This window comes from Bombus terrestris, unplaced genomic scaffold (assembly GCF_910591885.1).
Source record: "Bombus terrestris unplaced genomic scaffold, iyBomTerr1.2, whole genome shotgun sequence".
NCBI lineage: Eukaryota > Metazoa > Arthropoda > Insecta > Hymenoptera > Apidae > Bombus > Bombus terrestris.
The window spans coordinates 5,009,343-5,297,700 of record NW_025963555.1 but is presented as its reverse complement, the minus strand read 5'-3'; positions in this window follow the sequence as shown (position 1 = coordinate 5,297,700).

Genomic DNA, 288,358 nt, shown 5'->3' with positions numbered 1-288,358 from the left:
TATGTGCTACTACGATGTAACGTATAACGTTATGTACTACTACGTTATAACGTATAACGTTATATACTACTACGTTATAACGTATAACGTTATATTGCATCACTATATGACGTATATAGATATGTACTATTACGTTATACCGGATAACGTTATGTACTACTACGTTATAACGTATAACGTTGTATTGTATCACTATGTGACGTTTGACGTTATGTACTACTACGTTATAACGTATAACGTTTTGCACTTCTACATTATAACGTATAATGTTACATTGTATCACTATGTGACGTTTGACGTCATGTACTACTACGTTATAACGGTTAACGTTATATTGTACTACTATATGACGTTATGTACTACTACGTTATAACGTATAACGTTATATTGTATCACTATGTGACGTTTGACGTTATGTACTACTACGTTATAACGTATAACGTTATGTACTACTACTTTATAACGTATAACCTTATGTACTTCTATGTTATAACGTATAACGTTATATTGTATCACTATGTGACGTTTGACGTTATGTACTACTACGTTATAACGTATAACGTTATATACTTCTACGTTATAACGTATAACGTTACATTGTATCACTATAGGACGAATGACGTTATGTACTACTACGTTATAACGTATAACGTTATATACTACTACGCTATAACATATAAAGTTACATTGTATCACTATTGGACGTATGACGTTATGTACTACTACGTTGTAACGTATAACCTTATGTACTACTACTTTATAACGTATAACGTTATGTACTTCTACGTTATAACGTATAACGTTATATTGTATCACTATGTGACGTTTGACGTTATGTACTACTACGTTATAACGTATAACGTTATATACTTCTACGTTCTAACGTATAACGTTACATTGTATCACTATAGGACGAATGACGTTATGTACTACTACGTTATAACGTATAACGTTATATACTACGGCGTTATAACGTATAACGTTACATTGTATCACTATAGGACGTATGACGTTATGTACTACTACGTTGAAACGTATAACGTTATGTACTACTACGTTATAACGTATAACGTTGTATACTACTACGTTATAACTTATAACGTTACATTGTATCTCTATAGGACGTATAACGTTATGTACTACTACGTTATAACGTATAACGTTTTGTACTTCTACATTATAACGTATAACGTTATATTGTACCACTATATGACGTATAACGTTATGTACTACTACGCAGTAACGTATAACGCTAAGTACTACTACGTTATAACGTATAACGTTACATTGTATCACTATAGGACGTATGACGTTATGTACTACTACGTTATAACGTATAACGTTATATACTACTACGTTATAACGTATAACGTTAAATTGTACTACTATATGACGTATAACGTTATGTACTACTACGTTATAACGTATAACGTTATATTCTATCACTATGTGACGTTTGACGTTATGCACTACTACGTTATAACGTATAACGTTTTGCACTTCGACATTATAACGTATAATGTTACATTGTATCACTATGTGACGTTTGACGTCATGTACTACGACGTTATAAATTATAACGTTATATACTACTACGTTATAACGTATAACGTTACATTGTATCACCATAGGACGTATGACGTTATGTACTACTACGTTATAACAAATAACGTTATATACTACTACGTTATAACGTATAACGTTACATTGTATCACTATAGGACGTATGACGATATGTACTACTACGTTGTAACGTATAACGTTAAGTACTACTACGTAATAACATATAACGTTTTGTACTTCTACGCTATAACGTATAACGTTATATTGTATCACTATAGGACGTATGACGTTATGTACTACTACGTTGTAACGTATAACGTTATGTACTTCTACGTTATAACGTATAACGTTATATTGTATCACTATGTGACGTTTGACGTTATGTACTACGACTTTATAACGTATAACGTTATATACTACTACGTTATAACGTATAACGTTACATTGTATCACCATAGGACGTATGACGTTATGTACTACTACGTTATAACGTATAACGTTATATACTACTACGTTATAACGTATAACGTTACAATGTATCACTATAGGACGTATGACGATATGTACTACTACGTTGTAACGTATAACGTTAAGTACTACTACGTAATAACATATAACGTTTTGCACTTTTACGTTATAACGTATAACGTTATATTGTATCACTATAGGACGTATGACGTTATGTACTACTACGTTATAACGTATAACGTTATATACTACTACGTTATAACGTATAACGTTATATTGTATCACTATGTGACGTTTGACTTTATGTACTACTACGCTATAACGTATAACGTTATATACTACTACGTTATAACGTATAACGTTACATTGTATCACCATAGGACGTATGACGTTATGTACTACTACGTTATAACGTATAACGTTATATACTGCTACGTTATAACGTATAACGTTAAATTGTATCACTATAGGACGTATGACGTTATGTACTACTACGTAGTAACGTATAACGTCAAGTAGTACTACGTTATAACGTATAACGTTTTGTACTTCTACGTTATAACGTATAACGTTATACTGTATCACTATGTGACGTTTGACGTTATGTACTACTACGTTATAACGTATAACGTTATATACTACTACGTTATAACGTATAACGTTATATTGTATCACTATGTGACGTTTGACTTTATGTACTACTACGTTACAACGTATAACGTTATATACTACTACGTTATAACGTATAACGTTATATACTACTACGTTATAACGTATAACGTTACATTGTATCACTATAGGACGAATGACGTTATGTACTACTACGTTATAACGTATAACGTTATGTACTACTACTTTATAACGTATAACCTTATGTACTTCTATGTTATAACGTATAACGTTATATTGTATCACTATGTGACGTTTGACGTTATGTACTACTACGTTGTAACGTATAACGTTATGTACTACTACTTTGTAATGTATAACGTTATGTACTTCTACGTTATAGCGTATGACGTTATATTGCATCACTATATGACGTATATAGATATGCACTATTACGTTATACCGGATAACGTTATGTACTACTACGTTATAACGTATAACGTTAAATTGTACTACTATATGACGTATAACGTTATGTACTACTACGTTATAACGTATAACGATATATTCTATCACTATGTGACGTTTGACGTTATGCACTACTACGTTATAACGTATAACGTTTTGCACTTCGACATTATAACGTATAATGTTACATTGTATCACTATGTGACGTCTGACGTCATGTACTACTACGTTATAACTTATAACGTTACATTGTATCACTATAGGACGTATGACGTTATGTGCTACTACGTTGTAACGTATAACGTTATGTACTACTACGTTATAACGTATAACGTTATATACTACTACGTTATAACGTATAACGTTATATTGCATCACTATATGACGTATATAGATATGTACTATTACGTTATACCGGATAACGTTATGTACTACTACGTTATAACGTATAACGTTGTATTGTATCACTATGTGACGTTTGACGTTATGTACTACTACGTTATAACGTATAACGTTTTGCACTTCTACATTATAACGTATAATGTTACATTGTATCACTATGTGACGTTTGACGTCATGTACTACTACGTTATAACGGTTAACGTTATATTGTACTACTATATGACGTATAACGTTATGTACTACTACGTTATAACGTATAACGTTATATTGTATCACTATGTGACGTTTGACGTTATGTACTACTACGTTATAACGGTTAACGTTATATTGTACTACTATATGACGTATAACGTTATGTACTACTACGTTATAACGTATAACGTTATATTGTTTCACTATGTGACGTTTGACGTTATGTACTACTACGTTATAACGTATAACGTTTTGCACTTCGTCATTATAACGTATAATGTTACATTGTATCACTATGTGACGTTTGACGTCATGTACTACTACGTTATAGCGTATAACGTTATATACTACGACGTTATATCATATAACGTTACATTGTATCACTATAGGACGTATGACGTTATGTACTACTACGTTGTAACGAGTAACGTTATGTACTACTACGTTATAACGTATAACGTTATATTGTATCACTATAGGACGTATGACGTTATGTACTACTACGTTGTAACGTATAACGTTATATACTACTACGTTATAACGTATAACGTTATATTGCATCACTATATGACGTATATAGATATGTACTATTACGTTATACCGGATAACGTTATGTACTACTACGTTATAACGTATAACGTTTTGCACTTCTACATTATAACGTATAATGTTACATTGTATCACTATGTGACGTTTGACGTCATGTACTACTACGTTATAATTGTTAACGTTATATTGTACTACTATATGACGTATAACGTTATGTACTACTACGTTATAACGTATAACGTTATATTGTATCACTATGTGACGTTTGACGTTATGTACTACTACGTTATAACGGTTAACGTTATATTGTATCACTATAGGACGTATGACGTTATGTACTACTACGTTTAACGTATAACGTTATGTACTACTACGTTATAACGTATAACGTTGTATACTACTACGTTATAACTTATAACGTTACATTGTACCACTATAGGACGTATGACGTTATGTACTACTACGTTGTAACGTATAACGTTATATACTACTACGTTATAACGTATAACGTTATATTGCATCACTATATGACGTATATAGATATGTACTATTACGTTATACCGGATAACGTTATGTACTACTACGTTATAACGTATAACGTTTTGCACTTCTACATTATAACGTATAATGTTACATTGTATCACTATGTGACGTTTGACGTCATGTACTACTACGTTATAATTGTTAACGTTATATTGTACTACTATATGACGTATAACGTTATGTACTACTACGTTATAACGTATAACGTTATATTGTATCACTATGTGACGTTTGACGTTATGTACTACTACGTTATAACGGTTAACGTTATATTGTACTACTATATGACGTATAACGTTATGTACTACTACGTTATAACGTATAACGTTATATTGTATCACTATGTGACGTTTGACGTTATGTACTACTACGTTATAACGTATAACGTTTTGCACTTCGTCATTATAACGTATAATGTTACATTGTATCACTATGTGACGTTTGACGTCATGTACTACTACGTTATAGCGTATAACGTTATATACTACGACGTTATATCATATAACGTTACATTGTATCACTATAGGACGTATGACGTTATGTACTACTACGTTGTAACGAATAACGTTATGTACTACTACGTTATAACGTATAACGTTATATTGTATCACTATGTGACGTTTGACGTTATGTACTACTACGTTATAACGGTTAACGTTATATTGTACTACTATATGACGTATAACGTTATGTACTACTACGTTATAACGTATAACGTGATATTGTATCACTATGTGACGTTTGACGTTATGTACTACTACGTTATAACGTATAACGTTTTGCACTTCGTCATTATAACGTATAATGTTACATTTTATCACTATGTGACGTTTGACTTTATGTACTACTACGCTATAACGTATAACGTTATATACTACTACGTTATAACGTATAACGTTACATTGTATCACCATAGGACGTATGACGTTATGTACTACTACGTTATAACGTATAACGTTATATACTGCTACGTTATAACGTATAACGTTAAACTGTATCACTATAGGACGTATGACGTTATGTACTACTACGTAGTAACGTATAACGTCAAGTAGTACTACGTTATAACGTATAACGTTTTGTACTTCTACGTTATAACGTATAACGTTATACTGTATCACTATGTGACGTTTGACGTTATGTACTACTACGTTATAACGTATAACGTTATATACTACTACGTTATAACGTATAACGTTATATACTACTACGTTATAACGTATAACGTTATATTGTATCACTATGTGACGTTTGACTTTATGTACTACTACGTTACAACGTATAACGTTTTGCACTTCGTCATTATAACGTATAATGTTACATTGTATCACTATGTGACGTTTGACGTCATGTACTACTACGTTATAGCGTATAACGTTATATACTACGACGTTATATCATATAACGTTACATTGTATCACTATAGGACGTATGACGTTATGTACTACTACGTTGTAACGAATAACGTTATGTACTACTTCGCTATAACGTATAACGTTATATTGTATCACTATGTGAAGTTTGACGTTATGTACTACTACGATATAACGTATAACGTTTTGCACTTCGTCATTATAACGTATAATGTTACATTGTATCACTATGTGACGTTTGACGTCATGTACTACTACGTTATAGCGTATAACGTTATATACTACGACGTTATATCATATAACGTTACATTGTATCACTATAGGACGTATGACGTTATGTACTACTACGTTGTAACGAATAACGTTATGTACTACTACGTTATAACGTATAACGTTATATTGTATCACTATGTGACGTTTGACGTTATGTACTACTACGTTATAACGGTTAACGTTATATTGTACTACTATATGACGTATAACGTTATGTACTACTACGTTATAACGTATAACGTTATATTCTATCACTATGTGACGTTTGACGTTATGCACTACTACGTTATAACGTATAACGTTTTGCACTTCGTCATTATAACGTATAATGTTACATTTTATCACTATGTGACGTTTGACGTCATGTACTACTACGTTATAGCGTATAACGTTATATACTACGACGTTATATCATATAACGTTACATTGTATCACTATAGGACGTATGACGTTATGTACTACTACGTTGTAACGAATAACGTTATGTACTACTACGTTATAACGTATAACGTTGTATACTACTACGTTATAACTTATAACGTTACATTGTATAACTATAGGACGTATGACGTTATATACTACTACGTTATAACGTATAACGTTACATTGTATCACTATAGGACGTATGACGTTATGTACTACTACGTTTAACGTATAACGTTATGTACTACTACGTTATAACGTATAACGTTGTATACTACTACGTTATAACTTATAACGTTACATTGTACCACTATAGGACGTATGACGTTATGTACTACTACGTTGTAACGTATAACGTTATATACTACTACGTTATAACGTATAACGTTATATTGCATCACTATATGACGTATATAGATATGTACTATTACGTTATACCGGATAACGTTATGTACTACTACGTTATAACGTATAACGTTTTGCACTTCTACATTATAACGTATAATGTTACATTGTATCACTATGAGACGTTTGACGTCATGTACTACTACGTTATAACGGTTAACGTTATATTGTACTACTATATGACGTATAACGTTATGTACTACTACGTTATAACGTATAACGTTATATTGTATCACTATGTGACGTTTGACGTTATGTACTACTACGTTATAACGGTTAACGTTATATTGTACTACTATATGACGTATAACGTTATGTACTACTACGTTATAACGTATAACGTTATATTGTATCACTATGTGACGTTTGACGTTATGTACTACTACGTTATAACGTATAACGTTTTGCACTTCGTCATTATAACGTATAATGTTACATTTTATCACTATGTGACGTTTGAAGTCATGTACTACTACGTTATAGCGTATAACGTTATATACTACGACGTTATATCATATAACGTTACATTGTATCACTATAGGACGTATGACGTTATGTACTACTACGTTGTAACGAATAACGTTATGTACTACTACGTTATAACGTATAACGTTGTATACTACTACGTTATAACTTATAACGTTACATTGTATAACTATAGGACGTATGACGTTATATACTACTACGTTATAACGTATAACGTTACATTGTATCACTATAGGACGTATGACGTTATGTACTACTACGTTTAACGTATAACGTTATGTACTACTACGTTATAACGTATAACGTTGTATACTACTACGTTATAACTTATAACGTTACATTGTACCACTATAGGACGTATGACGTTATGTACTACTACGTTGTAACGTATAACGTTATATACTACTACGTTATAACGTATAACGTTATATTGCATCACTATATGACGTATATAGATATGTACTATTACGTTATACCGGATAACGTTATGTACTACTACGTTATAACGTATAACGTTTTGCACTTCTACATTATAACGTATAATGTTACATTGTATCACTATGTGACGTTTGACGTCATGTACTACTACGTTATAACGGTTAACGTTATATTGTACTACTATATGACGTATAACGTTATGTACTACTACGTTATAACGTATAACGTTATATTGTATCACTATGTGACGTTTGACGTTATGTACTACTACGTTATAACGGTTAACGTTATATTGTACTACTATATGACGTATAACGTTATGTACTACTACGTTATAACGTATAACGTTATATTGTATCACTATGTGACGTTTGACGTTATGTACTACTACGTTATAACGTATAACGTTTTGCACTTCGTCATTATAACGTATAATGTTACATTGTATCACTATGTGACGTTTGACGTCATGTACTACTACGTTATAGCGTATAACGTTATATACTACGACGTTATATCATATAACGTTACATTGTATCACTATAGGACGTATGACGTTATGTACTACTACGTTGTAACGAATAACGTTATGTACTACTACGTTATAACGTATAACGTTATATTGTATCACTATGTGACGTTTGACGTTATGTACTACTACGTTATAACGGTTAACGTTATATTGTACTACTATATGACGTATAACGTTATGTACTACTACGTTATAACGTATAACGTGATATTGTATCACTATGTGACGTTTGACGTTATGTACTACTACGTTATAACGTATAACGTTTTGCACTTCGTCATTATAACGTATAATGTTACATTTTATCACTATGTGACGTTTGACTTTATGTACTACTACGCTATAACGTATAACGTTATATACTACTACGTTATAACGTATAACGTTACATTGTATCACCATAGGACGTATGACGTTATGTACTACTACGTTATAACGTATAACGTTATATACTGCTACGTTATAACGTATAACGTTAAATTGTATCACTATAGGACGTATGACGTTATGTACTACTACGTAGTAACGTATAACGTCAAGTAGTACTACGTTATAACGTATAACGTTTTGTACTTCTACGTTATAACGTATAACGTTATACTGTATCACTATGTGACGTTTGACGTTATGTACTACTACGTTATAACGTATAACGTTATATACTACTACGTTATAACGTATAACGTTATATTGTATCACTATGTGACGTTTGACTTTATGTACTACTACGTTACAACGTATAACGTTTTGCACTTCGTCATTATAACGTATAATGTTACATTGTATCACTATGTGACGTTTGACGTCATGTACTACTACGTTATAGCGTATAACGTTATATACTACGACGTTATATCATATAACGTTACATTGTATCACTATAGGACGTATGACGTTATGTACTACTACGTTGTAACGAATAACGTTATGTACTACTACGTTATAACGTATAACGTTATATTGTATCACTATGTGACGTTTGACGTTATGTACTACTACGTTATAACGTATAACGTTTTGCACTTCGTCATTATAACGTATAATGTTACATTGTATCACTATGTGACGTTTGACGTCATGTACTACTACGTTATAGCGTATAACGTTATATACTACGACGTTATATCATATAACGTTACATTGTATCACTATAGGACGTATGACGTTATGTACTACTACGTTGTAACGAATAACGTTATGTACTACTACGTTATAACGTATAACGTTATATTGTATCACTATGTGACGTTTGACGTTATGTACTACTACGTTATAACGGTTAACGTTATATTGTACTACTATATGACGTATAACGTTATGTACTACTACGTTATAACGTATAACGTTATATTGTATCACTATGTGACGTTTGACGTTATGTACTACTACGTTATAACGTATAACGTTTTGCACTTCGTCATTATAACGTATAATGTTACATTGTATCACTATGTGACGTTTGACGTCATGTACTACTACGTTATAGCGTATAACGTTATATACTACGACGTTATATCATATAACGTTACATTGTATCACTATAGGACGTATGACGTTATGTACTACTACGTTGTAACGAATAACGTTATGTACTACTACGTTATAACGTATAACGTTATATTGTATCACTATGTGACGTTTGACGTTATGTACTACTACGTTATAACGGTTAACGTTATATTGTACTACTATATGACGTATAACGTTATGTACTACTACGTTATAACGTATAACGTTATATTCTATCACTATGTGACGTTTGACGTTATGCACTACTACGTTATAACGTATAACGTTTTGCACTTCGTCATTATAACGTATAATGTTACATTTTATCACTATGTGACGTTTGACGTCATGTACTACTACGTTATAGCGTATAACGTTATATACTACGACGTTATATCATATAACGTTACATTGTATCACTATAGGACGTATGACGTTATGTACTACTACGTTGTAACGAATAACGTTATGTACTACTACGTTATAACGTATAACGTTGTATACTACTACGTTATAACTTATAACGTTACATTGTATAACTATAGGACGTATGACGTTATATACTACTACGTTATAACGTATAACGTTACATTGTATCACTATAGGACGTATGACGTTATGTACTACTACGTTTAACGTATAACGTTATGTACTACTACGTTATAACGTATAACGTTGTATACTACTACGTTATAACTTATAACGTTACATTGTACCACTATAGGACGTATGACGTTATGTACTACTACGTTGTAACGTATAACGTTATATACTACTACGTTATAACGTATAACGTTATATTGCATCACTATATGACGTATATAGATATGTACTATTACGTTATACCGGATAACGTTATGTACTACTACGTTATAACGGTTAACGTTATATTGTACTACTATATGACGTATAACGTTATGTACTACTACGTTATAACGTATAACGTTATATTGTATCACTATGTGACGTTTGACGTTATGTACTACTACGTTATAACGGTTAACGTTATATTGTACTACTATATGACGTATAACGTTATGTACTACTACGTTATAACGTATAACGTTATATTGTATCACTATGTGACGTTTGACGTTATGTACTACTACGTTATAACGTATAACGTTTTGCACTTCGTCATTATAACGTATAATGTTACATTGTATCACTATGTGACGTTTGACGTCATGTACTACTACGTTATAGCGTATAACGTTATATACTACGACGTTATATCATATAACGTTACATTGTATCACTATAGGACGTATGACGTTATGTACTACTACGTTGTAACGAATAACGTTATGTACTACTACGCTATAACGTATAACGTTATATTGTATCACTATGTGACGTTTGACGTTATGTACTACTACGTTATAACGGTTAACGTTATATTGTACTACTATATGACGTATAACGTTATGTACTACTACGTTATAACGTATAACGTGATATTGTATCACTATGTGACGTTTGACGTTATGTACTACTACGTTATAACGTATAACGTTTTGCACTTCGTCATTATAACGTATAATGTTACATTTTATCACTATGTGACGTTTGACGTCATGTACTACTACGTTATAGCGTATAACGTTATATACTACGACGTTATATCATATAACGTTACATTGTATCACTATAGGACGTATGACGTTATGTACTACTACGTTGTAACGAATAACGTTATGTACTACTACGTTATAACGTATAACGTTGTATACTACTACGTTATAACTTATAACGTTACATTGTATAACTATAGGACGTATGACGTTATATACTACTACGTTATAACGTATAACGTTACATTGTATCACTATAGGACGTATGACGTTATGTACTACTACGTTTAACGTATAACGTTATGTACTACTACGTTATAACGTATAACGTTGTATACTACTACGTTATAACTTATAACGTTACATTGTACCACTATAGGACGTATGACGTTATGTACTACTACGTTGTAACGTATAACGTTATATACTACTACGTTATAACGTATAACGTTATATTGCATCACTATATGACGTATACAGATATGTACTATTACGTTATACCGGATAACGTTATGTACTACTACGTTATAACGTATAACGTTTTGCACTTCTACATTATAACGTATAATGTTACATTGTATCACTATGTGACGTTTGACGTCATGTACTACTACGTTATAACGGTTAACGTTATATTGTACTACTATATGACGTATAACGTTATGTACTACTACGTTATAACGTATAACGTTATATTGTATCACTATGTGACGTTTGACGTTATGTACTACTACGTTATAACGGTTAACGTTATATTGTACTACTATATGACGTATAATGTTATGTACTACTACGTTATAACGTATAACGTTATATTGTATCACTATGTGACGTTTGACGTTATGTACTACTACGTTATAACGTATAACGTTTTGCACTTCGTCATTATAACGTATAATGTTACATTGTATCACTATGTGACGTTTGACGTCATGTACTACTACGTTATAGCGTATAACGTTATATACTACGACGTTATATCATATAACGTTACATTGTATCACTATAGGACGTATGACGTTATGTACTACTTCGTTGTAACGAATAACGTTATGTACTACTACGTTATAACGTATAACGTTATATTGTATCACTATGTGACGTTTGACGTTATGTACTACTACGTTATAACGGTTAACGTTATATTGTACTACTATATGACGTATAACGTTATGTACTACTACGTTATAACGTATAACGTGATATTGTATCACTATGTGACGTTTGACGTTATGTACTACTACGTTATAACGTATAACGTTTTGCACTTCGTCATTATAACGTATAATGTTACATTTTATCACTATGTGACGTTTTACGTCATGTACTACTACGTTATAGCGTATAACGTTATATACTACGACGTTATATCATATAACGTTACATTGTATCACTATAGGACGTATGACGTTATGTACTACTACGTTTTAACGAATAACGTTATGTACTACTACGTTATAACGTATAACGTTGTATACTACTACGTTATAACTTATAACGTTACATTGTATAACTATAGGACGTATGACGTTATATACTACTACGTTATAACGTATAACGTTACATTGTATCACTATAGGACGTATGACGTTATGTACTACTACGTTTAACGTATAACGTTATGTACTACTACGTTATAACGTATAACGTTGTATACTACTACGTTATAACTTATAACGTTACATTGTACCACTATAGGACGTATGACGTTATGTACTACTACGTTGTAACGTATAACGTTATATACTACTACGTTATAACGTATAACGTTATATTGCATCACTATATGACGTATATAGATATGTACTATTACGTTATACCGGATAACGTTATGTACTACTACGTTATAACGTATAACGTTACATTGTATCACCATAGGGCGTATGACGTTATGTACTACTACGTTATAACGTAAAAAGTTACATTGCATCACTATAGGACGTATGACGTTATGTACTACTACGTTGTAAAGTATAACGTTATGTACTACTACTTTATAACGTATAACGTTATGTACTTCTACGTTATAACTTATGACGTTATATTGCATCACTATATGACGTATATAGATATGCACTATTACGGTATACCGGATAACGTTATGTACTACTACGTTATAACGTATAACGTTATATTGTACTACTATATGACGTATAACGTTATGTACTACTACGTTATAACGTATAACGTTATATTGTATCACTATGTGACGTTTGACGTTATGTACTACTACGTTATAACGTATAACGTTTTGCACTTCGACATTATAACGTATAATGTTACATTGTATCACTATACGACGTTTGACGTCATGTACTACTACGTTATAACTTATAACGTTACATTGTATCACTATAGGACGTATGACGTTATGTGCTACTACGTTGTAACGTATAACGTTATGTACTACTGCGTTATAACGTATAACGTTGTATACTACTACGTTATAACGTATAACGTTATATTGTATCACTATGTGACGTTTGACGTTATGTACTACTACGTTATAACGTATAACGTTTTGCACTTCGACATTACAACGTATAATGTTACATTGTATCACTATGTGACGTTTGACGTCATGTACTACTACGTTATAACTTATAACGTTACATTGTATCACTATAGGACGTATGACGTTATGTGCTACTACGTTGTAACGTATAACGTTATGTACTACTACGTTATAACGTATAACGTTATGTACTACGACGTTATAGCGTATAACGTTACATTGTATCACTATAGGACGTATGACGTTATGTACTACTACGTTATAACGTATAACGTTATATACTACTACGTTATAACGTATAACGTTAAATTGTACTACTATATGACGTATAACGTTATGTACTACTACGTTATAACGTATAACGTTATATTCTATCACTATGTGACGTTTGACGTTATGCACTACTACGTTATAACGTATAACGTTTTGCACTTCGACATTATAACGTATAATGTTACATTGTATCACTATGTGACGTTTGACGTCATGTACTACGACGTTATAAATTATAACGTTATATACTACTACGTTATAACGTATAACGTTACATTGTATCACCATAGGACGTATGACGTTATGTACTACTACGTTATAACGTATAACGTTATATACTACTACGTTATAACGTATAACGTTACATTGTATCACTATAGGACGTATGACGATATGTACTACTACGTTGTAACGTATAACGTTAAGTACTACTACGTAATAACATATAACGTTTTGTACTTCTACGCTATAACGTATAACGTTATATTGTATCACTATAGGACGTATGACGTTATGTACTACTACGTTGTAACGTATAACGTTATGTACTTCTACGTTATAACGTATAACGTTATATTGTATCACTATGTGACGTTTGACGTTATGTACTACGACGTTATAACGTATAACGTTATATACTACTACGTTATAACGTATAACGTTACATTGTATCACCATAGGACGTATGACGTTATGTACTACTACGTTATAACGTATAACGTTATATACTACTACGTTATAACGTATAACGTTACATTGTATCACTATAGGACGTATGACGATATGTACTACTACGTTGTAACGTATAACGTTAAGTACTACTACGTAATAACATATAACGTTTTACACTTTTACGTTATAACGTATAACGTTATATTGTATCACTATAGGACGTATGACGTTATGTACTACTACGTTGTAACGTATAACGTTATGTACTACTACTTTATAATGTATAACGTTATGTAGTTCTACGTTATAACGTATGACGTTATATTGCATCATTATATGACGTATATAGATATGCACTATTACGTTATACCGGATAACGTTATGTACTACTACGTTATATCGTATAACGTTACATTCTATCACTATAGGACGTATGACGTTATGTACTACTACGTTGAAACGTATAACGTTATGTACTACTACGTTATTACGTATAACGTTGTATACTACTACGTTATAACTTATAACGTTACATTGTATCTCTATAGGACGTATGACGTTATGTACTACTACGTTGTAACGTATAACGTTTTGTACTTCTACGTTATAACGTATAACGTTATATTGCATCACTATATGACGTATATAGATATGTACTATTACGTTATACCGGATAACGTTATGTACTACTACGTTATAACGTATAACGTTTTGTACTTCTACATTATAACGTATAACGTTATACTGTACCACTATATGACGTATAACGTTATGTACTACTACGCAGTAACGTATAACGCTAAGTACTACTACGTTATAACGTATAACGTTACATTGTATCACTATAGGACGTATGACGTTATGTACTACTACGTTATAACGTATAACGTTTTGTACTTCTACATTATAACGTATAACGTTATATTGTACCACTATATGACGTATAGCGTTATGTACTACTACGTTATAACGTATAACGTTATATTGTATCACTATGTGACGTTTGACGTTATGTACTACTACGTTATAACGTATAACGTTTTGCACTTCGACATTATAACGTATAATGTTACATTGTATCACTATGTGACGTTTGACGTCATGTACTACTACGTTATAGCGTATAACGTTATATACTACGACGTTATATCGTATAACGTTACATTGTATCGCTATAGGACGTATGACGTTATGTACTACTACGTTGTAACGTATAACGTTATGTACTACTACGTTATAACGTATAACGTTGTATACTACTACGTTATAACTTATAACGTTACATTGTATCTCTATAGGACGTATGACGTTATGTACTACTACGTTGTAACGTATAACGTTAGTTACTACTACGTTATAACGTATAACGTTGTATACTACTACGTTATAACGTATAACGTTACATTGTATCATTATAGGACGAATGACGTTATGTACTACTACGTTATAACGTATAACTTTATATACTACTACGTTATAACGTATAAAGTTACATTGTATCACTATAGGACGTATGACGTTATGTACTACTACGTTGTAACGTATAACGTTATGTACTACTACTTTATAACGTATAACGTTATGTACTTCTACGTTATAACGTATAAGGTTATATTATATCACTACGTGACGTTTGACGTTATGTACTACTACGTTGTAACGTATAACGTTATGTACTACTACTTTATAATGTATAACGTTATGTACTTCTACGTTATAATGTATGACGTTATATTGCATCACTATATGACGTATATAGGTATGCACTATTACGTTATACCGGATAACGTTATGTACTACTACGTTATAACGTATAACGTTATATTGTACTACTATATGACGTATAACGTTATGTACTACTACGTTATAACGTATAACGTTATATTGTATCACTATGTGACGTTTGACGTTATGTACTACTACGTTATAACGTATAACGTTTTGCACTTCGGCATTACAACGTATAATGTTACATTGTATCACTATGTGACGTTTGACGTCATGTACTACTACGTTATAACTTATAACGTTACATTGTATCACTATAGGACGTATGACGTTATGTGCTACTGCGTTGTAACGTATAACGTTATGTACTACTACGTTATAACGTATAACGTTATGTACTACGACGTTATAGCGTATAACGTTACATTGTATCACTATAGGACGTATGACGTTATGTACTACTACGTTATAACGTATAACGTTATATACTACTACGTTATAACGTATAACGTTAAATTGTACTACTATATGACGTATAACGTTATGTACTACTACGTTATAACGTATAACGTTATATTCTATCACTATGTGACGTTTGACGTTATGCACTACTACGTTATAACGTATAACGTTTTGCACTTCGACATTATAACGTATAATGTTACATTGTATCACTATGTGACGTTTGACGTCATGTACTACGACGTTATAAGTTATAACGTTATATACTACTACGTTATAACGTATAACGTTACATTGTATCACCATAGGACGTATGACGTTATGTACTACTACGTTATAACGTATAACGTTATATACTACTACGTTATAACGTATAACGTTACATTGTATCACTATAGGACGTATGACGATATGTACTACTACGTTGTAACGTATAACGTTAAGTACTACTACGTAATAACATATAACGTTTTGTACTTCTACGCTATAACGTATAACGTTATATTGTATCACTATAGGACGTATGACGTTATGTACTACTACGTTGTAACGTATAACGTTATGTACTTCTACGTTATAACGTATAACGTTATATTGTATCACTATGTGACGTTTGACGTTATGTACTACGACGTTATAACGTATAACGTTATATACTACTACGTTATAACGTATAACGTTACATTGTATCACCATAGGACGTATGACGTTATGTACTACTACGTTATAACGTATAACGTTATATACTACTACGTTATAACGTATAACGTTACATTGTATCACTATAGGACGTATGACGATATGTACTACTACGTTGTAACGTATAACGTTAAGTACTACTACGTAATAACATATAACGTTTTACACTTTTACGTTTTAACGTATAACGTTATATTGTATCACTATAGGACGTATGACGTTATGTACTACTACGTTGTAACGTATAACGTTATGTACTACTACTTTATAATGTATAACGTTATGTACTTCTACGTTATAACGTATGACGTTATATTGCATCATTATATGACGTATATAGATATGCACTATTACGTTATACCGGATAACGTTATGTACTACTACGTTATATCGTATAACGTTACATTGTATCACTATAGGACGTATGACGTTATGTACTACTACGTTGAAACGTATAACGTTATGTACTACTACGTTATAACGTATAACGTTGTATACTACTACGTTATAACTTATAACGTTACATTGTATCTCTATAGGACGTATGACGTTATGTACTACTACGTTGTAACGTATAACGTTATATACTTCTACGTTATAACGTATAACGTTATATTGCATCACTATATGACGTATATAGATATGTACTATTACGTTATACCGGATAACGTTATGTACTACTACGTTATAACGTATAACGTTTTGTACTTCTACATTATAACGTATAACGTTATATTGTACCACTATATGACGTATAACGTTATGTACTACTACGCAGTAACGTATAACGCTAAGTACTACTACGTTATAACGTATAACGTTACATTGTATCACTATAGGACGTATGACGTTATGTACTACTACGTTATAACGTATAACGTTATATACTACTACGTTATAACGTATAACGTTAAATTGTACTACTATATGACGTATAACGTTATGTACTACTACGTTATAACGTATAACGTTATATTCTATCACTATGTGACGTTTGACGTTATGCACTACTACGTTATAACGTATAACGTTTTGCACTTCGACATTATAACGTATAATGTTACATTGTATCACTATGTGACGTTTGACGTCATGTACTACGACGTTATAAATTATAACGTTATATACTACTACGTTATAACGTATAACGTTACATTGTATCACCATAGGACGTATGACGTTACGTACTACTACGTTATAACGTATAACGTTATATACTACTACGTTATAACGTATAACGTTACATTGTATCACTATAGGACGTATGACGATATGTACTACTACGTTGTAACGTATAACGTTAAGTACTACTACGTAATAACATATAACGTTTTGTACTTCTACGCTATAACGTATAACGTTATATTGTATCACTATAGGACGTATGACGTTATGTACTACTACGTTGTAACGTATAACGTTATGTACTTCTACGTTATAACGTATAACGTTATATTGTATCACTATGTGACGTTTGACGTTATGTACTACGACGTTATAACGTATAACGTTATATACTACTACGTTATAACGTATAACGTTACATTGTATCACCATAGGACGTATGACGTTATGTACTACTACGTTATATACTACTAGTACATAACGTTATATACTACTACGTTATAACGTATAACGTTACATTGTATCACTATAGGACGTATGACGATATGTACTACTACGTTGTAACGTATAACGTTAAGTACTACTACGTAATAACATATAACGTTTTACACTTTTACGTTATAACGTATAACGTTATATTGTATCACTATAGGACGTATGACGTTATGTACTACTACGTTGTAACGTATAACGTTATGTACTACTACTTTATAATGTATAACGTTATGTACTTCTACGTTATAACGTATGACGTTATATTGCATCATTATATGACGTATATAGATATGCACTATTACGTTATACCGGATAACGTTATGTACTACTACGTTATATCGTATAACGTTACATTGTATCACTATAGGACGTATGACGTTATGTACTACTACGTTGAAACGTATAACGTTATGTACTACTACGTTATAACGTATAACGTTGTATACTACTACGTTATAACTTATAACGTTACATGGTATCTCTATAGGACGTATGACGTTATGTACTACTACGTTATAACGTATAACGTTAAGTACTACTACGTAATAACATATAACGTTTTGTACTTCTACGCTATAACGTATAACGTTATATTGTATCACTACGTTATATACTACTACGTTATAACGTATAACGTTAAATTGTACTACTATATGACGTATAACGTTATGTACTACTACGTTATAACGTATAACGTTATATTCTATCACTATGTGACGTTTGACGTTATGTACTACGACGTTATAACGTATAACGTTATATACTACTACGTTATAACGTATAACGTTACATTGTATCACCATAGGACGTATGACGTTATGTACTACTACGTTATAACGTATAACGTTATATACTACTACGTTATAACGTATAACGTTACATTGTATCACTATAGGACGTATGACGATATGTACTACTACGTTGTAACGTATAACGTTAAGTACTACTACGTAATAACATATAACGTTTTACACTTTTACGTTATAACGTATAACGTTATATTGTATCACTATAGGACGTATGACGTTATGTACTACTACGTTGTAACGTATAACGTTATGTACTACTACTTTATAATGTATAACGTTATGTACTTCTACGTTATAACGTATGACGTTATATTGCATCATTATATGACGTATATAGATATGCACTATTACGTTATACCGGATAACGTTATGTACTACTACGTTATATCGTATAACGTTACATTGTATCACTATAGGACGTATGACGTTATGTACTACTACGTTGTAACGTATAACGTTATATACTGCTACGTTATAACGTATAACGTTAAATTGTATCACTATAGTACGTATGACGTTATGTACTACTACGTAGTAACGTATAACGTCAAGTACTACTACGTTACAACGTATAACGTTATATACTACTACGTTATAACGTATAACGTTATATACTACTACGTTATAACGTATAACGTTACATTGTATCACTATAGGACGAATGACGTTATGTACTACTACGTTATAACGTATAACGTTATATACTACTACGTTATAACGTATAAAGTTACATTGTACCACTATAGGACGTATGACGTTATGTACTACTACGTTGTAACGTATAACGTTATGTACTACTACTTTATAACGTATAACCTTATGTACTTCTATGTTATAACGTATAACGTTATATTGTATCACTATGTGACGTTTGACGTTATGTACTACTACGTTGTAACGTATAACGTTATGTACTACTACTTTGTAATGTATAACGTTATGTACTTCTACGTTATATCGTATGACGTTATATTGCATCACTATATGACGTATATAGATATGCACTATTACGTTATACCGGATAACGTTATGTACTACTACGTTATAACGTATAACGTTAAATTGTACTACTATATGACGTATAACGTTATGTACTACTACGTTATAACGTATAACGTTATATTCTATCACTATGTGAGGTTTGACGTTATGCACTACTACGTTATAACGTATAACGTTTTGCACTTCGACATTATAACGTATAATGTTACATTGTATCACTATGTGACGTCTGACGTCATGTACTACTACGTTATAACTTATAACGTTACATTGTATCACTATAGGACGTATGACGTTATGTGCTACTACGTTGTAACGTATAACGTTATGTACTACTACGTTATAACGTATAACGTTATATTCTACTACGTTATAACGTATAACGTTATATTGTATCACTATGTGACGTTTGACGTTATGTACTACTACGTTATAACGTATAACGTTTTGCACTTCGTCATTATAACGTATAATGTTACATTGTATCACTATGTGACGTTTGACGTCATGTACTACTACGTTATAGCGTATAACGTTATATACTACGACGTTATATCATATAACGTTACATTGTATCACTATAGGACGTATGACGTTATGTACTACTACGTTGTAACGAATAACGTTATGTACTACTACGTTATAACGTATAACGTTATATTGTATCACTATGTGACGTTTGACGTTATGTACTACTACGTTATAACGGTTAACGTTATATTGTACTACTATATGACGTATAACGTTATGTACTACTACGTTATAACGTATAACGTGATATTGTATCACTATGTGACGTTTGACGTTATGTACTACTACGTTATAACGTATAACGTTTTGCACTTCGTCATTATAACGTATAATGTTACATTGTATCACTATGTGACGTTTGACGTCATGTACTACTACGTTATAGCGTATAACGTTATATACTACGACGTTATATCATATAACGTTACATTGTATCACTATAGGACGTATGACGTTATGTACTACTACGTTGTAACGAATAACGTTATGTACCACTACGTTATAACGTATAACGTTATATACTACTACGTTATAACGTATAACGTTACATTGTATCACTATAGGACGTATGACGTTATGTACTACTACGTTGTAACGAATAACGTTATGTACTACTACGTTATAACGTATAACGTTATATTGTATCACTATGTGACGTTTGACGTTATGTACTACTACGTTATAACGGTTAACGTTATATTGTACTACTATATGACGTATAACGTTATGTACTACTACGTTATAACTTATAACGTTACATTGTGTCACTATAGGACGTATGACGTTATGTACTACTACGTTGTAACGTATAACGTTATATACTACTACGTTATAACGTATAACGTTATATTGCATCACTATATGACGTATATAGATATGTACTATTACGTTATACCGGATAACGTTATGTACTACTACGTTATAACGTATAACGTTACATTGTATCACCATAGGACGTATGACGTTATGTACTACTACGTTATAACGTAAAAAGTTACATTGTATCACTATAGGACGTATGACGTTATGTACTACTACGTTGTAACGTATAACGTTATGTACTACTACTTTATAACGTATAACGTTATGTACTTCTACGTTATAACTTATGACGTTATATTGCATCACTATATGACGTATATAGATATGCACTATTACGTTATACCGGATAACGTTACGTACTACTACGTTATAACGTATAACGTTTTGCACTTCGACATTATAACGTATAATGTTACATTGTATCACTATGTGACGTTTGACGTCATGTACTACTACGTTGTAGCGTATAACGTTATATACTACGACGTTATATCGTATAACGTTACATTGTATCGCTATAGGACGTATGACGTTATGTACTACTACGTTGTAACGTATAACGTTATTTACTACTACGTTATAACGTATAACGTTGTATACTACTACGTTATAACTTATAACGTTACATTGTATCACTATAGGACGTATGACGTTATGTGCTACTACGTTGTAACGTATAACGTTATGTACTACTACGTTATAACGTATAACGTTATATACTACTACGTTATAACGTATAACGTTATATTGCATCACTATATGACGTATATAGATATGTACTATTACGTTATACCGGATAACGTTATGTACTACTACGTTATAACGTATAACGTTTTGTACTTCTACATTATAACGTATAACGTTATATTGTACCACTATATGACGTATAGCGTTATGTACTACTACGTTATAACGTATAACGTTGTATTGTATCACTATGTGACGTTTGACGTTATGTACTACTACGTTATAACGTATAACGTTTTGCACTTCTACATTATAACGTATAATGTTACATTGTATCACTATGTGACGTTTGACGTCATGTACTACTACGTTATAACGGTTAACGTTATATTGTACTACTATATGACGTATAACGTTATGTACTACTACGTTATAACGTATAACGTTATATTGTATCACTATGTGACGTTTGACGTTATGTACTACTACGTTATAACGTATAACGTTTTGCACTTCTACATTATAACGTATAATGATACATTGTATCACTATGTGACGTTTGACGTCATGTACTACTACGTTATAACGTATTACGTTATATACTACGACGTTATAACGTATAACGTTACATTGTATCACTATAGGACGTATGACGTTATGTACTACTACGTTGTAACGTATAACGTTATGTACTACTACGTTATAACGTATAACGTTTTGTACTTCTACATTATAACGTATAACGTTATATTGTACCACTATATGACGTATAACGTTATGTACTCCTACGTTATAACGTATAACGTTATATACTACTACGTTATAACGTATAACGTTAAATTGTATCACTATAGGACGTATGACGTTATGTACTACTACGTTATAACGTATAAAGTTACATTGTATCACTATAGGACGTATGACGTTATGTACTACTACGTTGTAACGTATAACGTTATGTACTACTACTTTATAACGTATAACGTTATGTACTTCTACGTTATAACGTATAACGTTATATTGTATCACTATGTGACGTTTGACGTTATGTACTACTACGTTATAACGTATAACGTTATATACTTCTACGTTATAACGTATAACGTTACATTGTATCACTATAGGACGAATGACGTTATGTACTACTACGTTATAACGTATAACGTTATATACTACTACGTTATAACGTATAAAGTTACATTGTATCACTATTGGAATTATGACGTTATGTACTACTACGTTGTAACGTATAACATTATGTACTACTACTTTATAACGTATAACGTTATGTACTTCTACGTTATAACGTATAACGTTATATTGTATCACTATGTGACGTTTGACGTTATGCACTACTACGTTATAACGTATAACGTTATATACTACTACGTTATAACGTATAAAGTTACATTGTATCACCATAGGACGTATGACGTTATGTACTACTACGTTATAACGTAAAAAGTTACATTGTATCACTATGGGACGTATGACGTTATGTACTACTACGTTGTAACGTATAACGTTATGTACTACTACTTTATAATGTATAACGTTATGTACTTCTACGTTATAACGTATGGCGTTATATTGCATCATTATATGACGTATATAGATATGCACTATTACGTTATACCGGATAACGTTATGTACTACTACGTTATATCGTATAACGTTACATTGTATCACTATAGGACGTATGACGTTATGTACTACTACGTTGAAACGTATAACGTTATGTACTACTACGTTATAACGTATAACGTTGTATACTACTACGTTATAACTTATAACGTTACATGGTATCTCTATAGGACGTATGACGTTATGTACTACTACGTTATAACGTATAACGTTATATACTACTACGTTATAACGTATAACGTTAAATTGTACTACTATATGACGTATAACGTTATGTACTACTACGTTATAACGTATAACGTTATATTCTATCACTATGTGACGTTTGACGTTATGTACTACGACGTTATAACGTATAACGTTATATACTACTACGTTATAACGTATAACGTTACATTGTATCACCATAGGACGTATGACGTTATGTACTACTACGTTATAACGTATAACGTTATATACTACTACGTTATAACGTATAACGTTACATTGTATCACCATAGGACGTATGACGTTATGTACTACTACGTTATAACGTATAACGTTATATACTACTACGTTATAACGTATAACGTTACATTGTATCACTATAGGACGTATGACGATATGTACTACTACGTTGTAACGTATAACGTTAAGTACTACTACGTAATAACATATAACGTTTTACACATTTACGTTATAACGTATAACGTTATATTGTATCACTATAGGACGTATGACGTTATGTACTACTACGTTGTAACGTATAACGTTATGTACTACTACTTTATAATGTATAACGTTATGTACTTCTACGTTATAACGTATGACGTTATATTGCATCATTATATGACGTATATAGATATGCACTATTACGTTATACCGGATAACGTTATGTACTACTACGTTATATCGTATAACGTTACATTGTATCACTATAGGACGTATGACGTTATGTACTACTACGTTGTAACGTATAACGTTATGTACTACTACTTTATAACGTATAACGTTATGTACTTCTACGTTATAACGTATAACGTTATATTGTATCACTATGTGACGTTTGACGTTATGTACTTCTACGCTATAACGTATAACGTTATATACTACTACGTTATAACGTATAACGTTACATTGTATCACCATAGGACGTATGACGTTATGTACTACTACGTTATAACGTATAACGTTATATACTGCTACGTTATAACGTATAACGTTAAATTGTATCACTATAGGACGTATGACGTTATGTACTACTACGTAGTAACGTATAACGTCAAGTACTACTACGTTACAACGTATAACGTTATATACTACTACGTTATAACGTATAACGTTATATACTACTACGTTATAACGTATAACGTTACATTGTATCACTATAGGACGAATGACGTTATGTACTACTACGTTCTAACGTATAACGTTATATACTACTACGTTATAACGTATAAAGTTACATTGTATCACTATAGGACGTATGACGTTATGTACTACTACGTTGTAACGTATAACGTTATGTACTACTACTTTATAACGTATAACCTTATGTACTTCTATGTTATAACGTATAACGTTATATTGTATCACTATGTGACGTTTGACGTTATGTACTACTACGTTGTAACGTATAACGTTATGTACTACTACTTTGTAATGTATAACGTTATGTACTTCTACGTTATATCGTATGACGTTATATTGCATCACTATATGACGTATATAGATATGCACTATTACGTTATACCGGATAACGTTATGTACTACTACGTTATAACGTATAACATTAAATTGTACTACTATATGACGTATAACGTTATGTACTACTACGTTATAACGTATAACGTTATATTCTATCACTATGTGAGGTTTGACGTTATGCACTACTACGTTATAACGTATAACGTTTTGCACTTCGACATTATAACGTATAATGTTACATTGTATCACTATGTGACGTCTGACGTCATGTACTACTACGTTATAACTTATAACGTTACATTGTATCACTATAGGACGTATGACGTTATGTGCTACTACGTTGTAACGTATAACGTTATGTACTACTACGTTATAACGTATAACGTTATATTCTACTACGTTATAACGTATAACGTTATATTGTATCACTATGTGACGTTTGACGTTATGTACTACTACGTTATAACGTATAACGTTTTGCACTTCGTCATTATAACGTATAATGTTACATTGTATCACTATGTGACGTCTGACGTCATGTACTACTACGTTATAACTTATAACGTTACATTGTATCACTATAGGACGTATGACGTTATGTGCTACTACGTTGTAACGTATAACGTTATGTACTACTACGTTATAACGTATAACGTTATATTCTACTACGTTATAACGTATAACGTTATATTGTATCACTATGTGACGTTTGACGTTATGTACTACTACGTTATAACGTATAACGTTTTGCACTTCGACATTATAACGTATAATGTTACATTGTATCACTATGTGACGTCTGACGTCATGTACTACTACGTTATAACTTATAACGTTACATTGTATCACTATAGGACGTATGACGTTATGTGCTACTACGTTGTAACGTATAACGTTATGTACTACTACGTTATAACGTATAACGTTATATTGTATCACTATGTGACGTTTGACGTTATGTACTACTACGTTATAACGGTTAACGTTATATTGTACTACTATATGACGTATAACGTTATATACTACGACGTTATATCATATAACGTTACATTGTATCACTATAGGACGTATGACGTTATGTACTACTACGTTGTAACGAATAACGTTATGTACCACTACGTTATAACGTATAACGTTATATACTACTACGTTATAACGTATAACGTTACATTGTATCACTATAGGACGTATGACGTTATGTACTACTACGTTGTAACGAATAACGTTATGTACTACTACGTTATAACGTATAACGTTATATTGTATCACTATGTGACGTTTGACGTTATGTACTACTACGTTATAACGGTTAACGTTATATTGTACTACTATATGACGTATAACGTTATGTACTACTACGTTATAACTTATAACGTTACATTGTACCACTATAGGACGTATGACGTTATGTACTACTACGTTGTAACGTATAACGTTATGTACTACTACTTTATAACGTATAACGTTATGTACTTCTACGTTATAACTTATGACGTTATATTGCATCACTATATGACGTATATAGATATGCACTATTACGTTATACCGGATAACGTTATGTACTACTACGTTATAACGTATAACGTTTTGCACTTCGACATTATAACGTATAATGTTACATTGTATCACTATGTGACGTTTGACGTCATGTACTACTACGTTATAGCGTATAACGTTATATACTACGACGTTATATCGTATAACGTTACATTGTATCGCTATAGGACGTATGACGTTATGTACTACTACGTTGTAACGTATAACGTTATTTACTACTACGTTATAACGTATAACGTTGTATACTACTACGTTATAACTTATAACGTTACATTGTATCACTATAGGACGTATGACGTTATGTGCTACTACGTTGTAACGTATTACGTTATATACTACGACGTTATAACGTATAACGTTACATTGTATCACTATAGGACGTATGACGTTATGTACTACTACGTTGTAACGTATAACGTTATGTACTACCACGTTATAACGTATAACGTTTTGTACTTCTACATTATAACGTATAACGTTATATTGTACCACTATATGACGTATAACGTTATGTACTCCTACGTTATAACGTATAACGTTATATACTACTACGTTATAACGTATAACGTTAAATTGTATCACTATAGGACGTATGACGTTATGTACTACTACGTTATAACGTATAAAGTTACATTGTATCACTATAGGACGTATGACGTTATGTACTACTACGTTTTAACGTATAACGTTATGTACTACTACTTTATAACGTATAACGTTATGTACTTCTACGTTATAACGTATAACGTTATATTGTATCACTATGTGACGTTTGACGTTATGTACTACTACGTTAAAACGTATAACGTTATATTGTACTACTATATGACGAATAACGTTATGTACTACTACGTTATAACGTATAACGTTATATTGTATCACTATGTGACGTTTGACGTTATGTACTACTACGTTATAACGTATAACGTTATGTACTACGACGTTATAGCGTATAACGTTACATTGTATCACTATAGGACGTATGACGTTATGTACTACTACGTTGTAACGTATAACGTTATGTACTATTACGTTATAACGTATAACGTTATATTGTATCACTATGTGACGTTTGACGTTATGTACTACTACGTTATAACGTATAACGTTATATACTTCTACGTTATAACGTATAACGTTACATTGTATCACTATAGGACGAATGACGTTATGTACTACTACGTTATAACGTATAACGTTATATACTACTACGTTATAACGTATAAAGTTACATTGTATCACTATTGGAATTATGACTTTATGTACTACTACGTTGTAACGTATAACATTATGTACTACTACTTTATAACGTATAACGTTATGTACTTCTACGTTATAACGTATAACGTTATATTGTATCACTATGTGACGTTTGACGTTATGCACTACTACGTTATAACGTATAACGTTATATACTTCTACGTTATAACGGATAACGTTACATTGTATCACTATAGGACGAATGACGTTATGTACTACTACGTTATAACGTATAACGTTATATACTACGACGTTATAACGTATAACGTTACATTGTATCACTATAGGACGTATGACGTTATGTACTACTACGTTGAAACGTATAACGTTATGTACTACTACGTTATAACGTATAACGTTGTATACTACTACGTTATAACTTATAACGTTACATTGTATCTCTATAGGACGTATGACGTTATGTACTACTACGTTGTAACGTATAACGTTAGTTACTACTACGTTATAACGTATAACGTTTTGTACTTCTACGTTATAACGTATAACGTTATATTGCATCACTATATGACGTATATAGATATGTACTATTACGTTATACCGGATAACGTTATGTACTACTACGTTATAACGTATAACGTTTTGTACTTCTACATTATAACGTGTAACGTTATATTGTACCACTATATGACGTATAACGTTATGTACTACTACGCAGTAACGTATAACGTTAAGTACTACTACGTTATAACGTATAACGTTACATTGTATCACTATAGGACGTATGACGTTATGTACTACTACGTAGTAACGTATAACGTTAAGTACTACTACGTAATAACATATAACGTTTTGTACTTCTACGCTATAACGTATAACGTTATATTGTATCACTATAGGACGTATGACGTTATGTACTACTACGTTGTAACGTATAACGTTATGTACTTCTACGTTATAACGTATAACGTTATATTGTATCACTATGTGACGTTTGACGTTATGTACTACGACGTTATAACGTATAACGTTATATACTACTACGTTATAACGTATAACGTTGCATTGTATCACCATAGGACGTATGACGTTATGTACTACTACGTTATAACGTATAACGTTACATTGTATCACTATAGGACGTATGACGATATGTAGTACTACGTTGTAACGTATAACGTTAAGTACTACTACGTAGTAACATATAACGTTTTGTACTTTTACGTTATAACGTATAACGTTATATTGTATCACTATAGGACGTATGACGTTATGTACTACTACGTTGTAACGTATAACGTTATGTACTACTACTTTATAATGTATAACGTTATGTACTTCTACGTTATAACGTATGACGTTATATTGCATCACTATATGACGTATATAGATATGCACTATTACGTTATACCGGATAACGTTATGTACTACTACGTTATAACGTATAACGTTACATTGTATCACTATAGGACGCATGACGTTATGTACTACTACGTTGTAACGTATAACGTTATGTACTACTACTTTATAACGTATAACGTTATGTACTTCTACGTTATAACGTATAACGTTATATTGTATCACTATGTGACGTTTGACGTTATGTACTACTACGTTATAACGTATAACGATGTATACCACTACGTTATAACTTATAACGTTACATTGTATCACTATAGGAAGTATGACGTTATGTACTACTACGTTGTAACGTATAACGTTATGTACTACTACGCAGTAACGTATAACGTTAAGTACTACTACGTTATAACGTATAACGTTACATTGTATCACTATAGGACGTATGACGTTATGTACTACTACGTAGTAACGTATAACGTTAAGTACTACTACGTAATAACATATGACGTTTTGTACTTCTACGTTATAACGTATAACGTTATATTGTATCTCTATAGGACGTATGACGTTATGTACTACTACGTTGTAACGTATAACGTTATGTACTACTACTTTATAATGTATAACGTTACATTGTATCACTATGGGACGTATGACGTTATGTACTACTACGTAGTAACGTATAACGTTATATACTACGACGTTATAACGTATAACATTACATTGTATCACTATAGGACGTATGACGTTATGTACTACTACGTTGTAACGTATAACGTTATGTTCTACTACGTTATAACGTATAACGTTTTGTACTTCTACGTTATAACGTATAACGTTATATTGCATCACTATATTACGTATATAGATATGTACTATTACGTTATACCGGATAACGTTATGTACTACTACGTTATAACGTATAACGTTATATACTTCTACGTTATAACGTATAACGTTACATTGTATCACTATAGGACGAATGACGTTATGTACTACTACGCTATAACGTATAACGTTATATACTACTACGTTATAACGTATAACGTTACATTGTATCACCATAGGACGTATGACGTTATGTACTACTACGTTATAACGTATAACGTTATATACTGCTACGTTATAACGTATAACGTTAAATTGTATCACTATAGGACGTATGACGTTATGTACTACTACGTTGTAACGTATAACGTTATGTACTACTACTTTATAACGTATAACCTTATGTACTTCTATGTTATAACGTATAACGTTATATTGTATCACTATGTGACGTTTGACGTTATGTACTACTACGTTGTAATGTATAACGTTATGTACTACTACTTTATAATGTATAACGTTATGTACTTCTACGTTATAGCGTATGACGTTATATTGCATCACTATATGACGTATATAGATATGCACTATTACGTTATACCGGATAACGTTATGTACTACTACGTTATAACGTATAACGTTATATTGTACTACTATATGACGTATAACATTATGTACTACTACGTTATAACGTATAACGTTATATTCTATCACTATGTGACGTTTGACGTTATGTACTACTACGTTATAACGTATAACGTTTTGCACTTCGACATTATAACGTATAATGTTACATTGTATCACTATGTGACGTTTGACGTCATGTACTACTACGTTATAACTTATAACGTTACATTGTATCACTATAGGACGTATGACGTTATGTGCTACTACGTTGTAACGTATAACGTTATGTACTACTACGTTATAACGTATAACGTTATATACTACTACGTTATAACGTATAACGTTATATTGCATCACTATATGACGTATATAGATATGTACTATTACGTTATACCGGATAACGTTATTTACTACTACGTTATAACGTATAACGTTTTGTACTTCTACATTATAACGTATAACGTTACATTGTACCACTATATGACGTATAGCGTTATGTACTACTACGTTATAACGTATAACGTTGTATTGTATCACTATGTGACGTTTGACGTTATGTACTACTACGTTATAACGTATAACGTTTTGCACTTCTACATTATAACGTATAATGTTACATTGTATCACTATGTGACGTTTAACGTCATGTACTACTACGCTATAACGTATAACGTTATATACTACGACGTTATAACGTATAACGTTACATTGTAACACTATAGGACGTATGACGTTATGTACTACTACGTTGTAACGTATAACGTTATGTACTACTACGTTATAACGTATAACGTTGTATACTACTACGTTATAACTTATAACGTTACATTGTATCACTATAGGACGTATGACGTTATGTACTACTACGTTGTAACGTATAACGTTATGTACTACTACGTTATAACGTATAACGTTTTGTACCTCTACATTATAACGTATAACGTTGTATTGTACCACTATATGACGTATAACGTTATGTACTACTACGCAGTAACGTATAACGTTAAGTACTACTACGTTATAACGTATAACGTTACATTGTATCACTATAGGACGTATGACGATATGTACTACTACGTTGTAACGTATAACGTTATGTACTACTACGTAGTAACATATAACGTTTTGTACTTTTACGTTATAACGTATAACGTTATATTGTATCACTATAGGACGTATGACGTTATGTACTACTACGTTGTAACGTATAACGTTATGTACTACTACTTTATAATGTATAACGTTATGTACTTCTACGTTATAACGTATGACGTTATATTGCATCACTATATGACGTATATAGATATGCACTATTACGTTATACCGGATAACGTTATGTACTACTACGTTATAACGTATAACGTTACATTGTATCACTATAGGACGTATGACGTTATGTACTACTACGTTGTAACGTATAACGTTATGTACTACTACTTTATAACGTATAACGTTATGTACTTCTACGTTATAGCGTATAACGTTATATTGTATCACTATGTGACGTTTGACGTTATATACTACTACGCTATAACGTATAACGTTATATACTACTACGTTATAACGTATAACGTTACATTGTATCACCATAGGACGTATGACGTTATGTACTACTACGTTATAACGTATAACGTTATATACTGCTACGTTATAACGTATAACGTTAAATTGTATCACTATAGGACGTATGACGTTATGTACTACTACGTTGTAACGTATAACGTTATGTACTACTACTTTATAACGTATAACCTTATGTACTTCTATGTTATAACGTATAACGTTATATTGTATCACTATGTGACGTTTGACGTTATGTACTACTACGTTGTAACGTATAACGTTATGTACTACTACTTTATAATGTATAACGTTATGTACTTCTACGTTATAGCGTATGACGTTATATTGCATCACTATATGACGTATATAGATATGCACTATTACGTTATACCGGATAACGTTATGTACTACTACGTTATAACGTATAACGTTATATTGTACGACTATATGACGTATAACGTTATGTACTACTACGTTATAACGTATAACGTTATATTCTATCACTATGTGACGTTTGACGTTATGTACTACTACGTTATAACGTATAACGTTTTGCACTTCGACATTATAACGTATAATGTTACATTGTATCACTATGTGACGTTTGACGTCATGTACTACTACGTTATAACTTATAACGTTACATTGTATCACTATAGGACATATGACGTTATGTGCTACTACGTTGTAACGTATAACGTTATGTACTACTACGTTATAACGTATAACGTTATATACTACTACGTTATAACGTATAACGTTATATTGCATCACTATATGACGTATATAGATATGTACTATTACGTTATACCGGATAACGTTATGTACTACTACGTTATAACGTATAACGTTTTGTACTTCTACATTATAACGTATAACGTTATATTGTACCACTATATGACGTATAGCGTTATGTACTACTACGTTATAACGTATAACGTTGTATTGTATCACTATGTGACGTTTGACGTTATGTACTACTACGTTATAACGTATAACGTTTTGCACTTCTACATTATAACGTATAATGTTACATTGTATCACTATGTGACGTTTGACGTCATGTACTACTACGCTATAACGTATAACGTTATATACTACGACGTTATAACGTATAACGTTACATTGTAACACTATAGGACGTATGACGTTATGTACTACTACGTTGTAACGTATAACGCTATGTACTACTACGTTATAACGTATAACGTTGTATACTACTACGTTATAACTTATAACGTTACATTGTGTCACTATAGGACGTATGACGTTATGTACTACTACGTTGTAACGTATAACGTTATGTACTACTACGTTATAACGTATAACGTTTTGTACCTCTACATTATAACGTATAACGTTGTATTGTACCACTATATGACGTATAACGTTATGTACTACTACGCAGTAATGTATAACGTTAAGTACTACTACGTTATAACGTATAACGTTGCATTGTATCACTATAGGACGTATGACGATATGTACTACTACGTTGTAACGTATAACGTTATGTACTACTACGTAGTAACATATAACGTTTTGTACTTTTACGTTATAACGTATAACGTTATATTGTATCACTATAGGACGTATGACGTTATGTACTACTACGTTGTAACGTATAACGTTATGTACTACTACTTTATAATGTATAACGTTATGTACTTCTACGTTATAACGTATGACGTTATATTGCATCACTATATGACGTATATAGATATGCACTATTACGTTATACCGGATAACGTTATGTACTACTACGTTATAACGTATAACGTTACATTGTATCACTATAGGACGTATGACGTTATGTACTACTACGTTGTAACGTATAACGTTATGTACTACTACTTTATAACGTATAACGTTATGTACTTCTACGTTATAACGTATAACGTTATATTGTATCACTATGTGACGTTTGACGTTATGTACTACTACGCTATAACGTATAACGTTATATACTACTACGTTATAGAGTATAACGTTACATTGTATCACCATAGGACGTATGACGTTATGTACTACTACGTTATAACGTATAACGTTATATACTGCTACGTTATAACGTATAACGTTATATTGTATCACTATAGGACGTATGACGTTATGTACTACTACGTTGTAACGTATAACGTTATGTACTACTACTTTATAACGTATAACCTTATGTACTTCTATGTTATAACGTATAACGTTATATTGTATCACTATGTGACGTTTGACGTTATGTACTACTACGTTGTAACGTATAACGTTATGTACTACTACTTTATAATGTATAACGTTATGTACTTCTACGTTATAGCGTATGACGTTATATTGCATCACTATATGACGCATATAGATATGCACTATTACGTTATACCGGATAACGTTATGTACTACTACGTTATAACGTATAACGTTATATTGTACTACTATATGACGTATAACGTTATGTACTACTACGTTATAACGTATAACGTGATATATTGTATCACTATGTGACGTTTGACGTTATGTACTACTACGTTATAACGTATAACGTTTTGCACTTCGTCATTATAACGTATAATGTTACATTGTATCACTATGTGACGTTTGACGTCATGTACTACTACGTTATAGCGTATAACGTTATATACTACGACGTTATATCATATAACGTTACATTGTATCACTATAGGACGTATGACGTTATGTACTACTACGTTGTAACGAATAACGTTATGTACCACTACGTTATAACGTATAACGTTATATACTACTACGTTATAACGTATAACGTTACATTGTATCACTATAGGACGTATGACGTTATGTACTACTACGTTGTAACGAATAACGTTATGTACTACTACGTTATAACGTATAACGTTATATTGTATCACTATGTGACGTTTGACGTTATGTACTACTACGTTATAACGGTTAACGTTATATTGTACTACTATATGACGTATAACGTTATGTACTACTACGTTATAACTTATAACGTTACATTGTACCACTATAGGACGTATGACGTTATGTACTACTACGTTGTAACGTATAACGTTATGTACTACTACTTTATAACGTATAACGTTATGTACTTCTACGTTATAACTTATGACGTTATATTGCATCACTATATGACGTATATAGATATGCACTATTACGTTATACCGGATAACGTTATGTACTACTACGTTATAACGTATAACGTTTTGCACTTCGACATTATAACGTATAATGTTACATTGTATCACTATGTGACGTTTGACGTCATGTACTACTACGTTATAGCGTATAACGTTATATACTACGACGTTATATCGTATAACGTTACATTGTATCGCTATAGGACGTATGACGTTATGTACTACTACGTTGTAACGTATAACGTTATTTACTACTACGTTATAACGTATAACGTTGTATACTACTACGTTATAACTTATAACGTTACATTGTATCACTATAGGACGTATGACGTTATGTGCTACTACGTTGTAACGTATTACGTTATATACTACGACGTTATAACGTATAACGTTACATTGTATCACTATAGGACGTATGACGTTATGTACTACTACGTTGTAACGTATAACGTTATGTACTACTACGTTATAACGTATAACGTTTTGTACTTCTACATTATAACGTATAACGTTATATTGTACCACTATATGACGTATAACGTTATGTACTCCTACGTTATAACGTATAACGTTATATACTACTACGTTATAACGTATAACGTTAAATTGTATCACTATAGGACGTATGACGTTATGTACTACTACGTTATAACGTATAAAGTTACATTGTATCACTATAGGACGTATGACGTTATGTACTACTACGTTTTAACGTATAACGTTATGTACTACTACTTTATAACGTATAACGTTATGTACTTCTACGTTATAACGTATAACGTTATATTGTATCACTATGTGACGTTTGACGTTATGTACTACTACGTTAAAACGTATAACGTTATATTGTACTACTATATGACGAATAACGTTATGTACTACTACGTTATAACGTATAACGTTATATTGTATCACTATGTGACGTTTGACGTTATGTACTACTACGTTATAACGTATAACGTTTTGCACTTCTACATTATAACGTATAATGTTACATTGTATCACTATGTGACGTTTGACGTCATGTACTCCTACGTTATAACGTATAACGTTATGTACTACGACGTTATAGCGTATAACGTTACATTGTATCACTATAGGACGTATGACGTTATGTACTACTACGTTGTAACGTATAACGTTATGTACTACTACGTTATAACGTATAACGTTATATTGTATCACTATGTGACGTTTGACGTTATGTACTACTACGTTATAACGTATAACGTTATATACTTCTACGTTATAACGTATAACGTTACATTGTATCACTATAGGACGAATGACGTTATGTACTACTACGTTATAACGTATAACGTTATATACTACTACGTTATAACGTATAAAGTTACATTGTATCACTATTGGAATTATGACGTTATGTACTACTACGTTGTAACGTATAACATTATGTACTACTACTTTATAACGTATAACGTTATGTACTTCTACGTTATAACGTATAACGTTATATTGTATCACTATGTGACGTTTGACGTTATGCACTACTACGTTATAACGTATAACGTTATATACTTCTACGTTATAACGGATAACGTTACATTGTATCACTATAGGACGAATGACGTTATGTACTACTACGTTATAACGTATAACGTTATATACTACGACGTTATAACGTATAACGTTACATTGTATCACTATAGGACGTATGACGTCATGTACTACTACGTTATAGCGTATAACGTTATATACTACGACGTTATATCATATAACGTTACATTGTATCACTATAGGACGTATGACGTTATGTACTACTACGTTGTAACGAATAACGTTATGTACCACTACGTTATAACGTATAACGTTATATACTACTACGTTATAACGTATAGCGTTACATTGTATCACTATAGGACGTATGACGTTATGTACTACTACGTTGTAACGAATAACGTTATGTACTACTACGTTATAACGTATAACGTTATATTGTATCACTATGTGACGTTTGACGTTATGTACTACTACGTTATAACGGTTAACGTTATATTGTACTACTATATGACGTATAACGTTATGTACTACTACGTTATAACGTATAACGTGATATTGTATCACTATGTGACGTTTGACGTTATGTACTACTACGTTATAACGTATAACGTTTTGCACTTCGTCATTATAACGTATAATGTTACATTGTATCACTATGTGACGTTTGACGTCATGTACTACTACGTTATAGCGTATAACGTTATATACTACGACGTTATATCATATAACGTTACATTGTATCACTATAGGACGTATGACGTTATGTACTACTACGTTGTAACGAATAACGTTATGTACCACTACGTTATAACGTATAACGTTATATACTACTACGTTATAACGTATAACGTTACATTGTATCACTATAGGACGTATGACGTTATGTACTACTACGTTGTAACGAATAACGTTATGTACTACTACGTTATAACGTATAACGTTATATTGTATCACTATGTGACGTTTGACGTTATGTACTACTACGTTATAACGGTTAACGTTATATTGTACCACTATATGACGTATAACGTTATGTACTACTACGTTATAACTTATAACGTTACATTGTGTCACTATAGGACGTATGACGTTATGTACTACTACGTTGTAACGTATAACGTTATGTACTACTACTTTATAACGTATAACGTTATGTACTTCTACGTTATAACTTATGACGTTATATTGCATCACTATATGACGTATATAGATATGCACTATTACGTTATACCGGATAACGTTATGTACTACTACGTTATAACGTATAACGTTTTGCACTTCGACATTATAACGTATAATGTTACATTGTATCACTATGTGACGTTTGACGTCATGTACTACTACGTTATAGCGTATAACGTTATATACTACGACGTTATATCGTATAACGTTACATTGTATCGCTATAGGACGTATGACGTTATGTACTACTACGTTGTAACGTATAACGTTATTTACTACTACGTTATAACGTATAACGTTGTATACTACTACGTTATAACTTATAACGTTACATTATATCACTATAGGACGTATGACGTTATGTGCTACTACGTTGTAACGTATTACGTTATATACTACGACGTTATAACGTATAACGTTACATTGTATCACTATAGGACGTATGACGTTATGTACTACTACGTTGTAACGTATAACGTTATGTACTACTACGTTATAACGTATAACGTTTTGTACTTCTACATTATAACGTATAACGTTATATTGTACCACTATATGACGTATAACGTTATGTACTCCTACGTTATAACGTATAACGTTATATACTACTACGTTATAACGTATAACGTTAAATTGTATCACTATAGGACGTATGACGTTATGTACTACTACGTTATAACGTATAAAGTTACATTGTATCACTATAGGACGTATGACGTTATGTACTACTACGTTTTAACGTATAACGTTATGTACTACTACTTTATAACGTATAACGTTATGTACTTCTACGTTATAACGTATAACGTTATATTGTATCACTATGTGACGTTTGACGTTATGTACTACTACGTTAAAACGTATAACGTTATATTGTACTACTATATGACGAATAACGTTATGTACTACTACGTTATAACGTATAACGTTATATTGTATCACTATGTGACGTTTGACGTTATGTACTACTACGTTATAACGTATAACGTTTTGCACTTCTACATTATAACGTATAATGTTACATTGTATCACTATGTGACGTTTGACGTCATGTACTCCTACGTTATAACGTATAACGTTATGTACTACGACGTTATAGCGTATAACGTTACATTGTATCACTATAGGACGTATGACGTTATGTACTACTACGTTGTAACGTATAACGTTATGTACTACTACGTTATAACGTATAACGTTATATTGTATCACTATGTGACGTTTGACGTTATGTACTACTACGTTATAACGTATAACGTTATATACTTCTACGTTATAACGTATAACGTTACATTGTATCACTATAGGACGAATGACGTTATGTACTACTACGTTATAACGTATAACGTTATATACTACTACGTTATAACGTATAAAGTTACATTGTATCACTATTGGAATTATGACGTTATGTACTACTACGTTGTAACGTATAACATTATGTACTACTACTTTATAACGTATAACGTTATGTACTTCTACGTTATAACGTATAACGTTATATTGTATCACTATGTGACGTTTGACGTTATGCACTACTACGTTATAACGTATAACGTTATATACTTCTACGTTATAACGTATAACGTTACATTGTATCACTATAGGACGAATGACGTTATGTACTACTACGTTATAACGTATAACGTTATATACTACTACGTTATAACGTATAAAGTTACATTGTATCACTATTGGAATTATGACGTTATGTACTACTACGTTGTAACGTATAACATTATGTACTACTACTTTATAACGTATAACGTTATGTACTTCTACGTTATAACGTATAACGTTATATTGTATCACTATGTGACGTTTGACGTTATGCACTACTACGTTATAACGTATAACGTTATATACTTCTACGTTATAACGGATAACGTTACATTGTATCACTATAGGACGAATGACGTTATGTACTACTACGTTATAACGTATAACGTTATATACTACGACGTTATAACGTATAACGTTACATTGTATCACTATAGGACGTATGACGTTATGTACTACTACGTTGAAACGTATAACGTTATGTACTACTACGTTATAACGTATAACGTTGTATACTACTACGTTATAACTTATAACGTTACATTGTATCTCTATAGGACGTATGACGTTATGTACTACTACGTTGTAACGTATAACGTTAGTTACTACTACGTTATAACGTATAACGTTTTGTACTTCTACGTTATAACGTATAACGTTATATTGAATCACTATATGACGTATATAGATATGTACTATTACGTTATACCGGATAACGTTATGTACTACTACGTTATAACGTATAACGTTTTGTACTTCTACATTATAACGTATAACGTTATATTGTACCACTATATGACGTATAACGTTATGTACTACTACGCAGTAACGTATAACGTTAAGTACTACTACGTTATAACGTATAACGTTACATTGTATCACTATAGGACGTATGACGTTATGTACTACTACGTAGTAACGTATAACGTTAAGTACTACTACGTAATAACATATAACGTTTTGTACTTCTACGCTATAACGTATAACGTTATATTGTATCACTATAGGACGTATGACGTTATGTACTACTACGTTGTAACGTATAACGTTATGTACTTCTACGTTATGACGTATAACGTTATATTGTATCACTATGTGACGTTTGACGTTATGTACTACGACGTTATAACGTATAACGTTATATACTACTACGTTATAACGTATAACGTTGCATTGTATCACCATAGGACGTATGACGTTATGTACTACTACGTTATAACGTATAACGTTACATTGTATCACTATAGGACGTATGACGATATGTAGTACTACGTTGTAACGTATAACGTTAAGTACTACTACGTAGTAACATATAACGTTTTGTACTTTTACGTTATAACGTATAACGTTATATTGTATCACTATAGGACGTATGACGTTATGTACTACTACGTTGTAACGTATAACGTTATGTACTACTACTTTATAATGTATAACGTTATGTACTTCTACGTTATAACGTATGACGTTATATTGCATCACTATATGACGTATATAGATATGCACTATTACGTTATACCGGATAACGTTATGTACTACTACGTTATAACGTATAACGTTACATTGTATCACTATAGGACGCATGACGTTATGTACTACTACGTTGTAACGTATAACGTTATGTACTACTACTTTATAACGTATAACGTTATGTACTTCTACGTTATAACGTATAACGTTATATTGTATCACTATGTGACGTTTGACGTTATGTACTACTACGTTATAACGTATAACGATGTATACCACTACGTTATAACTTATAACGTTACATTGTATCACTATAGGAAGTATGACGTTATGTACTACTACGTTGTAATGTATAACGTTATGTACTACTACGCAGTAACGTATAACGTTAAGTACTACTACGTTATAACGTATAACGTTACATTGTATCACTATAGGACGTATGACGTTATGTACTACTACGTAGTAACGTATAACGTTAAGTACTACTACGTAATAACATATGACGTTTTGTACTTCTACGTTATAACGTATAACGTTATATTGTATCACTATAGGACGTATGACGTTATGTACTACTACGTTGTAACGTATAACGTTATGTACTACTACTTTATAATGTATAACGTTACATTGTATCACTATGGGACGTATGACGTTATGTACTACTACGTAGTAACGTATAACGTTATATACTACGACGTTATAACGTATAACATTACATTGTATCACTATAGGACGTATGACGTTATGTACTACTACGTTGTAACGTATAACGTTATGTTCTACTACGTTATAACGTATAACGTTTTGTACTTCTACGTTATAACGTATAACGTTATATTGCATCACTATATTACGTATATAGATATGTACTATTACGTTATACCGGATAACGTTATGTACTACTACGTTATAACGTATAACGTTATATACTTCTACGTTATAACGTATAACGTTACATTGTATCACTATAGGACGAATGACGTTATGTACTACTACGCTATAACGTATAACGTTATATACTACTACGTTATAACGTATAACGTTACATTGTATCACCATAGGACGTATGACGTTATGTACTACTACGTTATAACGTATAACGTTATATACTGCTACGTTATAACGTATAACGTTAAATTGTATCACTATAGGACGTATGACGTTATGTACTACTACGTTGTAACGTATAACGTTATGTACTACTACTTTATAACGTATAACCTTATGTACTTCTATGTTATAACGTATAACGTTATATTGTATCACTATGTGACGTTTGACGTTATGTACTACTACGTTGTAACGTATAACGTTATGTACTACTACTTTATAATGTATAACGTTATGTACTTCTACGTTATAGCGTATGACGTTATATTGCATCACTATATGACGTATATAGATATGCACTATTACGTTATACCGGATAACGTTATGTACTACTACGTTATAACGTATAACGTTATATTGTACTACTATATGACGTATAACATTATGTACTACTACGTTATAACGTATAACGTTATATTCTATCACTATGTGACGTTTGACGTTATGTACTACTACGTTATAACGTATAACGTTTTGCACTTCGACATTATAACGTATAATGTTACATTGTATCACTATGTGACGTTTGACGTCATGTACTACTACGTTATAACTTATAACGTTACATTGTATCACTATAGGACGTATGACGTTATGTGCTACTACGTTGTAACGTATAACGTTATGTACTACTACGTTATAACGTATAACGTTATATACTACTACGTTATAACGTATAACGTAATATTGCATCACTATATGACGTATATAGATATGTACTATTACGTTATACCGGATAACCTTATGTACTACTACGTTATAACGTATAACGTTTTGTACTTCTACATTATAACGTATAACGTTATATTGTACCACTATATGACGTATAGCGTTATGTACTACTACGTTATAACGTATAACGTTGTATTGTATCACTATGTGACGTTTGACGTTATGTACTACTACGTTATAACGTATAACGTTTTGCACTTCTACATTATAACGTATAATGTTACATTGTATCACTATGTGACGTTTAACGTCATGTACTACTACGCTATAACGTATAACGTTATATACTACGACGTTATAACGTATAACGTTACATTGTAACACTATAGGACGTATGACGTTATGTACTACTACGTTGTAACGTATAACGTTATGTACTACTACGTTATAACGTATAACGTTGTATACTACTACGTTATAACTTATAACGTTACATTGTATCACTATAGGACGTATGACGTTATGTACTACTACGTTGTAACGTATAACGTTATGTACTACTACGTTATAAAGTATAACGTTTTGTACCTCTACATTATAACGTATAACGTTGTATTGTACCACTATATGACGTATAACGTTATGTACTACTACGCAGTAACGTATAACGTTAAGTACTACTACGTTATAACGTATAACGTTACATTGTATCACTATAGGACGTATGACGATATGTACTACTACGTTGTAACGTATAACGTTATGTACTACTACGTAGTAACATATAACGTTTTGTACTTTTACGTTATAACGTATAACGTTATATTGCATCACTATAGGACGTATGACGTTATGTACTACTACGTTGTAACGTATAACGTTATGTACTACTACTTTATAATGTATAACGTTATGTACTTCTACGTTATAACGTATGACGTTATATTGCATCACTATATGACGTATATAGATATGCACTATTACGTTATACCGGATAACGTTATGTACTACTACGTTATAACGTATAACGTTACATTGTATCACTATAGGACGTATGACGTTATGTACTACTACGTTGTAACGTATAACGTTATGTACTACTACTTTATAACGTATAACGTTATGTACTTCTACGTTATAGCGTATAACGTTATATTGTATCACTATGTGACGTTTGACGTTATGTACTACTACGCTATAACGTATAACGTTATATACTACTACGTTATAACGTATAACGTTACATTGTATCACCATAGGACGTATGACGTTATGTACTACTACGTTATAACGTATAACGTTATATACTGCTACGTTATAACGTATAACGTTAAATTGTATCACTATAGGACGTATGACGTTATGTACTACTACGTTGTAACGTATAACGTTATGTACTACTACTTTATAACGTATAACCTTATGTACTTCTATGTTATAACGTATAACGTTATATTGTATCACTATGTGACGTTTGACGTTATGTACTACTACGTTGTAACGTATAACGTTATGTACTACTACTTTATAATGTATAACATTATGTACTTCTACGTTATAGCGTATGACGTTATATTGCATCACTATATGACGTATATAGATATGCACTATTACGTTATACCGGATAACGTTATGTACTACTACGTTATAACGTATAACGTTATATTGTACGACTATATGACGTATAACGTTATGTACTACTACGTTATAACGTATAACGTTATATTCTATCACTATGTGACGTTTGACGTTATGTACTACTACGTTATAACGTATAACGTTTTGCACTTCGACATTATAACGTATAATGTTACATTGTATCACTATGTGACGTTTGACGTCATGTACTACTACGTTATAACTTATAACGTTACATTGTATCACTATAGGACATATGACGTTATGTGCTACTACGTTGTAACGTATAACGTTATGTACTACTACGTTATAACGTATAACGTTATATACTACTACGTTATAACGTATATCGTTATATTGCATCACTATATGACGTATATAGATATGTACTATTACGTTATACCGGATAACGTTATGTACTACTACGTTATAACGTATAACGTTTTGTACTTCTACATTATAACGTATAACGTTATATTGTACCACTATATGACGTATAGCGTTATGTACTACTACGTTATAACGTATAACGTTGTATTGTATCACTATGTGACGTTTGACGTTATGTACTACTACGTTATAACGTATAACGTTTTGCACTTCTACATTATAACTTATAATGTTACATTGTATCACTATGTGACGTTTGACGTCATGTACTACTACGCTATAACGTATAACGTTATATACTACGACGTTATAACGTATAACGTTACATTGTAACACTATAGGACGTATGACGTTATGTACTACTACGTTGTAACGTATAACGCTATGTACTACTACGTTATAACGTATAACGTTGTATACTACTACGTTATAACTTATAACGTTACATTGTATCACTATAGGACGTATGACGTTATGTACTACTACGTTGTAACGTATAACGTTATGTACTACTACGTTATAACGTATAACGTTTTGTACCTCTACATTATAACGTATAACGTTGTATTGTACCACTATATGACGTATAACGTTATGTACTACTACGCAGTAACGTATAACGTTAAGTACTACTACGTTATAACGTATAACGTTGCATTGTATCACTATAGGACGTATGACGATATGTACTACTACGTTGTAACGTATAACGTTATGTACTACTACGTAGTAACATATAACGTTTTGTACTTTTACGTTATAACGTATAACGTTATATTGTATCACTATAGGACGTATGACGTTATGTACTACTACGTTGTAACGTATAACGTTATGTACTACTACTTTATAATGTATAACGTTATGTACTTCTACGTTATAACGTATGACGTTATATTGCATCACTATATGACGTATATAGATATGCACTATTACGTTATACCGGATAACGTTATGTACTACTACGTTATAACGTATAACGTTACATTGTATCACTATAGGACGTATGACGTTATGTACTACTACGTTGTAACGTATAACGTTATGTACTACTACTTTATAACGTATAACGTTATGTACTTCTACGTTATAACGTATAACGTTATATTGTATCACTATGTGACGTTTGACGTTATGTACTACTACGCTATAACGTATAACGTTATATACTACTACGTTATAACGTATAACGTTACATTGTATCACCATAGGACGTATGACGTTATGTACTACTACGTTATAACGTATAACGTTATATACTGCTACGTTATAACGTATAACGTTATATTGTATCACTATAGGACGTATGACGTTATGTACTACTACGTTGTAACGTATAACGTTATGTACTACTACTTTATAACGTATAACCTTATGTACTTCTATGTTATAACGTATAACGATATATTGTATCACTATGTGACGTTTGACGTTATGTACTACTACGTTGTAACGTATAACGTTATGTACTACTACTTTATAATGTATAACGTTATGTACTTCTACGTTATAGCGTATGACGTTATATTGCATCACTATATGACGCATATAGATATGCACTATTACGTTATACCGGATAACGTTATGTACTACTACGTTATAACGTATAACGTTATATTGTACTACTATATGACGTATAACGTTATGTACTACTACGTTATAACGTATAACGTTATATTCTATCACTATGTGACGTTTGACGTTATGTACTACTACGTTATAACGTATAACGTTTTGCACTTCGACATTATAACGTATAATGTTACATTGTATCACTATGTGACGTTTGACGTCATGTACTACTACGTTATAACTTATAACGTTACACTGTATCACTATAGGACGTATGACGTTATGTGCTACTACGTTGTAACGTATAACGTTATGTACTACTGCGTTATAACGTATAACGTTATATACTACTACGTTATAACGTATAACGTTATATTGCATCACTATATGACGTATATAGATATGTACTATTACGTTATACCGGATAACGTTATGTACTACTACGTTATAACGTATAACGTTTTGTACTTCTACATTATAACGTATAACGTTATATTGTACCACTATATGACGTATAGCGTTATGTACTACTACGTTATAACGTATAACGTTGTATTGTATCACTATGTGACGTTTGACGTTATGTACTACTACGTTATAACGTATAACGTTTTGCACTTCTACATTATAACGTATAATGTTACATTGTATCACTATGTGACGTTTGACGTCATGTACTACTACGCTATAACGTATAACGTTATATACTACGACGTTATAACGTATAACGTTATATTGTAACACTATAGGACGTATGACGTTATGTACTACTACGTTGTAACGTATAACGTTATGTACTACTACGTTATAACGTATAACGTTGTATACTACTACGTTATATCTTATAACGTTACATTGTATCACTATAGGACGTATGACGTTATGTACTACTACGTTGTAACGTATAACGTTATGTACTACTACGTTATAACGTATAACGTTAAATTGTATCACTATAGGACGTATGACGTTATGTACTACTACGTTGTAACGTATAACGTTATGTACTACTACTTTATAACGTATAACCTTATGTACTTCTATGTTATAACGTATAACGTTATATTGTATCACTATGTGACGTATAACGTTAAGTACAACTACGTTATAACGTATAACGTTACATTGTATCACTATAGGACGTATGACGTTATGTACTACTACGTAGTAACGTATAACGTTAAGTACTACTACGTAATAACATATAACGTTTTGTACTTCTACGTTATAACGTATAACGTTATACTGTATCACTATAGGACGTATAACGTTATGTACTTCTACGTTATAACGTATGACGTTATATTGCATCACTATATGACGTATATAGATATGCACTATTACGTTATACCGGATAACGTTATGTACTACTACGTTATAACGTATAACGTTACATTGTATCACTATAGGACGTATGACGTTATGTACTACTACGTTGTAACGTATAACGTTATGTACTACTACTTTATAACGTATAACGTTATGTACTTCTACGTTATAACGTATAACGTTATATTGTATCACTATGTGACGTTTGACGTTATGTACTACTTCGCTATAACGTATAACGTTATATACTACTACGTTATAACGTATAACGTTACATTGTATCAACATAGGACGTATGACGTTATGTACTACTACGTTATAACGTATAACGTTATATACTGCTACGTTATAACGTATAACGTTAAATTGTATCACTATAGGACGTATGACGTTATGTACTACTACGTAGTAACGTATAACGTCAAGTACTACTACGTTATAACGTATAACGTTTTGTACTTCTACGTTATAACGTATAACGTTATACTGTATCACTATGTGACGTTTGACGTTATGTACTACTACGTTATAACGTATAACGTTATATACTACTACGTTATAACGTATAACGTTATATTGTATCACTATGTGACGTTTGACTTTATGTACTACAACGTTATAACGTATAACGTTATATACTACTACGTTATAACGCATAACGTTATATACTACTACGTTATAGCGTATAACGTTATATACTACTACGTTATAACGTATAACGTTATATACTACTACGTTATAACGTATAACGTTACATTGTATCACTATAGGACGAATGACGTTATGTACTACTACATTATAACGTATAACGTTATATACTACTACGTTATAACGTATAAAGTTACATTGTATCACTATAGGACGTATGACGTTATGTACTACTACGTTGTAACGTATAACGTTATATTGTACTACTATATGACGTATAACGTTATGTACTACTACGTTATAACGTATAACGTTATATTGTATCACTATGTGACGTTTGACGTTATGTACTACTACGTCATAACGTATAACGTTTTGCACTCCGACATTATAACGTATAATGTTACATTGTATCACTATGTGACGTTTGACGTCATGTACTACTACGTTATAGCGTATAACGTTATATACTACGACGTTATAACGTATAACGTTACTTTGTATCACTATAGGACGTATGACGTTATGTACTACTACGTAGTAACGTATAACGTTAAGTACTACTACGTTATAACGTATAACGTTTTGTACTTCTACGTTAAAACGTATAACGTTATATTGTATCACTATAGGACGTATGACGTTATGTACTACTACGTTGTAACGTATAACGTTATGTACTACTACTTTATAACGTATAACGTTATATTGTATCACTATGTGACGTTTGACGTTATGTACTATTACGTTATAACGTATAACGTTATATACTACTACGTTATAACGTATAACGTTACATTGTATCACTATAGGACGTATGACGATATGTACTACTACGTTGTAACGTATAACGTTATGTACTACTACTTTATAACGTATAACGTTATGTACTTCTACGTTATAACGTATAACGTTATATTGTATCACTATGTGACCTTTGACGTTATGTACTAGTACGTTATAACGTATAACGTTATATACTACTACGTTACAACGTATAACGTTATACTGTATCACTATGTGACGTTTGACGTTATGTACTACTACGTTATAACGTATAACGTTATATACTACTACGTTATAACGTATAACGTTATATACTACTACGTTATAGCGTATAACGTTATATACTACTACGTTATAACGTATAACGTTATATACTACTACGTTATAACGTATAACGTTACATTGTATCACTATAGGACGTATAACGTTATGTACTACTACTTTATAATGTATAACGTTATGTACTTCTACGTTATAACGTATGACGTTATATTGCATCACTATATGACGTATATAGATATGCACTATTACGTTATACCGGATAACGTTATGTACTACTACGTTATAACGTATAACGTTACATTGTATCACTATAGGACGTATGACGTTATGTACTACTACGTTGTAACGTATAACGTTATGTACTACTACTTTATAACGTATAACGTTATGTACTTCTACGTTATAACGTATAACGTTATATTGTATCACTATGTGACGTTTGACGTTATGTACTACTACGTTATAACGTATAACGTTTTGCACTTCGACATTATAACGTATAATGTTACATTGTATCACTATGTGACGTTTGACGTCATGTACTACTACGTTATAACTTATAACGTTACATTGTATCACTATAGGACGTATGACGTTATGTGCTACTACGTTGTAACGTATAACGTTATGTACTACTACGTTATAACGTATAACGTTATATACTACTACGTTATAACGTATAACGTTATATTGCATCACTATATGACGTATATAGATATGTACTATTACGTTATACCGGATAACGTTATGTACTACTACGTTATAACGTATAACGTTTTGTACTTCTACATTATAACGTATAACGTTATATTGTACCACTATATGACGTATAGCGTTATGTACTACTACGTTATAACGTATAACGTTTTGCACTTCTACATTATAACGTATAATGTTACATTGTATCACTATGTGACGTTTGACGTCATGTACTACTACGCTATACCGGATAACGTTATGTACTACTACGTTATAACGTATAACGTTACATTGTATCACTATAGGACGTATGACGTTATGTACTACTACGTTGTAACGTATAACGTTATGTACTACTACTTTATAACGTATAACGTTATGTACTTCTACGTTATAGCGTATAACGTTATATTGTATCACTATGTGACGTTTGACGTTATGTACTACTACGCTATAACGTATAACGTTATATACTACTACGTTATAACGTATAACGTTACATTGTATCACCATAGGACGTATGACGTTATGTACTACTACGTTATAACGTATAACGTTATATACTGCTACGTTATAACGTATAACGTTAAATTGTATCACTATAGGACGTATGACGTTATGTACTACTACGTTGTAACGTATAACGTTATGTACTACTACTTTATAACGTATAACCTTATGTACTTCTATGTTATAACGTATAACGTTATATTGTATCACTATGTGACGTTTGACGTTATGTACTACTACGTTGTAACGTATAACGTTATGTACTACTACTTTATAATGTATAACATTATGTACTTCTACGTTATAGCGTATGACGTTATATTGCATCACTATATGACGTATATAGATATGCACTATTACGTTATACCGGATAACGTTATGTACTACTACGTTATAACGTATAACGTTATATTGTACGACTATATGACGTATAACGTTATGTACTACTACGTTATAACGTATAACGTTATATTGTACCACTATATGACGTATAGCGTTATGTACTACTACGTTATAACGTATAACGTTTTGCACTTCGACATTATAACGTATAATGTTACATTGTATCACTATGTGACGTTTGACGTCATGTACTACTACGTTATAACTTATAACGTTACATTGTATCACTATAGGACATATGACGTTATGTGCTACTACGTTGTAACGTATAACGTTATGTACTACTACGTTATAACGTATAACGTTATATACTACTACGTTATAACGTATAACGTTATATTGCATCACTATATGACGTATATAGATATGTACTATTACGTTATACCGGATAACGTTATGTACTACTACGTTATAACGTATAACGTTTTGTACTTCTACATTATAACGTATAACGTTATATTGTACCACTATATGACGTATAGCGTTATGTACTACTACGTTATAACGTATAACGTTGTATTGTATCACTATGTGACGTTTGACGTTATGTACTACTACGTTATAACGTATAACGTTTTGCACTTCTACATTATAACTTATAATGTTACATTGTATCACTATGTGACGTTTGACGTCATGTACTACTACGCTATAACGTATAACGTTATATACTACGACGTTATAACGTATAACGTTACATTGTAACACTATAGGACGTATGACGTTATGTACTACTACGTTGTAACGTATAACGCTATGTACTACTACGTTATAACGTATAACGTTGTATACTACTACGTTATAACTTATAACGTTACATTGTATCACTATAGGACGTATGACGTTATGTACTAGTACGTTGTAACGTATAACGTTATGTACTACTACGTTATAACGTATAACGTTTTGTACCTCTACATTATAACGTATAACGTTGTATTGTACCACTATATGACGTATAACGTTATGTACTACTACGCAGTAACGTATAACGTTAAGTACTACTACGTTATAACGTATAACGTTGCATTGTATCACTATAGGACGTATGACGATATGTACTACTACGTTGTAACGTATAACGTTATGTACTACTACGTAGTAACATATAACGTTTTGTACTTTTACGTTATAACGTATAACGTTATATTGTATCACTATAGGACGTATGACGTTATGTACTACTACGTTGTAACGTATAACGTTATGTACTACTACTTTATAATGTATAACGTTATGTACTTCTACGTTATAACGTATGACGTTATATTGCATCACTATATGACGTATATAGATATGCACTATTACGTTATACCGGATAACGTTATGTACTACTACGTTATAACGTATAACGTTACATTGTATCACTATAGGACGTATGACGTTATGTACTACTACGTTGTAACGTATAACGTTATGTACTACTACTTTATAACGTATAACGTTATGTACTTCTACGTTATAACGTATAACGTTATATTGTATCACTATGTGACGTTTGACGTTATGTACTACTACGCTATAACGTATAACGTTATATACTACTACGTTATAACGTATAACGTTACATTGTATCACCATAGGACGTATGACGTTATGTACTACTACGTTATAACGTATAACGTTATATACTGCTACGTTATAACGTATAACGTTATATTGTATCACTATAGGACGTATGACGTTATGTACTACTACGTTGTAACGTATAACGTTATGTACTACTACTTTATAACGTATAACCTTATGTACTTCTATGTTATAACGTATAACGTTATATTGTATCACTATGTGACGTTTGACGTTATGTACTACTACGTTGTAACGTATAACGTTATGTACTACTACTTTATAATGTATAACGTTATGTACTTCTACGTTATAGCGTATGACGTTATATTGCATCACTATATGACGCATATAGATATGCACTATTACGTTATACCGGATAACGTTATGTACTACTACGTTATAACGTATAACGTTATATTGTACTACTATATGACGTATAACGTTATGTACTACTACGTTATAACGTATAACGTTATATTCTATCACTATGTGACGTTTGACGTTATGTACTACTACGTTATAACGTATAACGTTTTGCACTTCGACATTATAACGTATAATGTTACATTGTATCACTATGTGACGTTTGACGTCATGTACTACTACGTTATAACTTATAACGTTACACTGTATCACTATAGGACGTATGACGTTATGTGCTACTACGTTGTAACGTATAACGTTATGTACTACTGCGTTATAACGTATAACGTTATATACTACTACGTTATAACGTATAACGTTATATTGCATCACTATATGACGTATATAGATATGTACTATTACGTTATACCGGATAACGTTATGTACTACTACGTTATAACGTATAACGTTTTGTACTTCTACATTATAACGTATAACGTTATATTGTACCACTATATGACGTATAGCGTTATGTACTACTACGTTATAACGTATAACGTTGTATTGTATCACTATGTGACGTTTGACGTTATGTACTACTACGTTATAACGTATAACGTTTTGCACTTCTACATTATAACGTATAATGTTACATTGTATCACTATGTGACGTTTGACGTCATGTACTACTACGCTATAACGTATAACGTTATATACTACGACGTTATAACGTATAACGTTATATTGTAACACTATAGGACGTATGACGTTATGTACTACTACGTTGTAACGTATAACGTTATGTACTACTACGTTATAACGTATAACGTTGTATACTACTACGTTATATCTTATAACGTTACATTGTATCACTATAGGACGTATGACGTTATGTACTACTACGTTGTAACGTATAACGTTATGTACTACTACGTTATAACGTATAACGTTACATTGTATCACTATAGGACGTATGACGTTATGTACTACTACGTTGTAACGTATAACGTTATGTACTACTACTTTATAACGTATAACCTTATGTACTTCTATGTTATAACGTATAACGTTATATTGTATCACTATGTGACGTATAACGTTAAGTACTACTACGTTATAACGTATAACGTTACATTGTATCACTATAGGACGTATGACGTTATGTACTACTACGTAGTAACGTATAACGTTAAGTACTACTACGTAATAACATATAACGTTTTGTACTTCTACGTTATAACGTATAACGTTATACTGTATCACTATAGGACGTATAACGTTATGTACTTCTACGTTATAACGTATGACGTTATATTGCATCACTATATGACGTATATAGATATGCACTATTACGTTATACCGGATAACGTTATGTACTACTACGTTATAACGTATAACGTTACATTGTATCACTATAGGACGTATGACGTTATGTACTACTACGTTGTAACGTATAACGTTATGTACTACTACTTTATAACGTATAACGTTATGTACTTCTACGTTATAACGTATAACGTTATATTGTATCACTATGTGACGTTTGACGTTATGTACTACTTCGCTATAACGTATAACGTTATATACTACTACGTTATAACGTATAACGTTACATTGTATCAACATAGGACGTATGACGTTATGTACTACTACGTTATAACGTATAACGTTATATACTGCTACGTTATAACGTATAACGTTAAATTGTATCACTATAGGACGTATGATGTTATGTACTACTACGTAGTAACGTATAACGTCAAGTACTACTACGTTATAACGTATAACGTTTTGTACTTCTACGTTATAACGTATAACGTTATACTGTATCACTATGTGACGTTTGACGTTATGTACTACTACGTTATAACGTATAACGTTATATACTACTACGTTATAACGTATAACGTTATATTGTATCACTATGTGACGTTTGACTTTATGTACTACAACGTTATAACGTATAACGTTATATACTACTACGTTATAACGTATAACGTTATATTGCATCACTATATGACGTATATAGATATGTACTATTACGTTATACCGGATAACGTTATGTACTACTACGTTATAACGTATAACGTTTTGTACTTCTACATTATAACGTATAACGTTATATTGTACCACTATATGACGTATAGCGTTATGTACTACTACGTTATAACGTATAACGTTGTATTGTATCACTATGTGACGTTTGACGTTATGTACTACTACGTTATAACGTATAACGTTTTGCACTTCTACATTATAACTTATAATGTTACATTGTATCACTATGTGACGTTTGACGTCATGTACTACTACGCTATAACGTATAACGTTATATACTACGACGTTATAACGTATAACGTTACATTGTAACACTATAGGACGTATGACGTTATGTACTACTACGTTGTAACGTATAACGCTATGTACTACTACGTTATAACGTATAACGTTGTATACTACTACGTTATAACTTATAACGTTACATTGTATCACTATAGGACGTATGACGTTATGTACTAGTACGTTGTAACGTATAACGTTATGTACTACTACGTTATAACGTATAACGTTTTGTACCTCTACATTATAACGTATAACGTTGTATTGTACCACTATATGACGTATAACGTTATGTACTACTACGCAGTAACGTATAACGTTAAGTACTACTACGTTATAACGTATAACGTTGCATTGTATCACTATAGGACGTATGACGATATGTACTACTACGTTGTAACGTATAACGTTATGTACTACTACGTAGTAACATATAACGTTTTGTACTTTTACGTTATAACGTATAACGTTATATTGTATCACTATAGGACGTATGACGTTATGTACTACTACGTTGTAACGTATAACGTTATGTACTACTACTTTATAATGTATAACGTTATGTACTTCTACGTTATAACGTATGACGTTATATTGCATCACTATATGACGTATATAGATATGCACTATTACGTTATACCGGATAACGTTATGTACTACTACGTTATAACGTATAACGTTACATTGTATCACTATAGGACGTATGACGTTATGTACTACTACGTTGTAACGTATAACGTTATGTACTACTACTTTATAACGTATAACGTTATGTACTTCTACGTTATAACGTATAACGTTATATTGTATCACTATGTGACGTTTGACGTTATGTACTACTACGCTATAACGTATAACGTTATATACTACTACGTTATAACGTATAACGTTACATTGTATCACCATAGGACGTATGACGTTATGTACTACTACGTTATAACGTATAACGTTATATACTACTACGTTATAACGTATAACGTTATATTGTATCACTATAGGACGTATGACGTTATGTACTACTACGTTGTAACGTATAACGTTATGTACTACTACTTTATAACGTATAACCTTATGTACTTCTATGTTATAACGTATAACGTTATATTGTATCACTATGTGACGTTTGACGTTATGTACTACTACGTTGTAACGTATAACGTTATGTACTACTACTTTATAATGTATAACGTTATGTACTTCTACGTTATAGCGTATGACGTTATATTGCATCACTATATGACGCATATAGATATGCACTATTACGTTATACCGGATAACGTTATGTACTACTACGTTATAACGTATAACGTTATATTGTACTACTATATGACGTATAACGTTATGTACTACTACGTTATAACGTATAACGTTATATTCTATCACTATGTGACGTTTGACGTTATGTACTACTACGTTATAACGTATAACGTTTTGCACTTCGACATTATAACGTATAATGTTACATTGTATCACTATGTGACGTTTGACGTCATGTACTACTACGTTATAACTTATAACGTTACACTGTATCACTATAGGACGTATGACGTTATGTGCTACTACGTTGTAACGTATAACGTTATGTACTACTGCGTTATAACGTATAACGTTATATACTACTACGTTATAACGTATAACGTTATATTGCATCACTATATGACGTATATAGATATGTACTATTACGTTATACCGGATAACGTTATGTACTACTACGTTATAACGTATAACGTTTTGTACTTCTACATTATAACGTATAACGTTATATTGTACCACTATATGACGTATAGCGTTATGTACTACTACGTTATAACGTATAACGTTGTATTGTATCACTATGTGACGTTTGACGTTATGTACTACTACGTTATAACGTATAACGTTTTGCACTTCTACATTATAACGTATAATGTTACATTGTATCACTATGTGACGTTTGACGTCATGTACTACTACGCTATAACGTATAACGTTATATACTACGACGTTATAACGTATAACGTTATATTGTAACACTATAGGACGTATGACGTTATGTACTACTACGTTGTAACGTATAACGTTATGTACTACTACGTTATAACGTATAACGTTGTATACTACTACGTTATATCTTATAACGTTACATTGTATCACTATAGGACGTATGACGTTATGTACTACTACGTTGTAACGTATAACGTTATGTACTACTACGTTATAACGTATAACGTTAAATTGTATCACTATAGGACGTATGACGTTATGTACTACTACGTTGTAACGTATAACGTTATGTACTACTACTTTATAACGTATAACCTTATGTACTTCTATGTTATAACGTATAACGTTATATTGTATCACTATGTGACGTATAACGTTAAGTACTACTACGTTATAACGTATAACGTTACATTGTATCACTATAGGACGTATGACGTTATGTACTACTACGTAGTAACGTATAACGTTAAGTACTACTACGTAATAACATATAACGTTTTGTACTTCTACGTTATAACGTATAACGTTATATTGTATCACTATAGGACGTATAACGTTATGTACTTCTACGTTATAACGTATGACGTTATATTGCATCACTATATGACGTATATAGATATGCACTATTACGTTATACCGGATAACGTTATGTACTACTACGTTATAACGTATAACGTTACATTGTATCACTATAGGACGTATGACGTTATGTACTACTACGTTGTAACGTATAACGTTATGTACTACTACTTTATAACGTATAACGTTATGTACTTCTACGTTATAACGTATAACGTTATATTGTATCACTATGTGACGTTTGACGTTATGTACTACTTCGCTATAACGTATAACGTTATATACTACTACGTTATAACGTATAACGTTACATTGTATCAACATAGGACGTATGACGTTATGTACTACTACGTTGTAACGTATAACGTTATATACTGCTACGTTATAACGTATAACGTTAAATTGTATCACTATAGGACGTATGATGTTATGTACTACTACGTAGTAACGTATAACGTCAAGTACTACTACGTTATAACGTATAACGTTTTGTACTTCTACGTTATAACGTATAACGTTATACTGTATCACTATGTGACGTTTGACGTTATGTACTACTACGTTATAACGTATAACGTTATATACTACTACGTTATAACGTATAACGTTATATTGTATCACTATGTGACGTTTGACTTTATGTACTACAACGTTATAACGTATAACGTTATATACTACTACGTTATAACGCATAACGTTATATACTACTACGTTATAGCGTATAACGTTATATACTACTACGTTATAACGTATAACGTTATATACTACTACGTTATAACGTATAACGTTACATTGTATCACTATAGGACGAATGACGTTATGTACTACTACATTATAACGTATAACGTTATATACTACTACGTTATAACGTATAAAGTTACATTGTATCACTATAGGACGTATGACGTTATGTACTACTACGTTGTAACGTATAACGTTATATTGTACTACTATATGACGTATAACGTTATGTACTACTACGTTATAACGTATAACGTTATATTGTATCACTATGTGACGTTTGACGTTATGTACTACTACGTCATAACGTATAACGTTTTGCACTCCGACATTATAACGTATAATGTTACATTGTATCACTATGTGACGTTTGACGTCATGTACTACTACGTTATAGCGTATAACGTTATATACTACGACGTTATAACGTATAACGTTACTTTGTATCACTATAGGACGTATGACGTTATGTACTACTACGTAGTAACGTATAACGTTAAGTACTACTACGTTATAACGTATAACGTTTTGTACTTCTACGTTAAAACGTATAACGTTATATTGTATCACTATAGGACGTATGACGTCATGTACTACTACGTTGTAACGTATAACGTTATGTACTACTACTTTATAACGTATAACGTTATATTGTATCACTATGTGACGTTTGACGTTATGTACTACTACGTTATAACGTATAACGTTATATACTACTACGTTATAACGTATAACGTTACATTGTATCACTATAGGACGTATGACGATATGTACTACTACGTTGTAACGTATAACGTTATGTACTACTACTTTATAACGTATAACGTTATGTACTTCTACGTTATAACGTATAACGTTATATTGTATCACTATGTGACCTTTGACGTTATGTACTAGTACGTTATAACGTATAACGTTATATACTACTACGTTACAACGTATAACGTTATACTGTATCACTATGTGACGTTTGACGTTATGTACTACTACGTTATAACGTATAACGTTATATACTACTACGTTATAACGTATAACGTTATATACTACTACGTTATAGCGTATAACGTTATATACTACTACGTTATAACGTATAACGTTATATACTACTACGTTATAACGTATAACGTTACATTGTATCACTATAGGACGTATAACGTTATGTACTACTACTTTATAATGTATAACGTTATGTACTTCTACGTTATAACGTATGACGTTATATTGCATCACTATATGACGTATATAGATATGCACTATTACGTTATACCGGATAACGTTATGTACTACTACGTTATAACGTATAACGTTACATTGTATCACTATAGGACGTATGACGTTATGTACTACTACGTTGTAACGTATAACGTTATGTACTACTACTTTATAACGTATAACGTTATGTACTTCTACGTTATAACGTATAACGTTATATTGTATCACTATGTGACGTTTGACGTTATGTACTACTACGTTATAACGTATAACGTTTTGCACTTCGACATTATAACGTATAATGTTACATTGTATCACTATGTGACGTTTGACGTCATGTACTACTACGTTATAACTTATAACGTTACATTGTATCACTATAGGACGTATGACGTTATGTGCTACTACGTTGTAACGTATAACGTTATGTACTACTACGTTATAACGTATAACGTTATATACTACTACGTTATAACGTATAACGTTATATTGCATCACTATATGACGTATATAGATATGTACTATTACGTTATACCGGATAACGTTATGTACTACTACGTTATAACGTATAACGTTTTGTACTTCTACATTATAACGTATAACGTTATATTGTACCACTATATGACGTATAGCGTTATGTACTACTACGTTATAACGTATAACGTTTTGCACTTCTACATTATAACGTATAATGTTACATTGTATCACTATGTGACGTTTGACGTCATGTACTACTACGCTATAACGTATAACGTTATATACTACGACGTTATAACGTATAACGTTATATTGTAACACTATAGGACGTATGACGTTATGTACTACTACGTTGTAACGTATAACGTTATGTACTACTACGTTATAACGTATAACGTTATATACTACTACGTTATATCTTATAACGTTACATTGTATCACTATAGGACGTATGACGTTATGTACTACTACGTTGTAACGTATAACGTTATGTACTACTACGTTATAACGTATAACGTTAAATTGTATCACTATAGGACGTATGACGTTATGTACTACTACGTTGTAACGTATAACGTTATGTACTACTACTTTATAACGTATAACCTTATGTACTTCTATGTTATAACGTATAACGTTATATTGTATCACTATGTGACGTATAACGTTAAGTACTACTACGTTATAACGTATAACGTTACATTGTATCACTATAGGACGTATGACGTTATGTACTACTACGTAGTAACGTATAACGTTAAGTACTACTACGTAATAACATATAACGTTTTGTACTTCTACGTTATAACGTATAACGTTATACTGTATCACTATAGGACGTATAACGTTATGTACTTCTACGTTATAACGTATGACGTTATATTGCATCACTATATGACGTATATAGATATGCACTATTACGTTATACCGGATAACGTTATGTACTACTACGTTATAACGTATAACGTTACATTGTATCACTATAGGACGTATGACGTTATGTACTACTACGTTGTAACGTATAACGTTATGTACTACTACTTTATAACGTATAACGTTATGTACTTCTACGTTATAACGTATAACGTTATATTGTATCACTATGTGACGTTTGACGTTATGTACTACTTCGCTATAACGTATAACGTTATATACTACTACGTTATAACGTATAACGTTACATTGTATCAACATAGGACGTATGACGTTATGTACTACTACGTTATAACGTATACCGTTATATACTGCTACGTTATAACGTATAACGTTAAATTGTATCACTATAGGACGTATGACGTTATGTACTACTACGTAGTAACGTATAACGTCAAGTACTACTACGTTATAACGTATAACGTTTTGTACTTCTACGTTATGACGTATAACGTTATACTGTATCACTATGTGACGTTTGACGTTATGTACTACTACGTTATAACGTATAACGTTATATACTACTACGTTATAACGTATAACGTTATATTGTATCACTATGTGACGTTTGACTTTATGTACTACAACGTTATAACGTATAACGTTATATACTACTACGTTATAACGCATAACGTTATATACTACTACGTTATAGCGTATAACGTTATATACTACTACGTTATAACGTATAACGTTATATACTACTACGTTATAACGTATAACGTTACATTGTATCACTATAGGACGAATGACGTTATGTACTACTACATTATAACGTATAACGTTATATACTACTACGTTATAACGTATAAAGTTACATTGTATCACTATAGGACGTATGACGTTATGTACTACTACGTTGTAACGTATAACGTTATATTGTACTACTATATGACGTATAACGTTATGTACTACTACGTTATAACGTATAACGTTATATTGTATCACTATGTGACGTTTGACGTTATGTACTACTACGTCATAACGTATAACGTTTTGCACTCCGACATTATAACGTATAATGTTACATTGTATCACTATGTGACGTTTGACGTCATGTACTACTACGTTATAGCGTATAACGTTATATACTACGACGTTATAACGTATAACGTTACTTTGTATCACTATAGGACGTATGACGTTATGTACTACTACGTAGTAACGTATAACGTTAAGTACTACTACGTTATAACGTATAACGTTTTGTACTTCTACGTTAAAACGTATAACGTTATATTGTATCACTATAGGACGTATGACGTCATGTACTACTACGTTGTAACGTATAACGTTATGTACTACTACTTTATAACGTATAACGTTATATTGTATCACTATGTGACGTTTGACGTTATGTACTATTACGTTATAACGTATAACGTTATATACTACTACGTTATAACGTATAACGTTACATTGTATCACTATAGGACGTATGACGATATGTACTACTACGTTGTAACGTATAACGTTATGTACTACTACTTTATAACGTATAACGTTATGTACTTCTACGTTATAACGTATAACGTTATATTGTATCACTATGTGACCTTTGACGTTATGTACTAGTACGTTATAACGTATAACGTTATATACTACTACGTTACAACGTATAACGTTATACTGTATCACTATGTGACGTTTGACGTTATGTACTACTACGTTATAACGTATAACGTTATATACTACTACGTTATAACGTATAACGTTATATACTACTACGTTATAGCGTATAACGTTATATACTACTACGTTATAACGTATAACGTTATATACTACTACGTTATAACGTATAACGTTACATTGTATCACTATAGGACGTATAACGTTATGTACTACTACTTTATAATGTATAACGTTATGTACTTCTACGTTATAACGTATGACGTTATATTGCATCACTATATGACGTATATAGATATGCACTATTACGTTATACCGGATAACGTTATGTACTACTACGTTATAACGTATAACGTTACATTGTATCACTATAGGACGTATGACGTTATGTACTACTACGTTGTAACGTATAACGTTATGTACTACTACTTTATAACGTATAACGTTATGTACTTCTACGTTATAACGTATAACGTTATATTGTATCACTATGTGACGTTTGACGTTATGTACTACTACGTTGTAACGTATAACGTTTTGCACTTCGACATTATAACGTATAATGTTACATTGTATCACTATGTGACGTTTGACGTCATGTACTACTACGTTATAACTTATAACGTTACATTGTATCACTATAGGACGTATGACGTTATGTGCTACTACGTTGTAACGTATAACGTTATGTACTATTACGTTATAACGTATAACGTTATATACTACTACGTTATAACGTATAACGTTATATTGCATCACTATATGACGTATATAGATATGTACTATTACGTTATACCGGATAACGTTATGTACTACTACGTTATAACGTATAACGTTTTGTACTTCTACATTATAACGTATAACGTTATATTGTACCACTATATGACGTATAGCGTTATGTACTACTACGTTATAACGTATAACGTTTTGCACTTCTACATTATAACGTATAATGTTACATTGTATCACTATGTGACGTTTGACGTCATGTACTACTACGCTATAACGTATAACGTTATATACTACGACGTTATAACGTATAACGTTATATTGTAACACTATAGGACGTATGACGTTATGTACTACTACGTTATAACGTATAACGTTTTGTACTTCTACGTTAAAACGTATAACGTTATATTGTATCACTATAGGACGTATGACGTCATGTACTACTACGTTGTAACGTATAACGTTATGTACTACTACTTTATAACGTATAACGTTATATTGTATCACTATGTGACGTTTGACGTTATGTACTTTTACGTTATAACGTATAACGTTATATACTACTACGTTATAACGTATAACGTTACATTGTATCACTATAGGACGTATGACGATATGTACTACTACGTTGTAACGTATAACGTTATGTACTACTACTTTATAACGTATAACGTTATGTACTTCTACGTTATAACGTATAACGTTATATTGTATCACTATGTGACCTTTGACGTTATGTACTAGTACGTTATAACGTATAACGTTATATACTACTACGTTACAACGTATAACGTTATACTGTATCACTATGTGACGTTTGACGTTATGTACTACTACGTTATAACGTATAACGTTATATACTACTACGTTATAACGTATAACGTTATATACTACTACGTTATAACGTATAACGTTATATACTACTACGTTATAACGTATAACGTTATATACTACTACGTTATAACGTATAACGTTACATTGTATCACTATAGGACGTATAACGTTATGTACTACTACTTTATAATGTATAACGTTATGTACTTCTACGTTATAACGTATGACGTTATATTGCATCACTATATGACGTATATAGATATGCACTATTACGTTATACCGGATAACGTTATGTACTACTACGTTATAACGTATAACGTTACATTGTATCACTATAGGACGTATGACGTTATGTACTACTACGTTGTAACGTATAACGTTATGTACTACTACTTTATAACGTATAACGTTATGTACTTCTACGTTATAACGTATAACGTTATATTGTATCACTATGTGACGTTTGACGTTATGTACTACTACGTTGTAACGTATAACGTTTTGCACTTCGACATTATAACGTATAATGTTACATTGTATCACTATGTGACGTTTGACGTCATGTACTACTACGTTATAACTTATAACGTTACATTGTATCACTATAGGACGTATGACGTTATGTGCTACTACGTTATAACGTATAACGTTATGTACTACTACGTTATAACGTATAACGTTATATACTACTACGTTATAACGTATAACGTTATATTGCATCACTATATGACGTATATAGATATGTACTATTACGTTATACCGGATAACGTTATGTACTACTACGTTATAACGTATAACGTTTTGTACTTCTACATTATAACGTATAACGTTATATTGTACCACTATATGACGTATAGCGTTATGTACTACTACGTTATAACGTATAACGTTTTGTACTTCTACGTTATAACGTATAATGTTACATTGTATCACTATGTGACGTTTGACGTCATGTACTACTACGCTATAACGTATAACGTTATATACTACGACGTTATAACGTATAACGTTATATTGTAACACTATAGGACGTATGACGTTATGTACTACTACGTTGTAACGTATAACGTTATGTACTACTACGTTATAACGTATAACGTTGTATACTACTACGTTATATCTTATAACGTTACATTGTATCACTATAGGACGTATGACGTTATGTACTACTACGTTGTAACGTATAACGTTATGTACTACTACGTTATAACGTATAACGTTAAATTGTATCACTATAGGACGTATGACGTTATGTACTACTACGTTGTAACGTATAACGTTATGTACTACTACTTTATAACGTATAACCTTATGTACTTCTATGTTATAACGTATAACGTTATATTGTATCACTATGTGACGTATAACGTTAAGTACTACTACGTTATAACGTATAACGTTACATTGTATCACTATAGGACGTATGACGTTATGTACTACTACGTAGTAACGTATAACGTTAAGTACTACTACGTAATAACATATAACGTTTTGTACTTCTACGTTATAACGTATAACGTTATACTGTATCACTATAGGACGTATAACGTTATGTACTTCTACGTTATAACGTATGACGTTATATTGCATCACTATATGACGTATATAGATATGCACTATTACGTTATACCGGATAACGTTATGTACTACTACGTTATAACGTATAACGTTACATTGTATCACTATAGGACGTATGACGTTATGTACTACTACGTTGTAACGTATAACGTTATGTACTACTACTTTATAACGTATAACGTTATGTACTTCTACGTTATAACGTATAACGTTATATTGTATCACTATGTGACGTTTGACGTTATGTACTACTTCGCTATAACGTATAACGTTATATACTACTACGTTATAACGTATAACGTTACATTGTATCAACATAGGACGTATGACGTTATGTACTACTACGTTATAACGTATAACGTTATATACTGCTACGTTATAACGTATAACGTTAAATTGTATCACTATAGGACGTATGACGTTATGTACTACTACGTAGTAACGTATAACGTCAAGTACTACTACGTTATAACGTATAACGTTTTGTACTTCTACGTTATGACGTATAACGTTATACTGTATCACTATGTGACGTTTGACGTTATGTACTACTACGTTATAACGTATAACGTTATATACTACTACGTTATAACGTATAACGTTATATTGTATCACTATGTGACGTTTGACTTTATGTACTACAACGTTATAACGTATAACGTTATATACTACTACGTTATAACGCATAACGTTATATACTACTACGTTATAGCGTATAACGTTATATACTACTACGTTATAACGTATAACGTTATATACTACTACGTTATAACGTATAACGTTACATTGTATCACTATAGGACGAATGACGTTATGTACTACTACATTATAACGTATAACGTTATATACTACTACGTTATAACGTATAAAGTTACATTGTATCACTATAGGACGTATGACGTTATGTACTACTACGTTGTAACGTATAACGTTATATTGTACTACTATATGACGTATAACGTTATGTACTACTACGTTATAACGTATAACGTTATATTGTATCACTATGTGACGTTTGACGTTATGTACTACTACGTCATAACGTATAACGTTTTGCACTCCGACATTATAACGTATAATGTTACATTGTATCACTATGTGACGTTTGACGTCATGTACTACTACGTTATAGCGTATAACGTTATATACTACGACGTTATAACGTATAACGTTACTTTGTATCACTATAGGACGTATGACGTTATGTACTACTACGTAGTAACGTATAACGTTAAGTACTACTACGTTATAACGTATAACGTTTTGTACTTCTACGTTAAAACGTATAACGTTATATTGTATCACTATAGGACGTATGACGTCATGTACTACTACGTTGTAACGTATAACGTTATGTACTACTACTTTATAACGTATAACGTTATATTGTATCACTATGTGACGTTTGACGTTATGTACTATTACGTTATAACGTATAACGTTATATACTACTACGTTATAACGTATAACGTTACATTGTATCACTATAGGACGTATGACGATATGTACTACTACGTTGTAACGTATAACGTTATGTACTACTACTTTATAACGTATAACGTTATGTACTTCTACGTTATAACGTATAACGTTATATTGTATCACTATGTGACCTTTGACGTTATGTACTAGTACGTTATAACGTATAACGTTATATACTACTACGTTACAACGTATAACGTTATACTGTATCACTATGTGACGTTTGACGTTATGTACTACTACGTTATAACGTATAACGTTATATACTACTACGTTATAACGTATAACGTTATATACTACTACGTTATAGCGTATAACGTTATATACTACTACGTTATAACGTATAACGTTATATACTACTACGTTATAACGTATAACGTTACATTGTATCACTATAGGACGTATAACGTTATGTACTACTACTTTATAATGTATAACGTTATGTACTTCTACGTTATAACGTATGACGTTATATTGCATCACTATATGACGTATATAGATATGCACTATTACGTTATACCGGATAACGTTATGTACTACTACGTTATAACGTATAACGTTACATTGTATCACTATAGGACGTATGACGTTATGTACTACTACGTTGTAACGTATAACGTTATGTACTACTACTTTATAACGTATAACGTTATGTACTTCTACGTTATAACGTATAACGTTATATTGTATCACTATGTGACGTTTGACGTTATGTACTACTACGTTGTAACGTATAACGTTTTGCACTTCGACATTATAACGTATAATGTTACATTGTATCACTATGTGACGTTTGACGTCATGTACTACTACGTTATAACTTATAACGTTACATTGTATCACTATAGGACGTATGACGTTATGTGCTACTACGTTGTAACGTATAACGTTATATACTACTACGTTATAACGTATAACGTTATATTGCATCACTATATGACGTATATAGATATGTACTATTACGTTATACCGGATAACGTTATGTACTACTACGTTATAACGTATAACGTTTTGTACTTCTACATTATAACGTATAACGTTATATTGTACCACTATATGACGTATAGCGTTATGTACTACTACGTTATAACGTATAACGTTTTGCACTTCTACATTATAACGTATAATGTTACATTGTATCACTATGTGACGTTTGACGTCATGTACTACTACGCTATAACGTATAACGTTATATACTACGACGTTATAACGTATAACGTTATATTGTAACACTATAGGACGTATGACGTTATGTACTACTACGTTATAACGTATAACGTTTTGTACTTCTACGTTAAAACGTATAACGTTATATTGTATCACTATAGGACGTATGACGTCATGTACTACTACGTTGTAACGTATAACGTTATGTACTACTACTTTATAACGTATAACGTTATATTGTATCACTATGTGACGTTTGACGTTATGTACTTTTACGTTATAACGTATAACGTTATATACTACTACGTTATAACGTATAACGTTACATTGTATCACTATAGGACGTATGACGATATGTACTACTACGTTGTAACGTATAACGTTATGTACTACTACTTTATAACGTATAACGTTATGTACTTCTACGTTATAACGTATAACGTTATATTGTATCACTATGTGACCTTTGACGTTATGTACTAGTACGTTATAACGTATAACGTTATATACTACTACGTTACAACGTATAACGTTATACTGTATCACTATGTGACGTTTGACGTTATGTACTACTACGTTATAACGTATAACGTTATATACTACTACGTTATAACGTATAACGTTATATACTACTACGTTATAGCGTATAACGTTATATACTACTACGTTATAACGTATAACGTTATATACTACTACGTTATAACGTATAACGTTACATTGTATCACTATAGGACGTATAACGTTATGTACTACTACTTTATAATGTATAACGTTATGTACTTCTACGTTATAACGTATGACGTTATATTGCATCACTATATGACGTATATAGATATGCACTATTACGTTATACCGGATAACGTTATGTACTACTACGTTATAACGTATAACGTTACATTGTATCACTATAGGACGTATGACGTTATGTACTACTACGTTGTAACGTATAACGTTATGTACTACTACTTTATAATGTATAACGTTATGTACTTCTACGTTATAACGTATGACGTTATATTGCATCACTATATGACGTATATAGATATGCACTATTACGTTATACCGGATAACGTTATGTACTACTACGTTATAACGTATAACGTTACATTGTATCACTATAGGACGTATGACGTTATGTACTACTACGTTGTAACGTATAACGTTATGTACTACTACTTTATAACGTATAACGTTATGTACTTCTACGTTATAACGTATAACGTTATATTGTATCACTATGTGACGTTTGACGTTATGTACTACTACGCTATAACGTATAACGTTATATACTACTACGTTATAACGTATAACGTTACATTGTATCACCATAGGACGTATGACGTTATGTACTACTACGTTATAACGTATAACGTTATATACTGCTACGTTATAACGTATAACGTTATATTGTATCACTATAGGACGTATGACGTTATGTACTACTACGTTGTAACGTATAACGTTATGTACTACTACTTTATAACGTATAACCTTATGTACTTCTATGTTATAACGTATAACGTTATATTGTATCACTATGTGACGTTTGACGTTATGTACTACTACGTTGTAACGTATAACGTTATGTACTACTACTTTATAATGTATAACGTTATGTACTTCTACGTTATAGCGTATGACGTTATATTGCATCACTATATGACGCATATAGATATGCACTATTACGTTATACCGGATAACGTTATGTACTACTACGTTATAACGTATAACGTTATATTGTACTACTATATGACGTATAACGTTATGTACTACTACGTTATAACGTACAACGTTATATTCTATCACTATGTGACGTTTGACGTTAAGTACTACTACGTTATAACGTATAACGTTTTGCACTTCGACATTATAACGTATAATGTTACATTGTATCACTATGTGACGTTTGACGTCATGTACTACTACGTTATAACTTATAACGTTACACTGTATCACTATAGGACGTATGACGTTATGTGCTACTACGTTGTAACGTATAACGTTATGTACTACTGCGTTATAACGTATAACGTTATATACTACTACGTTATAACGTATAACGTTATATTGCATCACTATATGACGTATATAGATATGTACTATTACGTTATACCGGATAACGTTATGTACTACTACGTTATAACGTATAACGTTTTGTACTTCTACATTATAACGTATAACGTTATATTGTACCACTATATGACGTATAGCGTTATGTACTACTACGTTATAACGTATAACGTTGTATTGTATCACTATGTGACGTTTGACGTTATGTACTACTACGTTATAACGTATAACGTTATATACTACTACGTTATAACGCATAACGTTATATACTACTACGTTATAGCGTATAACGTTATATACTACTACGTTATAACGTATAACGTTATATACTACTACGTTATAACGTATAACGTTACATTGTATCACTATAGGACGAATGACGTTATGTACTACTACATTATAACGTATAACGTTATATACTACTACGTTATAACGTATAAAGTTACATTGTATCACTATAGGACGTATGACGTTATGTACTACTACGTTGTAACGTATAACGTTATATTGTACTACTATATGACGTATAACGTTATGTACTACTACGTTATAACGTATAACGTTACATTGTATCACTATAGGACGTATGACGTTATGTACTACTACGTTGTAACGTATAACGTTATGTACTACTACTTTATAACGTATAACGTTATGTACTTCTACGTTATAACGTATAACGTTATATTGTATCACTATGTGACGTTTGACGTTATGTACTACTACGTTATAACGTATAACGTTTTGCACTTCGACATTATAACGTATAATGTTACATTGTATCACTATGTGACGTTTGACGTCATGTACTACTACGTTATAACTTATAACGTTACATTGTATCACTATAGGACGTATGACGTTATGTGCTACTACGTTGTAACGTATAACGTTATGTACTACTACGTTATAACGTATAACGTTATATACTACTACGTTATAACGTATAACGTTATATTGCATCACTATATGACGTATATAGATATGTACTATTACGTTATACCGGATAACGTTATGTACTACTACGTTATAACGTATAACGTTTTGTACTTCTACATTATAACGTATAACGTTATATTGTACCACTATATGACGTATAGCGTTATGTACTACTACGTTATAACGTATAACGTTTTGCACTTCTACATTATAACGTATAATGTTACATTGTATCACTATGTGACGTTTGACGTCATGTACTACTACGCTATAACGTATAACGTTATATACTACGACGTTATAACGTATAACGTTATATTGTAACACTATAGGACGTATGACGTTATGTACTACTACGTTGTAACGTATAACGTTATGTACTACTACGTTATAACGTATAACGTTGTATACTACTACGTTATATCTTATAACGTTACATTGTATCACTATAGGACGTATGACGTTATGTACTACTACGTTGTAACGTATAACGTTATGTACTACTACGTTATAACGTATAACGTTAAATTGTATCACTATAGGACGTATGACGTTATGTACTACTACGTTGTAACGTATAACGTTATGTACTACTACTTTATAACGTATAACCTTATGTACTTCTATGTTATAACGTATAACGTTATATTGTATCACTATGTGACGTATAACGTTAAGTACTACTACGTTATAACGTATAACGTTACATTGTATCACTATAGGACGTATGACGTTATGTACTACTACGTAGTAACGTATAACGTTAAGTACTACTACGTAATAACATATAACGTTTTGTACTTCTACGTTATAACGTATAACGTTATACTGTATCACTATAGGACGTATAACGTTATGTACTTCTACGTTATAACGTATGACGTTATATTGCATCACTATATGACGTATATAGATATGCACTATTACGTTATACCGGATAACGTTATGTACTACTACGTTATAACGTATAACGTTACATTGTATCACTATAGGACGTATGACGTTATGTACTACTACGTTGTAACGTATAACGTTATGTACTACTACTTTATAACGTATAACGTTATGTACTTCTACGTTATAACGTATAACGTTATATTGTATCACTATGTGACGTTTGACGTTATGTACTACTTCGCTATAACGTATAACGTTATATACTACTACGTTATAACGTATAACGTTACATTGTATCAACATAGGACGTATGACGTTATGTACTACTACGTTATAACGTATAACGTTATATACTGCTACGTTATAACGTATAACGTTAAATTGTATCACTATAGGACGTATGACGTTATGTACTACTACGTAGTAACGTATAACGTCAAGTACTACTACGTTATAACGTATAACGTTTTGTACTTCTACGTTATAACGTATAACGTTATACTGTATCACTATGTGACGTTTGACGTTATGTACTACTACGTTATAACGTATAACGTTATATACTACTACGTTATAACGTATAACGTTATATTGTATCACTATGTGACGTTTGACTTTATGTACTACTACGTTATAACGTATAACGTTATATACTACTACGTTATAACGCATAACGTTATATACTACTACGTTATAGCGTATAACGTTATATACTACTACGTTATAACGTATAACGTTATATACTACTACGTTATAACGTATAACGTTACATTGTATCACTATAGGACGAATGACGTTATGTACTACTACATTATAACGTATAACGTTATATACTACTACGTTATAACGTATAAAGTTACATTGTATCACTATAGGACGTATGACGTTATGTACTACTACGTTGTAACGTATAACGTTATATTGTACTACTATATGACGTATAACGTTATGTACTACTACGTTATAACGTATAACGTTATATTGTATCACTATGTGACGTTTGACGTTATGTACTACTACGTCATAACGTATAACGTTTTGCACTCCGACATTATAACGTATAATGTTACATTGTATCACTATGTGACGTTTGACGTCATGTACTACTACGTTATAGCGTATAACGTTATATACTACGACGTTATAACGTATAACGTTACTTTGTATCACTATAGGACGTATGACGTTATGTACTACTACGTAGTAACGTATAACGTTAAGTACTACTACGTTATAACGTATAACGTTTTGTACTTCTACGTTAAAACGTATAACGTTATATTGTATCACTATAGGACGTATGACGTCATGTACTACTACGTTGTAACGTATAACGTTATGTACTACTACTTTATAACGTATAACGTTATATTGTATCACTATGTGACGTTTGACGTTATGTACTATTACGTTATAACGTATAACGTTATATACTACTACGTTATAACGTATAACGTTACATTGTATCACTATAGGACGTATGACGATATGTACTACTACGTTGTAACGTATAACGTTATGTACTACTACTTTATAACGTATAACGTTATGTACTTCTACGTTATAACGTATAACGTTATATTGTATCACTATGTGACCTTTGACGTTATGTACTAGTACGTTATAACGTATAACGTTATATACTACTACGTTACAACGTATAACGTTATACTGTATCACTATGTGACGTTTGACGTTATGTACTACTACGTTATAACGTATAACGTTATATACTACTACGTTATAACGTATAACGTTATATACTACTACGTTATAGCGTATAACGTTATATACTACTACGTTATAACGTATAACGTTATATACTACTACGTTATAACGTATAACGTTACATTATATCACTATAGGACGTATAACGTTATGTACTACTACTTTATAATGTATAACGTTATGTACTTCTACGTTATAACGTATGACGTTATATTGCATCACTATATGACGTATATAGATATGCACTATTACGTTATACCGTATAACGTTATGTACTACTACGTTATAACGTATAACGTTACATTGTATCACTATAGGACGTATGACGTTATGTACTACTACGTTGTAACGTATAACGTTATGTACTACTACTTTATAACGTATAACGTTATGTACTTCTACGTTATAACGTATAACGTTATATTGTATCACTATGTGACGTTTGACGTTATGTACTACTACGTTATAACGTATAACGTTTTGCACTTCGACATTATAACGTATAATGTTACATTGTATCACTATGTGACGTTTGACGTCATGTACTACTACGTTATAACTTATAACGTTACATTGTATCACTATAGGACGTATGACGTTATGTGCTACTACGTTGTAACGTATAACGTTATGTACTACTACGTTATAACGTATAACGTTATATACTACTACGTTATAACGTATAACGTTATATTGCATCACTATATGACGTATATAGATATGTACTATTACGTTATACCGGATAACGTTATGTACTACTACGTTATAACGTATAACGTTTTGTACTTCTACATTATAACGTATAACGTTATATTGTACCACTATATGACGTATAGCGTTATGTACTACTACGTTATAACGTATAACGTTTTGCACTTCTACATTATAACGTATAATGTTACATTGTATCACTATGTGACGTTTGACGTCATGTACTACTACGCTATAACGTATAACGTTATATACTACGACGTTATAACGTATAACGTTACTTTGTATCACTATAGGACGTATGACGTTATGTACTACTACGTAGTAACGTATAACGTTAAGTACTACTACGTTATAACGTATAACGTTTTGTACTTCTACGTTAAAACGTATAACGTTATATTGTATCACTATAGGACGTATGACGTCATGTACTACTACGTTGTAACGTATAACGTTATGTACTACTACTTTATAACGTATAACGTTATATTGTATCACTATGTGACGTTTGACGTTATGTACTATTACGTTATAACGTATAACGTTATATACTACTACGTTATAACGTATAACGTTACATTGTATCACTATAGGACGTATGACGATATGTACTACTACGTTGTAACGTATAACGTTATGTACTACTACTTTATAACGTATAACGTTATGTACTTCTACGTTATAACGTATAACGTTATATTGTATCACTATGTGACCTTTGACGTTATGTACTAGTACGTTATAACGTATAACGTTATATACTACTACGTTACAACGTATAACGTTATACTGTATCACTATGTGACGTTTGACGTTATGTACTACTACGTTATAACGTATAACGTTATATACTACTACGTTATAACGTATAACGTTATATACTACTACGTTATAACGTATAACGTTATATACTACTACGTTATAACGTATAACGTTATATACTACTACGTTATAACGTATAACGTTACATTGTATCACTATAGGACGTATAACGTTATGTACTACTACTTTATAATGTATAACGTTATGTACTTCTACGTTATAACGTATGACGTTATATTGCATCACTATATGACGTATATAGATATGTACTATTACGTTATACCGTATAACGTTATGTACTACTACGTTATAACGTATAACGTTACATTGTATCACTATAGGACGTATGACGTTATGTACTACTACGTTGTAACGTATAACGTTATGTACTACTACTTTATAACGTATAACGTTATGTACTTCTACGTTATAACGTATAACGTTATATTGTATCACTATGTGACGTTTGACGTTATGTACTACTACGTTATAACGTATAACGTTTTGCACTTCGACATTATAACGTATAATGTTACATTGTATCACTATGTGACGTTTGACGTCATGTACTACTACGTTATAACTTATAACGTTACATTGTATCACTATAGGACGTATGACGTTATGTGCTACTACGTTGTAACGTATAACGTTATGTACTACTACGTTATAACGTATAACGTTATATACTACTACGTTATAACGTATAACGTTATATTGCATCACTATATGACGTATATAGATATGTACTATTACGTTATACCGGATAACGTTATGTACTACTACGTTATAACGTATAACGTTTTGTACTTCTACATTATAACGTATAACGTTATATTGTACCACTATATGACGTATAGCGTTATGTACTACTACGTTATAACGTATAACGTTTTGCACTTCTACATTATAACGTATAATGTTACATTGTATCACTATGTGACGTTTGACGTCATGTACTACTACGCTATAACGTATAACGTTATATACTACGACGTTATAACGTATAACGTTATATTGTAACACTATAGGACGTATGACGTTATGTACTACTACGTTATAACGTATAACTTTTTGCACTTCTACATTATAACGTATAACGTTATATAGTATCACTATAGGACGTATGACGTCATGTACTACTACGTTGTAACGTATAACGTTATGTACTACTACTTTATAACGTATAACGTTATATTGTATCACTATGTGACGTTTGACGTTATGTACTATTACGTTATAACGTATAACGTTATATACTACTACGTTATAACGTATAACGTTACATTGTATCACTATAGGACGTATGACGATATGTACTACTACGTTGTAACGTATAACGTTATGTACTACTACTTTATAACGTATAACGTTATGTACTTCTACGTTATAACGTATAACGTTATATTGTATCACTATGTGACCTTTGACGTTATGTACTAGTACGTTATAACGTATAACGTTATATACTACTACGTTACAACGTATAACGTTATACTGTATCACTATGTGACGTTTGACGTTATGTACTACTACGTTATAACGTATAACGTTATATACTACTACGTTATAACGTATAACGTTATATACTACTACGTTATAGCGTATAACGTTATATACTACTACGTTATAACGTATAACGTTATATACTACTACGTTATAACGTATAACGTTACATTGTATCACTATAGGACGTATAACGATATGTACTACTACTTTATAGTGTATAACGTTATGTACTTCTACGTTATAACGTATGACGTTATATTGCATCACTATATGACGTATATAGATATGCACTATTACGTTATACCGGATAACGTTATGTACTACTACGTTATAACGTATAACGTTACATTGTATCACTATAGGACGTATGACGTTATGTACTACTACGTTGTAACGTATAACGTTATGTACTACTACTTTATAACGTATAACGTTATGTACTTCTACGTTATAACGTATAACGTTATATTGTATCACTATGTGACGTTTGACGTTATGTACTACTACGTTATAACGTATAACGTTTTGCACTTCGACATTATAACGTATAATGTTACATTGTATCACTATGTGACGTTTGACGTCATGTACTACTACGTTATAACTTATAACGTTACATTGTATCACTATAGGACGTATGACGTTATGTGCTACTACGTTGTAACGTATAACGTTATGTACTACTACGTTATAACGTATAACGTTATATACTACTACGTTATAACGTATAACGTTATATTGCATCACTATATGACGTATATAGATATGTACTATTACGTTATACCGGATAACGTTATGTACTACTACGTTATAACGTATAACGTTTTGTACTTCTACATTATAACGTATAACGTTATATTGTACCACTATATGACGTATAGCGTTATGTACTACTACGTTATAACGTATAACGTTGTATTGTACCACTATGTGACGTTTGACGTTATGTACTACTACGTTATAACGTATAACGTTTTGCACTTCTACATTATAACGTATAATGTTACATTGTATCACTATGTGACGTTTGACGTCATGTACTACTACGCTATAACGTATAACGTTATATACTACGACGTTATAACGTATAACGTTACATTGTAACACTATAGGACGTATGACGTTATGTACTACTACGTTGTAACGTATAACGTTATGTACTACTACGTTATAACGTATAACGTTGTATACTACTACGTTATAACTTATAACGTTACATTGTATCACTATAGGACGTATGACGTTATGTACTACTACGTTGTAACGTATAACGTTATGTACTACTACTTTATAACGTATAACGTTATGTACTTCTACGTTATAACGTATAACGTTATATTGTATCACTATGTGACGTTTGACGTTATGTACTACTACGCTATAACGTATAACGTTATATACTACTACGTTATAACGTATAACGTTACATTGTATCACCATAGGACGTATGACGTTATGTACTACTACGTTATAACGTATAACGTTATATACTGCTACGTTATAACGTATAACGTTAAATTGTATCACTATAGGACGTATGACGTTATGTACTACTACGTTGTAACGTATAACGTTATGTACTACTACTTTATAACGTATAACCTTATGTACTTCTATGTTATAACGTATAACGTTATATTGTATCACTATGTGACGTTTGACGTTATGTACTACTACGTTGTAACGTATAACGTTATGTACTACTACTTTATAATGTATAACGTTATGTACTTCTACGTTATAGCGTATGACGTTATATTGCATCACTATATGACGCATATAGATATGCACTATTACGTTATACCGGATAACGTTATGTACTACTACGTTATAACGTATAACGTTATATTGTACTACTATATGACGTATAACGTTATGTACTACTACGTTATAACGTATAACGTTATATTCTATCACTATGTGACGTTTGACGTTATGTACTACTACGTTATAACGTATAACGTTTTGCACTTCGACATTATAACGTATAATGTTACATTGTATCACTATGTGACGTTTGACGTCATGTACTACTACGTTATAACTTATAACGTTACACTGTATCACTATAGGACGTATGACGTTATGTGCTACTACGTTGTAACGTATAACGTTATGTACTACTGCGTTATAACGTATAACGTTATATACTACTACGTTATAACGTATAACGTTATATTGCATCACTATATGACGTATATAGATATGTACTATTACGTTATACCGGATAACGTTATGTACTACTACGTTATAACGTATAACGTTTTGTACTTCTACATTATAACGTATAACGTTATATTGTACCACTATATGACGTATAGCGTTATGTACTACTACGTTATAACGTATAACGTTGTATTGTATCACTATGTGACGTTTGACGTTATGTACTACTACGTTATAACGTATAACGTTTTGCACTTCTACATTATAACGTATAATGTTACATTGTATCACTATGTGACGTTTGACGTCATGTACTACTACGCTATAACGTATAACGTTATATACTACGACGTTATAACGTATAACGTTATATTGTAACACTATAGGACGTATGACGTTATGTACTACTACGTTGTAACGTATAACGTTACGTACTACTACGTTATAACGTATAACGTTGTATACTACTACGTTATATCTTATAACGTTACATTGTATCACTATAGGACGTATGACGTTATGTACTACTACGTTGTAACGTATAACGTTATGTACTACTACGTTATAACGTATAACGTTAAATTGTATCACTATAGGACGTATGACGTTATGTACTACTACGTTGTAACGTATAACGTTATGTACTACTACTTTATAACGTATAACCTTATGTACTTCTATGTTATAACGTATAACGTTATATTGTATCACTATGTGACGTATAACGTTAAGTACTACTACGTTATAACGTATAACGTTACATTGTATCACTATAGGACGTATGACGTTATGTACTACTACGTAGTAACGTATAACGTTAAGTACTACTACGTAATAACATATAACGTTTTGTACTTCTACGTTATAACGTATAACGTTATACTGTATCACTATAGGACGTATGACGTTATGTACTACTACGTTGTAACGTATAACGTTATGTACTACTAGTTTATAATGTGTAACGTTACGTACTTCTACGTTATAAAGTATGACGTTATATTGCATCACTATATGACGTATATAGATATGCACTATTACGTTATACCGGATAACGTTATGTACTACTACGTTATAACGTATAACGTTACATTGTATCACTATAGGACGTATGACGTTATGTACTACTACGTTGTAACGTATAACGTTATGTACTACTACTTTATAACGTATAACGTTATATACTTCTACGTTATAACGTATAACGTTATATTGTATCACTATGTGACGTTTGACGTTATGTACTACTTCGCTATAACGTATAACGTTATATACTACTACGTTATAACGTATAACGTTACATTGTATCAACATAGGACGTATGACGTTATGTACTACTACGTTATAACGTATAACGTTATATACTGCTACGTTATAACGTATAACGTTAAATTGTATCACTATAGGACGTATGACGTTATGTACTACTACGTAGTAACGTATAACGTCAAGTACTACTACGTTATAACGTATAACGTTTTGTACTTCTACGTTATAACGTATAACGTTATACTGTATCACTATGTGACGTTTGACGTTATGTACTACTACGTTATAACGTATAACGTTATATACTACTACGTTATAACGTATAACGTTATATTGTATCACTATGTGACGTTTGACTTTATGTACTACTACGTTATAACGTATAACGTTATATACTACTACGTTATAACGTATAACGTTATATACTACTACGTTATAGCGTATAACGTTATATACTACTACGTTATAACGTATAACGTTATATACTACTACGTTATAACGTATAACGTTACATTGTATCACTATAGGACGAATGACGTTATGTACTACTACATTATAACGTATAACGTTATATACTACTACGTTATAACGTATAAAGTTACATTGTATCACTATAGGACGTATGACGTTATGTACTACTACGTTGTAACGTATAACGTTATGTACTACTACTTTATAACGTATAACGTTATGTACTTCTACGTTATAACGTATAACGTTATACTGTATCACTATGTGACGTTTGACGTTATGTACTACTACGTTATAACGTATAACGTTATGTTGTACTACTATATGACGTATAACGTTATGTACTACTACGTTATAACGTATAACGTTATATTGTATCACTATGTGACGTTTGACGTTATGTACTACTACGTCATAACGTATAACGTTTTGCACTCCGACATTATAACGTATAATGTTACATTGTATCACTATGTGACGTTTGACGTCATGTACTACTACGTTATAGCGTATAACGTTATATACTACGACGTTATAACGTATAACGTTACTTTGTATCACTATAGGACGTATGACGTCATGTACTACTACGTTGTAACGTATAACGTTATGTACTACTACTTTATAACGTATAACGTTATATTGTATCACTATGTGACGTTTGACGTTATGTACTATTACGTTATAACGTATAACGTTATATACTACTACGTTATAACGTATAACGTTACATTGTATCACTATAGGACGTATGACGATATGTACTACTACGTTGTAACGTATAACGTTATGTACTACTACTTTATAACGTATAACGTTATGTACTTCTACGTTATAACGTATAACGTTATATTGTATCACTATGTGACCTTTGACGTTATGTACTAGTACGTTATAACGTATAACGTTATATACTACTACGTTATAACGTATAACGTTACATTGTATCACCATAGGATTATGACGTTATGTACTACTACGTTATAACGTATAACGTTATATACTACTACGTTATAACGTATAACGTTAAATTGTATCACTATAGGACGTATGACGTTATGTACTACTACGTTATAACGTACAACGTTATATACTACTACATTATAACGTATAAAGTTACATTGTATCACTATAGGACGTATGACCTTATGTACTACTACGTTGTAACGTATAACGTTATGTACTACTGCTTTATAACGTATAACGTTATGTACTTCTACGTTATAACGTATAACGTTATATTGTATCACTATGTGACGTTTGACGTTATGTACTACTACGTTAAAACGTATAACGTTATATTGTACTACTATATGACGTATAACGTTATGTACTACTACGTTATAACGTATAACGTTATATTGTATCACTATGTGACGTTTGACGTTATGTACTACTACGTCATAACGTATAACGTTTTGCACTCCGACATTATAACGTATAATGTTACATTGTATCACTATGTGACGTTTGACGTCATGTACTACTACGTTATAGCGTATAACGTTATATACTACGACGTTATAACGTATAACGTTACTTTGTATCACTATAGGACGTATGACGTTATGTACTACTACGTAGTAACGTATAACGTTAAGTACTACTACGTTATAACGTATAACGTTTTGTACTTCTACGTTAAAACGTATAACGTTATATTGTATCACTATAGGACGTATGACGTCATGTACTACTACGTTGTAACGTATAACGTTATGTACTACTACTTTATAACGTATAACGTTATATTGTATCACTATGTGACGTTTGACGTTATGTACTGTTACGTTATAACGTATAACGTTATATACTACTACGTTATAACGTATAACGTTACATTGTATCACTATAGGACGTATGACGATATGTACTACTACGTTGTAACGTATAACGTTATGTACTACTACTTTATAACGTATAACGTTATGTACTTCTACGTTATAACGTATAACGTTATATTGTATCACTATGTGACCTTTGACGTTATGTACTAGTACGTTATAACGTATAACGTTATATACTACTACGTTATAACGTATAACGTTACATTGTATCACCATAGGATTATGACGTTATGTACTACTACGTTATAACGTATAACGTTATATACTACTACGTTATAACGTATAACGTTAAATTGTATCACTATAGGACGTATGACGTTATGTACTACTACGTTATAACGTACAACGTTATATACTACTACATTATAACGTATAAAGTTACATTGTATCACTATAGGACGTATGACGTTATGTACTACTACGTTGTAACGTATAACGTTATGTACTACTACTTTATAACGTATAACGTTATGTACTTCTACGTTATAACGTATAACGTTATATTGTATCACTATGTGACGTTTGACGTTATGTACTACTACGTTAAAACGTATAACGTTATATTGTACTACTATATGACGTATAACGTTATGTACTACTACGTTATAACGTATAACGTTATATTGTATCACTATGTGACGTTTGACGTTATGTACTACTACGTTATAACGTATAACGTTTTGCACTTCTACATTATAACGTATAATGTTACATTGTATCACTATGTGACGTTTGACGTCATGTACTACTACGTTATAACGTATAACGTTACATACTACGACGTTATAACGTATAACGTTACGTTGTATCACTATAGGACGTATGACGTTATGTACTACTACGTTGTAACGTATAACGTTATGTACTACTACGTTATAACGTATAACGTTGTATACTACTACGTTATAACTTATAACGTTACATTGTATCACTATAGGACGTATGACGTTATGTACTACTACGTTGAAACGTATAACGTTATGTACTACTACGTTATAACGTATAACGTTATATACTACTACGTTATAACGTATAACGTTATATTGCATCACTATATGACGTATATAGATATGTACTATTACGTTATACCGGATAACGTTATGTACTACTACGTTATAACTTATAACGTTTTGTACTTCTACATTATAACGTATAACGTTATATTGTACCACTATACGACGTATAACGTTATGTACTACTACGTTATAACGTATAACGTTATATTGTATCACTATGTGAAGTTTGACGTTATGTACTACTACGTTATAACGTATAACGTTTTGCACTTTTACATTATAACGTATAATGTTACATTGTGTCACTATGTGACGTTCGACGTCATGTACTACTACGTTATAACGTACAACGTTATATACTACGACGTTATAACGTATAACATTACATTGTATCACTATAGGACGCATGACGTTATGTACTACTACGTTGTAACGAATAACGTTATGTACTACTACGTTATAACGTATAACATTACATTGTATCACTATAGGACGTATGACGTTATGTACTACTACGTTGTAACGTATAACGTTATGTACTACTACTTTATAACGTATAACGTTATGTACTTCTACGTTATAACGTATAACGTTATATTGTATCACTATGTGACGTTTGACGTTATGTACTACTACGTTAAAACGTATAACGTTATATTGTACTACTATATGACGTATAACGTTATGTACTACTACGTTATAACGTATAACGTTATATTGTATCACTATGTGACGTTTGACGTTATGTACTACTACGTTATAACGTATAACGTTTTGCACTTCTACATTATAACGTATAATGTTACATTGTATCACTATGTGACGTTTGACGTCATGTACTACTACGTTATAACGTATAACGTTACATACTACGACGTTATAACGTATAACGTTACGTTGTATCACTATAGGACGTATGACGTTATGTACTACTACGTTGTAACGTATAACGTTATGTACTACTACGTTATAACGTATAACGTTGTATACTACTACGTTATAACTTATAACGTTACATTGTATCACTATAGGACGTATGACGTTATGTACTACTACGTTGAAACGTATAACGTTATGTACTACTACGTTATAACGTATAACGTTATATACTACTACGTTATAACGTATAACGTTATATTGCATCACTATATGACGTATATAGATTTGTACTATTACGTTATACCGGATAACGTTATGTACTACTACGTTATAACTTATAACGTTTTGTACTTCTACATTATAACGTATAACGTTATATTGTATCACTATGTGAAGTTTGACGTTATGTACTACTACGTTATAACGTATAACGTTTTGCACTTTTACATTATAACGTATAATGTTACATTGTGTCACTATGTGACGTTCGACGTCATGTACTACTACGTTATAACGTACAACGTTATATACTACGACGTTATAACGTATAACATTACATTGTATCACTATAGGACGCATGACGTTATGTACTACTACGTTGTAACGAATAACGTTATGTACTACTACGTTATAACGTATAACATTACATTGTATCACTATAGGACGTATGACGTTATGTACTACTACGTTGTAACGAATAACGTTATGTACTACTACGTTATAACCTATAACGTTGTATACTACTACGTTATAACTTATAACGTTACATTGTATCACTATAGGACGTATGACGTTATGTACTACTACGTTATAACGTATAACGTTGTATACTACTACGTTATAACTTATAACGTTACATTGTATCACTATAGGACGCATGACGTTATGTACTACTACGTTGTAACGTATAACGTTATGTACTACTACGCAGTAACGTATAACGTTAAGTACTACTACGTTATAACGTATAACGTTACATTGTATCACTATAGGACGTATGACGTTATGTACTACTACGTAGTAACGTATAACGTTAAGTACTACTACGTAATAACATATAACGTTTTGCACTTCTACGTTATAACGTATAATGTTACATTGTGTCACTATGTGACGTTCGACGTCATGTACTACTACGTTATAACGTATAACGTTATATACTACGACGTTATAACGTATAACATTACATTGTATCACTATAGGACGCATGACGTTATGTACTACTACGTTGTACCGAATAACGTTATGTACTACTACGTTATAACGTATAACATTACATTGTATCACTATAGGACGTATGACGTTATGTACTACTACGTTGTAACGAATAACGTTATGTACTACTACGTTATAACGTATAACGTTGTATACTACTACGTTATAACTTATAACGTTACATTGTATCACTATAGGACGTATGACGTTATGTACTACTACGTTGTAACGTATAACGTTATGTACTACTACGCAGTAACGTATAACGTTAAGTACTACTACGTTATAACGTATAACGTTACATTGTATCACTATAGGACGTATGACGTTATGTACTACTACGTAGTAACGTATAACGTTAAGTACTACTACGTAATAACATATAACGTTTTGTACTTCTACGTTATAACGTATAACGTTATATTGTATCCTATAGGACGTATGACGTTATGTACTACTACGTTGTAACGTATAACCTTATGTACTGCTACTTTATAATGTATAACGTTACATTGTATCACTATGGGAAGTATGACGTTATGTACTACTACGTTGTAACGTATAACGTTATGTACTACTACGTTATAACGTATAACGTTGTATACTACTAAGTTATAACTTATAACGTTACATTGTATCACTATAGGACGCATGACGTTATGTACTACTACGTTGTAACGTATAACGTTATGTACTACTACGCAGTAACGTATAACGTTAAGTACTACTACGTTATAACGTATAACGTTACATTGTATCACTATAGGACGTATAACGTTATGTACTACTACGTTATAACGTATAACGTTGTATACTACTACGTTATAACTTATAACGTTACATTGTATCACTATAGGACGTATGACGTTATGTACTACTACGTTGAAACGTATAACGTTATGTACTACTACGTTATAACGTATAACGTTATATACTACTACGTTATAACGTATAACGTTATATTGCATCACTATATGACGTATATAGATATGTACTATTACGTTATACCGGATAACGTTATGTACTACTACGTTATAACTTATAACGTTTTGTACTTCTACATTATAACGTATAACGTTATATTGTACCACTATACGACGTATAACGTTATGTACTACTACGTTATAACGTATAACGTTATATTGTATCACTATGTGAAGTTTGACGTTATGTACTACTACGTTATAACGTATAACGTTTTGCACTTTTACATTATAACGTATAATGTTACATTGTGTCACTATGTGACGTTCGACGTCATGTACTACTACGTTATAACGTACAACGTTATATACTACGACGTTATAACGTATAACATTACATTGTATCACTATAGGACGCATGACGTTATGTACTACTACGTTGTAACGAATAACGTTATGTACTACTACGTTATAACGTATAACATTACATTGTATCACTATAGGACGTATGACGTTATGTACTACTACGTTGTAACGTATAACGTTATGTACTACTACTTTATAACGTATAACGTTATGTACTTCTACGTTATAACGTATAACGTTATATTGTATCACTATGTGACGTTTGACGTTATGTACTACTACGTTAAAACGTATAACGTTATATTGTACTACTATATGACGTATAACGTTATGTACTACTACGTTATAACGTATAACGTTATATTGTATCACTATGTGACGTTTGACGTTATGTACTACTACGTTATAACGTATAACGTTTTGCACTTCTACATTATAACGTATAATGTTACATTGTATCACTATGTGACGTTTGACGTCATGTACTACTACGTTATAACGTATAACGTTACATACTACGACGTTATAACGTATAACGTTACGTTGTATCACTATAGGACGTATGACGTTATGTACTAATACGTTGTAACGTATAACGTTATGTACTACTACGTTATAACGTATAACGTTGTATACTACTACGTTATAACTTATAACGTTACATTGTATCACTATAGGACGTATGACGTTATGTACTACTACGTTGAAACGTATAACGTTATGTACTACTACGTTATAACGTATAACGTTATATACTACTACGTTATAACGTATAACGTTATATTGCATCACTATATGACGTATATAGATTTGTACTATTACGTTATACCGGATAACGTTATGTACTACTACGTTATAACTTATAACGTTTTGTACTTCTACATTATAACGTATAACGTTATATTGTACCACTATACGACGTATAACGTTATGTACTACTACGTTATAACGTATAACGTTATATTGTATCACTATGTGAAGTTTGACGTTATGTACTACTACGTTATAACGTATAACGTTTTGCACTTTTACATTATAACGTATAATGTTACATTGTGTCACTATGTGACGTTCGACGTCATGTACTACTACGTTATAACGTACAACGTTATATACTACGACGTTATAACGTATAACATTACATTGTATCACTATAGGACGCATGACGTTATGTACTACTACGTTGTAACGAATAACGTTATGTACTACTACGTTATAACGTATAACATTACATTGTATCACTATAGGACGTATGACGTTATGTACTACTACGTTGTAACGAATAACGTTATGTACTACTACGTTATAACCTATAACGTTGTATACTACTACGTTATAACTTATAACGTTACATTGTATCACTATAGGACGTATGACGTTATGTACTACTACGTTATAACGTATAACGTTGTATACTACTACGTTATAACTTATAACGTTACATTGTATCACTATAGGACGCATGACGTTATGTACTACTACGTTGTAACGTATAACGTTATGTACTACTACGCAGTAACGTATAACGTTAAGTACTACTACGTTATAACGTATAACGTTACATTGTATCACTATAGGACGTATGACGTTATGTACTACTACGTAGTAACGTATAACGTTAAGTACTACTACGTAATAACATATAACGTTTTGCACTTCTACGTTATAACGTATAATGTTACATTGTGTCACTATGTGACGTTCGACGTCATGTACTACTACGTTATAACGTATAACGTTATATACTACGACGTTATAACGTATAACATTACATTGTATCACTATAGAACGCATGACGTTATGTACTACTACGTTGTAACGAATAACGTTATGTACTACTACGTTATAACGTATAACATTACATTGTATCACTATAGGACGTATGACGTTATGTACTACTACGTTGTAACGAATAACGTTATGTACTACTACGTTATAACGTATAACGTTGTATACTACTACGTTATAACTTATAACGTTACATTGTATCACTATAGGACGTATGACGTTATGTACTACTACGTTGTAACGTATAACGTTATGTACTACTACGCAGTAACGTATAACGTTAAGTACTACTACGTTATAACGTATAACGTTACATTGTATCACTATAGGACGTATGACGTTATGTACTACTACGTAGTAACGTATAACGTTAAGTACTACTACGTAATAACATATAACGTTTTGTACTTCTACGTTATAACGTATAACGTTATATTGTATCACTATAGGACGTATGACGTTATGTACTACTACGTTGTAACGTATAACCTTATGTACTGCTACTTTATAATGTATAACGTTACATTGTATCACTATGGGAAGTATGACGTTATGTACTACTACGTTGTAACGTATAACGTTATGTACTACTACGTTATAACGTATAACGTTGTATACTACTAAGTTATAACTTATAACGTTACATTGTATCACTATAGGACGTATGACGTTATGTACTACTACGTTGTAACGTATAACGTTATGTACTACTACGTTATAACGTATAACGTTTTGTACTTCTACATTATAACGTATAACGTTATATTGTATCACTATAGGACGTATGACGTTATGTACTACTACGTAGTAACGTATAACGTTATGTACTACTACGTTATAACGTATAACGTTATATTGTACAACTATATGACGTATAACGTTATGTACTACTACGCAGTAACGTATAACGTTAAGTACTACTACGTTATAACGTATAACGTTACATTGTATCACTATAGGACGTATGACGTTATGTACTACTACGTTGTAACGTATAACCTTATGTACTGCTACTTTATAATGTATAACGTTACATTGTATCACTATGGGACGTATGACGTTATGTACTACTACGTTGTAACGTATAACGTTATGTACTACTACGTTATAACGTATAACGTTGTATACTACTAAGTTATAACTTATAACGTTACATTGTATCACTATAGGACGTATGACGTTATGTACTACTACGTTGTAACGTATAACGTTATGTACTTCTACGTTATAACGTATGACGTTATATTGCATCACTATATGATGTATATAGATATGCACTATTACGTTATACCGGATAACGTTATGTACTACTACGTTATAACGTATAACGTTTTGTACTTCTACGTTAAAACGTATATCGTTATATTGTATCACTATAGGACGTATGACGTTATGTACTACTACGTTAAAACGTATAACGTTATATTGTACTACTATATGACGTATAACGTTATGTACTACTACGTTATAACGTATAACGTTATATACTACTACATTATAACGTATAAAGTTACATTGTATCACTATAGGACGTATGACGTTATGTACTACTACGTTGTAACGTATATCGTTATGTACTACTACTTTATAACGTATAACGTTATGTACTTCTACGTTATAACGTATAACGTTATATTGTATCACTATGTGACGTTTGACGTTATGTACTACTACGTTATAACGTATAACGTTTTGCACTTCTACATTATAACGTATAATGTTACATTGTATCACTATGTGACGTTTGACGTCATGTACTACTACGTTATAACGTACAACGTTATATACTACGACGTTATAACGTATAACATTACATTGTATCACTATAGGACGCATGACGTTATGTACTACTACGTTGTAACGAATAACGTTATGTACTACTACGTTATAACGTATAACATTACATTGTATCACTATAGGACGTATGACGTTATGTACTACTACGTTGTAACGAATAACGTTATGTACTACTACGTTATAACGTATAACGTTGTATACTACTACGTTATAACTTATAACGTTACATTGTATCACTATAGGACGTATGACGTTATGTACTACTACGTTGTAACGTATAACGTTATGTACTACTACGCAGTAACGTATAACGTTAAGTACTACTACGTTATAACGTATAACGTTACATTGTATCACTATAGGACGTATGACGTTATGTACTACTACGTAGTAACGTATAACGTTAAGTACTACTACGTAATAACATATAACGTTGTATACTACTACGTTATAACTTATAACGTTACATTGTATCACTATAGGACGTATGACGTTATGTACTACTACGTTATAACGTATAACGTTGTATACTACTACGTTATAACTTATAACGTTACATTGTATCACTATAGGACGCATGACGTTATGTACTACTACGTTGTAACGTATAACGTTATGTACTACTACGCAGTAACGTATAACGTTAAGTACTACTACGTTATAACGTATAACGTTACATTGTATCACTATAGGACGTATGACGTTATGTACTACTACGTAGTAACGTATAACGTTAAGTACTACTACGTAATAACATATAACGATTTGTACTTCTACGTTATAACGTATAATGTTACATTGTGTCACTATGTGACGTTCGACGTCATGTACTACTACGTTATAACGTATAACGTTATATACTACGACGTTATAACGTATAACATTACATTGTATCACTATAGGACGCATGACGTTATGTACTACTACGTTGTAACGAATAACGTTATGTACTACTACGTTATAACGTATAACATTACATTGTATCACTATAGGACGTATGACGTTATGTACTACTACGTTGTAACGAATAACGTTATGTACTACTACGTTATAACGTATAACGTTGTATACTACTACGTTATAACTTATAACGTTACATTGTATCACTATAGGACGTATGACGTTATGTACTACTACGTTGTAACGTATAACGTTATGTACTACTACGCAGTAACGTATAACGTTAAGTACTACTACGTTATAACGTATAACGTTACATTGTATCACTATAGGACGTATGACGTTATGTACTACTACGTTATAACGTATAACGTTATATACTGCTACGTTATAACGTATAACGTTATATACTACTACGTTATAGCGTATAACGTTATATACTACTACGTTATAACGTATAACGTTATATACTACTACGTTATAACGTATAACGTTACATTGTATCACTATAGGACGAATGACGTTATGTACTACTACGTTATAACGTATAACGTTATATACTACTACGTTATAACGTATAAAGTTACATTGTATCACTATATCACGTATGACGTTATGTACTTCTACGTTGTAACGTATAACGTTATGTACTACTACTTTATAACGTATAACGTTATGTACTTCTACGTTATAACGTATAACGTTATACTGTATCACTATGTGACGTTTGACGTTATGTACTACTGCGTTATAACGTATAACGTTATATTGTACTACTATATGACGTATAACGTTATGTACTACTACGTTATAACGTATAACGTGATATTGTATCACTATGTGACGTTTGACGTTATGTACTACTACGTCATAACGTATAACGTTTTGCACTCCGACATTATAACGTATAATGTTACATTGTATCACTATGTGACGTTTGACGTCATGTACTACTACGTTATAGCGTAAAACGTTATATACTACGACGTTATAACGTATAACGTTACTTTGTATCACTATGTGACGTTTGACGTTATGTACTACTGCGTTATAACGTATAACGTTATATTGTACTACTATATGACGTATAACGTTATGTACTACTACGTTATAACGTATAACGTGATATTGTATCACTATGTGACGTTTGACGTTATGTACTACTACGTCATAACGTATAACGTTTTGCACTCCGACATTATAACGTATAATGTTACATTGTATCACTATGTGACGTTTGACGTCATGTACTACTACGTTATAGCGTAAAACGTTATATACTACGACGTTATAACGTATAACGTTACTTTGTATCACTATAGGACGTATGACGTCATGTACTACTACGTTGTAACGTATAACGTTATGTACTACTACTTTATAACGTATAACGTTATATTGTATCACTATGTGACGTTTGACGTTATGTACTATTACGTTATAACGTATAACGTTATATACTACTACGTTATAACGTATAACGTTATATACTACTACGTTATAACGTATAACGTTACATTGTATCACTATAGGACGTATGACGATATGTACTACTACGTTGTAACGTATAACGTTATGTACTACTACTTTATAACGTATAACGTTATGTACTTCTACGTTATAACGTATAACGTTATATTGTATCACTATGTGACCTTTGACGTTATGTACTAGTACGTTATAACGTATAACGTTATATACTACTACGTTATAACGTATAACGTTACATTGTATCACCATAGGATTATGACGTTATGTACTACTACGTTATAACGTATAACGTTATATACTACTACGTTATAACGTATAACGTTAAATTGTATCACTATAGGACGTATGACGTTATGTACTACTACGTTATAACGTACAACGTTATATACTACTACATTATAACGTATAAAGTTACATTGTATCACTATAGGACGTATGACGTTATGTACTACTACGTTGTAACGTATAACGTTATGTACTACTGCTTTATAACGTATAACGTTATGTACTTCTACGTTATAACGTATAACGTTATATTGTATGACTATGTGACGTTTGACGTTATGTACTACTACGTTAAAACGTATAACGTTATATTGTACTACTATATGACGTATAACGTTATGTACTACTACGTTATAACGTATAACGTTATATTGTATCACTATGTGACGTTTGACGTTATGTACTACTACGTCATAACGTATAACGTTTTGCACTCCGACATTATAACGTATAATGTTACATTGTATCACTATGTGACGTTTGACGTCATGTACTACTACGTTATAGCGTATAACGTTATATACTAGGACGTTATAACGTATAACGTTACTTTGTATCACTATAGGACGTATGACGTTATGTACTACTACGTAGTAACGTATAACGTTAAGTACTACTACGTTATAACGTATAACGTTTTGTACTTCTACGTTAAAACGTATAACGTTATATTGTATCACTATAGGACGTATGACGTCATGTACTACTACGTTGTAACGTATAACGTTATGTACTACTACTTTATAACGTATAACGTTATATTGTATCACTATGTGACGTTTGACGTTATGTACTATTACGTTATAACGTATAACGTTATATACTACTACGTTATAACGTATAACGTTACATTGTATCACTATAGGACGTATGACGATATGTACTACTACGTTGTAACCTATAACGTTATGTACTACTACTTTATAACGTATAACGTTATGTACTTCTACGTTATAACGTATAACGTTATATTGTATCACTATGTGACCTTTGACGTTATGTACTAGTACGTTATAACGTATAACGTTATATACTACTACGTTATAACGTATAACGTTACATTGTATCACCATAGGATTATGACGTTATGTACTACTACGTTATAACGTATAACGTTATATACTACTACGTTATAACGTATAACGTTAAATTGTATCACTATAGGACGTATGACGTTATGTACTACTACGTTATAACGTACAACGTTATATACTACTACATTATAACGTATAAAGTTACATTGTATCACTATAGGACGTATGACGTTATGTACTACTACGTTGTAACGTATAACGTTATGTACTACTACTTTATAACGTATAACGTTATGTACTTCTACGTTATAACGTATAACGTTATATTGTATCACTATGTGACGTTTGACGTTATGTACTACTACGTTAAAACGTATAACGTTATATTGTACTACTATATGACGTATAACGTTATGTACTACTACGTTATAACGTATAACGTTGTATACTACTACGTTATAACTTATAACGTTACATTGTATCACTATAGGACGCATGACGTTATGTACTACTACGTTGTAACGTATAACGTTAAATTGTATCACTATAGGACGTATGACGTTATGTACTACTACGTTATAACGTACAACGTTATATACTACTACATTATAACGTATAAAGTTACATTGTATCACTATAGGACGTATGACGTTATGTACTACTACGTTATAACGTATAACGTTGTATACTACTACGTTATAACTTATAACGTTACATTGTATCACTATAGGACGCATGACGTTATGTACTACTACGTTGTAACGTATAACGTTATGTACTACTACGCAGTAACGTATAACGTTAAGTACTACTACGTTATAACGTATAACGTTACATTGTATCACTATAGGACGTATGACGTTATGTACTACTACGTAGTAACGTATAACGTTAAGTACTACTACGTAATAACATATAACGTTTTGTACTTCTACGTTATAACGTATAATGTTACATTGTGTCACTATGTGACGTTCGACGTCATGTACTACTACGTTATAACGTATAACGTTATATACTACGACGTTATAACGTATAACATTACATTGTATCACTATAGGACGCATGACGTTATGTACTACTACGTTGTAACGAATAACGTTATGTACTACTACGTTATGACGTATAACATTACATTGTATCACTATAGGACGTATGACGTTATCTACTACTACGTTGTAACGAATAACGTTATGTACTACTACGTTATAACGTATAACGTTGTATACTACTACGTTATAACTTATAACGTTACATTGTATCACTATAGGACGCATGACGTTATGTACTACTACGTTGTAACGTATAACGTTATGTACTACTACGCAGTAACGTATAACGTTAAGTACTACTACGTTATAACGTATAACGTTACATTGTATCACCATAGGATTATGACGTTATGTACTACTACGTTATAACGTATAACGTTATATACTACTACGTTATAACGTATAACGTTAAATTGTATCACTATAGGACGTATGACGCTATGTACTACTACGTTATAACGTACAACGTTATATACTACTACATTATAACGTATAAAGTTACATTGTATCACTATAGGACGTATGACGTTATGTACTACTACGTTGTAACGTATAACGTTATGTACTACTGCTTTATAACGTATAACGTTATGTACTTCTACGTTATAACGTATAACGTTATATTGTATCACTATGTGACGTTTGACGTTATGTACTACTACGTTAAAACGTATAACGTTATATTGTACTACTATATGACGTATAACGTTATGTACTACTACGTTATAACGTATAACGTTATATTGTATCACTATGTGACGTTTGACGTTATGTACTACTACGTCATAACGTATAACGTTTTGCACTCCGACATTATAACGTATAATGTTACATTGTATCACTATGTGACGTTTGACGTCATGTACTACTACGTTATAGCGTATAACGTTATATACTAGGACGTTATAACGTATAACGTTACTTTGTATCACTATAGGACGTATGACGTTATGTACTACTACGTAGTAACGTATAACGTTAAGTACTACTACGTTATAACGTATAACGTTTTGTACTTCTACGTTAAAACGTATAACGTTATATTGTATCACTATAGGACGTATGACGATATGTACTACTACGTTGTAACGTATAACGTTATGTACTACTACTTTATAACGTATAACGTTATGTACTTCTACGTTATAACGTATAACGTTATATTGTATCACTATGTGACCTTTGACGTTATGTACTAGTACGTTATAACGTATAACGTTATATACTACTACGTTATAACGTATAACGTTAAGTACTACTACGTTATAACGTATAACGTTACATTGTATCACTATAGGACGTATGACGTTATGTACTACTACGTTATAACGTATAACGTTATATACTGCTACGTTATAACGTATAACGTTATATACTACTACGTTATAGCGTATAACGTTATATACTACTACGTTATAACGTATAACGTTATATACTACTACGTTATAACGTATAACGTTACATTGTATCACTATAGGACGAATGACGTTATGTACTACTACGTTATAACGTATAACGTTATATTGTATCACTATGTGACGTTTGACGTTATGTACTATTACGTTATAACGTATAACGTTATATACTACTACGTTATAACGTATAACGTTATATACTACTACGTTATAACGTATAACGTTACATTGTATCACTATAGGACGTATGACGATATGTACTACTACGTTGTAACGTATAACGTTATGTACTACTACTTTATAACGTATAACGTTATGTACTTCTACGTTATAACGTATAACGTTATATTGTATCACTATGTGACCTTTGACGTTATGTACTAGTACGTTATAACGTATAACGTTATATACTACTACGTTATAACGTATAACGTTACATTGTATCACCATAGGATTATGACGTTATGTACTACTACGTTATAACGTATAACGTTATATACTACTACGTTATAACGTATAACGTTAAATTGTATCACTATAGGACGTATGACGTTATGTACTACTACGTTATAACGTACAACGTTATATACTACTACATTATAACGTATAAAGTTACATTGTATCACTATAGGACGTATGACGTTATGTACTACTACGTTGTAACGTATAACGTTATGTACTACTGCTTTATAACGTATAACGTTATGTACTTCTACGTTATAACGTATAACGTTATATTGTATGACTATGTGACGTTTGACGTTATGTACTACTACGTTAAAACGTATAACGTTATATTGTACTACTATATGACGTATAACGTTATGTACTACTACGTTATAACGTATAACGTTATATTGTATCACTATGTGACGTTTGACGTTATGTACTACTACGTCATAACGTATAACGTTTTGCACTCCGACATTATAACGTATAATGTTACATTGTATCACTATGTGACGTTTGACGTCATGTACTACTACGTTATAGCGTATAACGTTATATACTAGGACGTTATAACGTATAACGTTACTTTGTATCACTATAGGACGTATGACGTTATGTACTACTACGTAGTAACGTATAACGTTAAGTACTACTACGTTATAACGTATAACGTTTTGTACTTCTACGTTAAAACGTATAACGTTATATTGTATCACTATAGGACGTATGACGTCATGTACTACTACGTTGTAACGTATAACGTTATGTACTACTACTTTATAACGTATAACGTTATATTGTATCACTATGTGACGTTCGACGTTATGTACTATTACGTTATAACGTATAACGTTATATACTACTACGTTATAACGTATAACGTTACATTGTATCACTATAGGACGTATGACGATATGTACTACTACGTTGTAACCTATAACGTTATGTACTACTACTTTATAACGTATAACGTTATGTACTTCTACGTTATAACGTATAACGTTATATTGTATCACTATGTGACCTTTGACGTTATGTACTAGTACGTTATAACGTATAACGTTATATACTACTACGTTATAACGTATAACGTTACATTGTATCACCATAGGATTATGACGTTATGTACTACTACGTTATAACGTATAACGTTATATACTACTACGTTATAACGTATAACGTTAAATTGTATCACTATAGGACGTATGACGTTATGTACTACTACGTTATAACGTACAACGTTATATACTACTACATTATAACGTATAAAGTTACATTGTATCACTATAGGACGTATGACGTTATGTACTACTACGTTGTAACGTATAACGTTATGTACTACTACTTTATAACGTATAACGTTATGTACTTCTACGTTATAACGTATAACGTTATATTGTATCACTATGTGACGTTTGACGTTATGTACTACTACGTTAAAACGTATAACGTTATATTGTACTACTATATGACGTATAACGTTATGTACTACTACGTTATAACGTATAACGTTGTATACTACTACGTTATAACTTATAACGTTACATTGTATCACTATAGGACGCATGACGTTATGTACTACTACGTTGTAACGTATAACGTTAAATTGTATCACTATAGGACGTATGACGTTATGTACTACTACGTTATAACGTACAACGTTATATACTACTACATTATAACGTATAAAGTTACATTGTATCACTATAGGACGTATGACGTTATGTACTACTACGTTATAACGTATAACGTTGTATACTACTACGTTATAACTTATAACGTTACATTGTATCTCTATAGGACGCATGACGTTATGTACTACTACGTTGTAACGTATAACGTTATGTACTACTACGCAGTAACGTATAACGTTAAGTACTACTACGTTATAACGTATAACGTTACATTGTATCACTATAGGACGTATGACGTTATGTACTACTACGTAGTAACGTATAACGTTAAGTACTACTACGTAATAACATATAACGTTTTGTACTTCTACGTTATAACGTATAATGTTACATTGTGTCACTATGTGACGTTCGACGTCATGTACTACTACGTTATAACGTATAACGTTATATACTACGACGTTATAACGTATAACATTACATTGTATCACTATAGGACGCATGACGTTATGTACTACTACGTTGTAACGAATAACGTTATGTACTACTACGTTATGACGTATAACATTACATTGTATCACTATAGGACGTATGACGTTATCTACTACTACGTTGTAACGAATAACGTTATGTACTACTACGTTATAACGTATAACGTTGTATACTACTACGTTATAACTTATAACGTTACATTGTATCACTATAGGACGCATGACGTTATGTACTACTACGTTGTAACGTATAACGTTATGTACTACTACGCAGTAACGTATAACGTTAAGTACTACTACGTTATAACGTATAACGTTACATTGTATCACCATAGGATTATGACGTTATGTACTACTACGTTATAACGTATAACGTTATATACTACTACGTTATAACGTATAACGTTAAATTGTATCACTATAGGACGTATGACGCTATGTACTACTACGTTATAACGTACAACGTTATATACTACTACATTATAACGTATAAAGTTACATTGTATCACTATAGGACGTATGACGTTATGTACTACTACGTTGTAACGTATAACGTTATGTACTACTGCTTTATAACGTATAACGTTATGTACTTCTACGTTATAACGTATAACGTTATATTGTATCACTATGTGACGTTTGACGTTATGTACTACTACGTTAAAACGTATAACGTTATATTGTACTACTATATGACGTATAACGTTATGTACTACTACGTTATAACGTATAACGTTATATTGTATCACTATGTGACGTTTGACGTTATGTACTACTACGTCATAACGTATAACGTTTTGCACTCCGACATTATAACGTATAATGTTACATTGTATCACTATGTGACGTTTGACGTCATGTACTACTACGTTATAGCGTATAACGTTATATACTAGGACGTTATAACGTATAACGTTACTTTGTATCACTATAGGACGTATGACGTTATGTACTACTACGTAGTAACGTATAACGTTAAGTACTACTACGTTATAACGTATAACGTTTTGTACTTCTACGTTAAAACGTATAACGTTATATTGTATCACTATAGGACGTATGACGTCATGTACTACTACGTTGTAACGTATAACGTTATGTACTACTACTTTATAACGTATAACGTTATATTGTATCACTATGTGACGTTTGACGTTATGTACTATTACGTTATAACGTATAACGTTATATACTACTACGTTATAACGTATAACGTTACATTGTATCACTATAGGACGTATGACGATATGTACTACTACGTTGTAACGTATAACGTTATGTACTACTACTTTATAACGTATAACGTTATGTACTTCTACGTTATAACGTATAACGTTATATTGTATCACTATGTGACCTTTGACGTTATGTACTAGTACGTTATAACGTATAACGTTATATACTACTACGTTATAACGTATAACGTTACATTGTATCACCATAGGATTATGACGTTATGTACTACTACGTTATAACGTATAAAGTTATATACTACTACGTTATAACGTATAACGTTAAATTGTATCACTATAGGACGTATGACGTTATGTACTACTACGTTATAACGTACAACGTTATATACTACTACATTATAACGTATAAAGTTACATTGTATCACTATAGGACGTATGACGTTATGTACTACTACGTTGTAACGTATAACGTTATGTACTACTACTTTATAACGTATAACGTTATGTACTTCTACGTTATAACGTATAACGTTATATTGTATCACTATGTGACGTTTGACGTTATGTACTACTACGTTAAAACGTATAACGTTATATTGTACTACTATATGACGTATAACGTTATGTACTACTACGTTATAACGTATAACGTTGTATACTACTACGTTATAACTTATAACGTTACATTGTATCACTATAGGACGCATGACGTTATGTACTACTACGTTGTAACGTATAACGTTATGTACTACTACGCAGTAACGTATAACGTTAAGTACTACTACGTTATAACGTATAACGTTACATTGTATCACTATAGGACGTATGACGTTATGTACTACTACGTAGTAACGTATAACGTTAAGTACTACTACGTAATAACATATAACGTTTTGTACTTCTACGTTATAACGTATAATGTTACATTGTGTCACTATGTGACGTTCGACGTCATGTACTACTACGTTATAACGTATAACGTTATATACTACGACGTTATAACGTATAACATTACATTGTATCACTATAGGACGCATGACGTTATGTACTACTACGTTGTAACGAATAACGTTATGTACTACTACGTTATGACGTATAACATTACATTGTATCACTATAGGACGTATGACGTTATCTACTACTACGTTGTAACGAATAACGTTATGTACTACTACGTTATAACGTATAACGTTGTATACTACTACGTTATAACTTATAACGTTACATTGTATCACTATAGGACGTATGACGTTATGTACTACTACGTTGTAACGTATAACGTTATGTACTACTACGCAGTAACGTATAACGTTAAGTACTACTACGTTATAACGTATAACGTTACATTGTATCACTATAGGACGTATGACGTTATGTACTACTACGTAGTAACGTATAACGTTAAGTACTACTACGTAATAACATATAACGTTTTGTACTTCTACGTTATAACGTATAACGTTATATTGTATCACTATAGGACGTATGACGTTATGTACTACTACGTTGTAACGTATAACCTTATGTACTGCTACTTTATAATGTATAACGTTACATTGTATCACTATGGGACGTATGACGTTATGTACTACTACGTTGTAACGTATAACGTTATGTACTACTACGTTATAACGTATAACGTTTTGTACTTCTACATTATAACGTATAACGTTACATTGTATCACTATAGGACGTATGACGTTATGTACTACTACGTAGTAACGTATAACGTTATGTACTACTACGTTATAACGTATAACGTTTTGTACTTCTACATTATAACGTATAACGTTATATTGTACAACTATATGACGTATAACGTTATGTACTACTACGCAGTAACGTATAACGTTAAGTACTACTACGTTATAACGTATAACGTTACATTGTATCACTATAGGACGTATGACGTTATGTACTACTACGTTGTAACGTATAACCTTATGTACTGATACTTTATAATGTATAACGTTACATTGTATCACTATGGGACGTATGACGTTATGTACTACTACGTTGTAACGTATAACGTTATGTACTACTACGTTATAACGTATAACGTTGTATACTACTAAGTTATAACTTATAACGTTACATTGTATCACTATAGGACGTATGACGTTATGTACTACTACGTTAAAACGTATAACGTTATATTGTACTACTATATGACGTATAACGTTATGTACTACTACGTTATAACGTATAACGTTATATACTACTACATTATAACGTATAAAGTTACATTGTATCACTATTGGACGTATGACGTTATGTACTACTACGTTGTAACGTATAACGTTATGTACTACTACTTTATAACGTATAACGTTATGTACTTCTACGTTATAACGTATAACGTTATATTGTATCACTATGTGACGTTTGACGTTATGTACTACTACGTTATAACGTATAACGTTTTGCACTTCTACATTATAACGTATAATGTTACATTGTATCACTATGTGACGTTTGACGTCATGTACTACTACGTTATAACGTAGAACGTTATATACTACGACGTTATAACGTATAACATTACATTGTATCACTATAGGACGCATGACGTTATGTACTACTACGTTGTAACGAATAACGTTATGTACTACTACGTTATAACGTATAACATTACATTGTATCACTATAGGAGGTATGACGTTATGTACTACTACGTTGTAACGAATAACGTTATGTACAACTACGTTATAACCTATAACGTTGTATACTACTACGTTATAACTTATAACGTTACATTGTATCACTATAGGACGTATGACGTTATGTACTACTACGTTATAACGTATAACGTTGTATACTACTACGTTATAACTTATAACGTTACATTGTATCACTATAGGACGCATGACGATATGTACTACTACGTTGTAACGTATAACGTTATGTACTACTACGCAGTAACGTATAACGTTAAGTACTACTACGTTATAACGTATAACGTTACATTGTATCACTATAGGACGTATGACGTTATGTACTACTACGTAGTAACGTATAACGTTAAGTACTACTACGTAATAACATATAACGTTTTGTACTTCTACGTTATAACGTATAACGTTATATTGTATCACTATAGGACGTATGACGTTATGTACTACTACGTTGTAACGTATAACCTTATGTACTGCTACTTTATAATGTATAACGTTACATTGTATCACTATGGGAAGTATGACGTTATGTACTACTACGTTGTAACGTATAACGTTATGTACTACTACGTTATAACGTATAACGTTGTATACTACTAAGTTATAACTTATAACGTTACATTGTATCACTATAGGACGTATGACGTTATGTACTACTACGTTGTAACGTATAACGTTATGTACTACTACGTTATAACGTATAACGTTTTGTACTTCTACATTATAACGTATAACGTTATATTGTATCACTATAGGACGTATGACGTTATGTACTACTACGTAGTAACGTATAACGTTATGTACTACTACGTTATAACGTATAACGTTTTGTACTGCTACATTATAACGTATAACGTTATATTGTACAACTATATGACGTATAACGTTATGTACTACTACGCAGTAACGTATAACGTTAAGTACTACTACGTTATAACGTATAACGTTACATTGTATCACTATAGGACGTATGACGTTATGTACTACTACGTTGTAACGTATAACCTTATGTACTGCTACTTTATAATGTATAACGTTACATTGTATCACTATGGGACGTATGACGTTATGTACTACTACGTTGTAACGTATAACGTTATGTACTACTACGTTATAACGTATAACGTTGTATACTACTAAGTTATAACTTATAACGTTACATTGTATCACTATAGGACGTATGACGTTATGTACTACTACGTTGTAACGTATAACGTTATGTACTTCTACGTTATAACGTATGACGTTATATTGCATCACTATATGATGTATATAGATATGCACTATTACGTTATACCGGATAACGTTATGTACTACTACGTTATAACGTATAACGTTTTGTACTTCTACGTTAAAACGTATATCGTTATATTGTATCACTATAGGACGTATGACGTTATGTACTACTACGTTAAAACGTATAACGTTATATTGTACTACTATATGACGTATAACGTTATGTACTACTACGTTATAACGTATAACGTTATATACTACTACATTATAACGTATAAAGTTACATTGTATCACTATAGGACGTATGACGTTATGTACTACTACGTTGTAACGTATATCGTTATGTACTACTACTTTATAACGTATAACGTTATGTACTTCTACGTTATAACGTATAACGTTATATTGTATCACTATGTGACGTTTGACGTTATGTACTACTACGTTATAACGTATAACGTTTTGCACTTCTACATTATAACGTATAATGTTACATTGTATCACTATGTGACGTTTGACGTCATGTACTACTACGTTATGACGTACAACGTTATATACTACGACGTTATAACGTATAACATTACATTGTATCACTATAGGACGCATGACTTTATGTACTACTACGTTGTAACGAATAACGTTATGTACTACTACGTTATAACGTATAACATTACATTGTATCACTATAGGACGTATGACGTTATGTACTACTACGTTGTAACGAATAACGTTATGTACTACTACGTTATAACCTATAACGTTGTATACTACTACGTTATAACTTATAACGTTACATTGTATCACTATAGGACGTATGACGTTATGTACTACTACGTTATAACGTATAACGTTGTATACTACTACGTTATAACTTATAACGTTACATTGTATCACTATAGGACGCATGACGTTATGTACTACTACGTTGTAACGTATAACGTTATGTACTACTACGCAGTAACGTATAACGTTAAGTACTACTACGTTATAACGTATAACGTTACATTGTATCACTATAGGACGTATGACGTTATGTACTACTACGTAGTAACGTATAACGTTAAGTACTACTACGTAATAACATATAACGTTTTGTACTTCTACGTTATAACGTATAATGTTACATTGTGTCACTATGTGACGTTCGACGTCATGTACTACTACGTTATAACGTATAACGTTATATACTACGACGTTATAACGTATAACATTACATTGTATCACTATAGGACGCATGACGTTATGTACTACTACGTTGTAACGAATAACGTTATGTACTACTACGTTATAACGTATAACATTACATTGTATCACTATAGGACGTATGACGTTATGTACTACTACGTTGTAACGAATAACGTTATGTACTACTACGTTATAACGTATAACGTTGTATACTACTACGTTATAACTTATAACGTTACATTGTATCACTATAGGACGTATGACGTTATGTACTACTACGTTGTAACGTATAACGTTATGTACTACTACGCAGTAACGTATAACGTTAAGTACTACTACGTTATAACGTATAACGTTATATACTGCTACGTTATAACGTATAACGTTAAATTGTATCACTATAGGACGTATGACGTTATGTACTACTACGTAGTAACGTATAACGTCAAGTACTACTACGTTATAACGTATAACGTTTTGTACTTCTACGTTATAACGTATAACGTTATACTGTATCACTATGTGACGTTTGACGTTATGTACTACTACGTTATAACGTATAACGTTATATACTACTACGTTATAACGTATAAAGTTACATTGTATCACTATAGGACGTATGACGTTATGTACTACTACGTTGTAACGTATAACGTTATGTACTACTACTTTATAACGTATAACGTTATGTACTTCTACGTTATAACGTATAACGTTATACTGCATCACTATGTGACGTTTGACGTTATGTACTACTGCGTTATAACGTATAACGTTATATTGTACTACTATATGACGTATAACGTTATGTACTACTACGTTATAACGTATAACGTGATATTGTATCACTATGTGACGTTTGACGTTATGTACTACTACGTCATAACGTATAACGTTTTGCACTCCGACATTATAACGTATAATGTTACATTGTATCACTATGTGACGTTTGACGTCATGTACTACTACGTTATAGCGTAAAACGTTATATACTACGACGTTATAACGTATAACGTTACTTTGTATCACTATAGGACGTATGACGTTATGTACTACTACGTAGTAACGTATAACGTTAAGTACTACTACGTTATAACGTATAACGTTTTGTACTTCTACGTTAAAACGTATAACGTTATATTGTATCACTATAGGACGTATGACGTCATGTACTACTACGTTGTAACGTATAACGTTATGTACTACTACTTTATAACGTATAACGTTATATTGTATCACTATGTGACGTTTGACGTTATGTACTATTACGTTATAACGTATAACGTTATATACTACTACGTTATAACGTATAACGTTATATACTACTACGTTATAACGTATAACGTTACATTGTATCACTATAGGACGTATGACGATATGTACTACTACGTTGTAACGTATAACGTTATGTACTACTACTTTATAACGTATAACGTTATGTACTTCTACGTTATAACGTATAACGTTATATTGTATCACTATGTGACCTTTGACGTTATGTACTAGTACGTTATAACGTATAACGTTATATACTACTACGTTATAACGTATAACGTTACATTGTATCACCATAGGATTATGACGTTATGTACTACTACGTTATAACGTATAACGTTATATACTACTACGTTATAACGTATAACGTTAAATTGTATCACTATAGGACGTATGACGTTATGTACTACTACGTTATAACGTACAACGTTATATACTACTACATTATAACGTATAAAGTTACATTGTATCACTATAGGACGTATGACGTTATGTACTACTACGTTGTAACGTATAACGTTATGTACTACTGCTTTATAACGTATAACGTTATGTACTTCTACGTTATAACGTATAACGTTATATTGTATGACTATGTGACGTTTGACGTTATGTACTACTACGTTAAAACGTATAACGTTATATTGTACTACTATATGACGTATAACGTTATGTACTACTACGTTATAACGTATAACGTTATATTGTATCACTATGTGACGTTTGACGTTATGTACTACTACGTCATAACGTATAACGTTTTGCACTCCGACATTATAACGTATAATGTTACATTGTATCACTATGTGACGTTTGACGTCATGTACTACTACGTTATAGCGTATAACGTTATATACTAGGACGTTATAACGTATAACGTTACTTTGTATCACTATAGGACGTATGACGTTATGTACTACTACGTAGTAACGTATAACGTTAAGTACTACTACGTTATAACGTATAACGTTTTGTACTTCTACGTTAAAACGTATAACGTTATATTGTATCACTATAGGACGTATGACGTTATGTACTACTACGTAGTAACGTATAACGTCAAGTACTACTACGTTATAACGTATAACGTTTTGTACTTCTACGTTATAACGTATAACGTTATACTGTATCACTATAGGACGTATGACGTTATGTACTACTACGTTATAACGTACAACGTTATATACTACTACATTATAACGTATAAAGTTACATTGTATCACTATAGGACGTATGACGTTATGTACTACTACGTTGTAACGTATAACGTTATGTACTACTGCTTTATAACGTATAACGTTATGTACTTCTACGTTATAACGTATAACGTTATATTGTATGACTATGTGACGTTTGACGTTATGTACTACTACGTTAAAACGTATAACGTTATATTGTACTACTATATGACGTATAACGTTATGTACTACTACGTTATAACGTATAACGTTATATTGTATCACTATGTGACGTTTGACGTTATGTACTACTACGTCATAACGTATAACGTTTTGCACTCCGACATTATAACGTATAATGTTACATTGTATCACTATGTGACGTTTGACGTCATGTACTACTACGTTATAGCGTATAACGTTATATACTAGGACGTTATAACGTATAACGTTACTTTGTATCACTATAGGACGTATGACGTTATGTACTACTACGTAGTAACGTATAACGTTAAGTACTACTACGTTATAACGTATAACGTTTTGTACTTCTACGTTAAAACGTATAACGTTATATTGTATCACTATAGGACGTATGACGTCATGTACTACTACGTTGTAACGTATAACGTTATGTACTACTACTTTATAACGTATAACGTTATATTGTATCACTATGTGACGTTTGACGTTATGTACTATTACGTTATAACGTATAACGTTATATACTACTACGTTATAACGTATAACGTTACATTGTATCACTATAGGACGTATGACGATATGTACTACTACGTTGTAACCTATAACGTTATGTACTACTACTTTATAACGTATAACGTTATGTACTTCTACGTTATAACGTATAACGTTATATTGTATCACTATGTGACCTTTGACGTTATGTACTAGTACGTTATAACGTATAACGTTATATACTACTACGTTATAACGTATAACGTTACATTGTATCACCATAGGATTATGACGTTATGTACTACTACGTTATAACGTATAACGTTGTATACTACTACGTTATAACGTATAACGTTAAATTGTATCACTATAGGACGTATGACGTTATGTACTACTACGTTATAACGTACAACGTTATATACTACTACATTATAACGTATAAAGTTACATTGTATCACTATAGGACGTATGACGTTATGTACTACTACGTTGTAACGTATAACGTTATGTACTACTACTTTATAACGTATAACGTTATGTACTTCTACGTTATAACGTATAACGTTATATTGTATCACTATGTGACGTTTGACGTTATGTACTACTACGTTAAAACGTATAACGTTATATTGTACTACTATATGACGTATAACGTTATGTACTACTACGTTATAACGTATAACGTTGTATACTACTACGTTATAACTTATAACGTTACATTGTATCACTATAGGACGTATGACGTTATGTACTACTACGTTATAACGTATAACGTTATATTGTATCACTATGTGAAGTTTGACGTTATGTACTACTACGTTATAACGTATAACGTTTTGCACTTTTACATTATAACGTATAATGTTACATTGTGTCACTATGTGACGTTCGACGTCATGTACTACTACGTTATAACGTATAACGTTATATACTACGACGTTATAACGTATAACATTACATTGTATCACTATAGGACGTATGACGTTATGTACTACTACGTTGTAACGAATAACGTTATGTACTACTACGTTATAACGTATAACGTTGTATACTACTACGTTATAACTTATAACGTTACATTGTATTACTATAGGACGTATGACGTTATGTACTACTACGTTGTAACGTATAACGTTTCGTACTTCTACGTTATAACGTATAACGTTATATTGCATCACTATATGACGTATATAGATATGTACTATTACGTTATACCGGATAACGTTATGTACTACTACGTTATAACGTATAACGTTGTATACTAGTACGTTATAACTTATAACGTTACATTGTATCACTATAGGAAGTATGACGTTATGTACTACTACGTTGTAACGTATAACGTTATGTACTACTACGCAGTAACGTATAACGTTAAGTACTACTACGTTATAACGTATAACGTTACATTGTATCACTATAGGACGTATGACGTTATGTACTACTACGTAGTAACGTATGCCGTTAAGTACTACTACGTAATAACATATAACGTTTTGTACTTCTACGTTATAACGTATAACGTTATATTGTATCACTATAGGACGTATGACGTTATGTACTACTACGTTGTAACGTATAACGTTATGTACTACTACTTTATAATGTATAACGTTACATTGTATCACTATGGGACGTATGACGTTATGTACTACTACGTAGTATCGTATAACGTTATATACTACGACGTTATAACGTATAACATTACATTGTATCACTATAGGACGTATGACGCTATGTACTACAACGTTGTAACGTATAACGTTATGTACTACTACGTTATAACGTATAACGTTTTGTACTTCTACGTTATAACGTATAACGTTATATTGCATCACTATATTACGTATATAGATATGTACTATTACGTTATACCGCATAACGTTATGTACTACTACGTTATAACGTATAACGTTCTATACTACTACGTTATAACTTATAACGTTACATTGTATCACTATAGGACGTATGACGTTATATACTACTAGGTTATAACGTATAACGTTACATTGTATCACCATAAGACGTATGACGTTATGTACTACTACGTTATAACGTATAACGTTATATACTATTACGTTATAACGTATAACGTTATATACTACTACGTTATAACGTATAACGTTATATTGTATCACTATGTGACGTTTGACGTTATGTACTACTACGTTATAACGTATAACGTTATATACTTCTACGTTATAACGTATAACGTTACATTGTATCACTATAGGACGAATGACGTTATGTACTACTACGTTATAACGTATAACGTTACATTGTATCACTATAGGACGTATGACGTTATGTACTACTACGTTGTAACGTATAACGTTATGTACTACTACTTTATAACGTATAACGTTATGTACTTCTACGTTATAACGTATAACGTTATATTGTATCACTATGTGACGTTTGACGTTATGTACTACTACGCTATAACGTATAACGTTATATACTACTACGTTATAACGTATAACGTTACATTGTATCACCATAGGACGTATGACGTTATGTACTACTACGTTATAACGTATAACGTTATATACTGCTACGTTATAACGTATAACGTTACATTGTAACACTATAGGACGTATGACGTTATGTACTACTACGTTGTAACGTATAACGTTATGTACTACTACGTTATAACGTATAACGTTGTATACTACTACGTTATAACTTATAACGTTACATTGTATCACTATAGGACGTATGACGTTATGTACTACTACGTTGTAACGTATAACGTTATGTACTACTACTTTATAACGTATAACGTTATGTACTTCTACGTTATAACGTATAACGTTATATTGTATCACTATGTGACGTTTGACGTTATGTACTACTACGCTATAACGTATAACGTTATATACTACTACGTTATAACGTATAACGTTACATTGTATCACCATAGGACGTATGACGTTATGTACTACTACGTTATAACGTAAAACGTTATATACTGCTACGTTATAACGTATAACGATACATTGTAACACTATAGGACGTATGACGTTATGTACTACTACGTTGTAACGTATAACGTTATGTACTACTACGTTATAACGTATAACGTTATATACTGCTACGTTATAACGTATATCGTTATATTGCATCACTATATGACGTATATAGATATGTACTATTACGTTATACCGGATAACGTTATGTACTACTACGTTATAACGTATAACGTTTTGTACTTCTACATTATAACGTATAACGTTATATTGTACCACTATATGACGTATAGCGTTATGTACTACTACGTTATAACGTATAACGTTGTATTGTATCACTATGTGACGTTTGACGTTATGTACTACTACGTTATAACGTATAACGTTTTGCACTTCTACATTATAACGTATAATGTTACATTGTGTCACTATGTGACGTTTGACGTCATGTACTACTACGCTATAACGTATAACGTTATATACTACGACGTTATAACGTATAACGTTACATTGTAACACTATAGGACGTATGACGTTATCTACTACTACGTTGTAACGTATAACGTTATGTACTACTACGTTATAACGTATAACGTTGTATACTACTACGTTATAACTTATAACGTTACATTGTATCACCATAGGACGTATGACGTTATGTACTACTACGTTGTAACGTATAACGTTATGTACTACTACGTTATAACGTATAACATTATGTACTTCTACGTTATAACGTATAACGTTATATTGTATCACTATGTGACCTTTGACGTTATGTACTAGTACGATATAACGTATAACGTTATATACTACTACGTTATAACGTATAACGTTACATTGTATCACCATAGGATTATGACGTTATGTACTACTACGTTATAAAGTATAACGTTATATACTACTACGTTATAACGTATAACGTTAAATTGTATCACTATAGGACGTATGACGTTATGTACTACTACGTTATAACGTACAACGTTATATACTACTACGTTATAACGTATAAAGTTACATTGTATCACTATAGGACGTATGACGTTATGTACTTCTACGTTGTAACGTATAACGTTATGTACTACTACTTTATAACGTATAACGTTATGTACTTCTACGTTATAACGTATAACGTTATATTGTATCACTATGTGACGTTTGACGTTATGTACTACTACGTTATAACATATAACGTTATATACTACTACGTTATAACGTATAACGTTATATACTACTACGTTATAACGTATAACGTTAAATTGTATCACTGTAGGACGTATGACGTTATGTACTACTACGTTATAACGTATAACGTTTTGCACTTTTACATTATAACGTATAATGTTACATTGTGTCACTATGTGACGTTCGACGTCATGTACTACTACGTTATAACGTATAACGTTATATACTACGACGTTATAACGTATAACATTACATTGTATCACTATAGGACGTATGACGTTATGTACTACTACGTTGTAACGAATAACGTTATGTACTACTACGTTATAACGTATAACGTTGTATACTACTACGTTATAACTTATAACGTTACATTGTATCACTATAGGACGTATGACGTTATGTACTACTACGTTGTAACGTATAACGTTTCGTACTTCTACGTTATAACGTATAACATTATATTGCATCACTATATGACGTATATAGATATGTACTATTACGTTATACCGGATAACGTTATGTACTACTACGTTATAACGTATATCGTTGTATACTATTACGTTATAACTTATAACGTTACATTGTATCACTATAGGACGTATGACGTTATGTACTACTACGTTGTAACGTATAACGTTATGTACTACTACGCAGTAACGTATAACGTTAAGTACTACTACGTTATAACGTATAACGTTACATTGTATCACTATAGGACGTATGACGTTATGTACTACTACGTAGTAACGTATAACGTTAAGTACTACTACGTAATAACATATAACGTTTTGTACTTCTACGTTATAACGTATAACGTTATATTGTATCACTATAGGACGTATGACGTTATGTACTACTACGTTGTAACGTATAACGTTATGTACTACTACTTTATAATGTATAACGTTATGTACTTCTACGTTATAACGTATGACGTTATATTGCATCACTATATGACGTATATAGATATGCACTATTACGTTATACCGGATAACGTTATGTACTACTACGTTATAACGTATAACGTTGTATACTACTACGTTATAACTTATAACGTTACATTGTATCACTATAGGACGTATGACGTTATGTACTACTACGTTGCAACGTATAACGTTATGTACTACTACTTTATAACGTATAACGTTATGTACTTCTACGTTATAACGTATAACGTTATATTGTATCACTATGTGACGTTTGACGTTATGTACTACTACGCTATAACGTATAACGTTATATACTACTACGTTATAACGTATAACGTTACATTGTATCACCATAGGACGTATGACGTTATGTACTACTACGTTATAACGTATAACGTTATATACTGCTACGTTATAACGTATAACGTTAAATTGTATCACTATAGGACGTATGAAGTTATGTACTACTACGTAGTAACGTATAACGTCAAGTACTACTACGTTATAACGTATAACGTTTTGTACTTCTACGTTATAACGTATAACGTTATACTGTATCACTATGTGACGTATAACGTTATGTACTACTACGTTGTAACGTATAACGTTTCGTACTTCTACGTTATAACGTATAACGTTATATTGCATCACTATATGACGTATATAGATATGTACTATTACGTTATACCGGATAACGTTATGTACTACTACGTTATAACGTATAACGTTGTATACTACTACGTTATAACTTATAACGTTATATACTACTACGTTATAACGTATAGAGTTACATTGTATCACTATAGGACGTATGACGTGATGTACTACTACGTTGTAACGTATAACGTTATGTACTTCTACGTTATAACGTATAACGTTATATACTACTACGTTATAACGTATAAAGTTACATTGTATCACTATAGGACGTATGACGTGATGTACTACTACGTTATAACGTATAACGTTAAATTGTATCACTATAGGACGTATGACGTTATGTACTACTACGTTATTACGTACAACGTTATATACTACTACGTTATAACGTATAAAGTTACATTGTATCACTATAGGACGTTTGACGTTATGTACTACTACGCTATAACGTATAACGTTATATACTACTACGTTATAACGTATAACGTTACATTGTATCACCATAGGACGTATGACGTTATGTACTACTACGTTATAACGTATAACGTTATATACTGCTACGTTATAACGTATAACGTTAAATTGTATCACTATAGGACGTATGACGTTATGTACTACTACGTAGTAACTTATAACGTCAAGTACTCCTACGTTATAACGTATAACGTTTTGTACTTCTACGTTATAACGTATAACGTTATACTGTATCACTATGTGACGTATAACGTTATGTACTACTACGTTGTAACGTATAACGTTTCGTACTTCTACGTTATAACGTATAACGTTATATTGCATCACTATATGACGTATATAGATATGTACTATTACGTTATACCGGATAACGTTATGTACTACTACGTTATAACGTATAATGTTGTATACTACTACGTTATAACTTATAACGTTATATACTACTACGTTATAACGTATAAAGTTACATTGTATCACTATAGGACGTATGACGTGATGTACTACTACGTTGTAACGTATAACGTTATGTACTTCTACGTTATAACGTATAACGTTATATACTACTACGTTATAACGTATAAAGTTACATTGTATCACTATAGGACGTATGACGTGATGTACTACTACGTTATAACGTATAACGTTAAATTGTATCACTATAGGACGTATGACGTTATGTACTACTACGTTATTACGTACAACGTTATATACTACTACGTTATAACGTATAAAGTTACATTGTATCACTATAGGACGTATGACGTTATGTACTACTACGTTGTAACGTATAACGTTATGTACTACTACTTTATAACGTATAACGTTATGTACTTCTACGTTATAACGTATAACGTTGTATACTACTACGTTATAACTTATAACGTTACATTGTATCCCTATAGGACGTATGACGTTATGTACTACTACGTTGAATCGTATAACGTTATGTACTACTACGTTATAACGTATAACGTTACATTGTATCACCATAGGATTATGACGTTATGTACTTCTACGTTATAACGTATAACGTTGTATACTACGACGTTATAACGTATAACGTTACATTGTATCACTATAGGACGTATGACGTTATGTACTACTACGTTGTAACGTATAACGTTATGTACTACTACGTTATAACGTATAACGTTGTATACTACTACGTTATAACTTATAACGTTACATTGTATCACTATAGGACGTATGACGTTATGTACTACTACGTTGAATCGTATAACGTTATGTACTACTACGTTATAACGTATAACGTTACATTGTATCACCATAGGATTATGACGTTATGTACTACTACGTTATAACGTATAACGTTATATACTACTACGTCATAACGTATAACGTTAAATTGTATCACTATAGGACGTATGACGTTATGTACTACTACGTTATTACGTACAACGTTATATACTACTACGTTATAACGTATAAAGTTACATTGTATCACTATAGGACGTATGACGTTATGTACTACTACGTTGAATCGTATAACGTTATGTACTACTACGTTATAACGTATAACGTTACATTGTATCACCATAGGATTATGACGTTATGTACTACTACGTTATAACTTATAACGTTATATACTACTACGTTATAACGTATAGAGTTACATTGTATCACTATAGGACGTATGACGTGATGTACTACTACGTTGTAACGTATAACGTTATGTACTTCTACGTTATAACGTATAACGTTATATACTACTACGTTATAACGTATAAAGTTACATTGTATCACTATAGGACGTATGACGTGATGTACTACTACGTTATAACGTATAACGTTAAATTGTATCACTATAGGACGTATGACGTTATGTACTACTACGTTATTACGTACAACGTTATATACTACTACGTTATAACGTATAAAGTTACATTGTATCACTATAGGACGTTTGACGTTATGTACTACTACGCTATAACGTATAACGTTATATACTACTACGTTATAACGTATAACGTTACATTGTATCACCATAGGACGTATGACGTTATGTACTACTACGTTATAACGTATAACGTTATATACTGCTACGTTATAACGTATAACGTTAAATTGTATCACTATAGGACGTATGACGTTATGTACTACTACGTAGTAACGTATAACGTCAAGTACTCCTACGTTATAACGTATAACGTTTTGTACTTCTACGTTATAACGTATAACGTTATACTGTATCACTATGTGACGTATAACGTTATGTACTACTACGTTGTAACGTATAACGTTTCGTACTTCTACGTTATAACGTATAACGTTATATTGCATCACTATATGACGTATATAGATATGTACTATTACGTTATACCGGATAACGTTATGTACTACTACGTTATAACGTATAACGTTGTATACTACTACGTTATAACTTATAACGTTATATACTACTACGTTATAACGTATAAAGTTACATTGTATCACTATAGGACGTATGACGTGATGTACTACTGCGTTGTAACGTATAACGTTATGTACTTCTACGTTATAACGTATAACGTTATATACTACTACGTTATAACGTATAAAGTTACATTGTATCACTATAGGACGTATGACGTGATGTACTACTACGTTATAACGTATAACGTTAAATTGTATCACTATAGGACGTATGACGTTATGTACTACTACGTTATTACGTACAACGTTATATACTACTACGTTATAACGTATAAAGTTACATTGTATCACTATAGGACGTATGACGTTATGTACTACTACGTTGTAACGTATAACGTTATGTACTACTACTTTATAACGTATAACGTTATGTACTTCTACGTTATAACGTATAACGTTGTATACTACTACGTTATAACTTATAACGTTACATTGTATCCCTATAGGACGTATGACGTTATGTACTACTACGTTGAATCGTATAACGTTATGTACTACTACGTTATAACGTATAACGTTACATTGTATCACCATAGGATTATGACGTTATGTACTTCTACGTTATAACGTATAACGTTGTATACTACGACGTTATAACGTATAACGTTACATTGTATCACTATAGGACGTATGACGTTATGTACTACTACGTTGTAACGTATAACGTTATGTACTACTACGTTATAACGTATAACGTTGTATACTACTACGTTATAACTTATAACGTTACATTGTATCACTATAGGACGTATGACGTTATGTACTACTACGTTGAATCGTATAACGTTATGTACTACTACGTTATAACGTATAACGTTACATTGTATCACCATAGGATTATGACGTTATGTACTACTACGTTATAACGTATAACGTTATATACTACTACGTCATAACGTATAACGTTAAATTGTATCACTATAGGACGTATGACGTTATGTACTACTACGTTATTACGTACAACGTTATATACTACTACGTTATAACGTATAAAGTTACATTGTATCACTATAGGACGTATGACGTTATGTACTACTACGTTGTAACATATAACGTTATGTACTACTACTTTATAACGTATAACGTTATGTACTTCTACGTTATAACGTATAACGTTATATTGTATCACTATGTGACGTTTGACGTTATGTACTACTACGTTAAAACGTATAACGTTATATTGTACTACTATATGACGTATAACGTTATGTACTACTACGTTATAACGTATAACGTTATATTGTATCACTATGTGACGTTTGACGTTATGTACTACTACGTTATAACGTATAACGTTTTGCACTTCTACATTATAACGTATAATGTTACATTGTATCACTATGTGACGTTTGACGTCATGTACTACTACGTTGTAACGTATAACGTTATGTACTACTACGTTATAACGTATAACGTTATATTGCATCACTATATGACGTATATAGATATGTACTATTACGTTATACCGGATAACGTTATGTACTACTACGTTATAACTTATAACGTTTTGTACTTCTACATTATCACGTATAACGTTATATTGTACCACTATACGACGTATAACGTTATGTACTACTACGTTATAACGTATAACGTTATATTGTATCACTATGTGAAGTTTGACGTTATGTACTACTACGTTATAACGTATAACGTTTTGCACTTTTACATTATAACGTATAATGTTACATTGTGTCACTATGTGACGTTCGACGTCATGTACTACTACGTTATAACGTATAACGTTATATACTACGACGTTATAACGTATAACATTACATTGTATCACTATAGGACTTATGACGTTATGTACTACTACGTTGTAACGAATAACGTTATGTGCTACTACGTTATAACGTATAACGTTGTATACTACTACGTTATAACTTATAACGTTACATTGTATCACTATAGGACGTATGACGTTATGTACTACTACGTTGTAACGTATAACGTTTCGTACTTCTACGTTATAACGTATAACGTTATATTGCATCACTATATGACGTATATAGATATGTACTATTACGTTATACCGGATAACGTTATGTACTACTACGTTATAACGTATAACGTTGTATACTAGTACGTTATAACTTATAACGTTACATTGTATCACTATAGGACGTATGACGTTATGTACTACTACGTTGTAACGTATAACGTTATGTACTACTACGCAGTAACGTATAACGTTATGTACTACTACGTTATAACGTATAACGTTATATACTACTACGTTATAACGTATATCGTTATATTGCATCACTATATGACGTATATAGATATGTACTATTACGTTATACCGGATAACGTTATGTACTACTACGTTATAACGTATAACGTTATATACTACTACGTTATAACGTATAAAGTTACATTGTATCACTATAGGACGTATGACGTTATGTACTACTACGTTGTAACGTATAACGTTATGTACTACTACGTTATAACGTATAACGTTGTATACTACTACGTTATAACTTATAACGTTACATTGTATCACTATAGGACGTATCACGTTATGTGCTACTACGTTGTAACGTATAACGTTATGTACTACTACGTTATAACGTATAACGTTATATACTACTACGTTATAACGTATATCGTTATATTGCATCACTATATGACGTATATAGATATGTACTATTACGTTATACCGGATAACGTTATGTACTACTACGTTGAAACGTATAACGTTATGTACTACTACGTTATAACGTATAACGTTATATTGCATCACTATATGACGTATATAGATATGAACTATTACGTTATACCGGATAACGTTATGTACTACTACGTTATAACTTATAACGTTTTGTACTTCTACATTATAACGTATAACGTTATATTGTACCACTATACGACGTATAACGTTATGTACTACTACGTTATAACGTATAACGTTATATTGTATCACTATGTGAAGTTTGACGTTATGTACTACTACGTTATAACGTATAACGTTTTGCACTTTTACATTATAACGTATAATGTTACATTGTGTCACTATGTGACGTTCGACGTCATGTACTACTACGTTATAACGTATAACGTTATATACTACGACGTTATAACGTATAACATTACATTGTATCACTATAGGACGTATGACGTTATGTACTACTACGTTGTAACGAATAACGTTATGTACTACTACGTTATAACGTATAACGTTGTATACTACTACGTTATAACTTATAACGTTACATTGTATCACTATAGGACGTATGACGTTATGTACTACTACGTTGTAACGTATAACGTTTCGTACTTCTACGTTATAACGTATAACATTATATTGCATCACTATATGACGTATATAGATATGTACTATTACGTTATACCGGATAACGTTATGTACTACTACGTTATAACGTATATCGTTGTATACTATTACGTTATAACTTATAACGTTACATTGTATCACTATAGGACGTATGACGTTATGTACTACTACGTTGTAACGTATAACGTTATGTACTACTACGCAGTAACGTATAACGTTAAGTACTACTACGTTATAACGTATAACGTTACATTGTATCACTATAGGACGTATGACGTTATGTACTACTACGTAGTAACGTATAACGTTAAGTACTACTACGTAATAACATATAACGTTTTGTACTTCTACGTTATAACGTATAACGTTATATTGTATCACTATAGGACGTATGACGTTATGTACTACTACGTTGTAACGTATAACGTTATGTACTACTACTTTATAATGTATAACGCTATGTACTTCTACGTTATAACGTATGACGTTATATTGCATCACTATATGACGTATATAGATATGCACTATTACGTTATACCGGATAACGTTATGTACTACTACGTTATAACGTATAACGTTGTATACTACTACGTTATAACTTATAACGTTACATTGTATCACTATAGGACGTATGACGTTATGTACTACTACGTTGCAACGTATAACGTTATGTACTACTACTTTATAACGTATAACGTTATGGACTTCTACGTTATAACGTATAACGTTATATTGTATCACTATGTGACGTTTGACGTTATGTACTACTACGCTATAACGTATAACGTTATATACTACTACGTTATAACGTATAACGTTACATTGTATCACCATAGGACGTATGACGTTATGTACTACTACGTTATAACGTATAACGTTATATACTGCTACGTTATAACGTATAACGTTAAATTGTATCACTATAGGACGTATGAAGTTATGTACTACTACGTAGTAACGTATAACGTCAAGTACTACTACGTTATAACGTATAACGTTTTGTACTTCTACGTTATAACGTATAACGTTATACTGTATCACTATGTGACGTATAACGTTATGTACTACTACGTTGTAACGTATAACGTTTCGTACTTCTACGTTATAACGTATAACGTTATATTGCATCACTATATGACGTATATAGATATGTACTATTACGTTATACCGGATAACGTTATGTACTACTACGTTATAACGTATAACGTTGTATACTACTACGTTATAACTTATAACGTTATATACTACTACGTTATAACGTATAGAGTTACATTGTATCACTATAGGACGTATGACGTGATGTACTACTACGTTGTAACGTATAACGTTATGTACTTCTACGTTATAACGTATAACGTTATATACTACTACGTTATAACGTATAAAGTTACATTGTATCACTATAGGACGTATGACGTGATGTACTACTACGTTATAACGTATAACGTTAAATTGTATCACTATAGGACGTATGACGTTATGTACTACTACGTTATTACGTACAACGTTATATACTACTACGTTATAACGTATAAAGTTACATTGTATCACTATAGGACGTTTGACGTTATGTACTACTACGCTATAACGTATAACGTTATATACTACTACGTTATAACGTATAACGTTACATTGTATCACCATAGGACGTATGACGTTATGTACTACTACGTTATAACGTATAACGTTATATACTGCTACGTTATAACGTATAACGTTAAATTGTATCACTATAGGACGTATGACGTTATGTACTACTACGTAGTAACGTATAACGTCAAGTACTACTACGTTATAACGTATAACGTTTTGTACTTCTACGTTATAACGTATAACGTTATACTGTATCACTATGTGACGTATAACGTTATGTACTACTACGTTGTAACGTATAACGTTTCGTACTTCTACGTTATAACGTATAACGTTATATTGCATCACTATATGACGTATATAGATATGTACTATTACGTTATACCGGATAACGTTATGTACTACTACGTTATAACGTATAACGTTGTATACTACTACGTTATAAGTTATAACGTTATATACTACTACGTTATAACGTATAAAGTTACATTGTATCACTATAGGACGTATGACGTGATGTACTACTACGTTGTAACGTATAACGTTATGTACTTCTACGTTATAACGTATAACGTTATATACTACTACGTTATAACGTATAAAGTTACATTGTATCACTATAGGACGTATGACGTGATGTACTACTACGTTATAACGTATAACGTTAAATTGTATCACTATAGGACGTATGACGTTATGTACTACTACGTTATTACGTACAACGTTATATACTACTACGTTATAACGTATAAAGTTACATTGTATCACTATAGGACGTATGACGTTATGTACTACTACGTTGTAACGTATAACGTTATGTACTACTACTTTATAACGTATAACGTTATGTACTTCTACGTTATAACGTATAACGTTGTATACTACTACGTTATAACTTATAACGTTACATTGTATCCCTATAGGACGTATGACGTTATGTACTACTACGTTGAATCGTATAACGTTATGTACTACTACGTTATAACGTATAACGTTACATTGTATCACCATAGGATTATGACGTTATGTACTTCTACGTTATAACGTATAACGTTGTATACTACGACGTTATAACGTATAACGTTACATTGTATCACTATAGGACGTATGACGTTATGTACTACTACGTTGTAACGTATAACGTTATGTACTACTACGTTATAACGTATAACGTTGTATACTACTACGTTATAACTTATAACGTTACATTGTATCACTATAGGACGTATGACGTTATGTACTACTACGTTGAATCGTATAACGTTATGTACTACTACGTTATAACGTATAACGTTACATTGTATCACCATAGTATTATGACGTTATGTACTACTACGTTATAACGTATAACGTTATATACTACTACGTCATAACGTATAACGTTAAATTGTATCACTATAGGACGTATGACGTTATGTACTACTACGTTATTACGTACAACGTTATATACTACTACGTTATAACGTATAAAGTTACATTGTATCACTATAGGACGTATGACGTTATGTACTACTACGTTGTAACATATAACGTTATGTACTACTACTTTATAACGTATAACGTTATGTACTTCTACGTTATAACGTATAACGTTATATTGTATCACTATGTGACGTTTGACGTTATGTACTACTACGTTAAAACGTATAACGTTATATTGTACTACTATATGACGTATAACGTTATGTACTACTACGTTATAACGTATAACGTTATATTGTATCACTATGTGACGTTTGACGTTATGTACTACTACGTTATTACGTATAACGTTTTGCACTTCTACATTATAACGTATAATGTTACATTGTATCACTATGTGACGTTTGACGTCATGTACTACTACGTTGTAACGTATAACGTTATGTACTACTACGTTATAACGTATAACGTTATATTGCATCACTATATGACGTATATAGATATGTACTATTACGTTATACCGGATAACGTTATGTACTACTACGTTATAACTTATAACGTTTTGTACTTCTACATTATCACGTATAACGTTATATTGTACCACTATACGACGTATAACGTTATGTACTACTACGTTATAACGTATAACGTTATATTGTATCACTATGTGAAGTTTGACGTTATGTACTACTACGTTATAACGTATAACGTTTTGCACTTTTACATTATAACGTATAATGTTACATTGTGTCACTATGTGACGTTCGACGTCATGTACTACTACGTTATAACGTATAACGTTATATACTACGACGTTATAACGTATAACATTACATTGTATCACTATAGGACTTATGACGTTATGTACTACTACGTTGTAACGAATAACGTTATGTGCTACTACGTTATAACGTATAACGTTGTATACTACTACGTTATAACTTATAACGTTACATTGTATCACTATAGGACGTATGACGTTATGTACTACTACGTTGTAACGTATAACGTTTCGTACTTCTACGTTATAACGTATAACGTTATATTGCATCACTATATGACGTATATAGATATGTACTATTACGTTATACCGGATAACGTTATGTACTACTACGTTATAACGTATAACGTTGTATACTAGTACGTTATAACTTATAACGTTACATTGTATCACTATAGGACGTATGACGTTATGTACTACTACGTTGTAACGTATAACGTTATGTACTACTACGCAGTAACGTATAACGTTAAGTACTACTACGTTATAACGTATAACGTTACATTGTATCACTATAGGACGTATGACGTTATGTACTACTACGTAGTAACGTATAACGTTAAGTACTACTACGTAATAACATATAACGTTTTGTACTCCTACGTTATAACGTATAACGTTATATTGTATCACTATAGGACGAATGACGTTATGTACTACTACGTTGTAACGTATAACGTTATGTACTACTACTTTATAATGTATAACGTTATGTACTTCTACGTTATAACGTATGACGTTATATTGCATCACTATATGACGTATATAGATATGCACTATTACGTTATACCCTGATAACGTTATGTACTACTACGTTATAACGTATAACGTTGTATACTACTACGTTATAACTTATAACGTTACATTGTATCACTATAGGACGTATGACGTTATGTACTACTACGTTGCAACGTATAACGTTATGTACTACTACTTTATAACGTATAACGTTATGTACTTCTACGTTATAACGTATAACGTTAAATTGTATCACTATGTGACGTTTGACGTTATGTACTACTACGTTATTACGTACAACGTTATATACTACTACGTTATAACGTATAAAGTTACATTGTATCACTATAGGACGTTTGACGTTATGTACTACTACGCTATAACGTATAACGTTATATACTACTACGTTATAACGTATAACGTTACATTGTATCACCATAGGACGTATGACGTTATGTACTACTACGTTATAACGTATAACGTTATATACTGCTACGTTATAACGTATAACGTTAAATTGTATCACTATAGGACGTATGACGTTATGTACTACTACGTAGTAACGTATAACGTCAAGTACTACTACGTTATAACGTATAACGTTTTGTACCTCTACGTTATAACGTATAACGTTATACTGTATCACTATGTGACGTATAACGTTATGTACTACTACGTTGTAACGTATAACGTTTCGTACTTCTACGTTATAACGTATAACGTTATATTGCATCACTATATGACGTATATAGATATGTACTATTACGTTATACCGGATAACGTTATGTACTACTACGTTATAACGTATAACGTTGTATACTACTACGTTATAACTTATAACGTTATATACTACTACGTTATAACGTATAAAGTTACATTGTATCACTATAGGACGTATGACGTGATGTACTACTACGTTGTAACGTATAACGTTATGTACTTCTACGTTATAACGTATAACGTTATATACTACTACGTTATAACGTATAAAGTTACATTGTATCACTATAGGACGTATGACGTGATGTACTACTACGTTATAACGTATAACGTTAAATTGTATCACTATAGGACGTATGACGTTATGTACTACTACGTTATTACGTACAACGTTATATACTACTACGTTATAACGTATAAAGTTACATTGTACCACTATAGGACGTATGACGTTATGTACTACTACGTTGTAACGTATAACGTTATGTACTACTACTTTATAACGTATAACGTTATGTACTTCTACGTTATAACGTATGACGTTATATACTACTACGTTATAACGTATAACGTTACATTGTATCACTATATGACGTATGACGTTATGTACTACTACGTTGAATCGTATAACGTTATGTACTACTACGTTATAACGTATAACGTTACATTGTATCACCATAGGATTATGACGTTATGTACTTCTACGTTATAACGTATAACGTTGTATACTACGACGTTTTAACGTATAACGTTACATTGTATCACTATAGGACGTATGACGTTATGTACTACTACGTTGTAACGTATAACGTTATGTACTACTACGTTATAACGTATAACGTTGTATACTACTACGTTATAACTTATAACGTTACATTGTATCACTATAGGACGTATGACGTTATGTACTACTACGTTGAATCGTATAACGTTATGTACTACTACGTTATAACGTATAACGTTACATTGTATCACCATAGGATTATGACGTTATGTACTACTACGTTATAACGTATAACGTTATATACTACTACGTTATAACGTATAACGTTAAATTGTATCACTATAGGACGTATGACGTTATGTACTACTACGTTATTACGTACAACGTTATATACTACTACGTTATAACGTATAAAGTTACATTGTATCACTATAGGACGTATGACGTTATGTACTACTACGTTGTAACGTATAACGTTATGTACTACTACTTTATAACGTATAACGTTATGTACTTCTACGTTATAACGTATAACGTTATATTGTATCACTATGTGACGTTTGACGTTATGTACTACTACGTTAAAACGTATAACGTTATATTGTACTACTATATGACGTATAACGTTATGTACTACTACGTTATAACGTATAACGTTATATTGCATCACTATATGACGTATATAGATATGTACTATTACGTTATACCGGATAACGTTATGTACTACAACGTTATAACTTATAACGTTTTGTACTTCTACATTATCACGTATAACGTTATATTGTACCACTATACGACGTATAACGTTATGTACTACTACGTTATAACGTATAACGTTATATTGTATCACTATGTGAAGTTTGACGTTATGTACTACTACGTTATAACGTATAACGTTTTGCACTTTTACATTATAACGTATAATGTTACATTGTGTCACTATGTGACGTTCGACGTCATGTACTACTACGTTATAACGTATAACGTTATATACTACGACGTTATAACGTATAACATTACATTGTATCACTATAGGACTTATGACGTTATGTACTACTACGTTGTAACGAATAACGTTATGTGCTACTACGTTATAACGTATAACGTTGTATACTACTACGTTATAACTTATAACGTTACATTGTATCACTATAGGACGTATGACGTATGTACTACTACGTTGTAACGTATAACGTTTCGTACTTCTACGTTATAACGTATAACGTTATATTGCATCACTATATGACGTATATAGATATGTACTATTACGTTATACCGGATAACGTTATGTACTACTACGTTATAACGTATAACGTTGTATACTAGTACGTTATAACTTATAACGTTACATTGTATCACTATAGGACGTATGACGTTATGTACTACTACGTTGTAACGTATAACGTTATGTACTACTACGCAGTAACGTATAACGTTAAGTACTACTACGTTATAACGTATAACGTTACATTGTATCACTATAGGACGTATGACGTTATGTACTACTACGTAGTAACGTATAACGTTAAGTACTACTACGTAATAACATATAACGTTTTGTAATCCTACGTTATAACGTATAACGTAATATTGTATCACTATGTGACATATGACGTTATGTACTACTACGTTGTAACGTATAACGTTATGTACTACTACTTTATAATGTATAACGTTATGTACTTCTACGTTATAACGTATGACGTTATATTGCATCACTATATGACGTATATAGATATGCACTATTACGTTATACCCTGATAACGTTATGTACTACTACGTTATAACGTATAACGTTGTATACTACTACGTTATAACTTATAACGTTACATTGTATCACTATAGGACGTATGACGTTATGTACTACTACGTTGCAACGTATAACGTTATGTACTACTACTTTATAACGTATAACGTTATGTACTTCTACGTTATAACGTATAACGTTAAATTGTATCACTATGTGACGTTTGACGTTATGTACTACTACGTTATTACGTACAACGTTATATACTACTACGTTATAACGTATAAAGTTACATTGTATCACTATAGGACGTTTGACGTTATGTACTACTACGCTATAACGTATAACGTTATATACTACTACGTTATAACGTATAACGTTACATTGTATCACCATAGGACGTATGACGTTATGTACTACTACGTTATAACGTATAACGTTATATACTGCTACGTTATAACGTATAACGTTAAATTGTATCACTATAGGACGTATGACGTTATGTACTACTACGTAGTAACGTATAACGTCAAGTACTACTACGTTATAACGTATAACGTTTTGTACCTCTACGTTATAACGTATAACGTTATACTGTATCACTATGTGACGTATAACGTTATGTACTACTACGTTGTAACGTATAACGTTTCGTACTTCTACGTTATAACGTATAACGTTATATTGCATCACTATATGACGTATATAGATATGTACTATTACGTTATACCGGATAACGTTATGTACTACTACGTTATAACGTATAACGTTGTATACTACTACGTTATAACTTATAACGTTATATACTACTACGTTATAACGTATAAAGTTACATTGTATCACTATAGGACGTATGACGTGATGTACTACTACGTTGTAACGTATAACGTTATGTACTTCTACGTTATAACGTATAACGTTATATACTACTACGTTATAACGTATAAAGTTACATTGTATCACTATAGGACGTATGACGTGATGTACTACTACGTTATAACGTATAACGTTAAATTGTATCACTATAGGACGTATGACGTTATGTACTACTACGTTATTACGTACAACGTTATATACTACTACGTTATAACGTATAAAGTTACATTGTACCACTATAGGACGTATGACGTTATGTACTACTACGTTGTAACGTATAAAGTTATGTACTACTACTTTATAACGTATAACGTTATGTACTACTACGCAGTAACGTATAACGTTAAGTACTACTACGTTATAACGTATAACGTTACATTGTATCACTATAGGACGTATGACGTTATGTACTACTACGTAGTAACGTATAACGTTAAGTACTACTACGTAATAACATATAACGTTTTGTACTCCTACGTTATAACGTATAACGTTATATTGTATCACTATAGGACGTATGACGTGATGTACTACTACGTTATAACGTATAACGTTATATTGTATCACTATGTGACGTTTGACGTTATGTACTACTACGTTATAACGTATAACGTTTTGCACTTCTACATTATAACGTATAACATTACATTGTATCACTATAGGACTTATGACGTTATGTACTACTACGTTGTAACGAATAACGTTATGTGCTACTACGTTATAACGTATAACGTTGTATACTACTACGTTATAACTTATAACGTTACATTGTATCACTATAGGACGTATGACGTTATGTACTACTACGTTATAACGTATAACGTTGTATACTACTACGTTATAACTTATAACGTTACATTGTATCACTATAGGACGTATGACGTTATGTACTACTACGTTGTAACGTATAACGTTATGTACTACTACGCAGTAACGTATAACGTTAAGTACTACTACGTTATAACGTATAACGTTACATTGTATCACTATAGGACGTATGACGTTATGTACTACTACGTAGTAACGTATAACGTTAAGTACTACTACGTAATAACATATAACGTTTTGTACTCCTACGTTATAACGTATAACGTTATATTGTATCACTATAGGACGTATGACGTTATGTACTACTACGTTGTAACGTATAACGTTATGTACTACTACTTTATAATGTATAACGTTATGTACTTCTACGTTATAACGTATGACGTTATATTGCATCACTATATGACGTATATAGATATGCACTATTACGTTATACCCTGATAACGTTATGTACTACTACGTTATAACGTATAACGTTGTATACTACTACGTTATAACTTATAACGTTACATTGTATCACTATAGGACGTATGACGTTATGTACTACTACGTTGCAACGTATAACGTTATGTACTACTACTTTATAACGTATAACGTTATGTACTTCTACGTTATAACGTATAACGTTAAATTGTATCACTATGTGACGTTTGACGTTATGTACTACTACGTTATTACGTACAACGTTATATACTACTACGTTATAACGTATAAAGTTACATTGTATCACTATAGGACGTTTGACGTTATGTACTACTACGCTATAACGTATAACGTTATATACTACTACGTTATAACGTATAACGTTACATTGTATCACCATAGGACGTATGACGTTATGTACTACTACGTTATAACGTATAACGTTATATACTGCTACGTTATAACGTATAACGTTAAATTGTATCACTATAGGACGTATGACGTTATGTACTACTACGTAGTAACGTATAACGTCAAGTACTACTACGTTATAACGTATAACGTTTTGTACCTCTACGTTATAACGTATAACGTTATACTGTATCACTATGTGACGTATAACGTTATGTACTACTACGTTGTAACGTATAACGTTTCGTACTTCTACGTTATAACGTATAACGTTATATTGCATCACTATATGACGTATATAGATATGTACTATTACGTTATACCGGATAACGTTATGTACTACTACGTTATAACGTATAACGTTGTATACTACTACGTTATAACTTATAACGTTATATACTACTACGTTATAACGTATAAAGTTACATTGTATCACTATAGGACGTATGACGTGATGTACTAGTACGTTGTAACGTATAACGTTATGTACTTCTACGTTATAACGTATAACGTTATATACTACTACGTTATAACGTATAAAGTTACATTGTATCACTATAGGACGTATGACGTGATGTACTACTACGTTATAACGTATAACGTTAAATTGTATCACTATAGGACGTATGACGTTATGTACTACTACGTTATTACGTACAACGTTATATACTACTACGTTATAACGTATAAAGTTACATTGTACCACTATAGGACGTATGACGTTATGTACTACTACGTTGTAACGTATAACGTTATGTACTACTACTTTATAACGTATAACGTTATGTACTTCTACGTTATAACGTATAACGTTGTATACTACTACGTTATAACTTATAACGTTACATTGTATCACTATAGGACGTATGACGTTATGTACTACTACGTTGAATCGTATAACGTTATGTACTACTACGTTATAACGTATAACGTTACATTGTATCACCATAGGATTATGACGTTATGTACTTCTACGTTATAACGTATAACGTTGTATACTACGACGTTTTAACGTATAACGTTACATTGTATCACTATAGGACGTATGACGTTATGTACTACTACGTTGTAACGTATAACGTTATGTACTACTACGTTATAACGTATAACGTTGTATACTACTACGTTATAACTTATAACGTTACATTGTATCACTATAGGACGTATGACGTTATGTACTACTACGTTGAATCGTATAACGTTATGTACTACTACGTTATAACGTATAACGTTACATTGTATCACCATAGGATTATGACGTTATGTACTACTACGTTATAACGTATAACGTTATATACTACTACGTTATAACGTATAACGTTAAATTGTATCACTATAGGACGTATGACGTTATGTACTACTACGTTATTACGTACAACGTTATATACTACTACGTTATAACGTATAAAGTTACATTGTATCACTATAGGACGTATGACGTTATGTACTACTACGTTGTAACGTATAACGTTATGTACTACTACTTTATAACGTATAACGTTATGTACTTCTACGTTATAACGTATAACGTTATATTGTATCACTATGTGACGTTTGACGTTATGTACTACTACGTTAAAACGTATAACGTTATATTGTACTACTATATGACGTATAACGTTATGTACTACTACGTTATAACGTATAACGTTATATTGCATCACTATATGACGTATATAGATATGTACTATTACGTTATACCGGATAACGTTATGTACTACTACGTTATAACTTATAACGTTTTGTACTTCTACATTATCACGTATAACGTTATATTGTACCACTATACGACGTATAACGTTATGTACTACTACGTTATAACGTATAACGTTATATTGTATCACTATGTGAAGTTTGACGTTATGTACTACTACGTTATAACGTATAACGTTTTGCACTTTTACATTATAACGTATAATGTTACATTGTGTCACTATGTGACGTTCGACGTCATGTACTACTACGTTATAACGTATAACGTTATATACTACGACGTTATAACGTATAACATTACATTGTATCACTATAGGACTTATGACGTTATGTACTACTACGTTGTAACGAATAACGTTATGTGCTACTACGTTATAACGTATAACGTTGTATACTACTACGTTATAACTTATAACGTTACATTGTATCACTATAGGACGTATGACGTATGTACTACTACGTTGTAACGTATAACGTTTCGTACTTCTACGTTATAACGTATAACGTTATATTGCATCACTATATGACGTATATAGATATGTACTATTACGTTATACCGGATAACGTTATGTACTACTACGTTATAACGTATAACGTTGTATACTAGTACGTTATAACTTATAACGTTACATTGTATCACTATAGGACGTATGACGTTATGTACTACTACGTTGTAACGTATAACGTTATGTACTACTACGCAGTAACGTATAACGTTAAGTACTACTACGTTATAACGTATAACGTTACATTGTATCACTATAGGACGTATGACGTTATGTACTACTACGTAGTAACGTATAACGTTAAGTACTACTACGTAATAACATATAACGTTTTGTAATCCTACGTTATAACGTATAACGTTATATTGTATCACTATAGGACGTATGACGTTATGTACTACTACGTTGTAACGTATAACGTTATGTACTACTACTTTATAATGTATAACGTTATGTACTTCTACGTTATAACGTATGACGTTATATTGCATCACTATATGACGTATATAGATATGCACTATTACGTTATACCCTGATAACGTTATGTACTACTACGTTATAACGTATAACGTTGTATACTACTACGTTATAACTTATAACGTTACATTGTATCACTATAGGACGTATGACGTTATGTACTACTACGTTGCAACGTATAACGTTATGTACTACTACTTTATAACGTATAACGTTATGTACTTCTACGTTATAACGTATAACGTTAAATTGTATCACTATGTGACGTTTGACGTTATGTACTACTACGTTATTACGTACAACGTTATATACTACTACGTTATAACGTATAAAGTTACATTGTATCACTATAGGACGTTTGACGTTATGTACTACTACGCTATAACGTATAACGTTATATACTACTACGTTATAACGTATAACGTTACATTGTATCACCATAGGACGTATGACGTTATGTACTACTACGTTATAACGTATAACGTTATATACTGCTACGTTATAACGTATAACGTTAAATTGTATCACTATAGGACGTATGACGTTATGTACTACTACGTAGTAACGTATAACGTCAAGTACTACTACGTTATAACGTATAAAGTTTTGTACCTCTACGTTATAACGTATAACGTTATACTGTATCACTATGTGACGTATAACGTTATGTACTACTACGTTGTAACGTATAACGTTTCGTACTTCTACGTTATAACGTATAACGTTATATTGCATCACTATATGACGTATATAGATATGTACTATTACGTTATACCGGATAACGTTATGTACTACTACGTTATAACGTATAACGTTGTATACTACTACGTTATAACTTATAACGTTATATACTACTACGTTATAACGTATAAAGTTACAATGTATCACTATAGGACGTATGACGTGATGTACTACTACGTTGTAACGTATAACGTTATGTACTTCTACGTTATAACGTATAACGTTATATACTACTACGTTATAACGTATAAAGTTACATTGTATCACTATAGGACGTATGACGTGATGTACTACTACGTTATAACGTATAACGTTAAATTGTATCACTATAGGACGTATGACGTTATGTACTACTACGTTATTACGTACAACGTTATATACTACTACGTTATAACGTATAAAGTTACATTGTACCACTATAGGACGTATGACGTTATGTACTACTACGTTGTAACGTATAACGTTATGTACTACTACTTTATAACGTATAACGTTATGTACTTCTACGTTATAACGTATAACGTTGTATACTACTACGTTATAACTTATAACGTTACATTGTATCACTATAGGACGTATGACGTTATGTACTACTACGTTGAATCGTATAACGTTATGTACTACTACGTTATAACGTATAACGTTACATTGTATCACCATAGGATTATGACGTTATGTACTTCTACGTTATAACGTATAACGTTGTATACTACGACGTTTTAACGTATAACGTTACATTGTATCACTATAGGACGTATGACGTTATGTACTACTACGTTGTAACGTATAACGTTATGTACTACTACGTTATAACGTATAACGTTGTATACTACTACGTTATAACTTATAACGTTACATTGTATCACTATAGGACGTATGACGTTATGTACTACTACGTTGAATCGTATAACGTTATGTACTACTACGTTATAACGTATAACGTTACATTGTATCACCATAGGATTATGACGTTATGTACTACTACGTTATAACGTATAACGTTATATACTACTACGTTATAACGTATAACGTTAAATTGTATCACTATAGGACGTATGACGTTATGTACTACTACGTTATTACGTACAACGTTATATACTACTACGTTATAACGTATAAAGTTACATTGTATCACTATAGGACGTATGACGTTATGTACTACTACGTTGTAACGTATAACGTTATGTACTACTACTTTATAACGAATAACGTTATGTACTTCTACGTTATAACGTATAACGTTATATTGTATCACTATGTGACGTTTGACGTTATGTACTACTACGTTAAAACGTATAACGTTATATTGTACTACTATATGACGTATAACGTTATGTACTACTACGTTATAACGTATAACGTTATATTGTATCACTATGTGACGTTTGACGTTATGTACTACTACGTTATAACGTATAACGTTTTGCACTTCTACATTATAACGTATAATGTTACATTGTATCACTATGTGACGTTTGACGTCATGTACTACTACGTTATGACGTATAACGTTATATACTACGACGTTATAACGTATAACGTTACGTTGTATCACTATAGGACGTATGACGTTATGTACTACTACGTTGTAACGTATAACGTTATGTACTACTACGTTATAACGTATAACGTTGTATACTACTACGTTATAACTTATAACGTTACATTGTATCACTATAGGGCGTATGACGTTATGTACTACTTCGTTGAAACGTATAACGTTATGTACTACTACGCTATAACGTATAACGTTATATACTACTACGTTATAACGTATAACGTTATATTGCATCACTATATGACGTATATAGATATGTACTATTACGTTATACCGGATAACGTTATGTACTACTACGTTATAACTTATAACGTTTTGTACTTCTACATTATCACGTATAACGTTGTATTGTACCACTATACGACGTATAACGTTATGTACTACTACGTTATAACGTATAACGTTATATTGTATCACTATGTGAAGTTTGACGTTATGTACTACTACGTTATAACGTATAACGTTTTGCACTTTTACATTATAACGTATAATGTTACATTGTGTCACTATGTGACGTTCGACGTCATGTACTACTACGTTATAACGTATAACGTTATATACTACGACGTTATAACGTATAACATTACATTGTATCACTATAGGACGTATGACGTTATGTACTACTACGTTGTAACGAATAACGTTATGTACTACTACGTTATAACGTATAACGTTGTATACTACTACGTTATAACTTATAACGTTACATTGTATCACTATAGGACGTATGACGTTATGTACTACTACGTTGTAACGTATAACGTTTCGTACTTCTACGTTATAACGTATAACGTTATATTGCATCACTATATGACGTATATAGATATGTACTACTACGTTATACCGGATAACGTTATGTACTACTACGTTATAACGCATAACGTTGTATACTACTACGTTATAACTTATAACGTTACATTGTATCACTATAGGACGTATGACGTTATGTACTACTACGTTGTAACGTATAACGTTATGTACTACTACGGAGTAACGTATAACGTTAAGTACTACTACGTTATAACGTATAACGTTACATTGTATCACTATAGGACGTACGACGTTATGTACTACTACGTTGAAACGTATAACGTTATGTACTACTACGTTGTAACGTATAACGTTTCGTACTTCTACGTTATAACGTATAACGTTATATTGCATCACTATATGACGTATATAGATATGTACTATTACGTTATACCGGATAACGTTATGTACTACTACGTTATAACTTATAACGTTTTGTACTTCTACATTATCACGTATAACGTTGTATTGTACCACTATACGACGTATAACGTTATGTACTACTACGTTATAACGTATAACGTTATATTGTATCACTATGTGAAGTTTGACGTTATGTACTACTACGTTATAACGTATAACGTTTTGCACTTTTACATTATAACGTATAATGTTACATTGTGTCACTATGTGACGTTCGACGTCATGTACTACTACGTTATAACGTATAACGTTATATACTACGACGTTATAACGTATAACATTACATTGTATCACTATAGGACGTATGACGTTATGTACTACTACGTTGTAACGAATAACGTTATGTACTACTACGTTATAACGTATAACGTTGTATACTACTACGTTATAACTTATAACGTTACATTGTATCACTATAGGACGTATGACGTTATGTACTACTACGTTGTAACGTATAACGTTTCGTACTTCTACGTTATAACGTATAACGTTATATTGCATCACTATATGACGTATATAGATATGTACTACTACGTTATACCGGATAACGTTATGTACTACTACGTTATAACGCATAACGTTGTATACTACTACGTTATAACTTATAACGTTACATTGTATCACTATAGGACGTATGACGTTATGTACTACTACGTTGTAACGTATAACGTTATGTACTACTACGGAGTAACGTATAACGTTAAGTACTACTACGTTATAACGTATAACGTTACATTGTATCACTATAGGACGTACGACGTTATGTACTACTACGTTGAAACGTATAACGTTATGTACTACTACGTTGTAACGTATAACGTTTCGTACTTCTACGTTATAACGTATAACGTTATATTGCATCACTATATGACGTATATAGATATGTACTATTACGTTATACCGGATAACGTTATGTACTACTACGTTATAACTTATAACGTTTTGTACTTCTACATTATCACGTATAACGTTATATTGTACCACTATACGACGTATAACGTTATGTACTACTACGTTATAACGTATAACGTTATATTGTATCACTATGTGAAGTTTGACGTTATGTACTACTACGTTATAACGTATAACGTTTTGCACTTTTACATTATAACGTATAATGTTACATTGTGTCACTATGTGACGTTCGACGTAATGTACTACTACGTTATAACGTATAACGTTATATACTCCGACGTTATAACGTATAACATTACATTGTATCACTATAGGACGTATGACGTTATGTACTACTACGTTGTAACGAATAACGTTATGTACTACTACGTTATAACGTATAACGTTGTATACTACTACGTTATAACTTATAACGTTACATTGTATCACTATAGGACGTATGACGTTATGTACTACTACGTTGTAACGTATAACGTTTCGTACTTCTACGTTATAACGTATAACGTTATATTGCATCACTATATGACGTATATAGATATGTACTACTACGTTATACCGGATAACGTTATGTACTACTACGTTATAACGTATAACGTTGTATACTACTACGTTATAACTTATAACGTTACATTGTATCACTATAGGACGTATGACGTTATGTACTACTACGTTGTAACGTATAACGTTAAGTACTACTACGTAATAACATATAACGTTTTGTACTTCTACGTTATAACGTATAACGTTATATTGTATCACTATAGGACGCATGACGTTATGTACTACTACGTTGTAACGTATAACGTTATGTACTACTACTTTATAATGTATAACGTTACATTGTATCACTATGGGACGTATGACGTTATGTACTACTACGTAGTAACGTATAACGTTATATACTACGACGTTATAACGTATAACATTACATTGTATCACTATAGGACGTATGACGCTATGTACTACTACGTTGTAACGTATAACGTTATGTACTACTACGTTATAACGTATAACGTTTTGTACTTCTACGTTATAACGTATAACGTTATATTGCATCACTATATTACGCATATAGATATGTACTATTACGTTATACCGCATAACGTTATGTACTACTACGTTATAACGTATAACGTTGTATACTACTACGTTATAACTTATAACGTTACATTGTATCACTATAGGACGTATGACGTTATATACTACTAGGTTATAACGTATAACGTTACATTGTATCACCATAGGACGTATGACGTTATGTACTACTACGTTATAACGTAAAACGTTATATACTACTACGTTATAACGTATAACGTTATATTGTATCACTATGTGACGTTTGACGTTATGTACTACTACGTTATAACGTATAACGTTATATACTTCTACGTTATAACGTATAACGTTACATTGTATCACTATAGGACGAATGACGTTATGTACTACTACGTTATAACGTATAACGTTATATACTACTATGTTATAACGTATAAAGTTACATTGTATCACTATAGGACGTATGACGTTATGTACTACTACGTTGTAACGTATAACATTATGTACTACTACTTTATAACGTATAACGTTATGTACTTCTACGTTATAACGTATAACGTTATATTGTATCACTATGTGACGTTTGACGTTATGTACTACTACGTTATAACGTATAACGTTATATTGTACTACTATATGACGTATAACGTTATGTACTACTACGTTATAACGTATAACGTTATATTGTATCACTATGTGACGTTTGACGTTATGTACTACTACGTTATAAGGTATAACGTTTTGCACTTCGTCATTATAACGTATAATGTTACATTGTATCACTATGTGACGTTTGACGTCATGTACTACTACTTTATAGCGTATAACGTTATATAGTACGACGTTATATCGTATAACGTTACATTGTATCACTATAGGACGTATGACGTTATGTACTACTACGTTGTAACGAATAACGTTATGTACTACTACGTTATAACGTATAACGTTGTATACTACTACGTTATAACTTATAACGTTACATTGTATCACTATAGGACGTATGACGTTATATACTACTACGTTATAACGTATAACGTTACATTGTATCACTATAGGACGTATGACGTTATGTACTACTACGTTTAACGTATAACGTTATGTACTACTACGTTATAACGTATAACGTTGTATACTACTACGTTATAACTTATAACGTTACATTGTATCACTATAGGACGTATGACGTTATGTACTACTACGTTGCAACGTATAACGTTATATACTACTACGTTATAACGTATAACGTTATATTGCATCACTATATGACGTATATAGATATGTAGTATTACGTTATACCGGATAACGTTATGTACTACTACGTTATAACATATAACGTTACATTGTATCACCATAGGACGTATGACGTTATGTACTACTACGTTATAACGTATAACGTTATATTGTATCACTATGTGACGTTTGACGTTATGTACTACTACGTTATAACGTATAACGTTATATACTTCTACGTTATAACGTATAACGTTACATTGTATCACTATAGGACGAATGACGTTATGTACTACTACGTTATAACGTATAACGTTATATACTACTACGTTATAACGTATAAAGTTACATTGTATCACTATGTGACGTTTGACGTTATGTACTACTACGTTATAACGTATAACGTTATATACTTCTACGTTATAACGTATAATGTTACATTGTATCACTATGTGACGTTTGACGTCATGTACTACTACGTTATAGCGTATAACGTTATATACTACGACGTTATATAGTATAACGTTATATTGTACCACTATATGACGTATAACGTTATGTACTACTACGTAATAACGTATAACGTTATATTGTATCACTATGTGACATTTGACGTTATGTACTACTACGTTATAACGTATAACGTTTTGCACTTCTACATTATAATGTATAATGTTACATTGTATCACTATGTGACGTTTGACGTCATGTACTACTACGTTATAACGTATAACGTTATATACTACGTCGTTATAACGTATAACGTTACATTGTATCACTATAGGACGTATGACGTTATGTACTACTACGTTGTAACGTATAACGTTTCGTACTTCTACGTTATAACGTATAACGTTATATTGCATCACTATATGACGTATATAGATATGTACTATTGCGTTATACCGGATAACGTTATGTACTGCTACGTTATAACGTATAACGTTGTATACTACTACGTTATAACTTATAACGTTACATTGTATCACTATAGGACGTATGACGTTATGTACTACTACGTTGTAACGTATAACGTTATGTACTACTACGCAGTAACGTATAACGTTAAGTACTACTACGTTATAACGTATAACGTTAAATTGTATCACTATAGGACGTATGACGTTATGTACTACTACGTAGTAACGTATAACGTTAAGTACTACTACGTAATAACATATGACGTTTTGTACTTCTACGTTATAACGTATAACGTTATATTGTATCACTATAGGACGTATGACGTTATGTACTACTACGTTGTAACGTATAACGTTATGTACTACTACTTTATAATGTATAACGTTACATTGTATCACTATGGGACGTATGACGTTATGTACTACTACGTAGTAACGTATAACGTTATATACTACGACGTTATAACGTATAACATTACATTGTATCACTATGTGACGTATGACGTTATGTACTACGACGTTATATCGTATAACGTTATATACTTCTACGTTATAACGTATAACGTTTCATTGTATCACTATAGGACGTATGACGTTATGTACTACTACGTTATAACGTATAACGTTATATACTTCTACGTTATAACGTATAACGTTACATTGTATCACTATAGGACGTATGACGTTATGTACTACTACGTTGTAACGAATAACGTTATGTACTACTACGTTATAACGTATAACGTTGTATACTACTACGTTATAACTTATAACGTTACATTGTATTACTATAGGACGTATGACGTTATATACTACTAGGTTATAACGTATAACGTTACATTGTATCACCATAGGACGTATGACGTTATGTACTACTACGTTATAACGTATAACGTTATATACTACTACGTTATAACGTATAACGTTATATTGTATCACTATGTGACGTTTGACGTTATGTACTACTACGTTATAACGTATAACGTTATATACTTCTACGTTATAACGTATAACGTTACATTGTATCACTATAGGACGTATAACGTTATATACTTCTACGTTATAACGTATAACGTTACATTGTATCACTATAGGACGTATGACGTTATGTACTACTACGTTGTAACGAATAACGTTATGTACTACTACGTTATAACGTATAACGTTGTATACTACTACGTTATAACTTATAACGTTACATTGTATCACTATAGGACGTATGACGTTATATACTACTACGTTATAACGTATAACGTTACATTGTATCACTATAGGACGTATGACGTTATGTACTACTACGTTTAACGTATAACGTTATGTACTACTACGTTATAACGTATAACGTTCTATACTACTACGTTATAACTTATAACGTTATATTGTACTACTATATGACGTATATAGATATGCACTATTACGTTATACCCTGATAACGTTATGTACTACTACGTTATAACGTATAACGTTGTATACTACTACGTTATAACTTATAACGTTACATTGTATCACTATAGGACGTATGACGTTATGTACTACTACGTTGCAACGTATAACGTTATGTACTACTACTTTATAACGTATAACGTTATGTACTTCTACGTTATAACGTATAACGTTATATTGTATCACTATGTGACGTTTGACGTTATGTACTACTACGCTATAACGTATAACGTTATATACTACTACGTTATAACGTATAACGTTACATTGTATCACCATAGGACGTATGACGTTATGTACTACTACGTTATAACGTATAACGTTATATACTGCTACGTTATAACGTATAACGTTAAATTGTATCACTATAGGACGTATGACGTTATGTACTACTACGTTATTACGTACAACGTTATATACTACTACGTTATAACGTATAAAGTTACATTGTATCACTATAGGACGTTTGACGTTATGTACTACTACGCTATAACGTATAACGTTATATACTACTACGTTATAACGTATAACGTTACATTGTATCACCATAGGACGTATGACGTTATGTACTACTACGTTATAACGTATAACGTTATATACTGCTACGTTATAACGTATAACGTTAAATTGTATCACTATAGGACGTATGACGTTATGTACTACTACGTAGTAACGTATAACGTCAAGTACTACTACGTTATAACGTATAACGTTTTGTACCTCTACGTTATAACGTATAACGTTATACTGTATCACTATGTGACGTATAACGTTATGTACTACTACGTTGTAACGTATAACGTTTCGTACTTCTACGTTATAACGTATAACGTTATATTGCATCACTATATGACGTATATAGATATGTACTATTACGTTATACCGGATAACGTTATGTACTACTACGTTATAACGTATAACGTTGTATACTACTACGTTATAACTTATAACGTTATATACTACTACGTTATAACGTATAAAGTTACATTGTATCACTATAGGACGTATGACGTGATGTACTACTACGTTGTAACGTATAACGTTATGTACTTCTACGTTATAACGTATAACGTTATATACTACTACGTTATAACGTATAAAGTTACATTGTATCACTATAGGACGTATGACGTGATGTACTACTACGTTATAACGTATAACGTTAAATTGTATCACTATAGGACGTATGACGTTATGTACTACTACGTTATTACGTACAACGTTATATACTACTACGTTATAACGTATAAAGTTACATTGTACCACTATAGGACGTATGACGTTATGTACTACTACGTTGTAACGTATAACGTTATGTACTACTACTTTATAACGTATAACGTTATGTACTTCTACGTTATAACGTATAACGTTGTATACTACTACGTTATAACTTATAACGTTACATTGTATCACTATAGGACGTATGACGTTATGTACTACTACGTTGAATCGTATAACGTTATGTACTACTACGTTATAACGTATAACGTTACATTGTATCACCATAGGATTATGACGTTATGTACTTCTACGTTATAACGTATAACGTTGTATACTACGACGTTTTAACGTATAACGTTACATTGTATCACTATAGGACGTATGACGTTATGTACTACTACGTTGTAACGTATAACGTTATGTACTACTACGTTATAACGTATAACGTTGTATACTACTACGTTATAACTTATAACGTTACATTGTATCACTATAGGACGTATGACGTTATGTACTACTACGTTGAATCGTATAACGTTATGTACTACTACGTTATAACGTATAACGTTACATTGTATCACCATAGGATTATGACGTTATGTACTACTACGTTATAACGTATAACGTTATATACTACTACGTTATAACGTATAACGTTAAATTGTATCACTATAGGACGTATGACGTTATGTACTACTACGTTATTACGTACAACGTTATATACTACTACGTTATAACGTATAAAGTTACATTGTATCACTATAGGACGTATGACGTTATGTACTACTACGTTGTAACGTATAACGTTATGTACTACTACTTTATAACGTATAACGTTATGTACTTCTACGTTATAACGTATAACGTTATATTGTATCACTATGTGACGTTTGACGTTATGTACTACTACGTTAAAACGTATAACGTTATATTGTACTACTATATGACGTATAACGTTATGTACTACTACGTTATAACGTATAACGTTATATTGTATCACTATGTGACGTTTGACGTTATGTACTACTACGTTATAACGTATAACGTTTTGCACTTCTACATTATAACGTATAATGTTACATTGTATCACTATGTGACGTTTGACGTCATGTACTACTACGTTATAACGTATAACGTTATATACTACGACGTTATAACGTATAACGTTACGTTGTATCACTATAGGACGTATGACGTTATGTACTACTACGTTGTAACGTATAACGTTATGTACTACTACGTTATAACGTATAACGTTGTATACTACTACGTTATAACTTATAACGTTACATTGTATCACTATAGGGCGTATGACGTTATGTACTACTTCGTTGAAACGTATAACGTTATGTACTACTACGCTATAACGTATAACGTTATATACTACTACGTTATAACGTATAACGTTATATTGCATCACTATATGACGTATATAGATATGTACTATTACGTTATACCGGATAACGTTATGTACTACTACGTTATAACTTATAACGTTTTGTACTTCTACATTATCACGTATAACGTTGTATTGTACCACTATACGACGTATAACGTTATGTACTACTACGTTATAACGTATAACGTTATATTGTATCACTATGTGAAGTTTGACGTTATGTACTACTACGTTATAACGTATAACGTTTTGCACTTTTACATTATAACGTATAATGTTACATTGTGTCACTATGTGACGTTCGACGTCATGTACTACTACGTTATAACGTATAACGTTATATACTACGACGTTATAACGTATAACATTACATTGTATCACTATAGGACGTATGACGTTATGTACTACTACGTTGTAACGAATAACGTTATGTACTACTACGTTATAACGTATAACGTTGTATACTACTACGTTATAACTTATAACGTTACATTGTATCACTATAGGACGTATGACGTTATGTACTACTACGTTGTAACGTATAACGTTTCGTACTTCTACGTTATAACGTATAACGTTATATTGCATCACTATATGACGTATATAGATATGTACTACTACGTTATACCGGATAACGTTATGTACTACTACGTTATAACGCATAACGTTGTATACTACTACGTTATAACTTATAACGTTACATTGTATCACTATAGGACGTATGACGTTATGTACTACTACGTTGTAACGTATAACGTTATGTACTACTACGGAGTAACGTATAACGTTAAGTACTACTACGTTATAACGTATAACGTTACATTGTATCACTATAGGACGTACGACGTTATGTACTACTACGTTGAAACGTATAACGTTATGTACTACTACGTTGTAACGTATAACGTTTCGTACTTCTACGTTATAACGTATAACGTTATATTGCATCACTATATGACGTATATAGATATGTACTATTACGTTATACCGGATAACGTTATGTACTACTACGTTATAACTTATAACGTTTTGTACTTCTACATTATCACGTATAACGTTATATTGTACCACTATACGACGTATAACGTTATGTACTACTGCGTTATAACGTATAACGTTATATTGTATCACTATGTGAAGTTTGACGTTATGTACTACTACGTTATAACGTATAACGTTTTGCACTTTTACATTATAACGTATAATGTTACATTGTGTCACTATGTGACGTTCGACGTCATGTACTACTACGTTATAACGTATAACGTTATATACTCCGACGTTATAACGTATAACATTACATTGTATCACTATAGGACGTATGACGTTATGTACTACTACGTTGTAACGAATAACGTTATGTACTACTACGTTATAACGTATAACGTTGTATACTACTACGTTATAACTTATAACGTTACATTGTATCACTATAGGACGTATGACGTTATGTACTACTACGTTGTAACGTATAACGTTTCGTACTTCTACGTTATAACGTATAACGTTATATTGCATCACTATATGACGTATATAGATATGTACTACTACGTTATACCGGATAACGTTATGTACTACTACGTTATAACGTATAACGTTGTATACTACTACGTTATAACTTATAACGTTACATTGTATCACTATAGGACGTATGACGTTATGTACTACTACGTTGTAACGTATAACGTTAAGTACTACTACGTAATAACATATAACGTTTTGTACTTCTACGTTATAACGTATAACGTTATATTGTATCACTATAGGACGCATGACGTTATGTACTACTACGTTGTAACGTATAACGTTATGTACTACTACTTTATAATGTATAACGTTACATTGTATCACTATGGGACGTATGACGTTATGTACTACTACGTAGTAACGTATAACGTTATATACTACGACGTTATAACGTATAACATTACATTGTATCACTATAGGACGTATGACGCTATGTACTACTACGTTGTAACGTATAACGTTATGTACTACTACGTTATAACGTATAACGTTTTGTACCTCTACGTTATAACGTATAACGTTATATTGCATCACTATATTACGTATATAGATATGTACTATTACGTTATACCGCATAACGTTATGTACTACTACGTTATAACGTATAACGTTGTATACTACTACGTTATAACTTATAACGTTACATTGTATCACTATAGGACGTATGACGTTATATACTACTAGGTTATAACGTATAACGTTACATTGTATCACCATAGGACGTATGACGTTATGTACTACTACGTTATAACGTATAACGTTATATACTACTACGTTATAACGTATAACGTTATATTGTATCACTATGTGACGTTTGACGTTATGTACTACTACGTTATAACGTATAACGTTATGTACTTCTACGTTATAACGTATAACGTTACATTGTATCACTATAGGACGAATGACGTTATGTACTACTACGTTATAACGTATAACGTTATATACTACTATGTTATAACGTATAAAGTTACATTGTATCACTATAGGACGTATGACGTTATGTACTACTACGTTGTAACGTATAACATTATGTACTACTACTTTATAACGTATAACGTTATGTACTTCTACGTTATAACGTATAACGTTATATTGTATCACTATGTGACGTTTGACGTTATGTACTACTACGTTATAACGTATAACGTTATATTGTACTACTATATGACGTATAACGTTATGTACTACTACGTTATAACGTATAACGTTATATTGTATCACTATGTGACGTTTGACGTTATGTACTACTACGTTATAAGGTATAACGTTTTGCACTTCGTCATTATAACGTATAATGTTACATTGTATCACTATGTGACGTTTGACGTCATGTACTACTACTTTATAGCGTATAACGTTATATAGTACGACGTTATATCGTATAACGTTACATTGTATCACTATAGGACGTATGACGTTATGTACTACTACGTTGTAACGAATAACGTTATGTACTACTACGTTATAACGTATAACGTTGTATACTACTACGTTATAACTTATAACGTTACATTGTATCACTATAGGACGTATGACGTTATATACTACTACGTTATAACGTATAACGTTACATTGTATCACTATAGGACGTATGACGTTATGTACTACTACGTTTAACGTATAACGTTATGTACTACTACGTTATAACGTATAACGTTGTATACTACTACGTTATAACTTATAACGTTACATTGTATCACTATAGGACGTATGACGTTATGTACTACTACGTTGCAACGTATAACGTTATATACTACTACGTTATAACGTATAACGTTATATTGCATCACTATATGACGTATATAGATATGTAGTATTACGTTATACCGGATAACGTTATGTACTACTACGTTATAACATATAACGTTACATTGTATCACCATAGGACGTATGACGTTATGTACTACTACGTTATAACGTATAACGTTATATTGTATCACTATGTGACGTTTGACGTTATGTACTACTACGTTATAACGTATAACGTTATATACTTCTACGTTATAACGTATAACGTTACATTGTATCACTATAGGACGAATGACGTTATGTACTACTACGTTATAACGTATAACGTTATATACTACTACGTTATAACGTATAAAGTTACATTGTATCACTATGTGACGTTTGACGTTATGTACTACTACGTTATAACGTATAACGTTATATACTTCTACGTTATAACGTATAATGTTACATTGTATCACTTTGTGACGTTTGACGTCATGTACTACTACGTTATAGCGTATAACGTTATATACTACGACGTTATATAGTATAACGTTATATTGTACCACTATATGACGTATAACGTTATGTACTACTACGTAATAACGTATAACGTTATATTGTATCACTATGTGACATTTGACGTTATGTACTACTACGTTATAACGTATAACGTTTTGCACTTCTACATTATAATGTATAATGTTACATTGTATCACTATGTGACGTTTGACGTCATGTACTACTACGTTATAACGTATAACGTTATATACTACGTCCTTATAACGTATAACGTTACATTGTATCACTATAGGACGTATGACGTTATGTACTACTACGTTGTAACGTATAACGTTTCGTACTTCTACGTTATAACGTATAACGTTATATTGCATCACTATATGACGTATATAGATATGTACTATTGCGTTATACCGGATAACGTTATGTACTGCTACGTTATAACGTATAACGTTGTATACTACTACGTTATAACTTATAACGTTACATTGTATCACTATAGGACGTATGACGTTATGTACTACTACGTTGTAACGTATAACGTTATGTACTACTACGCAGTAACGTATAACGTTAAGTACTACTACGTTATAACGTATAACGTTAAATTGTATCACTATAGGACGTATGACGTTATGTACTACTACGTAGTAACGTATAACGTTAAGTACTACTACGTAATAACATATGACGTTTTGTACTTCTACGTTATAACGTATAACGTTATATTGTATCACTATAGGACGTATGACGTTATGTACTACTACGTTGTAACGTATAACGTTATGTACTACTACTTTATAATGTATAACGTTACATTGTATCACTATGGGACGTATGACGTTATGTACTACTACGTAGTAACGTATAACGTTATATACTACGACGTTATAACGTATAACATTACATTGTATCACTATGTGACGTATGACGTTATGTACTACGACGTTATATCGTATAACGTTATATACTTCTACGTTATAACGTATAACGTTTCATTGTATCACTATAGGACGTATGACGTTATGTACTACTACGTTATAACGTATAACGTTATATACTTCTACGTTATAACGTATAACGTTACATTGTATCACTATAGGACGTATGACGTTATGTACTACTACGTTGTAACGAATAACGTTATGTACTACTACGTTATAACGTATAACGTTGTATACTACTACGTTATAACTTATAACGTTACATTGTATTACTATAGGACGTATGACGTTATATACTACTAGGTTATAACGTATAACGTTACATTGTATCACCATAGGACGTATGACGTTATGTACTACTACGTTATAACGTATAACGTTATATACTACTACGTTATAACTTATAACGTTATATTGTATCACTATGTGACGTTTGACGTTATGTACTACTACGTTATAACGTATAACGTTATATACTTCTACGTTATAACGTATAACGTTACATTGTATCACTATAGGACGTATAACGTTATATACTTCTACGTTATAACGTATAACGTTACATTGTATCACTATAGGACGTATGACGTTATGTACTACTACGTTGTAACGAATAACGTTATGTACTACTACGTTATAACGTATAACGTTGTATACTACTACGTTATAACTTATAACGTTACATTGTATCACTATAGGACGTATGACGTTATATACTACTACGTTATAACGTATAACGTTACATTGTATCACTATAGGACGTATGACGTTATGTACTACTACGTTTAACGTATAACGTTATGTACTACTACGTTATAACGTATAACGTTCTATACTACTACGTTATAACTTATAACGTTATATTGTACTACTATATGACGTATAACGTAATGTACTACTACGTTATAACGTATAACGTTATATTGTATCACTATGTGACGTTTGACGTTATGTACTACTACGTTATAACGTATAACGTTTTGCACTTCGTCATTATAACGTATAATGTTACATTGTATCACTATGTGACGTTTGACGTCATGTACTACTACGTTATATCGTATAACGTTATATACTACGACGTTATAGCGTATAACGTTACATTGTATCACTATAGGACGTATGACGTGATGTACTACTACGTTGTAACGAATAACGTTATGTACTACTACGTTATAACGTATAACGTTGTATACTACTACGTTATAACTTATAACGTTACATTGTATCACTATAGGACGTATGACGTTATATACTACTACGTTATAACGTATAACGTTACACTGTATCACTATAGGACGTATGACGTTATGTACTACTACGTTTAACGTATAACGTTATGTACTACTACGTTATAACGTATAACGTTGTATACTACTACGTTATAACTTATAACGTTACATTGTATCTCTATAGGACGTACGACGTTATGTACTACTACGTTGTAACGTATAACGTTTCGTACTTCTACGTTATAACGTATAACGTTATGTTGCATCACTATATGACGTATATAGATATGTACTATTGCGTTATACCGGATAACGTTATGTACTGCTACGTTATAACGTATAACGTTGTATACTACTACGTTATAACTTATAACGTTACATTGTATCACTATAGGACGTATGACGTTATGTACTACTACGTAGTAACGTATAACGTTATATACTACGACGTTATAACGTATAACGTTTTGTACTTCTACGTTATAACGTATAACGTTATATTGCATCACTATATTACGTATATAGATATGTACTATTACGTTATACCGGATAACGTTATGTACTACTACGTTATAACGTATAACGTTGTATACTACTACGTTATAACTTATAACGTTACATTGTATCACTATAGGACGTATGACGTTATATACTACTAGGTTATAACGTATAACGTTACATTGTATCACCATAGGACGTATGACGTTATGTACTACTACGTTATAACGTATAACGTTATATACTACTACGTTATAACGTATAACGTTATATTGTATCACTATGTGACGTTTGACGTTATGTACTACTACGTTATAACGTATAACGTTATATACTTCTACGTTATAACGTATAACGTTACATTGAATCACTATAGGACGTATGACGTTATATACTACTACGTTATAACGTATAACGTTATGTACTACTACGTTATAACGTATAACGTTGTATACTACTACGTTATAACTTATAACGTTACATTGTATCACTATAGGATGTATGACGTTATATACTACTACGTTATAACGTATAACGTTACACTGTATCACTATAGGACGTATAACGTTATGTACTACTACGTTTAACGTATAACGTTATGTACTACTACGTTATAACGTATAACGTTGTATTCTACTACGTTATAACTTATAACGTTACATTGTATCACTATAGGACGTATGACGTCATGTACTACTACGTTATAGCGTATAACGTTATATACTACGACGTTATATCGTATAACGTTACATTGTATCACTATAGGACGTATGACGTTATGTACTACTACGTTGTAACGAATAACGTTATGTACTACTACGTTATAACGTATAACGTTGTATACTACTACGTTATAACTTATAACGTTACATTGTATCACTATAGGACGTATGACGTTATGTACTACTACGTTGTAACGTATAACGTTATGTACTACTACTTTATAATGTATAACGTTACATTGTATCACTATGGGACGTATGACGTTATGTACTACTACGTAGTAACGTATAACGTTAAGTACTACTACGTAATAACATATGACGTTTTGTACTTCTACGTTATAACGTATAACGTTATATTGTATCACTATAGGACGTATGACGTTATGTACTACTACGTTGTAACGTATAACGTTATGTACTACTACGCAGTAACGTATAACGTTAAGTACTACTACGTTATAACGTATAACGTTACATTGTATCACTATAGGACGTATGACGTTATGTACTACTACGTAGTAACGTATAACGTTAAGTACTACTACGTAATAACATATGACGTTTTGTACTTCTACGTTATAACGTATAACGTTATATTGTATCACTATAGGACGTATGACGTTATGTACTACTACCTTGTAACGTATAACGTTATGTACTACTACTTTATAATGTATAGCGTTACATTGTATCACTATGGGACGTATGACGTTATGTACTACTATGTAGTAACGTATAACGTTATATACTACGACGTTATAACGTATAACGTTTTGTACTTCTACGTTATAACGTATAACATTATATTGCATCACTATATTACGTATATAGATATGTACTATTACGTTATACCGGATAACGTTATGTACTAATACGTTATAACGTATAACGTTGTATACTACTACGTTATAACGTATAACGTTGTATACTACTACGTTATAACTTATAACGTTACATTGTATCACTATAGGACGTATGACGTCATGTACTACTACGTTATAGCGTATAACGTCATATACTACGACGTTATATCGTATAACGTTACATTGTATCACTATAGGACGTATGACGTTATATACTACTAGGTTATAACGTATAACGTTACATTGTATCAACATAGGACGTATGACGTTATGTACTACTACGTTATAACGTATAACGTTATATACTACTACGTTATAACGTATAACGTTATATTGTATCACTATGTGACGTTTGACGTTATGTACTACTACGTTATAACGTATAACGTTATATACTTCTACGTTATAACGTATAACGTTACAATGTATCACTATAGGACGTATGACGTTATGTTCTACTACGTTGTAACGAATAACGTTATGTACTACTACGTAATAACGTATAACGTTGTATACTACTACGTTATAACATATAACGTTACATTGTATCACTATAGGACGTATGACGTTATATACTACTACGTTATAACGTATAACGTTACATTGTATCACTATAGGACGTATGACGTTATGTACTGCTACCTTTAACGTATAACGTTATGTACTACTACGTTATAACGTATAACGTTGTATACTACTACGTTATAACTTATAACGTTATATTGTACTACTATATGACGTATAACGTTATGTACTACTACGTTATAACGTATAACGTTATATTGTATCACTATGTGACGTTTGACGTTATGTACTACTACGTTATAACGTATAACGTTTTGCACTTCGTCATTATAACGTATAATGTTACATTGTATCACTATGTGACGTTTGACGTCATGTACTACTACGTTATAGCGTATAACGTTATATACTACGACGTTATATCGTATAACGTTACATTGTATCACTATAGGACGTATGACGTTATGTACTACTACGTTGTAACGAATAACGTTATGTACTACTACGTTATAACGTATAACGTTGTATACTACTACGTTATAACTTATAACGTTACATTGTATCCCTATAGGACGTATGACGTTTTATACTACTACGTTATAACGTATAACGTTACACTGTATCACTATAGGACGTATGACGTTATGTACTACTACGTTTAACGTATAACGTTATGTAGTACTACGTTATAACGTATAACGTTGTATACTACTACGTTATAACTTATAACGTTACATTGTATCACTATAGGACGTATGACGTCATGTACTAATACGTTATAGCGTATAACGTTATATACTACGACGTTATATCGTATAACGTTACATTGTATCACTATAGGACGTATGACGTTATGTACTACTACGTTGTAACGAATAACGTTATGTACTACTACGTTATAACGTATAACGTTGTATACTACTACGTTATAACTTATAACGTTACATTGTATCACTATGTGACGTATGACGTTATATACTACTACGTTATAACGTATAACGTTACACTGTATCACTATAGGACGTATGACGTTATGTACTACTACGTTTAACGTATAACGTTATGTACTACTACGTTATAACGTATAACGTTGTATACTACTACGTTATAACTTATAACGTTACATTGTATCACTATAGGACGTATGACGTCATGTAATACTACGTTATAACGTATAACGTTGTATACTACTACGTTATAACTTATAACGTTACATTGTATCATTATAGGACGTATGACGTTATATACTACTACGTTATAACGTATAACGTTACATTGTATCACTATAGGACGTATGACGTTATGTACTACTACGTTTAACGTATAACGTTATGTACTACTACGTTATAACGTATAACGTTGTATACTACTACGTTATAACTTATAACGTTACATTGTATCACTATAGGAAGTATGACGTTATGTACTACTACGTTTAACGTATAACGTTATGTACTATTACGTTATACCGGATAACGTTATGTACTTCTACGTTATAACGTATAACGTTACATTGTATCACTATAGGACGTATGACGTTATGTACTACTACGTTGTAACGTATAGCATTATGTACTACTACTTTATAACGTATAACCTTATGTACTTCTACGTTATAACGTATAACGTTATATTGTATCACTATGTGACTTTTGACGTTATGCACTGCTACGTTATAACGTATAACGATATATTGTACTACTATATGACGTATAACGTTATGTACTACTACGTTATAACGTATAACGTTACATTGTATCACTATAGGACGTATGACGTTATGTACTACTACGTTGTAACGTATATCGTTATGTACTACTACGTTATAACGTATAACGTTGTATACTACTACGTTATAACTTATAACGTTACATTGTATCACTATAGGACGTATGACGTTATGTACTACTACGTTGTAATGTATAACGTTATGTACTACTACTTTATAATGTATAACGTTACATTGTATCACTATGGGACGTATGACGTTATGTACTACTACGTAGTAACGTATAACGTTAAGTACTACTACGTAATAACATATGACGTTTTGTACTTCTACGTTATAACGTATAACGTTATATTGTATCACTATAGGACGTATGACGTTATGTACTACTACGTTGTAACGTATAACGTTATGTACTACTACGCAGTAACGTATAACGTTAAGTACTACTACGTTATAACGTATAACGTTACATTGTATCACTATAGGACGTATGACGTTATGTACTACTACGTAGTAACGTATAACGTTAAGTACTACTACGTAATAACATATGACGTTTTGTACTTCTACGTTATAACGTATAACGTTATATTGTATCACTATAGGACGTATGACGTTATGTACTACTACCTTGTAACGTATAACGTTATGTACTACTACTTTATAATGTATAGCGTTACATTGTATCACTATGGGATGTATGACGTTATGTACTACTATGTAGTAACGTATAACGTTATATACTACGACGTTATAACGTATAACATTACATTGTATCACTATAGGACGTATGACGTTATGTACTACTACGTTGTAACGTATAACGTTATGTTCTACTACGTTATAACGTATAACGTTTTGTACTTCTACGTTATAACGTATAACGTTATATTGCATCACTATATTACGTATATAGATATGTACTATTACGTTATACCGGATAACGTTATGTACTAATACGTTATAACGTATAACGTTGTATACTACTACGTTATAACGTATAACGTTGTATACTACTACGTTATAACTTATAACGTTACATTGTATCACTATAGGACGTATGACGTCATGTACTACTACGTTATAGCGTATAACGTTATATACTACGACGTTATATCGTATAACGTTACATTGTATCACTATAGGACGTATGACGTTATATACTACTAGGTTATAACGTATAACGTTACATTGTATCAACATAGGACGTATGACGCTATGTACTACTACGTTATAACGTATAACGTTATATACTACTACGTTATAACGTATAACGTTATATTGTATCACTATGTGACGTTTGACGTTATGTACTACTACGTTATAACGTATAACGTTATATACTTCTACGTTATAACGTATAACGTTACAATGTATCACTATAGGACGTATGACGTTATGTTCTACTACGTTGTAACGAATAACGTTATGTACTACTACGTAATAACGTATAACGTTGTATACTACTACGTTATAACATATAACGTTACATTGTATCACTATAGGACGTATGACGTTATATACTACTACGTTATAACGTATAACGTTACATTGTATCACTATAGGACGTATGACGTTATGTACTGCTACCTTTAACGTATAACGTTATGTACTACTACGTTATAACGTATAACGTTGTATACTACTACGTTATAACTTATAACGTTATATTGTACTACTATATGACGTATAACGTTATGTACTACTACGTTATAACGTATAACGTTATATTGTATCACTATGTGACGTTTGACGTTATGTACTACTACGTTATAACGTATAACGTTTTGCACTTCGTCATTATAACGTATAATGTTACATTGTATCACTATGTGACGTTTGACGTCATGTACTACTACGTTATAGCGTATAACGTTATATACTACGACGTTATATCGTATAACGTTACATTGTATCACTATAGGACGTATGACGTTATGTACTACTACGTTGTAACGAATAACGTTATGTACTACTACGTTATAACGTATAACGTTGTATACTACTACGTTATAACTTATAACGTTACATTGTATCCCTATAGGACGTATGACGTTTTATACTACTACGTTATAACGTATAACGTTACACTGTATCACTATAGGACGTATGACGTTATGTACTACTACGTTTAACGTATAACGTTATGTAGTACTACGTTATAACGTATAACGTTGTATACTACTACGTTATAACTTATAACGTTACATTGTATCACTATAGGACGTATGACGTCATGTACTAATACGTTATAGCGTATAACGTTATATACTACGACGTTATATCGTATAACGTTACATTGTATCACTATAGGACGTATGACGTTATGTACTACTACGTTGTAACGAATAACGTTATGTACTACTACGTTATAACGTATAACGTTGTATACTACTACGTTATAACTTATAACGTTACATTGTATCACTATGTGACGTATGACGTTATATACTACTACGTTATAACGTATAACGTTACACTGTATCACTATAGGACGTATGACGTTATGTACTACTACGTTTAACGTATAGCGTTATGTACTACTACGTTATAACGTATAACGTTGTATACTACTACGTTATAACTTATAACGTTACATTGTATCACTATAGGACGTATGACGTCATGTAATACTACGTTATAACGTATAACGTTGTATACTACTACGTTATAACTTATAACGTTACATTGTATCATTATAGGACGTATGACGTTATATACTACTACGTTATAACGTATAACGTTACATTGTATCACTATAGGACGTATGACGTTATGTACTACTACGTTTAACGTATAACGTTATGTACTACTACGTTATAACGTATAACGTTGTATACTACTACGTTATAACTTATAACGTTACATTGTATCACTATAGGAAGTATGACGTTATGTACTACTACGTTTAACGTATAACGTTATGTACTATTACGTTATACCGGATAACGTTATGTACTTCTACGTTATAACGTATAACGTTACATTGTATCACTATAGGACGTATGACGTTATGTACTACTACGTTGTAACGTATAGCATTATGTACTACTACTTTATAACGTATAACCTTATGTACTTCTACGTTATAACGTATAACGTTATATTGTATCACTATGTGACTTTTGACGTTATGCACTGCTACGTTATAACGTATAACGATATATTGTACTACTATATGACGTATAACGTTATGTACTACTACGTTATAACGTATAACGTTACATTGTATCACTATAGGACGTATGACGTTATGTACTACTACGTTGTAACGAATAACGTTATGTACTACTACGTTATAACGTATAACGTTGTATACTACTACGTTATAACTTATAACGTTACATTGTATCACTATAGGACGTATGACGTTATGTACTACTACGTTGTAATGTATAACGTTATGTACTACTACTTTATAATGTATAACGTTACATTGTATCACTATGGGACGTATGACGTTATGTACTACTACGTAGTAACGTATAACGTTAAGTACTACTACGTAATAACATATGACGTTTTGTACTTCTACGTTATAACGTATAACGTTATATTGTATCACTATAGGACGTATGACGTTATGTACTACTACGTTGTAACGTATAACGTTATGTACTACTACGCAGTAACGTATAACGTTAAGTACTACTACGTTATAACGTATAACGTTACATTGTATCACTATAGGACGTATGACGTTATGTACTACTACGTAGTAACGTATAACGTTAAGTACTACTACGTAATAACATATGACGTTTTGTACTTCTACGTTATAACGTATAACGTTATATTGTATCACTATAGGACGTATGACGTTATGTACTACTACCTTGTAACGTATAACGTTATGTACTACTACTTTATAATGTATAGCGTTACATTGTATCACTATGGGATGTATGACGTTATGTACTACTATGTAGTAACGTATAACGTTATATACTACGACGTTATAACGTATAACATTACATTGTATCACTATAGGACGTATGACGTTATGTACTACTACGTTGTAACGTATAACGTTATGTTCTACTACGTTATAACGTATAACGTTTTGTACTTCTACGTTATAACGTATAACGTTATATTGCATCACTATATTACGTATATAGATATGTACTATTACGTTATACCGGATAACGTTATGTACTAATACGTTATAACGTATAACGTTGTATACTACTACGTTATAACGTATAACGTTGTATACTACTACGTTATAACTTATAACGTTACATTGTATCACTATAGGACGTATGACGTCATGTACTACTACGTTATAGCGTATAACGTTATATACTACGACGTTATATCGTATAACGTTACATTGTATCACTATAGGACGTATGACGTTATATACTACTAGGTTATAACGTATAACGTTACATTGTATCAACATAGGACGTATGACGCTATGTACTACTACGTTATAACGTATAACGTTATATACTACTACGTTATAACGTATAACGTTATATTGTATCACTATGTGACGTTTGACGTTATGTACTACTACGTTATAACGTATAACGTTATATACTTCTACGTTATAACGTATAACGTTACAATGTATCACTATAGGACGTATGACGTTATGTTCTACTACGTTGTAACGAATAACGTTATGTACTACTACGTAATAACGTATAACGTTGTATACTACTACGTTATAACATATAACGTTACATTGTATCACTATAGGACGTATGACGTTATATACTACTACGTTATAACGTATAACGTTACATTGTATCACTATAGGACGTATGACGTTATGTACTGCTACCTTTAACGTATAACGTTATGTACTACTACGTTATAACGTATAACGTTGTATACTACTACGTTATAACTTATAACGTTATATTGTACTACTATATGACGTATAACGTTATGTACTACTACGTTATAACGTATAACGTTATATTGTATCACTATGTGACGTTTGACGTTATGTACTACTACGTTATAACGTATAACGTTTTGCACTTCGTCATTATAACGTATAATGTTACATTGTATCACTATGTGACGTTTGACGTCATGTACTACTACGTTATAGCGTATAACGTTATATACTACGACGTTATATCGTATAACGTTACATTGTATCACTATAGGACGTATGACGTTATGTACTACTACGTTGTAACGAATAACGTTATGTACTACTACGTTATAACGTATAACGTTGTATACTACTACGTTATAACTTATAACGTTACATTGTATCCCTATAGGACGTATGACGTTTTATACTACTACGTTATAACGTATAACGTTACACTGTATCACTATAGGACGTATGACGTTATGTACTACTACGTTTAACGTATAACGTTATGTAGTACTACGTTATAACGTATAACGTTGTATACTACTACGTTATAACTTATAACGTTACATTGTATCACTATAGGACGTATGACGTCATGTACTAATACGTTATAGCGTATAACGTTATATACTACGACGTTATATCGTATAACGTTACATTGTATCACTATAGGACGTATGACGTTATGTACTACTACGTTGTAACGAATAACGTTATGTACTACTACGTTATAACGTATAACGTTGAATACTACTACGTTATAACTTATAACGTTACATTGTATCACTATGTGACGTATGACGTTATATACTACTACGTTATAACGTATAACGTTACACTGTATCACTATAGGACGTATGACGTTATGTACTACTACGTTTAACGTATAGCGTTATGTACTACTACGTTATAACGTATAACGTTGTATACTACTACGTTATAACTTATAACGTTACATTGTATCACTATAGGACGTATGACGTCATGTAATACTACGTTATAACGTATAACGTTGTATACTACTACGTTATAACTTATAACGTTACATTGTATCATTATAGGACGTATGACGTTATATACTACTACGTTATAACGTATAACGTTACATTGTATCACTATAGGACGTATGACGTTATGTACTACTACGTTTAACGTATAACGTTATGTACTACTACGTTATAACGTATAACGTTGTATACTACTACGTTATAACTTATAACGTTACATTGTATCACTATAGGAAGTATGACGTTATGTACTACTACGTTTAACGTATAACGTTATGTACTATTACGTTATACCGGATAACGTTATGTACTTCTACGTTATAACGTATAACGTTACATTGTATCACTATAGGACGTATGACGTTATGTACTACTACGTTGTAACGTATAGCATTATGTACTACTACTTTATAACGTATAACCTTATGTACTTCTACGTTATAACGTATAACGTTATATTGTATCACTATGTGACTTTTGACGTTATGCACTGCTACGTTATAACGTATAACGATATATTGTACTACTATATGACGTATAACGTTATGTACTACTACGTTATAACGTATAAAGTTACATTGTATCACTATAGGACGTATGACGTTATGTACTACTACGTTGTAACGAATAACGTTATGTACTACTACGTTATAACGTATAACGTTGTATACTACTACGTTATAACTTATAACGTTACATTGTATCACTATAGGACGTATGACGTTATGTACCACTACGTTATAACGTATAACGTTACATTGTATCACTATAGGACGTATGACGTTATGTACTACTACGTTTAACGTATAACGTTATGTACTACGACGTTATAACGTATAACGTTGTATACTACTACGTTATAACTTATAACGTTACATTGTATCACTATAGGACGTATGACGTCATGTACTACTACGTTATAGCGTATAACGTTATATACTACGACGTTATATCGTATAACGTTACATTGTATCACTATAGGACGTATGACGTTATGTACTACTACGTTATAACGTATAACGTTATATTGTATCACTATGTGACGTTTGACGTTATGTACTACTACGTTTAACGTATAACGTTATGTACTATTACGTTATACCGGATAACGTTATGTACTACTACGTTATAACGTATAACGTTACATTGTATCACCATAGGACGTATGACGTTATGTACTACTACGTTATAACGTATAACGTTATATACTTCTACGTTATAACGTATAACGTTACTTTGTATCACTATAGGACGAATGACGTTATGTACTACTATGTTATAACGTATAACGTTATATACTACTACGTTATAACGTATAAAGTTACATTGTATCACTATAGGACGTATGACGTTATGTACTACTACGTTGTAACGTATAACGTTATGTACTACTACTTTATAACGTATAACGTTATGTACTTCTACGTTATAACGTATAACGATATATTGTATCACTATGTGACGTTTGACGTTATGTACTACTACGTTATAACGTATAACGTTATATACTTCTACGTTATAACGTATAATGTTACATTGTATCACTATGTGACGTTTGAAGTCATGTACTACTACGTTATAGCGTATAACGTTATATACTACGACGTTATATAGTATAACGTTACATTGTATCACTATAGGACGTATGACGTTATGTACTACTACGTTGTAACGTATAACGTTATGTACTACTACGTTATAACGTATAACGTTGTATACTACTACGTTATAACTTATAACGTTACATTGTATCTCTATAGGACGTATGTCGCTATGTACTACTACGTTGTAACGTATAACGTTAGTTACCACTACGTTATAACGTATAACGTTGTATACTACTACGTTATAACGTTTAACGTTACATTGTATCACTATAGGACGAATGACGTTATGTACTACTACGTTATAACGTATAACGTTATATACTACTACGTTATAACGTATAAAGTTACATTGTATCACTATAGGACGTATGACGTTATGCACTACTACGTTGTAACGTATAACGTTATGTACTACTACTTTAATACGCATAACGTTATGTACTTCTACGTTATAACGTATAACGTTATATTGTATCACTATGTGACGTTTGACGTTATGTACTACTACGTTGTAACGTATAACGTTATGTACTACTACTTTCTAATGTATAACGTTATGTACTTCTACGTTATAACGTATGACGTTATATTGCATCACTATATGACGTATATAGATATGCACTATTACGTTATACCGGATAACGTTATGTACTACTACGTTATAACGTATAACGTTATATTGTACTACTATATGACGTATAACGTTATGTACTACTACGTTATAACGTATAACGTTATATACTTCTACGTTATAACGTATAACGTTACTTTGTATCACTATAGGACGTATGACGTTATGTACTACTACGTTTAACGTATAACGTTATGTACTACTACGTTATAACGTATAACGTTGTATACTACTACGTTATAACGTATAACGTTGTATACTACTACGTTATAACTTATAACATTACTTTGTATCACTATAGGACGTATGACGTTATGTACTACTACGTTTAACGTATAACGTTATGTACTATTACGTTATACCGGATAACGTTATGTACTACTACGTTATAACGTATAACGTTACATTGTATCACCATAGGACGTATGACGTTATGTACTACTACGTTATAACGTATAACGTTATATACTACTACGTTATAACGTATAACGTTATATTGTATCACTATGTGACGTTTGACGTTATGTACTACTACGTTATAACGTATAACGTTATATACTTCTACGTTATAACGTATAACGTTACTTTGTATCACTATAGGACGAATGACGTTATGTACTACTATGTTATAACGTATAACGTTATATACTACTACGTTATAACGTATAAAGTTACATTGTATCACTATAGGACGTATGACGTTATGTACTACTACGTTGTAACGTACAACGTTATGTACTACTACTTTATAACGTATAACGTTATGTACTTCTACGTTATAACGTATAACGATATATTGTATCACTATGTGACGTTTGACGTTATGTACTACTACGTTATAACGTATAACGTTATATACTTCTACGTTATAACGTATAATGTTACATTGTATCACTATGTGACGTTTGACGTCATGTACTACTACGTTATAGCGTTTAACGTTATATACTACGACGTTATATAGTATAACGTTACATTGTATCACTATAGGACGTATGACGTTATGTACTACTACGTTGTAACGTATAACGTTATGTACTACTACGTTATAACGTATAACGTTGTATACTACTACGTTATAACTTATAACGTTACATTGTATCTCTATAGGACGTATGTCGTTATGTACTACTACGTTGTAACGTATAACGTTAGTTACCACTACGTTATAACGTATAACGTTGTATACTACTACGTTATAACGTTTAACGTTACATTGTATCACTATAGGACGAATGACGTTATGTACTACTACGTTATAACGTATAACGTTATATACTACTACGTTATAACGTATAAAGTTACATTGTATCACTATAGGACGTATGACGTTATGCACTACTACGTTGTAACGTATAACGTTATGTACTACTACTTTAATACGCATAACGTTATGTACTTCTACGTTATAACGTATAACGTTATATTGTATCACTATGTGACGTTTGACGTTATGTACTACTACGTTGTAACGTATAACGTTATGTACTACTACTTTCTAATGTATAACGTTATGTACTTCTACGTTATAACGTATGACGTTATATTGCATCACTATATGACGTATATAGATATGCACTATTACGTTATACCGGATAACGTTATGTACTACTACGTTATAACGTATAACGTTATATTGTACTACTATATGACGTATAACGTTATGTACTACTACGTTATAACGTATAACGTTATATACTTCTACGTTATAACGTATAACGTTACTTTGTATCACTATAGGACGAATGACGTTCTGTACTACTATGTTATAACGTATAACGTTATATACTACTACGTTATAACGTATAAAGTTACATTGTATCACTATGTGACGTTTGACGTTATGCACTGCTACGTTATAACGTATAACGTTATATTGTACTACTATATGACGTATAACGTTATGTACTACTACGTTATAACGTATAAAGTTACATTGTATCACTATAGGACGTATGACGTTATGTACTACTACGTTGTAACGAATAACGTTATGTACTACTACGTTATAACGTATAACGTTGTATACTACTACGTTATAACTTATAACGTTACATTGTATCACTATAGGACGTATGACCTTATATACCACTACGTTATAACGTATAACGTTACATTGTATCACTATAGGACGTATGACGTTATGTACTACTACGTTTAACGTATAACGTTATGTACTACGACGTTATAACGTATAACGTTGTATACTACTACGTTATAACTTATAACGTTACATTGTATCACTATAGGACGTATGACGTCATGTACTACTACGTTATAGCGTATAACGTTATATACTACGACGTTATATCGTATAACGTTACATTGTATCACTATAGGACGTATGACGTTATGTACTACTACGTTATAACGTATAACGTTATATACTACTACGTTATAACGTATAACGTTATATTGTATCACTATGTGACGTTTGACGTTATGTACTACTACGTTTAACGTATAACGTTATGTACTATTACGTTATAACGGATAACGTTATGTACTACTACGTTATAACGTATAACGTTACATTGTATCACCATAGGACGTATGACGTTATGTACTACTACGTTATAACGTATAACGTTATATACTACTACGTTATAACGTATAACGTTATATTGTATCACTATGTGACGTTTGACGTTATGTACTACTACGTTATAACGTATAACGTTATATACTACTACGTTATAACGTATAACGTTACTTTGTATCACTATAGGACGAATGACGTTATGTACTACTATGTTATAACGTATAACGTTATGTACTACTACTTTAATACGCATAACGTTATGTACTTCTACGTTATAACGTATAACGTTATATTGTATCACTATGTGACGTTTGACGTTATGTACTACTACGTTGTAACGTATAACGTTATGTACTACTACTTTCTAATGTATAACGTTATGTACTTCTACGTTATAACGTATGACGTTATATTGCATCACTATATGACGTATATAGATATGCACTATTACGTTATACCGGATAACGTTATGTACTACTACGTTATAACGTATAACGTTATATTGTACTACTATATGACGTATAACGTTATGTACTACTACGTTATAACGTATAACGTTATATACTTCTACGTTATAACGTATAACGTTACTTTGTATCACTATAGGACGAATGACGTTCTGTACTACTATGTTATAACGTATAACGTTATATACTACTACGTTATAACGTATAAAGTTACATTGTATCACTATGTGACGTTTGACGTTATGCACTGCTACGTTATAACGTATAACGTTATGTTGTACTACTATATGACGTATAACGTTATGTACTACTAACTTATAACGTATAAAGTTACATTGTATCACTATAGGACGTATGACGTTATGTACTACTACGTTGTAACGAATAACGTTATGTACTACTACGTTATAACGTATAACGTTGTATACTACTACGTTATAACTTATAACGTTACATTGTATCACTATAGGACGTATGACCTTATATACCACTACGTTATAACGTATAACGTTACATTGTATCACTATAGGACGTATGACGTTATGTACTACTACGTTTAACGTATAACGTTATGTACTACGACGTTATAACGTATAACGTTGTATACTACTACGTTATAACTTATAACGTTACATTGTATCACTATAGGACGTATGACGTCATGTACTACTACGTTATAGCGTATAACGTTATATACTACGACGTTATATCGTATAACGTTACATTGTATCACTATAGGACGTATGACGTTATGTACTACTACGTTATAACGTATAACGTTATATACTACTACATTATAACGTATAACGTTATATTGTATCACTATGTGACGTTTGACGTTATGTACTACTACGTTTAACGTATAACGTTATGTACTATTACGTTATACCGGATAACGTTATGTACTACTACGTTATGACGTATAACGTTACATTGTATCACCATAGGACGTATGACGTTATGTACTACTACGTTATAACGTATAACGTTATATACTACTACGTTATAACGTATAACGTTATATTGTATCACTATGTGACGTTTGACGTAATGTACTACTACGTTATAACGTATAACGTTATATACTTCTACGTTATAACGTATAACGTTACTTTGTATCACTATAGGACGAATGACGTTATGTACTACTATGTTATAACGTATAACGTTATATACTACTACGTTATAACGTATAAAGTTACATTGTATCACTATAGGACGTATGACGTTATGTACTACTACGTTGTAACGTATAACGTTATGTACTACTACTTTATAACGTATAACGTTATGTACTTCTACGTTATAACGTATAACGATATATTGTATCACTATGTGACGTTTGACGTTATGTACTACTACGTTATAACGTATAACGTTATATACTTCTACGTTATAACGTATAATGTTACATTGTATCACTATGTGACGTTTGACGTCATGTACTACTACGTTATAGCGTATAACGTTATATACTACGACGTTATATAGTATAACGTTACATTGTATCACTATAGGACGTATGACGTTATGTACTACTACGTTGTAACGTATAACGTTATGTACTACTACGTTATAACGTATAACGTTGTATACTACTACGTTATAACTTATAACGTTACATTGTATCTCTATAGGACGTATGTCGTTATGTACTACTACGTTGTAACGTATAACGTTAGTTACCACTACGTTATAACGTATAACGTTGTATACTACTACGTTATAACGTTTAACGTTACATTGTATCACTATAGGACGAATGACGTTATGTACTACTACGTTATAACGTATAACGTTATATACTACTACGTTATAACGTATAAAGTTACATTGTATCACTATAGGACGTATGACGTTATGTACTACTACGTTGTAACGTATAACGTTATGTACTACTACTTTATAACGTATAACGTTATGTACTTCTACGTTATAACGTATAACGATATATTGTATCACTATGTGACGTTTGACGTTATGTACTACTACGTTATAACGTATAACGTTATATACTTCTACGTTATAACGTATAATGTTACATTGTATCACTATGTGACGTTTGACGTCATGTACTACTACGTTATAGCGTATAACGTTATATACTACGACGTTATATAGTATAACGTTACATTGTATCACTATAGGACGTATGACGTTATGTACTACTACGTTGTAACGTATAACGTTATGTACTTCTACGTTATAACGTATGACGTTATATTGCATCACTATATGACGTATATAGATATGCACTATTACGTTATACCGGATAACGTTATGTACTACTACGTTATAACGTATAACGTTATATTGTACTACTATATGACGTATAACGTTATGTACTACTACGTTATAACGTATAACGTTATATACTTCTACGTTATAACGTATAACGTTACTTTGTATCACTATAGGACGTATGACGTTATGTACTACTACGTTTAACGTATAACGTTATGTACTACTACGTTATAACGTATAACGTTGTATACTACTACGTTATAACTTATAACATTACTTTGTATCACTATAGGACGTATGACGTTATGTACTACTACGTTTAACGTATAACGTTATGTACTATTACGTTATACCGGATAACGTTATGTACTACTACGTTATAACGTATAACGTTACATTGTATCACCATAGGACGTATGACGTTATGTACTACTACGTTATAACGTATAACGTTATATACTACTACGTTATAACGTATAACGTTATATTGTATCACTATGTGACGTTTGACGTTATGTACTACTACGTTATAACGTATAACGTTATATACTTCTACGTTATAACGTATAACGTTACTTTGTATCACTATAGGACGAATGACGTTATGTACTACTATGTTATAACGTATAACGTTATATACTACTACGTTATAACGTATAAAGTTACATTGTATCACTATAGGACGTATGACGTTATGTACTACTACGTTGTAACGTATAACGTTATGTACTACTACTTTATAACGTATAACGTTATGTACTTCTACGTTATAACGTATAACGATATATTGTATCACTATGTGACGTTTGACGTTATGTACTACTACGTTATAACGTATAACGTTATATACTTCTACGTTATAACGTATAATGTTACATTGTATCACTATGTGACGTTTGACGTCATGTACTACTACGTTATAGCGTATAACGTTATATACTACGACGTTATATAGTATAACGTTACATTGTATCACTATAGGACGTATGACGTTATGTACTACTACGTTGTAACGTATAACGTTATGTACTACTACGTTATAACGTATAACGTTGTATACTACTACGTTATAACTTATAACGTTACATTGTATCTCTATAGGACGTATGTCGTTATGTACTACTACGTTGTAACGTATAACGTTAGTTACCACTACGTTATAACGTATAACGTTGTATACTACTACGTTATAACGTTTAACGTTACATTGTATCACTATAGGACGAATGACGTTATGTACTACTACGTTATAACGTATAACGTTATATACTACTACGTTATAACGTATAAAGTTACATTGTATCACTATAGGACGTATGACGTTATGCACTACTACGTTGTAACGTATAACGTTATGTACTACTACTTTAATACGCATAACGTTATGTACTTCTACGTTATAACGTATAACGTTATATTGTATCACTATGTGACGTTTGACGTTATGTACTACTACGTTGTAACGTATAACGTTATGTACTACTACTTTCTAATGTATAACGTTATGTACTTCTACGTTATAACGTATGACGTTATATTGCATCACTATATGACGTATATAGATATGCACTATTACGTTATACCGGATGACGTTATGTACTACTACGTTATAACGTATAACGTTATATTGTACTACTATATGACGTATAACGTTATGTACTACTACGTTATAACGTATAACGTTATATACTTCTACGTTATAACGTATAACGTTACTTTGTATCACTATAGGACGAATGACGTTCTGTACTACTATGTTATAACGTATAACGTTATATACTACTACGTTATAACGTATAAAGTTACATTGTATCACTATGTGACGTTTGACGTTATGTACTACTACGTTATAACGTATAACGTTATATTGTACTACTATATGACGTATAACGTTATGTACTACTACGTTATAACGTATAACGTTATATTGTATCACTATGTGACGTTTGACGTTATGTACTACTACGTTATAACGTATAACGTTATGTACTACTACTTTCTAATGTATAACGTTATGTACTTCTACGTTATAACGTATGACGTTATATTGCATCACTATATGACGTATATAGATATGCACTATTACGTTATACCGGATAACGTTATGTACTACTACGTTATAACGTATAACGTTATATTGTACTGCTATATGACGTATAACGTTATGTACTACTACGTTATAACGTATAACGTTATATACTTCTACGTTATAACGTATAACGTTACTTTGTATCACTATAGGACGAATGACGTTCTGTACTACTATGTTATAACGTATAACGTTATATACTACTACGTTATAACGTATAAAGTTACATTGTATCACTATGTGACGTTTGACGTTATGTACTACTACGTTATAACGTATAACGTTATATTGTACTACTATATGACGTATAACGTTATGTACTACTACGTTATAACGTATAACGTTATATTGTATCACTATGTGACGTTTGACGTTATGTACTACTACGTTATAACGTATAACGTTTTGCACTTCGTCATTATAACGTATGATGTTACATTGTATCACTATGTGACGTTTGACGGCATGTACTACTACGTTATAGCGTATAACGTTATATACTACGACGTTATATCGTATAAAGTTACATTGTATCACTATAGGACGTATGACGTTATATGCTACTACGTTATAACGTATAACGTTACATTGTATCACTATAGGACGTATGACGTTATGTACTACTACGTTTAACGTATAACGTTATGTACTACTACGTTATAACGTATAACGTTGTATACTACTACGTTATAACTTATAACGTTACATTGTATCACTATAGGACGTATGACGTCATGTACTACTACGTTATAGCGTATAACGTTATATACTACGACGTTATACCGGATAACGTTATGTACTACTACGTTATAACGTATAACGTTACATTGTATCACCATAGGACGTATGACGTTATGTACTACTACGTTGTAACGTATAACGTTATGTACTACTACTTTATAACGTATAACGTTATATACTACTACGTTATAACGTTATATTGTATCACTATGTGACGTTTGACGTTATGTACTACTACGTTATAACGTATAACGTTATATACTTCTACGTTATAACGTATAACGTTACATTGTATCACTATAGGACGAATGACGTTATGTACTACTACGTTATAACGTATAACGTTATATACTACGACGTTATATCGTATAACGTTACATTGTATCACTACAGGACGTATGACGTTATGTACTACTACGTTGTAACGTATAACGTTATGTACTACTACGTTATAACGTATAACGTTGTATACTACTACGTTATAATTTATAACGTTACATTGTATCTCTATAGGACGTATGACGTTATGTACTACTACGTTGTAACGTATAACGTTATGTACTACTACTTTATAACGTATAATGTTATGTACTACTACGTTATAACGAATAACGTTACATCGTATCACTATATGACGAATGACGTTATATACTACTACGTTGTATCGTATAGCATTATGTACTACTACTTTATAACGTATAACGTTATGTACTTCTACGTTATAACGTATAACGTTATATTGTATCACTCTGTGACGTTTGACGTTATGTACTACTACGTTATAACGTATAACGTTATATTGTACTACTATATGACGTATAACGTTATGTACTACTACGTAATAACGTATAACGTTATATTGTATCACTATGTGACATTTGACGTTATGTACTACTACGTTGCAACGTATAACGTTATGTACTACTACTTTATAGCGTATAACGTTATGTACTTCTACGTTATAACGTATAACGTTACATTGTATCACTATAGGACGTATGACGTTACGTACTACTACGTTGTAACGTATAGCATTATGTACTACTACGTTATAACGTATAACGTTATATTGTATCACTCTGTGACGTTTGACGTTATGTACTACTACGTTATAACGTATAACGTTAGTTACCACTACGTTATAACGTATAACGTTGTATACTACTACGTTATAACTTATAACGTTACATTGTATCTCTAGAGGACGTATGTCGTTATGTACTACTACGTTGTAACGTATAACGTTAGTTACCACTACGTTATAACGTATAACGTTGTATACTACTACGTTATAACGTTTAACGTTACATTGTATCACTATAGGACGAATGACGTTATGTACTACTACGTTATAACGTATAACGTTATATACTACTACGTTATAACGTATAAAGTTACATTGTATCACTATAGGACGTATGACGTTATGTACTACTACGTTGTAACGTATAACGTTATGTACTACTACTTTAATACGCATAACGTTATGTACTTCTACGTTATAACGTATAACGTTATATTGTATCACTATGTGACGTTTGACGTTATGTACTACTACGTTGTAACGTATAACGTTATGTACTACTACTTTATAATGTATAACGTTATGTACTTCTACGTTATAACGTATGACGTTATATTGCATCACTATATGACGTATATAGATATGTACTATTACGTTATACCGGATAACGTTATGTACTACTACGTTATAACGTATAACGTTATATTGTACTACTATATGACGTATAACGTTATGTACTACTACGTTATAACGTATAACGTTATATTGTATCACTATGTGACGTTTGACGTTATGTACTACTACGTTATAACGTATAACGATTTGCACTTCGTCATTATAACGTATAATGTTACATTGTATCACTATGTGACGTTTGACGTCAGGTACTACTACGTTATAGCGTATAACGTTATATACTACGACGTTATATCGTATAACGTTACATTGTTTGCACTATAGGACGTATGACGTTATGTACTACTACGTTGTAACGAATAACGTTATGTACTACTACGTTATAACGTATAACTTTGTATACTACTACGTTATAACTTATAACGTTACATTGTATCACTATAGGACGTATGACGTCATGTACTACTACGTTATAGCGTATAACGTTATATACTACGACGTTATACCGGATAACGTTATGTACTACTACGTTATAACGTATAACGTTACACTGTATCACCATAGGACGTATGACGTTATGTACTACTACGTTATGACGTATAACATTATGTACTACTACGTTATAACGTATAACGTTATATACTACTACGTTATAACGTTATATTGTATCACTATGTGACGTTTGACGTTATGTACTACTACGTTATAACGTATAACGTTATATACTTCTACGTTATAACGTATAACGTTACATTGTATCACTATAGGACGAATGACGTTATGTACTACTACGTTATAACGTATAACGTTATATACTACTACGTTATAACGTATAACGTTATATTGTATCACTATGTGACGTTTGACGTTATGTACTACTACGCTATAACGTATAACGTTATATACTACTACGTTATAACGTATAACGTTACATTGTATCACCATAGGACGTATGACGTTATGTACTACTACGTTATAACGTATGACGTTATATTGCATCACTATATGACGTATATAGATATGCACTATTACGTTATACCGGATAACGTTATGTACTACTACGTTATAACGTATAACGTTTTGCACTTCTACATTATAACGTATAATGTTACATTGTATCACTATGTGACGTTTGACGTCATGTACTAATACGTTATAACGTATAACGTTATATACTACGACGTTATAACGTATGACATTACATTGTATCACTATAGGACGTATGACGTTATGTACTACTACGTTGTAACGTATAACGTTATGTACTACTACGTAATAACATATAACGTTTTGTACTTCTACGTTATAACGTATAACGTTATATTGCATCACCATATGACGTATATAGATATGTACTATTACGTTATACCGGATAACGTTATGTACTACTACGTTATAACGTATAAATTTTTGTACTTCTACATTATAACGTATAACGTTATATTGTACCACTATATGACGTATAACGTTATGTACTACTACGCAGTAACGTATAACGTTAAGTACTACTACGTTATAACGTATAACGTTACATTGTATCACTATAGGACGTATGACGTTATGTACTACTACGTTGTAACGTATAACGTTATGTACTACTACGAAATAACATATAACGTTTTGTACTTCTACGTTATAACGTATAACGTAATATTGCATCACTATATGACGTATATAGATATGTACTATTACGTTATACCGGATAACGTTATGTACTACTACGTTATAACGTATAACTTTTTGTACTTCTACATTATAACGTATAACGTTATATTGTACCAGTATATGACGTATAACGTTATGTACTACTACGCAGTAACGTATAACGTTAAGTACTACTACGTTATAACGTATAACGTTACATTGTATCACTATAGGACGTATGACGTTATGTACTACTACGTAGTAACGTATAACGTTAAGTACTACTACGTAATAACATATAACGTTTTGTACTTCTACGTTATAACGTATAACGTTATATTGTATCACTATGTGACGCTTGACGTTATGTACTACTACGTTATAACGTATAACGTTATATTGTACTACTATATGACGTATAACGTTATGTACTACTACGTAATAGCGTATAACGTTATATTGTATCACTATGTGACGTTTGACGTTATGTACTACTACGTTATAACGTATAACGTTATGTACTACTACTTTATAGTGTATATCGTTATGTACTTCTTCGTTATAACGTATGACGTTATATTGCATCACTATATGACGTATATAGATATGCACTATTACGTTATACCGGATAACGTTATGTACTACTACGTTATAACGTATAACGTTGTCTTGTACTACTATATGTCGTATAACGTTATGTACTACTACGTTATAACGTAGAACGTTATATTGTATCACTATGTGACGTTTGACGTTATGTACTACTACGTTATAACGTATAACGTTTTGCACTTCGACATTATAACGTATAATGTTACATTGTATCACTATGTGACGTTTGACGTCATGTACTACTACGTTATAACTTATAACGTTACATTGTATCACTATAGGACGTATGACGTTATGTACTGCTACGTTGTAACGTATAACGTTTCGTACTTCTATGTTATAACGCATAACGTTATATTGCATCACTATATGACGTATATAGATATGTACTATTACGTTATACCGGATAACGTTATGTACTACTACGTTATAACGTATAACGTTGTAAACTACTACGTTATAACTTATAACGTTACATTGTATCACTCTATAGGACGTATGACATTATGTACTACTACGTTATAACGTATGACGTTATATTGCATCACTATATGACGTATATAGATATGCACTATTACGTTATACCGGATAACGTTATGTACTACTACGTTATAACGTATAACGTTTTGCACTTCTACATTATAACGTATAATGTTACATTGTATCACTATGTGACGTTTGACGTCATGTACTACTACGTTATAACGTATAACGTTATATACTACGACGTTATAACGTATAACATTACATTGTATCACTATAGGACGTATGACGTTAGGTACTACTACGTAGTAACGTATAACGTTAAGTACTACTACGTAATAACATATAACGTTTTGTACTTCTACGTTATAACGTATAACGGTATATTGTATCACTATAGGACGTATGACGTTATGTACTACTACGTTGTAACGTATAACGTTATGTACTACTACTTTGTAATGTATAACGTTATGTCCTTCTACGTTATAACGTATGACGTTATATTGCATCACTATATGACGTATATAGATATGCACTATTACGTTATACCGGATAACGTTATGTACTACTACGTTATAACGTATAACGTTACATTGTATCACTATAGGACGTATGACGTTATGTACTACTACGTTGTAACGTATAACGTTATGTACTACTACTTTATAACGTATAACGTTATGTACTTCTACGTTATAACGTATAACGTTATATTGTATCACCATAGGACGTATGACGTTATGTACTACTACGTTATAACGTATAGCGTTATATACTGCTACGTTATAACGTATAACGTTAAATTGTATCACTATAGGACGTATGACGTTATGTACTACTACATAGTAACGTATAACGTCAAGTACTACTACGTTATAACGTATAACGTTTTGTACTTCTACGTTATAACGTATAACGTTATACTGTATCACTATGTGACGTTTGACGTTATGTACTACTACGTTATAACGTATAACGTTTTGCACTTCTACATTATAACGTATAACGTTACATTGTATCACTATGTGACGTTTGACGTCATGTACTACTACGTTGTAACGTATAACGTTATGTACTACTACTCTATAATGTATAACGTTATGTACTTCTACATTATAACGTATAACGTTACATTGTATCACTATAGGACGTATGACGTTATGTACTACTACCTCTAACGTACAACGTTATGTACTACTACGTAATAACATATAACGTTTTGTACTTCTACGTTATAACGTATAACGTTACATTGTATCACTATAGGACGAATGACGTTATGTACTACTACGTTATAACGTATAACGTTATATACTACGACGTTATATCGTATAACGTTACATTGTATCACTACAGGACGTATGACGTTATGTACTACTACGTTGTAACGTATAACGTTATGTACTACTACGTTATAACGTATAACGTTGTATACTACTACGTTATAATTTATAACGTTACATTGTATCTCTATAGGACGTATGACGTTATGTACTACTACGTTATAACGTATAACGTTATATACTACTACGTTATAACGTATAACGTTATATTGTATCACTATGTGACGTTTGACGTTATGTACTACTACGTTATAACGTATAACGTTATATACTTCTACGTTATAACGTATAACGTTACTTTGTATCACTATAGGACGAATGACGTTATGTACTACTATGTTATAACGTATAACGTTATATACTACTACGTTATAACGTATAAAGTTACATTGTATCACTATAGGACGTATGACGTTATGTACTACTACGTTGTAACGTACAACGTTATGTACTACTACTTTATAACGTATAACGTTATGTACTTCTACGTTATAACGTATAACGATATATTGTATCACTATGTGACGTTTGACGTTATGTACTACTACGTTATAACGTATAACGTTATATACTTCTACGTTATAACGTATAATGTTACATTGTATCACTATGTGACGTTTGACGTCATGTACTACTACGTTATAGCGTTTAACGTTATATACTACGACGTTATATAGTATAACGTTACATTGTATCACTATAGGACGTATGACGTTATGTACTACTACGTTGTAACGTATAACGTTATGTACTACTACGTTATAACGTATAACGTTGTATACTACTACGTTATAACTTATAACGTTACATTGTATCTCTATAGGACGTATGTCGTTATGTACTACTACGTTGTAACGTATAACGTTAGTTACCACTACGTTATAACGTATAACGTTGTATACTACTACGTTATAACGTTTAACGTTACATTGTATCACTATAGGACGAATGACGTTATGTACTACTACGTTATAACGTATAACGTTATATACTACTACGTTATAACGTATAAAGTTACATTGTATCACTATAGGACGTATGACGTTATGCACTACTACGTTGTAACGTATAACGTTATGTACTACTACTTTAATACGCATAACGTTATGTACTTCTACGTTATAACGTATAACGTTATATTGTATCACTATGTGACGTTTGACGTTATGTACTACTACGTTGTAACGTATAACGTTATGTACTACTACTTTCTAATGTATAACGTTATGTACTTCTACGTTATAACGTATGACGTTATATTGCATCACTATATGACGTATATAGATATGCACTATTACGTTATACCGGATAACGTTATGTACTACTACGTTATAACGTATAACGTTATATTGTACTACTATATGACGTATAACGTTATGTACTACTACGTTATAACGTATAACGTTATATACTTCTACGTTATAACGTATAACGTTACTTTGTATCACTATAGGACGAATGACGTTCTGTACTACTATGTTATAACGTATAACGTTATATACTACTACGTTATAACGTATAAAGTTACATTGTATCACTATGTGACGTTTGACGTTATGCACTGCTACGTTATAACGTATAACGTTATATTGTACTACTATATGACGTATAACGTTATGTACTACTACGTTATAACGTATAAAGTTACATTGTATCACTATAGGACGTATGACGTTATGTACTACTACGTTGTAACGAATAACGTTATGTACTACTACGTTATAACGTATAACGTTGTATACTACTACGTTATAACTTATAACGTTACATTGTATCACTATAGGACGTATGACCTTATATACCACTACGTTATAACGTATAACGTTACATTGTATCACTATAGGACGTATGACGTTATGTACTACTACGTTTAACGTATAACGTTATGTACTATTACGTTATACCGGATAACGTTATGTACTACTACGTTATGACGTATAACGTTACATTGTATCACCATAGGACGTATGACGTTATGTACTACTACGTTATAACGTATAACGTTATATACTACTACGTTATAACGTATAACGTTATATTGTATCACTATGTGACGTTTGACGTTATGTACTACTACGTTATAACGTATAACGTTATATACTTCTACGTTATAACGTATAACGTTACTTTGTATCACTATAGGACGAATGACGTTATGTACTACTATGTTATAACGTATAACGTTATATACTACTACGTTATAACGTATAAAGTTACATTGTATCACTATAGGACGTATGACGTTATGTACTACTACGTTGTAACGTATAACGTTATGTACTACTACTTTATAACGTATAACGTTATGTACTTCTACGTTATAACGTATAACGATATATTGTATCACTATGTGACGTTTGACGTTATGTACTACTACGTTATAACGTATAACGTTATATACTTCTACGTTATAACGTATAATGTTACATTGTATCACTATGTGACGTTTGACGTCATGTACTACTACGTTATAGCGTATAACGTTATATACTACGACGTTATATAGTATAACGTTACATTGTATCACTATAGGACGTATGACGTTATGTACTACTACGTTGTAACGTATAACGTTATGTACTACTACGTTATAACGTATAACGTTGTATACTACTACGTTATAACTTATAACGTTACATTGTATCTCTATAGGACGTATGTCGTTATGTACTACTACGTTGTAACGTATAACGTTAGTTACCACTACGTTATAACGTATAACGTTGTATACTACTACGTTATAACGTTTAACGTTACATTGTATCACTATAGGACGAATGACGTTATGTACTACTACGTTATAACGTATAACGTTATATACTACTACGTTATAACGTATAAAGTTACATTGTATCACTATAGGACGTATGACGTTATGTACTACTACGTTGTAACGTATAACGTTATGTACTACTACTTTATAACGTATAACGTTATGTACTTCTACGTTATAACGTATAACGATATATTGTATCACTATGTGACGTTTGACGTTATGTACTACTACGTTATAACGTATAACGTTATATACTTCTACGTTATAACGTATAATGTTACATTGTATCACTATGTGACGTTTGACGTCATGTACTACTACGTTATAGCGTATAACGTTATATACTACGACGTTATATAGTATAACGTTACATTGTATCACTATAGGACGTATGACGTTATGTACTACTACGTTGTAACGTATAACGTTATGTACTTCTACGTTATAACGTATGACGTTATATTGCATCACTATATGACGTATATAGATATGCACTATTACGTTATACCGGATAACGTTATGTACTACTACGTTATAACGTATAACGTTATATTGTACTACTATATGACGTATAACGTTATGTACTACTACGTTATAACGTATAACGTTATATACTTCTACGTTATAACGTATAACGTTACTTTGTATCACTATAGGACGTATGACGTTATGTACTACTACGTTTAACGTATAACGTTATGTACTACTACGTTATAACGTATAACGTTGTATACTACTACGTTATAACTTATAACATTACTTTGTATCACTATAGGACGTATGACGTTATGTACTACTACGTTTAACGTATAACGTTATGTACTATTACGTTATACCGGATAACGTTATGTACTACTACGTTATAACGTATAACGTTACATTGTATCACCATAGGACGTATGACGTTATGTACTACTACGTTATAACGTATAACGTTATATACTACTACGTTATAACGTATAACGTTATATTGTATCACTATGTGACGTTTGACGTTATGTACTACTACGTTATAACGTATAACGTTATATACTTCTACGTTATAACGTATAACGTTACTTTGTATCACTATAGGACGAATGACGTTATGTACTACTATGTTATAACGTATAACGTTATATACTACTACGTTATAACGTATAAAGTTACATTGTATCACTATAGGACGTATGACGTTATGTACTACTACGTTGTAACGTATAACGTTATGTACTACTACTTTATAACGTATAACGTTATGTACTTCTACGTTATAACGTATAACGATATATTGTATCACTATGTGACGTTTGACGTTATGTACTACTACGTTATAACGTATAACGTTATATACTTCTACGTTATAACGTATAATGTTACATTGTATCACTATGTGACGTTTGACGTCATGTACTACTACGTTATAGCGTATAACGTTATATACTACGACGTTATATAGTATAACGTTACATTGTATCACTATAGGACGTATGACGTTATGTACTACTACGTTGTAACGTATAACGTTATGTACTACTACGTTATAACGTATAACGTTGTATACTACTACGTTATAACTTATAACGTTACATTGTATCTCTATAGGACGTATGTCGTTATGTACTACTACGTTGTAACGTATAACGTTAGTTACCACTACGTTATAACGTATAACGTTGTATACTACTACGTTATAACGTTTAACGTTACATTGTATCACTATAGGACGAATGACGTTATGTACTACTACGTTATAACGTATAACGTTATATACTACTACGTTATAACGTATAAAGTTACATTGTATCACTATAGGACGTATGACGTTATGCACTACTACGTTGTAACGTATAACGTTATGTACTACTACTTTAATACGCATAACGTTATGTACTTCTACGTTATAACGTATAACGTTATATTGTATCACTATGTGACGTTTGACGTTATGTACTACTACGTTGTAACGTATAACGTTATGTACTACTACTTTCTAATGTATAACGTTATGTACTTCTACGTTATAACGTATGACGTTATATTGCATCACTATATGACGTATATAGATATGCACTATTACGTTATACCGGATAACGTTATGTACTACTACGTTATAACGTATAACGTTATATTGTACTACTATATGACGTATAACGTTATGTACTACTACGTTATAACGTATAACGTTATATACTTCTACGTTATAACGTATAACGTTACTTTGTATCACTATAGGACGAATGACGTTCTGTACTACTATGTTATAACGTATAACGTTATATACTACTACGTTATAACGTATAAAGTTACATTGTATCACTATGTGACGTTTGACGTTATGTACTACTACGTTATAACGTATAACGTTATATTGTACTACTATATGACGTATAACGTTATGTACTACTACGTTATAACGTATAACGTTATATTGTATCACTATGTGACGTTTGACGTTATGTACTACTACGTTATAACGTATAACGTTATGTACTACTACTTTCTAATGTATAACGTTATGTACTTCTACGTTATAACGTATGACGTTATATTGCATCACTATATGACGTATATAGATATGCACTATTACGTTATACCGGATAACGTTATGTACTACTACGTTATAACGTATAACGTTATATTGTACTGCTATATGACGTATAACGTTATGTACTACTACGTTATAACGTATAACGTTATATACTTCTACGTTATAACGTATAACGTTACTTTGTATCACTATAGGACGAATGACGTTCTGTACTACTATGTTATAACGTATAACGTTATATACTACTACGTTATAACGTATAAAGTTACATTGTATCACTATGTGACGTTTGACGTTATGTACTACTACGTTATAACGTATAACGTTATATTGTACTACTATATGACGTATAACGTTATGTACTACTACGTTATAACGTATAACGTTATATTGTATCACTATGTGACGTTTGACGTTATGTACTACTACGTTATAACGTATAACGTTTTGCACTTCGTCATTATAACGTATGATGTTACATTGTATCACTATGTGACGTTTGACGGCATGTACTACTACGTTATAGCGTATAACGTTATATACTACGACGTTATATCGTATAAAGTTACATTGTATCACTATAGGACGTATGACGTTATATGCTACTACGTTATAACGTATAACGTTACATTGTATCACTATAGGACGTATGACGTTATGTACTACTACGTTTAACGTATAACGTTATGTACTACTACGTTATAACGTATAACGTTGTATACTACTACGTTATAACTTATAACGTTACATTGTATCACTATAGGACGTATGACGTCATGTACTACTACGTTATAGCGTATAACGTTATATACTACGACGTTATACCGGATAACGTTATGTACTACTACGTTATAACGTATAACGTTACATTGTATCACCATAGGACGTATGACGTTATGTACTACTACGTTGTAACGTATAACGTTATGTACTACTACTTTATAACGTATAACGTTATATACTACTACGTTATAACGTTATATTGTATCACTATGTGACGTTTGACGTTATGTACTACTACGTTATAACGTATAACGTTATATACTTCTACGTTATAACGTATAACGTTACATTGTATCACTATAGGACGAATGACGTTATGTACTACTACGTTATAACGTATAACGTTATATACTACGACGTTATATCGTATAACGTTACATTGTATCACTACAGGACGTATGACGTTATGTACTACTACGTTGTAACGTATAACGTTATGTACTACTACGTTATAACGTATAACGTTGTATACTACTACGTTATAATTTATAACGTTACATTGTATCTCTATAGGACGTATGACGTTATGTACTACTACGTTGTAACGTATAACGTTATGTACTACTACTTTATAACGTATAACGTTATGTACTTCTACGTTATAACGAATAACGTTACATTGTATCACTATAGGACGTATGACGTTATGTACTACTACGTTGTATCGTATAGCATTATGTACTACTACTTTATAACGTATAACGTTATGTACTTCTACGTTATAACGTATAACGTTATATTGTATCACTCTGTGACGTTTGACGTTATGTACTACTACGTTATAACGTATAACGTTATATTGTACTACTATATGACGTATAACGTTATGTACTACTACGTAATAACGTATAACGTTATATTGTATCACTATGTGACATTTGACGTTATGTACTACTACGTTGCAACGTATAACGTTATGTACTACTACTTTATAGCGTATAACGTTATGTACTTCTACGTTATAACGTATAACGTTACATTGTATCACTATAGGACGTATGACGTTACGTACTACTACGTTGTAACGTATAGCATTATGTACTACTACGTTATAACGTATAACGTTATATTGTATCACTCTGTGACGTTTGACGTTATGTACTACTACGTTATAACGTATAACGTTAGTTACCACTACGTTATAACGTATAACGTTGTATACTACTACGTTATAACTTATAACGTTACATTGTATCTCTAGAGGACGTATGTCGTTATGTACTACTACGTTGTAACGTATAACGTTAGTTACCACTACGTTATAACGTATAACGTTGTATACTACTACGTTATAACGTTTAACGTTACATTGTATCACTATAGGACGAATGACGTTATGTACTACTACGTTATAACGTATAACGTTATATACTACTACGTTATAACGTATAAAGTTACATTGTATCACTATAGGACGTATGACGTTATGTACTACTACGTTGTAACGTATAACGTTATGTACTACTACTTTAATACGCATAACGTTATGTACTTCTACGTTATAACGTATAACGTTATATTGTATCACTATGTGACGTTTGACGTTATGTACTACTACGTTGTAACGTATAACGTTATGTACTACTACTTTATAACGTATAACGTTATGTACTTCTACGTTATAACGTATGACGTTATATTGCATCACTATATGACGTATATAGATATGTACTATTACGTTATACCGTATAACGTTATGTACTACTACGTTATAACGTATAACGTTATATTGTACTACTATATGACGTATAACGTTATGTACTACTACGTTATAACGTATAACGTTATATTGTATCACTATGTGACGTTTGACGTTATGTACTACTACGTTATAACGTATAACGATTTGCACTTCGTCATTATAACGTATAATGTTACATTGTATCACTATGTGACGTTTGACGTCAGGTACTACTACGTTATAGCGTATAACGTTATATACTACGACGTTATATCGTATAACGTTACATTGTTTGCACTATAGGACGTATGACGTTATGTACTACTACGTTGTAACGAATAACGTTATGTACTACTACGTTATAACGTATAACTTTGTATACTACTACGTTATAACTTATAACGTTACATTGTATCACTATAGGACGTATGACGTCATGTACTACTACGTTATAGCGTATAACGTTATATACTACGACGTTATACCGGATAACGTTATGTACTACTACGTTATAACGTATAACGTTACACTGTATCACCATAGGACGTATGACGTTATGTACTACTACGTTATGACGTATAACATTATGTACTACTACGTTATAACGTATAACGTTATATACTACTACGTTATAACGTTATATTGTATCACTATGTGACGTTTGACGTTATGTACTACTACGTTATAACGTATAACGTTATATACTTCTACGTTATAACGTATAACGTTACATTGTATCACTATAGGACGAATGACGTTATGTACTACTACGTTATAACGTATAACGTTATATACTACTACGTTATAACGTATAACGTTATATTGTATCACTATGTGACGTTTGACGTTATGTACTACTACGCTATAACGTATAACGTTATATACTACTACGTTATAACGTATAACGTTACATTGTATCACCATAGGACGTATGACGTTATGTACTACTACGTTATAACGTATAACGTTATATACTGCTACGTTATAACGTATAACGTTAAATTGTATCACTATAGGCCGTATGACGTTATGTACTACTACGTTGTAACGTATAACGTTATGTACTACTACTTTATAATGCATAACGTTATGTACTTCTACGTTATAACGTATGACGTTATATTGCATCACTATATGACGTATATAGATATGCACTATTACGTTATACCGGATAACGTTATGTACTACTACGTTATAACGTATAACGTTTTGCACTTCTACATTATAACGTATAATGTTACATTGTATCACTATGTGACGTTTGACGTCATGTACTAATACGTTATAACGTATAACGTTATATACTACGACGTTATAACGTATGACATTACATTGTATCACTATAGGACGTATGACGTTATGTACTACTACGTTGTAACGTATAACGTTATGTACTACTACGTAATAACATATAACGTTTTGTACTTCTACGTTATAACGTATAACGTTATATTGCATCACCATATGACGTATATAGATATGTACTATTACGTTATACCGGATAACGTTATGTACTACTACGTTATAACGTATAAATTTTTGTACTTCTACATTATAACGTATAACGTTATATTGTACCACTATATGACGTATAACGTTATGTACTACTACGCAGTAACGTATAACGTTAAGTACTACTACGTTATAACGTATAACGTTACATTGTATCACTATAGGACGTATGACGTTATGTACTACTACGTTGTAACGTATAACGTTATGTACTACTACGAAATAACATATAACGTTTTGTACTTCTACGTTATAACGTATAACGTAATATTGCATCACTATATGACGTATATAGATATGTACTATTACGTTATACCGGATAACGTTATGTACTACTACGTTATAACGTATAACTTTTTGTACTTCTACATTATAACGTATAACGTTATATTGTACCAGTATATGACGTATAACGTTATGTACTACTACGCAGTAACGTATAACGTTAAGTACTACTACGTTATAACGTATAACGTTACATTGTATCACTATAGGACGTATGACGTTATGTACTACTACGTAGTAACGTATAACGTTAAGTACTACTACGTAATAACATATAACGTTTTGTACTTCTACGTTATAACGTATAACGTTATATTGTATCACTATGTGACGCTTGACGTTATGTACTACTACGTTATAACGTATAACGTTATATTGTACTACTATATGACGTATAACGTTATGTACTACTACGTAATAGCGTATAACGTTATATTGTATCACTATGTGACGTTTGACGTTATGTACTACTACGTTATAACGTATAACGTTATGTACTACTACTTTATAGTGTATAACGTTATGTACTTCTTCGTTATAACGTATGACGTTATATTGCATCACTATATGACGTATATAGATATGCACTATTACGTTATACCGGATAACGTTATGTACTACTACGTTATAACGTATAACGTTGTCTTGTACTACTATATGTCGTATAACGTTATGTACTACTACGTTATAACGTAGAACGTTATATTGTATCACTATGTGACGTTTGACGTTATGTACTACTACGTTATAACGTATAACGTTTTGCACTTCGACATTATAACGTATAATGTTACATTGTATCACTATGTGACGTTTGACGTCATGTACTACTACGTTATAACTTATAACGTTACATTGTATCACTATAGGACGTATGACGTTATGTACTGCTACGTTGTAACGTATAACGTTTCGTACTTCTATGTTATAACGCATAACGTTATATTGCATCACTATATGACGTATATAGATATGTACTATTACGTTATACCGGATAACGTTATGTACTACTACGTTATAACGTATAACGTTGTAAACTACTACGTTATAACTTATAACGTTACATTGTATCACTCTATAGGACGTATGACATTATGTACTACTACGTTATAACGTATGACGTTATATTGCATCACTATATGACGTATATAGATATGCACTATTACGTTATACCGGATAACGTTATGTACTACTACGTTATAACGTATAACGTTTTGCACTTCTACATTATAACGTATAATGTTACATTGTATCACTATGTGACGTTTGACGTCATGTACTACTACGTTATAACGTATAACGTTATATACTACGACGTTATAACGTATAACATTACATTGTATCACTATAGGACGTATGACGTTAGGTACTACTACGTAGTAACGTATAACGTTAAGTACTACTACGTAATAACATATAACGTTTTGTACTTCTACGTTATAACGTATAACGGTATATTGTATCACTATAGGACGTATGACGTTATGTACTACTACGTTGTAACGTATAACGTTATGTACTACTACTTTGTAATGTATAACGTTATGTCCTTCTACGTTATAACGTATGACGTTATATTGCATCACTATATGACGTATATAGATATGCACTATTACGTTATACCGGATAACGTTATGTACTACTACGTTATAACGTATAACGTTACATTGTATCACTATAGGACGTATGACGTTATGTACTACTACGTTGTAACGTATAACGTTATGTACTACTACTTTATAACGTATAACGTTATGTACTTCTACGTTATAACGTATAACGTTATATTGTATCACCATAGTACGTATGACGTTATGTACTACTACGTTATAACGTATAGCGTTATATACTGCTACGTTATAACGTATAACGTTAAATTGTATCACTATAGGACGTATGACGTTATGTACTACTACATAGTAACGTATAACGTCAAGTACTACTACGTTATAACGTATAACGTTTTGTACTTCTACGTTATAACGTATAACGTTATACTGTATCACTATGTGACGTTTGACGTTATGTACTACTACGTTATAACGTATAACGTTTTGCACTTCTACATTATAACGTATAACGTTACATTGTATCACTATGTGACGTTTGACGTCATGTACTACTACGTTGTAACGTATAACGTTATGTACTACTACTCTATAATGTATAACGTTATGTACTTCTACATTATAACGTATAACGTTACATTGTATCACTATAGGACGTATGACGTTATGTACTACTACCTCTAACGTACAACGTTATGTACTACTACGTAATAACATATAACGTTTTGTACTTCTACGTTATAACGTATAACGTTACATTGTATCACTATAGGACGAATGACGTTATGTACTACTACGTTATAACGTATAACGTTATATACTACGACGTTATATCGTATAACGTTACATTGTATCACTACAGGACGTATGACGTTATGTACTACTACGTTGTAACGTATAACGTTATGTACTACTACGTTATAACGTATAACGTTGTATACTACTACGTTATAATTTATAACGTTACATTGTATCTCTATAGGACGTATGACGTTATGTACTACTACGTTGTAACGTATAACGTTATGTACTACTACTTTATAACGTATAACGTTATGTACTTCTACGTTATAACGAATAACGTTACATTGTATCACTATAGGACGTATGACGTTATGTACTACTACGTTGTATCGTATAGCATTATGTACTACTACTTTATAACGTATAACGTTATGTACTTCTACGTTATAACGTATAACGTTATATTGTATCACTCTGTGACGTTTGACGTTATTTACTACTACGTTATAACGTATAACGTTATATTGTACTACTATATGACGTATAACGTTATGTACTACTACGTAATAACGTATAACGTTATATTGTATCACTATGTGACATTTGACGTTATGTACTACTACGTTGCAACGTATAACGTTATGTACTACTACTTTATAGCGTATAACGTTATGTACTTCTACGTTATAACGTATAACGTTACATTGTATCACTATAGGACGTATGACGTTACGTACTACTACGTTGTAACGTATAGCATTATGTACTACTACGTTATAACGTATAACGTTATATTGTATCACTCTGTGACGTTTGACGTTATGTACTACTACGTTATAACGTATAACGTTATATTGTACTACTATATGACGTATAACGTTATGTACTTCTACGTTATAACGTATAACGTTATATTGTATCACTATGTGACGTTTGACGTTATGTACTACTACGTTATAACGTATAACGTTATATTGTACTACTATATGACGTATAACGTTATGTACTACTACGTTATAAGGTATAACGTTATATTGTATAACTATGTGACGTTTGACGTTATGTACTACTACGTTATAACGTATAACGTTAGTTACCACTACGTTATAACGTATAACGTTGTATATTACTACGTTATAACGTATAACGTTACATTGTATCACTATAGGACGTATGACGTTACGTACTACTACGTTGTAACGTATAGCATTATGTACTACTACGTTATAACGTATAACGTTATATACTACGTCGTTATAACTTATAACGTTACATTGTATCACTATAGGACGTATGACGTTATGTACTACTACGTTGTAACGTATAACGTTATGTACTACTACGTTATAACGTATAACGTTGTATACTACTACGTTATAACTTATAACGTTACATTGTATCTCTATAGGACGTATGTCGTTATGTACTACTACGTTGTAACGTATAACGTTAGTTACCACTACGTTATAACGTATAACGTTGTATACTACTACGTTATAACGTTTAACGTTACATTGTATCACTATAGGACGAATGACGTTATGTACTACTACGTTATAACGTATAACGTTATATACTACTACGTTATAACGTATAAAGTTACATTGTATCACTATAGGACGTATGACGTTATGTACTACTACGTTGTAACGTATAACGTTATGTACTACTACTTTAATACGCATAACGTTATGTACTTCTACGTTATAACGTATAACGTTATATTGTATCACTATGTGACGTTTGACGTTATGTACTACTACGTTGTAACGTATAACGTTATGTACTACTACTTTATAATGTATAACGTTATGTACTTCTACGTTATAACGTATGACGTTATATTGCATCACTATATGACGTATATAGATATGCACTATTACGTTATACCGGATAACGTTATGTACTACTACGTTATAACGTATAACGTTATATTGTACTACTATATGACGTATAACGTTATGTACTACTACGTTATAACGTATAACGTTATATTGTATCACTATGTGACGTTTGACGTTATGTACTACTACGTTATAACGTATAACGATTTGCACTTCGTCATTATAACGTATAATGTTACATTGTATCACTATGTGACGTTTGACGTCAGGTACTACTACGTTATAGCGTATAACGTTATATACTACGACGTTATATCGTATAACGTTACATTGTTTGCACTATAGGACGTATGACGTTATGTACTACTACGTTGTAACGAATAACGTTATGTACTACTACGTTATAACGTATAACTTTGTATACTACTACGTTATAACTTATAACGTTACATTGTATCACTATAGGACGTATGACGTTATATACTACTACGTTATAACGTATAACGTTACATTGTATCACTATAGGACGTATGACGTTATGTACTACTACGTTTAACGTATAACGTTATGTACTACTACGTTATAACGTATAACGTTGTATACTACTACGTTATAACTTATAACGTTACATTGTATCACTATAGGACGTATGACGTCATGTACTACTACGTTATAGCGTATAACGTTATATACTACGACGTTATACCGGATAACGTTATGTACTACTACGTTATAACGTATAACGTTACATTGTATCACCATAGGACGTATGACGTTATGTACTACTACGTTATAACGTATAACATTATGTACTACTACGTTATAACGTATAACGTTATATACTACTACGTTATAACTTATAACGTTACATTGTATCACTATGTGACGTTTGACGTTATGTACTACTACGTTATAACGTATAACGTTATGTACTACTACTTTATAATGTATAACGTTATGTACTTCTACGTTATAACGTATGACGTTATATTGCATCACTATAGGACGTATGACGTTATGTACTACTACGTTGTAACGTATAACGTTATGTACTACTACTTTAATACGCATAACGTTATGTACTTCTACGTTATAACGTATAACGTTACATTGTATCACTATAGGACGTATGACGTTACGTACTACTACGTTGTAACGTATAGCATTATGTACTACTACGTTATAACGTATAACGTTATATTGTATCACTCTGTGACGTTTGACGTTATGTACTACTACGTTATAACGTATAACGTTATATTGTACTACTATATGACGTATAACGTTATGTACTTCTACGTTATAACGTATAACGTTATATTGTATCACTATGTGACGTTTGACGTTATGTACTACTACGTTATAACGTATAACGTTATACTGTACTACTATATGACGTATAACGTTATGTACTACTACGTTATAAGGTATAACGTTATATTGTATAACTATGTGACGTTTGACGTTATGTACTACTACGTTATAACGTATAACGTTAGTTACCACTACGTTATAACGTATAACGTTGTATACTACTACGTTATAACTTATAACGTTACATTGTATCTCTAGAGGACGTATGTCGTTATGTACTACTACGTTGTAACGTATAACGTTAGTTACCACTACGTTATAACGTATAACGTTGTATACTACTACGTTATAACGTTTAACGTTACATTGTATCACTATAGGACGAATGACGTTAGTTACCACTACGTTATAACGTATAACGTTGTATACTACTACGTTATAACTTATAACGTTACATTGTATCTCTAGAGGACGTATGTCGTTATGTACTACTACGTTGTAACGTATAACGTTAGTTACCACTACGTTATAACGTATAACGTTGTATACTACTACGTTATAACGTTTAACGTTACATTGTATCACTATAGGACGAATGACGTTATGTACTACTACGTTATAACGTATAACGTTATGTACTACTACGTTATAACGTATAACGTTACACTGTATCACCATAGGACGTATGACGTTATGTACTACTACGTTATAACGTATAACATTATGTACTACTACGTTATAACGTATAACGTTATATACTACTACGTTATAACGTTATATTGTATCACTATGTGACGTTTGACGTTATGTACTACTACGTTATAACGTATAACGTTATATACTTCTACGTTATAACGTATAACGTTACATTGTATCACTATAGGACGAATGACGTTATGTACTACTACGTTATAACGTATAACGTTATATACTACTACGTTATAACGTATAACGTTATATTGTATCACTATGTGACGTTTGACGTTATGTACTACTACGCTATAACGTATAACGTTATATACTACTACGTTATAACGTATAACGTTACATTGTATCACCATAGGACGTATGACGTTATGTACTACTACGTTATAACGTATAACGTTATATACTGCTACGTTATAACGTATAACGTTAAATTGTATCACTATAGGCCGTATGACGTTATGTACTACTACGTTGTAACGTATAACGTTATGTACTACTACTTTATAATGCATAACGTTATGTACTTCTACGTTATAACGTATGACGTTATATTGCATCACTATATGACGTATATAGATATGCACTATTACGTTATACCGGATAACGTTATGTACTACTACGTTATAACGTATAACGTTTTGCACTTCTACATTATAACGTATAATGTTACATTGTATCACTATGTGACGTTTGACGTCATGTACTAATACGTTATAACGTATAACGTTATATACTACGACGTTATAACGTATGACATTACATTGTATCACTATAGGACGTATGACGTTATGTACTACTACGTTGTAACGTATAACGTTATGTACTACTACGTAATAACATATAACGTTTTGTACTTCTACGTTATAACGTATAACGTTATATTGCATCACTATATGACGTATATAGATATGTACTATTACGTTATACCGGATAACGTTATGTACTACTACGTTATAACGTATAAATTTTTGTACTTCTACATTATAACGTATAACGTTATATTGTACCACTATATGACGTATAACGTTATGTACTACTACGCAGTAACGTACAACGTTAAGTACTACTACGTTATAACGTATAACGTTACATTGTATCACTATAGGACGTATGACGTTATGTACTACTACGTTGTAACGTATAACGTTATGTACTACTACGAAATAACATATAACGTTTTGTACTTCTACGTTATAACGTATAACGTTATATTGCATCACTATATGACGTATATAGATATGTACTATTACGTTATACCGGATAACGTTATGTACTACTACGTTATAACGTATAACTTTTTGTACTTCTACATTATAACGTATAACGTTATATTGTACCAGTATATGACGTATAACGTTATGTACTACTACGCAGTAACGTATAACGTTAAGTACTACTACGTTATAACGTATAACGTTACATTGTATCACTATAGGACGTATGACGTTATGTACTACTACGTAGTAACGTATAACGTTAAGTACTACTACGTAATAACATATAACATTTTGTACTTCTACGTTATAACGTATAACGTTATATTGTATCACTATGTGACGCTTGACGTTATGTACTACTACGTTATAACGTATAACGTTATATTGTACTACTATATGACGTATAACGTTATGTACTACTACGTAATAGCGTATAACGTTATATTGTATCACTATGTGACGTTTGACGTTATGTACTACTACGTTATAACGTATAACGTTATGTACTACTACTTTATAGTGTATAACGTTATGTACTTCTTCGTTATAACGTATGACGTTATATTGCATCACTATATGACGTATATAGATATGCACTATTACGTTATACCGGATAACGTTATGTACTACTACGTTATAACGTATAACGTTGTCTTGTACTACTATATGTCGTATAACGTTATGTACTACTACGTTATAACGTAGAACGTTATATTGTATCACTATGTGACGTTTGACGTTATGTACTACTACGTTATAACGTATAACGTTTTGCACTTCGACATTATAACGTATAATGTTACATTGTATCACTATGTGACGTTTGACGTCATGTACTACAACGTTATAACTTATAACGTTACATTGTATCACTATAGGACGTATGACGTTATGTACTGCTACGTTGTAACGTATAACGTTTCGTACTTCTAGGTTATAACGCATAACGTTATATTGCATCACTATATGACGTATATAGATATGTACTATTACATTATACCGGATAACGTTATGTACTACTACGTTATAACGTATAACGTTGTAAACTACTACGTTATAACTTATAACGTTACATTGTATCACTCTATAGGACGTATGACGTTATGTACTACTACGTTATAACGTATGACGTTATATTGCATCACTATATGACGTATATAGATATGCACTATTACGTTATACCGGATAACGTTATGTACTACTACGTTATAACGTATAACGTTTTGCACTTCTACATTATAACGTATAATGTTACATTGTATCACTATGTGACGTTTGACGTCATGTACTACTACGTTATAACGTATAACGTTATATACTACGACGTTATAACGTATAACATTACATTGTATCACTATAGGACGTATGACGTTAGGTACTACTACGTAGTAACGTATAACGTTAAGTACTACTACGTAATAACATATAACGTTTTGTACTTCTACGTTATAACGTATAACGGTATATTGTATCACTATAGGACGTATGACGTTATGTACTACTACGTTGTAACGTATAACGTTATGTACTACTACTTTATAATGTATAACGTTATGTCCTTCTACGTTATAACGTATGACGTTATATTGCATCACTATATGACGTATATAGATATGCACTATTACGTTATACCGGATAACGTTATGTACTACTACGTTATAACGTATAACGTTACATTGTATCACTATAGGACGTATGACGTTATGTACTACTACGTTGTAACGTATAACGTTATGTACTACTAATTTATAACGTATAACGTTATGTACTTCTACGTTATAACGTATAACGTTATATTGTATCACTATGTGACGTTTGACGTTATGCACTACTACGCTATAACGTATAACGTTATATACTACTACGTTATAACGTATAACGTTACATTGTATCACCATAGGACGTATGACGTTATGTACTACTACGTTATAACGTATAGCGTTATATACTGCTACGTTATAACGTATAACGTTAAATTGTATCACTATAGGACGTATGACGTTATGTACTACTACATAGTAACGTATAACGTCAAGTACTACTACGTTATAACGTATAACGTTTTGTACTTCTACGTTATAACGTATAACGTTATACTGTATCACTATGTGACGTTTGACGTTATGTACTACTACGTTATAACGTATAACGTTTTGCACTTCTACATTATAACGTATAACGTTACATTGTATCACTATGTGACGTTTGACGTCATGTACTACTACGTTGTAACGTATAACGTTATGTACTACTACTCTATAATGTATAACGTTATGTACTTCTACATTATAACGTATAACGTTACATTGTATCACTATAGGACGTATGACGTTATGTACTACTACCTCTAACGTACAACGTTATGTACTACTACGTAATAACATATAACGTTTTGTACTTCTACGTTATAACGTATAACGTTACATTGTATCACTATAGGACGAATGACGTTATGTACTACTACGTTATAACGTATAACGTTATATACTACGACGTTATAACGTATAACGTTACATTGTATCACCATAGGACGTATGACGTTATGTACTACTACGTTATAACGTATAGCGTTATATACTGCTACGTTATAACGTATAACGTTAAATTGTATCACTATAGGACGTATGACGTTATGTACTACTACATAGTAACGTATAACGTCAAGTACTACTACGTTATAACGTATAACGTTTTGTACTTCTACGTTATAACGTATAACGTTATACTGTATCACTATGTGACGTTTGACGTTATGTACTACTACGTTATAACGTATAACGTTTTGCACTTCTACATTATAACGTATAACGTTACATTGTATCACTATAGGACGTATGACGCTACGTACTACTACGTTGTAACGTATAGCATTATGTACTACTACGTTATAACGTATAACGTTATATTGTATCACTCTGTGACGTTTGACGTTATGTACTATTACGTTATAACGTATAACGTTATATTGTACTACTATATGACGTATAACGTTATGTACTTCTACGTTATAACGTATAACGTTATATTGTATCACTATGTGACGTTTGACGTTATGTACTACTACGTTATAACGTATAACGTTATATTGTACTACTATATGACGTATAACGTTATGTACTACTACGTTATAAGGTATAACGTTATATTGTATAACTATGTGACGTTTGACGTTATGTACTACTACGTTATAACGTATAACGTTAGTTACCACTACGTTATAACGTATAACGTTGTATATTACTACGTTATAACGTATAACGTTACATTGTATCACTATAGGACGTATGACGTTACGTACTACTACGTTGTAACGTATAGCATTATGTACTACTACTTTATAACGTATAACGTTATATACTACGTCGTTATAACTTATAACGTTACATTGTATCACTATAGGACGTATGACGTTATGTACTACTACGTTGTAACGTATAACGTTATGTACTACTACGTTATAACGTATAACGTTGTATACTACTACGTTATAACTTATAACGTTACATTGTATCTCTATAGGACGTATGTCGTTATGTACTACTACGTTGTAACGTATAACGTTAGTTACCACTACGTTATAACGTATAACGTTGTATACTACTACGTTATAACGTTTAACGTTACATTGTATCACTATAGGACGAATGACGTTATGTACTACTACGTTATAACGTATAACGTTATATACTACTACGTTATAACGTATAAAGTTACATTGTATCACTATAGGACGTATGACGTTATGTACTACTACGTTGTAACGTATAACGTTATGTACTACTACTTTAATACGCATAACGTTATGTACTTCTACGTTATAGCGTATAACGTTATATTGTATCACTATGTGACGTTTGACGTTATGTACTACTACGTTATAACGTATAACGTTATGTACTACTCCTTTATACTGTATAACGTTATGTACTTCTTCGTTATAACGTATGACGTTATATTGCATCACTATATGACGTATATAGATATGCACTATTACGTTATACCGGATAACGTTATGTACTACTACGTTATAACGTATAACGTTATCTTGTACTACTATATGTCGTATAACGTTATGTACTACTACGTTATAACGTAGAACGATATATTGTATCACTATGTGACGTTTGACGTTATGTACTACTACGTTATAACGTATAACGTTTTGCACTTCGACATTATAACGTATAATGTTACATTGTATCACTATGTGACGTTTGACGTCATGTACTACTACGTTCTAACTTATAACGTTACATTGTATCACTATAGGACGTATGACGTTATGTACTACTACGTTGTATCGTATAGCATTATGTACTACTACTTTATAACGTATAACGTTATGTACTTCTACGTTATAACGTATAACGTTATATTGTATCACTCTGTGACGTTTGACGTTATTTACTACTACGTTATAACGTATAACGTTATATTGTACTACTATATGACGTATAACGTTATGTACTACTACGTAATAACGTATAACGTTATATTGTATCACTATGTGTCATTTGACGTTATGTACTACTACGTTGCAACGTATAACGTTATGTACTACTACTTTATAGCGTATAACGTTATGTACTTCTACGTTATAACGTATAACGTTACATTGTTTCACTATAGGACGTATGACGTTACGTACTACTACGTTGTAACGTATAGCATTATGTACTACTACGTTATAACGTATAACGTTATATTGTATCACTCTGTGACGTTTGACGTTATGTACTACTACGTTATAACGTATAACGTTATATTGTACTACTATATGACGTATAACGTTATGTACTTCTACGTTATAACGTATAACGTTATATTGTATCACTATGTGACGTTTGACGTTATGTACTACTACGTTATAACGTATAACGTTATATTGTACTACTATATGACGTATAACGTTATGTACTACTACGTTATAAGGTATAACGTTATATTGTATAACTATGTGACGTTTGACGTTATGTACTACTACGTTATAACGTATAACGTTAGTTACCACTACGTTATAACGTATAACGTTGTATATTACTACGTTATAACGTATAACGTTACATTGTATCCCTATAGGACGTATGACGTTACGTACTACTACGTTGTAACGTATAGCATTATGTACTACTACGTTATAACGTATAACGTTATATACTACGTCGTTATAACTTATAACGTTACATTGTATCACTATAGGACGTATGACGTTATGTACTACTACGTTGTAACGTATAACGTTATGTACTACTACGTTATAACGTATAACGTTGTATACTACTACGTTATAACTTATAACGTTACATTGTATCTCTATAGGACGTATGTCGTTATGTACTACTACGTTGTAACGTATAACGTTAGTTACCACTACGTTATAACGTATAACGTTGTATACTACTACGTTATAACGTTTAACGTTACATTGTATCACTATAGGACGAATGACGTTATGTACTACTACGTTATAACGTATAACGTTATATACTACTACGTTATAACGTATAAAGTTACATTGTATCACTATAGGACGTATGACGTTATGTACTACTACGTTGTAACGTATAACGTTATGTACTACTACTTTATAATGTATAACGTTATGTACTTCTACGTTATAACGTATGACGTTATATTGCATCACTATATGACGTATATAGATATGCACTATTACGTTATACCGGATAACGTTATGTACTACTACGTTATAACGTATAACGTTATATTGTATCACTATGTGACGTTTGACGTTATGTACTACTACGTTATAACGTATAACGATTTGCACTTCGTCATTATAACGTATAATGTTACATTGTATCACTATGTGACGTTTGACGTCAGGTACTACTACGTTATAGCGTATAACGTTATATACTACGACGTTATATCGTATAACGTTACATTGTTTGCACTATAGGACGTATGACGTTATGTACTACTACGTTGTAACGAATAACGTTATGTACTACTACGTTATAACGTATAACTTTGTATACTACTACGTTATAACTTATAACGTTACATTGTATCACTATAGGACGTATGACGTTATATACTACTACGTTATAACGTATAACGTTACATTGTATCACTATAGGACGTATGACGTTATGTACTACTACGTTTAACGTATAACGTTATGTACTACTACGTTATAACGTATAACGTTGTATACTACTACGTTATAACTTATAACGTTACATTGTATCACTATAGGACGTATGACGTCATGTACTACTACGTTATAGCGTATAACGTTATATACTACGACGTTATACCGGATAACGTTATGTACTACTACGTTATAACGTATAACGTTACATTGTATCACCATAGGACGTATGACGTTATGTACTACTACGTTATAACGTATAACATTATGTACTACTACGTTATAACGTATAACGTTATATACTACTACGTTATAACGTTATATTGTATCACTATGTGACGTTTGACGTTATGTACTACTACGTTATAACGTATAACGTTATATACTTCTACGTTATAACGTATAACGTTACATTGTATCACTATAGGACGAATGACGTTATGTACTACTACGTTATAACGTATAACGTTACATACTACTACGTTATAACGTATAACGTTATATTGTATCACTATGTGACGTTTGACGTTATGTACTACTACGCTATAACGTATAACGTTATAGACTACTACGTTATAACGTATAACGTTACATTGTATCACCATAGGACGTATGACGTTATGTACTACTACGTTATAACGTATAACGTTATATACTGCTACGTTATAACGTATAACGTTAAATTGTATCACTATAGGCCGTATGACGTTATGTACTACTACGTTGTAACGTATAACGTTATGTACTACTACTTTATAATGCATAACGTTATGTACTTCTACGTTATAACGTATGACGTTATATTGCATCACTATATGACGTATATAGATATGCACTATTACGTTATACCGGATAACGTTATGTACTACTACGTTATAACGTATAACGTTTTGCACTTCTACATTATAACGTATAATGTTACATTGTATCACTATGTGACGTTTGACGTCATGTACTAATACGTTATAACGTATAACGTTATATACTACGACGTTATAACGTATGACATTACATTGTATCACTATAGGACGTATGACGTTATGTACTACTACGTTGTAACGTATAACGTTATGTACTACTACGTAATAACATTTAACGTTTTGTACTTCTACGTTATAACGTATAACGTTATATTGCATCACTATATGACGTATATAGATATGTACTATTACGTTATACCGGATAACGTTATGTACTACTACGTTATAACGTATAAATTTTTGTACTTCTACATTATAACGTATAACGTTATATTGTACCACTATATGACGTATAACGGTATGTACTACTACGCAGTAACGTATAACGTTAAGTACTACTACGTTATAACGTATAACGTTACATTGTATCACTATAGGACGTATGACGTTATGTACTACTACGTTGTAACGTATAACGTTATGTACTACTACGAAATAACATATAACGTTTTGTACTTCTACGTTATAACGTATAACGTTATATTGCATCACTATATGACGTATATAGATATGTACTATTACGTTATACCGGATAACGTTATGTACTACTACGTTATAACGTATAACTTTTTGTACTTCTACATTATAACGTATAACGTTATATTGTACCAGTATATGACGTATAACGTTATGTACTACTACGCAGTAACGTATAACGTTAAGTACTACTACGTTATAACGTATAACGTTACATTGTATCACTATAGGACGTATGACGTTATGTACTACTACGTAGTAACGTATAACGTTAAGTACTACTACGTAATAACATATAACGTTTTGTACTTCTACGTTATAACGTATAACGTTATATTGTACTACTATATGACGTATAACGTTATGTACTTCTACGTTATAACGTATAACGTTTTGCACTTCTACATTATAACGTATAACGTTACATTGTATCACTATAGGACGTATGACGTTACGTACTACTACGTTGTAACGTATAGCATTATGTACTACTACGTTATAACGTATAACGTTATATTGTATCACTCTGTGACGTTTGACGTTATGTACTACTACGTTATAACGTATAACGTTATATTGTACTACTATATGACGTATAACGTTATGTACTTCTACGTTATAACGTATAACGTTATATTCTATCACTATGTGACGTTTGACGTTATGTACTACTACGTTATAACGTATAACGTTATATTGTACTACTATATGACGTATAACGTTATGTACTACTACGTTATAAGGTATAACGTTATATTGTATAACTATGTGACGTTTGACGTTATGTACTACTACGTTATAACGTATAACGTTAGTTACCACTACGTTATAACGTATAACGTTGTATATTACTACGTTATAACGTATAACGTTACATTGTATCACTATAGGACGTATGACGTTACGTACTACTACGTTGTAACGTATAGCATTATGTACTACTACGTTATAACGTATAACGTTATATACTACGTCGTTATAACTTATAACGTTACATTGTATCACTATAGGACGTATGACGTTATGTACTACTACGTTGTAACGTATAACGTTATGTACTACTACGTTATAACGTATAACGTTGTATACTACTACGTTATAACTTATAACGTTACATTGTATCTCTATAGGACGTATGTCGTTATGTACTACTACGTTGTAACGTATAACGTTAGTTACCACTACGTTATAACGTATAACGTTGTATACTACTACGTTATAACGTTTAACGTTACATTGTATCACTATAGGACGAATGACGTTATGTACTACTACGTTATAACGTATAACGTTATATACTACTACGTTATAACGTATAAAGTTACATTGTATCACTATAGGACGTATGACGTTATGTACTACTACGTTGTAACGTATAACGTTATGTACTACTACTTTAATACGCATAACGTTATGTACTTCTACGTTATAGCGTATAACGTTATATTGTATCACTATGTGACGTTTGACGTTATGTACTACTACGTTATAACGTATAACGTTATGTACTACTCCTTTATACTGTATAACGTTATGTACTTCTTCGTTATAACGTATGACGTTATATTGCATCACTATATGACGTATATAGATATGCACTATTACGTTATACCGGATAACGTTATGTACTACTACGTTATAACGTATAACGTTATCTTGTACTACTATATGTCGTATAACGTTATGTACTACTACGTTATAACGTAGAACGATATATTGTATCATTATGTGACGTTTGACGTTATGTACTACTACGTTATAACGTATAACGTTTTGCACTTCGACATTATAACGTATAATGTTACATTGTATCACTATGTGACGTTTGACGTCATGTACTACTACGTTCTAACTTATAACGTTACATTGTATCACTATAGGACGTATGACGTTATGTACTACTACGTTGTATCGTATAGCATTATGTACTACTACTTTATAACGTATAACGTTATGTACTTCTACGTTATAACGTATAACGTTATATTGTATCACTCTGTGACGTTTGACGTTATTTACTACTACGTTATAACGTATAACGTTATATTGTACTACTATATGACGTATAACGTTATGTACTACTACGTAATAACGTATAACGTTATATTGTATCACTATGTGACATTTGACGTTATGTACTACTACGTTGCAACGTATAACGTTATGTACTACTACTTTATAGCGTATAACGTTATGTACTTCTACGTTATAACGTATAACGTTACATTGTTTCACTATAGGACGTATGACGTTACGTACTACTACGTTGTAACGTATAGCATTATGTACTACTACGTTATAACGTATAACGTTATATTGTATCACTCTGTGACGTTTGACGTTATGTACTACTACGTTATAACGTATAACGTTAGTTACCACTACGTTATAACGTATAACGTTGTATACTACTACGTTATAACGTTTAACGTTACATTGTATCACTATAGGACGAATGACGTTATGTACTACTACGTTATAACGTATAACGTTATATACTACTACGTTATAACGTATAAAGTTACATTGTATCACTATAGGACGTATGACGTTATGTACTACTACGTTGTAACGTATAACGTTATGTACTACTACTTTATAATGTATAACGTTATGTACTTCTACGTTATAACGTATGACGTTATATTGCATCACTATATGACGTATATAGATATGCACTATTACGTTATACCGGATAACGTTATGTACTACTACGTTATAACGTATAACGTTTTGCACTTCTACATTATAACGTATAATGTTACATTGTATCACTATGTGACGTTTGACGTCATGTACTACTACGTTATAACGTATAACGTTATATACTACGACGTTATAACGTATAACATTACATTGTATCACTATAGGACGTATGACGTTAGGTACTACTACGTAGTAACGTATAACGTTAAGTACTACTACGTAATAACATATAACGTTTTGTACTTCTACGTTATGACGTATAACGTTATATTGTATCACTATAGGACGTATGACGTTATGTACTACTACGTTGTAACGTATAACGTTATGTACTACTACTTTATAATGTATAACGTTATGTCCTTCTACGTTATAACGTATGACGTTATATTGCATCACTATATGACGTATATAGATATGCACTATTACGTTATACCGGATAACGTTATGTACTACTACGTTATAACGTATAACGTTACATTGTATCACTATAGGACGTATGACGTTATGTACTACTACGTTGTAACGTATAACGTTATGTACTACTACTTTATAACGTATAACGTTATGTACTTCTACGTTATAACGTATAACGTTATATTGTATCACTATGTGACGTTTGACGTTATGTACTACTACGCTATAACGTATAACGTTATATACTACTACGTTATAACGTATAACGTTACATTGTATCACCATAGGACGTATGACGTTATGTACTACTACGTTATAACGTATAGCGTTATATACTGCTACGTTATAACGTATAACGTTAAATTGTATCACTATAGGACGTATGACGTTATGTACTACTACATAGTAACGTATAACGTCAAGTACTACTACGTTATAACGTATAACGTTTTGTACTTCTACGTTATAACGTATAACGTTATACTGTATCACTATGTGACGTTTGACGTTATGTACTACTACGTTATAACGTATAACGTTTTGCATTTCTACATTATAACGTATAACGTTACATTGTATCACTATGTGACGTTTGACGTCATGTACTACTACGTTGTAACGTATAACGTTATGTACTACTACTCTATAATGTATAACGTTATGTACTTCTACATTATAACGTATAACGTTACATTGTATCACTATAGGACGTATGACGTTATGTACTACTACCTCTAACGTACAACGTTATGTACTACTACGTTATAACGTATAACGTTTTGTACTTCTACATTATAACGTATAACGTTATATTGTACCACTATATGACGTATAACGTTATGTACTACTACGCAGTAACGTATAACGTTAAGTACGTTATAACGTATAACGTTACATTGTATCACTATAGGACGTATGACGTTATGTACTACTACGTAGTAACGTATAGCGTTAAGTACTACTACGTAGTAACACATAATGTTTTGTACTTCTACGTTATAACGTATAACGTTATATTGTATCACTATAGGACGTATGACGTTATTTACTACTACGTTGTAACGTATAACGTTATGTACTACTACTTTATAATGTATAACGTTATGTACTTCTACGTTATAACGTATAACGTTATATTGTATCACTATGTGACGCTTGACGTTATGTACTACTACGTTATAACGTATAACGTTTCGTACTTCTAGGTTATAACGCATAACGTTATATTGCATCACTATATGACGTATATAGATATGTACTATTACGTTATACCGGATAACGTTATGTACTACTACGTTATAACGTATAACGTTATATTGTATCACTATGTGACGTTTGACGTTATGTACTACTACGTTATAACGTATAACGTTATGTACTACTACTTTATAATGTATAACGTTATGTACTTCTACGTTATAACGTATAACGTTATATTGTATCACTATGTGACGCTTGACGTTATGTACTACTACGTTATAACGTATAACGTTATATTGTACTACTATATGACGTATAACGTTATGTACTACTACGTTATAGCGTATAACGTTATATTGTATCACTATGTGACGTTTGACGTTATGTACTACTACTTTATAATGTATAACGTTATGTACATTTTCGTTATAACGTATGACGTTATATTGCATCACTATATGACGTATATAGATATGCACTATTACGTTATACCGGATAACGTTATGTACTACTACGTTATAACGTATAACGTTATCTTGTTATACTATATGTCGTATAACGTTATGTACTACTACGTTATAACGTAGAACGTTATATTGTATCACTATGTGACGTTTGACGTTATGTACTACTACGTTATAACGTATAACGTTTTGCACTTCGACATTATAACGTATAATGTTACATTGTATCACTATGTGACGTTTGACGTCATGTACTACTACGTTATAACTTATAACGTTACATTGTATCACTATAGGACGTATGACGTTATGTACTGCTACGTTGTAACGTATAACGTTTCGTACTTCTAGGTTATAACGTATAACGTTATATTGCATCACTATATGACGTATATAGATATGTACTATTACGTTATACCGGATAACGTTATGTACTACTACGTTATAACGTATAACGTTGTAAACTACTACGTTATAACTTATAACGTTACATTGTATCACTCTATAGGACGTATGACGTTATGTACTACTACGTTGTAACGTATCACGTTATGTACTACTACGCAGTAACGTATAACGTTATGTACTACTACGCAGTAACGTATAACGTTAAGTAGTACTGCGTTATAACGTATAACGTTACATTGTATCACTATAGGACGTATGACGTTATGTACTACTACGTAGTAACGTATAACGTTAAGTACTACTACGTAATAACATATAACGTTTTGTACTTCTACGTTATAACGTATAACGTTATATTGTATCACTATAGGACGTATGACGTTATGTACTACTACGTTGTAACGTATAACGTTATGTACTACTACGCAATAACATATAACGTTTTGTACTTCTACGTTATAACGTATAACGTTATATTGCATCACTATATGACGTATATAGATATGTACTATTACGTTATACCGGATAACGTTATGTACTACTACGTTATAACGTATAAATTTATGTACTTCTACATTATAACGTATAACGTTATATTGTACCACTATATGACGTATAACGTTATGTACTACTACGCAGTAACGTATAACGTTAAGTACTACTACGTTATAACGTATAACGTTACATTGTATCACTATAGGACGTATGACGTTATGTACTACTACGTAGTAACGTATAACGTTAAGTACTACTACGTAATAACATATAACGTTTTGTACTTCTACGTTATAACGTATAACGTTATATTGTATCACTATAGGACGTATGACGTTATGTACTACTACGTTGTAACGTATAACGTTATGTAATACTACTTTATAATGTATAACGTTATGTCCTTCTACGTTATAACGTATGACGTTATATTGCATCACTATATGACGTATATAGATATGCACTATTACGTTATACCGGATAACGTTATGTACTACTACGTTATAACGTATAACGTTACATTGTATCACTATAGGACGTATGACGTTATGTACTACTACGTTGTAACGTATAACGTTAAGTACTACTACGTAATAACATATAACGTTTTGTACTTCTACGTTATAACGTATAACGTTATATTGTATCACTATAGGACGTATGACGTTATGTACTACTACGTTGTAACGTATAACGTTATGTACTACTACTTTATAATGCATAACGTTATGTACTTCTACGTTATAACGTATGACGTTATATTGCATCACTATATGACGTATATAGATATGCACTATTACGTTATACCGGATAACGTTATGTACTACTACGTTGTAGAGTATAACGTTATGTACTACTACGAAATAACATATAACGTTTTGTACTTCTACGTTATAACGTATAACGTTATATTGCATCACTATATGACGTATATAGATATGTACTATTACGTTATACCGGATAACGTTATGTACTACTACGTTATAACGTATAAATTTTTGTACTTCTACATTATAACGTATAACGTTATATTCTACCACTATATGACGTGTAACGTTATGTACTACTACGTTGTAGAGTATAACGTTATGTACTACTACTTTATAACGTATAACGTTATGTACTTCTACGTTATAACGTATAACGTTATATTGTATCACTATGTGACCCTTGACGTTATGTACTACTACGTTATAACGTATAACGTTATATTGTACTACTATATACGTATAACGTTATGTACTACTACGTTATAGCGTATAACGTTATATTGTATCACTATGTGACGTTTGACGTTATGTACTACTACGTTATAACGTATAACGTTATGTACTACTCCTTTATACTGTATAACGTTATGTACTTCTTCGTTATAACGTATGACGTTATATTGCATCACTATATGACGTATATAGATATGCACTATTACGTTATACCGGATAACGTTATGTACTACTACGTTATAACGTATAACGTTATCTTGTACTACTATATGTCGTATAACGTTATGTACTACTACGTTATAACGTAGAACGATATATTGTATCACTATGTGACGTTTGACGTTATGTACTACTACGTTATAACGTATAACGTTTTGCACTTCGACATTATAACGTATAATGTTACATTGTATCACTATGTGACGTTTGACGACATGTACTACTACGTTCTAACTTATAACGTTACATTGTATCACTATAGGACGTATGACGTTATGTACTGCTACGTTGTAACGTATAACGTTTCGTACTTCTAGGTTATAACGCATAACGTTATATTGCATCACTATATGACGTATATAGATATGTACTATTACGTTATACCGGATAACGTTATGTACTACTACGTTATAACGTATAACATTGTAAACTACTATGTTATAACTTATAACGTTACATTGTATCACTCTATAGGACGTATGACGTTATGTACTACTACGTTGTAACGTATAACGTTATGTACTACTACGCAGTAGCGTATAACGTTAAGTACTACTGCGTTATAACGTATAACGTTACATTGTATCACTATAGGACGTATGACGTTATGTACTACTACGTAGTAACGTATAACGTTAAGTACTACTACGTAATAACATATAACGTTTTGTACTTCTACGTTATAACGTATAACGTTATATTGTATCACTATAGGACGTATGACGTTATGTACTACTACGTTGTAACGTATAACGTTATGTACTACTACTTTATAATGCATAACGTTATGTACTTCTACGTTATAACGTATGACGTTATATTGCATCACTATATGACGTATATAGATATGCACTATTACGTTATAACGGATAACGTTATGTACTACTACGTTATAACGTATAACATTTTGCACTTCTACATTATAACGTATAATGTTACATTGTATCACTATGTGACGTTTGACGTCATGTACTACTACGTTATAACGTATAACGTTATATACTACGACGTTATAACGTATAACATTACATTGTATCACTATAGGACGTATGACGTTATGTACTACTACGTTGTAACGTATAACGTTATGTACTACTACGAAATAACATATAACGTTTTGTACTTCTACGTTATAACGTATAACGTTATATTGCATCACTATATGACGTATATAGATATGTACTATTACGTTATACCGGATAACGTTATGTACTACTACGTTATAACGTATAAATTTTTGTACTTCTACATTATAACGTATAACGTTATATTGTACCAGTATATGACGTATAACGTTATGTACTACTACGCAGTAACGTATAACGTTAAGTACTACTACGTTATAACGTATAACGTTACATTGTATCACTATAGGACGTATGACGTTATGTACTACTACGTAGTAACGTATATCGTTAAGTACTACTACGTAATAACATATAACGTTTTGTACTTCTACGTTATAACGTATAACGTTATATTGTATCACTATGTGACGCTTGACGTTATGTACTACTACGTTATAACGTATAACGTTATATTGTACTAGTATATGACGTATAACGTTATGTACTACTACGTTATAGCGTATAACGTTATATTGTATCACTATGTGACGTTTGACGTTATGTACTACTACGTTATAACGTATAACGTTTCGTACTTCTAGGTTATAACGCATAACGTTATATTGCATCACTATATGACGTATATAGATATGTACTATTACGTTATACCGGATAACGTTATGTACTACTACGTTATAACGTATAACGTTGTAAACTACTACGTTATAACTTATAACGTTACATTGTATCACTCTATAGGACGTATGACGTTATGTACTACTACGTTGTAACGTATAACGTTTCGTACTTCTAGGTTATAACGTATAACGTTATATTGCATCACTATATGACGTATATAGATATGTACTATTACGTTATACCGGATAACGTTATGTACTACTACGTTATAACGTATAAATTTTTGTACTTCTACATTATAACGTATAACGTTATATTGTACCAGTATATGACGTATAACGTTATGTACTACTACGCAGTAACGTATAACGTTAAGTACTACTACGTTATAACGTATAACGTTACATTGTATCACTATAGGACTTATGACGTTATGTACTACTACGTAGTAACGTATATCGTTAAGTACTACTACGTAATAACATATAACGTTTTGTACTTCTACGTTATAACGTATAACGTTATATTGTATCACTATGTGACGCTTGACGTTATGTACTACTACGTTATAACGTATAACGTTATATTGTACTACTATATGACGTATAACGTTATGTACTACTACGTTATAGCGTATAACGTTATATTGTATCACTATGTGACGTTTGACGTTATGTACTACTACGTTATAACGTATAACGTTTCGTACTTCTAGGTTATAACGCATAACGTTATATTGCATCACTATATGACGTATATAGATATGTACTATTACGTTATACCGGATAACGTTATGTACTACTACGTTATAACGTATAACGTTGTAAACTACTACGTTATAACTTATAACGTTACATTGTATCACTCTATAGGACGTATGACGTTATGTACTACTACGTTGTAACGTATAACGTTTCGTACTTCTAGGTTATAACGTATAACGTTATATTGCATCACTATATGACGTATATAGATATGTACTATTACGTTATACCGGATAACGTTATGTACTACTACGTTATAACGTATAAATTTTTGTACTTCTACATTATAACGTATAACGTTATATTGTACCAGTATATGACGTATAACGTTATGTACTACTACGCAGTAACGTATAACGTTAAGTACTACTACGTTATAACGTATAACGTTACATTGTATCACTATAGGACGTATGACGTTATGTACTACTACGTAGTAACGTATATCGTTAAGTACTACTACGTAATAACATATAACGTTTTATACTTCTACGTTATAACGTATAACGTTATATTGTATCACTATGTGACGCTTGACGTTATGTACTACTACGTTATAACGTATAACGTTATATTGTACTACTATATGACGTATAACGTTATGTACTACTACGTTATAGCGTATAACGTTATATTGTATCACTATGTGACGTTTGACGTTATGTACTACTACGTTATAACGTATAACGTTTCGTACTTCTAGGTTATAACGCATAACGTTATATTGCATCACTATATGACGTATATAGATATGTACTATTACGTTATACCGGATAACGTTATGTACTACTACGTTATAACGTATAACGTTGTAAACTACTACGTTATAACTTATAACGTTACATTGTATCACTCTATAGGACGTATGACGTTATGTACTACTACGTTGTAACGTATAACGTTTCGTACTTCTAGGTTATAACGTATAACGTTATATTGCATCACTATATGACGTATATAGATATGTACTATTACGTTATACCGGATAACGTTATGTACTACTACGTTATAACGTATAAATTTTTGTACTTCTACATTATAACGTATAACGTTATATTGTACCAGTATATGACGTATAACGTTATGTACTACTACGCAGTAACGTATAACGTTAAGTACTACTACGTTATAACGTATAACGTTACATTGTATCACTATAGGACGTATGACGTTATGTACTACTACGTAGTAACGTATATCGTTAAGTACTACTACGTAATAACATATAACGTTTTGTACTTCTACGTTATAACGTATAACGTTATATTGTATCACTATGTGACGCTTGACGTTATGTACTACTACGTTATAACGTATAACGTTATATTGTACTACTATATGACGTATAACGTTATGTACTACTACGTTATAGCGTATAACGTTATATTGTATCACTATGTGACGTTTGACGTTATGTACTACTACGTTATAACGTATAACGTTTCGTACTTCTAGTTTATAACGCATAACGTTATATTGCATCACTATATGACGTATATAGATATGTACTATTACGTTATACCGGATAACGTTATGTACTACTACGTTATAACGTATAACGTTGTAAACTACTACGTTATAACTTATAACGTTACATTGTATCACTCTATAGGACGTATGACGTTATGTACTACTACGTTGTAACGTATAACGTTTCGTACTTCTAGGTTATAACGTATAACGTTATATTGCATCACTATATGACGTATATAGATATGTACTATTACGTTATACCGGATAACGTTATGTACTACTACGTTATAACGTATAAATTTTTGTACTTCTACATTATAACGTATAACGTTATATTGTACCAGTATATGACGTATAACGTTATGTACTACTACGCAGTAACGTATAACGTTAAGTACTACTACGTTATAACGTATAACGTTACATTGTATCACTATAGGACGTATGACGTTATGTACTACTACGTAGTAACGTATATCGTTAAGTACTACTACGTAATAACATATAACGTTTTGTACTTCTACGTTATAACGTATAACGTTATATTGTATCACTATGTGACGCTTGACGTTATGTACTACTACGTTATAACGTATAACGTTATATTGTACTACTATATGACGTATAACGTTATGTACTACTACGTTATAGCGTATAACGTTATATTGTATCACTATGTGACGTTTGACGTTATGTACTACTACGTTATAACGTATAACGTTTCGTACTTCTAGGTTATAACGCATAACGTTATATTGCATCACTATATGACGTATATAGATATGTACTATTACGTTATACCGGATAACGTTATGTACTACTACGTTATAACGTATAACGTTGTAAACTACTACGTTATAACTTATAACGTTACATTGTATCACTCTATAGGACGTATGACGTTATGTACTACTACGTTGTAACGTATAACGTTTCGTACTTCTAGGTTATAACGTATAACGTTATATTGCATCACTATATGACGTATATAGATATGTACTATTACGTTATACCGGATAACGTTATGTACTACTACGTTATAACGTATAACGTTACATTGTATCACCATAGGACGTATGACGTTATGTACTACTACGTTATAACGTATAGCGTTATATACTGCTACGTTATAACGTATAACGTTAAATTGTATCACTATAGGACGTATGACGTTATGTACTACTACATAGTAACGTATAACGTCAAGTACTACTACGTTATAACGTATAACGTTTTGTACTTCTACGTTATAACGTATAACGTTATACTGTATCACTATGTGACGTTTGACGTTATGTACTACTACGTTATAACGTATAACGTTTTGCACTTCTACATTATAACGTATAACGTTACATTGTATCACTATGTGACGTTTGACGTCATGTACTACTACGTTGTAACGTATAACGTTATGTACTACTACTCTATAATGTATAACGTTATGTACTTCTACATTATAACGTATAACGTTACATTGTATCACTATAGGACGTATGACGTTATGTACTACTACCTCTAACGTACAACGTTATGTACTACTACGTTATAACGTATAACGTTTTGTACTTCTACATTATAACGTATAACGTTATATTGTACCACTGTATGACGTATAACGTTATGTACTACTACGCAGTAACGTATAACGTTAAGTACTACTACGTTATAACGTATAACGTTACATTGTATCACTATAGGACGTATGACGTTATGTACTACTACGTAGTAACGTATAGCGTTAAGTACTACTACGTAGTAACATATAACGTTTTGTACTTCTACGTTATAACGTATAACGTTATATTGTATCACTACAGGACGTATGACGTTATTTACTACTACGTTGTAACGTATAACGTTATGTACTACTACTTTATAATGTATAACGTTATGTACTTCTACGTTATAACGTATAACGTTATATTGTATCACTATGTGACGCTTGACGTTATGTACTACTACGTTATAACGTATAACGTTATATTGTACTACTATATGACGTATAACGTTATGTACTACTACGTTATAGCGTAGAACGTTATATTGTATCACTATGTGACGTTTGACGTTATGTACTACTACGTTATAACGTATAACGTTTTGCACTTCGACATTATAACGTATAATGTTACATTGTATCACTATGTGACGTTTGACGTCATGTACTACTACGTTATAACTTATAACGTTACATTGTATCACTATAGGACGTATGACGTTATGTACTGCTACGTTGTAACGTATAACGTTTCGTACTTCTAGGTTATAACGTATAACGTTATATTGCATCACTATATGACGTATATAGATATGTACTATTACGTTATACCGGATAACGTTATGTACTACTACGTTATAACGTATAACGTTGTAAACTACTACGTTATAACTTATAACGTTACATTGTATCACTCTATAGGACGTATGACGTTATGTACTACTACGTTGTAACGTATCACGTTATGTACTACTACGCAGTAACGTATAACGTTATGTACTACTACGCAGTAACGTATAACGTTAAGTAGTACTGCGTTATAACGTATAACGTTACATTGTATCACTATAGGACGTATGACGTTATGTACTACTACGTAGTAACGTATAACGTTAAGTACTACTACGTAATAACATATAACGTTTTGTACTTCTACGTTATAACGTATAACGTTATATTGTATCACTATAGGACGTATGACGTTATGTACTACTACGTTGTAACGTATAACGTTATGTACTACTACGCAATAACATATAACGTTTTGTACTTCTACGTTATAACGTATAACGTTATATTGCATCACTATATGACGTATATAGATATGTACTATTACGTTATACCGGATAACGTTATGTACTACTACGTTATAACGTATAAATTTATGTACTTCTACATTATAACGTATAACGTTATATTGTACCACTATATGACGTATAACGTTATGTACTACTACGCAGTAACGTATAACGTTAAGTACTACTACGTTATAACGTATAACGTTACATTGTATCACTATAGGACGTATGACGTTATGTACTACTACGTAGTAACGTATAACGTTAAGTACTACTACGTAATAACATATAACGTTTTGTACTTCTACGTTATAACGTATAACGTTATATTGTATCACTATAGGACGTATGACGTTATGTACTACTACGTTGTAACGTATAACGTTATGTAATACTACTTTATAATGTATAACGTTATGTCCTTCTACGTTATAACGTATGACGTTATATTGCATCACTATATGACGTATATAGATATGCACTATTACGTTATACCGGATAACGTTATGTACTACAACGTTATAACGTATAACGTTATCTTGTACTACTATATGTCGTATAACGTTATGTACTACTACGTTATAACGTAGAACGATATATTGTATCACTATGTGACGTTTGACGTTATGTACTACTACGTTATAACGTATAACGTTATGTACTACTACTTTATAATGTATAACGTTATGTACATTTTCGTTATAACGTATGACGTTATATTGCATCACTATATGAAGTATATAGATATGCACTATTACGTTATACCGGATAACGTTATGTAGTACTACGTTATAACGTATAACGTTATCTTGTTATACTATATGTCGTATAACGTTATGTACTACTACGTTATAACGTAGAACGTTATATTGTATCACTATGTGACGTTTGACGTTATGTACTACTACGTTATAACGTATAACGTTTTGCACTTCGACATTATAACGTATAATGTTACATTGTATCACTATGTGACGTTTGACGTCATGTACTACTACGTTATAACTTATAACGTTACATTGTATCACTATAGGACGTATGACGTTATGTACTGCTACGTTGTAACGTATAACGTTTCGTACTTCTAGGTTATAACGTATAACGTTATATTGCATCACTATATGACGTATATAGATATGTACTATTACGTTATACCGGATAACGTTATGTACTACTACGTTATAACGTATAACGTTGTAAACTACTACGTTATAACTTATAACGTTACATTGTATCACTCTATAGGACGTATGACGTTATGTACTACTACGTTGTAACATATCACGTTATGTACTACTACGCAGTAACGTATAACGTTATGTACTACTACGCAGTAACGTATAACGTTAAGTAGTACTGCGTTATAACGTATAACGTTACATTGTATCACTATAGGACGTATGACGTTATGTACTACTACGTAGTAACGTATAACGTTAAGTACTACTACGTAATAACATATAACGTTTTGTACTTCTACGTTATAACGTATAACGTTATATTGTATCACTATAGGACGTATGACGTTATGTACTACTACGTTGTAACGTATAACGTTATGTACTACTACGTAATAACATATAACGTTTTGTACTTCTACGTTATAACGTATAACGTTATATTGCATCACTATATGACGTATATAGATATGTACTATTACGTTATACCGGATAACGTTATGTACTACTACGTTATAACGTATAAATTTTTGTACTTCTACATTATAACGTATAACGTTATATTGTACCACTATATGACGTATAACGTTATGTACTACTACGCAGTAACGTATAACGTTAAGTACTACTACGTTATAACGTATAACGTTACATTGTATCACTATAGGACGTATGACGTTATGTACTACTACGTAGTAACGTATAACGTTAAGTACTACTACGTAATAACATATAACGTTTTGTACTTCTACGTTATAACGTATAACGTTATATTGTATCACTATAGGACGTATGACGTTATGTACTACTACGTTGTAACGTATAACGTTATGTAATACTACTTTATAATGTATAACGTTATGTCCTTCTACGTTATAACGTATGACGTTATATTGCATCACTATATGACGTATATAGATATGCACTATTACGTTATACCGGATAACGTTATGTACTACTACGTTATAACGTATAACGTTATCTTGTACTACTATATGTCGTATAACGATATGTACTACTACGTTATAACGTAGAACGATATATTGTATCACTATGTGACGTTTGACGTTATGTACTACTACGTTATAACGTATAACGTTATGTACTACTACTTTATAATGTATAACGTTATGTACATTTTCGTTATAACGTATGACGTTATATTGCATCACTATATGAAGTATATAGATATGCACTATTACGTTATACCGGATAACGTTATGTAGTACTACGTTATAACGTATAACGTTATCTTGTTATACTATATGTCGTATAACGTTATGTACTACTACGTTATAACGTAGAACGTTATATTGTATCACTATGTGACGTTTGACGTTATGTACTACTACGTTATAACGTATAACGTTTTGCACTTCGACATTATAACGTATAATGTTACATTGTATCACTATGTGACGTTTGACGTCATGTACTACTACGTTATAACTTATAACGTTACATTGTATCACTATAGGACGTATGACGTTATGTACTGCTACGTTGTAACGTATAACGTTTCGTACTTCTAGGTTATAACGTATAACGTTATATTGCATCACTATATGACGTATATAGATATGTACTATTACGTTATACCGGATAACGTTATGTACTACTACGTTATAACGTATAACGTTGTAAACTACTACGTTATAACTTATAACGTTACATTGTATCACTCTATAGGACGTATGACGTTATGTACTACTACGTTGTAACGTATCACGTTATGTACTACTACGCAGTAACGTATAACGTTATGTACTACTACGCAGTAACGTATAACGTTAAGTAGTACTGCGTTATAACGTATAACGTTACATTGTATCACTATAGGACGTATGACGTTATGTACTACTACGTAGTAACGTATAACGTTAAGTACTACTACGTAATAACATATAACGTTTTGTACTTCTACGTTATAACGTATAACGTTATATTGTATCACTATAGGACGTATGACGTTATGTACTACTACGTTGTAACGTATAACGTTATGTACTACTACGTAATAACATATAACGTTTTGTACTTCTACGTTATAACGTATAACGTTATATTGCATCACTATATGACGTATATAGATATGTACTATTACGTTATACCGGATAACGTTATGTACTACTACGTTATAACGTATAAATTTTTGTACTTCTACATTATAACGTATAACGTTATATTGTACCACTATATGACGTATAACGTTATGTACTACTACGCAGTAACGTATAACGTTAAGTACTACTACGTTATAACGTATAACGTTACATTGTATCACTATAGGACGTATGACGTTATGTACTACTACGTAGTAACGTATAACGTTAAGTACTACTACGTAATAACATATAACGTTTTGTACTTCTACGTTATAACGTATAACGTTATATTGTATCACTATAGGACGTATGACGTTATGTACTACTACGTTGTAACGTATAACGTTATGTAATACTACTTTATAATGTATAACGTTATGTCCTTCTACGTTATAACGTATGACGTTATATTGCATCACTATATGACGTATATAGATATGCACTATTACGTTATACCGGATAACGTTATGTACTACAACGTTATAACGTATAACGTTATCTTGTACTACTATATGTCGTATAACGTTATGTACTACTACGTTATAACGTAGAACGATATATTGTATCACTATGTGACGTTTGACGTTATGTACTACTACGTTATAACGTATAACGTTTTGCACTTCGACATTATAACGTATAATGTTACATTGTATCACTATGTGACGTTTGACGTCATGTACTACTACGTTCTAACTTATAACGTTACATTGTATCACTATAGGACGTATGACGTTATGTACTGCTACGTTGTAACGTATAACGTTTCGTACTTCTAGGTTATAACGCATAACGTTATATTGCATCACTATATGACGTATATAGATATGTACTATTACGTTATACCGGATAACGTTATGTACTACTACGTTATAACGTATAACGTTGTAAACTACTATGTTATAACTTATAACGTTACATTGTATCACTCTATAGGACGTATGACGTTATGTACTACTACGTTGTAACGTATAACGTTATGTACTACTACGCAGTAACGTATAACGTTAAGTACTACTGCGTTATAACGTATAACGTTACATTGTATCACTATAGGACGTATGACGTTATGTACTACTACGTAGTAACGTATAACGTTAAGTACTACTACGTAATAACATATAACGTTTTGTACTTCTACGTTATAACGTATAACGTTATATTGTATCACTATAGGACGTATGACGTTATGTACTACTACGTTGTAACGTATAACGTTATGTACTACTACTTTATAATGCATAACGTTATGTACTTCTACGTTATAACGTATGACGTTATATTGCATCACTATATGACGTATATAGATATGCACTATTACGTTATAACGGATAACGTTATGTACTACTACGTTATAACGTATAACATTTTGCACTTCTACATTATAACGTATAATGTTACATTGTATCACTATGTGACGTTTGACGTCATGTACTACTACGTTATAACGTATAACGTTATATACTACGACGTTATAACGTATAACATTACATTGTATCACTATAGGACGTATGACGTTATGTACTACTACGTTGTAACGTATAACGTTATGTACTACTACGAAATAACATATAACGTTTTGTACTTCTACGTTATAACGTATAACGTTATATTGCATCACTATATGACGTATATAGATATGTACTATTACGTTATACCGGATAACGTTATGTACTACTACGTTATAACGTATAAATTTTTGTACTTCTACATTATAACGTATAACGTTATATTGTACCAGTATATGACGTATAACGTTTTGTACTACTACGCAGTAACGTATAACGTTAAGTACTACTACGTTATAACGTATAACGTTACATTGTATCACTATAGGACGTATGACGTTATGTACTACTACGTAGTAACGTATATCGTTAAGTACTACTACGTAATAACATATAACGTTTTGTACTTCTACGTTATAACGTATAACGTTATATTGTATCACTATGTGACGCTTGACGTTATGTACTACTACGTTATAACGTATAACGTTATATTGTACTACTATATGACGTATAACGTTATGTACTACTACGTTATAGCGTATAACGTTATATTGTATCACTATGTGACGTTTGACGTTATGTACTACTACGTTATAACGTATAACGTTTCGTACTTCTAGGTTATAACGCATAACGTTATATTGCATCACTATATGACGTATATAGATATGTACTATTACGTTATACCGGATAACGTTATGTACTACTACGTTATAACGTATAACGTTGTAAACTACTACGTTATAACTTATAACGTTACATTGTATCACTCTATAGGACGTATGACGTTATGTACTACTACGTTGTAACGTATAACGTTATGTACTACTACGCAGTAACGTATAACGTTTTGTACTTCTACGTTATAACGTATAACGTTATATTGTATCACTATAGGACGTATGACGTTATGTACTACTACGTTGTAACGTATAACGTTATGTACTACTACGAAATAACATATAACGTTATGTACTTCTACGTTATAACGTATAACGTTATATTGTATCACTATGTGACGCTTGACGTTATGTACTACTACGTTATAACGTATAACGTTATATTGTATCACTATGTGACGTTTGACGTTATGTACTACTACGTTATAACGTATAACGTTATATTGTACTACTATATACGTATAACGTTATGTACTACTACGTTATAGCGTATAACGTTATATTGTATCACTATGTGACGTTTGACGTTATGTACTACTACGTTATAACGTATAACGTTATCTTGTTATACTATATGTCGTATAACGTTATGTACTACTACGTTATAACGTAGAACGTTATATTGTATCACTATGTGACGTTTGACGTTATGTACTACTACGTTATAACGTATAACGTTTTGCACTTCGACATTATAACGTATAATGTTACATTGTATCACTATGTGACGTTTGACGTCATGTACTACTACGTTATAACTTATAACGTTACATTGTATCACTATAGGACGTATGACGTTATGTACTACTACGTAGTAACGTATATCGTTAAGTACTACTACGTAATAACATATAACGTTTTGTACTTCTACGTTATAACGTATAACGTTATATTGTATCACTATGTGACGCTTGACGTTATGTACTACTACGTTATAACGTATAACGTTATATTGTACTACTATATGACGTATAACGTTATGTACTACTACGTTATAGCGTATAACGTTATATTGTATCACTATGTGACGTTTGACGTTATGTACTACTACGTTATAACGTATAACGTTTCGTACTTCTAGGTTATAACGCATAACGTTATATTGCATCACTATATGACGTATATAGATATGTACTATTACGTTATACCGGATAACGTTATGTACTACTACGTTATAACGTATAACGTTGTAAACTACTACGTTATAACTTATAACGTTACATTGTATCACTCTATAGGACGTATGACGTTATGTACTACTACGTTGTAACGTATAACGTTATGTACTACTACGCAGTAACGTATAACGTTTTGTACTTCTACGTTATAACGTATAACGTTATATTGTATCACTATAGGACGTATGACGTTATGTACTACTACGTTGTAACGTATAACGTTATGTACTACTACGAAATAACATATAACGTTATGTACTTCTACGTTATAACGTATAACGTTATATTGTATCACTATGTGACGCTTGACGTTATGTACTACTACGTTATAACGTATAACGTTATATTGGACTACTATATGACGTATAACGTTATGTACTACTACGTTATAACGTATAACGTTATATTGTATCACTATGTGACGTTTGACGTTATGTACTACTACGTTATAACGTATAACGTTATGTACTACTACTTTATAATGTATAACGTTATGTACTTCTACGTTATAACGTATAACGTTATATTGTATCACTATGTGACGCTTGACGTTATGTACTACTACGTTATAACGTATAACGTTATATTGTACTACTATATGACGTATAACGTTATGTACTACTACGTTATAGCGTATAACGTTATATTGTATCACTATGTGACGTTTGACGTTATGTACTACTACGTTATAACGTATAACGTTATGTACTACTACTTTATAATGTATAACGTTATGTACATTTTCGTTATAACGTATGACGTTATATTGCATCACTATATGACGTATATAGATATGCACTATTACGTTATACCGGATAACGTTATGTACTACTACGTTATAACGTATAACGTTATCTTGTTATACTATATGTCGTATAACGTTATGTACTACTACGTTATAACGTAGAACGTTATATTGTATCACTATGTGACGTTTGACGTTATGTACTACTACGTTATAACGTATAACGTTTTGCACTTCGACATTATAACGTATAATGTTACATTGTATCACTATGTGACGTTTGACGTCATGTACTACTACGTTATAACTTATAACGTTACATTGTATCACTATAGGACGTATGACGTTATGTACTGCTACGTTGTAACGTATAACGTTTCGTACTTCTAGGTTATAACGTATAACGTTATATTGCATCACTATATGACGTATATAGATATGTACTATTACGTTATACCGGATAACGTTATGTACTACTACGTTATAACGTATAACGTTGTAAACTACTACGTTATAACTTATAACGTTACATTGTATCACTCTATAGGACGTATGACGTTATGTACTACTACGTTGTAACGTATCACGTTATGTACTACTACGCAGTAACGTATAACGTTATGTACTACTACGCAGTAACGTATAACGTTAAGTAGTACTGCGTTATAACGTATAACGTTACATTGTATCACTATAGGACGTATGACGTTATGTACTACTACGTAGTAACGTATAACGTTAAGTACTACTACGTAATAACATATAACGTTTTGTACTTCTACGTTATAACGTATAACGTTATATTGTATCACTATAGGACGTATGACGTTATGTACTACTACGTTGTAACGTATAACGTTATGTACTACTACGTAATAACATATAACGTTTTGTACTTCTACGTTATAACGTATAACGTTATATTGCATCACTATATGACGTATATAGATATGTACTATTACGTTATACCGGATAACGTTATGTACTACTACGTTATAACGTATAAATTTTTGTACTTCTACATTATAACGTATAACGTTATATTGTACCACTATATGACGTATAACGTTATGTACTACTACGCAGTAACGTATAACGTTAAGTACTACTACGTTATAACGTATAACGTTACATTGTATCACTATAGGACGTATGACGTTATGTACTACTACGTAGTAACGTATAACGTTAAGTACTACTACGTAATAACATATAACGTTTTGTACTTCTACGTTATAACGTATAACGTTATATTGTATCACTATAGGACGTATGACGTTATGTACTACTACGTTGTAACGTATAACGTTATGTAATACTACTTTATAATGTATAACGTTATGTCCTTCTACGTTATAACGTATGACGTTATATTGCATCACTATATGACGTATATAGATATGCACTATTACGTTATACCGGATAACGTTATGTACTACAACGTTATAACGTATAACATTATCTTGTACTACTATATGTCGTATAACGTTATGTACTACTACGTTATAACGTAGAACGATATATTGTATCACTATGTGACGTTTGACGTTATGTACTACTACGTTATAACGTATAACGTTTTGCACTTCGACATTATAACGTATAATGTTACATTGTATCACTATGTGACGTTTGACGTCATGTACTACTACGTTCTAACTTATAACGTTACATTGTATCACTATAGGACGTATGACGTTATGTACTGCTACGTTGTAACGTATAACGTTTCGTACTTCTAGGTTATAACGCATAACGTTATATTGCATCACTATATGACGTATATAGATATGTACTATTACGTTATACCGGATAACGTTATGTACTACTACGTTATAACGTATAACGTTGTAAACTACTATGTTATAACTTATAACGTTACATTGTATCACTCTATAGGACGTATGACGTTATGTACTACTACGTTGTAACGTATAACGTTATGTACTACTACGCAGTAACGTATAACGTTAAGTACTACTGCGTTATAACGTATAACGTTACATTGTATCACTATAGGACGTATGACGTTATGTACTACTACGTAGTAACGTATAACGTTAAGTACTACTACGTAATAACATATAACGTTTTGTACTTCTACGTTATAACGTATAACGTTATATTGTATCACTATAGGACGTATGACGTTATGTACTACTACGTTGTAACGTATAACGTTATGTACTACTACTTTATAATGCATAACGTTATGTACTTCTACGTTATAACGTATGACGTTATATTGCATCACTATATGACGTATATAGATATGCACTATTACGTTATAACGGATAACGTTATGTACTACTACGTTATAACGTATAACATTTTGCACTTCTACATTATAACGTATAATGTTACATTGTATCACTATGTGACGTTTGACGTCATGTACTACTACGTTATAACGTATAACGTTATATACTACGACGTTATAACGTATAACATTACATTGTATCACTATAGGACGTATGACGTTATGTACTACTACGTTGTAACGTATAACGTTATGTACTACTACGAAATAACATATAACGTTTTGTACTTCTACGTTATAACGTATAACGTTATATTGCATCACTATATGACGTATATAGATATGTACTATTACGTTATACCGGATAACGTTATGTACTACTACGTTATAACGTATAAATTTTTGTACTTCTACATTATAACGTATAACGTTATATTGTACCACTATATGACGTATAACGTTATGTACTACTACGCAGTAACGTATAACGTTAAGTACTACTACGTTATAACGTATAACGTTACATTGTATCACTATAGGACGTATGACGTTATGTACTACTACGTAGTAACGTATATCGTTAAGTACTACTACGTAATAACATATAACGTTTTGTACTTCTACGTTATAACGTATAACGTTATATTGTATCACTATGTGACGCTTGACGTTATGTACTACTACGTTATAACGTATAACGTTATATTGTACTACTATATGACGTATAACGTTATGTACTACTACGTTATAGCGTATAACGTTATATTGTATCACTATGTGACGTTTGACGTTATGTACTACTACGTTATAACGTATAACGTTTCGTACTTCTAGGTTATAACGCATAACGTTATATTGCATCACTATATGACGTATATAGATATGTACTATTACGTTATACCGGATAACGTTATGTACTACTACGTTATAACGTATAACGTTGTAAACTACTACGTTATAACTTATAACGTTACATTGTATCACTCTATAGGACGTATGACGTTATGTACTACTACGTTGTAACGTATAACGTTATGTACTACTACGCAGTAACGTGTAACGTTTTGTACTTCTACGTTATAACGTATAACGTTATATTGTATCACTATAGGACGTATGACGTTATGTACTACTACGTTGTAACGTATAACGTTATGTACTACTACGAAATAACATATAACGTTATGTACTTCTATGTTATAACGTATAACGTTATATTGTATCACTATGTGACGCTTGACGTTATGTACTACTACGTTATAACGTATAACGTTATATTGGACTACTATATGACGTATAACGTTATGTACTACTACGTTATAACGTATAACGTTATATTGTATCACTATGTGACGTTTGACGTTATGTACTACTACGTTATAACGTATAACGTTATGTACTACTACTTTATAATGTATAACGTTATGTACTTCTACGTTATAACGTATAACGTTATATTGTATCACTATGTGACGCTTGACGTTATGTACTACTACGTTATAACGTATAACGTTATATTGTACTACTATATGACGTATAACGTTATGTACTACTACGTTATAGCGTATAACGTTATATTGTATCACTATGTGACGTTTGACGTTATGTACTACTACGTTATAACGTATAACGTTATGTACTACTACTTTATAATGTATAACGTTATGTACATTTTCGTTATAACGTATGACGTTATATTGCATCACTATATGACGTATATAGATATGCACTATTACGTTATACCGGATAACGTTATGTACCACTACGTTATAACGTATAACGTTATCTTGTTATACTATATGTCGTATAACGTTATGTACTACTACGTTATAACGTAGAACGTTATATTGTATCACTATGTGACGTTTGACGTTATGTACTACTACGTTATAACGTATAACGTTTTGCACTTCGACATTATAACGTATAATGTTACATTGTATCACTATGTGACGTTTGACGTCATGTACTACTACGTTGTAACTTATAACGTTACATTGTATCACTATAGGACGTATGACGTTATGTACTGCTACGTTGTAACGTATAACGTTTCGTACTTCTAGGTCATAACGTATAACGTTATATTGCATCACTATATGACGTATATAGATATGTACTATTACGTTATACCGGATAACGTTATGTACTACTACGTTATAACGTATAACGTTGTAAACTACTACGTTATAACTTATAACGTTACATTGTATCACTCTATAGGACGTATGACGTTATGTACTACTACGTTGTAACGTATCACGTTATGTACTACTACGCAGTAACGTATAACGTTATGTACTACTACGCAGTAACGTATAACGTTAAGTAGTACTGCGTTATAACGTATAACGTTACATTGTATCACTATAGGACGTATGACGTTATGTACTACTACGTAGTAACGTATAACGTTAAGTACTACTACGTAATAACATATAACGTTTTGTACTTCTACGTTATAACGTATAACGTTATATTGTATCACTATAGGACGTATGACGTTATGTACTACTACGTTGTAACGTATAACGTTATGTACTACTACGTAATAACATATAACGTTTTGTACTTCTACGTTATAACGTATAACGTTATATTGCATCACTATATGACGTATATAGATATGTACTATTACGTTATACCGGATAACGTTATGTACTACTACGTTATAACGTATAAATTTTTGTACTTCTACATTATAACGTATAACGTTATATTGTACCACTATATGACGTATAACGTTATGTACTACTACGCAGTAACGTATAACGTTAAGTACTACTACGTTATAACGTATAACGTTACATTGTATCACTATAGGACGTATGACGTTATGTACTACTACGTAGTAACGTATAACGTTAAGTACTACTACGTAATAACATATAACGTTTTGTACTTCTACGTTATAACGTATAACGTTATATTGTATCACTATAGGACGTATGACGTTATGTACTACTACGTTGTAACGTATAACGTTATGTAATACTACTTTATAATGTATAACGTTATGTCCTTCTACGTTATAACGTATGACGTTATATTGCATCACTATATGACGTATATAGATATGCACTATTACGTTATACCGGATAACGTTATGTACTACTACGTTATAACGTATAACGTTACATTGTATCACTATAGGACGTATGACGTTTTGTACTACTACGTTGTAACGTATAACGTTAAGTACTACTACGTAATAACATATAACGTTTTGTACTTCTACGTTATAACGTATAACGTTATATTGTATCACTATAGGACGTATGACGTTATGTACTACTACGTTGTAACGTATAACGTTATGTACTACTACTTTATAATGCATAACGTTATGTACTTCTACGTTATAACGTATGACGTTATATTGCATCACTATATGACGTATATAGATATGCACTATTACGTTATACCGGATAACGTTATGTACTACTACGTTATAACGTATAACATTTTGCACTTCTACATTATAACGTATAATGTTACATTGTATCACTATGTGACGTTTGACGTCATGTACTACTACGTTATAACGTATAACGTTATATACTACGACGATATAACGTATATCATTACCTTGAATCACTATAGGACGTATGACGTTATGTACTACTACGTTGTAGAGTATAACGTTATGTAATACTACGAAATAACATATAACGTTTTGTACTTCTACGTTATAACGTATAACGTTATATTGCATCACTATATGACGTATATAGATATGTACTATTACGTTATACCGGATAACGTTATGTACTACTACGTTATAACGTATAAATTTTTGTACTTCTACATTATAACGTATAACGTTATATTGTACCACTATATGACGTATAACGTTATGTACTACTACGCAGTAACGTATAACGTTAAGTACTACTACGTTATAACGTATAACGTTACATTGTATCACTATAGGACGTATGACGTTATGTACTACTACGTTGTAACGTATAACGTTATGTACTACTACTTTATAACGTATAACGTTATGTACTTCTACGTTATAACGTATAACGTTATATTGTATCACTATGTGACCCTTGACGTTATGTACTACTACGTTATAACGTATAACGTTATATTGTACTACTATATACGTATAACGTTATGTACAACTACGTTATAGCGTATAACGTTATATTGTATCACTATGTGACGTTTGACGTTATGTACTACTACGTTATAACGAATAACGTTATGTACTACTCCTTTATACTGTATAACGTTATGTACTTCTTCGTTATAACGTATGACGTTATATTGCATCACTATATGACGTATATAGATATGCACTATTACGTTATACCGGATAACGTTATGTACTACTACGTTATAACGTATAACGTTATCTTGTACTACTATATGTCGTATAACGTTATGTACTACTACGTTATAACGTAGAACGTTATATTGTATCACTATGTGACGTTTGACGTTATGTACTACTACGTTATAACGTATAACGTTTTGCACTTCGACATTATAACGTATAATGTTACATTGTATCACTATGTGACGTTTGACGTCATGTACTACTACGTTCTAACTTATAACGTTACATTGTATCACTATAGGACGTATGACGTTATGTACTGCTACGTTGTAACGTATAACGTTTCGTACTTCTAGGTTATAACGCATAACGTTATATTGCATCACTATATGACGTATATAGATATGTACTATTACGTTATACCGGATAACGTTATGTACTACTACGTTATAACGTATAACGATGTAAACTACTATGTTATAACTTATAACGTTACATTGTATCACTCTATAGGACGTATGACGTTATGTACTACTACGTTGTAACGTATAACGTTATGTACTACTACGCAGTAACGTATAACGTTAAGTACTACTGCGTTATAACGTATAACGTTACATTGTATCACTATAGGACGTATGACGTTATGTACTACTACGTAGTAACGTATAACGTTAAGTACTACTACGTAATAACATATAACGTTTTGTACTTCTACGTTATAACGTATAACGTTATATTGTATCACTATAGGACGTATGACGTTATGTACTACTACGTTGTAACGTATAACGTTATGTACTACTACTTTATAATGCATAACGTTATGTACTTCTACGTTATAACGTATGACGTTATATTGCATCACTATATGACGTATATAGATATGCACTATTACGTTATAACGGATAACGTTATGTACTACTACGTTATAACGTATAACATTTTGCACTTCTACATTATAACGTATAATGTTACATTGTATCACTATGTGACGTTTGACGTCATGTACTACTACGTTATAACGTATAACGTTATATACTACGACGTTATAACGTATAACATTACATTGTATCACTATAGGACGTATGACGTTATGTACTACTACGTTGTAACGTATAACGTTATGTACTACTACGAAATAACATATAACGTTTTGTACTTCTACGTTATAACGTATAACGTTATATTGCATCACTATATGACGTATATAGATATGTACTATTACGTTATACCGGATAACGTTATGTACTACTACGTTATAACGTATAAATTTTTGTACTTCTACATTATAACGTATAACGTTATATTGTACCAGTATATGACGTATAACGTTATGTACTACTACGCAGTAACGTATAACGTTAAGTACTACTACGTTATAACGTATAACGTTACATTGTATCACTATAGGACGTATGACGTTATGTACTGCTACGTTGTAACGTATAACGTTTCGTACTTCTAGGTTATAACGCATAACGTTATATTGCATCACTATATGACGTATATAGATATGTACTATTACGTTATACCGGATAACGTTATGTACTACTACGTTATAACGTATAACGTTGTAAACTACTACGTTATAACTTATAACGTTACATTGTATCACTCTATAGGACGTATGACGTTATGTACTACTACGTTGTAACGTATAACGTTATGTACTACTACGCAGTAACGTATAACGTTTTGTACTTCTACGTTATAACGTATAACGTTATATTGTATCACTATAGGACGTATGACGTTATGTACTACTACGTTGTAACGTATAACGTTATGTACTACTACGAAATAACATATAACGTTATGTACTTCTACGTTATAACGTATAACGTTATATTGTATCACTATGTGACGCTTGACGTTATGTACTACTACGTTATAACGTATAACGTTATATTGGACTACTATATGACGTATAACGTTATATACTACGACGTTATAACGTATAACATTACATTGTATCACTATAGGACGTATAACGTTATGTACTACTACGTTATAGCGTATAACGTTATATTGTATCACTATGTGACGTTTGACGTTATGTACTACTACGTTATAACGTATAACGTTTCGTACTTCTAGGTTATAACGCATAACGTTATATTGCATCACTATATGACGTATATAGATATGTACTATTACGTTATACCGGATAACGTTATGTACTACTACGTTATAACGTATAACGTTGTAAACTACTACGTTATAACTTATAACGTTACATTGTATCACTCTATAGGACGTATGACGTTATGTACTACTACGTTGTAACGTATAACGTTATGTACTACTACGCAGTAACGTATAACGTTTTGTACTTCTACGTTATAACGTATAACGTTATATTGTATCACTATAGGACGTATGACGTTATGTACTACTACGTTGTAACGTATAACGTTATGTACTACTACGAAATAACATATAACGTTTTGTACTTCTACGTTATAACGTATAACGTTATATTGCATCACTATGTGACGTTTGACGTTATGTACTACTACGTTATAACGTATAACGTTTTGCACTTCGACATTATAACGTATAATGTTACATTGAATCACTATGTGACGTTTGACGTCATGTACTACTACGTTATAACTTATAACGTTACATTGTATCACTATAGGACGTATGACGTTATGTACTGCTACGTTGTAACGTATAACGTTTCGTACTTCTATGTTATAACGCATAACGTTATATTGCATCACTATATGACGTATATAGATATGTACTATTACGTTATACCGGATAACGTTATGTACTACTACGTTATAACGTATAACGTTGTAAACTACTACGTTATAACTTATAACGTTACATTGTATCACTATAGGACGTATCACGTTATGTACTACTACGAAATAACATATAACGTTTTGTACTTCTACGTTATAACGTATAACGTTATATTGCATCACTATATGACGTATATAGATATGCACTATTACGTTATACCGGATAACGTTATGTACTACTACGTTATAACGTATAACGTTATCTTGTACTACTATATGTCGTATAACGTTATGTACTACTACGTTATAACGTAGAACGTTATATTGTATCACTATGTGACGTTTGACGTCATGTACTACTACGTTATAACTTATAACGTTACATTGTATCACTATAGGACGTATGACGTTATGTACTGCTACGTTGTAACGTATAACGTTTCGTACTTCTAGGTTATAACGCATAACGTTATATTGCATCACTATATGACATATATAGATATGTACTATTACGTTATACCGGATAACGTTATGTACTACTACGTTATAACGTATAACGTTGTAAACTACTATGTTATAACTTATAACGTTACATTGTATCACTCTATAGGACGTATGACGTTATGTACTACTACGTTGTAACGTATAACGTTATGTACTACTACGTAGTAACGTATAACGTTAAGTACTACTACGTAATAACATATAACGTTTTGTACTTCTACGTTATAACGTATAACGTTATTTTGTATCACGATAGGACGTATGACGTTATGTACTACTACGTCGTAACGTATAACGTTATGTACTAATACTTTATAATGCATAACGTTATGTACTTCTACGTTATAACTCATGACGTTATATTGCATCACTATATGACGTATATAGATATGCACTATTACGTTATAACGGATAACGTTATGTACTACTACGTTATAACGTATAACATTTTGCACTTCTACATTATAACGTATAATGTTACATTGTATCACTATGTGACGTTTGACGTCATGTACTACTATGTTATAACGTACAACGTTATATACTACGACGTTATAACGTATAACATTACATTGTATCACTATAGGACGTATGACGTTATGTACTACTACGTTGTAACGTATAACGTTATGTACTACTACGAAATAACATATAACGTTTTGTACTTCTACGTTATAACGTATAACGTTATATTGCATCACTATATGACTTATATAGATATGTACTATTACGTTATACCGGATAACGTTATGTACTACTACGTTATAACCTATAACGTTACATTGTATCACTCTATAGGACGTATGACGTTATGTACTACTACGTTGTAACGTATAACGTTATGTACTACTACGCAGTAACGTATAACGTTTTGTACTTCTACATTATAACGTATAACGTTACATTGTATCACTATAGGACGTATGACGTTATGTACTACTACCTCTAACGTACAACGTTATGTACTACTACGCAGTAACGTATAACGCTAAGTACTACTACGTTATAACGTATAACGTTATATTGTATCACTATAGGACGTATGACGTTATGTACTACTACGTTGTAACGTATAACGTTATGTACTACTACGAAATAACATATAACGTTTTGTACTTCTACGTTATAACGTATAACGTTATATTGCATCACTATGTGACGTTTGACGTTATGTACTACTACGTTATAACGTATAACGTTTTGCACTTCGACATTATAACGTATAATGTTACATTGTATCACTATGTGACGTTTGACGTCATGTACTACTACGTTATAACTTATAACGTTACATTGTATCACTATAGGACGTATGACGTTATGTACTGCTACGTTGTAACGTATAACGTTTCGTACTTCTAGGTTATAACGCATAACGTTATATTGCATCACTATATGACGTATATAGATATGTACTATTACGTTATACCGGATAACGTTATGTACTACTACGTTATAACGTATAACGTTGTAAACTACTACGTTATAACTTATAACGTTACATTGTATCACTCTATAGGACGTATGACGTTATGTACTACTACGTTGTAACGTATGACGTTATGTACTACTACGCAGTAACGTATAACGTTTTGTACTTCTACGTTATAACGTATAACGTTATATTGTATCACTATAGGACGTATGACGTTATGTACTACTACGTTGTAACGTATAACGTTATGTACTACTACGAAATAACATATAACGTTTTGTACTTCTACGTTATAACGTATAACGTTATATTGCATCACTATATGACGTATATAGATATGTACTATTACGTTATACCGGATAACATTATGTACTACTACGTTGTAACGTATAAATTTTTGTACTTCTACATTATAACGTATAACGTTATATTGTACCAGTATATGACGTATAACGTTATGTACTACTACGCAGTAACGTATAACGTTAAGTACTACTACGTTATAACGTATAACGTTACATTGTATCACTATAGGACGTATGACGTTATGTACTACTACGTAGTAACGTATAACGTTAAGTACTACTACGTAATAACATATAACGTTTTGTACTTCTACGTTATAACGTATAACGTTATATTGTATCACTATGTGACGCTTGACGTTATGTACTACTACGTTATAACGTATAACGTTATATTGTACTACTATATGACGTATAACGTTATGTACTACTACGTTATAGCGTATAACGTTATATTGTATCACTGTAGGACGTATGACGTTATGTACTACTACGTTGTAACGTATAACGTTATGTACTACTACTTTATAATGCATAACGTTATGTACTTCTACGTTATAACGTATGACGTTATATTGCATCACTATATGACGTAAATAGATATGCACTATTACGTTATAACGGATAACGTTATGTACTACTACGTTATAACGTATAACATTTTGCACTTCTACATTATAACGTATAATGTTACATTGTATCACTATGTGACGTTTGACGTCATGTACTACTACGTTATAACGTATAACGTTACATTGTATCACTATAGGACGTATGACGTTATGTACTACTACGTAGTAACGTATAACGTTAAGTACTACTACGTAATAACATATAACGTTTTGTACTTCTACGTTATAACGTATAACGTTATATTGTATCACTATGTGACGCTTGACGTTATGTACTACTACGTTATAACGTATAACGTTATATTGTACTACAATATGACGTATAACGTTATGTACTACTACGTTATAGCGTATAACGTTATATTGTATCACTATGTGACGTTTGACGTTATGTACTACTACGTTATAACGTATAACGTTATGTACTACCACTTTATAGTGTATAACGTTATGTACTTCTTCGTTATAACGTATGACGTTATATTGCATCACTATATGACGTATATAGATATGCACTATGACGTTATACCGGATAACGTTATGTACTACTACGTTATAACGCATAACGTTATCTTGTACTACTATATGTCGTATAACGTTATGTACTACTACGTTATAACGTATAACGTTACATTGTATCACTATAGGACGTATGACGTTATGTACTACTACGTAGTAACGTATAACGTTAAGTACTACTACGTAGTAACGTACAACATTATGTACTACTACGTTATAACGTATAACGTTTTGTACTTCTACATTATAACGTATAACGTTATATTGTACCACTATATGACGTATAACGTTATGTACTACTACGCAGTAACGTATAACGTTAAGTACTACTACGTCATAACGTATAACGTTACATTGTACCACTATAGGACGTATGACGTTATGTACTACTACGTAGTAACGTATAACGTTAAGTACTACTACGTAATAACATATAACGTTTTGTACTTCTACGTTATAACGTATAACGTTATATTGCATCACTATATGACGTATATAGATATGTACTATTACGTTATACCGGATAACGTTATGTACTACTACGTTATAACGTATAAATTTTTGTACTTCTACATTATAACGTATAACGTTATATTGTACCACTATATGACGTATAACGTTATGTACTACTACGCAGTAACGTATAACGTTAAGTACTACTACGTTATAACGTATAACGTTACATTGTATCACTATAGGACGTATGACGTTATGTACTACTACGTAGTAACGTATAACGTTAAGTACTACTACGTAATAACATATAACGTTTTGTACTTCTACGTTATAACGTATAACGTTATATTGTATCACTATAGGACGTATGACGTTATGTACTACTACGTTGTAACGTATAACGTTATGTACTACTACTTTATAACGTATAACGTTACGTACTTCTACGTTATAACGTATAACGTTATATTGTATCACTATGTGACGTTTGACGTTATGTACTACTACGCTATAACGTATAACGTTATATACTACTACGTTATAACGTATAACGTTACATTGTATCACCATAGGACGTATGACGTTATGTACTACTACGTTATAACGTATAGCGTTATATACTGCTACGTTATAATGTATAACGTTAAATTGTATCACTATAGGACGTATGACGTTATGTACTACTACATAGTAACGTATAACGTCAAGTACTACTACGTTATAACGTATAACGTTACATTGTATCACTATAGGACGTATGACGTTATGTAGTACTACGTAGTAACGTATAACGTTAAGTACTACTCCGTAATAGCATATAACGTTTTGTACTTCTACGTTATAACGTATAACGTTATATTGTATCACTATGTGACGCTTGACGTTATGTACTACTACGTTATAACGTATAACGTTATATTGTACTACTATATGACGTATAACGTTATGTACTACTACGTTATAGCGTATAACGTTATATTGTATCACTATGTGACGTTTGACGTTATGTACTACTACGTTATAACGTATAACGTTATGTACTACTACTTTATAGTGTATAACGTTATGTACTTCTTCGTTATAACGTATGACGTTATATTGCATCACTATATGACGTATATAGATATGCACTATTACGTTATACCGGATAACGTTATGTACTACTACGTTATAACGTATAACGTTATCTTGTACTACTATATGTCGTATAACGTTATGTACTACTACGTTATAACGTAGAACGTTATATTGTATCACTATGTGACGTTTGACGTTATGTACTACTACGTTATAACGTATAACGTTTTGCACTTCGACATTATAACGTATAATGTTACATTGTATCACTATGTGACGTTTGACGTCATGTACTACTACGTTATAACTTATAACGTTACATTGTATCACTATAGGACGTATGACGTTATGTACTGCTACGTTGTAACGTATAACGTTTCGTACTTCTAGGTTATAACGCATAACGTTATATTGCATCACTATATGACGTATATAGATATGTACTATTACGTTATACCGGATAACGTTATGTACTACTACGTTATAACGTATAACGTTGTAAACTACTACGTTATAACGTATAACGTTACATTGTATCACTCTATAGGACGTATGACGTTATGTACTACTACGTTGTAACGTATGACGTTATGTACTACTACGCAGTAACGTATAACGTTAAGTACTACTGCGTTATAACGTATAACGTTACATTGTATCACTATAGGACGTATGACGTTATGTACTACTACGTAGTAACGTATAACGTTAAGTACTACTACGTAATAACATATAACGTTTGGTACTTCTACGTTATAACGTATAACGTTATATTGTATCACTATAGGACGTATGACGTTATGTACTACTACGTTGTAACGTATAACGTTATGTACTACTACGTAATAACATATAACGTTTTGTACTTCTACGTTATAACGTATAACGTTATATTGCATCACTATATGACGTATATAGATATGTACTATTACGTTATACCGGATAACGTTATGTACTACTACGTTATAACGTATAAATTTTTGTACTTCTACATTATAACGTATAACGTTATATTGTACCACTATATGACGTATAACGTTATGTACTACTACGCAGTAACGTATAACGTTAAGTACTACTACGTTATAACGTATAACGTTACATTGTATCACTATAGGACGTATGACGTTATGTACTACTACGTAGTAACGTATAACGTTAAGTACTACTACGTAATAACATATAACGTTTTGTACTTCTACGTTATAACGTATAACGTTATATTGTATCACTATAGGACGTATGACGTTATGTACTACTACGTTGTAACGTATAACGTTATGTAATACTACTTTATAATGTATAACGTTATGTCCTTCTACGTTATAACGTATGACGTTATATTGCATCACTATATGACGTATATAGATATGCACTATTACGTTATACCGGATAACGTTATGTACTACTACGTTATAACGTATAACGTTACATTGTATCACTATAGGACGTATGACGTTTTGTACTACTACGTTGTAACGTATAACGTTAAGTACTACTACGTAATAACATATAACGTTTTGTACTTCTACGTTATAACGTATAACGTTATATTGTATCACTATAGGACGTATGACGTTATGTACTACTACGTTGTAACGTATAACGTTATGTACTACTACTTTATAATGCATAACGTTATGTACTTCTACGTTATAACGTATGACGTTATATTGCATCACTATATGACGTATATAGATATGCACTATTACGTTATACCGGATAACGTTATGTACTACTACGTTATAACGTATAACATTTTGCACTTCTACATTATAACGTATAATGTTACATTGTATCACTATGTGACGTTTGACGTCATGTACTACTACGTTATAACGTATAACGTTATATACTACGACGATATAACGTATATCATTACATTGTATCACTATAGGACGTATGACGTTATGTACTACTACGTTGTAGAGTATAACGTTATGTACTACTACGAAATAACATATAACGTTTTGTACTTCTACGTTATAACGTATAACGTTATATTGCATCACTATATGACGTATATAGATATGTACTATTACGTTATACCGGATAACGTTATGTACTACTACGTTATAACGTATAAATTTTTGTACTTCTACATTATAACGTATAACGTTATATTGTACCACTATATGACGTATAACGTTATGTACTACTACGCAGTAACGTATAACGTTAAGTACTACTACGTTATAACGTATAACGTTACATTGTATCACTATAGGACGTATGACGTTATGTACTACTACGTTGTAACGTATAACGTTATGTACTACTACTTTATAACGTATAACGTTATGTACTTCTACGTTATAACGTATAACGTTATATTGTATCACTATGTGACCCTTGACGTTATGTACTACTACGTTATAACGTATAACGTTATATTGTACTACTATATACGTATAACGTTATGTACTACTACGTTATAGCGTATAACGTTATATTGTATCACTATGTGACGTTAGACGTTATGTACTACTACGTTATAACGAATAACGTTATGTACTACTCCTTTATACTGTATAACGTTATGTACTTCTTCGTTATAACGTATGACGTTATATTGCATCACTATATGACGTATATAGATATGCACTATTACGTTATACCGGATAACGTTATGTACTACTACGTTATAACGTATAACGTTATCTTGTACTACTATATGTCGTATAACGTTATGTACTACTACGTTATAACGTAGAACGTTATATTGTATCACTATGTGACGTTTGACGTTATGTACTACTACGTTATAACGTATAACGTTTTGCACTTCGACATTATAACGTATAATGTTACATTGTATCACTATGTGACGTTTGACGTCATGTACTACTACGTTCTAACTTATAACGTTACATTGTATCACTATAGGACGTATGACGTTATGTACTGCTACGTTGTAACGTATAACGTTTCGTACTTCTAGGTTATAACGCATAACGTTATATTGCAACACTATATGACGTATATAGATATGTACTATTACGTTATACCGGATAACGTTATGTACTACTACGTTATAACGTATAACGTTGTAAACTACTATGTTATAACTTATAACGTTACATTGTATCACTCTATAGGACGTATGACGTTATGTACTACTACGTTGTAACGTATAACGTTATGTACTACTACGCAGTAACGTATAACGTTAAGTACTACTGCGTTATAACGTATAACGTTACATTGTATCACTATAGGACGTATGACGTTATGTACTACTACGTAGTAACGTATAACGTTAAGTACTACTACGTAATAACATATAACGTTTTGTACTTCTACGTTATAACGTATAACGTTATATTGTATCACTATAGGACGTATGACGTTATGTACTACTACGTTGTAACGTATAACGTTATGTACTACTACTTTATAATGCATAACGTTATGTACTTCTACGTTATAACGTATGACGTTATGTTGCATCACTATATGACGTATATAGATATGCACTATTACGTTATAACGGATAACGTTATGTACTACTACGTTATAACGTATAACATTTTGCACTTCTACATTATAACGTATAATGTTACATTGTATCACTATGTGACGTTTGACGTCATGTACTACTACGTTATAACGTATAACGTTATATACTACGACGTTATAACGTATAACATTACATTGTATCACTATAGGACGTATGACGTTATGTACTACTACGTTGTAACGTATAACGTTATGTACTACTACGAAATAACATATAACGTTTTGTACTTCTACGTTATAACGTATAACGTTATATTGCATCACTATATGACGTATATAGATATGTACTATTACGTTATACCGGATAACGTTATGTACTACTACGTTATAACGTATAAATTTTTGTACTTCTCCATTATAACGTATAACGTTATATTGTACCAGTATATGACGTATAACGTTATGTACTACTACGCAGTAACGTATAACGTTAAGTACTACTACGTTATAACGTATAACGTTACATTGTATCACTATAGGACGTATGACGTTATGTACTACTACGTATTAACGTATATCGTTAAGTACTACTACGTAATAACATATAACGTTTTGTACTTCTACGTTATAACGTATAACGTTTCGTACTTCTAGGTTATAACGCATAACGTTATATTGCATCACTATATGACGTATATAGATATGTACTATTACGTTATACCGGATAACGTTATGTACTACTACGTTATAACGTATAACGTTGTAAACTACTACGTTATAACTTATAACGTTACATTGTATCACTCTATAGGACGTATGACGTTATGTACTACTACGTTGTAACGTATAACGTTATGTACTACTACGCAGTAACGTATAACGTTTTGTACTTCTACGTTATAACGTATAACGTTATATTGTATCACTATAGGACGTATGACGTTATGTACTACTACGTTGTAACGTATAACGTTATGTACTACTACGAAATAACATATAACGTTTTGTACTTCTACGTTATAACGTATAACGTTATATTGCATCACTATGTGACGTTTGACGTTATGTACTACTACGTTATAACGTATAACGTTTTGCACTTCGACATTATAACGTATAATGTTACATTGAATCACTATGTGACGTTTGACGTCATGTACTACTACGTTATAACTTATAACGTTACATTGTATCACTATAGGACGTATGACGTTATGTACTGCTACGTTGTAACGTATAACGTTTCGTACTTCTAGGTTATAACGCATAACGTTATATTGCATCACTATATGACGTATATAGATATGTACTATTACGTTATACCGGATAACGTTATGTACTACTACGTTATAACGTATAACGTTGTAAACTACTACGTTATAACTTATAACGTTACATTGTATCACTCTATAGGACGTATGACGTTATGTACTACTACGTTGTAACGTATAACGTTATGTACTACTACGCAGTAACGTATAACGTTTTGTACTTCTACGTTATAACGTATAACGTTATATTGTATCACTATAGGACGTATGACGTTATGTACTACTACGTTGTAACGTATAACGATATGTACTTCTACGAAATAACATATAACGTTTTGTACTTCTACGTTATAACGTATAACGTTATATTGCATCACTATATGACGTATATAGATATGTACTATTACGTTATACCGGATAAAGTTATGTACTACTACGTTATAACGTATAAATTTTTGTACTTCTACATTATAACGTATAACGTTATATTGTACCACTATATGACGTATAACGTTATGTACTACTACGCAGTAACGTATAACGTTATGTACTACTACGTTATAGCGTATAACGTTATATTGTATCACTATGTGACGTTTGACGTTATGTACTACTACGTTATAACGTATAACGTTATGTACTACTACTTTATAGTGTATAACGTTATGTACTTCTTCGTTATAACGTATGACGTTATATTGCATCACTATATGACGTATATAGATATGCACTATTACGTTATACCGGATAACGTTATGTACTACTACGTTATAACGTATAACGTTATCTTGTACTACTATATGTCGTATAACGTTATGTACTACTACGTTATAACGTAGAACGTTATATTGTATCACTATGTGACGTTTGACGTTATGTACTACTACGTTATAACGTATAACGTTTTGCACTTCGACATTATAACGTATAATGTTACATTGTATCACTATGTGACGTTTGACGTCATGTACTACTACGTTATAACTTATAACGTTACATTGTATCACTATAGGACGTATGACGTTATGTACTGCTACGTTGTAACGTATAACGTTTCGTACTTCTAGGTTATAACGCATAACGTTATATTGCATCACTATATGACGTATATAGATATGTACTATTACGTTATACCGGATAACGTTATGTACTACTACGTTATAACGTATAACGTTGTAAACTACTACGTTATAACGTATAACGTTACATTGTATCACTCTATAGCACGTATGACGTTATGTACTACTACGTTGTAACGTATGACGTTATGTACTACTACGCAGTAACGTATAACGTTAAGTACTACTGCGTTATAACGTATAACGTTACATTGAATCACTATAGGACGTATGACGTTATGTACTACTACGTAGTAACGTATAACGTTAAGTACTACTACGTAATAACATATAACGTTTGGTACTTCTACGTTATAACGTATAACGTTATATTGTATCACTGTAGGACGTATGACGTTATGTACTACTACGTTGTAACGTATAACGTTATGTACTACTACTTTATAATGCATAACGTTATGTACTTCTACGTTATAACGTATGTCGTTATATTGCGTCACTATATGACGTATATAGATATGCACTATTACGTTATACCGGATAACGTTATGTACTACTACGTTATAACGTATAACGTTTTGCACTTCTACATTATAACGTATAACGTTATATTGTACCACTATATGACGTATAACGTTATGTACTACTACGCAGTAACGTATAACGTTAAGTACTACTGCGTTATAACGTATAACGTTATATTGTACTACTATATGACGTATAACGTTATGTACTACTACGTTATAGCGTATAACGTTATGTACTACTACGTAATAACATATAACGTTTTGTACTTCTACGTTATAACGTATAACGTTATATTGCATCACTATATGACGTATATAGATATGTACTATTACGTTATACCGGATAACGTTATGTACTACTACGTTATAACGTATAAATTTTTGTACTTCTACATTATAACGTATAACGTTATATTGTACCACTATATGACGTATAACGTTATGTACTACTACGCAGTAACGTATAACGTTAAGTACTACTACGTTATAACGTATAACGTTACATTGTATCACTATAGGACGTATGACGTTATGTACTACTACGTAGTAACGTATAACGTTAAGTACTACTACGTAATAACATATAACGTTTTGTACTTCTACGTTATAACGTATAACGTTATATTGTATCACTATAGGACGTATGACGTTATGTACTACTACGTTGTAACGTATAACGTTATGTACTACTACTTTATAACGTATAACGTTATGTACTTCTACGTTATAACGTATAACGTTATATTGTATCACTATGTGACGTTTGACGTTATGTACTACTACGCTATAACGTATAACGTTATATACTACTACGTTATAACGTATAACGTTACATTGTATCACCATAGGACGTATGACGTTATGTACTACTACGTTATAACGTATAGCGTTATATACTGCTACGTTATAACGTATAACGTTAAATTGTATCACTATAGGACGTATGACGTTATATACTACTACATAGTAACGTATAACGTCAAGTACTACTACGTTATAACGTATAACGTTTTGTACTTCTACGTTATAACGTATAACGTTATACTGTATCACTATGTGACGTTTGACGTTATGTACTACTACGTTATAACGTATAACGTTTTGCACTTCTACATTATAACGTATAACGTTACATTGTATCACTATGTGACGTTTGACGTCATGTACTACTACGTTGTAACGTATAACGTTATGTACTACTACTCTATAATGTATAACGTTATGTACTTCTACATTATAACGTATAACGTTACATTGTATCACTATAGGACGTATGACGTTATGTACTACTACCTCTAACGTACAACGTTATGTACTACTACGTTGTAACGTATAACGTTATGTACTACTACTTTATAATGCATAACGTTATGTACTTCTACGTTATAACGTATGTCGTTATATTGCATCACTATATGACGTATATAGATATGCACTATTACGTTATACCGGATAACGTTATGTACTACTACGTTATAACGTATAACGTTTTGCACTTCTACATTATAACGTATAACGTTATATTGTACCACTATATGACGTATAACGTTATGTACTACTACGCAGTAACGTATAACGTTAAGTACTACTGCGTCATAACGTATAACGTTACATTGTACCACTATAGGACGTATGACGTTATGTACTACTACGTAGTAACGTATAACGTTAAGTACTACTACGTAATAACATATAACGTTTTGTACTTCTACGTTATAACGTATAACGTTATATTGCATCACTATATGACGTATATAGATATGTACTATTTCGTTATACCGGATAACGTTATGTACTACTACGTTATAACGTATAAATTTTTGTACTTCTACATTATAACGTATAACGTTATATTGTAACACTATATGACGTATAACGTTATGTACTACTACGCAGTAACGTATAACGTTAAGTACTACTACGTTATAACGTATAACGTTACATTGTATCACTATAGGACGTATGACGTTATGTACTACTACGTAGTAACGTATAACGTTAAGTACTACTACGTAATAACATATAACGTTTTGTACTTCTACGTTATAACGTATAACGTTATATTGTATCACTATAGGACGTATGACGTTATGTACTACTACGTTGTAACGTATAACGTTATGTACTACTACTTTATAACGTATAACGTTATGTACTTCTACGTTATAACGTATAACGTTATATTGTATCACTATGTGACGTTTGACGTTATGTACTACTACGCTATAACGTATAACGTTATATACTACTACGTTATAACGTATAACGTTACATTGTATCACCATAGGACGTATGACGTTATGTACTACTACGTTATAACGTATAGCGTTATATACTGCTACGTTATAACGTATAACGTTAAATTGTATCACTATAGGACGTATGACGTTATGTACTACTACATAGTAACGTATAACGTCAAGTACTACTACGTTATAACGTATAACGTTTTGTACTTCTACGTTATAACGTATAACGTTATACTGTATCACTATGTGACGTTTGACGTTATGTACTACTACGTTATAACGTATAACGTTTTGCACTTCTACATTATAACGTATAACGTTACATTGTATCACTATGTGACGTTTGACGTCATGTACTACTACGTTGTAACGTATAACGTTATGTACTACTACTCTATAATGTATAACGTTATGTACTTCTACATTATAACGTATAACGTTACATTGTATCACTATAGGACGTATGACGTTATGTACTACTACGCAGTAACGTATAACGTTAAGTACTACTACGTTATAACGTATAACGTTACATTGTATCACTATAGGACGTATGACGTTATGTACTACTACGTAGTAACGTATAACGTTAAGTACTACTACGTTATAACGTATAACGTTACATTGTATCACTATAGGACGTATGACGTTATGTACTACTACGTAGTAACGTATAACGTTAAGTACTACTACGTAATAACATATAACGTTTTATACTTCTACGTTATAACGTATAACGTTATATTGTATCACTATAGGACGTATGACGTTATTTACTACTACGTTGTAACGTATAACGTTATGTACTACTACTTTATAATGTATAACGTTATGTACTTCTACGTTATAACGTATAACGTTATATTGTATCACTATGTGACGCTTGACGTTATGTACTACTACGTTATAACGTATAACGTTATATTGTACTACTATATGACGTATAACGTTATGTACTACTACGTTATAGCGTATAACGTTATATTGTATCACTATGTGACGTTTGACGTTATGTACTACTACGTTATAACGTATAACGTTATGTACTACTACTTTATAATGTATAACGTTATGTACTTTTTCGTTATAACGTATGACGTTATATTGCATCACTATATGACGTATATAGATATGCACTATTACGTTATACCGGATAACGTTATGTACTACTACGTTATAACGTATAACATTTTGCACTTCTACATTATAACGTATAATGTTACATTGTATCACTATGTGACGTTTGACGTCATGTACTACTACGTTATAACGTATAACGTTATATACTACGACGTTATAACGTATAACATTACATTGTATCACTATAGGACGTATGACGTTATGTACTACTACGTTGTAACGTATAACGTTATGTACTACTACGAAATAACATATAACGTTTCGTACTTCTACGTTATAACGTATAACGTTATATTGCATCACTATATGACGTATATAGATATGTACTATTACGTTATACCGGATAACGTTATGTACTACTACGTTATAACGTATAAATTTTTGTACTTCTACATTATAACGTATAACGTTATATTGTACCATTATATGACGTATAACGTTATGTACTACTACGCAGTAACGTATAACGTTAAGTACTACTACGTTATAACGTATAACGTTACATTGTATCACTATAGGACGTATGACGTTATGTACTACTACGTAATAACGTATAACGTTAAGTACTACTACGTAATAACATATAACGTTTTGTACTTCTACGTTATAACGTATAACGTTATATTGTATCACTATGTGACGCTTGACGTTATGTACTACTACGTTATAACGTATAACGTTATATTGTACTACTATATGACGTATAACGTTATGTACTACTACGTTATAGCGTATAACGTTATATTGTATCACTATGTGACGTTTGACGTTATGTACTACTACGTTATAACGTATAACGTTATGTACTACTACTTTATAGTGTATAACGTTATGTACTTCTTCGTTATAACGTATGACGTTATATTGCATCACTATATGACGTATATAGATATGCACTATGACGTTATACCGGATAACGTTATGTACTACTACGTTATAACGCATAACGTTATCTTGTACTACTATATGTCGTATAACGTTATGTACTACTACGTTATAACGTAGAACGTTATATTGTATCACTATGTGACGTTTGACGTTATGTACTACTACGTTATAACGTATAACGTTTTGCACTTCGACATTATAAAGTATAATGTTACATTGTATCACTATGTGACGTTTGACGTCATGTACTACTACGTTATAACTTATAACGTTACATTGTATCACTATAGGACGTATGACGTTATGTACTGCTACGTTGTAACGTATAACGTTTCGTACTTCTAGGTTATAACGCATAACATTATATTGCATCACTATATGACGTATATAGATATGTACTATTACGTTATACCGGATAACGTTATGTACTACTACGTTATAACGTATAACGTTGTAAACTACTACGTTATAACGTATAACGTTACATTGTATCACTCTATAGGACGTATGACGTTATGTACTACTACGTTGTAACGTATGACGTTATGTACTACTACGCAGTAACGTATAACGTTAAGTACTACTGCGTTATAACGTATAACGTTACATTGTATCACTATAGGACGTATGACGTTATGTACTACTACGTAGTAACGTATAACGTTAAGTACTACTACGTAATAACATATAACGTTTTGTACTTCTACGTTATAGCGTATAACGTTATATTGTATCACTATGTGACGTTTGACGTTATGTACTACTACGTTATAACGTATAACGTTATGTACTACTACTTTATAATGTATAACGTTATGTACTTTTTCGTTATAACGTATGACGTTATATTGCATCACTATATGACGTATATAGATATGCACTATTACGTTATACCGGATAACGTTATGTACTACTACGTTATAACGTATAACATTTTGCACTTCTACATTATAACGTATAATGTTACATTGTATCACTATGTGACGTTTGACGTCATGTACTACTACGTTATAACGTATAACGTTATATACTACGACGTTATAACGTATAACATTACATTGTATCACTATAGGACGTATGACGTTATGTACTACTACGTTGTAACGTATAACGTTATGTACTACTACGAAATAAGATATAACGTTTTGTACTTCTACGTTATAACGTATAACGTTATATTGCATCACTATATGACGTATATAGATATGTACTATTACGTTATACCGGATAACGTTATGTACTACTACGTTATAACGTATAAATTTTTGTACTTCTACATTATAACGTATAACGTTATATTGTACTACTATATGACGTATAACGTTATGTACTACTACGTTATAGCGTATAACGTTATATTGTATCACTATGTGACGTTTGACGTTATGTACTACTACGTTATAACGTATAACGTTATGTACTACTACTTTATAGTGTATAACGTTATGTACTTCTTCGTTATAACGTATAACGTTATATTGCATCACTATATGACGTATATAGATATGCACTATGACGTTATACCGGATAACGTTATGTACTACTACGTTATAACGCATAACGTTATCTTGTACTACTATATGTCGTATAACGTTATGTACTACTACGTTATAACGTAGAACGTTATATTGTATCACAATGTGACGTTTGACGTTATGTACTACTACCGTATAACGTATAACGTTTTGCACTTCGACATTATAAAGTATAATGTTACATTGTATCACTATGTGACGTTTGACGTCATGTACTACTACGTTATAACTTATAACGTTACATTGTATCACTATAGGACGTATGACGTTATGTACTGCTACGTTGTAACGTATAACGTTTCGTACTTCTAGGTTATAACGCATAACGTTATATTGCATCACTATATGACGTATATAGATATGTACTATTACGTTATACCGGATAACGTTATGTACTACTACGTTATAACGTATAACGTTGTAAACTACTACGTTATAACGTATAACGTTACATTGTATCACTCTATAGGACGTATGACGTTATGTACTACTACGTTGTAACGTATGACGTTATGTACTACTACGCAGTAACGTATAACGTTAAGTACTACTGCGTTATAACGTATAACGTTACATTGTATCACTATAGGACGTATGACGTTATGTACTACTACGTAGTAACGTATAACGTTATATTGTACTCCTATATGACGTATAACGTTATGTACTACTACGTTATAACGTATAACGTTATATTGTATCACTATGTGACGTTTGACGTTATGTACTGCTACGTTATAACGTATAACGTTATATACTACGACGTTATAACGTATAACGTTATATACTACGACGTTATAACGTATAACGTTACATTGTATCACTATAGGACGTATGACGTTATGTACTACTACGTAGTAACGTATAACGTTAAGTACTACTACGTAGTAACGTACAACATTATGTACTACTACGTTATAACGTATAACGTTTTGTACTTCTACATTATAACGTATAACGTTATATTGTACCACTATATGACGTATGACGTTATGTACTACTACGCAGTAACGTATAACGTTAAGTACTACTACGTCATAACGTATAACGTTACATTGTACCACTATAGGACGTATGACGTTATGTACTACTACGTAGTAACGTATAACGTTAAGTACTACTACGTAATAACATATAACGTTTTGTACTTCTACGTTATAACGTATAACGTTATATTGCATCACTATATGACGTATATAGATATGTACTATTACGTTATACCGGATAACGTTATGTACTACTACGTTATAACGTATAAATTTTTGTACTTCTACATTATAACGTATAACGTTATATTGTAACACTATATGACGTATAACGTTATGTACTACTACGCAGTAACGTATAACGTTAAGTACTACTACGTTATAACGTATAACGTTACATTGTATCACTATAGGACGTATGACGTTATGTACTACTACGTAGTAACGTATAACGTTAAGTACTACTACGTAATAACATATAACGTTTTGTACTTCTACGTTATAACGTATAACGTTATATTGTATCACTATAGGACGTATGACGTTATGTACTACTACGTTGTAACGTATAACGTTATGTACTACTACTTTATAACGTATAACGTTATGTACTTCTACGTTATAACGTATAACGTTATATTGTATCACTATGTGACGTTTGACGTTATGTACTACTACGCTATAACGTATAACGTTATATACTACTACGTTATAACGTATAACGTTACATTGTATCACCATAGGACGTATGACGTTATGTACTACTACGTTATAACGTATAGCGTTATATACTGCTACGTTATAACGTATAACGTTAAATTGTATCACTATAGGACGTATGACGTTATGTACTACTACATAGTAACGTGTAACGTCAAGTACTACTACGTTATAACGTATAACGTTTTGTACTTCTACGTTATAACGTATAACGTTATACTGTATCACTATGTGACGTTTGACGTTATGTACTACTACGTTATAACGTATAACGTTTTGCACTTCTACATTATAACGTATAACGTTACATTGTATCACTATGTGACGTTTGACGTCATGTACTACTACGTTGTAACGTATAACGTTATGTACTACTACTCTATAATGTATAACGTTATGTACTTCTACATTATAACGTATAACGTTACATTGAATCACTATAGGACGTATGACGTTATGTACTACTACGCAGTAACGTATAACGTTAAGTACTACTACGCTATAACGTATAACGTTACATTGTATCACTATAGGACGTATGACGTTATGTACTACTACGTAGTAACGTATAACGTTAAGTACTACTACGTTATAACGTATAACGTTACATTGTATCACTATAGGACGTATGACGTTATGTACTACTACGTAGTAACGTATAACGTTAAGTACTACTACGTAATAACATATAACGTTTTGTACTTCTACGTTATAACGTATAACGTTATATTGTATCACTATAGGACGTATGACGTTATTTACTACTACGTTGTAACGTATAACGTTATGTACTACTACTTTATAATGTATAACGTTATGTACTTCTACGTTATAACGTATAACGTTATATTGTATCACTATGTGACGCTTGACGTTATGTACTACTACGTTATAACGTATAACGTTATATTGTACTACTATATGACGTATAACGTTATGTACTACTACGTTATAGCGTATAACGTTATATTGTATCACTATGTGACGTTTGACGTTATGTACTACTACGTTATAACGTATAACGTTATGTACTACTACTTTATAATGTATAACGTTATGTACTTTTTCGTTATAACGTATGACGTTATATTGCATCACTATATGACGTATATAGATATGCACTATTACGTTATACCGGATAACGTTATGTACTACTACGTTATAACGTATAAATTTTTGTACTTCTACACTATAACGTATAACGTTATATTGTACCATTATATGACGTATAACGTTATGTACTACTACGCAGTAACGTATAACGTTAAGTACTACTACGTTATAACGTATAACGTTACATTGTATCACTATAGGACGTATGACGTTATGTACTACTACGTAGTAACGTATAACGTTATATTGTACTACTATATGACGTATAACGTTATGTACTACTACGTTATAACGTATAACGTTATATTGTATCACTATGTGACGCTTGACGTTATGTACTACTACGTTATAACGTATAACGTTATATTGTACTACTATATGACGTATAACGTTATGTACTACTACGTTATAGCGTATAACGTTATATTGTATCACTATGTGACGTTTGACGTTATGTACTACTACGTTATAACGTATAACGTTATGTACTACTACTTTATAGTGTATAACGTTATGTACTTCTTCGTTATAACGTATAACGTTATATTGCATCACTATATGACGTATATAGATATGCACTATGACGTTATACCGGATAACGTTATGTACTACTACGTTATAACGTATAACGTTACATTGTATCACTATAGGACGTATGACGTTATGTACTACTACGTAGTAACGTATAACGTTATATTGTACTACTATATGTCGTATAACGTTATGTACTACTACGTTATAACGTAGAACGTTATATTGTATCACAATGTGACGTTTGACGTTATGTACTACTACCGTATAACGTATAAAGTTTTGCACTTCGACATTATAAAGTATAATGTTACATTGTATCACTATGTGACGTTTGACGTCATATACTACTACGTTATAACTTATAACGTTACATTGTATCACTATAGGACGTATGACGTTATGTACTGCTACGTTGTAACGTATAACGTTTCGTACTTCTAGGTTATAACGCATAACGTTATATTGCATCACTATATGACGTATATAGATATGTACTATTACGTTATACCGGATAACGTTATGTACTACTACGTTATAACGTATAACGTTGTAAACTACTACGTTATAACGTATAACGTTACATTGTATCACTCTATAGGACGTATGACGTTATGTACTACTACGTTGTAACGTATGACGTTATGTACTACTACGCAGTAACGTATAACGTTAAGTACTACTGCGTTATAACGTATAACGTTACATTGTATCACTATAGGACGTATGACGTTATGTACTACTACGTAGTAACGTATAACGTTATATTGTACTACTATATGACGTATAACGTTATGTACTACTACGTTATAACGTATAACGTTATATTGTATCACTATGTGACGTTTGACGTTATGTACTGCTACGTTATAACGTATAACGTTATATACTACGACGTTATAACGTATAACGTTATATACTACGACGTTATAACGTATAACGTTACATTGTATCACTATAGGACGTATGACGTTATGTACTACTACGTAGTAACGTATAACGTTAAGTACTACTACGTAGTAACGTACAACATTATGTACTACTACGTTATAACGTATAACGTTTTGTACTTCTACATTATAACGTATAACGTTATATTGTACCACTATATGACGTATGACGTTATGTACTACTACGCAGTAACGTATAACGTTAAGTACTACTACGTCATAACGTATAACGTTACATTGTACCACTATAGGACGTATGACGTTATGTACTACTACGTAGTAACGTATAACGTTAAGTACTACTACGTAATAACATATAACGTTTTGTACTTCTACGTTATAACGTATAACGTTATATTGCATCACTATATGACGTATATAGATATGTACTATTACGTTATACCGGATAACGTTATGTACTACTACGTTATAACGTATAAATTTTTGTACTTCTACATTATAACGTATAACGTTATATTGTAACACTATATGACGTATAACGTTATGTACTACTACGCAGTAACGTATAACGTTAAGTACTACTACGTTATAACGTATAACGTTACATTGTATCACTATAGGACGTATGACGTTATGTACTACTACGTAGTAACGTATAACGTTAAGTACTACTACGTAATAACATATAACGTTTTGTACTTCTACGTTATAACGTATAACGTTATATTGTATCACTATAGGACGTATGACGTTATGTACTACTACGTTGTAACGTATAACGTTATGTACTACTACTTTATAACGTATAACGTTATGTACTTCTACGTTATAACGTATAACGTTATATTGTATCACTATGTGACGTTTGACGTTATGTACTACTACGCTATAACGTATAACGTTATATACTACTACGTTATAACGTATAACGTTACATTGTATCACCATAGGACGTATGACGTTATGTACTACTACGTTATAACGTATAGCGTTATATACTGCTACGTTATAACGTATAACGTTAAATTGTATCACTATAGGACGTATGACGTTATGTACTACTACATAGTAACGTATAACGTCAAGTACTACTACGTTATAACGTATAACGTTTTGTACTCCTACGTTATAACGTATAACGTTATACTGTATCACTATGTGACGTTTGACGTTATGTACTACTACGTTATAACGTATAACGTTTTGCACTTCTACATTATAACGTATAACGTTACATTGTATCACTATGTGACGTTTGACGTCATGTACTACTACGTTGTAACGTATAACGTTATGTACTACTACTCTATAATGTATAACGTTATGTACTTCTACATTATAACGTATAACGTTACATTGAATCACTATAGGACGTATGACGTTATGTACTACTACGCAGTAACGTATAACGTTAAGTACTACTACGCTATAACGTATAACGTTACATTGTATCACTATAGGACGTATGACGTTATGTACTACTACGTAGTAACGTATAACGTTAAGTACTACTACGTTATAACGTATAACGTTACATTGTATCACTATAGGACGTATGACGTTATGTACTACTACGTAGTAACGTATAACGTTAAGTACTACTACGTAATAACATATAACGTTTTGTACTTCTACGTTATAACGTATAACGTTATATTGTATCACTATAGGACGTATGACGTTATTTACTACTACGTTGTAACGTATAACGTTATGTACTACTACTTTATAATGTATAACGTTATGTACTTCTACGTTATAACGTATAACGTTATATTGTATCACTATGTGACGCTTGACGTTATGTACTACTACGTTATAACGTATAACGTTATATTGTACTACTATATGACGTATAACGTTATGTACTACTACGTTATAGCGTATAACGTTATATTGTATCACTATGTGACGTTTGACGTTATGTACTACTACGTTATAACGTATAACGTTATGTACTACTACTTTATAATGTATAACGTTATGTACTTTTTCGTTATAACGTATGACGTTATATTGCATCACTATATGACGTATATAGATATGCACTATTACGTTATACCGGATAACGTTATGTACTACTACGTTATAACGTATAAATTTTTGTACTTCTACACTATAACGTATAACGTTATATTGTACCATTATATGACGTATAACGTTATGTACTACTACGCAGTAACGTATAACGTTAAGTACTACTACGTTATAACGTATAACGTTACATTGTATCACTATAGGACGTATGACGTTATGTACTACTACGTAGTAACGTATAACGTTAAGTACTACTACGTAATAACATATAACGTTTTGTACTTCTACGTTATAACGTATAACGTTATATTGTATCACTATGTGACGCTTGACGTTATGTACTACTACGTTATAACGTATAACGTTATATTGTACTACTATATGACGTATAACGTTATGTACTACTACGTTATAGCGTATAACGTTATATTGTATCACTATGTGACGCTTGACGTTATGTACTACTACGTTATAACGTATAACGTTATATTGTACTACTATATGACGTATAACGTTATGTACTACTACGTTATAACGTAGAACGTTATATTGTATCACTATGTGACGTTTGACGTTATGTACTACTACGTTATAACGTATAACGTTTTGCACTTCGACATTATAAAGTATAATGTTACATTGTATCACTATGTGACGTTTGACGTCATGTACTACTACGTTATAACTTATAACGTTACATTGTATCACTATAGGACGTATGACGTTATGTACTGCTACGTTGTAACGTATAACGTTTCGTACTTCTAGGTTATAACGCATAACGTTATATTGCATCACTATATGACGTATATAGATATGTACTATTACGTTATACCGGATAACGTTATGTACTACTACGTTATAACGTATAACGTTGTAAACTACTACATTATAACGTATAACGTTACATTGTATCACTCTATAGGACGTATGACGTTATGTACTACTACGTTGTAACGTATGACGTTATGTACTACTACGCAGTAACGTATAACGTTAAGTACTACTGCGTTATAACGTATAACGTTACATTGTATCACTATAGGACGTATGACGTTATGTACTACTACGTAGTAACGTATAACGTTAAGTACTACTACGTAATAACATATAACGTTTTGTACTTCTACGTTATAACGTATAACGTTATATTGTATCACTGTAGGACGTATGACGTTATGTACTACTACGTTGTAACGTATAACGTTATGTACTACTACTTTATAATGCATAACGTTATGTACTTCTACGTTATAACGTATGTCGTTATATTGCATCACTATATGACGTATATAGATATGCACTATTACGTTATACCGGATAACGTTATGTACTACTACGTTATAACGTATAACGTTTTGCACTTCTACATTATAACGTATAACGTTATATTGTACCACTATATGACGTATAACGTTATGTACTACTACGCAGTAACGTATAACGTTAAGTACTACTGCGTTATAACATATAACGTTATATTGTACTACTATATGACGTATAACGTTATGTACTACTACGTTATAGCGTATAACGTTATGTACTACTACGTAATAACATATAACGTTTTGTACTTCTACGTTATAACGTATAACGTTATATTGCATCACTATATGACGTATATAGATATGTACTATTACGTTATACCGGATAACGTTATGTACTACTACGTTATAACGTATAAATTTTTGTACCTCTACATTATAACGTATAACGTTATATTGTACCACTATATGACGTATAACGTTATGTACTACTACGCAGTAACGTATAACGTTAAGTACTACTACGTTATAACGTATAACGTTACATTGTATCACTATAGGACGTATGACGTTATGTACTACTACGTAGTAACGTATAACGTTAAGTACTACTACGTAATAACATATAACGTTTTGTACTTCTACGTTATAACGTATAACGTTATATTGTATCACTATAGGACGTATGACGTTATGTACTACTACGTTGTAACGTATAACGTTATGTACTACTACTTTATAACGTATAACGTTATGTACTTCTACGTTATAACGTATAACGTTATATTGTATCACTATGTGACGTTTGACGTTATGTACTACTACGCTATAACGTATAACGTTATATACTACTACGTTATAACGTATAACGTTACATTGTATCACCATAGGACGTATGACGTTATGTACTACTACGTTATAACGTATAGCGTTATATACTGCTACGTTATAACGTATAACGTTAAATTGTATCACTATAGGACGTATGACGTTATGTACTACTACATAGTAACGTATAACGTCAAGTACTACTACGTTATAACGTATAACGTTTTGTACTTCTACGTTATAACGTATAACGTTATGCTGTATCACTATGTGACGTTTGACGTTATGTACTACTACGTTATAGCGTATAACGTTTTGCACTTCTACATTATAACGTATAACGTTACATTGTATCACTATGTGACGTTTGACGTCATGTACTACTACGTTGTAACGTATAACGTTATGTAATACTACTCTATAATGTATAACGTTATGTACTTCTACATTATAACGTATAACGTTACATTGTATCACTATAGGACGTATGACGTTATGTACTACTACCTCTAACGTACAACGTTATGTACTACTACGTTATAACGTATAACGTTTTGTACTTCTACATTATAACGTATAACGTTATATTGTACCACTATATGACGTATAACGTTATGTACTACTACTCTATAATGTATAACGTTATGTACTTCTACATTATAACGTATAACGTTACATTGTATCACTATAGGACGTATGACGTTATGTACTACTACCTCTAACGTACAACGTTATGTACTACTACGTAATAACATATAACGTTTTGTACTTCTACGTTATAACGTATAACGTTATATTGTATCACTATAGGACGTATGACGTTATTTACTACTACGTTGTAACGTATAACGTTATGTACTACTACTTTATAATGTATAACGTTATGTACTTCTACGTTATAACGTATAACGTTATATTGTATCACTATGTGACGCTTGACGTTATGTACTACTACGTTATAACGTATAACGTTATATTGTACTACTATATGACGTATAACGTTATGTACTACTACGTTATAGCGTATAACGTTATATTGTATCACTATGTGACGTTTGACGTTATGTACTACTACGTTATAACGTATAACGTTATGTACTACTACTTTATAATGTATAACGTTATGTACTTTTTCGTTATAACGTATGACGTTATATTGCATCACTATATGACGTATATAGATATGCACTATTACGTTATACCGGATAACGTTATGTACTACTACGTTATAACGTATAACATTTTGCACTTCTACATTATAACGTATAATGTTACATTGTATCACTATGTGACGTTTGACGTCATGTACTACTACGTTATAACGTATAACGTTATATACTACGACGTTATAACGTATAACATTACATTGTATCACTATAGGACGTATGACGTTATGTACTACTACGTTGTAACGTATAACGTTATGTACTACTACGAAATAAGATATAACGTTTTGTACTTCTGCGTTATAACGTATAACGTTATATTGCATCACTATATGACGTATATAGATATGTACTATTACGTTATACCGGATAACGTTATGTACTACTACGTTATAACGTATAAATTTTTGTACTTCTACATTATAACGTGTAACGTTATATTGTACCATTATATGACGTATAACGTTATGTACTACTACGCAGTAACGTATAACGTTAAGTACTACTACGTTATAACGTATAACGTTATATTGTATCACTATGTGACGCTTGACGTTATGTACTACTACGTTATAACGTATAACGTTATATTGTACTACTATATGACGTATAACGTTATGTACTACTACGTTATAGCGTATAACGTTATATTGTATCACTATGTGACGTTTGACGTTATGTACTACTACGTTATAACGTATAACGTTATGTACTTCTTCGTTATAACGTATGACGTTATATTGCATCACTATATGACGTATATAGATATGCACTATGACGTTATACCGGATAACGTTATGTACTACTACGTTATAACGCATAACGTTATCTTGTACTACTATATGTCGTATAACGTTATGTACTACTACGTTATAACTTATAACGTTACATTGTATCACTATAGGACGTATGACGTTATGTACTGCTACGTTGTAACGTATAACGTTTCGTACTTCTAGGTTATAACGCATAACGTTATATTGCATCACTATATGACGTATATAGATATGTACTATTACGTTATACCGGATAACGTTATGTACTACTACGTTATAACGTATAACGTTGTAAACTACTACGTTATAACGTATAACGTTACATTGTATCACTCTATAGGACGTATGACGTTATGTACTACTACGTTGTAACGTATGACGTTATGTACTACTACGCAGTAACGTATAACGTTAAGTACTACTGCGTTATAACGTATAACGTTACATTGTATCACTATAGGACGTATGACGTTATGTACTACTACGTAGTAACGTATAACGTTATATTGTACTACTATATGACGTATAACGTTATGTACTACTACGTTATAACGTATAACGTTATATTGTATCACTATGTGACGTTTGACGTTATGTACTGCTACGTTATAACGTATAACGTTATATACTACGACGTTATAACGTATAACGTTATATACTACGACGTTATAACGTATAACGTTACATTGTATCACTATAGGACGTATGACGTTATGTACTACTACGTAGTAACGTATAACGTTAAGTACTACTACGTAGTAACGTACAACATTATGTACTACTACGTTATAACGTATAACGTTTTGTACTTCTACATTATAACGTATAACGTTATATTGTACCACTATATGACGTATAACGTTATGTACTACTACGCAGTAACGTATAACGTTAAGTACTACTACGTCATAACGTATAACGTTACATTGTACCACTATAGGACGTATGACGTTATGTACTACTACGTAGTAACGTATAACGTTAAGTACTACTACGTAATAACATATAACGTTTTGTACTTCTACGTTATAACGTATAACGTTATATTGCATCACTATATGACGTATATAGATATGTACTATTACGTTATACCGGATAACGTTATGTACTACTACGTTATAACGTATAAATTTTTGTACTTCTACATTATAACGTATAACGTTATATTGTAACACTATATGACGTATAACGTTATGTACTACTACGCAGTAACGTATAACGTTAAGTACTACTACGTTATAACGTATAACGTTACATTGTATCACTATAGGACGTATGACGTTATGTACTACTACGTAGTAACGTATAACGTTAAGTACTACTACGTAATAACATATAACGTTTTGTACTTCTACGTTATAACGTATAACGTTATATTGTATCACTATAGGACGTATGACGTTATGTACTACTACGTTGTAAAGTATAACGTTATGTACTACTACTTTATAACGTATAACGTTATGTACTTCTACGTTATAACGTATAACGTTATATTGTATCACTATGTGACGTTTGACGTTATGTACTACTACGCTATAACGTATAACGTTATATACTACTACGTTATAACGTATAACGTTACATTGTATCACCATAGGACGTATGACGTTATGTACTACTACGTTATAACGTATAGCGTTATATACTGCTACGTTATAACGTATAACGTTAAATTGTATCACTATAGGACGTATGACGTTATGTACTACTACATAGTAACGTATAACGTCAAGTACTACTACGTTATAACGTATAACGTTTTGTACTTCTACGTTATAACGTATAACGTTATACTGTATCACTATGTGACGTTTGACGTTATGTACTACTACGTTATAACGTATAACGTTTTGCACTTCTACATTATAACGTATAACGTTACATTGTATCACTATGTGACGTTTGACGTCATGTACTACTACGTTGTAACGTATAACGTTCTGTACTACTACTCTATAATGTATAACGTTATGTACTTCTACATTATAACGTATAACGTTACATTGTATCACTATAGGACGTATGACGTTATGTACTACTACGCAGTAACGTATAACGTTAAGTACTACTACGTTATAACGTATAACGTTACATTGTATCACTATAGGACGTATGACGTTATGTACTACTACGTAGTAACGTATAACGTTAAGTACTACTACGTAATAACATATAACGTTTTGTACTTCTACGTTATAACGTATAACGTTATATTGTATCACTATAGGACGGATGACGTTATTTACTACTACGTTGTAACGTATAACGTTATGTACTACTACTTTATAATGTATAACGTTATGTACTTCTACGTTATAACGTATAACGTTATATTGTATCACTATGTGACGCTTGACGTTATGTACTACTACGTTATAACGTATAACGTTATATTGTACTACTATATGACGTATAACGTTATGTACTACTACGTTATAGCGTATAACGTTATATTGTATCACTATGTGACGTTTGACGTTATGTACTACTACGTTATAACGTATAACGTTATGTACTACTACTTTATAATGTATAACGTTATGTACTTTTTCGTTATAACGTATGACGTTATATTGCATCACTATATGACGTATATAGATATGCACTATTACGTTATACCGGATAACGTTATGTACTACTACGTTATAACGTATAACATTTTGGACTTCTACATTATAACGTATAATGTTACATTGTATCACTATGTGACGTTTGACGTCATGTACTACTACGTTATAACGTATAACGTTATATACTACGACGTTATAACGTATAACATTACATTGTATCACTATAGGACGTATGACGTTATGTACTACTACGTTGTAACGTATAACGTTATGTACTACTACGAAATAACATATAACGTTTCGTACTTCTACGTTACAACGTATAACGTTATATTGCATCACTATATGACGTATATAGATATGTACTATTACGTTATACCGGATAACGTTATGTACTACTACGTTATAACGTATAAATTTTTGTACTTCTACATTATAACGTATAACGTTATATTGTACCATTATATGACGTATAACGTTATGTACTACTACGCAGTAACGTATAACGTTAAGTACTACTACGTTATAACGTATAACGTTACATTGTATCACTATAGGACGTATGACGTTATGTACTACAACGTAGTAACGTATAACGTTAAGTACTACTACGTAATAACATATAACGTTTTGTACTTCTACGTTATAACGTATAACGTTATATTGTATCACTATGTGACGCTTGACGTTATGTACTACTACGTTATAACGTATAACGTTATATTGTACTACTATATGACGTATAACGTTATGTACTACTACGTTATAGCGTATAACGTTATATTGTATCACTATGTGACGTTTGACGTTATGTACTACTACGTTATAACGTATAACGTTATGTACTACTACTTTATAGTGTATAACGTTATGTACTTCTTCGTTATAACGTATGACGTTATATTGCATCACTATATGACGTATATAGATATGCACTATGACGTTATACCGGATAACGTTATGTACTACTACGTTATAACGCATAACGTTATCTTGTACTACTATATGTCGTATAACGTTATGTACTACTACGTTATAACGTAGAACGTTATATTGTATCACTATAGGACGTATGACGTTATTTACTACTACGTTGTAACGTATAACGTTATGTACTACTACTTTATAATGTATAACGTTATGTACTTCTACGTTATAACGTATAACGTTATGTTGTATCACTATGTGACGCTTGACGTTATGTACTACTACGTTATAACGTATAACGTTTTGCACTTCGACATTATAAAGTATAATGTTACATTGTATCACTATGTGACGTTTGACGTCATGTACTACTACGTTATAACTTATAACGTTACATTGTATCACTATAGGACGTATGACGGTATGTACTGCTACGTTGTAACGTATAACGTTTCGTACTTCTAGGTTATAACGCATAACGTTATATTGCATCACTATATGACGTATATAGATATGTACTATTACGTTATACCGGATAACGTTATGTACTACTACGTTATAACGTATAACGTTGTAAACTACTACGTTATAACGTATAACGTTACATTGTATCACTCTATAGGACGTATGACGTTATGTACTACTACGTTGTAACGTATGACGTTATGTACTACTACGCAGTAACGTATAACGTTAAGTACTACTGCGTTATAACGTATGACGTTACATTGTATCACTATAGGACGTATGACGTTATGTACTACTACGTAGTAACGTATAACGTTACATTGTACTACTATATGACGTATAACGTTATGTACTACTACGTTATAACGTATAACGTTATATTGTATCACTATGTGACGTTGGACGTTATGTACTACTACGTTATAACGTATAACGTTATATACTACGACGTTATAACGTATAACGTTATATACTACGACGTTATAACGTATAACGTTATATACTACGACGTTATAACGTATAACGTTACATTGTATCACTATAGGACGTATGACGTTATGTACTACTACGTAGTAACGTATAACGTTAAGTACTACTACGTAGTAACGTACAACGTTATGTACTACTACGTTATAACGTATAACGTTTTGTACTTCTACATTATAACGTATAACGTTATATTGTACCACTATATGACGTATAACGTTATGTACTACTACGCAGTAACGTATAACGTTAAGTACTACTACGTTATAACGTATAATGTTACATTGTACCACTATAGGACGTATGACGTTATGTACTACTACGTAGTAACGTATAACGTTAAGTACTACTACGTAATAACATATAACGTTTTGTACTTCTACGTTATAACGTATAACGTTATATTGTATCACTATGTGACGCTTGACGTTATGTACTACTACGTTATAACGTATAACGTTATATTGTACTACTATATGACGTATAACGTTATGTACTACTACGTTATGGCGTATAACGTTATATTGTATCACTATGTGACGTTTGACGTTATGTACTACTACGTTATAACGTATAACGTTATGTACTACTACTTTATAGTGTATAACGTTATGTACTTCTTCGTTATAACGTATGACGTTATATTGCATCACTATATGACGTATATAGATATGCACTATGACGTTATACCGGATAACGTTATGTACTACTACGTTATAACGCATAACGTTATCTTGTACTACTATATGTCGTATAACGTTATGTACTACTACGTTATAACGTAGAACGTTATATTGTATCACTATAGGACGTATGACGTTATTTACTACTACGTTGTAACGTATAACGTTATGTACTACTACTTTATAATGTATAACGTTATGTACTTCTACGTTATAACGTATAACGTTATGTTGTATCACTATGTGACGCTTGACGTTATGTACTACTACGTTATAACGTATAACGTTTTGCACTTCGACATTATAAAGTATAATGTTACATTGTATCACTATGTGACGTTTGACGTCATGTACTACTACGTTATAACTTATAACGTTACATTGTATCACTATAGGACGTATGACGGTATGTACTGCTACGTTGTAACGTATAACGTTTCGTACTTCTAGGTTATAACGCATAACGTTATATTGCATCACTATATGACGTATATAGATATGTACTATTACGTTATACCGGATAACGTTATGTACTACTACGTTATAACGTATAACGTTGTAAACTACTACGTTATAACGTATAACGTTACATTGTATCACTCTATAGGACGTATGACGTTATGTACTACTACGTTGTAACTTATGACGTTATGTACTACTACGCAGTAACGTATAACGTTAAGTACTACTGCGTTATAACGTATGACGTTACATTGTATCACTATAGGACGTATGACGTTATGTACTACTACGTAGTAACGTATAACGTTACATTGTACTACTAAATGACGTATAACGTTATGTACTACTACGTTATAACGTATAACGTTATATTGTATCACTATGTGACGTTGGACGTTATGTACTACTACGTTATAACGTATAACGTTATATACTACGACGTTATAACGTATAACGTTATATACTACGACGTTATAACGTATAACGTTATATACTACGACGTTATAACGTATAACGTTATATACTACGACGTTATAACGTATAACGTTACATTGTATCACTATAGGACGTATGACGTTATGTACTACTACGTAGTAACGTATAACGTTAAGTACTACTACGTAGTAACGTACAACTTTATGTACTACTACGTTATAACGTATAACGTTTTGTACTTCTACATTATAACGTATAACGTTATATTGTACCACTATATGACGTATAACGTTATGTACTACTACGCAGTAACGTATAACGTTAAGTACTACTACGTTATAACGTATAATGTTACATTGTACCACTATAGGACGTATGACGTTATGTACTACTACGTAGTAACGTATAACGTTAAGTACTACTACGTAATAACATATAACGTTGTGTACTTCTACGTTATAACGTATAACGTTATATTGTATCACTATAGGACGTATGACGTTATTTACTACTACGTTGTAACGTATAACGTTATGTACTACTACTTTATAATGTATAACGTTATGTACTTCTACGTTATAACGTATAACGTTATGTTGTATCACTATGTGACGCTTGACGTTATGTACTACTACGTTATAACGTATAACGTTATATTGTACTACTATATGACGTATAACGTTATGTACTACTACGTTATAACGTATAACGTTATTTTGTATCACTATGTGACGTTTGACGTTATGTACTACTACGTTATAACGTATAACGTTATGTACTACTTCTTTATAATGTATAACGTTATGTACTTCTACGTTATAACGTATAACGTTATATTGTATCACTATGTGACGCTTGACGTTATGTACTACTACGTTATAACGTATAACGTTATATTGTACTACTATATGACGTATAACGTTATGTACTACTACGTTATAGCGTATAACGTTATATTGTATCACTATGTGACGTTTGACGTTATGTACTACTACGTTATAACGTATAACGTTATGTACTACTACTTTATAATGTATAACGTTATGTACTTTTTCGTTATAACATATGACGTTATATTGCATCACTATATGACGTATATAGATATGCACTATTACGTTATACCGGATAACGTTATGTACTACTACGTTATAACGTATAACGTTATCTTGTTATACCATATGTCGTATAACGTTATGTACTACTACGTTATAACGTAGAACGAAATATTGTATCACTATGTGACGTTTGACGTTATGTACTACTACGTTATAACGTATAACGTTTTGCACTTCGACATTATAACGTATAATGTTACATTGTATCACTATGTGACGTTTGACGTCATGTACTACTACGTTATAACTTATAACGTTACATTGTATCACTATAGGACGTATGACGTTATGTACTGCTACGTTGTAACGTATAACGTTTCGTACTTCTAGGTTATAACGTATAACGTTATATTGCATCACTATATGACGTATATAGATATGTACTATTACGTTATACCGGATAACGTTATGTACTACTACGTTATAACGTATAACGTTGTAAACTACTACGTTATAACTTATAACGTTACATTGTATCACTCTATAGGACGTATGACGTTATGTACTACTACGTTGTAACGTATCACGTTATGTACTACTACGTAGTAACGTATAACGTTAAGTACTACTACGTAATAAAATATAACGTTTTGTACTTCTACGTTATAACGTATAACGTTATATTGTATCACTATAGGACGTATGACGTTATGTACTACTACGTTGTAACGTATAACGTTATGTACTACTACGTTATAACGTATAACGTTTTGTACCTCTACGTTATAACGTATAACGTTATATTGCATCACTATATTAGGTATATAGATATGTACTATTACGTTATACCGGATAACGTTATGTACTACTACGTTATAACGTATAACGTTTTGTACCTCTACGTTATAACGTATAACGTTATATTGCATCACTATATTACGTATATAGATATGTACTATTACGTTATACCGGATAACGTTATGTACTACTACGTTATAACGTATAACGTTGTATACTACTACGTTATAACTTATAACGTTACATTGTATCACTATAGGACGTATGACGTTATATACTACTACGTTATAACGTATAACGTTACATTGTATCACCATAGGACGTATGACGTTATATACTACTACGTTGTAACGTATAACGTTATGTACTACTACGTTATAACGTATAACGTTTTGTACCTCTACGTTATAACGTATAACGTTATATTGCATTACTATATTACGTATATAGGTATGTACTATTACGTTATACCGGATAACGTTATGTACTACTACGTTATAACGTATAACGTTGTATACTACTACGTTATAACTTATAACGTTACATTGTATCACTATAGGACGTATGACGTTATATACTACTACGTTATAACGTATAACGTTACATTGTATCACCATAGGACGTATGACGTTATGTACTACTACGTTATAACGTATAACGTTATATACTACTACGTTATAACGTATAACGTTATATACTACTACGTTATAACGTATAACGTTATATTGTATCACTATGTGACGTTTGACGTTAAGTACTACTACGTAATAACATATAACGTTTTGTACTTCTACGTTATAACGTATAACGTTACATTGTATCACCATAGGACGTATGACGTTATGTACTACTACGTTATATCGTATAACGTTATATACTGCTACGTTATAACGTATAACGTTAAATTGTATCACTATAGGACGTATGACGTTATGTACTACTACGTAGTAACGTATAACGTCAAGTACTACTACGTTATAACGTATAACGTTTTGTACTTCTACGTTATAACGTATAACGTTATACTGTATCACTATGTGACGTTTGACGTCATGTACTACTACGTTGTAACGTATAACGTTATGTACTACTACTTTATAATGTATAACGTTATGTACTTCTACATTATAACGTATAACGTTACATTGTATCACTATAGGACATATGACGTTATGTACTACTACCTATAACGTACAACGTTATGTGCTACTACGTTATAACGTATAACGTTTTGTACTTCTACATTATAACGTATAACGTTATATTGTACCAGTATATGACGTATAACGTTATGTACTACTACGCAGTAACGTATAACGTTAAGTACTTCTACGTTATAACGTATAACGTTACATTGTATCACTATAGGACGTATGACGTTATGTACTACTACGTAGTAACGTATAACGTTAAGTACTACTACGTAATAACATATAACGTTTTGTACTTCTACGTTATAGCGTATAACGTTATATTGTATCACTATAGGACGTATGACGTTATGTACTACTACGTTGTAACGTATAACGTTATGTACTACTACTTTATAATGTATAACGTTATGTACTTCTACATTATAACGTATAACGTTACATTGTATCACTATAGGACGTATGACGTTATGTACTACTACCTATAACGTACAACGTTATGTGCTACTACGTTATAACGTATAACGTTTTGCACTTCGACATTATAACGTATAATGTTACATTGTATCACTATGTGACGTTTGACGTTATGTACTACTACGTTATAACGTATAACGTTATGTACTACTACTTTATAGTGTATAACGTTATGTACTTCTTCGTTATAACGTATGACGTTATATTGCATCACTATATGACGTATATAGATATGCACTATGACGTTATACCGGATAACGTTATGTACTACTACGTTATAACGCATAACGTTATCTTGTACTACTATATGTCGTATAACGTTATGTACTACTACGTTATAACGTAGAACGTTATATTGTATCACTATGTGACGTTTGACGTTATGTACTACTACGTTATAACGTATAACGTTTTGCACTTCGACATTATAAAGTATAATGTTACATTGTATCACTATGTGACGTTTGACGTCATGTACTACTACGTTATAACTTATAACGTTACATTGTATCACTATAGGACGTATGACGTTATGTACTGCTACGTTGTAACGTATAACGTTTCGTACTTCTAGGTTATAACGCATAACGTTATATTGCATCACTATATGACGTATATAGATATGTACTATTACGTTATACCGGATAACGTTATGTACTACTACGTTATAACGTATAACGTTGTAAACTACTACGTTATAACGTATAACGTTACATTGTATCACTCTATAGGACGTATGACGTTATGTACTACTACGTTGTAACGTATGACGTTATGTACTACTACGCAGTAACGTATAACGTTAAGTACTACTGCGTTATAACGTATAACGTTACATTGTATCACTATAGGACGTATGACGTTATGTACTACTACGTAGTAACGTATAACGTTATATTGTACTACTATATGACGTATAACGTTATGTACTACTACGTTATAACGTATAACGTTATATTGTATCACTATGTGACGTTGGACGTTATGTACTACTACGTTATAACGTATAACGTTATATACTACGACATTATAACGTATAACGTTATATACTACGACGTTATAACGTATAACGTTATATACTACGACGTTATAACGTATAACGTTACATTGTATCACTATAGGACGTATGACGTTATGTACTACTACGTAGTAACGTATAACGTTAAGTACTACTACGTAGTAACGTACAACGTTATGTACTACTACGTTATAACGTATAACGTTTTGTACTTCTACATTATAACGTATAACGTTATATTGTACCACTATATGACGTATAACGTTATGTACTACTGCGCAGTAACGTATAACGTTAAGTACTACTACGTTATAACGTATAACGTTACATTGTACCACTATAGGACGTATGACGTTATGTACTACTACGTAGTAACGTATAACGTTAAGTACTACTACGTAATAACATATAACGTTGTGTACTTCTACGTTATAACGTATAACGTTATATTGTATCACTATAGGACGTATGACGTTATTTACTACTACGTTGTAACGTATAACGTTATGTACTACTACTTTATAATGTATAACGTTATGTACATCTACGTTATAACGTATAACGTTATGTTGTATCACTATGTGACGCTTGACGTTATGTACTACTACGTTATAACGTATAACGTTATGTACTACTACGTTATAACGTATAACGTTATATTGTATCACTATGTGACGTTTGACGTTATGTACTACTACGTTATAACGTATAACGTTATGTACTACTTCTTTATAATGTATAACGTTATGTACTTCTACGTTATAACGTATAACGTTATATTGTATCACTATGTGACGCTTGACGTTATGTACTACTACGTTATAACGTATAACGTTATATTGTACTACTATATGACGTATAACGTTATGTACTACTACGTTATAGCGTATAACGTTATATTGTATCACTATGTGACGTTTGACGTTATGTACTACTACGTTATAACGTATAACGTTATGTACTACTACTTTATAATGTATAACGTTATGTACTTTTTCGTTATAACGTATGACGTTATATTGCATCACTATATGACGTATATAGATATGCACTATTACGTTATACCGGATAACGTTATGTACTACTACGTTATAACGTATAACGTTATCTTGTTATACTATATGTCGTATAGCGTTATGTACTACTACGTTATAACGTATAACGTTATATTGTATCACTATGTGACGTTTGACGTTATGTACTACTACGTTATAACGTATAACGTTATGTACTACTTCTTTATAATGTATAACGTTATGTACTTCTACGTTATAACGTATAACGTTATATTGTATCACTATGTGACGCTTGACGTTATGTACTACTACGTTATAACGTATAACGTTATATTGTACTACTATATGACGTATAACGTTATGTACTACTACGTTATAGCGTATAACGTTATATTGTATCACTATGTGACGTTTGACGTTATGTACTACTACGTTATAACGTATAACGTTATGTACTACTACTTTATAATGTATAACGTTATGTACTTTTTCGTTATAACGTATAACGTTACATTGTATCACCATATGACGTATGACGTTACGTACTACTACGTTATAACGTATAACGTTATATACTACTACGTTATAACGTATAACGTTATATTGTATCACTATGTGACGTTTGACGTTAAGTACTACTACGTAATAACATATAACGTTTTGTACTTCTACGTTATAACGTATAACGTTACATTGTATCACCATAGGACGTATGACGTTATGTACTACTACGTTATAACGTATAGCGTTATATACTGCTACGTTATAACGTATAACGTTAAATTGTATCACTATAGGACGTATGACGTTATGTACTACTACGTAGTAACGTATAACGTCAAGTACTACTACGTTATAACGTATAACGTTTTGTACTTCTACGTTATAACGTATAACGTTATACTGTATCACTATGTGACGTTTGACGTTATGTACTACTACGTTATAACGTATAACGTTTTGCACTTCTACATTATAACTTATAACGTTACATTGTATCACTATGTGACGATTGACGTCATGTACTACTACGTTGTAACGTATAACGTTATGTACTACTACTTTATAATGTATAACGTTATGTACTTCTACATTATAACGTATAACGTTACATTGTATCACTATAGGACGTATGACGTTATGTACTACTACCTATAACGTACAACGTTATGTGCTACTACGTTATAACGTATAACGTTTTGTACTTCTACATTATAACGTATAACGTTATATTGTACCAGTATATGTCGTATAACGTTATGTACTACTACGCAGTAACGTATAACGTTAAGTACTTCTACGTTATAACGTATAACGTTACATTGTATCACTATAGGACGTATGACGTTATGTACTACTACGTAGTAACGTATAACGTTAAGTACTACTACGTAATAACATATAACGTTTTGTACTTCTACGTTATAGCGTATAACGTTATATTGTATCACTATAGGACGTATGACGTTATGTACTACTACGTTGTAACGTATAACGTTATGTACTACTACTTTATAATGTATAACGTTTTGTACTTCTACGTTATAGCGTATAACGTTATATTGTATCACTATAGGACGTATGACGTTATGTACTACTACGTTGTAACGTATAACGTTATGTACTACTACTTTATAATGTATAACGTTATGTACTTCTACGTTATAACGTATAACGTTACATTGTATCACTATAGGACGTATGACGTTATGTACTACTACGTTATACCGGATAACGTTATGTACTTCTACGTTATAACGTATAACGTTATATTGTATCACTATGTGACGCTTGACGTTAAGTACTACTACGTTATAACGTATAAAGTTACATTGTATCACTATAGGACGTATGGCGTTATGTACTACTACGTTGTAACGTATAACGTTACATTGTATCACTATATGTCGTATAACGTTATGTACTACTACTTTATAATGTATAACGTTATGTACTTCTACGTTATAACGTATGACGTTATATTGCATCACTATATGACGTATATAGATATGTACTATTACGTTATACCGGATAACGTTATGTACTACTACGTTACACCTGATAACTTTATGTACTACTACGTTATAACGTATAACGTTATATTGTACTACTATATGACGTATAACGTTATGTACTACTACGTTATAACGTATAACGTTATATTGTATCACTATGTGACGTTTGACGTTATGTACTACTACGTTATAACGTATAACGTTTTGCACTTCGACATTATAACGTATAATGTTACATTGTATCACTATGTGACGTTTGACGTCATGTACTACTACGTTATAACTTATAACGTTACATTGTATCACTATAGGACGTATGACGTTATGTACTACTACGTTGTAACGTATAACGTTTCGTACTTCTACGTTATAACGTATAACGTTATATTGCATCACTATATGACGTATATAGATATGTACTATTACGTTATACCGGATAACGTTATGTACTACTACGTTATAACGTATAACGTTGTAAACTACTACGTTATAACTTATAACGTTACATTGTATCACTCTATAGGACGTATGACGTTATGTACTACTACGTTGTAACGTATAACGTTATGTACTACGACGCAGTAACGTATAACGTTAAGTACTACTACGTTATAACGTATAACGTTACATTGTAACACTATAGGACGTATGACGTTATGTACTACTACGTAGTAACGTATAACGTTAAGTACTACTACGTAATAACATATAACGTTTTGTACTTCTACGTTATAACGTATAACGTTATATTGCATCACTATAGGACGTATGACGTTATGTACTACTACGTTGTAACGTATAACGTTATGTACTACTACTTTATAATGCATAACGTTATGTACTTCTACGTTATAACGTATGACGTTATATTGCATCACTATATGACGTATATAGATATGCACTATTACGTTATACCGGATAACGTTATGTACTACTACGTTATAACGTATAACGTTTTGCACTTCTACATTATAACGTATAATGTTACATTGTATCACTATGTGACGTTTGACGTCATGTGCTACTACGTTATAACGTATAACGTTATATACTACGACGTTATAACGTATAACGTTACATTGTATCACTATAGGACGTATGACGTTATGTACTACTACGTAGTAACGTATAACGTTAAGTACTACTACGTAATAACATATAACGTTTTGTACTTCTACGTTATAACGTATAACGTTATATTGTATCACTATAGGACGTATGACGTTATGTACTACTACGTTGTAAGGTATAACGTTATGTACTACTACGTTATAACGTATAACGTTTTGTACCTCTACGTTATAACGTATAACGTTATATTGCATCACTATATTACGTATATAGATATGTACTATTACGTTATACCGGATAACGTTATGTACTACTACGTTATAACGTATAACGTTGTATACTACTACGTTATAACTTATAACGTTACATTGTATCACTATAGGACGTATGACGTTATATACTACTACGTTATAACGTATAACGTTACATTGTATCACCATAGGACGTATGACGTTATGTACTACTACGTTATAACGTATAACGTTATATACTACTACGTTATAACGTATAACGTTATATTGTATCACTATGTGACGTTTGACGTTAAGTACTACTACGTAATAACATATAACGTTTTGTACTTCTACGTTATAACGTATAACGTTACATTGTATCACCATAGGACGTATGACGTTATGTACTACTACGTTATAACGTATAACGTTATATACTGCTACGTTATAACGTATAACGTTAAATTGTATCACTATAGGACGTATGACGTTATGTACTACTACGTAGTAACGTATAACGTCAAGTACTACTACGTTATAACGTATAACGTTTTGTACTTCTACGTTATAACGTATAACGTTATACTGTATCACTATGTGACGTTTGACGTTATGTACTACTACGTTATAACGTATAACGTTTTGCACTTCTACATTATAACTTATAACGTTACATTGTATCACTATGTGACGTTTGACGTCATGTACAACTACGTTGTAACGTATAACGTTATGTACTACTACTTTATAATGTATAACGTTATGTACTTCTACATTATAACGTATAACGTTACATTGTATCACTATAGGACGTATGACGTTATGTACTACTACCTATAACGTACAACGTTATGTGCTACTACGTTATAACGTATAACGTTTTGTACTTCTACATTATAACGTATAACGTTATATTGTACCAGTATATATCGTATAACGTTATGTACTACTACGCAGTAACGTATAACGTTAAGTACTTCTACGTTATAACGTATAACGTTACATTGTATCACTATAGGACGTATGACGTTATGTACTACTACGTAGTAACGTATAACGTTAAGTACTACTACGTAATAACATATAACGTTTTGTACTTCTACGTTATAGCGTATAACGTTATATTGTATCACTATAGGACGTATGACGTTATGTACTACTACGTTGTAACGTATAACGTTATGTACTACTACTTTATAATGTATAACGTTATGTACTTCTACATTATAACGTATAACGTTACATTGTATCACTATAGGACGTATGACGTTATGTACTACTACCTATAACGTACAACGTTATGTGCTACTACGTTATAACGTATAACGTTTTGCACTTCGACATTATAACGTATAATGTTACATTGTATCACTATGTGACGTTTGACGTCATGTACTACCACGTTATAACGTATAACGTTATATACTACGACGTTATAACGTATAACGTTACATTGTATCACTATAGGACGTATGACGTTATGTACTACTACGTTATGACGTATAACGTTTTGCACTTCTACATTATAGCGTATAACGTTACATTGTATCAATATGTGACGTTTGACGTCATGTACTACTACGTTGTAACGTATAACGTTATGTACTACTACTTTATAATGTATAACGTTATGTACTTCTACATTATAACGTATAACGTTACATTGTATCACCATAGGACGTATGACGTTATGTACTACTACGTAGTAACGTATAACGTCAAGTACTACTACGTTATAACGTATAACGTTTTGTACTTCTACGTTATAACGTATAACGTTATACTGTATCACTATGTGACGTTTGACGTTATGTACTACTACGTTATAACGTATAACGTTTTGCACTTCTACATTATAACGTATAACGTTATATTGTATCACTATGTGACGCTTGACGTTATGTACTACTACGTTATAACGTATAACGTTATATTGTACTACTATATGACGTATAACGTTATGTACTACTACGTTATAGCGTATAACGTTATATTGTATCACTATGTGACGTTTGACGTCATGTACTACCACGTTATAACGTATAACGTTGTATTCTACTACGTTATAACTTATAAAGTTACATTGAATCTCTATAAGACGTATGACGTTATGTACTACTACTTTATAATGTATAACGTTATGTACTTCTACGTTATAACGTATGACGTTATATTGCATCACTATATGACGTATATAGATATGTACTATTACGTTATACCGGATAACGTTATGTACTACTACGTTACACCTGATAACTTTATGTACTACTACGTTATAACGTATAACGTTATATTGTACTACTATATGACGTATAACGTTATGTACTACTACGTTATAACGTATAACGTTATATTGTATCACTATGTGACGTTTGACGTTATGTACTACTACGTTATAACGTATAACGTTTTGCACTTCGACATTATAACGTATAATGTTACATTGTATCACTATGTGACGTTTGACGTCATGTACTACTACGTTATAACTTATAACGTTACATTGTATCACTATAGGACGTATGACGTTATGTACTACTACGTTGTAACGTATAACGTTTCGTACTTCTACGTTATAACGTATAACGTTATATTGCATCACTATATGACGTATACAGATATGTACTATTACGTTATACCGGATAACGTTATGTACTACTACGTTATAACGTATAACGTTGTAAACTACTACGTTATAACTTATAACGTTACATTGTATCACTCTATAGGACGTATGACGTTATGTACTACTACGTTGTAACGTATAACGTTATGTACTACGACGCAGTAACGTATAACGTTAAGTACTACTACGTTATAACGTATAACGTTACATTGTATCACTATAGGACGTATGACGTTATGTACTACTACGTAGTAACGTATAACGTTAAGTACTACTACGTAATAACATATAACGTTTTGTACTTCTACGTTATAACGTATAACGTTATATTGTATCACTATAGGACGTATGACGTTATGTACTACTATGTTGTAACGTATAACGTTATGTACTACTACTTTATAATGCATAACGTTATGTACTTCTACGTTATAACGTATGACGTTATATTGCATCACTATATGACGTATATAGATATGCACTATTACGTTATACCGGATAACGCTATGTACTACTACGTTATAACGTATAACGTTTTGCACTTCTACATTATAACGTATAATGTTACATTGTATCACTATGTGACGTTTGACGTCATGTACTACTACGTTATAACGTATAACGTTATATACTACGACGTTATAACGTATAACATTACATTGTATCACTATAGGACGTATGACGTTATGTACTACTACGTTGTAACGTATAACGTTATGTACTACTACGTAATAACATATAACGTTTTGTACTTCTACGTTATAACGTATAACGTTATATTGCATCACTATATGACGTATATAGATATGTACTATTACGTTATACCGGATAACGTTATGTACTACTACGTTATAACGTATAAATTTTTGTATTTCTACATTATAACGTATAACGTTATATTGTACCACTATATGACGTATAACGTTATGTACTACTACGCAGTAACGTATAACGTTATGTACTACTACGTTATAGCGTATAACGTTACATTGTATCACTATAGGACGTATAACGTTATATACTACTACGTTATAACGTATAACGTTATATTGTATCACTATGTGACGTTTGACGTTAAGTACTACTACGTAATAACATATAACGTTTTGTACTTCTACGTTATAACGTATAACGTTACATTGTATCACCATAGGACGTATGACGTTATGTACTACTACGTAGTAACGTATAACGTCAAGTACTACTACGTTATAACGTATAACGTTTTGTACTTCTACGTTATAACGTATAACGTTATACTGTATCACTATGTGACGTTTGACGTTATGTACTACTACGTTATAACGTATAACGTTTTGCACTTCTACATTATAACTTATAACGTTACATTGTATCACTATGTGACGTTTGACGTCATGTACTACTACGTTGTAACGTATAACGTTATGTACTACTACTTTATAATGTATAACGTTATGTACTTCTACATTATAACGTATAACGTTACATTGTATCACTATAGGACGTATGACGTTATGTACTACTACCTATAACGTACAACGTTATGTGCTACTACGTTATAACGTATAACGTTTTGTACTTCTACATTATAACGTATAACGTTATATTGTACCAGTATATGACGTATAACGTTATGTACTACTACGCAGTAACGTATAACGTTAAGTACTTCTACGTTATAACGTATAACGTTACATTGTATCACTATAGGACGTATGACGTTATGTACTACTACGTAGTAACGTATAACGTTAAGTACTACTACGTAATAACATATAACGTTTTGTACTTCTACGTTATAGCGTATAACGTTATATTGTATCACTATAGGACGTATGACGTTATGTACTACTACGTTGTAACGTATAACGTTATGTACTACTACTTTATAATGTATAACGTTATGTACTACTACATTATAACGTATAACGTTACATTGTATCACTATAGGACGTATGACGTTATGTACTACTACCTATAACGTACAACGTTATGTGCTACTACGTTATAACGTATAACGTTTTGCACTTCGACATTATAACGTATAATGTTACATTGTATCACTATGTGACGTTTGACGTCATGTACTACCACGTTATAACGTATAACGTTATATACTACGACGTTATAACGTATGACATTACATTGTATCACTATAGGACGTATGACGTTATGTACTACTACGTTATAACGTATAACGTTTTGCACTTGTACATTATAACGTATAACGTTACATTGTATCAATATGTGACGTTTGACGTCATGTACTACTACGTTGTAACGTATAACGTTATGTACTACTACTTTATAATGTATAACGTTATGTACTTCTACATTATAACGTATAACGTTACATTGTATCACTATAGGACGTATGACGTTATGTACTACTACGTTGTATCGTATAACGTTATGTACTACTACTTTATAACGCATAACGTTATGTACTTCTACGTTATAACGTATAACGTTATATTGTATCACTATGTGACGTTTGACGTTATGTACTACTACGCTATAACGTATAACGTTATATACTACTACGTTATAACGTATAACGTTACATTGTATCACCATAGGACGTATGACGTTATGTACTACTACGTAGTAACGTATAACGTCAAGTACTACTACGTTATAACGTATAACGTTTTGTACTTCTACGTTATAACGTATAACGTTATACTGTATCACTATGTGACGTTTGACGTTATGTACTACTACGTTATAACGTATAACGTTTTGCACTTCTACATTATAACGTATAGCGTTATATTGTATCACTATGTGACGCTTGACGTTATGTACTACTACGTTATAACGTATAACGTTATATTGTACTACTATATGACGTATAACGTTATGTACTACTACGTTATAGCGTATAACGTTATATTGTATCACTATGTGACGTTTGACGTTATGTACTACTACGTTATAACGTATAACGTCTTGCACTTCGACATTATAACGTATAATGTTACATTGTATCACTATGTGACGTTCGACGTTATGTACTACTACGTTATAACGTATAACGTTATATACTGCTACGTTATAACGTATAACGTTAAATTGTATCACTATAGGACGTATGACGTTATGTACTACTACGTAGTAACGTATAACGTCAAGTACTACTACGTTATAACGTATAACGTTTTGTACTTCTACGTTATAACGTATAACGTTATACTGTATCACTATGTGACGTTTGACGTTATGTACTACTACGTTATAACGTATAACGTTTTGCACTTCTACATTATAACTTATAACGTTACATTGTATCACTATGTGACGTTTGACGTCATGTACTACTACGTTGTAACGTATAACGTTATGTACTACTACTTTATAATGTATAACGTTATGTACTTCTACATTATAACGTATAACGTTACATTGTATCACTATAGGACGTATGACGTTATGTACTACTACCTATAACGTACAACGTTATGTGCTACTACGTTATAACGTATAACGTTTTGTACTTCTACATTATAACGTATAACGTTATATTGTACCAGTATATGACGTATAACGTTATGTACTACTACGCAGTAACGTATAACGTTAAGTACTTCTACGTTATAACGTATAACGTTACATTGTATCACTATAGGACGTATGACGTTATGTACTACTACGTAGTAACGTATAACGTTAAGTACTACTACGTAATAACATATAACGTTTTGTACTTCTACGTTATAGCGTATAACGTTATATTGTATCACTATAGGACGTATGACGTTATGTACTACTACGTTGTAACGTATAACGTTATGTACTACTACTTTATAATGTATAACGTTATGTACTTCTACATTATAACGTATAACGTTACATTGTATCACTATAGGACGTATGAAGTTATGTACTACTACGTTGTAACGTATAACGTTATTTACTACTACTTTATAATGTATAACGTTATGTACTTCTACGTTATATCGTATGACGTTATATTGCATCACTATATGACGTATATAGATATGCACTAATGCGTTATACCGGATAACGTTATGTACTTCTACGTTATAACGTATAACGTTATATTGTATCACTATGTGACGCTTGACGTTAAGTACTACTACGTTATAACGTATAAAGTTACATTGTATCACTATAGGACGTATGACGTTATGTACTACTACGTTGTAACGTATAACGTTACATTGTATCACTATATGTCGTATAACGTTATGTACTACTACTTTATAATGTATAACGTTATGTACTTCTACGTTATAACGTATGACGTTATATTGCATCACTATATGACGTATATAGATATGTACTATTACGTTATACCGGATAACGTTATGTACTACTACGTTACACCTGATAACTTTATGTACTACTACGTTATAACGTATAACGTTATATTGTACTACTATATGACGTATAACGTTATGTACTACTACGTTATAACGTATAACGTTATATTGTATCACTATGTGACGTTTGACGTTATGTACTACTACGTTATAACGTATAACGTTTTGCACTTCGACATTATAACGTATAATGTTACATTGTATCACTATGTGACGTTTGACGTCATGTACTACTACGTTATAACTTATAACGTTACATTGTATCACTATAGGACGTATGACGTTATGTACTACTACGTTGTAACGTATAACGTTTCGTACTTCTACGTTATAACGTATAACGTTATATTGCATCACTATATGACGTATATAGATATGTACTATTACGTTATACCGGATAACGTTATGTACTACTACGTTATAACGTATAACGTTGTAAACTACTACGTTATAACTTATAACGTTACATTGTATCACTCTATAGGACGTATGACGTTATGTACTACTACGTTGTAACGTATAACGTTATGTACTACGACGCAGTAACGTATAACGTTAAGTACTACTACGTTATAACGTATAACATTACATTGTAACACTATAGGACGTATGACGTTATGTACTACTACGTAGTAACGTATAACGTTAAGTACTACTACGTAATAACATATAACGTTTTGTACTTCTACGTTATAACGTATAACGTTATATTGTATCACTATAGGACGTATGACGTTATGTACTACTACGTTGTAACGTATAACGTTATGTACTACTACTTTATAATGCATAACGTTATGTACTTCTACGTTATAACGTATGACGTTATATTGCATCACTATATGACGTATATAGATATGCACTATTACGTTATACCGGATAACGTTATGTACTACTACGTTATAACGTATAACGTTTTGCACTTCTACATTATAACGTATAATGTTACATTGTATCACTATGTGACGTTTGACGTCATGTGCTACTACGTTATAACGTATAACGTTATATACTACGACGTTATAACGTATAACATTACATTGTATCACTATAGGACGTATGACGTTATGTACTACTACGTTGTAACGTATAACGTTATGTACTACTACGTAATAACATATAACGTTTTGTACTTCTACGTTATAACGTATAACGTTATATTGCATCACTATATGACGTATATAGATATGTACTATTACGTTATACCGGATAACGTTATGTACTACTACGTTATAACGTATAAATTTTTGTATTTCTACATTATAACGTATAACGTTATATTGTACCACTATATGACGTATAACGTTATGTACTACTACGCAGTAACGTATAACGTTATGTACTACTACGTTATAGCGTATAACGTTACATTGTATCACTATAGGACGTATGACGTTATGTACTACTACGTAGTAACGTATAACGTTAAGTACTACTACGTAATAACATATAACGTTTTGTACTTCTACGTTATAACGTATAACGTTATATTGTATCACTATAGGACGTATGACGTTATGTACTACTACGTTGTAAGGTATAACGTTATGTACTACTACGTTATAACGTATAACGTTTTGTACCTCTACGTTATAACGTATAACGTTATATTGCATCACTATATTACGTATATAGATATGTACTATTACGTTATACCAGATAACGTTATGTACTACTACGTTATAACGTATAACGTTGTATACTACTACGTTATAACTTATAACGTTACATTGTATCACTATAGGACGTATGACGTTATATACTACTACGTTATAACGTATAACGTTACATTGTATCACCATAGGACGTATGACGTTATGTACTACTACGTTATAACGTATAACGTTATATACTACTACGTTATAACGTATAACGTTATATTGTATCACTATGTGACGTTTGACGTTAAGTACTACTACGTAATAACATATAACGTTTTGTACTTCTACGTTATAACGTATAACGTTACATTGTATCACCATAGGACGTATGACGTTATGTACTACTACGTTATAACGTATAACGTTATATACTGCTACGTTATAACGTATAACGTTAAATTGTATCACTATAGGACGTATGACGTTATGTACTACTACGTAGTAACGTATAACGTCAAGTACTACTACGTTATAACGTATAACGTTTTGTACTTCTACGTTATAACGTATAACGTTATACTGTATCACTATGTGACGTTTGACGTTATGTACTACTACGTTATAACGTATAACGTTTTGCACTTCTACATTATAACTTATAACGTTACATTGTATCACTATGTGACGTTTGACGTCATGTACTACTACGTTGTAACGTATAACGTTATGTACTACTACTTTATAATGTATAACGTTATGTACTTCTACATTATAACGTATAACGTTACATTGTATCACTATAGGACGTATGACGTTATGTACTACTACCTATAACGTACAACGTTATGTGCTACTACGTTATAACGTATAACGTTTTGTACTTCTACATTATAACGTATAACGTTATATTGTACCAGTATATATCGTATAACGTTATGTACTACTACGCAGTAACGTATAACGTTAAGTACTTCTACGTTATAACGTATAACGTTACATTGTATCACTATAGGACGTATGACGTTATGTACTACTACGTAGTAACGTATAACGTTAAGTACTACTACGTAATAACATATAACGTTTTGTACTTCTACGTTATAGCGTATAACGTTATATTGTATCACTATAGGACGTATGACGTTATGTACTACTACGTTGTAACGTATAACGTTATGTACTACTACTTTATAATGTATAACGTTATGTACTTCTACATTATAACGTATAACGTTACATTGTATCACTATAGGACGTATGACGTTATGTACTACTACCTATAACGTACAGCGTTATGTGCTACTACGTTATAACGTATAACGTTTTGCACTTCGACATTATAACGTATAATGTTACATTGTATCACTATGTGACGTTTGACGTCATGTACTACCACGTTATAACGTATAACGTTATATACTACGACGTTATAACGTATAACGTTACATTGTATCACTATAGGACGTATGACGTTATGTACTACTACGTTATAACGTATAACGTTTTGCACTTCTACATTATAGCGTATAACGTTACATTGTATCAATATGTGACGTTTGACGTCATGTACTACTACGTTGTAACGTATAACGTTATGTACTACTACTTTATAATGTATAACGTTATGTACTTCTACATTATAACGTATAACGTTACATTGTATCACTATAGGACGTATGACGTTATGTACTACTACGTTGTAACGTATAACGTTATGTACTTCTACTTTATAACGCATAACGTTATGTACTTCTACGTTATAACGTATAACGTTACATTGTATCACTATAGGACGTATGACGTTATGTACTACTACGTAGTAACGTATAACGTTAAGTACTACTACGTAATAACATATAACGTTTTGTACTTCTACGTTATAGCGTATAACGTTATATTGTATCACTATAGGACGTATGACGTTATGTACTACTACGTTGTAACGTATAACGTTATGTACTACTACTTTATAATGTATAACGTTATGTACTTCTACATTATAACGTATAACGTTACATTGTATCACTATAGGACGTATGACGTTATGTACTACTACCTATAACGTACAGCGTTATGTGCTACTACGTTATAACGTATAACGTTTTGCACTTCGACATTATAACGTATAATGTTACATTGTATCACTATGTGACGTTTGACGTCATGTACTACCACGTTATAACGTATAACGTTATATACTACGACGTTATAACGTATAACGTTACATTGTATCACTATAGGACGTATGACGTTATGTACTACTACGTTATAACGTATAACGTTTTGCACTTCTACATTATAGCGTATAAC